The sequence below is a fragment of the Ammospiza caudacuta genome, chromosome 15 (assembly GCF_027887145.1).
Source record: "Ammospiza caudacuta isolate bAmmCau1 chromosome 15, bAmmCau1.pri, whole genome shotgun sequence".
NCBI classification, from domain to species: Eukaryota; Metazoa; Chordata; class Aves; order Passeriformes; family Passerellidae; genus Ammospiza; species Ammospiza caudacuta.
The window spans coordinates 12,778,803-13,056,960 of NC_080607.1; the positions used below are offsets into that span (position 1 = coordinate 12,778,803).

At 49.7% G+C, this 278,158-nt stretch overlaps 14 protein-coding genes across 17 annotated transcripts; 8 read left to right on the plus strand and 6 right to left on the minus strand.

Annotated features, from left to right (window-relative positions):
* Nucleotides 1–746: 746 nt before the first annotated feature.
* Nucleotides 747–11,570, plus strand: LOC131564306 (tyrosine-protein phosphatase non-receptor type substrate 1-like). Its single transcript, XM_058814689.1, has 8 exons — nucleotides 747–819; nucleotides 6,952–7,311; nucleotides 7,521–7,832; nucleotides 7,946–8,293; nucleotides 8,552–8,650; nucleotides 9,049–9,073; nucleotides 9,446–9,485; nucleotides 10,144–11,570. Exons 1-8 carry the CDS (start codon nucleotides 747–749, stop codon nucleotides 10,396–10,398), a joined length of 1,512 nt encoding a protein of 503 aa, XP_058670672.1. The 3' UTR covers nucleotides 10,399–11,570.
* A 1,471-nt stretch (nucleotides 11,571–13,041) lies between these two features.
* PDYN (prodynorphin) lies at nucleotides 13,042–16,932 on the minus strand. The gene is made up of 3 exons (XM_058814696.1): nucleotides 16,750–16,932; nucleotides 13,836–13,983; nucleotides 13,042–13,599 (listed from the first exon to the last, which is right to left on the minus strand). The coding sequence occupies exons 2-3, from the start codon at nucleotides 13,962–13,964 to the stop codon at nucleotides 13,042–13,044; spliced, it is 687 nt and encodes a 228-aa protein (XP_058670679.1). The 5' UTR covers nucleotides 13,965–13,983; nucleotides 16,750–16,932.
* A 2,486-nt stretch (nucleotides 16,933–19,418) lies between these two features.
* STK35 (serine/threonine kinase 35) lies at nucleotides 19,419–34,783 on the plus strand. Its single transcript, XM_058814554.1, has 8 exons — nucleotides 19,419–19,534; nucleotides 19,729–19,780; nucleotides 20,048–20,166; nucleotides 20,242–20,400; nucleotides 20,639–21,115; nucleotides 21,398–21,999; nucleotides 27,238–27,985; nucleotides 34,187–34,783. The coding sequence occupies exons 1-7, from the start codon at nucleotides 19,419–19,421 to the stop codon at nucleotides 27,948–27,950; spliced, it is 2,238 nt and encodes a 745-aa protein (XP_058670537.1). The 3' UTR covers nucleotides 27,951–27,985; nucleotides 34,187–34,783.
* A 14,100-nt stretch (nucleotides 34,784–48,883) lies between these two features.
* Nucleotides 48,884–49,852, plus strand: FNDC11 (fibronectin type III domain containing 11). Its single transcript, XM_058814957.1, has one exon. It carries the CDS (start codon nucleotides 48,884–48,886, stop codon nucleotides 49,850–49,852), a length of 969 nt encoding a protein of 322 aa, XP_058670940.1.
* A 775-nt stretch (nucleotides 49,853–50,627) lies between these two features.
* On the minus strand, nucleotides 50,628–70,212 carry HELZ2 (helicase with zinc finger 2). The gene is made up of 19 exons (XM_058814620.1): nucleotides 69,926–70,212; nucleotides 69,648–69,831; nucleotides 69,161–69,268; nucleotides 68,086–68,609; nucleotides 67,121–67,753; nucleotides 65,210–65,993; nucleotides 64,730–64,805; nucleotides 59,943–63,453; nucleotides 59,038–59,123; nucleotides 58,577–58,708; nucleotides 58,179–58,346; nucleotides 57,822–57,963; nucleotides 57,237–57,353; nucleotides 56,618–56,810; nucleotides 55,690–55,824; nucleotides 55,237–55,455; nucleotides 54,819–54,975; nucleotides 54,153–54,320; nucleotides 50,628–53,676 (listed from the first exon to the last, which is right to left on the minus strand). The coding sequence occupies exons 1-19, from the start codon at nucleotides 70,195–70,197 to the stop codon at nucleotides 53,552–53,554; spliced, it is 7,734 nt and encodes a 2,577-aa protein (XP_058670603.1). The 5' UTR covers nucleotides 70,198–70,212; the 3' UTR covers nucleotides 50,628–53,551.
* Nucleotides 70,213–80,811: 10,599 nt separating this feature from the next.
* Nucleotides 80,812–93,880, minus strand: GMEB2 (glucocorticoid modulatory element binding protein 2). Its single transcript, XM_058814816.1, has 9 exons — nucleotides 93,750–93,880; nucleotides 88,971–89,068; nucleotides 88,120–88,247; nucleotides 86,657–86,760; nucleotides 85,270–85,427; nucleotides 84,017–84,088; nucleotides 83,401–83,538; nucleotides 82,745–82,867; nucleotides 80,812–82,569 (listed from the first exon to the last, which is right to left on the minus strand). The coding sequence occupies exons 1-9, from the start codon at nucleotides 93,878–93,880 to the stop codon at nucleotides 81,923–81,925; spliced, it is 1,599 nt and encodes a 532-aa protein (XP_058670799.1). The 3' UTR covers nucleotides 80,812–81,922.
* A 6,615-nt stretch (nucleotides 93,881–100,495) lies between these two features.
* STMN3 (stathmin 3) lies at nucleotides 100,496–116,803 on the minus strand. 2 transcript variants are annotated; one of them, XM_058814777.1, is made up of 5 exons: nucleotides 116,560–116,803; nucleotides 106,582–106,677; nucleotides 106,060–106,235; nucleotides 105,386–105,577; nucleotides 100,496–104,907 (listed from the first exon to the last, which is right to left on the minus strand). In XM_058814777.1, the coding sequence occupies exons 1-5, from the start codon at nucleotides 116,576–116,578 to the stop codon at nucleotides 104,848–104,850; spliced, it is 543 nt and encodes a 180-aa protein (XP_058670760.1). In that variant the 5' UTR covers nucleotides 116,579–116,803; the 3' UTR covers nucleotides 100,496–104,847. The 2 variants fall into 2 exon arrangements, with proteins under 2 accessions (XP_058670760.1, XP_058670759.1); XM_058814776.1 differs by lacking the exon at nucleotides 116,560–116,803 and having other exon boundaries at nucleotides 106,582–106,699.
* A 3,860-nt stretch (nucleotides 116,804–120,663) lies between these two features.
* RTEL1 (regulator of telomere elongation helicase 1) lies at nucleotides 120,664–165,290 on the plus strand. Its single transcript, XM_058814526.1, has 36 exons — nucleotides 120,664–120,688; nucleotides 121,687–121,807; nucleotides 123,243–123,441; nucleotides 123,812–123,905; nucleotides 124,827–124,908; nucleotides 125,491–125,551; nucleotides 125,788–125,863; nucleotides 126,032–126,116; nucleotides 127,257–127,322; nucleotides 128,753–128,906; nucleotides 129,243–129,281; nucleotides 129,894–129,972; nucleotides 130,623–130,720; nucleotides 131,256–131,311; nucleotides 133,842–133,919; nucleotides 134,755–134,836; nucleotides 138,047–138,179; nucleotides 138,499–138,612; nucleotides 139,963–140,003; nucleotides 140,739–140,824; nucleotides 141,604–141,681; nucleotides 142,374–142,451; nucleotides 143,629–143,772; nucleotides 144,525–144,640; nucleotides 146,133–146,256; nucleotides 147,437–147,590; nucleotides 149,129–149,283; nucleotides 151,240–151,335; nucleotides 152,417–152,624; nucleotides 153,815–153,952; nucleotides 154,637–154,753; nucleotides 156,443–156,685; nucleotides 158,086–158,256; nucleotides 159,099–159,284; nucleotides 159,776–159,879; nucleotides 164,223–165,290. Exons 2-36 carry the CDS (start codon nucleotides 121,706–121,708, stop codon nucleotides 164,295–164,297), a joined length of 3,912 nt encoding a protein of 1,303 aa, XP_058670509.1. The 5' UTR covers nucleotides 120,664–120,688; nucleotides 121,687–121,705; the 3' UTR covers nucleotides 164,298–165,290.
* Nucleotides 165,291–169,804: 4,514 nt separating this feature from the next.
* TNFRSF6B (TNF receptor superfamily member 6b) lies at nucleotides 169,805–176,544 on the plus strand. Of its 2 annotated transcripts, XM_058814880.1 has the most exons (5): nucleotides 169,805–169,927; nucleotides 170,351–170,427; nucleotides 170,922–171,300; nucleotides 173,356–173,550; nucleotides 175,454–176,544. In XM_058814880.1, the coding sequence occupies exons 2-5, from the start codon at nucleotides 170,386–170,388 to the stop codon at nucleotides 175,729–175,731; spliced, it is 894 nt and encodes a 297-aa protein (XP_058670863.1). In that variant the 5' UTR covers nucleotides 169,805–169,927; nucleotides 170,351–170,385; the 3' UTR covers nucleotides 175,732–176,544. The 2 variants fall into 2 exon arrangements, with proteins under 2 accessions (XP_058670863.1, XP_058670864.1); XM_058814881.1 differs by lacking the exon at nucleotides 169,805–169,927 and having other exon boundaries at nucleotides 170,153–170,427.
* An 11,047-nt stretch (nucleotides 176,545–187,591) lies between these two features.
* Nucleotides 187,592–199,242, minus strand: ARFRP1 (ADP ribosylation factor related protein 1). Its single transcript, XM_058814659.1, has 8 exons — nucleotides 199,164–199,242; nucleotides 198,163–198,262; nucleotides 197,695–197,782; nucleotides 197,127–197,209; nucleotides 196,391–196,472; nucleotides 196,152–196,222; nucleotides 189,980–190,080; nucleotides 187,592–188,533 (listed from the first exon to the last, which is right to left on the minus strand). Exons 2-8 carry the CDS (start codon nucleotides 198,253–198,255, stop codon nucleotides 188,446–188,448), a joined length of 606 nt encoding a protein of 201 aa, XP_058670642.1. The 5' UTR covers nucleotides 198,256–198,262; nucleotides 199,164–199,242; the 3' UTR covers nucleotides 187,592–188,445.
* A 206-nt stretch (nucleotides 199,243–199,448) lies between these two features.
* On the plus strand, nucleotides 199,449–206,997 carry ZGPAT (zinc finger CCCH-type and G-patch domain containing). Its single transcript, XM_058814644.1, has 6 exons — nucleotides 199,449–200,433; nucleotides 201,144–201,277; nucleotides 201,978–202,136; nucleotides 203,135–203,266; nucleotides 204,023–204,431; nucleotides 204,874–206,997. Exons 1-6 carry the CDS (start codon nucleotides 199,808–199,810, stop codon nucleotides 205,010–205,012), a joined length of 1,599 nt encoding a protein of 532 aa, XP_058670627.1. The 5' UTR covers nucleotides 199,449–199,807; the 3' UTR covers nucleotides 205,013–206,997.
* Nucleotides 206,998–211,209: 4,212 nt separating this feature from the next.
* LIME1 (Lck interacting transmembrane adaptor 1) lies at nucleotides 211,210–213,564 on the plus strand. The gene is made up of 5 exons (XM_058814947.1): nucleotides 211,210–211,351; nucleotides 211,822–211,870; nucleotides 211,957–212,041; nucleotides 212,200–212,633; nucleotides 212,854–213,564. Exons 1-5 carry the CDS (start codon nucleotides 211,236–211,238, stop codon nucleotides 213,238–213,240), a joined length of 1,071 nt encoding a protein of 356 aa, XP_058670930.1. The 5' UTR covers nucleotides 211,210–211,235; the 3' UTR covers nucleotides 213,241–213,564.
* Nucleotides 213,565–220,340: 6,776 nt separating this feature from the next.
* On the plus strand, nucleotides 220,341–222,290 carry SLC2A4RG (SLC2A4 regulator). The gene is made up of 6 exons (XM_058814912.1): nucleotides 220,341–220,443; nucleotides 220,529–220,773; nucleotides 221,108–221,208; nucleotides 221,315–221,573; nucleotides 221,832–221,911; nucleotides 221,992–222,290. The coding sequence occupies exons 1-6, from the start codon at nucleotides 220,368–220,370 to the stop codon at nucleotides 222,101–222,103; spliced, it is 873 nt and encodes a 290-aa protein (XP_058670895.1). The 5' UTR covers nucleotides 220,341–220,367; the 3' UTR covers nucleotides 222,104–222,290.
* A 5,730-nt stretch (nucleotides 222,291–228,020) lies between these two features.
* ZBTB46 (zinc finger and BTB domain containing 46) lies at nucleotides 228,021–276,569 on the minus strand. Of its 2 annotated transcripts, XM_058814684.1 has the most exons (11): nucleotides 276,166–276,569; nucleotides 275,854–276,063; nucleotides 269,498–269,625; nucleotides 267,666–267,804; nucleotides 260,098–261,064; nucleotides 244,212–244,493; nucleotides 238,199–238,371; nucleotides 237,000–237,051; nucleotides 236,624–236,908; nucleotides 231,764–231,939; nucleotides 228,021–228,407 (listed from the first exon to the last, which is right to left on the minus strand). In XM_058814684.1, exons 4-11 carry the CDS (start codon nucleotides 267,717–267,719, stop codon nucleotides 228,021–228,023), a joined length of 2,376 nt encoding a protein of 791 aa, XP_058670667.1. In that variant the 5' UTR covers nucleotides 267,720–267,804; nucleotides 269,498–269,625; nucleotides 275,854–276,063; nucleotides 276,166–276,569. The 2 variants fall into 2 exon arrangements, with proteins under 2 accessions (XP_058670667.1, XP_058670668.1); XM_058814685.1 differs by lacking the exons at nucleotides 236,624–236,908; nucleotides 237,000–237,051; nucleotides 238,199–238,371 and having other exon boundaries at nucleotides 275,854–276,034.
* Between the last annotated feature and the right edge of the window lie 1,589 nt (nucleotides 276,570–278,158).

Here is a 278,158-nt window from a genome sequence, read left to right on the forward strand (position 1 = left end):
AGCTCGGGGATGCAGGGCTGCGTGTTGTGGCCGTGCCCAAGCGCTGCCTACACCGGCAGCCTGCGGCGAGTGAGCGGATCCCCAGCCCCCATCCTGGGGCCACGGAGCCGCCTCGCTGTGCCCCGGCGGGCAGGGACCGGGCACCGCGGGGCTGCTGGCGGCCGGTGCCGGTCCCCTCTCAGCCCACCTTAAGGCAGCCGCACACCGGGCTGACCGGAGGACTCTGCCCCGGCGCGGGCGGGGCTGGCTGCGCCCCCGCCACGGCGGGAAGCGGCGCCGCACCGGGGCTGCTGGGAGCCGAAGGGGGTCTCGGAGCTGGGGCCGGCTCCGTCCCTCCCCGGTACCACGGCAACGGAGGCGGCGCGGCGCGGGGGGAGGCGGCTCCGCGCGGCACCGGGGCACGCGCCCGCCCGGGGCCCCGCCGCGGCGGCCCCGTCAGCGGCCCCGAGCCCGCTCCGGTGCCCACGGGTGCGGCGGGGCCGCGGGTCCGTGTCGGTGCGTGCGTGTGCGCTGCCCGCCCGCCGCGGGGGGAGAACGGGGGGAGCCCGGCCTCCTTCCTCATTTTGGGGCTGAGAAGGGCGATTTCCTTCGCCAGCTGCAGTTCTGCTCTTCTTGCTTTTTTTTTTTTTTTTTTTTTTCCTTTTGCCTTTTTTTTTTTTTTTTTAATTTGTTTTATTTATCAAACCCAGCCGCCGAGCCGGGCGCGGGGCCGCGCTCTGAAGCCGCGGGCTCCGCTCCCCGCACCGATGGAGCCGCATCCCCGGGATCCCGGCCGCACCGCCTGGGCATTGCCGTGCCTGCTGCTGCTCGCCCTGCCCGGTAAGCCATGGCTCCTGCCTGCCTTCCTGCTCCTTTCCTAGCCCCGTTCCCCCTTTTCCTTCCCACCCTGCTGCCCTGCTCTGTCCCGTCCTCCCCTTTCTCCCGCTGCTCCTCTCCTCTGCTTTGCCCTGTTTTCCCCCTTTTTTCCACCCTGCTCCTGCCTCCTCTGTCCTGTTTTCCACCTTTCCCTCCCACACAGCTCCTCTCCCTGCTCTTCCCCTGTTTCCCCCCTTTTCCCTGCTCCTCTCCTCTGCCCTGTCCCCCCCTTGTCTCCCTGCCCTGTCCCCCGTTTGCCCCGATCCTCTCCCCGCACACCTCCGGTACCGACATGACGCCGCCTCTCCGCGCACGGTTGCTTTGACCTTTCTGCGGTGACCTAGAGAGCGGCGGTGGCCGAGGGGCTCCCGCAGGGCCCTTGCCTCTTCCCCAACCCAACTTCAAGGCAGGCAGACATGCCCTTTCCCAGCGAGGCAGGGAATTCGGCAGGGGCATGAAGAGGCATGTTGTTCCCACCCATTTGCGAGCACCCCCTGCCAGCTATGGGTGAGGCAAAACTCAGCAAGCAGCCGGAATTCCCACTTGGAGATGGTAGTGGAGAGGGCATGGGGAGGCTCGGTGAGGGCTGACTGTTTTCTCTGGCAAGAACTTGTTTTTCTTGCTGCCCTCCTGCTTCACCCCACAGTGGGCTCTCAGCTGTTGGGCACTGAGGCGGTGGAATTGCAACACCTCTGGCCGTGTAGTCCTGTGTCGCCTCAGGGTGCCCCAGACCTCCCAGGGGTTCATGGCTCCACCAGTCCCTTATAAAAGCTGGGGGACACTGCAAAGGACCAGTCAGAGTGTGCCACTCTTGGCTGTTTCCCTTGCCGGCAGCGGGAAGTCTCTCATCCCACCAGGAACCGAGCCCTGTGCTGACTGCTGCTTTCAAGGATGCTTCCTTTCTAGGGTGTTTCGTTTTGGGTGATTTCGAAGGAATTGCTTTCCCTGCCAAAGAGGGATGGGGTTTTTGAGGCAAACCTGCAGCAATAATGATGCATCTTCAGGAGCATCTCGCTGCTGAGCTTTCTGCTCAATTCCAACCCCATCCCTTTCAGCCAGATCCCACTACAAACAGCCCAGCCCAGGTTCCGCGGGGGAAACCCACATTCTCCCGAGCCCATTGAAATAGTTACCATCAAAGCTTTGCTCGGGCAAAGAGTTGGATGCAAACTTGGGTAGAAAGCTAATGCTTTCAGCACAACGCTCCTTGCTTTGAGTCGCCTGATCACAACTGAGAAGAGTTGGCCCCAAACTGAAAACTCAGGCTGCCGAGAGCCAAGAAGGCTTTGGCGGTGAGCGCGGCTTCCCAGTGAGCCACTGCGATTTCCTGCGTGAAAGAATAGCTCCAGCAAAGCTCCTGAACTTAATTAAATGTGGTCTTGGAGTAAAAACCCCATTTCTTTGAGCCAGCCATGGGAAAAAACCACCCTGGTGTTTTGAAGTGGTTTTCATCCCTGATTTTAGGTGCAAACGTGCACGTCTTTTTTTTCCATATGGCGAATCCCTCCTGGGCCGTGGCTCAAACTGAGCTGAACTCCAGCAGAGTTGGCCCAGGCTCCCACTGCCGGCTGTTCTGACAGCTTCTGCAGAAGTGAGGGGGAAAAGGAAAGGTCCTGGAGGAGACCTTCCTGTGGGGCAAAGGCAGTGAGATGTGGGAAACCAAACAGCAAAGCCCCATTGAGGAACTGTGCCCTGCAGAGCCCTTCCAGGCCAGTCTGTCCCCACAGAGGGTTTCAGCTGTGCTCCACAGAGCCTCTTCCAAAGGGGAATTCAGTTTCCTGCTGGGGCTCTGGCTCTTGGGATGAATTTCTGCTGATGCTGGAGGAGGGGAGCTTGGAAATGGAGGCTGCCTGTGAGCTGAGGCTTCCTCTGATGTCACGGATGTGAAGCACAGCCTTTACTACAGCCCTCCCTGAGCGCCCTGGGGTCTGCTCAGGGCTCAGCAGCTATCCCCAGGGCTCTCCTTGCCTTCCCTAAACAGCAGATTCCAGGCCTTTTATAGGCAGCACCTGTTAGTTTCCGCCCCTGGCAGCCCTGCTGCAGGTGAAATTCCAGCAGGATTATTTTGGGGTTCCCCTGCCCGTTGGCCTGCTCCTTCAGTGAGTGACTGTGGGGCTTGGGATGCCGGTGACCAGCTGCACGTTGTTTCTGGAGCACGCAGCCATCCTGGAGCTCCTTACCCAGCTCCTTCAGAGGAAAAAAAATCTATTTTTACCAGGAAGCATCCAAGCAGCCTCTCCTGAATTAAACCCCGGCCTCTTGCAATCTGTTCAATATCAAATACTTCAAAAGGTGGAATATAGAAAAAAATGTGTCACCGACATGGAAAACTTGCACTGCAGCGAGAGCTGGGATTATTTTGCTCCCAAATTAAACTGAATAAGGGGAAGGAGGCAGGCTCTGCTAGATCGTGCTCCTGCCTCTGCTCTGGGCTGGAAGTGCTCTGGGTCTGCACTGCGAGGGTGCTCCCTCCTACGTGGGAACTGTCAGGTGATGCTTTTCAGGGCTCTAAAACCCTTGGCTAATTCTGGAGTGTAGGATAGAACAGATTACAGGGTCAGAGCACCTAAGTTCCCCATGATCTTGGGGGCAAGAGGATCGTGTTCCAGTCCCTAGTGGTTTGAAATCTAAGGAAAAAGGTATCATCAGGCAGCAGGGGAGAAGCAGGGAAACAATGAAAAATTGTCGTGTCTCATGTTTTTGTGGCCTGAAGCCCCTGAATGTCCCACTCCTGGTGCACAAGCACATCATGAGCTGCTGGGAGGGAGCTTGGCTGGGCTCTCACTCCCACTCCCACTGGGTGAGCCCCTCAAAAGGGGAAGGAAAGGGATCAGCTGCATGTGAGGAGAAGCTGTGTTCAGGGAGAAAGAGGAAAGAAGCTTTGGTGGAAACTTTGCATTTTCTAACTAATGTATTCTGGGGTTTTCTGCCAACTTCCCCTTTGTGTTTTCCCTTTGGGGTGGAGGGGTGGGAGCATTGCTCGGAGCTGCTGCAGGGGGTTGGGGTCGTTCTGAGTGGGAAGGGGTCAGGCTGATCCTGGTTGGGGTGATGGATGCAGGCAGTAGGTGGAGGAGCCAGGTATGGGGTGGTCCTGGTTGGGGTGTTTTGTGGTGGATCTGGCTGTGTGTGTCATAGAGCAGAAATCAGAACAGGGTGGTCTGAGCAGAGCTGGGTGAGGGTCTCTGAGGCAGCAGAGCAGAATATGTGGGAAAATACCCCAAAGCCCCATTTCAGTCCTGTCTGAGGGGCTGCCTGGAGCCTCATGGTGTGACTCTTGTGCAGTGACCAAGAGCTGCCAGTGAAGCCGGCAGCATGAAGCCCTTTTTCCCCTCGATCCTCTGGGAGCAGCAGCAGTCAGGAAAGCAGGAAAGCACCTTGCATCCTATCCCTGGACAACAGCACGCTCTGTGCCTGCTAATCCCTGCGCAGGGCAGGTGGGCACGCTGCTGCCCCGGTGAGGAGGGAATGTGAGCTTGGGCTGTGGAATGCATACAGACCTTCCACTTGTGGCTGCAAATCTGCACCCTGGGAGAGATCCCTGCTGCTTGCAGGGGTAAATCCCTGTGGCTCCAGGAAGGCAGGACCTTTGTGCCAAGGTGGTGGGGAGCCCTTGCTGCCCACCAGCCACAGGCAGGGCACCCAGCCACGGTCAGCTCAATGTTCCACTGCAGTCAAGAAATGAACTTTGGAGTTGAGCAGTGCCCACCCTGACACTCTTTGGTGTTGGGGTCAGCTCTGGGGCCCCAAAGCAGGCACTTGCCCAGCTCTCCCCCTCAGCACACCATGTGCCTCATGGGGAGATGGGCAGATGGAGAGAGGGAGGATGAGGAGGAGGCGCTCGGCTGGCTCAGGTTCGGCTGTGTGGGGCCGTGCAGGGGACCCTCATGGGGGTAACCACTCCATAGAAGTTGCTTTTGCAGAGGGGAGCAGTGAGTAACTCACTCATCACAGGGCACAGTGAGTGGTGAGGGTGGCCCTGGCTTCCTGCTCCTGTGGCTGCACATGGGACGTGTTCCTTGCTGTGCTGAGTGCCACCAGCTAATAAGCTTTGTTTGCCCAGTGTGGTGGAGCCAGTGCTTGGTGTTGTGGCCCCCTGGGTACCTGGGAGGGCTGGGGGTGCCAGTCTCTGTGCCTGTGGCAGCCTGGTCCCTGCCTGTGTCGCATCCACGTGCAGTGGGTTGGCATGAGACAGATGATGTGATGATGCTTCTGTGCTTGTGAACTTCCTCTGTGTGTTTCTCAACCATTTCTTGCAAAAGGTCTCTCGGCAGCAGGAGATGGAGAAGTTCAGGAGCTGCCACAGAAGCAGATCTGGTGGTGTTTGCCCCGTGTCAGTGCTGCATTCAGCACATGGAGTGCACGAGGCCTCTGCTCCAGGGCTGCTCCCCACAATTTTGGTGTCATCTGAGAAACACAGGGCTGCCTTGCAGGTGCCCAGGGCACCACTGCTCAGGTGCAGGACCAAGGCTCAGAGTCAGTGACTCATCTGGACATGACACAAACCAACTCTGTCCCTCTGTGCTTGTTTTGTGGGAAGAACTTGTTCTCATGTTGAATGCTGCTGGTGTGTTAACCCTGACATGGCTTCAAAGGGAAACATCAAGGCCTGAAGGTTTTGGCTGAGGATGCTGTGGACTGATGCCCTGGGCAAAAAGCCTTTAACTGGGGCAGTCTGGAGAAACTGCTCCTGGTAATTCTGACCATGGAGATTGAATAATTCCAGACACAGTGGAACAGTGAAAACATCTGTGGGTACAGCACATACCGCTGTGAGTCAGGAGGGATTAACAGCTGCCAAAAATCAGCTCCGGTCTCTGTGACAGCCAGCTGTGGCCAGAGGGGTCAGAGCAGCTTGTCCTGCAGCAGGTCCTCCTGGGAGCATCCAGCCAGAGATTGTCCTGCTGGGTCCCAAGGGAAGCCTTGGCACGAGTTGTTGTCCTGGATTTCCCTGAGAGGAGGCTGTAGCCAGGTGGAGGTCATTCTCCTCTCCCAAATAACAAACAACAAGACAGGAGGCTTCAAGTTGTACAGGGGAGGTTTAGGTTAGATATTTGGGAAGAGTTCTTCACTGAAAGGGTAAGAGGGCTGTCCAGGGCAGTGGTGGGGTCACCATCCCTGGAGGGATTTAAAAGATGTGTGGATGTGGCACTTGGGGGTCGTGGTTTGGTCAGGGGCTTGGCAGTGCTGGCTTAATGGTTGGGCTCAGCGATCTTAGGGCTTTTCCAGCCTAAAGGATTCTGTGATTCCATGATTCTGCTGTGAGGGATGTGGGGTGCTGGTCCATGTGCTCCCCGTGCTGCTCAGCATTACCTGCTCAAACACTGAGATCTCTGTGTGACTGTGACACTGGTTCTGGGTGCCACGGCCACCTGTCACCAGCAGGTGGATCCAAGTGGTTCCTCCACTTCTCTCCCCATGCAGCTTAAAAAAATGTTCCTTTAGGCAGTGACCAGGACTGAAATCTTATGTGAATTTGGTTGCAATAACTATATTGGCATAGGAAGCACTGACAAAACTAACCCCTGGGTAACCCATGGGTGTGTAGTGAGGGTTATTTGGGATGTTTCTGTCTGTCTGTGCAGGGAGGTGTGGCACAAGTGACTGGGTTAGGGACCAGTGGAATGGAGATGCTCCAAAGGTGATGTCTCCCTGTGCTTGCTGCTGAGCAGGAACAGCACCTGCTTGGCTGGCATTGGTGGGAGATTGGCTGTGCTGTGCTAGGATCACCAGGGCTGGGATCCCATGCAGAAATGGGACAGATTCAGGATAGAAAATGCAGTGTCACATTGGTGATGGGAGCTGGCTCTTTGGAGCACCTCATTTTGTGTGCTTCTTTCTCCTGGCTGACAAAGCCAGGTTGCTGTGGGAGGCAGCCCAGCGTGCTGGAGACACGGGCAGCTGGGATGTGCTCCATCTGTACAGGGCTCAGCACAGTCACCAAGCAAAGCTCTGTCCAGCTCTGCTGCCAAGCCCTGCAGGCAGAGCAGTGTGGCCACAGCCCATCACCTGGGGTGCCCAGCCTGTCCAAGGGCTGGGAGAACCATCAGGAGTCTGGATGTGTGGTACCAGGCAAGACTTGGTCTCTTTTTTCTCTAGGTGTGGATGCCCAGGCGGGTCAGGACTTCGCTCTGCAGCAGCCCCAGGCCAAGGTGACGGTGACAGCGGGGGACAATCTCACCCTGATCTGCACCACGTCTGGAGCTGCTGGACCAGGTCCTGTGATGTGGCTGAAAGGCTTGGGCAGTGGGAACAAGACTGTCTATGACCCCAATAACAGGGATCCCTCCTCCCGTGTGACGGAGGCAGTGCGTGAGTCAAACACAAACTTCACCATCCACATCAGGAACGTCCAGCCTGAGGACATGGGCACCTACTACTGTGTGAAGTTTGTCAAGAATGCCTTTGGTGCTGATGAGTTCTTTAGGCATGGCAGTGGCACCGAGGTGACTGTGCAAGGTGAGTGGGGCTCCTGGAGCAGCTCCTGCAGGGAGCCACCCAGCGGGCTCTGCTCAGCTGGAGCAGGGATGGGGAAGGGGCTCAGGGCTGCTCCAGGAGAGGATCCCATGGGCCATCCCCGTGCCCTTGTGTGAGACTCTGCTCCAGGCAGGCCCAGGGCTGGGCAGGGGGCAGAGCCCGGTCTGAGGGCCCCGTGCTTCTCCCCACAGCCAAACCCAGCACCCCGCTCGTGTCCGGGCCTGAGCAGAGAGCAAGGCCGAACGACTCAGTGCCTTTCACCTGCACGACTGGAGGGTTCTTTCCTGACAAGATTGACGTGAAATGGTTCAAGAACAGCAACCCCATGACGGCTAAGCCACCCCAGGTCACTCAGACGAGGATGAAAACCTACAACATGTCCAGCACAGTGCAGGTGACCCTGCAGAAGGACGATGCCCGCTCGCAGATCACCTGTGAGGTGTCACACCCCACGCTGCAGGCCCCGCTGCAAGGGAGATTCGAGCTCAGGAGGGTGCTGAGAGGTGAGGGCTGGGGGCTCACATGGGGGTGCTGCTCTGTGGGGCTGGGGTCCCTGGGAGGAGGGCAGGGCACCCTGTGGGGCACAGCAAACACCGAGCTCTGCTTCTCTTCCCAGTTCCTCCCAGCATCGAAGTGCGCGCTGAGCCGAACCCTGCTGAGGTGAACAAGACCGTGGCCTTCACCTGCCTCCTGAAGGAGTTTTACCCAGATAAGGTGTCCATTTCCTGGCTGGAGAATGGGATTGAGATAAAGGGGCAGAACCTCTCCAGGCCACTGGAGGTGTCCCGGGGCTTGTTTGAGCTGAGAAGCCGGGTGGAGGTGCAAGCGACGGAGGAGAAAAACGGGTCCACGATCACCTGCAGGGTGGTGCACGATGGCCAGGCCCCTGCCAACGACTCAGCCGTCCTGTGGATCTCCAACCCAACCCTGGGAGGATTGAGCAACGAGTTCCAGATTAATAAAGGTGCATCAGAGCTGCTGGGATGGGGTGCTTGGCAGGGTGGCTGTGTGGTGTCACCCCTGAGGAAGCTCAAAGCCCCAGTCAAAATCTGGTTAAAGGACCAAATCTCCATATCGCGGGCTGGTGGATATGCCAGTGGCAGGCACTGAGCTGTCCTGCTTGGTGCTTCATGCATCACTGGGCCAGTCGCAGTTGTGAGGCTGCTGGGACTGGGTGGTACCACGTTCCTGGGCCATGGTGACCTTTTTGTTGGTGTTTCAGATGATATGCTCATCTACATCGTGGTGGGTGTGGTCTGCACCGTGCTGGCCCTGCTGGTGGCTGCCATTCTGTACCTGATCCGGACCAAGCAGATCAAGGGTAAGGGAGCCAAGTGTGGGGCAGGGAGGCAGCTGCTCCCAACCCCATTTTTCCTCTCTTTCCCATGTGTTTCACATTGCTCCATTGGACAATAACTCCTGGCAGTGCAGCTGCAGGTCCTACCCAGTGGGGTGATGGATAGAGCTGCCCAGGTTGTTTGAGGCTGCAGGGAAAACTCTGGCTGGTCTAAATCCTGCCCTGCACCTCCTGTGCTCCCCCAGGAGCAGTCCTGAATGAAATTGATTGAAACTCCAGGGAATTGCAAGCACTTGCCTCTGGGAAAAGATGTGTCCTTGTCCTTGAAGCAGTCTCTGCATGTGTTCTCTGTGCCCAGGGAAATGGGGCATTTATCTTGTTTCCTGAATTATTTTTTCCCTAATTTTTTCCTTCTCTTTCAGCAGGTAAAAGCTCACCGTCTGCCAGGTGAGTGCAAATCTCTTCTAGTCACCGGGTAACCTGTGGGTACTCTGAGCTGGATACCTCCAGTCCACAGAGTCCCTCAGGACTGGGACAGAGCTATATCCCCAAAACTTGTGAAGGGGAAGGCAGGAGCACAGTCTCTGCCCATCTCCCCAGCTGGGGTTCTGAGGATTTTTTGCTTGTGGTGGGGATGAGCAGAATGGTGGGAGCTGGTCTCTGGCCAGCAGAGAGGCAGCTGTACCAGCACAAGCCAATGTTCAGGACCTGTCTTGTTGGGTGCAGCTGCACGGACCTTGGCTTGCATCTGACCTCCATCACCAGGGAAAGGGCAACAGGACCCTCCATCCATCTGACTGTTTTTGTTCCTCCTTCCAGGTTACATGAGCCAGAGAAGAGCAGCGAGGCCACAACCCAGGTGGGTCATGCTGGGACTGGGGAGGGAGGGTGGCTGGGAGCCACTGGAGATGGCAGTGGAGGGTGGTGGTTCTCAGTGAAACATCTCAGTGTCTCCACTCTGTGGCCAGAGGTGGAAGACAGGCTGCCCCAGGAAGAGCATAGCCACTTCCCAGAATCTTTTCTGCCTTCACCCTCCCTCCTCCTCCTCCTTCTCCTTCTTCTTCTCCTTCTCCTCCCAGTAAAGTCTGGGTTGGTGCTGCCTGGAGAACCAGCTGTGCGATAGCCAGCCAGGCTATTTGTGGAGTTATTTTGCATTTGGTGACGCAGCTACGAGCGAAGTCGTGATCAGCAGCAATCTGTCCATCCCACCCAGGCTCTGCCAGCTCCCACGTGGGCATCACTGGGCAGTCTGGCCTTGCTGGGATGCAGTGGCTTCAGTGACAGCTCTGGAATTGTGGCAGTGGTTTTGAAGCCAGAGCAGGGTGATGGGATGGCTCACGATGTGAAGCTATAGCACGGGGTAGAGCATGGCTTCAGGGTGGTGGCTGCTGGCATTGTTCCCCCATAGAAGCAAGGTTGAGGTGCCCCAGGCCAAACTGCAGTGGGACTGACTCCAGAACAGGGCTGTGGGTCCAGGGGCATCGTTCTAGAGGAGGAACTCTTGGTGCCTCATGCAGGAATCCGACCCCAACAACCTGACCTACGCGGACCTGAACTTCGACAAGGAGAGGAAGAGCATCCAGCGGATGGTGGAGATGAGCCAGCAGTCGGAGTACGCCTGCATCCAGAGCAACCAGGCGCCCAACGGCGACGACAACCTCACCTACGCCGACCTGGACATGGTGCACCTCAGCAAGGCGCCCAAGCGGCCGGCCCCGCGCCCCGAGGAGGCTGGCTCCGAATATGCCAGCGTCCAGATCACCAGGAAGTGAGCAGTGGCTGCAGGGACCCCCTGTCCTGCCGGGAACAGCTCTGCTCCTCCCTCAGACTGTTCTCTTGGAAGCAGCGGGAGCGATGTGAGGATGCGCTGCGGTACCTGTGTTTTAGGATGGAAATGGAGCCCGCAGTACTTGTGGGGGTCTTCTCCCATCCAGAGAGACATGATTTTTGGGGGCAGTTTGGTCCTGGGGCTGCCAGCTCCATCCTTTCAGGACCCCCATCAAGGGTTGCTCAACCTCAGTGTGCCGGGTTTGCCCGTGAGCAGATTCAGCCAGCGGAGCTGCAGCTCCTTGGGAAGCTCCAGCTGGGCTGAGGGGACAGGTACAGTGCCTCCACACCAGCTCTCATGGGGATGCCCCTGCCTGGCCCACGGCTCCCCAGGACCAGCAGGGTCCCCACACTGCCTTCTGGGGCTCTGCCACCACGCCTGGACACCAAACTCTGGCTTTAAAGGAAGGACCCGAGTGTCCGCCTCTCTTCCCAAGTGTCCCTTCTGCGGGACCTCTGTCTCGCCACAAGGCCAAGAGGCTGGAAGGCCAACGAGCCAAGGCCCCCGCCCTGCCGTCCAGGGGAGCTCCAGGTCTGGCTCCTCAGCACCAAGCATCCTCCTCATCATCATCACCACCTTCCTGTGCTCAGCCTTGCCCTGCCCTGGGACCCACCAGCGCTGCCCCAGGCTTGTACAAAGCGTGCGAGGGCCCCCCCAGCCTGGCTCCCCCCGGGAGCTCCCCGCAGGTACCGTGTAACATGTTTTGACTGTTTGACATGTAACTGTTAATTTTTAGAGCTGAAACCCCCAATGTTTTGTGTTGTACGTGGGTGTACTGCTGTGTACTTAACACTAGAATAAGATGTGCAAAATTAAGACCGAGGCCTCAGTAAAGAATTCCCCAAACCCTACAGAGTTTATAAGAGACTTCTATGCTCCCCCCACCCCAGCTCTGTCTTGGGGGCCAAGCAGGCTCCCCCTAGCCCGCCCATGGGGACAAATGTCTTCCCTGTGCCCCCTGCCTGGGCCACTGTGTGGAGTCTGACCCTCTGTTGGCTCCTGCAGCAGTGGAAGTGCAGGGGGCTTGAGGGCACCTGGGGTCCTTGGGGTGCTTTGGGAGCAATGTGACTGCTTGTACAGACATTTTTTTGTTGTTGTTTTTCTTTTTTTTTCTTTTTGCTTGCAAGATATTTTTATAATAAAAGTGAAAAGTGCTGTGCTGCTCCCGCACATGAGCGTGTCCCTGTGCTCAGGGGGGTCACCTTGGCACTGGGGCTGCAGGGTGGGCTTGGGGGTCTGTGTGTCCTGCAGGGAGGAGGAGAGGAGGGCTCGTCCTGCACAGCCCTGTCATGTGAGCTGGAGGGGGGGAAGAGAAGGCAGGAGGTCAAGGCTGGGATGGGGGCTGTGGTGCTGGTTCCCTTGGGCACCATGAGGGAGGGGAGCAGTGCACCCCATGGGCAGGGAGCTGAGCTGGGGTGCCCAGACTGGTGTGCAGGCAGGCTGGCTGCTGGCTCCAGCCTGTGCTGTGAGTGAGCTGAGTGTTCAGTGCTCTGCAGTGACCTCCCCCCTCTCCCAACATGGAGCTGGTGCCTGGGCTGTGTCTGGGGCATGAACTGTCTCACCAGAGTCCGGAACTGCCATGTGGGGCTACAGAGACACTCAAAAGGGAACTTGCTGCCCAGGCTGGGTTTCCTCGGTGCTGAGCTGCTGCTGGAGGGGTCACTGAGCAGAAAAGGGACAGTTTGCCCCCTGCCCTCAGCACAACTGCCCCTTCCCAGCTGGGCAGCAGTGGTGATTCCCAAGGGAGTCTCCCCTTGCCAGCACCCTACACACCCCTGCAGCAGGCTGAGCATGGCTTGCTCAGCTGAGATGGCTCTGTCACCCCCAGGATATGGCTCCAGAGGTGTCTGGGGTCCCACATTCCTTTTGGCACCCATGGCCCAGGAAGGACACCACCCGTGTGCTGCCTGCAGCTCTCACAGCCAGCACCCCTGGCCCATCTGGGCACCCCAGTTTGGGGTGCTTGCTCTGCCCTGCAGAGCACACTCAGCACCCAGATGGCTTCAGCTTCGTTGGCATCTGCCTTTTATTGACTGCGGGGGGAGTTGGGTGTTGGGGCTTGGGGCTGACCCTGCCTCTGGAGTCGCTCTTGGAGGGGGAGCCCAGGGGCACCAGGAGGGTGCTGGGATCGGTGGGACACTGTGAGAGGCTCGGGGAGGGGAGTGAGGGCTGGGCTCAGCACTGCTTGAACACCTGGTGATGGTGCTGTGGTTCCACCAGCCACCTCTGCCCGTGGCCTCCCTGGTCCTGCCCTGGTTCATCCTTCCCAGTGCTCGGAGCCCCCTGCCCTGTAGCTCAGCTCTGGTGGTTTGCAGACCCTGCTGTGCTCCGGCGGCCACGGGAGGATGGAGGATCTGTGTCCCCAGCAATACCCCCGGGAATCCTGGGCTGGGCCACAGCCACTCCACCAGCAGCCAGAGTGGCACTGTCCCCTCCTGCACACAGGATGGGCAGAGGGACAATGGGACGGAACTCACGGTCCCCTGAGCGAATGAGGCAAGGGTGACACCGGGCTGGGCAGGGGACAGGGCTGGGGGCGATGGCACGGTCGGGGTGGCAGTGGCAGTGTGGGGAGCCATGCCTGGCGCTATAGGTCTGAGACCTCCCCTGAGTAGGCGCTGGGGTCCTCGTCCGACCGCGTGGTCACCTTGAACTGCCGCCGCAGGAAGCCCCCGTAGCGCTTCTGATTGTCCCACTTGAGCTTGGGCCGGATGCGGCGCAGGAAGCCCCCGTAGCGCTTGTGCAGCTCCGGCCCCTCGGCCCCCGTGGGCTCCTCGTCCCCGTCCCCGTCCCCTGCCGGCCCCGGGTAGTCCTCGGGGGCCGCTCGCTCGCCCGGCTTGCGGCCGAAGCCCCCGGACTTCTTGCTGAGGCCGCCCTTGCTGTGAGCGTTCTCGCGGAGCAGGGACAGCAGCTTCGCCTTGGACATCATCTTCATGAAGCCCCCGTAGCGCTTGGCCGGCGCTGGTGGCAGCTCTGCAGCGCCCAGAGCCTGCTCTGGCTCTGCCTCATGCTCCTCTGCCTCCTGTGGGGACGGCTCTGTCCCCTCGGCCAGGGCCACCAGCGGGGCCAGGAGCGCCAGCGCCTTCCTGCACATCTCCCACTCGGGGCCGGGTGACAAGGAGCCCTGGCATTCCCACAGGCACATCTGTAAAACAGCGGCCACAGGTGCTCGGGGTGAGCCCCTGCCTTCCTCCCACCCCACCCCGAGCCCAGGGGTCCGTGCCCACCGTGCCGCTCAGCTCGGTGAGAAGCCAAATTTGCACAACCCCAGCACCCTGGGATGCCTGTGACCAGCACACCAGGTGCCACCCAGCTCTGCCACCCCGCACCCGTGGCACTCCACTGCTGTGGCTCCCTGGCTCCCGTGGGGCCGGCACTCACCAGGGGCTGGACGCTGCTCTCGGCACCGCGGCTCTGGGCTGCGCAGAGGGAGCACTGGGTGACACAGTCGGCAGATGCCACCGCAGACAGGGACAGGCAGAGTGCCAGTGCCAGTGCCCACCGTGCCATCTTGCCCTGCAGACGCTGCCTGGAGTGGGGAAGACAGCACAGAGCCTGTCACCATCCCTGTGCCAGCTCTGGGGGCCATCACCACTCCAGAGGCACTGGGCACCTACCACCTCCATCTGTGAGCTGCTCCTGGGATCATACACAGGGACCTGTGCCTGTGCCCACTCCCACATGACTCACCTGTGGGTGCTGCTCCCAGCAAGGACACCACAGGATGGGACCCCTTACCCTGGCTGCAGCCTGGTCCTTGGCACAAGCCCAGAGCCATTGCCAGCCCCTGGTGGCCACCAAGTCAATGTGGGTAGGACCACAGTATTGCATCTCGTATCTCATCTCATCTCATATCTCAGTTCCTCTCCATCTCTTACCATACAATTAAAAAGAAAAGTCCCTTTTTTCCCCCAGCACTGGGTTTCTCTGTGGTTGCCACGTCTGCACGGCGCAGGCAGATGAATCACCAGCTCTTCCCCTTGGCTCTGGGGAAAAGAGCCCCAGCAAACGGAGCTGTGGCAGCAGGTGGATGGGGGGATGCCATGGCCCAGTGTGGACTCACCCAAGGCTGCTGTACCCCACACCAGGGCAGCCTCATCTCCCCTCCCTCCCACCCACCAAGTCTGCTGGGCTGGTGCATCAGGAGAAGGGGAAAAGGAGGACTCTGGGTTCCAGCCTACCTGCAGACCACCATTGCCATCCTCCAGATGTTTGAGAGCCTCTGGCCTCTGTGGATGGACGAGGACACTGTGCTCAGCTAGGAGAGGGGCTCTGCAGGTGGCAGTGCTAAACCTGACCCTGGCTGAGGCTGGAGGGGCCCCTGCCAACCCCAGCAGCAGTGCCACAGGATCACGGTGCCACTGGGACCATGATAGCCCTGGAGTAAGAGCCAGCCCCAAAGGGGTGCACTGGCTGCAAACCCCTGCCCGCCTCCATTGCTGCTTTTATCTAGGGTGGGTAAGGCATGACCCAGAGGGATCTGTTACACATTAATGACGCATATTAGAGACTATTGTGCTCTCCAGCAGTAGCAGCTAATGTACTGTAATTGGTACTGATGAAGAATTGTTAATGCCACAGTATTAATTCATGCTGGATTAAAATTTAATTTAAATTATCTGCACCATCGTGTGTCGAGCTGTCTGCATTCCTTGGCTGCACAGCCACCAGCTCCGTGAATCCTCGCAGTGCCCTGGCAGTGTGGCAGGGCACGGGATGGCAGCTGCCCAGCATGGCAGGGGCACGGTGGGACCTCAGCCAGCCTGGACTCTGACACGGAGACAGTCCCTTATGGCATCAGGGCCACCGAGACCGCAGAGAGGAGCGAGGACGTGCCCGCCGCACAGGTAGGTGCCAGCTGCAGCTCCAGGGGGAATGAAGCTCCGATAAAGAGCTGATAACTGCTTCTCCGAGCCCCGCCGGGAACCTTTTCTTTCCCTTTCCCCACCCGCTCCCCTCCCTTGCTCCTCCGCTGCCGGTGTGCCCGTGGGTGCCGCCAGAGCAGCACACAGGGACGGCACCGGGCACGTTCCCATGCTGGTTTGTCTGACACTGCACAGTTCAGACCTCTGGCATTCCAGACACGGTGTGTCCCATCCCTGTCACCCTACTGCCGACGGGGGATTTCATGGCACTCAGGGGAGCTGCAGTTCCCTGAGCACGGCGTGGCCAAGGACACCCTGGGACACCCCACTGCAAATGTACCGTGTCCAGGTGGTGCCACAAATGCCCCAGCTCCTGGAGCTGGGGTGAGGAGGACTGGGAAAACGGGAGCAGGAAAAGGGGAAGAAAACAAAGGGCTTTGGACAAAAGAGGAAAGAAGCAGCGGAGAGGAAAAAGCGAAAAGAACACAAAGGGAGGAAGAAGAAAAGCAGAGTTCGAGCTCAATCCTGCGTTACCTGCAGGAGCCCAAGGCTCCGGAGCCTTTCTTCCTGCAGGAACACCTTGCAAGGACCAAGGCAGGGTCTGGCAATGCCAGCAGTGAGTCCCAGCCTCTGTGGCCACTCTCAGCACATCCTACCTGTGCCAGATGCCTGCTGATTTCCCTTCCTCCCCTGTCCCATTTCCACTTCAAATACCAGGCTTTGCTTTGGAAAACCCCCAAGCATCATCCATGCACCCCAGGGGCCAATTACAGACCTGGTGACCCAAGGAGGGATGAGGAATCAGGACTGTGTGTACCGGACAGCAGAGACTGGCCCCATCCTGACTAACCTGTGATTATACCTAACAAAGGATGTGAACAGCTCTCCCACACTGAGCAGATCCCTCCTCCCACACAGGTCCAGTTTCACAGGTTTGGGTCCTGCACATAGTTCTGGTGGAGAAGAACAATCAACCTTCCAACATCTCCTTTCCTCACCTCCAAAAAATTTCCTGGAAACACCATCAGGACAAGGCTTCTCAAAAAAGCTGGTAACTTTTGGAATAGAATCACTCAAGCACTGCAGCCACACTGCTGCTTGAGCCAAGAAGGGGGAGAGAGAACCCCCCATCCTCTCTGCCCACTCCCTTTGCCCCTCCAAGCCCTGGGTGATTCTGCCAGGATGGCAGGCACAGCATCAGCACAGAAATGAACCCCAGCAGAGCTCTGGACTGCTGCTCACGGGCTCTGAAACCACTCAAGGGACAGGAGGGAGCTACAGCCATGTGGAAGCTCCCCAAAATAACACAACTCCAACCACAAGCCACTCTCAGCAGTGCTGTTCTTAAACTGTTGCTTTTTGGGGAGCAAGAGCGATGCCCTGATGGTGCCCTCGCAAGGGAAGGGGGATGCCACCCCCGGCAGCCCTACCTGCCGCTGCTCCCCGTCCCGCCGAGCACCCGCTTCGCCAAGTCAGGACGGCTCGTGGCCGGTGGCTGTCCCTCCACGGGCGTCAGGCTGCGCCAGTCATCGGTGGCAAGGCCACACTGGCAGGTGGCCCAGCGGTGCCGCCCCGGTTGCCCACCGGACTCGCCGCCGGCTGCCCACCGGACTCGCCGCCGGCTGCCTCTCACCCCGCTTTTATGGCCACGGAGTCTCCTCCTGCGGCGGGGCCCGGCTGTGCGCGGCGGCAGAGCCAATCGGGGCGAGGGAAGCTGTGAATAATCAGCCCCGCAGCATCCTCGCCACCTCCCCAGCAGGCTCGCCCGCACCGCCGAGGCCTCCCCGCAGCCCCCGGCCGCCCCGGGAATCGGGGTGCGCATCCCACTACTGCTCGGAGACATCCATCGTGCCCTGCCTCGGTCCTCGGGGCTGAAACGCCTGCCCCAGACAAGGAAGGTGGCAGAGGACTGAGGTCTGTCCATCTTCCCCCACAGCTGCGTCCCAGAGGGGTTTGGCTGCTGGGGGTGTGAATCCCCTGGGCACCGAATTCAAATCATGTCCAAGAAGGGTGGAGGGGGAAAGGTGAATCCCTGACCTGCTCTCACGCTGCTCCCCAGGCTGGGGAGAGGCACTGTCCTCAAGTGAGCCCATCCAGAGCTGCAGGAAGGGAGAGAGGGTCTTCACGCCCCGGGAAAGGGATGTCCCAACCCACCCAGCCTAGCTGCTGTCAGTGAAAAAGCCTTTGCATAGAAACCCCCCAAGCTCGGCAATGCCAGGGTTCAGAGCGCAGCTCCACATCTCCCTGAACCCCCTCCTCATGAGGGCAAACACTGAGACGAGCCAAAGAGGCAGGGGAGCTGGGTGAGGGGAAAAAGACACCCCTACTTTCCCCACTCAGCCCTGATTCCTGTTCTCACACATTTCCAAGTCTGATCTGGGGATAAAGGCGAACAGCAGTGGGGCAATGACAGGCAATCCCCGATCCCCTGCAGCTCTGTCCCACTGCACCATGTCACAACAGACATGGGGGGCGGGGGTCCGAGGTGCAGACCCCACAGGACATCCTGTGCGGGCCCCCACACCCCGGAGGGTGCAGACACATCCCCCGCGCCGCTGGCAGTGCAGCCAGTCCTCTCGCCTTGAAGATGGAGCTATTTTTATCGGAGCTCAAGAGGGATGTTTCCCAGCAACCTGCTGTTCTCCCAGCTCGAACACCAGCTGCTGGACCTGGTGCCCCCCTTGCTCAGCCCTCCCAGCACTGCTGAGGGAAGTGGGGGCCATCGACGCGGCTGGGACCCTCTGCTGGGCGCCCGGCAGCCACGGCAACCTGTGCCCGTGGTTCTCTGTCAGGGCTGGTGATCGGGTCCGTCGGCATCCTTGAAAAGCAGGCGGGACCCCAGGCTTTTGTCTGGAGGTGGATTTTAACTCATCCGGGCTGGGCTGTGCCAACACGGAGGGACCAAGGGAGCAGGGCAGACCCTGCAGCCCCCTCAGGGCCAAGGGAGGAACCCACCCCTCCATCCCTGGCGCTGCAGCGAGGGCGGATGGAGCTCAGGCCCCGCAGGGGCAGAGGGCGGCCACGGCCCCGCCTCGCTGTGTCGGGCTGTGCTGGGCTGGGCAGGCACAGAACAAAGCTGAGAAGAACAAAACGCATCTGCAAACGACCACAGCACCCCGGGCGAGGGGCTGTGGGCAGCCCTCGGGCAGTTTAACCCTTGCTGCTGGGACTGATGGCTGTGCGGGCACCACAGACACGGCGGGGTGGAGCATTTCTACACCAAAGCCAATATTTTTATATCAATATGTGTAAATGTATATATGCACCCAGCGGCCTGGGGTGCAGTCACCTCCCCGCACAGGGTAATTGCACACGAGGGAGATGTGTTAGAGATCGAACAAATCCCCAGGACGCAGAGGGAAAAGTCGTTTGGAATGAGGCTCCTTCCCTTTGCTCCGGGTGGGAGGTCGAATTACTCCTGTCCCCAGAGCGAAGTGCCACCGATCCACTGAGCTGGGTAAGAGGGTCCTGCACGGGTCCAGGGCGTGGAGGGTGACAGGGTCCCCTGGGAGAGGAGCTGGAAGCCAGCCCACCCACCAGCAACTCAACTTAATATTCATCTGTCTCTTCCTAATGGGAAAGTGTCTCTGAGTCACACTGACATTTCCCTGGGACAATGGTAATTAAGTACCTGGGTAAGTGAAATGTGCGGTAATAGAAAAGTTAACTTTTCCCAACTACATGAGTGAAAGGCGCGTTCGGCGAGGAGGGGGCCGAGCGTGCCAGGCACCCGCGGAAGCAGTGGGAGTTAATGCCAGCTGGCGTCACACGGCGCTGCCACTCTGTCCCTGAGCCCCCAGGCCCCCCCGAAGGACCCTGCCCCGGAGCAGACAGGGCTCCCCATGCTCTGGGGCGCGGTAAATCGCCCCTGCAGCTGGTACAAGCTCTGCCGAGGCTGTCCCCGAGCAGGGGGACCGCGACCCAGAGCTCCGGTGGGAGCATCCCCAGACGGGCAGTGGCTGCGCTGTGGGTGCTCCAGCACGCTCAGCTTTATCCCGTTCAGGGACACGGCTTTTCCAGAAACTCCCAAAACGCTTGCACGCCTGCCTGGCCTTGCCGTAAGTAGGAGAGGGAGGCGTTCAGACGAATTTTGCGGGACATGGGGAGAAACACCGCGGTTCTGCTCCAAACCGCCCGCGGAGCTCCGATCCAGGGAGCCTCCGGCGAAGGGAGCCCCGAGCAGGGGGCGGCCAGCGCTGCCCAGGCGGGCACACGGTGACCTCCATGCGTGGGCAGGAGGCACAAGTGCCACTCCACGGCGGTACGAGGAGCGGCGCTCTCGTAAACACGGCGAGTCACGCCGCTGCCGAGCGGCACCGGGGGCGCGGGGCTGCGGCGCGACCCCCGCAGCCTCCCCGGGAGGAGAAGCGGCTCCATTTAAAAATAAATTGAGGTCAAACCACTTGCAGGAGCTGCAGCCGGCGCCGTGACACCGGGGGCAGCCTCGCATTAGAGTCGCCGGTAGCTCCGGGGGTCGCCGTCCCTTCCCCGCGGGCACCGGCGTGACGCAGCCGGGAGCTGCTGGGGCTGCGTGATGGCAGCGGCACATGGCCCAGCAGTGAGGCAAGAAAATGGGAATTTTGAGAGCTCCTCCGTGAGCCGGCGCTGCAGACGTCGTCTTTGACCGGCAGCAGTGCCCGCTGCCAATGGCACCGTGCAGGGGGCAGGAGAACGCGGGAGAGGCGGCTGGAAAAGTTCATTTCGGTTGGATCGCAATTCCCTCCCCAGATATTCCCTCCTCCTCCCGAGGAGCGGGGCGGCGGCGTGCAAAGCCCCGAGCCCGGGGGCTGCCAGCAGCACCAGGAACAGGATGAGAGCTCCGGGCAGCCCGGAGTGGACGGACACTGGTGATGCTCATGGCTCAGGGACTGAAAAGCAATTTAGGGACGGGGATCTCTGTGGTTCACCCCACCTGCTCGCAGGAGAAATGCCACCAAACTAGCCAAGATTCAACCCCGCGGGGACATGGACATCACTGCAGCCCCGCGGTCTCCCCTGGCCCTCGCCGCCCCTCGGGGTCCCGGTGTAGGGCGGTCGCCGTGTCCCGCTCTTGGTGACCAGTGCCATCACGCGGACACCCGGTGGGTGCCGCGCCACATTGGGGTGCCCCCAAAACCCTCGGTCCCAGCCCGCAGGGATCCTCTCGGGATCGCAGCCACTTTCCCGGGGAACTTCCAGTTGGAAACTCCCCGGGGATCCCCGGCAGTGGGGTCGAACCCTCGGGGTGAGCGCAGCGGCCAGGAAGGGTCCCCGAATGCCGCCGGAGCTGTGAAACCGACCCCGAGCCTCATGCCCGCCCTTCCCGGTGCGGCTGCACAGCGCCAGCTCGCCGAGCATCCAGCACCGCGCGGCTGCTCCCGGCGCAGCGCGTCCCGGGATTTACCGGGTGCCGAGGATTTATTGGGTCCCGGGGCACCACCCCCTCCCCGGGGAATCACCTCCCCGCCGGGTCATCACCTACAACGTGCGCACCGCCCCCTCCCCGGTGCACCGCGTCCCGGAGCATCATCCCCCCAGCCCCGGCGGCATCACACGCAGCCCCCCCCGCTGCACCCCTGTCCCACCAGTACATCCCATCCCGGGGCATCCCGCCCCCCCGGTGCACCGCCCGTCCCGGGGCGGGGGGAGGGGGCTGCTGGGGGCGGGTCACCCCCCGCCGTTACATAAGGGGTTACGTCAGGGCGCGCGGTCACGCTCTTATCCCACCGCCGCCGCCGCCGCCGCCGCTCCCCCACCCCGCCCATTCACACTGCGCCGTGCAGCGCCCGGCCCGGAGCCGCCGCCGCCGCTCCCCAGGTGAGCCCCGCGGGCCGGGCCCGAGCCCGCAGCGCCTCCCGCGGGCCAGGCCCGGAGGGAAGGGATGGAGGGGGGAGACCCGCGGCGGACGCCGGGGCCCCCATGACCGGCCTGTTTACACCGGCGCGGCGCGTACCACCGTGGCGGGGGAGCGGGAGGGGTCTGCCGCCGCGCTGAGCCCCGGCCGCGCCGAGCCGCGCTGGCGGCGCCGCGACCCGGTTACCGCGCCCGGGGCGGCAAACCCGGACCTCTCTTTCCGACTACGGGGCCGGCACCGGGGAGAGGCCGAGCCCTGTCGCGGCGGCCGCCGCCCCCCCCCGGCGCCGCGGTGGTTCGCGCCGCGCGGCCGCGATTGGCCGAGCGCTTAAAGCGGCCGGCAGCGCGCGCTTTTCCGCCCCGCGGCGCGGCGGCGGCATCGGCGCGTGCCCCCTCGCCCGCGCGGCGCTGCCCGGCACGCGGGGCGGGGGGGGCCATGGACGGCGGCCGCCGCGGGACACAAAGGATGGGGAGGCGGCGGCGGGCGACGCGGCGCGGGGCCATGGCGGCGGCGGTGGCGGCCGGGCCGGGCATCGGCGGCGGCGGCGGCGGCCCGCGGTACAGCCTGCTGGCCGAGATCGGCCGCGGCGCCTACGGCGTGGTGTACGAGGCGGTGTCGGGCCGCAGCGGCGCCCGGCTGGCGGTGAAGCGGATCCGTTGCGACGCTCCCGAGAACGTGGAGCTGGCGCTGGCCGAGTTCTGGGCCCTGACGAGCCTCCGGCGGCAGCACCCCAACGTGGTGCGCTTCGAGGAGTGCGTCCTGCAGCGGCACGGCCTGGGGCAGCGCATGAGCCACGGCAACAAGCGTAGCCAACTCTACCTGCGCCTCGTCGAGACCTCCCTCAAAGGTACCGGCACCCCCGGGGCCGCCCCGGCTGGGCCCCAACGCCCTCCGGGGCCGCCTCACCCGCCCGGGGCCTGCGGGGACCCTGTCCCTGGCACCCGTGTCACCCATCCCCACCCCTGAGCACCTGGATGTGCCGCCTCCCTGCTGCCCTCAGTGACCCCCGCACCCGGATCCTCCTGCCCCAGTCCCAGGTTACACCCCCGGAGCAGGTGGCTGCTGGGATGCCCCATGCGAGACATCCTGGTGTTGTCTCCTTTCTTCATGGACACCCTTCCACAGTATCCACACCTCAGGCACTGCTGCTGCCCTGCTTGCTACCCATCACCCTATTACTCAAATCTTTCCTGGGCATTGCCTGTGATTAACAGCGCCCAATGCTCCCCCCAGCTCTCACAATGCTCTTCCTCCCACCCTGACTCACTGCATTTCCAGTGTAACCACTCTGGGCTCTTCCCTGAGCACCCATCACCCCTGCATGCTTGGGGTCCTCTGTGGGGTATCTGCTCCAGGCTTGCTCCTATCAGCCATCTCTGTCCTGTCCCTACAGGGCTCCCCACAGGGTCTCTGCTGCCACTCACCCTGAACACACCTGAGGGACCCTTGTCTGGACTCTATCCCCCTGTGATGTGCATCCCTTCCACTCTCCTGTACGATTCTCCCAGGAAACCATTCCCTAAGCCCCACCCATGTCTTGCAGCAGTGCCAGTGGGGTTCCTCCATGTGTCCTGCAGTCCCACCCCCAGTCCTGAGGGGCCCTCTTGCCATCTCCACGCTCAAACCTAACCCTTGGGGGACATCCCTGTGTGCTGGACCCCTGGCCAGCACTGACTCCAAATCCTGAGGCTCCGTCTTCTACCCTGGCCTGTGCCACAGCCCACACACATCCCCTTGGGGACCTTCACAGCCTGTGACTGTGCCCCAGTCACAGCAAGGGGACATCTCCCCCTCTCTGCCCAATGTACTGTCCCATCTCTGAGCACCCCAAGGCTGCAGCCTGTTATGGCTCAAGCTCTCACAGTTTTAGGACTGTTCCTGTGTCCCCCCCACTGCTGGCTCTGTAGGAATAGCCCTGGAAGCACTAATGCCTGTAGCCTAGGCTGATACCTCCATTTTCCCCTGGGGTCCCTCAACAGCATCACGGGGCTGTCAGGGGTCACCTTCTCCTATCACAGTCAATGGTTGTGATGGTGACATCTCCAAAGTGCTCCCTCCCTTTGCTCCCTCCCTTTGCTTGTCAGACCCAGCTTTGCCAATATGCTGTGAAGATGTGGAAAAATACAGGAGCCCTCTGCCCTCGCTGCCCCTGAGCCTCCTCCCAGCCTGCTGTGAGCAGAACCAACCCCCCCAATCCTTCCTTCCCCAAACTTGGGTGCCAGGATTCCTGTCAGCTCCTTGGGGTGCTCAGTGTTCCTGATCCCCCAGACCCTGTGGCAGGCACAGAGTTCATGCAAAGCTCCTGAGATCCATCCTCTGAGCAAACCTGTGGCTCTGACTGTCCCTGCCTTGCCTGTCCCCTCTGTGTCCCCGCTGGGTGGACATGTCCAGACGTGCCTGGCTCTCCCCATGCATCCAGCTCCTGATCTTCTTCACACAGCCACCCAAGGGAGGCTCCCTGAGAAGGGCAGTGTCCAAATTCCTGTACAGCCAGGGCACACAGCTCCCTGGGACAGGAGCCAGCTCTTCCCTTAGGGTGTGTCCAGCTGTAGCAGGCGTGAGGGGTCCTGCCCCCTCTGTCGTGTTGCACACCCTGAGGCGAGCTGGCTTGGCTTGGGGAGAGCCCTCGGGTAGCTGCAGGTGTCCCATGTGCAGGTGGGGAAGGAGACCCATGGATGCCCCATCTCTGGAGGGGGTTGAGCCTTCTGAATTCCCAGCAGTGGGGAGGGCTTTGCCTGCCCTGGTCCTCCAGCAGCCCCTCAGAGGGGAGCAGAGCTGGACAGGAGTAGTTGTACTCCCCAAACCAAGCTGGGGCACATTCTCCTTCCCCTCTGCCTGGGACTGTGTTGTGCCAGGCAGCCTGTGCCTGCTGCCTTCCCAAGCCTTGGCTCTGATAGATGTGGGTAAATGTTTTCACAACAAAAGGCTGGGCTGGATGAGCCCTGCAGGTCTGTCCCTGCCTGCCTGCGGTGGCCGTGGCGCTGCGCTCCGTGCCATTCTGCACGACCGCAGCTGGGCTATTTACGGGCCAGCACAGATGCCGTGCCAACGTGCCGGGGCTCAGGGCACGGCCAGGATTAATCTGAGACTCTCTGAATTGGAGCACAACTGTGGGGATACAGGCAGGGTTTGCTCTCAGCTACGGCCAGAGGCTGAACCTTTAGCGTTTTAACGAGGTGTGGAGTAATTAAATTTAAAGGGCAGGGTGTGAAAAGGAAGGTGGAAGCTCGGTGCTGAGCTGGAGGAGAGGCACCTGTGCAATGTGCTCAGAGCACCTCCAGTGCTTGTGCACATCACATGCCCCTCTTGTTCCCAACCTAGAGCAGTGACAGAACTGCCTTAAGTGAACAGGTATAAGGGGTTGCTTTCTGTTCCTCCCGTGTCATCTATGGGGCCATCAACCTGCCACCACTCAGCCTCACTCATGGGCTGCCCTGGCATCACCTCTGTGTGTTGCCATCATTCCAGCTGCCTGGAATTCCATGCTGCCAGCTCCCATCTCTGGTGCAGCCTCCTTGCACAGAGGGAGTCAGAGGTTACATGTGCTGGTGGGCACTGGGATGCTGCTTCTGCTCTCGCTGGATTTTCATTTCCCCTGTGCAGCTAAGCAAATTAGCACGCTGTTAATGAGCTCCCCGGGATGGGGTGGGGGAGGTGTGTGTGTGCTGCTGGAAAGATGGAGTGTGAGTGTTTGCCATGCTGTGTTTGGGCAGGGAGCACATGGGGATGCTGGCTTGGTGATAGAGAACAGGTCCAGCCTGTCATTGGCATCTCCTCAGCTCCTGACTGCTTGTCTGCAGTTTGCTAACATCTCATCTTTTGGGAGCATCTTGCCAGCTCTTTATGTTTAAAGCTGTTTGTTTTGAAGGCAGGAAGATGATTTAACAACTAAAACACTTTCAGATTATAGAAAGAAAATGAGGAAATATTACTTTTGGCTTAAGCCTCCACTCACAATGCTCCACCCAAAGTGAAGTGCCTGGTGCTCGCAGCTACTGCTGGATCCCTGTCATCTTTCCTGCGTTTGCTGACGTTCAGGGGCCAAGTTTTAAGTCAGAGCCTTCCTTATGCTAAAAACAAACCTTGGCTTGTCAGAACTAACAGGTCCTGGATGCTGCTGAGCCAGTGTTTGAGCCACTGCCTGTGGGAAGGGGCTGCCAGCAGTGCTGTGTGGATGCTCCCACCTGGCTGTGTGTGAGGGATGTGTGGCTCTGCCGTCCTCCCTGTCATGGTTTGACTCCTGGCAGAGAAGACACAGACACTCCTGCTCCCTGTGTTGGGACTGTATGGCTGCAGAGGGGAGTAGGAAAGCCAAACCCTGTGTCCTGCTGTGAATCTCTGAGATTTAACAAATCAAAGTGATGGCAGCTGTGTGAGCTGGGGCTGTCCTGGCTGTGCTGAGCTCTCTGCTCCCATGCTGTCATGCCAAAGGTGGCTTGCACCAGAGAAGCTGCTTTTCCTGGTCAGCATTTTGGTCTCCAGAGCCAAGCTGTCCTGTGCTGCTCCCAGCTGGTCCTTTCATGCTGAGCCTCCTTCCAGCCAGATGAGACCCCCAGAGTGCACCCAGTGCCCTGTGTAACTCCACCCTGTTCTTTCATCCCCTGGATCTGACCTTCAGACCTAATCTCAGCAGAAGATTGCTGCGGATGGGGAGGTACAGCCAAATCTTTCTGTTGTGCCGATTTCCATTTCCATAGCAGTAGCCATGGATACAGACTGTTTGTGCAAATAACCAATATTCCCACCCACACTGCCTGCTGACCAGTGCAGCCCAGGGCTGGGTGGCCCCGGTAGTCCTTGGCTTTACCTGCTGCTGGAAGTTTTTTGCTTTCCCAGATGCTCTCTAGGGCTTTGCTCTAACAAAACCCAACTTTGTCAAAAGGGTGGAGTTATGTAACTGCTTCCCAAAACACTTGAGTTCAGCTGTGGGACTTTTTAGCTGTGGCAGAGGTGATTGGTATCCTCCAGCTTCTCTCTTATGGTACTTGATGATAAGAAAATCAATTTCTAGAGCAAAATGATGCTCTGGTGGTGTGTGCAGGCTCTGCCAATCACCTGGGTGCTCTCTGGAGGAGACTTGGGGTCTGACCCTGGGGTTTGCATTCCTGACATCAGCGAATGGGGATGGGTCTGTTGCCAATGCTCCCTGGGGCATCCTGGCATCCCTGGGGAGCACCAGTGGCAGACCTGACCCCATGAGCTGATATGATGCTGTTGTGTTCTTCACATGTCTAATTGATGTGCAAGAGTCCTTCCTTAGGCAGGAGTTTTATGGAGTAAAGCCTGAGATGCTCTGAGCTTGAGGAGCTCAGTTTGATGTCTGGTGAAGGAAGAAGCTGTTTGGGGTGAAATACTGAGCAGTAGGAGTATTTACAGTCACAAGTGTGGCTGAGATTACACTCAGCAAACATTTTGCAGCTTGGACCTCCAGTTTCTTCTCATTAAAGACTTGTTGGCAGTTAATGAGAGCTGAAAGTTAATGAAGTGGCAGAGTTTCCCCAGCACAAATGCAATCCTTAAATGCACAGATTTGTTCTGGGAAGACCCAGTGGGCCATAGGGCTGGGACACTGCTGTGACCACTCTTGGCAGGTCTGTGCTGGCAGTGTGAAGGGCTGTGATTTACTCCCTGTGTGCAGTTCCAGTAAAGTGTATGCAATGAGCCAGCCTTTGCCTCCTGCAGCACAGCTGAGGTGGGAGAGGAGGCATTCACAGAAGTGATTTATTTTTCCTGTAGACTCACTGCTAATTATGCTTTTAGCCTCTGCTGCTTTGGCTGTCAGAGCCTGGGGAGAATGGCCTGCTGGTAGGACTGAAGAACATGTGTTGTCTGCACTTTGCTGGGAGGAGGAGGTCCCTGAGCTGGTTCCCAGCAGTGGGTTTGGGTAAACATGGTGCTGGTGTGTCCTGCTCAACAGGATCCCAAAGCACTTGAAGCCACAGCAGTGCCAGCATCACTGCAGTGCAATAGGTCCCAGTCACATTCCCAAAATTTTTGTTATCCACATAAACCTCGGCCATCCTGGCTTAGTGTGGACTTTAAAATGTGTATGACAAACCCACTTTTTTTTATCTCTTCTGGTCAGGTGAGAGGATCCTGGGCTATGCAGAGGAGCCTTGCTACCTGTGGTTTGTCATGGAGTTCTGTGAAGGAGGAGACCTCAACCAGTACGTGCTGTCCCGAAGGCCCGACCCTGCCACCAACAAGAGCTTCATGCTGCAGCTGACCAGTGCCATTGCCTTCCTGCACAAGAACCACATTGTCCACCGGGACCTGAAGCCAGACAACATCCTGATAACTGAGAAATCTGGCACCCCTGTGCTCAAGGTGGCTGACTTTGGGCTGAGCAAGGTCTGTGCTGGCCTGACTGCTCGGGGCAAGGAGGGTGGGCATGAGAACAAAAATGTGAATGTGAACAAGTACTGGCTGTCCTCAGCCTGTGGCTCTGATTTCTACATGGCACCCGAGGTGTGGGAGGGACACTACACTGCCAAGGCTGACATCTTCGCCCTCGGCATCATCATCTGGGCCATGATTGAGAGGATCACCTTCATTGATGCTGAGACCAAGAAGGAGCTGCTGGGGACTTACATCAAGCAGGGGACTGAGATTGTGCCTGTCGGGGAAGCGCTGCTAGAAAACCCAAAGATGGAGCTGCACATCCCTCAGAAACGCAGGACTTCCATGTCTGAGGGGATCAAGCAGCTCTTGAAAGACATGTTGGCTGCTAACCCACAGGATCGACCTGATGCCTTTGAGCTTGAAACCAGAATGGACCAGGTTACATGTGCTGCTTAAATTCAGGGCAGGGCACTGCTGTGCTTTGCAGCTGGGTAAGTGATTCACATTTTTTGTTTTGTTTCTGTCCACTAGTGCACTTTGTAGTAGCACAAAGGAGTCTTTTATGTTCCTAGAGCTATTTCTATAGTGACTCATCAGAGCACTGCTTCTGAGGTTGTTTTCACCTATTCTACTGCAAAAATAAAATAGAGGTGAGAAATTGAATTAGCAGCTGCACATCCTGTCACTGCCCAAGGGCCCAGTGGAGCTGGAAGGGCTGGGCAGGAGCCTTGCTCCTCAGAGGTCCTGGCCAGTGGCTGAGACAGGCTGGGGCACAGCAGAGACACCTGCAAGCACTTGGTATAAGCTTTGGTGACATCTGTCTCTCTCAGGGTCAGGGAGGGATCTGCCAGTTCTGCCTTCTCTGCTGTGTGATGTAATTTTCACAGTCTGTGCTGGAGCTCCCTGTCTAGCACCCTCCCCCTCTGTGACACTTGGACAGGACACCTCGGGGCCCAGCTGGCTCAATGAGTAGCACCAAGTGGCACATCTGTCTTGGCACAGAACTCTTTGCTTTCACCTACAAGGCACATGGGTCCATCCTGTGGCTCTGTTTCATTTCCCTATTCAAGGCAGGACTTCCCTTTGGTGTGAACGGCAGTGCCCAGACCCAGGAGATGCTTTGGTCTCCAGCATCTGTGTTTGTAGACCTGTGTCTGCTAAGGAAGGAAGCTTAAAAACAGCTCTGCTCAGACTGAGCTCAGCTCTGCCCAGAGTCCCCTCCCTTCTCCCCCCCTGCTAAACAGTCTCAAGCTCAGAGGTCTTGATCCTGAGGCCTGGGTGGTCACACATGGTCTGGAAGGACCCCAGGGACGTGGTTTAGCTGGCAGTGTCCCTCACCAGTGACACAGAAGGACTGGGAGGTGTTGCCTACATGGCAAAGCTGTCTGTAAACAGAAGCTGTTACTAGGGATTCTCCCAGCCAAACATTTCAATGAAACTGAAGAATTACAGATTACCAGGGGTGAGCTGACATCTTTCCAGCCCACATCCTTTCTCAGGCTCCTGCAGAGCTGCCTGCCCATCACTGGTCCCAGGAGATCTTTGACAGCCTGCCTGTGTCAGGTGCTGGCATCACAGCTTGGGCCCAGCCCTCACCTCACCCCAAAACCACACACAGCCAGCTGGACTGGAGCTGACCATGGATGCAAGAGGGTAAAGAGCAAGGAAATAATGTCCTTGGCCAGCATGCATCAGCCCTCAGCTGATGGCTATGTGTCTGTCCAGCTCTGAGAGCAAGCCCCCAGCTGCAGGCAGTGGGGAAGGTGGAGGTGTTTTGGCAGGTTTTGCTAAAATCCCTCATTGCTGCCACCTGAGGTTTCCTGAGCTTAAGAAAAACGCTGTGGGGCCTGACCCCCCTCTCTCTGTGTGCCCAGGTACACTGTGTGCTCTTTGTAGAGAAATAGGGATGGAAATGGAAAAACCCATTGGGTGGGTCTTGTTCTTCTCTGTTGGTTTGTCCAAACTGGTCCACAGACCATCCCCTCTGCACTCTTCCACCCACAAAATGTTTACCACCCATCTCAAGTGCGAGTAACCGATTCAAGCACTGCTGCCTGGGGCTGGATACTGGTCCCAGTGAAGTGTGGGCTGGGGATTAGGGTGGGGGAGTGAATCTGGAAATGAGAGCCCTCAAGATGGGTGTGCTCCAGCCCCGGGGCAGACACCCTGCCCTGTGCCCGGGGCTGTGGGAGCAGCTCTGCCGCACGTGGAGGGTCAGGCCGGGCTCTGCCATCTGCGCTGCCTCTGTGCTGACACGATGCTGCTGCGTTATGCAACCGGCCCCTGCCCTCGGGGGAAATTCATCCTGCGCAGATCTGCGGAATAGTACATGAAGGGATAACAAACACCGAGGGGACAGTCCTACCCCGCGGCTGTTTGCTCAGACCCAGCTGCCTCCTGCAGCCCCCCCCAAGTCCATCCGTGAGTCTGCACCGATGGCTCCGTGGTGACACAGCTGCAGCAGCCAGGGATGCTCTTACATAACCCAACCTGGCACATGGAGCGTGGCTGCCTGGCCCACATAGAGCCCAGCCCCAGCCATATGTCCCTGCAAACCCAGAGTGTTCTTTGCCTCACTCGTGGGGCAACCAGAATATATGTATGGTGCACTTTGCTGTGTGGTCTTCCTGGTGTACTTGTGTATTCAAATCAACCTTCTTCTGGCTGCTATTAAATGCAAATCTTAAATTGGAAACCTGCTTGAGAAGCTTAAAATGGGATTTAGAGCAGAGCCTGAATTCTGCTCTCAGGTAATTTTAGTTGACCGAGAAACTCACGTAACCTCTCCCAACTTATTTGTGGCACTGGCATGTAGCTTTGCTGTGCTGGGTCATGCAGCAGGTTCTTCCCCAGGACAGTTCAGACCTGCTCAGCCTTGGTTCATGTCATAACCTGGAAAACTGTAACCCTTCCTGACCCAGGGAATCGGATTTTTGCTTATTCTTTGCTATGCCACTGACCTATTCAGATTTTGCTTAATGTCTCAGCAGCTTCAGTTCTGCCATGGATGCTGCACACACCTGAGAGCTTCATGCTCTGTTACCCTTCCAAAATGCAGATAGGAAATGTCAGTTCTCAGAAGAGAAGGTGTTTTTTGCTTGGTTTATGCTGGGCACTGGGCTGCCTGAGGTGGAGATAACTCATTATCTCCTTGCTTTTCCCACTGCTGGTGGCACTGGTGCAAACAGTTCCAGCAGAGGTGGGCAGCATTTCTGTGGGAAAAACAAAGGTATTCTCTTTTTCATTTGAACACTTCTTCGCTTCCTTCTGCAAATATTTAGATAAAACCAAGTTTATCTACAGCTCTCTAGAGTTGTTGGCAAAAGCTGCCTTTTGGGCAAAGAGGACAAAAGCCTTTCTAGTACAATTGAGGAGTGGCTGGGTTGTGCTGGGTATCTGCTGATGGGTCTCTTTCTGTGATAGCCCAGCACTAACTGCACTGCCCACTGGGGAGTATTTCACCCTTCCTTCCCAATACTGAAAAACTAGAATGATTCTCCTTTCCTGCAATGAGAACATCTTTCTATGTCACTTTTGTAGTTGCCCTCCAGATTCCCTGGGGATGGTGAGGGGCCTCCCAGAGATGCTGCTCTGGTGGGATCCTCTGATGGGATGGCTTTGTGCAACCCTCAGACAGGTTGTAGAGGAAAAAGGTACAGTGGCAGTGTGGCCTTTTGCTTCTCCCTGCAGTGACACAGGGGCCTTGGCCACAGAAACACCAAGGGTGAGTACAGCATCACCCACCACTGACATTTATGTGCTTAAGAAATGTTGCAGTTTTGATTCACACAGGACATGAAACTACAATGGTTGTGATCAGTGTAGAGACAGCTTGTTCTGGTAGGTTTGCATTCCATGATATTTTCACTGTGGTTAAAACAGTTGGTCTGATTTTGGGTGGATGCTCAAGATGAATGGCAAGAATCTGTGCAGGCTGAAGCATCTCAGGGGCTGTCATGAGCAGGATGGTGTTCAATAGCTGTGGCCAGTCTGGTTCTCTCCAGCACTCCTCTCTCACTGGGTTTGATTATTCCAGTTTCAGCTGAAAGTGGCTGTTTGTATTTGCATTGTTCTGCTCTTTGCATTTTACACGTGCACCAGGAGCTGATGCTGAACAAGCTTATCTGCTCACCCTGCACGATGGTTTCTGCTCTGGCCAGAGCTCTCTGGTGCTGTGCCCAGCCACCCCCAGCACTGCTGATAAACTGCTGCCCTGTGGAATTTCAGAGCTGAAGGAGGGACAGGGATCAGGGACACAGCAACAGCTCTGAGAGCTGTCAGTGAGCAGGGACTGCTGCATCCAGTTAGATTTTGGCTGTTAGTATCACTCAGCTCAAGTTTTACTCACTGGCCTAAAGAGCAGCAATTTCATTCCTAAAACAATGTTGGTTTTGACTTTGGACTGTTTTTCAGTGGTTTGTGGATCTTGGCGTGGACAAAAGCCATAGTAAAAGCAAGGTCAGTTCCTCTTAGCCATAGTAGTGAATGCAGCATCACAGGGACCACTCCATGGAGTGGTGACACCCTTCTGGACAGTGTTGATTCTACCTGGGGTGAAACGAAGCCTGAGGGTGACCTGGACCATGTCAGCTCTGGCCAGTTGTATTGGTGTTTGTGTTTACTTGCTGTCATCCCTGCTTTGCCCTCTGGGGGCGGTCACTGCAGTCGGGTTTAAGGATGCACCCAAGGAATGCATCACAAGTATAGGTACAGAGCATGAGGGAAGGCTCAGGAGGTAAATCAGGCACTCAGCTCCGTTCCCTTGCACTCAGTGTCCCCACCCAGGGGCAGATGACATGGCTAACACCAGGAGCTGCTGGGTTGTCTCTCCCTCCTCTGCACTGAGTCCTCTCTGCCATGCAGACCCCACTGCCCCTCTGTGTGACCCACACATTGGTGTCATCTTGTGTGCTGGGCGAGGGCTCCATGGGCTGCTGCTTCACGTCCTGCTGATGCCAAATGAACATTGGAGCTGATTAAAGCTATAAATGGCATCAGTGGAGGGATTAAAAGCTCTTGAACAAGCCCCTGCAAAAACGTGCGTCAGTGGGGCGAGCTCTCCTGTCTCAGAGCAGCGAGCTCAGGGCTGCTCAAGCAAGTTCCTTCCCTCATAATGTTCCTACTCCAGGGAAGCACAAACAGAAACCCTGCCCTACTTGCTAACAAAGCTGCATAATAGGAGAAACCTTCCAGAAGAATCCTTGTGTGTTTGCCCTGACCTGATGTCTGTGTGCCTCTCGCCTCCTCAAACAAAAAGGCTTTATTCTGATGGCAGCCTGCAAAAGTGGCATCCCTTTGGTTAACTTCTCCTGGAAAGGAGTGTGCCCATGACCTTGCCTTCTGCTCTGAGCAGCCTTGTCCTTTAGAAATGTGTTCCTCAGGCAGGGATTTCTTTAATGAGATTTCCTAGGGCTAAGGTATTGGAGTAATTTGCTGGGCAGTAGCATTTTTTCTGCAGCAGGTCTTTCCCACTGCTCCCTTGGTGTCTCTGCAGAACCCTTTGCCTGGTGGCCTGGGACCTGCCCCTGCTGAATGGGGGAGTTAAATTCACCCCACACATTTTTTTCCCGTCTGAGTTTAGAGCTCATGGACCACCCCGACTGCTTCCCAGCACAACCACTGCCCTCAGCTCTGCTGGTGCCTCCTTGAGTTTGGGACATCCTAAAGGATGGATTTTCAGTACAGAAGTGACATCATGTGTATATAGGTGTGCTGTTCTTCTGCTGTCCACAGGGAATTTTCTGGGTTGCAGACAAACTATGTGGAAAATGCTGGTGGCTTATGTGCAGCATTGAGCACTCCATGTCCCTGAGCTCAGAGGACAGGAGGGTGCCAGGGCTGTGGATGAATGGGTGCAGCACCACTGCAGGGTGCTGCAGGGACCATGGGGGTCGTTGTGTGTTGAGGCTTTGGCCAAAGCAGGGATTGATGCAACAAATCCAACTCTAAAATCCCTGGCACTGAGCATCCTTGTAGGCTGAGCTGTGAACCTCTCCTGCCCTGTTTCCAGTTGCACCAGCCTGGATTTTACCCACCAAACCTCTCCTGCTCTGTTTCCAGTTGCACCAGCCTGGATTTTACCCACCAAACCTCTCCTGCTCTGTTTCCAGTTGCACCAGCCTGGATTTTACTCAGCTTTTGCAGAGCCACTTGTGCTGCCCGAGCTGCTGCTGACGCAGCAGGCGAGTGGTGCAGGGCAGCTCTGGGCTTGCAGCTTGTTCCACCTTTCCTGTGGAGTGCATGGAGCCAGCACTCACAGACACATCACATGGACTCTCAAGGCCAGGCTCTGCTGTGGGAACACTTGTCCTTGTTCCAGCAGGACTGTGTGGGATGGGGCTGTGTGTGGGGGTGTGAGGAGATGCTCAGCCCCAGCCAGCCTGTCCCTGGGGCAGCTGGATGTGTGCTGTCCTTGGCAGTGTGCTCCATGCACTGCTGTCTGAGTCCTTCTGGGATAAAATCTGACTGTAAACTGAGCCCAGTCCCTGTCTGGATCGATAGCCAAAGCACTGGGCAGTAGAGAGAGGTGGCAGCACTCATTTTGGGCTAACTGGGATAAGTGGGCAGGTGGCAAGAGTGGTGTCCTACACCCCTTCCATCCAGGAGCCAATGCCTGCAGTCACAATGTAGTAACTGAGACAAACCACTGACAAACCTGACCTCTCTTTCTCCTCTCTTGTTTTTTCTTGCAGATTTATTTACCAGGGACCCATAATCTCCATTATTTACGTGCAAGAAGGAAGTCAAAGATAAGGGAAGATGATAATACAGAAGATCCCTGGTCTACAGGATCTCTTGCAATGTGAAATATTTGAGTGTTACTTTTTTGTGTTGGGAAGGGTGTTGTGGGGGTGTGGGAGGGGGCTGCAGGTGCCTGTGGAAGAACACAAGCTGGCAGCTGTCACTCACAAAACTTTGAAAGAAGATCCAGAGAGCAGAGCTGCCCTTGCCCAGCCCTCCCTGTGTCTCCTGTGCTGCTGTTTGACTCATTAGATGTTTTTAGGGATGTGGTTCCATGAGGAAGTGGGAATCAGCAGCCTGATGGTGAGGTGTACTGCCAGGCACCAGCTATAAGTCCAGCTGGGCACAGCTTTGGGTTCAAAGCTATTGATTTTGCCTAGGGAAAATGGGAGCAAAGTGGTGGGTAGGCTTGCATTGGGAGTGCAGTGCTTTAGGAAAGAGGAATCTCTTGGTCCACATGTTGCAAGCAGCTAAATAACTTCATAGCCAGGCAGCTCCTGAATAGGTGGTGCTGCCCAGGTTTGTGAGCAGCTGACATTAGGATAGAGTAGGATAAACAAGCTGGAAAGCCATTTGGCAAAGCAGGTCTTCCCAAGCTGGATTTCATGATCGTCTTTGTGACTGTCTTTCTATACAGAGGGAACTGGGGAGCTGCTGAGTACATTTTCAGGTTGACATCATCTGAGTACAAGAGAAACAGAGAGCAGTGCACTGCTCTGATCCATTTAATGCCAAACTTCAGTCAATAGGAACAATGCTGTGGAGAGAAGGAGGTTTGGCCTAATGGGTCAAGGGCTAGATTTTAGCCTCCCACAGGACACTTTTCCCTGCTAGCTAATGATCTCCAGGAAGCAAAAGGCAATGCTGCTATTCAGGATAGGCTACAGTATAGTACAGCTCAGGTCAGGAGACTGGAACCTCAGGCTGAGCACTTAAAACTCTATTTCCTTGCCTATATTTAAAGCAAAACTCATTTTCTGGGGCTGCCCTGTGTTGATGATCTTTAGACTTTGCTCACTGTAAATGCAATGTAAAGCACCACCTCTTCTCCACTCTGCAGCTTCTGAACCACCTAAAATGTTTCTCAGCAGGTGAAATCACCAGCAGTGGTTTGGGAAGTGGGGCTGGTCTGACCCAGGGTGCTCAGTCTGGAGCTGGCCATGGCAGCACCTGCTCCCCTCATCCCTGGTTGTGGGAACTGCTCCTTGCCTGCAGCTTTCCTCTGCCATCACTGGAAGGTTCCTAACTGGCAGCACCTCTATGTATCTCCTCAGTGTACTGTGCTGAGCTCACAGGAATGAATGGAAATGGAGGAAATTCAGGTGGGCTCAGGCAGAGCAGGGAAAGGGTGGAGGAGCTTCTTTTCCATCTTTTCCAGAACACAAAGCTAAAGCTGTGGCTGCAGAAAGACCTAGTCCTTCTTAGGAGGACCAGGAGGCTCCAGACTGGCTGTCTGTGACTTGTGAAGGTTTGGACAGCACAAATGCACTGCCAAGCCCTTGTTCTCACACTGTGTTTGTCCCTAGGGATGTTTCTATGGGCTGCAGCTGGGTGGGATTCCTGCAGCTTCCTGTGCTGCATCCCACAGGGAGGGGAGAGTGAACCATTTAGCTCACAAGTGCAGTGTTAGTGCCCTGATCACTGGACCATCCTTCCTCCACCTGGCAGAGCCTTTGCTCCTGACTGTCACAGCTGTTCTAAGCAAACCCTGGCCTGAAGGGGCACAGTAAGAGGGCAGGAGGGGAAGCTGGAAGGCAGTGAGTGCATTGCCCTGTTCTTCTCAGGACAGGAGTGAGTCCAGCAGGCCCTGGAAGGGTTGGCCCTCTTGGTCCACTGCTGTTTCAGGCCATCTTCAAACCACACGTGTCCACCTCAGCTTTTGCATTGCAGATGTGTTTTTCAAGCAGCTTGATGTTAGTGAGCTAGACCGTAGTGCCTTACTTAGGATTTAGCAAACACTTCCAAGGAGGAGTCCTAGGGCTGCTAGCCTTTGGCCAACATGGATGTTTCCCTGGTTAGTTTGTCCTTTTAAGAGCATTTCTCTCTGATTTTGCTGCTGTTTGTGCTCAACTCCCCAGACTATATAGGAACCTGCCTTGTGTTTACAGCTCCCCACATCTCTCCTTCAGTTACTTTGGCCCAGACCAGCACTCCCTCTAGAACAAGGTGGGAACAGCTCAAACCTGCATATGCTGTGGGATGGAGAATGTTTAGTTTTTTCCCAGCTGGGTCTTTTGGGTCTCACCTGCCCAGCCCCTGCAGGCCAAACTTCTTCCTCTGCTGTGGATGTTTGGCACCAGGATGCACTGCTGGGAAAATTCAAGTTTAAGAAGGCAATCCTGAGCCTGTGGCCCATTTCCCAGCCCAGGGCCATGCTGTCTGTCTCTTCCTGGCTGCAGTGAAGCTGAGCATCCAGGTGCTGGGGGTAGCTGGTTGGTGTGGGGGGAGCCAAGCCCCCCTTGCAGAACTCTCTGGGCTCGTTGGCCCCAGATGGTGCCCACGCCAGGGGAGTGATTGTATGAAACTGTTTACTTCTGATTTTGCTGTTTACAAGAGGGATGTGGGGTGGGTGGGGGGAACAAGCCAAGCCTCAGGAGGATTGGGAACTGTGTTATCTGCACCAGCCTGCAGCAAGGCCGACAGCACCGGCATCGTGCAGGTGTCACGGGGATCTCCCGGCCAGCTTTGGTCCATGGGGAGGAAAGCAGAGGTGGCTGTAGCCTAGAGGGGTTAGATTAGCTCCCCTGTATCCCCTTGCTGCTGTGTTTGAGGTTCAGCAGTGCTAGTGACAGATAAGAGTTACCCCTGTGGTCTTCCTCTACTCCTCAGGACCCAGCTCCTTCACATATCACAGGCTCCCAGAGCCTTTCTGGAGCAATAAGATGTAAAGCAAGCGTTACCATCGTCGTGGAAATCCTCCGTTGTGTGCGGTGTCTGTCTCCTCCGTATGCAGTATGAGTCTGGGTTTAAGCCTGCCAAGCATCACAGGGGAGCTGCTGCAGGCCACAAACTGGGATTTGTTTCCCTGGGCTCTCTGCAGGTCGGGAGAACGGGGAAACGCTGCTGCTTTCCTTCCTTAGCCCAGGCCTGTGCTGCCCAAGGCTCACACTACAGCTGCCCAGGGCAAGGCTGCTCCTGGTCCCCTTCCTGGCAATGCTGGCATGGGGTGGGTGAGCAGAGCTCAGTGCTCCACTCCTCACAGCCCCCATCCCATGAGCCAGTGGGAAAGCAGAGCCCCATTTCCTTTGAACAGGGGTGCAGCCAATGCTTGTGGCCACTGCTGTGGGAGGAGTTGTGCCTGTGTTCCTCAGCTGGATACAGGCACATCCAGTGTGTTGGCCCTTCATGTCCAGAAGCATTTCTCACTTCAGGGCAGGGTGTCTGGTGGGTGTAGCTGGAAGGGAAGTGCAGGGAGCTGTTCTCTTCCAGCTGTGATCTGCCAGATCATTTCTCTGCAGCCTGCACAAATGCTTTTAGCCCTGAGGGTGTCTGGGCTGCTGCAAGAGCTCACAGGGGCCACATGGGAGTGCCTGGTGGCCCCAGCCTGGCACCTGTGCCCAGCAGCTGCCCAGGCCAGCATGGACCTTCAGCTCACTCACCCAGCAGAAAACAGCAGCTTTGCAGGGTGAGCTGCTTCACCACCACACCAGAAGGGTTCTGGGTGAACCCCAGGACAGGGGCTCATGGCTGCCCCAGCCCTGCTGAGGGCTCTCCCTGATCCCCACAGCTCCTGTGCTGAGCTAGCAAGAGCAGAAGGCTTAAACCCAGACTCCAAACTAAAGATAATATTAGTAAATGAATCTGTAATTTTCTTTTTTTCTTTTTTTTTTTTTTTTTTTTTGCACAGAAGCTGGTTATCTAGGACCTATGTGTGAAAACTTTATATAAATCTTTTTTGTACTTGGTTTCCTTGGGTTGGTATGAAACGTTCTATTTAAGTTTTTTGAACACTGTGGATCCCCTGATGTGTATGAATGGCAGAGGCTTTGTAAATTAAGGGACGTTTGTGTGAATAAAGCTATTTGATGGGGTTGAAAAGCCACACACAACTTGAAACGTGAGCTCTGTGTGTTTGTCCTGTGCTGTGCTGACAGCAGTGAGGCTGAAAGGGTGTCCCTGGCAGCAGTGGACAGGCCAAGGCCCAAAAGCAGCTCTGGCTCCATCCTGGAGGGAAGGTCCAGCTAAGCCTGAACTGGAACTGGGCTAGCTGGACTGACCTCGGGGCTTAGGGCACTAAACCCAAGGCACCCTGGCCAGTGCCAACCACAACGTGGCTCCCTGGCATGAAGCACTTGTGGCCCTTTATCCTTGGCCTGGATTAGGATTAGCCCCGTTCTTGATGCAGACACCAAGTAGGGCATTGTGATTAGCAGGACAGGCAAGCTTGGCCTCTGCCCTTACAGAAACACCTCCCCATCCTGCCCCTTCCTCCCCATCTGGCCACAAGCTGGCACCCCCATGGTTCAGGAGCCAGAAGGGACCGGCTGCCCACTCTTGAAGGTGCCTGCAAACCCCCCAAGGAAAATGCCCTGCAGCGCTGCCACTTGAGCAGCCACGATGGGCTTCTCCCTTTGCACAGACCCTCTGCCCCAAGTCCCAGATGCCCAAGCTGGTCACAGCAGCTGGGAGTCCCCGGTGCCAGGATGAGAAAAGCATCACGAGGCTGAGCCGCATCCTGCAGCCACGGGAAGTTTTCCTGTGGGTGATGCCCACAGGAGTGCAGCAGCCTGGGGCCACCCCGAGCCGGCGTGGGGCTCAGGATGTCCCGGCACCCTCGGCCCTTGCGTAACGGCCCCGCAGCCTCGCACGACCCGCGGCAGCCGCGCTGGGACGTGCAGGGCAGGCCGTGCTCGCTGCGCTCCCCCTGCGGCAGCCCCAGCGCCGCCGGCCGCGTGGCCGTGGGCTCCCCCCGCACGGCCGTCACCATTGTGCGCCTTAATCGCTGCCGACAGGCACCTAAAATGGATGTTTTCAGCCCAGTGGGGCCGCAGGGAGGCTGCTCGACCGCAGCCGCAGCGATGGCGAGGGGCTGGCGAGGGGCCCCAAGCTGCGCTTCCTCCCGCTTCCTGCTGGGTTAGCTCGGGCAGTGACTGCGGCACCCTGTGAGGGGCAGCCTGGGGGCTCAAACATCCCCCCGGTCCTGCCCACAGCATCCTGCCTGCAGGCAGGGAAGGGGCTGCATTGGCTCCCGTGACACTGTCCCCCAGCGTGGGACAAGCCCCAAGACTGTCCCTGTCCTTGTGACAAACGCAGCTGTAGAGACCCATTGTGCTACACTGCTGCTCCCCACCAAATGCAGGCACCCCCAAAACCTCCGTCACAAATGCTGTGTGGCACCTCCAAAAACACTTCTGCTCTTGTGACTTCCCTCTGGTTTAAGCTACACTGGTGACAAGGATCATGTTGACTCCAGGCTTGTGGCATTTCACTCGTCTCTGTGACCAGACACAAAATGAGCTCCGTGAGCCCCATGGCCCCTGACTCCCAGCTCAGCCCTTGCAAATGGGATGAAACTGAACCCCAGCAGGAGCTTGGGCTTGGAGCCTGGCTCACCTCTCACGTGTGCTGCAGGTGAGGAGCCGGTAAGGGCAGGTGACCCCACAGCACAGCAGAAAAGCACCATTAATGAGGAAGTTGATGTCAGTCACCAGAAGAGATGTTTCACTCTGGATTTGCTCTCTGGAGACCTGCTATTTCATATGCAAAGAGGTTTGCTGAACTCCACAAAGGTGCGTCAAGCATTTGACAGCTGACAGAATCCCCCAGGAGCCACCAGCCCTGTGCTCCTCAGGGACCAGGAGTGGGGCATGTGCTGGGGCAGAACTGCACGTGGCAAAGGCCACAGCCAGGCAGCAGGGCCAGGGTGGGGAAGGCAAGGACAGCCCTGGCAGGCACCATGGCTGTGAGGCCAGTCAGAGTCCTGAGTGCCAGCACCAACCTCACCTGATGGGACTAAACCTCAGAGTAGAGAGAGGTGAGGTGCTGCTGCAGCCATGGCTTTGCTCTCCCTCCTTCTGCTTGCACACAGGAACATTTTCAAGGGCCTCCTCTCCACAGAGGCTGTGTTTTACAGCTGAAGCACTAAGTCATTCATCATAAAATGTAAGTCCATATTTCTATTAAGATCTCCTGAGCTCCTCAAGCAGCAGCCACTTCAGCAGCACTCGCTGGGCCAGAGCGACACCAGCTCAGATGGAAGCTGCTGCTTGAGCTGGTGGGAGGAGGGCAAGGTCCATTGTATCGGCAAAGGACATTCATTTGCCTCATCCCCACACTGATGAATTGCTCCACTTGCCCGTGTCAGGCTCCAGCACAGCAGAGGATGAACAGCTAAAGCTGCACTAAGCCCACACACTCCACTGAGCGGCAGATGACTCACAGGAGGCTCTCGGAGCGATGCGGGTGGAGGTGACAATGAACACAAGGGACAAAAGCTGAGTGAGCAGGGACTCTGCTCTCCCCCCTGACCCATTGTGAGCCAGAAGCCTGGACCCTCCTCACCCTCTGTCCTCCTGTTCAATGTTAGGACAGTCACGAGGGCCCTCGGACAGCCCAGCCCCACGGCACACGGCAGACAAGGCTGTGGATGGCACCAAGCTTAAATACATTCCATCCCATTGCACACAATATCCCAGCAGCTCACCAGCTCAGACAGAGCAGTGCAGCCCCCCATGTGTGTGGAATGGCTGTGGCTCCCATCCCTTCCTCTGCAGAAACCAGGCAGCCCTGCCCAGGGGACCTGGGGATGGAGCAGGGGGAGCAACATTACCCAAACCACCTCCTGATTCCACCCAAGGCTTCAAAAAATGTAATTTTTGCCTGCAATCTGTCTCAAATGCATTGTGCAGTCTGCCCACCCCACGCACACCCCACCTGCCTCTCCCCACAGCAGGGACTGCACGTGGCAGCAGCAGCAGCTTCACCCAGAGCCACTTTGGGTCAGTCTCAGTTCCGTGAACAAAAGCTGCTTCCCCAGCTCATTTCCCGACAGAGCTGATGCCCTGTGCCCCTCTGGGGACCCAGAAATTGCTGGGAGGCAGCAAGACAGGGAATTAAGAACTATTTCCTCTGCCAGAGATAAGATCTCTAAACAAGCTTCTCAGCCAAGAACTTTAAATTTTTTTTTTTTATTTTACAGGTTTTGCAACGGAATCTTATTCTCCAGAATTGCATCCGCCTCCAACCCCACTTAGAGCTGCCAAAGCCTGCACTTCCCCCGGGACCAGCCTGCAAGAGGCAGAGATGGATGGGATGACTTGGGCATGATTTCACCCTTCTGTCCTGCTGCTGGAGCCAGGGGCTGTCAGGATTCCCAGAGGGACCCCCACCCTGCTCTGGTTCTGTGCTGCAGCCCCTCCAGCCCCCCTGGATCAACTCCCAGACCACAGCCATGGGGTGCCACAGCCCCTGCCCCAGCCTCAGGGCCAGGGGAGAGCATCCTCAGGGCCCCTGCCCCAGCCTGAGGCCCCGGGGAGAGCATCCCTGTGAGCAGCAGACAACATCAAAGCCCAACATCTCTCCAAGCTCTGACTCTGCTCCCTTTGCACAGATCCAGCCCCACAGTCAGTCCTGTTTAACCCAGGAAGGGCCAGTGTCTGTGCTCGTGTGAAAGGTGCTCATGCCCCCCTGAAAAGCTTTTTGGGAATCAGTGAGGGCACTAAACTGGCTGTGCAGAGTTCACCTCCCCTTCTCCACAAACCCAAGCAGGTCATTATCTCTCTGTGAGCCTCAATCCCTCCTTGAGGCACAGACATGCCCCAGTCCTGGCCTTTCACACAGACAGACGTTCCTCAAACCACTGTAGCATTCAAGAAATAAAAGCCCCTGCCCTGCTCCTGCCCTGGCAGTTTGTAGTCCTCTTGCTTGTAGGCTGTTGTGGGATCAAACGCTCCAGGCTGATTTATCCACGGGACACGGCAGCCCAGACAGATGGGAGGGAGCACAAGCCCAGCCGGATAATAAATCACAGCAGGGCAGCTCTGCCCGCCGTGCCGGCAGCGCGATCCCAGCGGGATCAATGCTCGGAGCTGTGTCCATGTCCCATTCCCTGGGGAGGGCAGGCATCCAGCTCCCCTGGCGTGCTGCACCCGAGCAGTGACACGGGGACAGAGCCGCAGGCTCAGCAAGCTTCCCACTCCCACATTCAAGGAAACGTGACCCCCTTGGGAAGTTTCCTGGAAAAAGGGGAATCACAGTCGCTGCTGGGATGAGGCTGCCACCCTCATGGGATCCAGGACAGGAAAACCTGCCTTGAACTCACGCTCAAGGACGTCTGTCTTGCAAAGCTCAGCACAAAGAGATCCGAACGGGCTTTTGATGAGCTTCCAGCAAGATAAAGGAGCTCCCCTGACCCCGCTCCATCTCCCTGGGCGGGATCATCAATAACCCAGCCCCGCCGCAGCCTGCGGCTCAGACGGGCTCTCCACTCTCATGTCTACACGTGCTTAAATTAATGTCACCGCCGGAGAAAGGAGGGGGTGTCCACCCCAGGGGTCCCCTTTGGTGCCAAGGCTTGTCCGGGCTGTCCGTCCATCAGCAGGGGAGGAAAGCAGAGCCTATGAGGCAAATGCTCCGGAGGAAATCCGGGGTCTCAGCCCTGCGTGATCGCGGGGCTCAGACCAGAGAAGGTTTTTGTCCCAAACCAGCCTCCAAGCCCCCAAATTTATTGACAAACAGCCACTACAAACTCTGGCACGTCCAGGCTTTAGGACTCCCTCCTCGGGTGCCATTAGTGGGTGTAATGAGCTGGAGATAATTGCTGCCTCGGGGACACAATTAACTCTTTCCTGCCCTGGTCCAGCTGGGGCTTTTGCATCCCACAGGAGCAATTCTCTCCTTCCTTCCCCCGGGTTCCTTAGAAAACTTCAATTCCTCTTCCTTCTCAAAGTGAGCCTCTGAATCAGAGTCTGACGAACACCACGAGTTCACTGATGTGTGGCTGTGATTTAGAGTTGGAATATATTTGGAATGTATAATTTATTTCAGGTACCAGTGAAACTGGGAGCGAGCAGTGAGTAAATCAGTCATACCCTTGTGATGATGGGGGCTGGAGCCTTTATGTTGCTCTGAAAATCCTGCTTCCACGCAGCCAGGTGAATATCATGAAGGATGGGTAAGATTTGGGGCTGCAGGGATAACTCAGGCACCCTGGAGGAGGGGGTGTTGGGAGATTTAATGACAGTTCTGCCATTGGGACACAACCTCTAGCAGAAAGGTCAGTGTTGCTCAGCCCTCTGTCCTGGAACAGGGATCACATTGCACCAGGTGCTGCCCAAAGAGCTGCTCCAAACCTGGCACCCACCTCCACCTGCCAGGTACCACCTGGAAACAACAGAAGAGGAACCAGGCACAAAGTCCACCCTCCTCCCTGCCTCTGTGGTTGTTACCTTTACAGCAAATCTCTTTCTCAGAAATGCAGATGTGAAATATGAAGACAGAAATTGCCAGTGACTTTTAATTTGGGTTCTGCCAATTTTTCTGTTCCAGCTATTGATTTTCCATAAAGACTAATCCTTGCTCTCAGCCTTCTCTGACAGGCACTATCTGGATGTTTTGCTTACCCTGAGTGTGGAAATATATGTTTTATTAAGTGTCAGAACTCACTAATGAGAGGAAGGAGGAAAATCAATTGTCTGCTTATATCTTGATCTCAGACAGGACTAACAAGTTCTTTATTTTGATGCTGTGGACAGAACAGGCAGAGTGACAAAAGGGTGACAGTGGCTGTCAGCTCTGTCACAGAGACAGCTCAGCTGATGAGGGGGGCAAAGGGTTACATGGTGTTGGAGCCTTCAAACACATTTGTATGTGTATTAATTCAAAGAGATTCATAGAATGCTATAAAATCCTGTGGCTGAATTGATCCCTGTTGCAAAGGGATGGAAAACACTAAAATTTCAGCTTCAGACTCTAAGCAGGTTTATTCTCCCATCCCTAAAACCAAGAAAACAGCTTGGCCAGCAGCTCAGGGTAGGGGCAACCAAAGGGATTCCCTTTTTCCACGCTAAAGTTGGGATTCGGGTTAGTATTTATGGCAATAGAAGTACAAGCAAGCTCAGTGCAAGGCCTCTCGGTGCAATAAAGCCCATTTCAAACATGCACTGTGCTGTGCTCAGGTGGAATGAGATGAGCAGTAAGGCCCCTTCCAGACCAAGCCACCCTGTGATTCTATGATTCCATGATTCCTCCTCGGGCATCTGGCACAGGGCCCAGCTGGAGCAGGAGTCAGGGTAAGCTGCACCTCCACAGGGCTCTTCTCACACCCTCAGACCACTAAGGCTGATTGGAAGGGACAGCTCCTTTTCCCAGCACACACCATCCAAACAACGGGATCAAGACCCATGACACGAGCACGAACATTCATTTCCCACAGAAACTTTGTATAATTATAAAATATTAATCTCTGCTGGCCCTCCTCTCCAAACAAAGGTACCAACCTGCTTTCACTCATTGTTATCTCCCTTGTCTGTTAGAGGATCACACCTGACAGTTGTATAGTTAATCTTTTGGCAGCTGTGAAATGAAACCGTAAGCCCTGGCTGCCTTGAGAAGATGCATTGATTTCTTAAAATGACACATCGCCTCCTCCCTTGATGTTCGAGCAGGAGCCCAGGGCTGGCGTTATGAATCTTGCCTGTCATTCAATTAAAAAAGCTTAGCAGAGATGCTCCAGCTGAGCACACCAGACAGCATTAAGGCTGAGCCCTGACCCAAAGATTTAATAACAGGGAGTACGAAGGCACCTGCAGCCCCAGAGGCTTGACCAGTTTGTTGATGAGTTCACCAGTTGTGGTATGGAGCTTGCCACCTTGAACCAGACCAGCCACTCTCCTCTCCACAGCAACACAGCTGACTGGGCAGCCAGGTCCCATAGGAAAGCAGAGCAGGAAAATCCCTTCCGTCCCAGAAGGAAGTTCGCTGCACTTAATGGAGCATTTTATATCCTATTTCAACACAGCTCTTTTATGAGGATTATGTGTTTAACAAAACTCTTGACAGTGTGAAACAGCCTCAGTCTCACTGTGGACAGTGAAGCGCTGGTGTCTGGCCTCTGTCAGAAGGAAATGCAAGATTCTCCCCCAAAAGGACTTTGCAGGATTCTCCCTATTTGCAGCAATGTCATAAAGCCCAGAGGGCTTTGTCTGAGATTTAGATGAGATATTAGGAAGAAATTCTTCCCTGTGAGGCTGGCACAGACTGCCCAGAGAAGCTGTGGCTGCTCCATCCCTGGAAGTGTCCAAGGCCAGGTTGGACAGGGCTTGGAGCAATATCACTATGGGACACGAAACAACACAAGCCACACACTGCTGCTTTCAAGGTGAAGAAAAGGGAAGTTTATTTTCTGACTCCAACATTTATAGTTTTCCAAAAGTGACAGTGGATTGGAGGGTGACAGTGCCACCTCTCCAATGACACTGGACAAACCAACAGTCCATCAAATTTCTCCTCCTCCATAAAAGAATGCAAACTATAAGTTATTATAGAAAGTATGTGAGAAAGTTTGCTACAAGAATTTAAACACCAGAAGGCTTAAAAAAATCTTAAAAAATCAGGGCGACAGAGCAACCTGGGTTAGTGGAAGGTGTGGAAGGGGGGTGGAAGGGGGTGACCCTCCAGCCCCAGCCCTCCGGTGAGCCTGTGATTTCACGGTTCCATCCCGCAGCGTTCCACCTTCCCGGGTTCCACCACCATCGGTGCCATTGTGATGCAGCGGCGGGCACCGAGCGCCGCGGTGCTGGCCCGTGTCACCGCCGTGTCACCGCTCCGCAGACGCCGCGGGCACATCCGGCCGCACGGGCAGAGCAGAGCCGCTCTCCCCACGACGCCCGGTGTCACCGAGCCTGAGGCCTCCGAAGGTCCGGGGGACGGGCAGGGGGGGAAGCGGCTAGGGAGGAGATTAGTAGGATTCACTGCCATCGCTACCCGCGGCTGGGGCGTGGAATGGAATGAGCTTTAAGGTCTTTCCAAGCCGAACGGTTCCGTGGGTGACGGAGGGGAGGGTTACGAACGATTCCCGGGGTGCCCCGGCTGGGCCGCAGCTCCCCAGGCCGAGGGGTCGCCGTGGCAACGGCCGCGACCTGCGGGGCCGGGCCGGGCCGGGCCAGGCCGCGGGGGGATCCGGCGGGGCCGCGCCGGGACCGGAGCGTCTGGACAGAGATACCGGGGGTGAATAGCAACCGGATACAGATCCCGGGGGAGAACAGCACCTGGACACTGCTCCTGGGGGTGAATAGCAAGTGGACACTGCTCCTGGGGGTGAATAGCACCTGGACACTGCTCCTGGGGGTGAATAGCACCTGGACACTGTGCCCGGGGTCTGAACGGCACCTGGACACTGCTCCCGGGGGTGAATAGCAACTGGACGCAGATCACGGGGGTGAACAGCGCCTGGACACTGCTCCCAGGGGTGAACAACACCTGAACACTGCTCCTGGGGGTGAATATCAACTGGACACTGTTCCTGGGGTCTGAACGGCACCTGGACACTGCTCCCGGGGGTGAATATCAACCGGTCACTGCTGCCGGGACTGAACGGCACCTGGACGCTGCTCCTGGGGTCTAAACGGCACCTGGACATTGCTCCCGGGGGTGAATGGCACCTGGACACTGCTCAAGGGATGTGACAAGGTGGGCCAGGGCCCGAGGGAGCAGCCCCTGGTGCCCCTGAGACCTCTCCAAAGCCTGCCTTGGGTGAACACAGAGCCCCCTCCCTGGGTGATGCAGCTCCTCGTGGCTGCAAACAGAGCAGCAGGGAATGCAGCCAGCCCTCCCTGGCAGGAGGGAAAAATAGGGATGTAAAAACATGGGGAAAAGCAAGGGAAAATAAGCACAATGACAGCTCGGTCTGTGGGCAAACACATTGCTCAGCAGAGCCAAATCCCTCCAAGAGTGGGGAATGTCACCTGGCACATGTGCTGGTCCTGCTGCTTCATACACGATGCCGGGAGCTGGCACTGCTTTAGTTTAGGTCGGGATTTTTTGTGGAAAGAAAAAAGTGAAAAGGAAATACAGCTTGTTTTTCTTCAGTTGACAGCTCTCTTGGATGAAAAAGTTGCATATGAATGACTTACTATAAACTGTGGTGCAGCTCAGGGCCAGACAGCTGAAAGGTTTACAAATGCTTGGAATTCCTATGAGGAAGTGTTATTAGCTCTGTTATGAATTTAGGGAAAATGAGGCCAAGAAAAATTGCTTTGTTAAGTAGATTTCCCCATCTAGCTTCTACAGGGCATGTAAGAATTAAGATATCCCAATTAGATCTTGGTTTCAGAATGCTATATTTATTTTGTTTTCAAATCAAGTGTATTCAGCTTGTGAAAGCCACCTAAATATCCGTCTGGGTTTTCATTACAGTATCACTGACAACAGGGACACAGGCATTTATTTAGCTAATTGCTGTTTGTGGTACATAAGCTGTGTGAGCCACAGGCACTTTGGTTAAAGAACAACACAGAAACACCTTCCACCTTGGCACAGATGGCATCAGGCAGGGCATATCTTTGCCAGTAAATGAGATATAAAATCATCCCAGAATGGTTTGAGTTGGAAAGGACCTTGAAGCTCATTTCATTCCAATGCCCTGACATGGCAGGGACACCTTCCAGTAGACCAGGTTGCTCCCAGCCCCATCCAACCTGGCCTTGAACACTTCCAGGGATGGGGCAGCCACAGCTTCTCTGGGCAGTCTGTGCCAGAGCTTCACCACCCTCACAAGGAAGAATTTCTTCCCAATATCCAATCTAATCTTGCCCTCTGTCAGTTTGAGGCCATTCCCCCTTGTCCTGTCACTCCAGACCCCTGTAAACAGCTAAGATTAAGCCAGCAGAAGTGGTGCTGCAAGAACCACTGCCTAAACACCCCCACAGCAAACTGTTACCTGTTTAGAGGTGCTTTACATGTCTGTCATCCTCTTGCTGTACATTGCAGAAAATCCAAGTAGACCTCATGGTCTGAGATGATTCAAACTAAACCTAAAGACAGGGAAAGCAGCACATCACAGAAAACACTGTCAGGTTATGACTGTCAATCCGCTGGTGAAGGTAGAAGCACAAGGAAAATGCTGTCATTCGTCTTGGAAGCTGTCGTGAGGTGGCACTAGGTAGATTGTGTTGTTCTGCCTGCTGCATTCCAGCTCGTGTGGGGGCAGAGGGTTAATTTGAATCACCAATGTGATTATGTAGAACTGGCTGAGAAGATGGGCCTCAAACCTCAACAGCCTGGCAGATTACAAAGAGAGAAAAATAGGCATCTCCAGAGAGGTAGAAGAATGGAAAGAAATTGCTTACAGGAGTACAAAGGCAGCTAATTAGGATGAAACAAGATAATAAGATAGGGAGAAATTTTGGCAGAGTGTATCAGAGAATAGTTCCTGTCAGTGAATCTATTAAGTAGAGGTAGAACCTCTCAAGGGCAGGTAGAGGGAGACCAGTTGGAACACATATAAGTAGAGGATACAAAACATTAGACACCAGACAAGTATAAAGGAAAATTCCTCTGAAACTACATCTAGTCTGACAGTTCTTTATAAGCTAAGCTTTAATTAAGAGAGAAGAGTCACGGCCATGATTGTACTCCCTCCCAGCTGCTTTTCCTTTGGTTCTTAATGTTTTTATTGTTGCTTTCCTACACAGCACCCAAGCTTTGGAAACATGGCTAAGGTTTTGCATGAATCTGAAACCACTCCGGACAGTACCCCACCCAGAGAAGAACAGGATGACAATGCCAGCATGAAGCAGTACCTGAGAAACAAAAACCTTGTTCTGGATTTCCTGCGCTCTGACCTGAACCCCCACCACCTCCAGTACCACTGGAACAAAGTTCATCTTCTGAAGAAGTGTTATTTTTACTTGAAGTTTGAGCCCAGACACGTGTGCGTGAGAGACCAGAACAATATGATGATTTTTGCCGATATCTTGCAAATAGCAAACCCCTGCCAACTCCAGAAGATCAAGAAGGTGGGAAGAAAACAGACTGAAATCCAGCTGGCACTTTTAACAGAGCTGTTGGAACAGCTGGAACGAGGCCGGGAGGAGCTGAGCCGTTACGTACAGATCTGTGACGTAGAAGATTTCCTCTCCCAGTGGGACTTGAATATAAAGAGAGTGCTCAAGCTCTCCATGTTTTTCAATAAGCTCATTTCCTTGGAAGAGCCAAGGAAGCTCCACGTCAAGCACAGTTTGGTGTCACAGATACATCTCGGGGGTGCTCTACACCCTCCCATCACTTTTTCTCTCTACACGAAGAAGCCGCCGATTTTTGATCGGATAGAGTCGTTCGCGTGCCAGACCTGGGCCCAGCTCAAGTGGTTCACTGAGAGTCAAGAGTCCCACCTGGAACGATGGCAGCTGGAGATCAAGCTGGTGACAGATGACAGTCAGACAGAACCAGGATACGGTCGGACGCAGGAAGTCATCTCCAACCCGTGCGTAATCAACCACCTGCTGCCTGGCAGGTTGTACGAGTTCAAAGTGAGGAGATCCGACACGCACACGCTCGTCTACTCGCAGTGGCACGACTGCATTATATTGAAGACAAAAACTCACCCTGCTGAAGACACCAAGGAAGCCCCCAACCGCAGCCTGATGAGGCGGCTCACGAGACCGACTCCCTCAGTTTAATGGTTTAATGAAAAAGATGAATAAGAGTAATTAAAAAGAAATTGTTTAAACAGTTTGTTTTAAATCAAACTCGTTCTGTTTTCAAAAGCAATTGTACAGGTGCCTTCCCAAAATCTCTCCAGGTTTGCAGTAATCCATTCAAAATTTCTCACAAAAAATAACATCTTTAGGCAACATTTGGGACTCAAGAGTTTTGTCCCACTGCCAGAGGCAATGGTGGGAGCAGCCAGAACCAGAAAATCTTGCAGGACACCTCTGAAGCAGAGCACAGGAGACAGAAGCATCTCTACCATTCAGTGCTTTCCATCCACTGAAGGATGATCAGTGTCAACTTCTTCCAATGATGTTTTGGGTTTGTATTGTCCTTCTTCCAAAATACCTAAACTGAATTCTTAAGCTCTTCAAATCACCCACCCAGAGGTATGTCTGTCACTGCTTTCTCTCACCCTTTACACCCTGTGCCATATAGGTACCTAAGCATGGTACCTCTATAGTGCATGAAAAGATCACTTTAATAAAGAAAAAGTCACCAACCAAAACCCAACAATAAATCCCCAAGCCTCCCAACAAACAGGAAAGGGTAATGCATCAATATATAAAAAATTATTCTCTGCCAAAAACCTGCAGTTAATGTTGATTTTCTTTTTTACCATTTGGTTCAGTCCAAACAAAGCTGCCCCACACAGATTCTAGTCAAACCACCACATAAACAGACCTTTTAGTAATAAAATTTATTATTTAAATAAATTCAAATAATTTTTACAATTATGGCTTAAATATCAAAAAAGGAATGTTGAGATTCATTCTTATGAACAGTCAAAGCAGATAAAAATATTGGTATCCAAAAGGTCATTTGAGGTTTGCTGCGAGTCATAGACATACAAAAGATAAAAACCTGCCCCATTTCAAGTTCCTTAATTCAGACTTCATGACACTTGACATTTCATTTCTATTTTTAAAAACCCCACCGATTTATTGCAGTAAATTGATTGTCCTACACAGATCTGTCCATATCCTCAAAAACAGTCCAGCCTGCCTGATGCTGGGCTGCCTGCACAGGTTCCCCTTGTTCAATTTGTGCTCAAGCTCTAGCTAGTGCTGAGGAAATTAAGTTAATGCTGTTGGATGAACTGACATTTGTGTCCTGCAGCCATGTGCTTTTGTCTTTGAGTGTGGAGAACACAGAGCCTGTGACTGGACAGATGCCCTGGGCACCACGCTGCCAGGGTCTTCCTATTGGGATTACCAAAAGTTTGGTATTTTAAGAATATTGCTTGAACATAAAATTCTTCCAAAAGTAAATTCAAAACTCTGCATGCAAATGAAAGCAGGCTAATTTGAACTTTTTTTCCTCTATTGATTTCTATGATTCACTCCATGAGCATAAGGACAAGAACATGATACTCAGCTACAGTCTATAAAAAGTTTAATTGCACTTTCTGCTATCCCTGACTATTCATGACCAGGTCTCCAGGAACCTGCTGACAGCACCAGCAGCCCGAGGGCCCAGCCTGGCTGTACCTGCTGCTTGGGTGCATTTCCTAATCACCAGTTATAAAATACATCCTCAGAGGAAAAAAACATAACATGTATATTGTCTTGCAACACAGACCAAGCAAAACATTTCATTCTACCTCCGTGGAGTAAAAATAAACACTTTTTTCCCACTAAGGACAAAGGGAGTTGCTTTATGAGGACTCTCTCTTGGCCAAACCCCCCAAGAGCACTGACTAAGCCACAAATCTGGGGTGAGACTCCTTGTTTGGGTTACATGTATGAAATAACCAGCACAAAACCCAGGGGAGAAACTCTTCACTTAAAGGAGATAATGAAAATGAGACCCACTGGTTCTAAAGGAACCAAGGTGGCTTTGTTAAATGAAGCTGGTACCATGCTAAAGTAGTTATCCCAACAATTCCAGCATTTTTTGCAATTCTCCATAGCATCTTTGGAACCAGATTATTTTATTACAGTAGTCCACAGAATGATCCACAGACAATCTTATTTTGGAATTGCAATAATATTTTGCTAATCAGGCTGGTGCAGAATCTTTTAAGATCCCACACAGGATGACTTCAAAGAGGAACAATTAATTTTACACCTTACCAACTTTTACCAAGCATCTTTAGAACAGCAGGAGATACTTCCTATGGGTTTTTATCCTTCATGGAATTGCCAGCCATATGCCCACTATTATGCTTCAGCAGGACAAGAGCAAGCCTGGGTGGTCTTTGGCATACAGCTCAAACCCCCCAAGGGCAGACTGCAGGAAGGTAGTTTAAACTAGGAGGAGAACAACAAAACCTCTCCATAGGTTCTGGAGGCAAGTCTTACACAGTGTCATGAGAAGAAACACAGAGTTAAACAGAGACTTTTACAGACACAGTACTTTCCTATTGCCATTCCTCCACATGGGAAAGAGCCACGCTGGATTTCAGTTGCAAACAGCACAAAATTCCTCCTGCCATAGCGCTGTGACATCACAGGGATCCACACCACAAGGGAAACTTGTGTGATTGCATCTCAGCTCCATCCCACATGAACACCCAAAGACAGCCAAGCATGTGGTTTGGGGAGAGCTGAGGCAGGCACTTCATACATTCAGAATTGAAATGAGATAAAAGACCCTCCCTCAAAACTGTCATGCTTCCAAAAGCAGCTCCATGATTTTCAGAGGCTCCATTCACAATACATCTCTACCAGCCACATGTCACTGGGTGAAAGCAGCCTCTCTGGTGAACCACAGCTTCCAGCTCACAGCAGTTTGGCTACAGAAAATATAAAAATACATTATACACATACACTCCTTCACTGCTCTTAAAAACTCAGGCCATAAGGCTGTGAAACAAATTCACAGAGTTAAAAGTTAATAAATTAAAAGCAGCTTTAAAAAAAGTGGGGTAGGAAAGGGAGGGGGGATTAACAGGAGATTTCAAATAAAATTCTGAACAGTTTAAAATGTGCTGACAAATCCCAAGGTTTCCTGGTAGGAGAGGTCCCCGCTTTTTGTTGCCTTTATGCTGGTGAGGACAACCTCCTTCCTACAAAGAACACGTAAATCTATTTACAAAATCACCTTGGCCTTGCCACTGTGATATTTACACGCTCAGACAACATCATTTTGGCTAGACAAAGAGTGGTGCATGCATCTCTCGTTGCTTTCCTCCTTCACTTAAAAAAAAAAAAAAAAGTAAAAAGTGAAAAGTCTTAAAAATCTCCTGTCCTTGGATTTAAAATGAGAGGCAGTACTCAGAAGCTTTGGTCCTCCATGGCAAACAGCATCTTGCTGTGCTGCTCCACTGCTTGCAGTCGTTCCCCCCCCCGATGAACAGACTGAGCATTTGATCCCCAAAGTGCAACCCTGACAGCTGGAGTAATTATTTGGTCCCCCCAAACTGCAGCTGCAGTAGGATGAGGGTTCTGCTGAGCAGCTTGGTTACAAAAATAGTATCATCATCAGTAAAGTCACATGCCCATCATCCATTTCCAATGCCTTTTTGGTTTGCTAGAATTGAAAGTTCCTGCCCAGGATTGCACTGATTAAAAACACCTCAAGATGCTGAAGCAGACGCTGAAGCTGAGTTGTCACGGGAAGCTCCCAGATCCCCCGCTGCATTTGGCTCCATGGGTCATTGAATAATGGAAAGATTTGGTCCTTCCCAAGGCACACATGATGCAGCTCAGGCAGAGAGCCCTTCCTCACCGGGAGAGGGCTGGGGTCCTCCTGACACGGATCTCCTGGGCTGTAGTGCAGCTGTTGTGGTGGTAGTAATGCTGGACCAGCCTCTTCCACAGAGGGTTGCACTCCAGGAGGTACCGGTTCCCTGTGGGCAGCAGGATGGGGACAGCAGGTGAGTGGCTAGAAGAGGCTTGGCTGATACTGTTTTTGTCTATAACCTCTAGCTAAGCGGGGGCTGGGTCACTTGCAGGGAGGTATCTGTGAAATCCCAGCTCCCTTTTCTGTGCTGTCATATCTGTGAGCAGCTTCCCTACACATCACAGCCTACACCTGTGTGTTTAGGAGCAAAATGAGCAGCTAGATTTTTGTTGGGACAGAGTTCTAGCTTGAAAGCAACAGAAACAACATGGTCCAAAACAAAGGGTGAGAAAAACTAACTATAGTTGCTGTATTCAAGCTGGGAATGAACCCTGCTTTGCCCAGACTCCCCAGTTTTCAAAACCCCAGACTAAAGGGCAGAAGAATAAAGCATGATCACTGGTTGTCATAGTTTGGATCACCATCCCTTTATCCAAGAATCCTATTCCCCTGAAGGCTTGTGCATGCTCCAAGGATACCAACCTATGATGCAGAGTCCTTCCTGAGCTCGTGTGATGCCAACATTGACCTGGTTTGGGTCAGTAACAAAGCCCAGGTATTTCTTCTGCCAGCTCTTTGTGGGCTTCCTATCGATCTCAGACCGGGGGCAGGAGCGTACAGTTGACAGGATCACATATTTCCATTCACTTCCTAGAAAGTGGAAACAAACCAGATTTTCTTAGAAGGAAGCATCTGAGCATTTCTTTACCCCACAGGACATTCATTTCTCTACTTCCACCCTATGGGTTTCTCCAGCTTTGGAGGCCTTTGCACTCCTGGTCATTGCTTTCCAAAGAGAACAAATGTCTTCTGGCAGTTCTCTAACACCCTTCTCAGATGTAGAAGCACAGAATCACAGAATGGTTTTGTTTGGGACATTCTGTGTTCCAACTTCCCTGACATGGGCAGGGAACCTTTCATTAGAAATTCACTAGAGATCTTTCACCTCCCAGCCTTCAGCAGCCTCACCCTGCCCAAGCATTCCAGAGGCTTTCAAAGGATTTACTATAATCACAAATCACCCAGAAATCTGGTCTTCTACGGCTGCAATGACCCTGGGGTAGGGTTTGCTCAAGGACTGTATCTGTGAGCAGCTCCTCAGGAAGGCAGGAGGGGACAGGCCCAACCCTGCCCCTGCTGTCCCCTCACCTTGACTCTTGGTGATGGTGCAGACGGTCACCCCGCGGATGCCCTCCCTCTTCAGGCTCTTGTTGATCTCGGACACCTGGGCGCTGTAGGGGCTCAGGATGGCGATGCTGTCCGGCCGGATGGTGCCATCTAGTGTCAGCTGCTTGGCTATCCTCACCTGGAGACACCAGCGTCCTGCTCACCCGGCAGCGGGGCCGGAGGGAAGAGACCCCAGCACCCCTCCCCAGGCCACCCATGGCACCTGCCTTGCGATCACCTTGCCCTACACCTGCCTCTGCCCAAGGGCGTCCTGGTGTGCTCCAGAGCCGGGAGGCACCAGGCAGACACTGCTGATCTTTGTATCTTTATCATCCCTCCATGATTCCAGCACAACTCCCTCCTTTCTGCATCCCCAGCAATTCCCCAGGACCCTGCTCACCGCCTGTGCCACTTCCTCCAGGTTAGCTTTGGAGTTCTCGTTTCCTTCCTCAGTGGAAATCATGAGGGAGTGCTCCTTCCCTTCCACGTGCCCGAAGATGATGGGGCAGCAGTTGTTGTCTCTGTGGTGGAGCATGCTGGGTTTCCGAGTGAGCTGGGGACACGTTCTCAGCCGATTTTCATAGAACTCCTGGGATGGGAACTCACAAATGCTCTTGTGCTGGCAGAGAAAGGGAGGGAAACTGAGGTGAACAAAAGCCAATGAACTTTTCAGCCTGCAGCGTCTTTCTGGGCAGGCTTCAGCACAATGCCATTCTGCTGGAGCTGGCACTGACATATTCCTACATACAATCCCGTGTCTAGGAAGGGGAAGCACTAATGGAGACTATCTGATGCTTAAGGCAAGCCTGGATTTTCTGTGATGGAGAGAAGACAACCCACTGGAGGGCCTCACCATGCGGTACTGCGTGTCCAGCATCCAGGCCTGCTCCTGGTAGCGCTCAAAGAGAGACGTCTCCATGCCAAGGGTCTTGCAGACATCATTGTTAACCACCGGCCTCAGCTGTTTGTGATCCCCCAGCAAAACAACCTGGAAGGAAGAGCAGACACCTCAGCTGCAAGGTAGAGGCACTGCAAAGGCCATCAGCTCTTTGGAAGGCTGTGTGCACACAGATATCTGGTGCTACTTATTTATATTACATTTACAGCAACCTCAGCCAAAGACCACATTGGACATGACGTAAAGATGCTGTCCTAGATAATGTTTCCATCTGATGGGAGGAACACAAAGAACCATAGAATTCTAGAGGCACAGAATAGTTTGGGTTGGAAGGAACCTTAAAGCTCATCTTGTTCCAACCCCATACCATGGGCAGTGAGACCTTCCACTATCTCAGGTTGCCCCAAGTCCCATCTAACCTGTCCTGGAACATTTCCAAGGATGGGGCAGCCACAGCTTTCCTGGGCAAACTGTGCCAGAGCCTCACTATCCTCACAGGGAAGAATTTCTTCCTAATATCCAATCTAACTCTGTCCTCTATCAGTGTGAAGCCATTCCTCCTTGTCCAGTCACTCCATGCCCTTGTCCAAGGTCCCTCTCCATTGCTCTCGGAGTCCCTTTAGGCATTGTAAAGGGCTCTGAAGTCTCCCTGGACCCTTCTCTTCTCCAGGCTGAACAGCCCAAACTCTGTCTCTGCTTCTTGTCATGTTAATACTTTGTACCTGGGCCAGAATATTTTTTCGATGGCAGCGACACCCATCCCATAAAGAAGCACAAACCTTAAAATCCTAACAGTTCTTGTAAGAGCAGCGTGGTAAGGGATGGAAAGGGTTTGAGAGCCCTGAGCAGCTGTCCCAGAGACACATCTTTGGCAGGGACATACCTTCTCAGCACGGCCGTGGCAGACCAAGGGGATGAGGGTCTCAGGCTCTGTGGACATGGCACACTCATCAATGATGATCTGTTTCACATTGAGGTTCTCCAGGGCGCTGGCAGACGAGACAGAGCAGGTGCACAGGATGACATCGTGACACGCCAGCTGATACGAACGACCTTGTGCCAACCAAACTTTGTACCTAGTGTTGATGCAGAAAACACCAGGTTAATGCATAAGGGAAACACCTCCAGATGCTTCACGTGGGAACCAGGCAGAGGTTGTGCTTTCCCAAATGATTATGGCTTCACCTCCCTCCCCAGGATGAGCTGGTGTTCCCAGAAAAGGGCTTTGGATGGACACTGTAGGAAATGTACTTTGTCCTGAGCTCAACAGGGCAGGGGGTCCAGGTGAAGGATTCAAGGGTCACACAGGCAGAATAGGAATTTTTGGTCCAAAAGGACAACAGCACCAGTGCAAAAGTGATTCAGAGGCTCTGTGCTGTACCTGTCACCTTGAGCTCATCACTTTTTATCATTATTCTGAACACACAGTTTATTAATCTGTGCTTCAGAGGTGGCACACAGCCAAAGTCACCCATCTCTCACCAGGGTCTCTTCCTACTCACTCCTTTGTTTCTTCTTCTGTGATCTCCTCTCCGTTCTTCACCCGAGCGTCAAAGTGACGGATCCTCTGCCAGAAGGGGCTGGGCGCCCGCCGGATGCGATGGTGCAGGATTATTTCACTGAATAAAGAGTCAATATATAAATATTTTCCCTCAACACTGAGACCTGAGTAATTTTTTCTACAGTGAAGCAGATCACACCACCTGCCTATGTGGAGAAACCCCATTAGCTAAAAAAACTCACAGCCAAACTTTCCCATCTTTGTAGACCAAATAATTCAACCTTGAGAACATAAAATACAACTGCTTCCTTTTAGCAGCTGCAAGCAGGAATGAAGTCAGAGATGTTCAGGGCTGTTCCAAAAGGAAATAGAGACTTTTCAACAACCTGGATTTCCTGACTAGGTGCCAGATTAGAGTGTACACATTCACTTGAAAAAATTAATTACAAATTAATTAGAAAGCAGGTTAATAGTGCTGCTCTGCAGTGGTGGAATGAAGCTATTTGCTGTGGTTTTCTCAGCATTACTGATGCAGAAGCCACCTCTCCCCAGCACCCTAGGAGCCTGCAGGGCCATGCCATCCTACCTGAGCTCATGTTTTGGCTTTGCATCCCGTAGGGATTTACGGGAGATGTTCCGGTTGCTCCCCGGGTATGGGAATTCCATCGTCTCAATGGCCTCCCCATAAACCCTCAGTGGTTTCAGCTTCTTCATCTTCAGCAGCATCTCTGGAGAAGGAGGGCAGGTCTGCTCAGACAGCACCAGGCACTGGTGGTGCTCAGGCCTGTCTCTCCCTGTCCCTCTCTCATCATCCCGTCTCTGGTCCTTGCCCTGCAGTGCAGGGTCCTCTGTAAGGACCAGCCCCACTTTCAGCACCTGCACACCACGTGTTCTCCCTCCCACCAGTACATGCCACTTGAGGGGCTTAAAAGATGATAGTTACCAGCAACAACATCAACAGACTTGTTGGATGGGCCACAGTACAAGATGCACTTTCTCTTCTTGTCCTTTTTATCTTCCAAGCACTGTGTTTGGTCCTTCTCAACACTCTCCTCATTCAGTTTATGGAACCAGTAGACAATGTGAGTTCCAACAACGGTCTTCCCTGTGCCTAGAAAAAAAAAAAGGAATTTGCTGAGAACATTTTAACCACAACATTGATGCTCTGGACCTGCATCCAGCTGATCAGCCACAAAATAAAATCAAGAATGGAGGGGATTGCCTTGCACAGCTGTGGGTGATGCCAACCCATGGCTTCACCAAGGGTCCAATGGAAAGCAGCAGATCACCTCTCACCTGCCATTCATACCACAGCAGGTGTATTCTGCTCTCCCCTCTTACCTGGTGGGCCTTGGATGAGCATGAAGGATTTTCTTAGAGCATCCAGAACAGCCTGGTTCTGACTCTTGTTAAGTTTCCAGTTGCTGCCAGGGATATCAAAGGATTTTTGCTGCAGGATTTTGGATTTTGTCACTGTTAGAGCAAAGAGCCAAGAAAGCAAATTTAAAGAAGGTTACTGAGGGCAGCACAGAAATGATCCAGCAAGAGGGTGCAGCAGATACCTAGTGATGGTGGTCCATTACAAGACCACCTAGAAATAATCCTTGTCCCATGCCAAGATTCTCTGCCCATGAACCATCTCTGTGAGTCCTGGGAATGACAATCTCAGCTGTGCCAGCCACCAGCAGAGTATCCCAAATTACATGGCAGCATCACTCCCATCACCCACAGAAACTGCCAGGGCACCTGCCTGGCCAGAAGTAAATAGCCACAAGGTAAGAAAGGTTAATATTTGCACTTACGTTTCTGAGGAGGTTCAAGGCCAAGGGCAATGCTTGTAGCAAGGTCAGAGGCATACTTGAGCCTCCAAATTGCTTTTTCTTTCCGTCTGACAGACAAGGAAAAATAGGAATGAATGGAATGTTGCATAAAATAGCAAAAGTTGTAATACAGCTTTGCTTAACTGCCTTACTTATTCTTACTCTCTTTGTTGTTACATTAGCTCCTTCCATAAAGAACTTAAACCACAAATAACATAACTTATTCTGCTCCTCTGCATCTGGGACCATTTCTCAACTGACTGAAGAGCTGAGCCCACAAAGATGTTGAGAGCAAGGAACACAACTCCTTTTCCAAGTCTGTTTTGTTATGGCCCACACCCTTTTATTGGGTTAGCTTCTAATGTTTCCTAAAATTCACAATGCAAAAGGAAGCATATTCTGCCCTGAGAATGCTACAGCACTGGGGGTGCATAGCAGCCTGTGCTGTGTGCAAGGAAGGGCAAACTAGACACCAGCTCTGATTTAAAAAGAGGACAACTTGCTTTGCAGCAGCAGCAAAGGGGAATGATTTGGAAATCAGGGAACTCTTCCACTAAGCAAATCCCACTCCACGGCTTCATTTGGCCTTTTAAAACACATATTGCAGTAATATAAGAAGCAGGTGCTCAGGGAAATTTCACCACCTTCCCCTGTCTCCCCATTCTCAGGGACAACCAGAAGAGAATGAGACCCTCTGGAAAGCAGGCACAAAGGGTGCTGCCACCCCCACCAAAAACCCACAGACCAACAGGATGGCCAGTCAGAGCAAGGATAAGAGCAGGTTTTTCAGGGGATCAGCCACAGCAGTGAGGAAAGCCCCTGGGGGTGCAGCAGAGGGGTCCTGTGGGAAGCCAGGTTAACCAAAGCACACTGCTGAGCCCACTTACATGTCTGGCAGCATCTTTGGAATGAGCTCCACTGTGAACCTTGCAGAATCCTGTGAGATCTCCACAGGGATGGTCTCCATAGACATATAGTGGATGTAAAAATTCACAGTCTGATGACCAGTCCTGTCCAACTTCTCGTCATCATTGAACTCCTCTGTGACCCCGTGAGCCACCCAGGTGTAGGTATCGGGATCAACCACAAGTTTGTTCTCTGATTTGCCATTGTCAAGCAAAGACAGGTTCTGGAGGCCATGGCTGAGGCTTTCCTCATCGCTCTGAGGGCTCTTGGGAAGCTTCAGCCCACCTAAACGAATGCACAGGTAACAGTGGAAGAAGTCCACTTCAATGGAGCAGTCCTCCAACCACTTCTTGTTCACCACAAAGCTCCCTTGCAGCTGTCCTTTGCTCGTCCTTTGGTTTGCCCACTTTATTTTAATATCATGGAGGACAATTGAGTCATTCTCGGCCACGGCACACGACGCAGACTCCATGGCACTCATGGGCATCCACACCTTGTTGTACTCCGTCGCGCTCTTGTACTTGTCCTTGGACTGCAGCGTGGCGTAGGCCGAGAAGCAGTCGATTGGCTTCTCCATGTGCTGCAGGCAGACCTCAAAGCCCGGTGTGACACACCACAGCTGCACGAAGGGCACCAGGAAGCCGCGGCTGATGTCGGTGGTGAGCTGGAACCACAGCGCGTCGCCGGCGCTCAGCTCCAGGGACAGCTCCATGTAGTGGGAGCAGGAGCTCTTCCTCACCCAGCCTATGTGCCGGTGGTAGAGCTCCTTGCTCTGCCGCAGGAGGGATGCAGCCCTGTCAAACTCCTCGTTCCTGATGGCCATCAGCACCTCCTGCCATGTCTGGGTGCGGAAGAGGGTGACACTCTTGTCACAGAGGGGTCCTTCCCGCAGGCTCTGCTCCTTTGTCTCTGCAGAGTACATCCTCCTCTTCCAGGCCAGCCTGATGCTGCTCCGCTGCTGGATGAACACAGGCTGCTCTATCAGCTGAAGGGACCTGTAGCTAATTCTCTGCGGATCTGGAAGACTCTCGTTGTTCAGGGGAAACAGGGCTTTAAAGAACCTGCTCATCTCTTCAATATCCACTACAAAGGCAATCTTCTGCAGGACTTGGTCCTTCAGCTGGCTGGCCATCTGCAGGGAGTGGGCTCTCTTCTCATACGTCAGTGCCTGGCTATTTTTCCTGTTGAAGTCGTGACAGAGGAACTCAATGTCGTCCGCGGAATAGATGAGGGGCTTCTTGCGGAGCACAGAGTGAAGGTGCCGCTGCACCACCACGTCCATGTACCGGCGGATGGGAGAGGAGGCCCAGGTGTAGGAGTCAACGTGCAGGGAGTAATGGCCTGCCTTCGACTGCACGGTGGAGTTGGAGCGACAGAAGTAGGAGCGGCTGAGCAGTCTCCTGAACTCCAGGACCACGGGGGCCAGCTTTGGGTGGATGTCATCAGTGACAACGAGGTCGAGCATCTTCTGGAAGTCACGGGCATTAGCAGCTGACTGCAGGTGCTCCCAGATGGGGCCCAGAAGACTGAACTCCACATTTTTAGGGGAGTCTTGAGCAGGAGGCATTTCTCCAAGGTGATGCAAGAGATGAATAGACAAAGGAATGATGTGGCTGTACTTGTTTTTCATGTGTGACAGCTGTGCAAGACTTGGCTCACACTGACACCGGAGAGGAGTGACATTTCTGGTCACCTCCTGGTTGGTGAGGAACTCGGCCACGAAACTATTGAACATGATCATTAACTCCTCTATCATCTGATGGGACCCCCTGTTACCTGGGGAACTTTCCTCATCCAGCCGGTCATAGAAACAGTCCTCCTGTAGCCGAGACTTCCGATGGATCCTGGAGAAGTGATAAGCCACAGCAATGCAGTCCTCCAGGGTATCAAAACAAAGGGCTTTTGCTGATCCCCTGTAGCAGTTCTTAATGCAGAGCTCTGCCTCTTCGTAGGACAGCTGCCTGTCCGAGCGGATCACGGAGATGGTGAAGATTCCCTTTAGCATCTGATCAGTCTCCTTCTCTACGGTGACAAACAAGGAGATCACCCGTCGGTCTTTCTGCGGCAGGAGGCTGCAGACATCTTGGCTGATTTTGGGTGGGAACATGCACAGAGGCTCCTGCTTGGGAGCATAGAAGGTGACACCTCGCTTCTTTGCTTCCAGGTCCAAGGCACTGCCTTTGGGAATGATGCCAGCCACATCTGCAATGTGGATCCCAATCTCATAGTGCCGCCCAAGATCCCTAACGCTGATGGCATCGTCCAAATCCCTGGCACCTTCAGGGTCAATTGTGAAGGTCATGTAATTCCGACAGTCCTTCCGAGCTTCCTTGGTGAGGTTTATGTTGTTGTTGGAGGTGTATTTGGCTGACTCTTTGGTGACAGCAGCCGGGTATTTCTTCTCCAAACCATACTCCAAGGCGAGGATCTTTAAGCCTTCTTCCAAAGTCAGTGCTGCCTGCAGTACCTCTGTTATTATCCCCAAAGGGTAGTAAAACCCTTCCCTCCAGGAGATGACCTGGACACAGAAGAACTGGCACCTCCTCATCTCCTGGCTGATCTTCTCACAGCTGACCACTCTGTACTGCCCCTTGACAAACCTGCGGATGGGGATGACATTGGGTTTCTCCTTCAGCCCTGGGACGAATATTTTGGTGACAGTGGGATCGATGGGTATCATCACACGGGGATCAAACTCATCCATCATGCAGATGAAGGTGGGTTCTCTCTCGGCACGTTTCAGGATGCCCACCACCCTCCCCTGTGGGCGGTGGCTGCTGCCATCACCTGTGCTGTTCTGTAGGATTTCCACCAGCACCTCGTCCCCAGTGAATGCTGTCCCACAGTTAACTCTGCCTTTGATCTGGATGTTCATGGCAGGGGAGTCATTGAGGGTGAAGGCAGAAGCTCTGTCGAACGCCTCTTTGATCAGCTCACACCTCTTGTACATTTGGGGGTGCATATGCTGGTACTGCTGCATCATCTGAGAGGAGAAGCTGACGTACTCCCGCTTGTCTTTCCACTGCTTTGAAGCCTCGGCCTTCACATTCAGCAGCCCTTCATCAGACACTGTCACCAGCATGTTCTTGCTCTCATCTAAGAGCTCCTGCAGGATGGGATCATCAGCATTCATGCTGTCATAGTCAGAGCTCGAGGATTCCGCGTCGCTGTCGTCCTTTTCCCCCTCCAGGCTCCTGCTCCAGCTCTCCTTGTCGCACGCAGCCTGTTTGATGTGAGCCATTGTCAGGCTCTCCGGGAAGATGCTCCCCTTGTCGATGCACTGCTGGATGAACCGTTTCCACACCTTGCTGCACTGGCCGTGGGAGCACAAGGCCACGGCGTCCCCCACCACAGCCACCAGCGACTGAGCCCGGGTCATGATGGTGTTGAGCACTCTGGCCTCGTTGAAGAACTCGAGGTGGTGGGAGGCTGAGATGCGCAGGCTCTCGCTGGTGTGGACCGTGCTGATGATGATGACCCGAAACTCACGCCCTGCATCAGAGGGGACAAGGGAAAGGTCACTCATGAGATCCCAGCAGGGAAGACCTTGCCTGGCTGCCACCTGCCTACGCTGTGTCACATGGCCATGGACTGATGTAACCCTGCTTGGCGAAACATGGGGATCCTGAGATCCTCTGTGCATGAACCAGGGTGGACATCACAGGCACCACCACCCACACACCAGGGAGGAAAGGACAGCCTGGAGATGGGATAAAGGCAGAGCACTGCACCAGTGCAGCCATAAGCACCCACAGAGTAGCCCAGCATGCCCAGTGCCACCAGCAGCCCCTCCTTGCAAACAGGGGTAGAGTTTGCTGTGAATCTCAAATTCCATGAGGAACTTTCAGGAACAAGAGCAGTGATCATTTGCAAGGATCCCTCTCTCCCCTCAGGAAGAGCTCTGCTGGTCACAAAACAAATAACAACCAACAAGAGGCATCCTAGTGATGTCAGAGCTGGGAAGAGACTGCAAAGAAAGGGTGTGGATATCACAAACACCCCCTGGGGTCAGTTATTCTCACCACGAGGAGTCCCAGCTGTGCAATAAAAAAATAAAAAAAAAAAAACAAAAATAAAAAAAAGAAAACAAACACGGATGAGTCATAAATTAAGTCCCTAAGGACAAAACCAGCCTCTTGTCATCCAGAGCAGGAGACTCCTCCTCTAGTGAGCTGTTCTGTGATTGGTACCCATCCTGGTTTCAATTCCCTTCTCTCACTAGCCTCCCTCACTGGTACTTAGGGTTTCACATGATTCACACATACTCAAGTCTCTAGGATGGCACTTAGAGGGTTTCTACCCTCCTACAAAGCAAAGTCCATATATTTGAAATGAGTAATCAACTGGGCAGAGATTTAATTCAGTGAGAAATCTTATTCACGCAGGAAAAGACAAAATCAAAGCTCTACCAACCAGAAGGGTATGGAAATCAGCCAAAGGAGTTCCAGGCACTCCCTCCTAACTGGGACTGTGGTGGTGGCAGAGACACTGAGAGGGCAGGGGAGCTCTGTCTGGCAGCACCTCCCAGAGAGGTATTTTTCCACAACAACAGCCAATATTTCGCGTGTTAACAAGGAGGAAAATGTAAAGGTGTTGGAAACTCCTCTGCTAACACCCCAGTGTCTCTTCCCCCTGCCTGTTACCCCGTGGCTGTAGTTGCTATGGACCCTCATGTCCACCAGCATGACTGCAAAAGCTGTGTATGACTCTCACACAGAAGACCCCAAAATGCAGCCAGGCATGAGGGACTGTTGCACAAAACACAAACCTGGCAAATTTTCATAGTTTTCCACCACCACTTCTTGTAGCTGCTTTTTCCTCAGCTCTTGTCTTGTTGCAGAAACCTGGTAAGAAAGAGGCACAACTGATCTCAGCTCAGAAAGGCCACCCACCAAACACCAGAGTCCCTCATCCTGCCCAGCTGCAGGTTTCCCAAACTACTTGAAAGCAGCCACACATGTGGGCTGACTTCAGCCAGAGCTCCCACTGCTCTGTAATTAACCTGCCTAGAAGATGCTGATAGAAGTGTTTAACTAAGCCATCCCACCATCTCTGCTCCAACCACCCAAGACACTCTACCTAAACGGAGAGTGCTCAAAAAAACACTGAAGGCACAGGAGACCCCAGATTTCCTACTTTTACTAGCACAAATACAAATAAATAGATTAAAAGGGTCTTTCTTAGGGAGTGTTTAGTCAGCAGTGCAGGCATAGCCCCCTCAGGTGGAATGCAGAATTCCTCTAGGTACCTGTGTCCCATGGGAGACCACACAGATCTTCTTCAGATCCCGGACACCCCACTCATCTGGCCACCTCTGATAGATCTCCTTCACTTTCTCAACCACTTGTATTATCTCAGAGATGTTTTGCCAAGAAATCATGGAGATATCCCTTTCAGCCACACCAGACACATGGCAGAACACGAGGGGATAAATTTCGGGGTGGGGTGGGATGTTCCCACTGGCGTGGATAGCGTTGCCCTTGCCGACGTAGAAATGCTTGGAGATGAACTCAATGATGCCGGCGGTGGAACGGTAATTCTCATTGAAGATGATCCTGCTCTTCTTGGCCACCTCATGCGTCTCCTTCTGGTAGAACTGAAAGAGCCGGTTCAGGAGGGTGTGATCAGCAGATTGCCCACCCCCAACACAGAACAGCTTTGGGGTTATCTGCATGTGGTCCCCAGCCAGGACAATGCGGGTCTCGAAAGTGGCGTAGGAGAGCGGAACCAAAGCTTCGCACTCCAGCATCTGCGCGGCCTCGTCGATCATGATGTGGGTGAAGTAGCCAGGGCGCACCTTCAGGTCCTTGGACAGCATGGAGGTGGTGATGATGATGCGGTGCTTGTCGATCTCGGCCGGCGTGGGGCGGCGGAAGGAGCGCTGGTCCGGCGAGAGGCAGCAGTACATCTGGGTGATGGGGTCCATGGTGCTGACGGGCCGGTCCGTGTACATGATCCGCAGGGGAACGGCCCAGGGGTTCCCCGAGGTCACGTAGCTGTGGAAATACTCCCGGATGTAAATGTCAGCAGCGCTGCAGGGGAGCAAAAGGGAAAAGCGTCAAGGAATCGTCGGTGCTGTTCTTAAATTCTGCAACACAAAGTTCTCTCTCATCATTCTGCAACGCTCATGCAGTTTCTCTCCTGGCTCTGGTGACACCACACTTGTCACAGCAGACATTCACAACTGCACAAAGGAGTGGGTGCCTACGCAGTCACCAATTCCCAGCCTCTTTCAACAGCATGATTTAAAATAGGAGTTGGTATTTGAGACTACGACAACTCTTGACACTCTTATGGAAAAATGTGATGTGCCTCACAAAAGCTGTGCCCCTGATGCTGTGCAGGGCCAAGTGACAAGGAGCTCTCCTCTGACAGCAAAGCATCCCCATCCCCTGGTGAGACAAGACCTACAGGAGAAGCTTCCGTGCAAGCAAACAGCCTGGAACAGGCTAAGATTAGCAGTCACCATCTATTATGCATTAAAACTGAGGCAGCCAGCAACAGCCTGCAGGATCAGATGTGGACACTCTTTTCAGTGTAACTGCTCTAATTTTAACAGTCTTGGCCTGGTTTCTCTGAAGGCAGATCCAATGGCATTCAGACCAGATCTGCATTTTCTCTTCCCCAAACTCTCCCTGGAAAAGTCAATAGATTGGCATACAGAGCCAAACAGCCTTCAAGGGCAACTAGAGCACAACATTATCCCAGCATGGACAGGCAGCAGCTTTCTACTTCTTGGAGTACACAGTAAAGGCTGGAGAGAACTCTCTCTCCATCCACATTCCCATTTTATGACGAGGCAGGAATATGTGAAGTGCTCAAGGCCAGGATGGACAGGGCTTGGAGCAACGCGGCCTAGGGGAAGGCTTTGGAGCAGGACAAGCTGTAATGTCCTTTCCAACCCAAACCATTCAGGGATTCTGTAAGTCTGCATTGGCTCTTCCACAAAGACTTCCACCCATGCTAGACTTCCTCCTAACAGGAAGTAGAGCAGTTTAAGACAAATTCAACTAAAACTAATTTAATTTAAAAAGCAACTGAAGTGCACACTGAGAAAAGCGCAGCTCAACTCTGTCTCATACACCCTGACTCCCCTTCACCCCCTCAGTTAGCAATGCACCAGCTTGCCCACAGTTCTCACTGCTTCTTCCCTGCTAACCTGTTTGTGTGTGTGCAGATCAGCACGCGTGTGTTGGGCTGCCTGAGGATCTCCAAGGTGGCCATGGCCAAGGTGAATGTCTTCCCTGTGCCGAAGGGCCCATAGATGAGCAGAGGTGGGACCTGCCGGCTGGTGGTCGGCTGGCCCGTGATGAAGGAGATGGCTTGTTTCTGCTTGCTGTTCCCTCTCTGTGGGGACCCAAGAGAGTAGGGGATGGAGCAACTGGCAACATCTGGCAGGACCAGCTTCTCATCCAACAGGCTGTCCACAGCTTGGTGCCACTGCCGGAACAGCAGCTGGTCTATTTGGAACTGGATCTCCACCTTATGGGAGGTGTCTGCCTTGAAGTTCAGCTCCAAGCAGCATCTGCTTGGTATCTGTAGCCAGATGGTCTTCTCTGTGGTGGCTTTATGCTCCACAAAAACTTCATAAACCCGATTGTCCACAGGCGGGTCAAGCGCCAGGAAGGCGGTGGGCACAGACCTGCTGAGCAGGTACCCCTCGTCCGTGTCTGGTGAGAGGTTGTAAGGGGTAGGCACTTCAGCAAACAGCTCCCCAGAGAGAGCAAACTTCGCCCCCATGGAGAGGCTCTGCAGCATGGGGGTCAGCGAGATGAGCACACGCAGGTTGAGTCTGAAAGGAGGAAACACCCAAATGAAGAGCAGAGAAAGGATCTGGCAGCTGCTGGGACCTCCTCCATGGAGAGGGGATTGCCATCTACACCCAGAGAGGGTCTGCCAGCCCCCCAAGCACATACAGAGAGAAATCATGCTCTAGCTAATCCATGGCCACAGGATGAGACCCAGCAAGCCATGCTTCTTGTTTCCAGTTTTCTGGAAAGGCACCACAAGACCCAACCCAGAATGAACAGAAGACCCCAGGAGCAGCATGGCCCCAAAGGTTAGCAACAGGCTTGTGGTCCCTAGTGAAGGGGATCTCCAAAAAGATTCACATCTGGCACTTACTTGGCAATCAGAGCCTGCTCAGCTTCTTCCTCACGGAAGAGGAATCTATGCATCCTCTCCCGATAGTTGAGCCGGGTGATGGGGACGACTTCCCTACTCTCACTTTGGTAATCCAGTGCCAGAGCAGGAGGTTTGTACTTTGCCAGCAGCTCCATGTCTTCTGCAGTCCTTGGCATGCTGGGAACGATGATGCGGTTGCCGCGATCCCAGCGCACAAAGTTGACGGGGCGGGCGCTCTCCCTGGTGCTGGGGACGTGCTGGGGGGCCTCCTGCCGGCCCACCCTCACCCTGAGCTTCTGCATGAGCACGGGGCGCTGGCCAAAGTCGAAGACCACCCACTGCTCAAAGATGCCCAGGATGCAGCTCTCCACGCTGACCTCCACCTGCGCGACGCGGGGCGAGGAGGACACGGTGGCCACGTGGTCCCCACGGAGGTACTGCAGGCCCCGGGAAAGCCCATTCCCCGAGAAGCAGAAGTTGATTCCAGGGTCCCGCTTCAGCAGGGCCACGTGCTGCAGGTGCATCTGCCATTGAGGAGAAGACAGGGACACAGTGAGGGCAGCCCACGGGAAGAGCCGAGCAGCCGGTGAGGTGCTCCAGCAACGTTTCCTAGAAAAAGCTGCTAGAGGAACCAAACTCTGATGTGTCAACCTCACCACAGCTTACGCCTCATGCAATCACACAGCAATTACTCTAAGGTCTCAGAGAACCTCAGGTTTCAGTTTAATATCAACCAGTGTGCAGTAAATGGGAAATCTACTTTGGAGAAGACAGGCTCTTGCCCCCAATATCGACAAAATCCTGGTCAGGAAATCAACTGAATGTTGCTATTTGTGATGATACAGGGGAGGTGTTGAGAGCAGCCAGGTCTGCCCCAGGACCACTGCACAAAACAGGAGACACAGTGGCTGCATGCCCTGCACACAGTCCCAGTGCAGGCACCACCTGAGCAGCTCCTGTGTACCCAGCACATGTTTTCATTTAAACATGCCCGAATCCCCACCCTTCTGCCCTTTGCAGAAATTATAACTAAAACCCCCCCAAGCAAACAAAACCCTGCAAAGACTGAGCTAACCTTAGAGTGGACCTTGAAATGCCACTGGTATTTCTTCTTCCTGTCCTCCAGCTGAATATGCAGAGGCTGCTCACACACAACTTTGACACCCTCGACGTGCTCAGCCATCTGTGGGGAGTCATAAGAGGAGAGGGACTGAAGGCAGCATCCCAGGGACACACCTCACAGCCCTCCACAGTGCCTCCCTCATCCTTGCCTTTACGCTACATCCTCCCAAGAGCGATCAAGAGTACATCCTCATATTCCATCCTCACCCACTGCTGCTCCACACAGCAGCCTTGGGAAGCAAGAGGACCCACGGCATAGCTCGAGTACCCCCCAAGCAGGCTCTCAGGTTTCTGTCTCCAAAGGAGGAAGGAGGATGCCACATCCCTTTTTGCATTCCCATTAGGAAGGTGAGCAGTGGGCTCCATTCCCAAGCTCTCACACCAGAGGATTCCTGCAACGTGCTGGACCAAAGCACTCCCACCCTGTGCCCACCACTCACAATTAACACCTCGTTGGAGCACTTCCGATACTCAGCAAGGAGCCGGTCCTGGTAGGACAAGAGCCCATCCTTCAGGGCTTGCTTCTTTTTCTTCACAGAAACCTTCACCCTCTGGATCCACTCCTGCAGCTCCTCTTTGGAATGAGCCTTGGCGCAGCTGTTCCCCATTTCACACACCTCCGCTCTGTCAGGAGAGAGGCGTTCCTGGTGGCACGGGGATCCTCAGGGAGCCGGCAGCTCCCTGCTGCCCCTGCCCTCTTCCCTGCTGGACGCCTTACCTGCTGCACTGTGAGAACTTGGTCAGCCCGAGCGGTGGTGCGCGGTGCACCCACTGCATGGAGCTGTCGGCCGAGAGCATCTGCACGTGCTCAATGGAGGAGCAGTGGTTCTCAAAGCTCTCCTGCGAGCTGCAGGTCACCAGGCAGACGTGACAGTAGAAGTACACGGGCTCAGGTGCTGCTGGCTTGCCGCTGGTGCTGCCGGTGCCCACGGACGGCAGCAGGTCGGAGCGCTGCAATCCGCGCTCCCTCTCGGCCTCCCACACGGCCATCTCCACGTCGCTGTGGGCGTACTGGCAGCGCTGCGGGCCGTGCCGGCAGGGCTGGCCCCGGGACACGAACCGGCAGTAGGAGAGCTTCTCGATGAACTCGGGGCAGGGCCGGATGGCCGTGTACTGCTGCTTCTTCTGGCTGTCCAGCACGGCGTGCACCAGGAGCGGGTCCCAGGTGCGGTGGGACTCGCAGAGCCACCCGCAGCCGCCCGCCGTGATGCGCTGGGGGCAGCCAAAAAAGCATTGCTTGCAGATCTCCTGGAATTGCCCCCCGAACTCGCTGGTGATCTCGCTGGCAGCGCTGGCAGTGAGGTGGGGGGTGGCAGCGGGGTGGCCCCCCAGCTGCGCCTGCAGCACCGCCGCCTTCAGCCAGCGCCGCTCCAGCTGGTGCTCCCTCTCAAAGTTCCAGACCATGGCCTCCTCCGCGCTCCAGGCAAAGGTGCACTGGTTCTTGTGCCTGCTGCAGCCCAGCCCCATCACGTAGTACCTGCAGACAGCGTAGCGCGCCGGGTTGGGGAAGCCGGGCCGCCGGGACACCTTCCTCCATGCTGTGCTCCGGCGGCTGCGGCAGCGCGCCAGCAGGATCTCGTACATGCACTTGTGCTCCACCTCCTGAGGGTGGTAGGTGATCTCGTTCTCCTTCACACTGCACTTGGAGCAGACCAGGAGCAGCTCCAGCTGCTGCAGGAGGCTGCCCAGTGGCACCTTTGGGCCGTTGGCTGTTGGCATCTTGGGCAGCAGCTTGAGCAGGGCACAATTAATGGTGGGAAGATCTTAGAAGGTGATGCCACCGTGGGGAGGAGGTGCCATGGAGCTAGTGGCCTTGTCCGAGCTCACTGCATACCTGCTGGTCATCGGTGCAAACTCATGAAGCCTGACAAAGGAACAAGGAACAAGTGACTTCACAGGAAATATCAGACAGTCCCTGGCAGGTGCACACAGAGGCACTGGCACAGCCAGGAACCTCACCCAGGCAACTTCTGCCTCAGCTCTCCCTTAGCTCTGTTTCCCCACCAGCCCAGGTCCCAGGGGAATGTTTTGCTCAGGGATCAGGCTGCTGAGTGGTGCTGGTTCCTGGCAGGGCTCAGCCTGGTCCCCAATGTCCCTATAGACCATCAGCATTTACCACCCAAAGTGGCAAAGCAGTAACTGCTCCAGAGGGCCCAGCACGGTCCCCACAGCAGCCACCGATCTCCCCAGAGCATGGACACATGATCCAACTTCCTCCTCCTGCTGCCAGCACCTGCCCCACCTTGGGTCCCTCCTGCCAACTTTCTCTTTCTTTATCCTGTTTTCTTCCCCAAATTGGCCAGGCAGCTCCACGCTGAGCAGGAGGAACCCAGCTCCAGCCCCTCAGCCCATCCACCCCATAGCACAAAAGATTAATTAGAACTAATTAATGAAGAAACCAGCCTCTTAGCTCCTGGGTTGCAGCACCCAAAGCTGGAGATGGGCATGCTGGAACAGGGGCCGACAGCTCCGCAAACATCTGGCTGGGAGAGCTCGGCCCTGGCAGCGGGGAAGGCAACTCACGGCTCACTGCCCCTTCCAGCCACCAGCTCTGGCATTTGCCATCAGTTTCCTGGGTAACCAGAGGCCAGGAGCAGGCCTGGGAATGATGCTGCAGGGTTTGGTGGCCGGGCCACGTGGTCAGGGTGAAGGGAACATGCCGGGGCACATTTCTGGGCAGGGTGTGCTGCCAAGAAAAGCCAACAGCCTCATGCTAAGCACCCAACTTGGGCTCCTGGCCAGCAGCCACCACAGACTGGCTCTCTGGCAATGCCAGGGAAGAGCAGGATTTACAGCTGAGGGTCAGTGGACAATGGAGCAGGAAGGCAAATCCTGCATTGCTTCTGCATTTTTAATTAAGTATCCTTTGCTCTTTTCTGGGATAAACAGGGTGCTGGGCAAAGTGGCCAGGGAGTGCTGAGGCTGCTGGAGCTCCAGACAACAAACACAAAGTTGGAAGTGGCTGGAGCATCACCCACATTCCCAGCATACCCTCAGAGAGCTCCTCACAGCATCCACCTGCTGCTGAGCCATGAAGGAGCCATCTAATCCTACTTGTGTGTGTGCATCAGGTCAGACACGTGCTCGGCAGATAAACACCCGCTCAGTTTATCTCTCAAGGCCTGGCAGCAAGCCTGGCACTGGGCAGAGCTGCAGGTTTCCATTCTGGGAAGCTGTGGGATTCCGTGGCAGACTCCCACGCCAGCGCTGTCTTGATTGGGGTCACTGTGCCACGCCACTGTGCCATGCCATGGGCTCTGCATCCAGGGCTGAATCACCCAGAGTCAGCTCTGTGCCTTCAATTCCAAACCTGCACTTGAAGCACTGCAGGCTGGCAGTGAAAGAAGAGCAGTGACCCCGGGCTGGCTGGGGCCAGCAGACAGCCAGGGTATTCCTATCCTCCGGCTGAAACAAGGTCATGGTCACTGGAATAAAACTTTCTGTAGTCCAGGGGTCAGGAGCTCTTTGTTTGTTCTGGTTCTACTACAAAAAAAGAAAAATTGGAGCCACAGCTGAGGTTTTGGTGCTGCCTAATTGCTGATTGATGCAGATAAAATGCTTTGCACCGGAACGAAACAATTTGGGAAAATTTGGAAATAAGCACCTATGAAGAGAGGAGGGAGAGTGGAACAATCTGTCCCATGCCCAAGGGCATCAAGGGATGCTCCTCTGATTCCCAGCAAAGACAGCACAGTGATGAGGGGGCTGCAGACCCCCTGGAGCTGCTCCGGGCTGTGAGTACCAGAAAATCCCCAGACAATGGAAATCAGGCAGAGTCTGGGGAGACACAGCCTGCTCCGAGGGCTGGGCTGCAGGAGGGAAAAACCCTGCACCTCGTGGGGGCCAAAATCCCTCCTGTCTGAGCCTGGGGAGGCTGCTTGCTCCAAGGAGCATTCCCACTGGGCTTTCCCCGGGAGATAGGGATGGGCTGGAGCCAGGCGGGACCCCAGGGCAGAGTGACCGCAGGCTCAGCTGCCCCGGGGCTCGGCACAGGGCAGGGGGACCCGGAGGGCGGCGCTGGCAGCGGGGCCGGGCTGTTCCCGAACCCGCACCCGGAGCGCGACACGGGACACGCTCAGCCTCCAGCTGCTCTGAAGCTGGCCAGGGCAGCGCGTTCCCGGTGGAACTGATTTCGGCACTTTCGGGAACACTCCGGCATCCCTCCCTTCAGCACTTCCACCTTCCTTCCTCCCTCTGGAAGTCTCCGCCTCCGGCCGAGCCCTCCTGGGAAAGGCGCTCGGGGCTTGTGCGACATCCGTGCAACACCGTAACTGTGAAAACTCCAGCAAACCTCAGCTACACACACGGGAGAGGACGAAACCTGATGGCTGGCACTCGGCTCCGTGCTCAGGGAGCCGAACTTCCCGGTCCCGGCACATCCAGGGCCGCAGAGCTCACGGGAGACGCGGTCCCGCCGGTACCGACCCGCCCGGCTGAACGCTGAAGAACCGCCCGTAAATCCCGAGCAGGACAGCTGGGGTGCCACCGGAATTCACGGCTAGGCAGGGCATCCCAGCTGGAAAAAGATAAGAGGGAATATTCCACCTTTAAAGGGGTCAATTTCCTTGCTGTTTATTTTTTTTCAAGAAGGCGTTTGATTCTGAGCAAACTGCCAGAACATGCTCTGGGTCTGGAGGTGGGAGGGAAGAGGAAGTGCAAACCCCGCTCAAAGTCTCTGCACAGCACTAGTGCTGACGCCAAATTAAAGCTTTTCTCTTTCTACAGCACTCTTGTACTAGGAAAGGAAAAAAGAAAAAAAAAAGAAAAAAAAAAAGAAAATGAAAATGCTAAGGGAACTTTTGCAATCCAAGCTCGGGTGGAGGGAAGACACAAAGCACGAGGAAGCTCAGGGAGGTGTGCCCCAAGACAACCGTCCCACTGGGAATAAAAGTGATGTCAACAGGGCAAAATCCAACTGCTTCAGGGCAGGTAAGAGCGGAAGGGGAGCAGTATTTACCAGCAAGCCACAGACCATTATTTACAAGCTGAATTTTGTATATTTAAAGAAAAAGCAACCTTTTTTACCCTGATCCTGAAAAGCTCAGCCTGGCATTTAAAGCCACTCACGCCCTGCTGCTGGGTGACAAGTCACCATGACAGTTTATTGTACCAGCCAGGCTGGTTTATTGTACCCTCAGCCCCATCTGGGCGAGTTCTACCTCTCTCCCAGGCACCAACACAGCCCCATGCATGCTCTGCCCAGCTCTGGTTCAGCCTTGCCACAAACCAAACCCAAACAGAGCACACCATGGCCTCGCTGATGGCATTTCCTCTGCGCTCAGGAAAACGCTGTGGGTCAGGGCCGGGCCACGCTGTGTCCGAGCATCGCCCCTGGCAGGCGCCTTGCAGGGCAGTGCTGTGGCCAGAGATAATCACATTTCCCTGGAAATGGTGAGGGGAAGCACGGCCGTGGTAGAGAAATGCTCGTTGTGCCTCTGCATCCCGATGCTCTGCACCCATCCTGTCCCACCAGGAGGAAGGTGGCCCTTCCCTGAGCTCCTGGCTTCATTAATTATTGACAGAACGTTGGGCAACGCGCTACGCTGGAGTAAGCCAAGTGCCCCTCGATCAGAGCAAGGGATGTGGGTCAGTGTTGGGAGTGGGATGGGGACAGGGGACGTCCATGTGCCTTGGGGGGCTGCAGCCCCACATCCCAGTTACCGGACCTAGCCGAGCACGGGCCCTTGGAAGTTTTTCTACAGCTGCAAGCAGCACTCAGAGCAACAGTGCAAGAGCTTCCCAGCATCTCCAGCACCCCGCCAGCGGTCAGTGCAGCCCGGAGCGTTTGGGAACGGTGGCAGAGGAGCTGCCTGGCAGATGCCGGGCAGTGCCACCCCACCACCCGCAGTCCTCCTGGCTGCACCGAAACCACACCGCTCTGGAATCTCCCTCCAGGGCAAAAACAGCCTCCAGAGTTCTTGGCGCCCCTCTTTCCCAGCCTTTTTCAACCAGACAGCTCCCTCCACATCCCGCCCAAGATTCGGCACTACCAGCCCGGCTGCTGCAGTGACCGCCGCCACACCACTGCCCCAGTGTGTGCAGGCACAGACCCTGCAGCGTGTGCGGAGCCCTGAGACACGTGGACCCCCGGATGCTGCGTTTGCTTTTATCCAGCTGTAAGAAGTTCACCGGGAGCTCCCAGATGCCATTCCCGGAGTTCTGAGGCGGCAGCAGGGTTAGAATATCGCGGTCGGGGATTGCTCACAGAAGGCATCACTGTGCACCCCCAGGGTTCTCCCCCCCCTCCAAACAAAGCTTTGCCCCTCAAACCTGCACCCTGGCCACGACCCTGCCCTGCCGAACGCGTCCCATCGCAGCAGGGACGCTGCGAGCCGGGCCGGGGCTGAGCGGGATGCGCTCCCCGCTCTGCCCGCAGCATCCCGCTGGTCCTGCAGCACCCACGGCTGCTCCGGGGCTACCGGGGGCACCTCCGCTCCTGCAGCCCCCCGGGCGCTCCGCTGACCGCCCGTCCCCGGAGCTCCCGCACCCCCGGAGCGCCCCCGCCGCTCTCACCGCCGCCGCCGCCGCGCTGCGGGGACCCGCGGGGACCGGGACTCGCCGCCGGCGGTAGTTTCGCTTCTGGGGCCTCCCTGCATTCAAACCGGGGCCGGACTTCACGGAAATTGCATCACGGCGGCCCCGCCCCGCCCCGCCCGCCGGCACCGGGGGGAGCAGGAGCCGGCACGGCCACCGGGCGGGCACCGGGCGGAGGGGGCGGCACCGGCACCGCCGGGAGGCACAGCGGGCACTGGGACCGCCACCGGGAGGGGGGAGCCGGCACCGGACAGGAGGGACAGGCACCTGGGGAAAGGGGCACCAGGGGGAGCGGGCACCGGCATTCAGGGCAGCAGACTCCGGTACCGGCAGCGGCGGGACAGCACCGCCCGCATGGCGCAGTGAATCCCCAGGACGGGCGCTCCCGGGGGTACCAGCCTCACACCCAGTCCCGTCCCAGCCCCGCATCCCCGCGCATCTCGGGCCGAGTCTCCCCCGGTCCGGTGCTGCCCCCCAGGTGCCGAGGGGCCGCTCCGGGGGCGCTGCTCACCCGCAGGTCGGGATTCCCCGCGCTCAGATTCCGTCCAGAGCCGGTACCGGAGTTTGAAGTGAATACTGAGCAGCAGTCCCGGTCCTCAGCCCGGCGCCCCCGGCCGCCTCCTTTTAACGGGGCTCGGGGGGCGGGGGTGGGTGCGGAGCGCTACCCTCCTTTCTGTTCATCACCACTTTCGTTTTCCGTTCGGTTCCTCGCCTGGCGCGATGCGCCCGCTGCAGAGCTCAGCCTCGAGCCAAAAAAAACCTCAAACCCCAAATACACCCCTGGCAGCAGCCGAGTCTCATTTGCATCCTGTTTCGTGGGGCAGCACCGGCAGCCGGGGGGCAACACCCGCACCCCGGTTTGTGGGCACGGGTTACCACACAAGCACCATCAGCTGATGCTCAGCGCCCGAGGAGTGGGGGATCCTCAGCACCGGGGCTGTGCAGCCCCTTCTCAGCCCCTTCTCACCTCACCAAACCCATCCCACAACAGTTTAGCACCTCAGCCCAGCCCTCCCCCTGCGCGGTTTGGTGATGGCGCAAATTAGCGGGATAAACCACACAGAACCAAAAACCCTGCAACCCGATATGACCCCAAAACACACGCACCCCAGCAAAATCCCAGGAAGTTCCTCTAACAGCACCAGCCCCAGGAAACCACAACAGCAGCCCCACCTCCCCAGCCTGGACACAAGGCTTCAGAGAGCCCTGACCTGTAAAGCAGCTGCTGTGCCAAACACTGCCGTCAAGCCCCAGCATTCCCACTTAATGGAATTATCTTCGTGCCAGAAGGCAGCTGCAAGCCCTGGAAACAACCGGGGAAAACGAACACACCTCCAGCTACAAGTGGCAGTTGGAAATCCAGGCCCCAGAGGCAAAGTGTCCCTGCTGATGGGGACACCGCTCAATCCTTCCAGCAACAGATGGGCACCTCCTTGGTGGTGCCACCTGAAGCAAAGCCGCCTTAGCGACAAAAGTTTTTCCGCAAAGCAAATGGGAGGAGGAAACACAGAGCCAGCCCGTGGGGCACGCAGGCACGGGAGCAGGAAGGAAGGAGGGGCAGAGGCTGGTACCTGGCACGTTTGTCAGCACCAGTGGAAAAAGAGAAACGATGTTTCTGACCTTCCTGCTCTGTGCAGTCGCAGGCACTGGGAGCCTCAGAGGGAGCTCTCACCTTGCTCCCATCAAGCAGCACCCTGGAGAGTCAAGGAAAGGGTTTTCCCAGCAAAAACTTGGGGCAGCCCGGGTCGTCTGTGGGTGCTGAATGGATCCCACCGGAGCAGAGGGCACTGGATGGATCCCAGCAGAGCACTGGGTGTCTGGGAACCAGGTATTCCTGGGCAGCAAAGCCACCAGGGCTGTGCAACAACGCCCTGGTCACTGCTGGATCAGTGGCAGGACAGCCACAGCTGTCAGGCTCTGCTGCACTCTGTGCTCTGCCAGCCAGGAGCTGGGGGTGGCTCAGCCTCACAGCAGGATCTGACCCCATGGAGCCCCTGTGCTCAGTGTTCCCATCCGGGAAAGGGCTCCCCAGCTTTGTCCTTGCAGCTGCCCTGGGAACTGTTATGGTTTGAGCAGCACCAATCCCATCTCTGCCTGGGAAGGAGTGACCGCGCAAAGCCCAGCCCAGGTATCAGAGTGGTCCATAGTGATGGAGTCCATCCCTGTTTGCCTGGGGCAGGAATCATCCTCTCTGCAGCCCTGACTCTAAACCACAGCAAAGGTCTCTGTGACAGCATCAGACAACAGTGAAAAACAAACAAAATACCTGGCACCACTCCCCTGAGGTGCCCGAGCCAGCACGGGCAGTGCCCAGCTCACCCAGGCAGAACAGCCTTGGCACTGAGGCTTCACTCTGGACTTACAGGTGGGATATCTGGAGGTTTCACTGATTTTACAGGTGGGATATCGGGAGGTTTCACTGATTTTACAGGTGGGATATTTTCCCTCCAGCTCTAGAAGCAAACAAACAGCTTTCACTGTGTTATATAAAGCTTCCGGCCGTGCTCATCGCTCAGCAAGGAGCAGCGCAGGGAGCACCGGCTCTGCCGTCCCTCCATCGCTGCCTGCGGGAGGAAGGCACTGCTGAAGCAGGGAGGAGGCAAAGCAGCGTCACCACATCCACAGCTTTAGGGCGGGGGAGAGCCGAAACCCGGGATCTGCCGATTTTAGACAAACAAACGCCGAGCCGAAAGCCGTGAGTTTCGGTTTCCGTTCCTGAGGCGGCACGGCCGGCAGTCACGGAGCGGTTTCCCCAGGAAACCATCGCTGTGCTCCCCGCCCCAGCGCCAGACGCGCTGCCCTTTGTGCGCTGCACCCCCTGCTCGTCCCGGAAAGCTGCTGGGAGCTGGGAGAGCATTCCCGCCAGGATGCTGGAGCATCTCCTGTCCCGGTAACAGCCCCAACCTGCCCGGAGACACGCAGAGAATGAGGAATTGGTGATTTCTCACAGCCCCTGGCACCACGGGCAGCTGCCAGGCAGGACCGTGGCAAAGCTCTGCTGGCAGTGCTGCCGGGGAGTGGGAGCCTCTGCTCTTCCCCAACACTGCACTCTGCTCCCGTGGATACCTGGAGGAGAAAATGCAGGTGGCTGAGGCTCCTTCACCGCACAATCCAGGGAAAAGCAGGGACTTGGCATGAGTCATCGGCAGCCCTTACATAACTTTGTCTCTGGGTTCGAGTCCTCTACACCTGGCTGTGAGCAGAGCAGCCCCGGGCTCCCCACGGGAGGAAAGGGGAGCAGATCTCAGCCTGAGCACCCAAGGGGACCCCAGGAAGGCAGTGCTGGAGCACCAGGCTGATAGAATGGATGCTGAGAGCCCTAGCCCTGCCCAGGGACCCCACAGAGCAGGTTGTCCCACTGGGATCCACAGCAATGTCCCAGTTTTGGGTGCACAACATCCACTCAGGGACCCCACAGGGCAGGCTGTCCCACTGGGATCCACAGCAATGTCTCAGTTTGGGTGCACCCACTGCAGCATTGGGAGCCCCCAGTGAGGGTGCAGCCCCCTGGAGGGGCTGGGGGGGGTCCCCCTGCAGAGCCCCAGGGCTCAGTGCCGTGGGGAGGGAGAGGCTGATCCACAGGTGGGATGTGCTGTTCACAAGCAGTGCTTTACCACCCCTGCTGAAACCAGACCAGGATCTGCTGCCAGGCTCACACGGGACTTCCCCCCGGCCCGGGAATGTCGCCAGATCGCCCACGGCCACATCCAGCCCAAGGCCACGCACCCAGACACTGATAATCGCTGCAGACAACTTCCCTTCTTTGCTTTTCCTTCTCAGCCCTCATCCTACCGCCAGCTGCTGACTCTGCGAGCCCCGGCTGCCCTCGGCCGGGCGGGGAAGCACCGCGGCACACCCGGAGCTGCACGGCCAGCCCAGGAGGGGAGCACTGCACCGGGACATCCCTGAATGGCCCAGGGCTCCCTCCAGGGAGACAGGGCTGCCCCGAGAGCTGCTGCAAAGGGAGGGGAGAATTGCACCAGCCCAAATCTGCCTGCCCAGCTTTTATTGCTTGGGGAGCTGTTTACATCCCAAGACGAGCTGCTGTGCAGGGCAGAGTACACCCACGCTGGGAATGCTTTGCCGGTGAGGTGATCTGTGGTCTCCAGGGCAGGTAAAGGTACACGGAGCCTTCTGCTTGCTCTGCTCTGCCCTTGCTGCCCACAGCAACACAGAGCTGACACAAATCCCACCCCACACTCCACTGCCACCTCTCAGATACCTATAAAGAGGAGCCAGGAGGTCTCTCCAGCAGTCCCCTTTCCAGCTGAACATTCCCTCTCCCACAGCCTCTGGGTAACCCAGATGAGTTTGGCCAAAGCAGAGATGGCTGGAGCAGTGTGCTCAGCCCACAGCTCTCCAGGGCTGGGCAAAGGCAGCACGGCTTTCCAGCCCTGGCACTGCTGGGGAAAGGTGTCCCTGTGCTGAGGGACACTCACTCACTCACCATTGCAGCACAGGAAGGGGGGAATTCAGCTGGAAACCCACCTCAGGTGTGGCTCAGCACTGCTGCTCACGCTGGAGAGGCAAAAGGCAGCTCAGGGTGATCACAACCCTTTATATGTCCTCAGTCTGACACGCTACTGCTGTCCCAAGTACAGAGATATGACGGTGATATCTCAGCAGCAGCCAGCTGGGAGGGAAAAACCTCTGATAAGGCAGGACTCCTCCTCATCAACTACGGCCTCAGCTGAGTCTTGGCCAAAACGAAACAAAATCTAATGCTTCAGAGGAATAGATCACTTTTCTTCCTGATTACGTGTCAAAACTCTCCTAACCACAGGCTGGGGACCAGTGGTTATCAGCACTGGGTGCAGCCAGTCCCAGCTGTGCCACGGACAACCAGACTTTGGAGCCACGTTTCAGGTTCCTTGCACACCCACGGCCAGAGGGAACACAGAGGACATGGACATTTATATTTAGTAAAGTGTGTTCCTGGCCTGCCTTAGCCCCATTTCACAATCCCAGCTGTTATACCTGGACATAGAAAACACAATAAACCACTTAACATTCTTTCAAAAAAATATTTATTACTCAATAAAGTGACCTGTCGTTGCTGCTGTTGCCAGATCAAGTTTGGGAAACCCCAACACTCCAAGCACCCGACTCCTCCCAGCCAGAGGCAGCGTGAGACACACAGGCCCTGGCACGGGGCCTGGTGAGAGCTGCAGTGAGTGGGGTGGCTGTAGGAGAACTGGGGGGCTGACCACCCCGTTACAGAACGGCTGCTTGACCCCAGCAGGGAGGGAACGGCAGTGTCCTGCTCCCATGGGATGCTGGGGACTGGGGACAGCAGGGTCTGCCCTCGTGAGGAAGTGTGAGCTCCCTGGAGCATGGCCATGGGGCACAGCTCTGCACGCTCTGCAGCACGGCTCTGCCATGCAGAACGAGCTTCCCAACCTGGGCTTTGCTTAAAAATCGCCAGTGGCTTAAAAAAATCCCAATAATGGATTTTTTTTTTTTTTTGAGAAAACTAGAAAAAGACCCCAAATCCTCAGAAGTCACAGCTCTTCTCAGCCCTCTGGGCTCCTGTCTTGCTGCTTCTTCCCCAGTAGACCTGGGCAACCACCATGCCCACTGTCACAACAGCTCCCACTTGTTTTTTCCACCCAAAGCCAGTGTCACGCACAAACCCAACTCCCAGGGCCTGTGCCCATGCTGCCAGAGCTCTTCCTGGTGTCAATGATTGTACACATCCACTGAATTCCTGCTCTTGGCATCCCTCTCCACTCCTGCAGCCCCTAGGGATGGGGAGCAGCCAGCTCCCTGCACACCAGACCCCCTTTGGCAGCCTCCTTTTGCTACCACCTTCTCCCTGCTCCTGCCCACTCCTCTGATGGACACTGCTCCAGCTGTGCCAGCCAAAGAGGCTGGGCTGACAACCCAGAGCAGGAAAGCTACTCCAAGAGAACAGGGGAGGAAAGCTTTATAAAAAAATAAGCTCTTTTTTTCTTCCCTCCTCCAAACAAGGCAGAGCATTTCTGCCTTTGCCTTCTCCAGGCATCCTTCCTCCCCTCTCCTTCCCTCTGACCTGAACCTCCTCGCTCCCAACACGAGCTGCTCTGAGTCTCGCTAGGCCGTGCCCCTCACGACACCGCTCCTCGTCCCACAGCGCAGCCAGAGAAGAGGCAGTTCCCCCCAGAGTGGCACGGCCAGCGTCCCTCCAGGCAAGTCCCCCCTCTCACTTCTGCTCCGCCTCGTCGGCCACCGCGGTCACCTCGATGGCGGCGGCAGCGTGCTCGTCCCCGGCGGCCTCAGCGGCCCCGGACGGGACAGTCACCACCGTGCTCCCGCCGGGAGCTATTTGTGTCACATTCTGGATGGTCGTGCCAAGTCCTGGAAGGGTCAGGAGCTGGAAGGGGCTCACCACCTTCACCACCGTGCTGCCGTCCTGGACCGCAGCCGTGCTCAGCACCGTCAGGTTGGAAGCGTCCGGGTGGATCTCCACGGTGCCGGGGAAGGTGGAGCCGGCGGAGGCCAGCACCGTGTACCCCCCCAGCAGAGGGGAGGCCGGGGAGCTGGCGGCGGGGGGCTGGGCCGGGCTCTTCCCCAGCACCGAAGGAGGGAGGGCCGAGACCACTTTGCCAAGAGGGAGGTTGGCAATCTGGGATACTGGGACACCAGGGGTGACAGTGAGCTGCGCTGGCTGGGACAGGACTTGGGAGGTGATGGCAGCTGGTCCGGAGGTGGCCCTGGTGAGCCGGGGGCGTTTCAGAGGTGTGGGAACAGAGACGGGTGTGAGGGTCATCAGGACGTTGTTGAGATGCTGCGATTTGTGCTTCAGCTCCTTCGCTCGCTTGCGGTGCTCGTCACACTGCTGCTCCAGAGCTGGACAGAGAAGAGGTTTGGCTCAGCCTGGACCCTGGACAAGCTTCCCAGAGGCCTGTGGCAATGGCTGGTGTGGCTGGTTTAACACCACCAGCTTTAACACAACCCCCACTTTCTCAGCCCAAAAGGAAGTGCACAGGCAGCAATGCCCAGTGCTGCACTGCTGTGTCCATACCTGCCAAATCCCGTGTGTACTGCTCCCTCGAGCGATCCATCTGGCACTTGTGGCTGGCCAGGACCTTCTTGACCAGATCCAGCATCCCAAAGTTCTGGACTACGTTGTTGAGTAAAACAGCGTCTTAAAAACAAGACACAGAATCTTTGAGGAAGCAAAACTCCCTGAGCAAACTATTTGTGGCTTGGCAAAAGCCACAAACATGTCCAGGAACAAACATGTCCAGCTGAGACAGCCAAAATCTGCGGGAGGGTAATGCAAGAGGCTGGGGAAGAGGAGAAGGCAGAAGCCATGAGAAAGGGCAAGAGGTCACTGGCCGTGTAAACAGTCCTCTCCTGCCTAGCAGGGGTGATAAGAAATCTGCTGGCACAGTAGCTGCTTGCTGCATCATTATTCCAATGGTCTAAATTCCACCTCAATTCCCAAGCCAAGCATTTGTCCAGACCCAGAGCCAGCAGGCAGGAAGCCTCATGCACAGGGAATTGGAGAACTGAGGTCACCTGCATTATCCCCAAGGGCAGCTTCATCAGTCAGTCAAAAATGATATTTCCTATGATGAGCTACATCCCTATCATGCCATCCAGATACCCCTAAGGATAAAAACATCCACAAGCCCCTCTCCCAAGATGACTGACCACCCATGACCAGGACCTTACCCCCAAGCTGCAGTGGGGGATCCTGTGCTCGCTGCTGCAAGCCCTTCATGGTCTCCACCAGCTCTTGGTGGAACTCATGGATCACTTCTTCCAGGAGACCACTGTCCTTCAGACCTTGCCAAAAAGCAAAGGTGTCATCTGGAGAAAGAGGAAGCAAGGGAGAACCTCAAAATCCTCGGCAGGGTTTAATGGTAATCTGCTATGGGTTCCCTGTGGACACCCCTGCAGGGGTGCATTCTTGCCAGGCTGGGGCAAGGCCCACGCAGAGCATGGACACAAAGGAGGATATGCTGTCCCCACCCTGTCCCACATCAACAGGACACTTTGCTACAGGCAGTAGCACCAAGGAGAATGATTTCATGACCCTTCTGATAAGAATTTTTTTTTTCCCAGAGCACATTTGGCTCTCTGGCTTTGATATGTTGGTGCTTGGAAACAACTTCATCACGAGGCTGCAGAGGGATGTAACACAGAGCTGTTCCATCAGCACAGAAGGAATAATCCCAGTGGAGGCTCATGCAAGGCTGCTCTGGTAAGAGGGTCCTTCCTGCTCCTTACTCTGCTGCTTCCCTGCTTGCCCACATCTCCTCCACCCCTGCATGATGCCAGGCCATACCTCCAATGCTGGTGCTCCAATCGCTGGTGTCCTCGCATGTTTCTATGGTTATTGTAGCTGGGGATCCGTTCACTGCAACCAATAGCAAAAGAGAAGAGAAAAAAATTCCCAGGTCCTGATTTTTCCCTGTATTTTCACAGGCTGTTTCCAAAGGAAGCACTCCATTGCTGCATTTCTGTACTTCTCCTTTGTATTGCAGAGGATCACATCTGTTTGAATGCAGATCTCAACGCTGAACAGAGACATCCAAGTGGCTGCTGTGCCAGCTGTACTTATTTTCCTACATTAGAGTGCAATCCCCAGGGACTGCTCCTGCAACCTTTGCAGCACAAGAACACATGCTTGAGAGCAGCATTTCCCTCCTGAAAACACACCAGCTCTGCTCAGGGCAAAAGTCAAACAGATTTAGAGTCTGATTTTTTTGGCAGCCCTTTTTACCCAGCTACCATTTGTCTGGAGGGTTTCTAAACTCTGCAAGGGAAGAGCAGCCCCCCACTGCACAGGGATGCAGGGGGGATCCCTCCTTCCCTCCAGCTCTGCCAATCTCAGCAGTTTTGTTACCATAGAGCCGGGGAACAGGCGTCATTCATGCCGTGTGCAGGAGCAGGATGGATGGGAATCTGGCCAGAGCCCCACAGAGCTGTGCAGAGCCTTTGGAACGCTCAGTTGCAGCCATTAAATCCAGTCCCTCTGCTCCTTTACTCCACAGCTTTCAGGGCTCTGGTTATTTCAGCACAGCCCAGCAGCTGGCAAACATCTCCCATTAATGAGCTCATGTTTAACAGAGGTTCTTGGAGAGGGCTGGGCTGTGCATCAGCATCAGCTTCCCCACCACAATACCAGGATGTGGTGGATGGGTGCTCTGCAGAGCCAGCCAAGGGGCTTATCCTGTCCCAGAGGCACCACCAGGAGCTTGGGGTGTGGGGCACTTTCAGGGCTGTTCTTAATGCTCAGGGGCTAAAGGTGTTAATTACAGAACTATATAAAAATTAAAACATCTTCCAATGAAACAATTACCTGTAATTATAGAATGTAATCAGAGAATGGCTTGGGTTGGAAGAGACCTCAAAGCTCATCTCATTCCAACCCCCTGCCATGGGCAGGGACACCCTCCACTAGACCAGATTGCCCCAAGTGCTGTCCAACCTGTGACACTTCCAGGGATGGGGCAGCTACAGGAACCTTGGTTATGTGGCACCCATGGGCTCTGCTGTGCCAAAGGCCCTGCTGAGGTGAGGAAGGGCTGCACGTACCATCAGCAGAGGCAGGAGTCAGAGGGATGTACTCTGTTGATGTCTGGCTGGTCAGGGACACCCTGGCTCCTGTCAGGTCAATCTTGGTGCTCCGGCAGGTGTTGGAACAGACCTTTGTGTGCTGGTAGAAATCCAGCTCTCCTGAGTCCATAATCTTCCTGAAAGACAGAGAGCAAGCGCAAGGACAGGCACATCAGCAACAACTAAGAGCTCTGAGATTGCTCCTGGCAGCTTTCACCCCAAACTTCTGAGTCCCAAAACACCAGGAGAGCAGGCAGAGCCAGCAGGAGCCTTACTGGGAAGGGGAAGAGAGAGCCCCTAACTGGGGCCACCAGCACATCCCCTCCAAAGCTCCAGCTTCCAACCAAAGGATCAGCTGGAGTCTCAGTTTAGAGTGAGACCACAGGAAGCTTCTTTCTTGCCTTTTTGACTCTATAGCTCAAAAGGAGACAGGACATACCCCTATTTAGAAACTAAAATCAGGTCTCTCATTCAAAGGGAGTGCCAACACTGGCACACAGGATCTTCCAATCCAAGAACATTATCTCCAAAACATTCCCAGCCTTGCTGGCCAACAACCACCTAAGCTTCCAGAGATGTGCTCCCATGGGATGTTGGGTTTGCCTTTAGACATTCCCCTGAAGTGTTTTTCCCCCCCTCAAAGCCCTGCCTTGACAAAGCCTAAACCTATTATGCAAAATTTATGTGAGGCAAAAGCTGCTTAAAAGGAATACAGGAGATGCCTGCATTGAAGTAGAATAATACAGAGAAAGGCAATGTCACCCTGTGAAAAGAGCACAAAACCACTGACAATTCCTGGGGAAAGAGGTGATTCTTTTTTAATCCTGTCCAAAGGCAGAGAAAGACTTTAATTAAATCACAGTTTCAGGCTGGTGCTCAGAAGGACCATAGAGGAATTGAATTACTGTAGTTAATACTAGAGAAGAGAAATGTTTGCAATAAAGAACCTTTTTTTTTTTTTTGCCAAGGACTTATTTAGAAGTGATGTCAAGCAGGAGTGATGCAACCAGAGCATTGGTGATGACCAGACTGATTTCATTTGGTGAGTCACACTGAGAATCCTCAGACAGCATAGCCCAACCACCAACAGCCATTAAAATTTCCAATGTCCCTACACCAGCTGGAAACTCAGTGTGGTTCAAGGCCTGAAAAGGCAAGAGAAGTATTTCTTGTCCCCAATTATTCCCTAAGCACAAGGACAGAACAAAGCCATTGAACTGACCCCATTTGGGACCAGGCTGTCATTACAACAAACATTTATAGTGGTTCATTTGCTCCCTCAGCAGCAGAACTGCCATTCCAAAGGTTGTGTTCCCCCCACCACAATCCCCCAGCAGTGTCCAGAGGCACAGGGGAAGGCACTGACCGGAGCATGATCCCGTTCATCCGGATCGCCCGCTTCCAATCCTTCAAGGTCGACTTCCCTGCCAGGTGCACAAACTCCTTGGGGCTGATGAGGTGATCATGAAACTGCAAAGGCAGGGGTGCAACATCAGTGCCACGAGCCATAAATGAGCCAAGGGTGTCCTGTGAGCAGGGTTCAGCTGCAGCCTGCTGGCATTTCCCAGTGCCTGGCAGTGTCTGCAGCCTCCATGTGCCACTGAGCACCCCCAAACCAAATGGCTAACAGGCACTCCCCATCCCAGACAACACTGCCCAAGTCAGAAAGATTAAAGCTGTCACCAGTGGTTAGTCAACAGCTGCTCCAGGGGTGTGTGAGTTTGCCCAGCTCAGGCAGGACAGCTGGGAAAACACCCAGAGCTTGTGCAGAGTGTCATTAGCAGCAGGGAGCTGCTCATGCTCCCACTAAATGCACTCAGTGAAAGCTGGGCTGCACTGCCAACATTTGGGTCCAGGGCACCTTATGCCCCATAGGGGAGAGAGAAGAAGCCCATTTGGTCTTTGACCTCCTGCTCCCAAGCCCAACCACTGCTATCAGGGAACCTCTGGCCTCTCTAGCTGTGCACACCCACTGCCACTGCAAACCAGCTTCAGGGAGCTGGCACACACCTGCCAACTCTTCCTTTCTTTTATTGCCCTACACACCCAGTTGTGCCTGAACCCAACAGCAACCTGCAGGATCACAGAATTATAGAATCACTAAGGGTGGAGAAGTCCTCCAAGATCCTTGAGTCCAATCATGACCCAGTTTTCTTAAGAGCTGCCTTACAGCCCATCTCAAAGGATTTCTCAAATCCAGGCCTCCTCTTTTCCATGGCCATGTTGACCAACATAGAGCAACTCAGTTACTGCATGAGAAACTGCATCTCTGAACAAGGACAAGGGCTTCAGTGCAGAGAGGACAGATTTTAGGAGGCAGCAGCATCTATCCTCTGTCTCATGGATAGAGGAGACCACCTCTGCTGGGAAGGGCAAGGACTATCCTCTGGGAGCCCAAGAAGACTCTCCCTCAGCAGGGCATTGTTTAGGCTGTGTACAAATGCCAGCAATGACTCACTCATGGCATGTTCCTGAATTCATGTAAATTTTAACCATGAGTTACCCAGCACACAGCAGCAACTCTTCAGCAGGTCCTCAATCAATACACTCCTCAAACTTTCCAACTGAGCAGACACTGCAAGTGCCCAAATTTCTCAAATTTTCAATAACACATTAAACTGAGGCACCATCTCTCCAGCCAGAACTAAATAATTTTGTCAGGACAAATATCAGGTACCCAGCACCAGGAAAATGTCATCCTTTCCTACCATGACATGGATGAAATGCAAAGCAGCTGATCAAAGGTTATCACAACCAGGACAAGCCAGGTCACCTCTCAGTGTGGGCAAGGGAAAAGCACAAGCCCAGTGCTGGGCTCTCTGTTCTCACCTGCACACACTTCACATTGATTCCAGGGCATACAAACTTCCTCCAGATGAGGTTGGCTTTGCTGTCCCCGCAGGTGATGGGGTAGACAATCTCTGCCTCCAAACTGTCCTCATCTTCAGCCATCTTCACTTCTCACAGGGATCAGAGGAAGGGACAGATCAAAGAGAAACATGAGCCACAGCTCCTGAGCCACACATGCAATGACAGTTTTGAAACTCAGAAATAAATAAAAAACCAAGTAGATGATGCATGGTGGGGTGTGCTGGGGTTTGTGGCCACCACTCATTTGCACTTTGCTATGAAAGTATCCAAACACCCAAATTTCTCAGGTAAAACAGCCCACTAAGATTTATGCCAATCCAGCTGCAGCTGAGCACAGGGAAAATGAGAAGTCACCCATTCTTGATAAAAGAGAATGATGTTATCTGGGTGGAGTCACCCTTGGTTTTAAAGTAAAACTGGTTTCAAGTCAATATTAGCCCAGCTGATCAGTCTCTGCTCCCTAAACTTGCTTTTACTTGCAACCAAAGCCAGCAAGCTGCTGCAAAACTGACACCCCTGTGGCAACCTGGAATGGCAGGAGCAGGGATGGCCGGACACAGGGACACATCCCGGACCAGGAGAGGGCAGCAGCAGCCCAGCCAGCCACTGCCAGCTCCCTTCAGGTCACCGAGCCCCCTGGATGCTGGGACAGCATCACTGGCATCCCCAAGGCTCACAAGAGAACACCCCCGAGCCCCAGCAGCTCTGCACAGCAGTGCTTGGGGTGTCCCACTCGACACCAGCGCAGGGCTGGGGCACACTGGGGAGCTGCAGCTGCCACCAAGGGGCTGTGGAAAGAGCTGACCTACCTAGAACCGCTTCCTTCAGGTCTGTGGAGGCCGTGAAGGCAGCAGCAGCTGCAGCAGCTGCATTTTCAGTCTCCAGAGTGTCTTCATTGATGTCACCGCTGGGAAGAGAGGCAGAGGCATTCTTAAGCCATGTGGCTGTGCCACCCCCACCCCCGATGCCCTGTGGAGACATTGCCTCACAAGTCCCTCGGATCACATTTTCCCACAAGAGCTAAGAGTCAGCTCTGGGTTTGAGAGGCTCAGCTCCATTTTTTCATATGGAGATGAAGAACCCCACAGCAGACAAGCCCCTGTCAGCAGCCAGGCCAGCTCTCTCTCCCTCCCCTTTAATCCCAGCCCTGTGGATCTGCCTCCAGCCCGGCCCATGCTGGAGAGCTGGCATGGAGAGATGCTGTCAGCACAGCCCCTTGCTCAGAAGTCACTGCCAGCCTTTGGAAGCTTTGCCTGAGATTTCCCCAGGAAAAACATGTGTGAAACATGCTGCTGCTGTCTGGGCAATGCACTGGCTGAATCCCCTGGTATGCAGGATGCTCCAGGGAGGAAGCAGGACCTCAAAGAGCCACGGAGACACTATAAAGGAGTTGGACAAACCCCAAGAGCAGATCTGTGAGCAGAGATAACATAACATGAGTTACAGACACTTGCAATACAATCTCTGAGGCTCTTAAAACTTGATATATCCATGACATTCATTAATAGCTGGCTGTTCAGCTGTTTCCATTGTCCCCACACTGAGATCTCCATCTTCTCTGGGTGCTTTGCCCATGGAGTCACACAGTGGGTCCTGCACAGCACCCACTCCCTCGCTGGTCTCCCATCCCAGGTACAGGAATATGGAGCCCCAAGCCCCTCCAAGGAGCTTCCCACACTCAGAGGGCACAGGCACTTCTGGCTGGCATGTGGGACATGCTCCTCACCCCCCTGGCTTTGGAGGTGAGGTCCCAAAGGGAGGGAGCCCACATTGGTGCCCCTATGGATCCACCTGTACCTCACAGCCAGTGCTCAGCAGGGACCATTCCTAATGGGTTTTCATTCAAACACAGAATGGTTTGGGCTGAAAGGGCCCTTAAAACTCATCTTGTTCCAAGACCCTCCCATGGGCAGGGACACCTTCCACTATCCCAGGTTGCTCCAAGCCCTGTCCAACCTGGCCTTGAACAATTCCAGGGATGGGGCAGCCACAGCTTCTCTGGACAGTCTGTGCCAGGGCCTCACCACCCTCACAAGGAACAACTTCTTCCCAATATCTAATCTAAGTCCACCCTCCTTTTAAGATGTATGTTTGGTGGTGTTACTGAAGCTGCAGAAAGCTCAGTCCACAGGGGCAGGGGGAGAAACACAATTAGCTTTTCACATACTTTGCCATATAAACTCCCTATGAAGACTCCACAGAGAAAATAAACCTGAACCTCCCTCCCTTTGGTACCATGGATGAATTAAAAGACAGTCCTAGTGACTCACTGGCAACCACATTTCTCACCCCCCATGCCACAGGGACAAGGAAATTCAAGAGCAACTGGTTTTTCCATTCTGGGCTCCTAACACACAGCTCCAGGGTGGAACTGCAGCTTCAAAGCATCCCTCCCTTCAGCAGCTGCAGGGCAGGTCCCTGTGGGGAGCAGCACAGAGATAAGGAATGGTGTGGGTGGCAGCCCAGCCTCACCAGGTGAGTGGCTCAGATGCTGCTCCAGAGAGGGGAGACAGCTCCTGCTGTGACAGAAAGAAGATGGACACAACTCTGCCTCTGCAGCTCACAGCAACCACCAGCCCAGAGCCCTGGCAGAGCATGGGGAGGGAACGTGAAAGGACCCAAAAAGGTAAACTCTGAGCCAAGGCATTTGCACCCAGGTGATTATTACACAAGTGGCAGTCTGACAGAAGAACAGAAGAATTCTAACCTGGGGTTTTTCATCAGTTTGCAGCAGTGGCACTTCAGCAGGGTGCCAGAGGAAGCAACCCCTTCTCGCATGCAAAGCCCAGCACCCCACAGCCCTGACCTGCCTCCAGATCAAGAACCTCCACCAACTTACCCAGAAGAAACCCTCCAGCAGAAAAGTCAGCACCTTTCAGAGCTTCCTCCAGGACTCCACCACATTTGCACCGCTCCGAAAAATGACCAAAAGGTGCAACTGGATGGGGAGGAATAACCCAGCCCACACCTTTAACCTCCAGAGGAAAACAAACAAACCAACTCCCAGCCTGTATGAAAAATTCAGGCAACTGAAGTCTGTGTCTGCCACGGGCACATGGGGGAGAGAAAACCACAAAAAAAGGTGAGTGTCTCCATGCTGTTTCTCCAATCCCATTCCAGGGAAACAGACTGAGGCAGAGGCAAGGGAAAACACAAACACCTTCCAAGCCCCAGCAGTGCAGCCCCCCAGCTGGCCCTGCCTTTGCCAGTTGCCATGACGAAGGCAGGGGAGGATGGTTCTCATCTTCCTCCCCAGGAGGATCCACAAACCAGATGGGAAGAAGAAAGCATGTGCAGATAACTCTGCGGGCTGGCGTCTCCTTTCTTTTCTGCTCCTGCCTTGCCTGGAAACTTGAGAAAATTCTCCCCCAGAATCCTGTGCTGATCAGAAATACATGTACCTCATCAGAGCATCAAGCACAGATCCCCTCCTCTCACAGACCAAAGAGAAAAGCTTCTTGCTCATTATTACTTTCCCATTTCCCTCAGCTTTTTCCTTAAGAACACATGAACTAATTAAGCTCTTAACAATTGGTTGTACAGAGGGGTTTTTTTAATAGCAAATCCATACCCAGATGAGCACTAGAAAAAGGCACCAACCCCAAGCTGAGTTTGGTTTAAGTGTCACACCAAGCAAACAGAAAGCTCCCCATGTGAGCAGTGACTGAGCCAACAGCAAGGGATCCCAGCCCATGCCTGCAGCTGCTCTCCTGACACCAGCTGGGGCTGCAGAGGGAAATCAGAGGGAAAGGGAGAAAGAGCCAGCACCACTGTGGTATTGCCCTGGAGGAGCAGAGCCTGGTGGGGGCAACTGTCCAAGGCCACAGAGAGACCATGGTGGCTCGTGCTGCCACCCACCAGCAGCCCCACTGCCCTGCTCAGTGAGGGGAGTCAGGCAGGTTTTACTCTGTGATGCCAAAATTCACACCCTTTCTATTAACCCACTACCATCCCCAAGAATGGGGGAGCAAAGGGCCTGTCCAGGGGCTCTTCTCCAGAGAGATGCATGGAAAACCTTCAGGGAATCTCTTCATCATCTCTTCAAGACGTCTCTGCTCACAGCTGTCACTAAATGAAAGCATTCCTCCCTGTGCTGCATGGAGCTGTCCTGCTTCTGACCAGCCAGGGGACACTGGGAGGGTGAGAAGAGATTTCCAAAGAAAAACAGGAAGGGAACTAAGAGTGAAAGGAAACCAACTGACTGAGCCAGCCTCTGCCATGATCCATTTTCCCAGACAACACCACAATGCTGCACATGGGTCTGAAGAGGCTCAGAGCCACATGACAACCAGGAACCACTCTGCATCCAAGAACAGCCACATCCCAAGAGTCACATCTGGCTGCTTCTCCACTGAGGGAGACAATGGAGTCTCCATGGGACAGAAAACAAGAGGAGTACAGCCCTTCTTCCCCACCATCACTGTTCTTCTGGGAATTGAAGATGTTTTGGAAACACAGACCCAGGGTGTGGAGGAAGAGCAGGGCAGGTCCTGCCCATCCCAGCACCAACAGCTCCTGCCTCTGCCTGTCCTGCCCATTCTTTACCAAAATTTCATCTGTTAATGGGCTTTATCTCAGTTGAAGCAGCACAAGGGGAACGGCCCTGGACTCAGCTGTCACGTTCTGCCCTGCCCAAAGCCCCAGGGCACTGACACAAAGACACGTTTGAGAAAAGCAGGCAAACACCTTCGGAGAGCAATAAACAGCCATTCAACACCCACTTATTTCAGACAAGCCTCTCTGGATGCAGCTCCAGGTGTGAACTTGGATTCTGTGCCCACTGACTGAACAAAACACACAAAAGACTCTGGGCTCTGTTCCACCCAAAAAAAACCACAGAGAAATAAAGTCCATTGCTATGTGGGCCTTCAAGAAAGGCTCTTTGGCCATGGCCAACCTGCCACTGAACAGACCAGACCTGAACAAACAGCAGCCCTGAATATAAAATGCCAACAAAAAAGGCAGAAATTGGGCAAAACAGCAGCACTTGAACAATCAGATCTGCGCTTTTTTTTGTTTGAGCAGTGCATCTCCATTCAGGGCAACACTGTTTCAAGGACAGCTCTCTCACTCCTATTGCTGGCAGTAGAGGTTCCTGCAGAGCTCAGCCAAAAACCAGCCGACCCCAAACCTCCTCAGCCTTCAGGGAAGGGGAGCTCAGCTGCACCACCCTCAGCCTGGTGAGGACAAACTTGTCTCTTGGAGTTCAGAGCTCAGCATAGCCATCATGAAATAAGTAGCAGAAAAACACTGATTTAGCTTCTGGTGTCCTGTTCCAGCTGGGTTTGTGTCTACTCCAACATCCAAATCCAGAAACTCTCAGAAATCCAGAAAAATCTCAGAAATCCAGAAAAAGGTATTTGGGGTCAATCATTTTTCCCCACCTCAAAAGAAGGAAAGAACGGAGCCTGTTCTGCCCAGAGCCGCAGAGCCCTGGTGTGAAAGCCCTAGCAAGGAGCTGGACATTCCACGGCCACCGCTGAGGTGCCCACAGCGAGCAGGGATGCAGGAGGAAGCAGTGGGGGATAAATCCCATCTGGGAGGGTTTCCAGCACGTCCCCTCAGCGTGCACCAGCCCCATCTCTTACCCGTGCTGGGACAGGTTGGTGGTGACCAGCACTGTCTTGACCTCCTCCATGGCAGCGCCGTCCACGGCGCCGTCCGGCGTGGTCACCACCACCACCTCCTCCATGTGCACGCTGACGTCCGGCGTCGCCATCGCGGCACCAGCTCAGTCACCACCTGCTGGGGGAGAAATTCCGGAATGCCAGAGGCAAAAGGTGAGCTTGGTCATGGAAGGGTCCTGGGAGCAAGGAGAGAAGGGACTGCAGGGACATCATGCTCTGAACGGGATGAGCGAATCCCCAAGTGCTCCATCGCAGGAGGGAGGATGAGGGGAAGCTCAACCCAACTCAACCCAACCCTTTGCAAGCTGGGTGAGAACGATGGGCATGGGTGGGACTGGGATGCAGGAGGTGAAGGGCAGAGTGTGAAAGAGGTCCAAAAAAAAATAAATGTTCCTGGCATCCATCATAAACTCTGTGAAGATACTCAGTTTGAAGGTGCTTTTCTAAATGTATTTCAAACTATCTCACGATTTCACACTGTTGGAGGAGCTTGTCACTGTCTCCTCCACAGTAAAACAGGGATTCTTCCCTCCTCCAAAGTCACACACACACACAAAAAAATCAAATTAAAAAAGCACGTCAAGCCTGCAGAAACAGTGACATCTGGAAACTATTTCAAAGTGTGCATTTCTAATAAATCAGCAATAGATGTAAGACAGCATTCCCTCTCCAGCTTTCTTGAAGCCCCTTAAGGAACTGAAAGGGACTCTCAGGTCTCCTCAGAGCCTTCTTTTCTCCAGCTCTCTCAGCCTGTCTCTAGAGCAGAAGTGTCCAGCCCTCAGAGCATCTCCATGACCTGCTCTGGACTCGCTCCAGCAGCTCCACATGCCTCTGATGCTGGGAGCCCAGAGCTGGATGCAGCACTGCAGCGGGGGTCCCACCTGAGGAGAGCAGAGGGGAACAATCCCCTCCCTTGCCCTGCTGCCCACAATGCTGAGGATCAGTCCATGCCCAGGTAAGGAGAACTTGGTGCCCACAAAGCATCTCCTACAGCACTGGTGCAGCCCCCACAGAGACAGGTAAGGGAACACCTCACCCAGGTCTGGCTGTTCCAGGCTCAGACCCCCATGGAGAACTCCAAGCAGTGGCACAGAGCACAGCAGAGATGTCAACTGGCTCCCACCACTTCCCCAGACCATGGCTGGAGCACAGCACTGACCCAGCATGGCCAGTGTGACTTCACAACCAAGTTCATGGCCTTCAGAAACACCTGCCTGACCCACAGGGACACCATGAGTTGCTCCTTACCTCCACAGAGCCCACAGGGTCTGTCCAATGGCCCCTCTGTGCCAGCCCAGCACAAGGCCACCAGCAGAAGCACTTCAGTTTCCACAGCAGCACCGAAGCTCAGCTGCCCTCAGCTCAACCCCTCCAATCTCTGTTGTCACACTATCTCTATCCTTGTCCTTCATTTTGGGGTAAAACCCATCCCACTCAGTGATTAGCATCACTCGCAACACTCCTGAGCTTCAGGATGCCCCAGACATCCTGCCCAGCATCACGGGACTGAACCCCACGTGTGCTGCTGAAATGCCTCTGGGCAGGAACCAGCACTGAATGGAGGAAAAGTGGGCTGGAACCATAAGTAATCGAAAAAGTGGCTAAAACACACCGGCAGTGGGGCTGTGGAGGGGGACAAGGGGCACCCCAGCTCTACCAGGACTCAAGGTGTCCATGCCTGTCCCTCCTGGTGCACCTGGCAGGGGGCTGAGAGCGCATCAAGGGATGTGGAAAGATTTGGGGTGAAGTGAGGAAGAAAACATAAAAGGAAAAAAAGCATAGCACAGCAGGGAGAGGAGACAGATCTTTGGGGTGCAGCACCAGGAGGGCAGAGAGACCAGATTACACTGTGTGCAAGGCTGTGCACAGAGAGGGGGATGCAGTGTGGATGGAGAGAGGGGATGCATGGTGGTTTTAGGGGGGTTAAACAGAGCTGCACATGGGGTGCCAGAGGGTGCCCAGGGATCCACGGACAGAGGAGATGGAGAGCTGCACAGACAGCACAGGCGGGGGGTTGCAGCTGCACGGGGTGGGGGGACACAAACTGGGGGTGCACGACTGGGGGGCTGCCCTGAGAGCGACAGGGAAGATGCAGGACGAAGGCGAGCCCCAAGGAGGGGTGAAGAAGGCAGAGTGCGGCACAGGGGGACCCAGAGAGGGGATACCCGGGGGGCTGCAGGGCTGGGGGATACTGGGGGGCGGTTTGCAGAGCGGGGTGCCCGGGGGGCTGCAGGGATGGGGGACATTGGGGGGCGGTTTGCAGAGCGGGGGGCTGCAGGGATGGGGGACATTGGGGGGCGGTTTGCAGAGCGGGGTGCCCGGGGGGCTGCAGGGCTGGGGGATACTGGGGGGCGGTTTGCAGAGCGGGGTGCCCGGGGGCGGAGGGCGCTGCACATGGAGGCTGCCGGGGGGTCTCCCGGGGTGCCCCGGTGCCGAGGCTGGCGGGCGGGCAGGGGGTGCCCCGGTGTCGCCCCGGTGTCCCCGTTCCCCCCCCATCCCCCCGGTTCCCGTTGCGGGGCGGCGCGCGCGGGAGGGGGTGGGGGTTGCGGGGGGCCGAGAGGGGCGCGTGGGCGCGCTCCCGCTAGCAGGGAGGAGGAGGAGGAGGAGGAAGAGGAGGAGGAGGAGGCGGGGGGGCCGCGGGGCGGGCGGGCGGCCGGGCGCTGCCGCCGCCGCCGTAACGTCCTGACGCTCCGCAGGGACCCGGGCGGCGCGTGCGGCGGAGGCCCCGCGGCGGGCGAGGCCGCGCCCGGCGCTTACCTCGGGCCGGCGTCCCGCGGGCGCCGCTCGGGCTGCGGCGGCGGCGGCGGCGGGCGCTGGGGCCGGGCGGCGGTGGGCGCGGGCAGGGCGGCGGCGGCGGGGCCGGGGGGAGCGGGGCTCCGCCGCGCGGCTCTGGGGCCCCGCGCAGGCGCACGGCCCGCACCGGCTACCGAGACTTATTTGGCGCGGGCGCCGCGGCCCGCGCTCCCCGTGAAATAGGGACCGGGCGGGCGCTCTGCGCCTGCGCCGCCGCCGGGCGGGGGTGGGAGGGGGCGCGGCGCGCGCCGCCGGGGGGTCCCCGCGCGCGGGGTCTTGCGGGGGAATGCCCCATGTCACCCCCCCCCCCCGTGTTCCCCCTTGTGTCCCCACCCTGTGTCCTCCGTACCCCCCGTGTCTCCCTTCTGTCCCTGGCCCGTGCCCTTCGTGCCCTCCTCCTGGTTGCCGGTACCCGCCCGTCCCCTGTGTGTGTCCCCTGTGTGTGCCCCGCACGCTCCCCGTGTCTCCTGTCTGCCCCCGTACCGGGTACACGGCGTGCCTTCCTTTGCCCTCCTGCGTGCCCCCCGTGTCCCCCTCCAGGGTTCTGCAGGCTCCCCGTGTCCCCTGTATGTCGCCCCCGGGCTGTGTGCCCCATGCCTGTCTCCCGACTGTATCTCCTGTGTGCCCCCATGTCCCCTACCTGTCCCTAGCTGGGGTCCTGCATGACACTTTTTCTCCTGTGTCCCTCTGTGGCTCTCCAGGGTTTTGTGAAAGGCCTCAGCTGTTCCTGGCTGAGCATTTCCTTGAACACTTCCAGTGATGGGGCAGCCACAGCTTTTCTGGGCAGCCTGTGCCAGGCCCTCACCGCCCTCACAGGGAAGGATTTTTTCCCAATATCCCATCTAACTCTGCCCTCAGTCAGTGTGAAGCCATTCCCCCTTGCTCTGTCACTCCAGGCCCTTGTCCAAAATCTCTCTCCATCTCTCTTGGAGCCTATTTAGGCACTGGAAGGGACTTTAAGGTCTCCCTGGGGCCAGCATTTAAACATTTCCAGCATTTAAAAAGTGCCCTTGAGCAGTTTGTTTCAAGGCTGTTTTCCTCCTTGAGCCATCCCAAGCTGCTGCTGGTCCTTACCAGCACTAACTCTCGAGCTGTGACTGCTCTCTGTGTTTCCCCAGCCACCACAAGCTGTCACAAGTTTTGGTTAATTTCTGCCATTTCTGTGCCTGTGAGGCCCAGGGTTTAGGAGGCACTCAAGAATTTCTCAGGGAGGACTTTTAGCATGATTTTACCACATTGCACTTCTTCTGTGAGTAGGTGGTTAACACGTTCTGGGAACGGATGAGCGAGGCCAGAGGCCCCAAAAATCGTGAATCCCTTTTGGAAGCACTTGCTGTGTTTCCATTCTGTCAGCTTTTCACAGCTACTGGGTGGGTGGCTTTTCCTGACAGGTGTTCAGGTGGCGTTTGGTCTGTTTAGTATTTTTTTACACAAATTTCTAATGATCCTGTCTGATGTATTTGTGGTGGTTTATTTAATGGTTTTGGGCTTTTTTTTCCTCTAAGGCTCTTCTTCTTCTTTTTTTTTTTTTTTGTCCTCTGGAAACCAACCCTGCCTTATAACCAGCTGCCACCTCTATTTCCCTCATGCTCCCCCTCACCAGTCTACCCCAGCTAATACCATTAAAGTGATATTAATTCCACAAGGAATTGTATTTCTTTTCCTTCCCTGAGATAACCAGTGATAACCAGCAATGTTAAATCACCCACCCAAATGGTGACTCCCTTTTCCATGGAAGCATATCTGTCTCTCTACCAATGCCACTGCTGCATCCTTTGGACTCCAGTGGGGTGGGACAGGACAGATAAAAGGTCCCTTTTTCCACTAAAACCATCTCCCTACAGTGCCCAAGAGCAGTGTCCTTATCAAGGTGGTAAGAAGGCAGCAAACCCCCAGTCATGCTGCCCTACTCCAGTTTTCCCTCTTGGAAAGCAAACCTGGCTTTTCCTGTCAGATCCCCGGACACAGGAAGGTCCCTGTGCTCCTCCTCGCACAGAGGATGGGATGATTTCACCTCCTGGCACCCAATCTGCTCCCTGCTCTGCCCCTTTATCAGTGGGCAGACCTGCTCCAGCCATGGTGCCAGTGAGGCTGCCGAAACAGGGTGAGCTGTTGTCTTTCAAACCAAATCACTCTGCAACATTTCTGGGTTTTGCCTGCCCAGGTGAGCCTTTGCACTCATCCTGGCAGAGTCTCTGATCCCTTCCCTTACTCAAGCACTTTGTAGGGATCCCTCCCAGAATTATGTAGGTATTTTGCTTTCTTGGTTTTGATTTTTTCCATAAGGAACTCTTGACATGCACGGAGTGACAAGACAGGGGCATTGAGAGGGGGCAGGGTGAGATCGGATATTTGGAATAAATTCTTTCCTGTGAGGGTGGGGGGACCCTGGTGCCCAGAGGAGCTGTGGCTGCCCCATCCCTGGAGGTTCTCAAGGCTGGACAGGACTTGGAGCAGCCTGAGGCAGTGAAAAGTGGTAGGAACCAAACCATTCCTTGATTCCATGATTTTGTGGGTGCTGGAGTGTGGTTCAAGCCTTCAGTATTGTATCTTCAGCACTCAGCCCCACAGGGCTGCATGGTGGGCAGGGCTGGAAGGTGGTGGGAGCCTCTCCACAATTCCATCTGCTCCTCCTGCCCCATCCTGCCCCAGCAGATCCCATGCCTATGTGGTTTTCTCCTTCAGATAACAAAAGGATGAAGGATGTCTCTTGAATTAACTAGCTGGGAGCTGACCATGCTTGGTCTCATCAATATATCTCGAATTGTCTGGCACCAAGGGCTGTGCCTGTTTTCCTAAGACAAATGCAGGGGGTTTCTTTGCTACATCCACGTTTTAGAAGAGCCTGGGTTACTGGGCTGTATCAAATCTCAGAGGAGAAGGGAGCAACGCTGCGTTTGCAGTCAGGTTGTTATCTCCGGAATCAGGAAGGTCAAGCTGCAAAAATAGAATTCCTGTTTGTGCGGGCAGCAGCATCCTGAGGACACGTGGGAAAAGCATCAGGCATGGGCTGCTTGCCACTGCCACCACCGTGATGGCCCCAGCACTGTCCTGGCACCGTTCTCCTGGCACTCTCCTCCCTGCCCTTACAGAACAGGGAATTAAAATTAAAATCCCTCCTGCCTTCCCCTCAGTTTGTCTCCTTGTGCCCCAGTGCTGCTGCGCTCTGTGGAGAGTCTCCCACACTGGTTATTTTGATGGGATCACACGATGTAGGACAGCCCAGGAGGATGCTGCCATTTCAATATCCCCTCAAGGACAGGGAGGACAGTGGCCAGTGACACTGGGCACCACTTGTGGTGGCAAAAACCCTCCCCAAAATGCAGGTGGGGGAACCTTTCCCCAGCAGCAAGGAAAGCACCCAGGCACCCTCTCACACATGTCCTTGAGGATTACAAACTTCCCTGTTTTCAGTTTTGGATCTTTTTGTGTACCTGACTCCAGGGATGGGATTGGGAGCATTGGCCATGCAGGGTCTCATGGGTTGGGTCCATCTCCCTGAGCACTGCAGCCCTGCTCCCTCCCACTCTGGATCCTTTCTCAGGAAAAGCTCATAAAGAAAACACTGGATTTTTAAATAAAGAAGCTCATGTGGTTTCCAGAACTGCACTTGTATTTGTAACTTTTTTGTATCTTTTTCGATCTTCCTACATAAAGACTTTGCACACCCTCACTCCCAGCCACGGGAGTGGCAGCAGGACCCTCATTAAAGGATTTATTACATTGTCCCTCTGAGAATGGTGATAAACTGTCAATTTCTGTCTCTTTCATGCTGTGTGAAAAAGCAGTCACTGAGCATTCAGAGGATTAAGGTCTATTTTGTTAAATCTTTAGGTCAATTTTCTGTTTAATGCTGTTTATTAGTATTCTTACAATACAAAGAGAAGCCTTGCAACTGAAACAACCCGGAGAGAGACGGACACATACAGTTTCATACCAACTTTATTTCTTTTTTTTTCCTTTATTTTTTTTTCATGATCACTTCTTTTGCACAACAACAACCTCAAGTTGACAATGAAATGCACGTGGCAGACCGAAGGGAACCGGACAAGGCTCTGTTAGGGATGGAAAGTCTTTCCATGACACTGTGCCAGCTCCCCACCCAGCCCAAGGGATGTGACCCCAGCTGTGGCAGGAGGAGCACATCCTGCCCGGGGTGCTGAGCCCTGGGCTGACAGCTCAGCCCTGTGCCCACACAGTCGCCTTCCAACCCTCTCCTGCAGCCACGGGCCGGGGTGTTCCTCCCGGCGTGCACAGCTGCCTATCCCTGCTCCATACTTTGGTACTTTCCATTTCAGAGCACTTTAGAGATGTGGAGGCATCAGCTCTCCTGTGGTTCCTGTGGGGAGGCAGCATCTCTGTCCCCTTGTCAAAGGGTGTGGGAAACTGAGGCACAGGGGATGCCAGGGCAGGGATGCCCAGCTGTCCCCTGCATCCCTGCACCCCGGGGACCACAGGGCACCCACACATAGGCATGGGCCAGCGCCCCTCTGCTGCTTTACTTAAAGACAACTGACTACACTTTATTGGTCTTGCTGTGTCATCTCATCCCTAGCATGGAGAGTAAGAAATCTCTAGCACCATAAACAGCCATTCCCTGACTCATTTCAAGTGGTATCAGAGTGAATGTGCATATATGGTTTCCACGGATGCGTTTCTGTGCGCGTGTGCACGGCCGGGTGCACAGCCACTGCCACCAGGACAGGAATGCCATGGGAGGGACAGAACAAACCCTGTGAGACAGGATTGCAGAGCCAGGGCCAGAGAGTCGCTGGGCTAAGCTAAAGCAAGCAAGCTGAAGTTTACATTTGAAAGGGAGCAGCAATACCGACCTACCCCCGAGGTAGGATGCGTGCAACTCCTCAGCTCCCACTGGCCCTGGAAGGTCAACTCAAAGGGAACCCCACAACTGGGTTAGAGCAAGATTTTTATTGACTCCAAAATAATAAGAAGGAATAGGCTCAGTCCAGAAGCAGTCAGAGGGGCCAGCATCCTTGGAAGTGCCTATTTACAGGCAGAGTTGAGCTCTGCTCTGTGGAATAATGTGGGCACAGAGCTGTAGTTTGGGCTGTTGTGCCTTTCCTACAGCTTCACCCATTGCCTGGCTGTTGGTGCCAGCTGGGAGCTCATTTTAGCTTCAGCTCCTCATTCTTCCCAAATCAAAGGTTCTTCTCCAGGAGGGCTCTTGGAAGGCCTATGCATGCACATAATGATGTCACCCTCCTGGCTTTCCTCCCTCATACTGCTGCCACTTGACACCCAGGCAGGGTGGGTGGGTGCCCTGAGGATGCTCCCCCTACAAGGCACATTCCCATGTCCATATGATGCTGCTAAAATGGGGCTGGAAACTGTTGGTTCAGAACTCAATTCATAAACACCTTCAGGGATCAGTGGAGACCTCAAACCCCCCAGCAAGGAAGGTGACCCCAAGAACTAAAGGAGTTGCATGCCGTGTCCACATCCACAATACATGGGAATGCTCCAGGAATGACACAGGCTGGGGCAGTAAGGATGTTAATGAGGATACTTAATTAGTCTCATTTGAGGCATGAAGTATGCAGCTGCACATAGCCAATAGCATGAAGGGATATGGGAAGGCATGGAATAGCCATGATCCTGGCCATGCCACGTGCTGCAGGTTGGGTACAGCGCTGCATGAGCTCCTGGCCACAATGGGTTTGGAGCAGTGGGTGGACACCCCTCATCCAGCCAACACCATGCAGCCAAAGCAGTCACACAATTCCCTGATAGTGCCCAGTGGCACTGGACAAGCTCCTGAACATCCCTATCAATCCACCTGCACCAGGCAAACTCGGCTCTGGGACACGTGAAGCCTCTGGCTCCACAGCTGAGGCTGCTTCCTTGGCACAACATGTCTCAGCAGCAGCTCCCTGACTTTACCCATGCACAGCTCTCCCTGCTCCTCCCTGCAGGAGCTTCTCCTGCAGGAACACATTTCCCAGCCATATCCACTGTCCCTCACTGCACCAACCTGATGGAGGGGAGAAAAATTAGTTTCCCAGTGCTCACACCTGCATGAGCACCATCTGCCAGGCCATTCTGCACTTGCCATGGGAATTTTTGCCAGGAAAAGCTATTGCAAGAATGAGTCTCCACTTGAGACCCATCTGGGCTCCAGGGAGGGGGAAGAGAGGGACATAGGGCAGCACAAGGGACTGAGAGAGAAGATCCAGGCAGGAACTGAGCCTGGAGACTCAGGAGCTGTTTGGGAGGATGGCTCTGACCAGCACAACCTGTTTACAGCTCTCTTCCAGCACATGCTAAACTTGACAGATCCTCCAGCTTCCGCTGGGTTGCAGGGAACCACCTGGAACCTCCACACAGGGAGGTTTAGATCAACACTAAATTAGATGTACTAGAACTGAAGCATCACCTCTATTCTTCTCTCAGCCCTTCCTTCTCCTCCCAGCACGAGGAGCAGCCGTCCCCGCTCTCACTGCCCTGCCTGCAGGACTCGGCTGCCTCCAGCTCCCAATTCCATCATTTTCCATCTGCTCTCTGCTCCAGCATCCCACTGGCACCCTGCCTTCACCTGGCCCAGCCTCCGACTCCTTCTGAGCCCCCAGGAGAGAGTGAAAATGGCCATTTCTCTTGTTTTCAACTCTTGCTCATGAGTACAACATTTCTGATAATAATAATCATAATAATCATAGTACTAAAAACAGTATTTACAACAAGCTCCAGGTCAGAATTACACACCAAGCAAACACTCAGCACCACAGAGAGTAGGACAGGGTTAATATCTCGCAGATACCTTCTCAGATCCCACCAACGTGGGACACAGACATTTGACAGTTTCAACCATTTCTTACACACAAACATTTCATTTAAATTACTTCTTAAATTTTTTTTTAAACTTTTTAAAATTTCTCGTCACTATATGGATGAGGTGATGCTGGCGGTGATGCCGCGCTCTACACAAATGCTTATCTAAGACAGCTGCTACTATAAACTGATCATTAGCTACTGATAAGAAATTCAACCCTCAGTTTCCTTCTTTGCCCTAAATCTAATTTTCTTTTGTCACTGACAGCACAGGAGCTTTCTAACAGCCCTATTGTCCCCCCAGAGCAGGAGGAGGGCTTTGGGAGTAAGGTAGCCCTTCCTTTTAGGAGCAGAGTCCCTTGACATCAAGCCATGGCCATGGAGGGATCTCTCCCACATCCAGCTGGGAATTCAGTGGAGATCAGAAGAGAGCCCCAGGATTTGGTCTCCAGCAATCTACCCTGTGATGGCCCCAAAGAGCCACATCCATCACTGGAAAGAGGGAAGGATTCTTCTGTTCACTAAAAGGCAATTTCACAACCACGCACCGTCTTTGTTGGATTTGCTTTCCTAACAGAGTAGAATCCTATCTGGTGGGAGCACTGGGGAGCCCACAGAGGACTGAGGGTTTCTCCAGGGCTCCCACGGAGCTGGAAATGCAATCACCACCCACAGCTCTCCCAGGCAGAGCAGCCAAGACCTCTCAGTCCCCACTCAGCTGGGGAGAGGGTGGCTCAGTGGCCAGCCAGGGCACCAGGCAGTGCCCACCGTGACAGGGACTTGCTGTGATGTGACACCTGGCACCAAGCTTTGGGTGGAGCCCCTCAGCTTCCATACAGGTTCTCAAAAATCACCCAAAGGTGAGGGCTGTGGCCACTGCCTACCTGGGCTGGCTCTGAAGGCAGCCAAAAGATGGGGGTTCTGCATACTGCAACTCCTGAGCCGTCCGTCCCTTTCCTTCCTCTCTCCCACCATAGGCAAACAGGAGACTGCTCCCTATTTTGCTTCACACACAGAAATTATCACTTATTTCCCATTTTTCTGAAACTGATATTTGGCTCAGAGCAAACACCAAGAGGAGGAAAAGCCCCGGATAAGAAATCCGTATCTCTGTGACACTGATGGTTGAATTTATTAATATCTTCGTTTGTTTTTTTTCTTTACATCCGTTTAAGAAATATTTTTTTTAAAAAAAGGACAAAACCCTCCAAAGAAGCTGTTTGATTGGCTGATTGACTGATTGATTCTCTATTTGATGTGAACTAGCTGCTATTCTGCTTAGAGGTCCCTATGATCTGTGAATCCCCACAAGCACTGACAATTAGGGATGCAGAGAGAAGCGTGTAGCTGGGGGACAAACACCGGGGAGGGGGGATGGAGAACCGAATGTTGCATCTAGACAAACAAAATAAAATGTGTTGGTTGGTTGACTGGTTGGTTTGTTAACAGGAATCAGGTGCTAGATGTGTAGAAAAGCCCTTTATCCAGAGATCTCCTCCCGCTGTTCCTTGTTCCTGCGGACCTCGGCCGCGTGCAGTTCCTGCAAAGATGGGAGAAATGACACCGGGCTAACACGCCCTGCTCTTGTGATCAATATTTTCCTCCTGTACACAGGATTTGCATCAGACATATAAAAAGAGACCAGTTTCTCATCCAAAACATCCCAAGGGTGTGGGAGTTACAGCTGCAAGGAGCGAAGAGGGAGCTTGGAGGTGATGGAACTTGCAGTGAACACGCTCCTGGCTCCTCTCTCCTGCAAAACCCTTCAGCCACACAGCCCACGGTGGGCCTGACACTGTGGCTTTGGACTTGCACTTATCAGATTATCCAGGCTTTGTTCTCTACCAACCTTGAAGGACATAACCCCCTCTTCACGCTGCTCTGGAGCAGAGCTCCTCCTCAGCAACCACCACCAAGGAGACACCCTGTCCCTAGCACCCTTCACCCTGGGACCAGACCCCATTTTCCATAAGGACCAGCCCCCCCAGCCCCCAGCCCTGTGCCGGGGTCCCACTCGCCTTCTCGCGGAGCCGCTCCCTCAAGGCAGCGAGGTGTGCCTCACGGATCTCCCTGCTCAGCTCCATCTTGTAGTTGAGCTTCTCCTCGGCCAGGCGGCTGAAGTTGTTGTTCTCCTCCAGCGCCTTGTGCAGCACCTCCCGCTCGTGCTCCCGCTTCTCCGCCAGCTGCTTCAGCACCTGCGCCTCCTGGGTCTGCCAGGGCATGGGGTGAGGCTGCTGGACAAGCTCTCCCAGCCCTCATCTCCCCAGAGAGGGTTCCTGACTCCCTCCTCTGCTCAAACCACTCTGCCACCCTCCCCTCCCCCCCATAACACAATCTTCTTGCTTGGAGGATACTTTTGGTGCTTTTTCCCTGCTGCCATAGAGTTGTCTAGGTTGGAAAAGCCCTCTGAGATCATTGACAACAGTTCCCCCAGCACTGGCCAGCCCACCACTAACCCATGTCCCCAAGTGCCTTGGTGATCCCATGGTGATGATGAGGATGGAGTTGAATTCCCTGCCTAAATCACACTGCAGAACCTCACTCCATGATTCCTATGTCTCACCTGACAATTTACAGTGGAATAACAAGTGTCAGAACACTTCCCAGCTGTTTTAGATTAATCTTGCTGAGTTTTAGGCTTTGGGGCAATTAGTAGCAGAAAGGTCACTGCTTCTACAGGACATCTCCTTACCTTCCTCCTCTCCTCTGCAGCCTCCAGCCTCCTCTGCAGCTCCTCCAGGGACAAATCCTTCTTCTTGGGAGGGGAGGAGAGGATTGGGCTCTCAGGAGATAAATCTGAAGGGGACTTCAGGATCACTTCGAAGCTCTGGCCTGATGCCCTCTTATCCAGCTGCTTCACCTCCATATCTTTGTGGGGAAAAAACAACAGTGACTCTGTGAACCTGTGCCCTTCAGGAGAGTGACCTGAGGTCGTCAAGCTCCTCACACAGGAATTAGGATCTTCCCATGTCCCAGTCTGGGTGATTTTATTTTATCTCCAGAATTTCTTGATTAGTGATCACCTTCATTCCCTCCATGCAAATGCAATTTATTTAAAGTCATGGCATAATTACAGAAAGGTCACATTGCTGTTAATACCTTGTGTGTCACCCTTGCATGAAGCAGAGAGACTCTGACTCTGGCAAGCTCCCACATTGCCTGTGGGAGAACAACCCAAACACTGCTGGAGCTCCTGTGGGAGCAGGTTACCTACCTCCATACTGGTAGATGGTGTTGGGATGGGGCTGGGTGTGGAAACAGGAGCAGATGAGGGAGAGCAGAGACAGCTCCTTCATTTTCTCCTTGTAGGCTGAAAAATATGAAATAGCCATGAGAGAGATTCTAATGGCAACAGCATCTTTTTTTCATGGAGAAATTAAGCAAGTATCCCATCTGCAGCTATCAGACTCTATGGAAGCTTTTCCATGCAGCCAGGAAATCCCAGGAGTGTCTGATCTAGAGCAGCCTAAATTAGCTGCCAGTGTGGCAAATGTTATGGGAACACACAGAGCAGGGATTTAACACATCCAGAGGTTGAGTTTCTGTGCAGGGTTTTCCCTCCAAAGGAGCTGGGAGCTGCAGCCTGTGTAGTTAAACATGTTGGGACGGTTGCCCCACCCTTTCTCTGGAAGTGGAATTTCCAGTCTCTGAGATAAATGATGCCCACTGACACCTGGAAGCATTGCTCAACCCCTGGCCAGCTGGGAATATTTCATAATTCAGCATTTCTGAGGTGAGGGTGAAGAGGCAGGAGGAGGTCAGCAATGTGGAGAACAAATGGGCAGTTGGGTGATGAAACTGTTCAGGGGCTCTGGAACCAGGGGAAGAGCTGGACCCCAACTTCACAAGGCACCTCCTGCCCTGCAGCAGCAGCTCAGGGAGGATGTGGGTGGATGGTGGATTCTGCCTTCACCATGGCCCACACAGGCAGAGGATGGCACAGTCTGTGACCACAATAACAGTCACAGTCTGTGACCTGTCCTTCTGCAAAGGACAGCAAACACTCAATCCTTTCTGCTACTGTGAGCCCTCCAGTTTGCTCTTTGCTCCTGTGACTGGAGGATGCACCACAGCATCCAAGTTCTGCCCCAACACAGATTGCAGCAATCTGCTTCTGGGGCAAAATTCACCTGTATTTTTGGAGTTCAGCAAAAGACAGTGAATTGTTTGCACAGTGCTGACAAAGAACCTCAGAATAGAAGGAGTTGAAGCCAGTGAGGTGTTCTGCCAGGCTGTCATGGCCTTTATCACATCAGTGAAACTCTCACAGCATCACTCCTACGAGCCAGGTCAGCAGCTGGGGCTCAGCACTGGGTGCTGCTGGTGAGGCTCTATCCTGGGCTGGCTCCTTGGGTGGCACCAGGCTCATGGGGACAGTGTTTTCACGGCTGCATGTCCTGATAACCTGCCCTGAGCATCCTTGTGCTGCCCTTCCTCCTGCCCCTGCCACAGGCACAGACATTCTGCTGTCCTGCCCTGGCCCTGCCCCTGGATTCCCCTCACATCCTGCTGCTTCTGCCCTTGGTTTGTCCCCTCTGTCCTCAGCTCCATTTCATGCTCCAGAGAGAGGTGACTCTGCAGCTCAGCTTCCAATGCCACCTTCAGAGCAGGACCCTCCCCCGGGCCAGGATAGGGAAATCCCCAGAACTCTGTGATCTGAAGAGAAATTAGACACAGAACAATTCCCCAGAAAAGTAACATCCTGTGTATCACGTGCCCTTAGGAACATCTTTCAGGTATTCTCCTCTGTCTTCCCACAGCTAATTGAGTGGGAAAAAACCTATGCCATTTCCATGCTTGCACTGATTTTTCCTCCTAGGTACAGAACTGCAGCATAACTAGCACCCTTCTTTTGCTAAACCACCATCCTTGAAGCTCAGATCTTGACTGAACACTTTTTTAGCTCGCCCCCCATTCTGATTTGAACTTCCTGCCCAGTCCTGTTGCCAAATGTAAACCAAATAGTGCCACACCAGCAGTGGCAGCCAGACATCTTTGATTTTGTTCTTAATGACAAAACCTCTGGAGAGCCTCTGAGAGGCCCAAAGTCGTGGCATGGAGCAGGAAGCTAATGCATCTCCTAATGTGCTGCCAAGAGCCCTGAGGAGGATCCCTGGGAATAGATGAGAGGCATTATCATTTATTATCATTTAGACATCCTCATTTAATACAAACAAACCAGTCAACAAGGTCGGTGCTCCTCCATTATGTCTGGTCCTGGGTGAAACCAAGGCATGAGGCAGATGTGCCACACCCCCGACCCCCTCATTTAATTCAATTTAATTGTCTGACAGCACTTGTCACAGAGCACAGTGCTTTGTGTTTCACAGGCTGCAGCACTGGTACAGGTGATTCCATGCTGCATTCCCTGCCTTTCGGGAGCTTTGCCGGGCTGATTTCACAGCTGCCTCCATTCCATTCCATCCCATTCCATTCCATTCCATTCCATTCCATTCCATTCCATCCCGTTCCGTCCCGTCCCGTTCCATTCCATCCCATTCCGTCCCATCCCATTCCATTCCATTCCATCCCATTCCATCCCATTCCATCCCATCCCATCCCATCCCATTCCATCCCATTCCATCCCATTCCATCCCATCCCATCCCATCCCATCCCATTCCATTCCATTCCATTCCATTCCATCCCATCCCATCCCATCCCATCCCATCCCATCCCATCCCATCCCATCCCATTCCATTCCATCCCATCCCATCCCATCCCATCCCATCCCATCCCATCCCATCCCATCCCATCCCATCCCATCCCATCCCATCCCATCCCATCCCATCCCATCCCATCCCATCCCATTCCATTCCATTCCATTCCATTCCATTCCATTCCATTCCATTCCATCCCATCCCATTCCATCCCATCCCATTCCATTCCATCCCATTCCATTCCATCGGGATCTCCCCTGTGCTGCTTTCCCTCCTGCAGAGCAAGCTGACCGTCCCTCTCTGCCAATTAAAACGAAGAGGAGCAGAGGGACAAAGGCCAGGGCTGCTGCAGGGCTGTGCTCCGTGTCCGTCCCCCACCAGCCCGCAGATGCCAATAGCGGCACACGGGGCCGGGGGGCGGCGGGGGAGGGTCCCGAGCAGCCCCCACTGCCGGGGGAGCAGCGGGAAGGGGCAGCGGAACCGGGACCCCCGGGACCCCCGGAGCCGCCGGGGCTGCGCTGCCCGCCCGGAGCTGTCCCGTAGCACCGGCACCGGCACCGGACCCCGGCAGGAGCTGTCCCTTCAGCACCTCCCATGCGGGGCCGGGCATGAAGAGAAGAATTATAGAATTATATAATTCCATATGTAATTGAAATTATAGAATCATAGGAGAACAGAATGGTCACGGGTTTGTTGGGATTGGAAAAGCTCTCCAAGATCATCAGGTCCAATGTTCCCCCAGCACAGGCAAGCTCACCATTAAATCATGTCCCCAGGTGTCCCTCTGCATGGCTTTTAAATCCACCCAGGGATGGTGACTCCACTGGGACCCTGGGCAGGCTGTGCCAGGGCTTGACAGCCGTTTTGGTGGAACATTTTCCTGATGTCCAATCTAAGCCTCCCCTGGCACAACTTGAGCCATGTCCTCTTGTCCTGTCACTTGTTAATTGGGACAGGAGGCCGAGCCCCATGCGGCAGCTCCCTCCTGTCGGGGAGTTGTGCAGAGTGAGAAGGTCCCCCCTGAGCCTCCTTTTCTCCAGGTTGAGCCTTCCCAGCTCCCTCAGCCTCTCCTGGTGCTCCAGCCCCTTCCCCAGCTCTGTTCCTTTCTCTGATCACAGACAACACACCCCTCAATGACATTCACACCCTGAGGAGCCCCTGGTGCATGCCCTGAGAGCTGCATGAGTCCCTGAAAGCCCCACACGTGTGCCCCAGAGCCAGCAGTGTCCCCCACACCTGTGGGACACAGGAGCAGCACAGTGGTGGCCTGGTGCTCATGACACATCCTGTGACAAGTAATTGTTTTATCAGGCTAAGACAAGAAAAGGCAAACTGTGAGGAGAGGTACATCCCCTGATTCTAAAATAAATACCCATAACCTCTGGGTTGCTATTTAGGAACCTGTGAAGTGAATATCAAACCTGAGATATCCTGAAGCAAGACTTGGGCTCAGTCACAGCTGCTTAAAACTCAGGGGTGAAACCAGCCAACCTCAGCACTAGAATTTGCTTCAGAAATATCTGCACTCCCATTTGCAATAGATTTAAGATTTTGAGGACATATTTATGCCAGTGGACAAAACCCTTGAACCAGGAAAAGACATGTGGCTGGCCAGAATCTGACATGGCCAAGGAGTTCCTGCCCAAAAAGGAGGGCTCTAGTGCACAAATGAACATATTTTAAGAACAATTAGACAGGGAATGCTGAACTTTTTATTTGAGGATCTATTAGAATTTTTACTTCTGTTAACTTAGGAAAAATAAATTCAGCTTGCACTGAACAAATATTTCATTTCTGTATAAATTAATCTGACTCAGGTCCTCAGGGACTTGATACCAAAGCTTGCTTCAGTCTCAGAAGTGCAGCAAAAACTCTGTATTGCTGGTGGGCAGAGGATTAGGGCTGTTCACTGAGGTGTGACTTACTGACATTTCACTTCTCTTTTAAGGCAAACACTGCAATAGAAGGAGAAATTCAGCAAAATTCATTCTCATTCGTTTGCCTCAGCAGCAAATTTATTCACTCTGGTAGGATCTTCATCACTGTGTCATGACATTTCACTGCTGTCATCAGAATTGGGGTGAAACATTGCAAATGACTGAGTTGTGTAAACCGAGAAGTGAATAAACTGCAGAAGTTAGAGATAATATATCAGTGTCTCATCCTCTAAAGTGGAGTGAACTCACATTTTGTTGGCTTTAGAGGAATTTGAGCAGTGATTAAGCTACAATCCATAAAGGTACAGCCAGTTCCTCAACCCTTATGAACATTTATGCCCTGCAATCAGCACAGGCTGATTCTGGTTTGGTTGTATCCCACCCCACACCCCATCAGCCAATCAATCTTTATTACATTTTTTCACCAGGTGTCCTGATTCTTCACCAAGGCACCAGGAGGCCCAGGGTGCTCCCAGCCCTCTCCAGACTCCTTTCCTGTGCTCCCTCTGCAGGGAACATCCTGCATTTCCACATCCCCTCTGCTGCTCACACCATCGATCCATGTAAAGTGTTTATCTCCAAGCCAAGCCCTGGAGACATTATCCAGCTGCTCCCCAAGTGCTGCTGGTGCCAGAGATGGAGGAACAGCTGGGAATGGCGTGGTGCAGGAGCAATGGGATTCATTTTCCTGCTCATGATGTGCCTGGATGGTGGGGCTTGAAACCTATTATTCATTAAAAATTTTGCTTTCTATTTCCTAAATACATAAAGCTAAATTGCTACCAGGTTTTGGGGTGGTATTTAATGGCATCCATCAAAATAGAGGGAAGCCATCTCAGCACAACACTGACATGGCATCAGTCACAGTGAAGCAGAGGAAGAGCAAGGTTAATTTATGTGAAATTTAAATGGATGAGAGTGGATGTGCTCTGACTGATAGCAGGGTCGGAGGAAGGTTATTACAAGAAAATAATTTGGTTTGTGAAGATAACTTTGGAGAAGTAAGAATTGCTTCCATAATGAATATTATCTCATGCAAAAATAAGAACAGGCCAATTATAAATGTAGTCAAAGCTTAAACAGAAGGTACAAAGACAGAACTGAGACCTCCAGTACTCCAGACCTCCAGAGACTGCAATGCCACACAAACAACAAAAGCTACCAGAGTCCTCAACAAGCCTTGAGGGAGCAGCAGGCTCCAGATATTCTCTCCTGCTATGAATCCTATCATAAAAATACTGGCCAGACCTTCAGTCTAATGCACTTCCACCTTCCTGCTGCCCAGCTTCCACAAACAAGTCAGCAGCAGATCTTACAGAGCCGGAAAACACTAATGGGGTTTTGTTTGGGTTTTTTTTTTTTTGTTTTGTGGGGGGCTTTTTGTTAGGGGTTTTTTTTTTTTTTTTTTTTTTTTTTTTTTTTTTTTTTTTTTTTTTTTTTTGAGGGGTTTGGAGTTTTTTCTTGCCAGCTCAGTAGTTGTAGCCCACACTGATGGTACCATGAGATCCAGGCCCAGCAGTTGCCATGGGCTCATGTGGAATCATCCATGAGAGCAGGCAGATGTGAGGTTTACTCTGCCTTCTGTCAGACATCTGCTAAACTACTGCCCAGGAGTGGTTTCCAATCACCCACCTCCTTCCCCCCAGCTTTTATTGGCAGCTCATGAATGTCACAACAACCCGGGCTGTGCATCAGCAAATCACTGGAGCTGTAGCACTGGAACATGTGAGAGAATATCCAGGGAAATCTCCTCTTGTGTGGGCTCAGCAACAGAGAAGGGCCCAAGCTGTGGAGCAGAGCCCTGGCTGGGGTTGCTGTTGGATGGAGGGAAGCATGGCCTGGGTTGCTTTATAAAGCAGAGGAAGGAACCCAATGGAAGCAGCCAACCCAGAGTGTTTGTGGATTTGAGGCAAACACGGGTTTGGATGGGGAGGTTTGGGTGAGACAAGCAGCTGTGAAAGAGCTGGGGAGATGATGAGGCAGCAGCTCATGAGACAGCCAAGGACAGAGCCCAGTGCCATGATGTGTCAGGTGTGTGATGTGCCATGATGTGCTCTGTAACCACAGTCATTTGGCTTCTTTGGATCTTGGTTTCATTCCCATTAACTGAGGATTATTGTATTTCCCCATTATATAGTGGTACTATTTGTATAAAAAAATTCAGAGGAGATAAGATTCTCTAGCAGGGCAATAATCATGTAGAGGTACCTTGAAAGAATAAAAGGATTATTTGGAAATATGCTGAGCAGCTCTTCACCATTTGGGAGATGCTGAAGTGCCACAGCACATGCGCATGGTCTTTGGTTGCCCTTTGGTTCTTTTGTATTTTCTAAATCACAGCCCATTGGTTTAACTCCCCTCTGGAGGGGAGACTTCAATTTTTGAAACATAACTCACATCTGGAGGAGTAAAGCCCATGTCAGTAGGACAGCTGTGAGGGATTAGCCAGGCATGTTTTTCCAGTTAATTTAGGGGTACAGAAGTTTGAGTGAGTTTCAGGTCCCCCCAAGGATTGTCATGAAGAATCATTGGCCTCGTTCACCCCTCTGCTGCCCACACTGCTGTCACAATGGCCTTATCTGCAGCCTTCTGGTTGCCACATCAGACCACTAAATCTCAGCTTTTACTCAAAAGAAGGAAAATGTGTTCATCTGATAAAACAGTGCCTTCAACAGATCTGAACCAACAATGACAGATTACAAGAAAGGGCTCCTTTGAGATATCTGAAGCATCTTCCCTGAGTCCACATGTCGCCATTAAACAAGATATTATTTGTATTTTAGAAAGAACAAGTATTTGCTAACTATTAGATCCCTTGTTTGGGTGCAATGGTGGGGGGAAAAAAAGCCTACAATAATAGGCTCTTTCGGCATGTGAAACTGAATTCCCAATAATTTTTAAGGCCATATAGCCTTTTTCAACAGCCAAAGAAAAAGACACTAGTTATTTCTTGAGAGCACAGCGAGATGGAGAGCTGGATAGAAAGGACTCTGACTCTCCAGCGTGGGCAGTAGAAATGTCAGGACAGGGCAGCACCACATGGTGTCCTTCAACACCACCCAGAAAAGGGATCAGGGGATAACCCAGAGTCACATGAAGTCCCTCAGCTCTCACATTTCAGTGCAGGACGGGAAAACCTTGTGCTCTGCCAAGGCCCATTTCCCATGCCCAGCCACGAGGCCGGGAACGCCAGGCTGGCGTTTCCTCCTGGCTCCACCCTCCCCAGACACGCCAATGCCGGAGACAGCCGGTGGGGATGTCACCTTGCGCATCATTTCAGAATCTCACGTCCCTTGATTCACCCCACCGTGCGGGGAGTCCCGCAACCCTGGGGAGCCGGACGGGCCGCTCCGAGGTGCACAAAAGCACAAAGCCCCGTGCGGATGCTGCGGGAGGAGGCGCGGGGGCTCTGCCCTGCCCGGAGCGGGGCCGGCACCGCAGCCCCGCGGGCACTGAGCATGTGCCGCCCATCCCGCCCCAAAACAGCCCCGGGGCCGGGAAAAACCGCCCCAGGGCACAGGGGGGAAACAGAGAGGGCAGCCCTGCTTCTTCTGATGCCCAGGGTTTGGTTGTTTGTTTAAACAAACCGAGCGGATCTTCCCGAGGGGGTTAAAAAGCCCCCGGGCAGCAGCCGCAGACTGCAGCTGCCCTGCCCTCCGCACGGAACTGGGAATAAAGAAGGAATAATGAAGAAAGCAAACGAGACTCATTCGTTAATTGAAGGATTCGTAGTTCTTTTTCTCCTGCTTTTCCAGGCTGCTCTCCATTGCTGCTGTACGAGCTGCGGGCGATGGGGAGATGGGGAGCTGCTCCCGCAAAGGCAGCTGGGCGAGGCTCAGCCCCGACCCTCCCTTGGCACACAGCGCCCTATTCTCTTCCCTGCCGCCACAGCACTGCTTTCCACGACTTCCTACTCCTTGAAATTGCTTCTCTGCTTGATCTGAGTCACAAGGAAGCCCCATTTCACGCTCCTTCATGATCTTAAGTCTCTTTGACAGTAAAACTGCATCTTCGAGAGAAGGAGATGTGCTGTGGGCATGCAGTGGGCTGGGAGGGTGAGAATGCACCAACTGGAAATCGCATGTTCTGCCTACGTGTGTCTCATCCACCACCTCGTCCATCTCAAGTTCGGTGCAACCTTGGTTTAGAGGGCTGGTAAGCCTGAGCCTTGCCTGCCACCCCCACTGTGCAAACCAGGTCCAACCCTGCTCGGTAGGGAAGGCAGGAGATGGGTGGCACCTCCCAGGAGTGCACTGCTGCAGACGCTATCGAGACAGGGATACTCGCAGGAATATATACAATAGCTGGAGGTTTTCTATCATAAACACGTTTTTACAGTGCTGTTTTATGTCTTTAATTGCATGCAAAGCCCACTCAGGATCAGCTGCGCCCTTATACTCCCCCCACATACACACCCCTCCATCCCTCTGTCCTTCCTTCCCCTGCATTTACTGGTCTTTTAAAAAGAGCAAGGAATAGAAAATGCATGGCAGGAAACCTCGGCAAAGGGCAGGGAAAGAAGCAAGAAGTGTTGCCTGGTTTCCTGCGGGCTGGGTCCCTGCCTGGGGGGCACAAAGCACTGCCTGCTCTTCCTTTTTGTCTGTCACTCCTGCTCAGCCCTCCAGCATCTCACTCCCCCCTCCCAAGCCCCTCTTTGTAGACTGCAGAATTCAGAGTCATTCCAAGAAAAAAAAAAAAAAAAATCGGTTTTCTAAAAGAAAAAGACCCTCTAAGCCCACCCACTGTTCATGGTACCATTTCAAGCTTCTCCTTCACCCACACTCTCAGTTTCAGCCACTTGAATTTCTCTTTCCCAGTCAAAGGGGGCAAGATGGGTCTGTAGGAAGCTGGACCGAAGCAGCACAGCATCCTTGGGCTGCCATCCTGAAGGCAGACCCGAGCAGGCTCCCGGGCAGCCGCGCTGCGATTGCCGGCGCTGCTGCAGGAGGGAGGAAGGGCTTCCCTTGCAGCATCTCATTTCACCCAACGCCATCAGAGGACCGCTCCCCTGTAGCATCTTCGAACCAAGAAATGTGAGCTGTGCAAGAAATCTGGGACTGGGAAACCCGGAGAATACACAAAAACCCATCCAGGTTATTCTAATTGGCTTTGGGGGATTTTTTAGGGCATTACCCAATTAGGCAATACATGATCTTCACAACACAAAATGTAATTTCTGATTTCCTTACATCCAGCTGCACCGTGTGCAATTTTTTTCTTAGGGAAAAAAAAAAAAAAAAAGCTCTACGACGTTACAAAAAGAATATTTAATTGGCACGTAGCAGCATCTTCTAATGGCACAATGAAATGGCAGCGATACTTTAAATTGGCAAGTTTATCACACGTGTATTCATATTAAAATAAAAAGCCCACCTGCTATCTTGCATCAGAGGGGTGTGTGTATGGGGGAGGAAGGGGAACAATGCTGCCATACCAGCTGCCTCCTCAGCACAGAACTCCCCCGAAACCCACGGAGGGAAAAAAAAAACCCAAAAAAACCCCAATCCAAACCTTCAGAATAATGATAAAAAACCATATCAAACTCGATGATTTTAGAAGCGCGTTGATGTCAAGCCCCGAGAAGGCGCCTGTCCTACCTGAGACGGTGCTGGCCATGCTGCGGCGGGAGCAGAGCGGTGCTGCAGGAGCGGCGGGAGCGCAGGAGCTGCGGAGGTGCTGCAATGCTGCGGGAGGCAGGACTGACTCAGCTGGAGGGGGCTGCAGCCATCCGCGGCGGGGAGAGGCTGGAGCGCCCACAGAAAGGCGAGGGGCGGAAAGAAAAAGCAGGGTCACTAGTTCAGAATATTAATGAGCGTATCAGGCCTCCTTTCCTGGGTGGCTTTGACGGCAAATCCCTCCCAGGCAAGCCTGCCTGCCAGGAACGCAGCCCCACGGCGGGGGGGGCGAGACACACCCAGCCGGGCGCTGGCAAAAGAGGATTTTTTCTCCTCTTCCTCCCTTTCTTGTCTGCTCGAGATGGGCTAAACTGTTTTTTCCCTTGCTGAAAGCAGAATTAAGCAAAATAATTGATTTTTTTTTCTTTTTTTTTTTTTTCTTTTTTTTTTTTTTCTTTTTTTTAACCCTCACCTGCAGGGCCAGGTTGGGGGTCTGGCTTGACTGGGCTGAGGTGTGAAACCCAAACCCCAAACCTTGCAGCAGCTTTAGGCAAACAGCACAGGGAGGAGGGATCCCAGCAGGTTTTTAGGCATGGGATTAGTTCTTTTTTTTTGCACCAGCACTGAGGCACTAAAGGAGCTGCAGTTTGAGATGGAAACTGCTGTAAAAGTAGAGGAGAAAGAGCAGAATGGAGCCTTTTGATTTCAGTGAGATTCTCTGGGTTTCTCCCCCTCCCTAGGCATCAGGACCTCTTTTCTTTTAATTTTCTGTCTGTTTTCTATAATTTCTATCATTTCCATTTTTGGGTATTGCCAGGGGCCAATGCTTCTGTGCTTTTAGAGCACCACACACACTTGGGAGCAAGGAATCCTCCCAAACCCACACATCTCCTGGCACGCTGCAATGCAGACACTCCCAAACAATTCCAGCTGCTGCAGAGAACCACAGGTTGTTGGAATACCTGCCAGTGCTCTGGCTTGCTCAGGGGTAGAAACCACAGTAAATTCACTTAGAAAGACCAGAGATTTTTCTACTTTCCTAATTTTTCCCCAATCTCAGAGTGTCATAACACTGTCATAGAAGAAAAGAAAAATAGAGAAAATGTCTAACTCAGAATAAAATGAACACTATCCACACATTTTCAAAATTTGTTTGCAAGTTTTTTTAATGACTTTTAACTGCTTCCTGTTCTGTCCAAGCCTTGTTTTGTATTTCCAACATCTCTCTGCTTTCTCCTTGGATTGAATTTCCAGGATTTGACAGGTTATCTTGTGTGTGCTTCAAAACCACCTTTGCCATGATCAGAGGAATGCAGCCATGCCAGGCACCTGCACCAGGGCAGTGATTTCCCCCTTCTGCTCAGGATGAACTCTGCCTTTGATATTCCCAGCAGTCCCAAGAGGGTCTGGCCACCTCTCACAATATTCTGGATCTTCTGACATCAATCCAGCACACATTTTATTCCTTTTATTGAGGAAAGGGTGTGGAATGATTTAAAGGTGCCATGGCCACGTGTCCCACTGGAATACACTGTGTGAGAAACAGGGAGCAAATTATTTGGAGGGTCAAGGTGGAAAGCTGTGTTGTTATTTCCCAGCAGTAAATGGACTGAAAGGCTCTGGACTATCAGGATTGAAAGAAACCAATAATTTGGGGGGAAAACAAAAGACTCAGAAAGACAACAAATGGCAACTCAAACCTCCTCTATCTGAAAAGGGGTAAATAACCTTCATGCCAACCACAGGAGTTTTACAGATGGCCCTTGTGGTTCTTTTGTCCCATTCCTGAAGGTTCCTGCTCCCCTGGATCTCATCTGGAAAGGGAGACCCTGCCTGGGCAGCCCCTGAACAAACATGGCCATTATTCACTTTGCACTTCTGCACAGCACAGTGCTCTCCTTGCTGGTGTGGTTCAGCCTCTTCCCCACAGAGGTTAAGGACCATCTTTCACAAGGTTTTTATTTAGTACATGGTTTTTCTTTTTCTTGAAAATGAAAAATACTTTATCCAAGATCTTAAAACCCAGGAATGAGTGGGAAGTGGAGATGGGCTGGTTCCTCCTGGCTGGGTTGTCACACAACTCTCTGTGCTGCTCAGTTTTGAAATCCTCCCTCTCCAAACTCTGGCTCTGTAATAACTCAGGGTCTATCCTAGGCAGACAAACACCAAGATGGCAATCCAGTGTGAGACCAACACCTTTATTTATCACGTCTTTATCCCAACAGATACTGCAGCTTCACTAAACCTCCACAACAAGGAAAGTATTTTTCTCTCTAAGCTTACAGCACATTTCCTCTGTTTGTTTTCAGAGGAGGCAGCCTGCAGCCCTGGTCAGGTGAGGTCACTGGTGCAGAGGAGCAGCTCCGGGAGCTGCGGGTGCTGACTCACGGCTGCTGCTGGGCACCTGCTGAGTCACAGCCCGCTCCTGCCTGGGCTGGGCACCTCCCAGCTCCCCTCTCCCTGCAGGTGACACAGCTTCTAGCAGCAGCACTGAAATAAGGCAGAAAAAAATCTCATTTGGTAAACTATTGCTATTGTTCTTCCACGTGGGAAAGATTTACAGGAAATAACAACAACAGAATATTCCATGTATTTATGAGGAGTTTTAAATTTATTTTTTCTTCCCTAAAGTTGTACCACACTCTCATTTCACAAAGGAATTTCTTTTGCAGCTTCATCATGCGTGACTGGTATCATATTAAAAGAGTTCACAGTCAGAAACATGAGCAAAACCAGCTGTTAAATTTTGTGTGGAGAACACAAAGTTCCACGGCAAAAACTCAGTGTTCTCCTGCTCATTCCCTGCAAATAAAGACAGTTTATGATCCAGGGAAGTTCAGCTCAAGGAATTTAAAGGCTGGCCACCAAAACAGCAACACCCATGAGCTCCCCTGACCCAACACCGTGACACAGGAGGCGCCACGAGTTTGGGAACAGAACAAACCACACAATGCTCAACTTACATAGTTTAAGGTTTGCTCCTTTTAACATGAGAACTGTTCTGCACGCAAACAAGCTGTGCTGCTGGCCAGGAGTAAAGCATTTTAAAGCTACAATAAAAGAAGCCACATCCTGTTCTACATCTATGCAGTGATAGCATGAGACACAGCAATACACCACAGAGATGAGTACAAAGTATTTTCTTCCTGCCTCCTCTCTCATCTAGCTGCATGAAACACAATTTTACAAAATTCGGGGACACAAGTAAGCCATGCTTATGCATTTATTGAAAGCAAATTCTTGCAAAAGTGGATAATTCATTAATCCAGAGCAGTTCACCAGAGTCACAGGGCCTGAGCACCTGGAGTGCCAAAGCCGGTCCTGGATGTGCCTGGATGCACTGGCAGGGGACTGGAGGGTGGGAGCACCGCGCTGCAGAAAAGCCGGGAACAAAGGCGCGGCACATTCACCCCTAACAAAAGAGACCCGTCAGAATTCATTACCGTTCCTATGGCAGGAGCTCAGCATAAAGCCACAGAGCCCTCCCACCTCAAACGCCGAGGGTTTCACAAAGAACCCCGCCGCGTTCTGCCCTCTCCAGCGAGCAGCGCCGCCCACGGGGAGCAGAGCCCGGCACAGAGCGCAGCGGGGCCCGGGACACGAACTGTGCCCGACGGCAGCGCTTGTCCTGAGCCCTGCAAACGGGGACAAACGCCACTCCCGGGGGGGCCTGCCGCGGGGGACCCTACAGGGCTGGGAGGCTTTGGAAATGCAGCTTCTGGGGAGGGAACAGCCACGTCCCGCACCTCCGGGGCCCAAGCTCGGCCTCCGCCCCGGGGGAAGCGGCTGCGGAACCGTCCGGCTGAACCACAGGGCCTGTCTGGGGAGCGGAACCGGCTTCCCTCAGACCTAGCAGCGCTCAATCTCCACCGGGCTTGCGCTGCTCCTGCCCGGGGCCCCTCATGAGCCGCCACCAGCCCCGCTCGCTCCCCAACACCCCGGCCCGGGCTCCGGCGGGGTCGCACGGCCCGGGCCCGCCATGGCCGCCGCCTTCCCGGCCCGTTACCGGGGCAACGCCGCCGCTCTCGCGAGAGCGCGCGCAGGAAGTGACGCATGGATCGCGGGGGTGTGGCACGTGACGGCGGCGCGGGGATTCCGAACGAAGCAGGAGGTGGTGAGGGAGAGCCGGGACACGGGCACAGGCGACACGGGCACAGGCGACACGGGGGTGTGGGGACACAGCGGTGTGGGGACATGGGGGTAGGGGGACACGGGGGTACGGCGGTACGGCGACACAGCGGTATGGGGACACAGCAGTGTGGGGACACGGGGGTACGGGCACACAGCAGTATAGGGATACGGGGACATGGGGGTACGGGAGCACAGGAATCTGGGACCGCGGGGAGCGCCGAGATACGGGGACACAGCACTATGGGGACACGGGGGCACGGGATTCCCAGAGAACAAGGATCTGGGACCGCCGGGAAGGCGGAGACACGGGAACACAGGGACAGAGCAATACGGGGACACGGCAACACAACAATATGGGGACATGGGAGTCCTGGAGCACAGAGATCTGGAACCGCGGGGCTGAGAGGACGCGGGGACAGAGCAATACAGGGACACGGGACATGGGAGCCCTGGATCACAGGGATCTGGCTTTCCACCATAAGCTCTGGACCGCAGGAACAGGGGCCGGAGCGGGCGGTGCAGCCCCGGAGTACGGGACTGGGAGGGGATACCGAGTGCCCGTGACCCTCCTGCGGAGCCGCTGGTACCGGCCCGGCCCGGAACGCTGTGACCCGATTGCTCCTTCCCGTCCCCGCAGGGACCGACAGGAGAGGTGGAGGGAGGCACTTTACACGGGCCTGGCTTGGCTGGACCCAGGGGAACGCTGCAGCCTGACTGAGTGTGATACTGGGAAGAAATTCTTCCCTCTGAGGATGGTGACAGCTCTGGTGCAGGGTGCCCAGAGAAGCTGTGGCTGTCCCTGGATCTGTGGGAGTGTCCAAGGCCAGGTTGGATGGGGCTCTGAGCAGCTTGGAATAGTGGAAGGTGTCTCTGCCCATGGCAGGGGTTGAATGAGGTGAATTCCAGGTCTCTTTCAGCCTTTTCTTGGCACGATATCACCACCACAACAGGGTCAGCATGGTCTGCTATTCCTTACAGGCACCTCAGGGAAGGAGCCATGCCCAGGATCACTCTGAATGGGATCACAGTGGATTTCCCCTTCCAGCCCTACCCGTGCCAGGAAGCCTATATGGCCAAGGTGCTGGAATGCCTACAAAAGGTGAGTGAGTGTCATTGCTAACTGTACTAAATGGTTTCTCTAAGAGAAGGTTGTCACAATTCAAGTTTTCTTTATGTGCTTTGTATGCTGCTTTTCCAAATCTTCTCTGACCTTTTACTTGTATTTTTATTTTACTCTGTGGTAATGAAAATCGTGGCTGGCAGGTGGCAGTCAGTAGAAATATAGATGAGCTGTTCCTGCCTAAATTGGGAAAAGGAAGAAAGGCTGCTTGTGTTCATGCAGTCTGTCCTTGGCTGGTTGGGTCTGACTGCAGAATCATGAATGGTTTGGGTTGAAAGGGACATTAAAGCTCATCTTGTTCCACCCCCTGCCATGGGCAGGTAACCTTCCACTATCCCAGGCTGCTCCAAACCCCATCCAACCTGGCCTTGGACACTTCCAGGGATGGAGCAGCCACAGCTTCTCTGGGCACCCTGTGCCAGGGCCTCAGCATCCTCACAGGGAACAATTTCTCCCTATTCTCCAACATAAACCTACACTTTCTCAGTAGGAATCCATTTTTGTCCTGTTACTACAGGTCCTTGTAAAAAGTCCCTTTCCGTGTTTCTTGTAGCCCCCTTCAGAAACTGGAAGGCCCCACTTAGGTCATCTTGAAGTCTTCTGTTCTCCAGGCTGAACAATCCCAGTTGTCTCAGCCTTTCCTCACAGGAGGGATTTTACCTTGTCTTGTTAATATCTGGACTATTTGTGTAATTTTCCATTTGCTGTGTGAGAGGAGAATTTTACTGAATGAATGTCAAAATAATAAAATGGTATTTTTCACAGTAATTACCTTTTTTTCTGGACACATCTTTGTGGGAACCAAAGGATTGTTCTGAGGGACCAAACAAGCTTATTGTGGAAACTTTGGCTTTCCACCATAAGCTCTGGATCACAGTACCTGCTTGGTGCCTCCTCTCATTGAACTCACAGTATTGTGATATAAATTCCTCTCATACCCTTGAGCTCAGCTGCTGCTTTTTTCCAATTTTTAGTATTGCCACACACTTAAAAATTGTGACATCCTGTAGGTCAAGGTGTTCCAAGTGTTGACAAAATTCTGTGCCTAAACTGACATGGGATAAAACCTTAATCCTAAAGGAAACCAGCACTCTGTTAACTGGGAGCCACTTTCTGGGCTGGTTTCTCAATAACTTCTTGTATTTTCATGTATTTTATGCTGAAATGTGACACACTCCGATGGCTCTAAGAGTGGAGAATTGAATTATTGTGCTAAATAAATGTGATGGCTGGCTCTGGGTTTTTGATTAAGCCTCATTAAGTTAATTAGAGGGTACTACAGGTTGATTAGACCTCGTGTGTGGGAGTTCCTTGGTGGGGCTGGCGTTTGCTCCTTGGCAGAGGATGTGCGGAGCTGCACCAAGACCTGTCCTGCTGAACCCCTGAATCCCTCTCTTATTTCTCTCCACCAAAGAAGGTGAATGGCATTTTGGAGAGCCCCACAGGCACAGGGAAGACCCTGTGCCTGCTGTGTTCCACCCTGGCCTGGAGGGAGCACTTCAAGGACACCATCTCAGCCCGGAAAATCGCGCAGCGCATGAATGGGGTGGAGCTCTTCCCTGACAGACCTGTGTCCTCCTGGGGCACTGCTGCCACAGATGGAGATGTCCCAAGTAAGTACCACCACCTCTGCACTCAGGAATGGTAGTCAAAACGTGCTTTTATCTGTCTTTTATAATAAATATACAATTATAAAAGTTATAGAGCTGTTGTTGAGCAGATGGAGCACAGTTTCACCATTTTATACATTTTCAAGGTGCTTTATGTAGTTTGAATTTTTCTTGGAGCTCATTTAGTTCTTGGAAAATCATTTAGCTCATTTTATGTTTGTGAATAGTTGGATGACAGCATTTCCTGCTGTCTCTACAAGCCAAACTGTTACCATAGTACCAGCTGGGGAAGGAGGCTAAGAATATCCCTAGTTCTCCTTTCTATGCTTATAATGTCTTTCTGCTTTTTTTTTGTTCCTCTTCTATTTGGCAGCTTATTACACTGACGTTCCAAAAATAATTTATGCCTCCAGGACTCACTCTCAGCTTACACAGGTCATTAATGAGCTAAAGAACACAGTGTACAGGTGAGTATGATTTAGGGTAGTGTCCTTATTCAAAGAAAAGGTAGAGAAACCCCTCTGGTGTAGTTATTGTTTGAACTTCTGTGGATGAATGCATAAAAGATGCTATCCAGAGAAATGTAGTTCCTTTAATGTGCATGTTTAGAGCCTGGTTTTCTTTGTTGATGGGCTTGGTTTATTTTAATACTTCACAGCTTCTCTCCTTCAGTCATAGAATCTTCAGCATTTAGTCTGGTTTTGGTTTTTTATTTGACACATTAATTTATTAGATGACCTTTATAAATTTCCCCTATTTATATTTTTCTGGGGATATTTTTTAGGGCAGTGAGAAGCCATTACCAAGTTGAGCTCCTTAGGCTGATGTAAATCTATTAAGAACTTTGTGGTTCTGTTATACCAGTGCCTGTCACAGTTTTCAGCTGTTCTCATGCCAGTGTGTGGCTAAACTTTGGAGAGGCACAGCCATTTGTTTATGTAGCTCCTGGAAAGATACAGCCTTGTAATAAGCAAAAAAGCCCAAACCATGGTGAATGTTTGTAGTGAACCAGTTCTGTCCTAACCTTGCTCTGAACATCACAACCAGCTGGGAAATCTTGTAATGGATGACAGGCCCCAGCTGCCTGGGCTGAGCTGTCATAACAGAACCCAGATTGTGTGGTGGATGGTGAAAATTGCTGCTTGTGACTTCTTGCTGTGAGCTGCTGCTGCTTATTAACACCCACTGCTGCCAGCAGAGGTGCAGTGCCTCCACGTCCAGTAACACACACAGCAGTTACAGACAGACTCATTGACTTGTTCTGGCTCTGACCCTTGCTTTGGGCTCATCTGTTTCACCTGAATCTTTCACTCTTGAGATATTGAATCTAAGCATGTACAACTCTGTTCTCTCTTGCCTTATTTTTAATGTCAGTTTTGTGTGTCCAGGCCAAAGGTTTGTGTGCTGGGGTCCAGGGAGCAGCTCTGCATCAATCCTGAAGTGAAGCGACAGGAGAGCAACCACATGCAGGTGAGACCAGAGCCTGGAGAGGATGTTTAGGGAGAACATGGAGACTTTTGTGTCATTTGTGTGCCATTCTTCACCCTGACATTGTTTAGCTATAAGAGGCTGCATGTACAGTAGTTCTAAATGTTTTTTTTAGGAATGTTTGGTTTCCAGTTATGTGAGTGCAAAATGTAATTCCGCCTCTGGTGGCATTTTGTATCCAAAGAAAGATGTCACTGTGTAGAACATGACAGTTAATAATTTGTAGTTTCTGATCTGCTATTTATGAGTTTGTCAAGAGCAATAATAATTTCAAAACATTGCTTCAGCTATTGATTTAGCTGTTATTTTTTCAATATCAAAGATTACTGTTTTGAAAAGTATTAATGGTAAAATATAACACATTTTTCTCTGAGCATGTGAGTATTCTGTGCTGCAAAAAAAGAGCCTAACTTGCAAGGTGACCAGAGCATGTGGTTTTAAAGCTGAAGAACTTTGATTAGCAATTATTCATTAGCTGGGGTTAGATCTGATTCCACTCCTTAACCTGCTTTCAGTGCCTGACAGGCTGTGCTACTCTGGGCTGAAATAGGCTTTGTTTTACAGATCTACATGTGCAGAATGAAAGTGATGGCTCGTGCTTGTCATTTCTATAACAATGTGGAAGGTGAGTGTGGCTCACCTTCACTTCCCCTGGAAGCAAAGCCCTGGTTTTTGCAGAGAGAGGGATTTGCTAGGCAGGTGGAGAGGTTTGGAAGAGTTGGCAAAATCCACCTGTGTTTTTCTCTGTTACTGTCTTTCAAGAGTGAAATATTAGTGGGTGAGTTTGATGATCAGGGTAACAACAAATCTTTGTGTGTGCCTTCACCTAAGCTGGTGTCATTTTAATGTCATCTTTTACAGAAAAGAGTACAGAGAAAGAAGTGATTGAATCAATCATGGATATTGAAGACTTGGTTAAAAATGGAAACAAGCACAGGTGAGTGGTCCCCTCTGACCTTCCTCCCCCTGACTTGTGAAAATAATGAAAATTGTTTCCTTGTTCACTTTTATTAATCCATTTGTGTATCAGAGTGCATGAATGTTGAATGCCCTCTTAATATTTCTGCAAGCATTATAGTCTGTACTGTTTTCTTTTTTTAAACAGAGCTTGTCCTTATTATCTCTCTCGGAGCCTGAAGCAGCAAGCAGACATTATTTTTATGCCTTACAACTATTTACTAGACTCAAAGGTAACATGTAACTTTGCTTTTAAATACAGTTGTTCTTCTGTTTGTTTTATGCTTTTATGCTTTTAGTGGATAAACAGTGAAGAGTGATGCCTGGCAAGTGGATGCATTATGTGTGATTCAAAACTGACCAAACCCCAGTTCAGTTCAGGACCATGGGGTTTTCTCTGTAATTTCTTTCCCATGATAAAAAAAAAAAAAATATTTGACATTTTTCTATACTCATAGAATTAGCTTTGCAGAATGTGGTTCCATTTTTAGGTGATATTCACTTCCTGGACACAAATCTTCAGTCACATACTGTGCAGTATTTTTGCATGCAATCTGAGGTGTTTTTGTTTCTGCAGCTGTTGCATGATTTTCAGAATAAGGAAGTTTTCAGTAGAAACTGGACATATCTCTTGGAAGTAATATCTGGTTTTGTGTACAAACAGTTGTAATAAGCTGTTTGTATTTTAATTTTATGGATAGGAAGTGAAACCTTTGAAAACTCTGTTGAGGAAACAAATGTGCTGACATCTTCATGCAACTTGGAGTAATTAATGAATTATAGTAAAAGCCAGATTGCACCCCACTGCTGCAGGAAGACTGAAAGTTTAATAAATAAAAAAAGAAATTTAAAATATCCCTTAAGCCCTATAAGCAGAGAAGCATTAGGAAATGAAGTCGTGTGGTGCTGGAGGGGTTGTGTCCAGAATATCCACTTGCAAAGGCAACACAAGCATCAAATTGTAAATACATGGCAAATCCTCTGCTTTACACCCCACTTCTCCCAGATCTCTATTGTCAAAAATGACTCAAAGTGACTCAAATTGATAGGTAAACTTTCTCAAATTAGTTAAACTAATCCAAATATGGCACATCAGGGTGTTTTTTTTTTTTCTTTTCTTTATTACAAATTGTAACCTCTGTAAACATTTACATGATACATTTTAGCACCTTCATTTCCAGAGAAAGTGATTCTGTGGTTTCTGTAGCCGGCAACCACAGCCATTACTTGCTGTTTTCTCAAAGGAAAAAACCAACCCAACTAAAAAATACATGAAAACCCAAAAGTATCTCAGCATCCACTTTCTCAGCCAATCAAATCCATATTTCTCAGTGGCCTTTTTGTCCACTTCTTTGTTCTGATTTTGTCTTTAGAGCAGGAAATCACACAACTTGGACCTGAAGGGTACTGTGGTGATACTCGATGAAGCTCACAACGTGGTGAGTTGTTCTGGTCTGTTACCATTTTCAATCTGCACCCAAAGAGTAAAACAAATAGCCTGTAAAATGTGTACTCAGGTGTATGTTGCTAATATTCGTTATCATGAACATTTCTTGTTTCTCTGACAGTTAAATTTTGTAGTTAGCAGTCCTTTGACACTGCTGATTTTTTTAATGAGGTGATGGTTTCTTTCTAAAGGGTACATCTCCAGATTTATGAGGTGCTTCTTTTCTTGGAGACTTCTAAGAAAACACTGTGTAAGAAATGATGGAAGACCCACTCTTGAATCTGCATCAGCTCTGCCAAATGCAGTAGATGGCAAACAGGCCTCTTGTAATATTTCCAAGTCCTCATTCACAGACAAAAACAAGAAAAAATAATGAATGCTGCTGTAGGAGTTCTTCCTTTTTGCTGGCTTGAAACTGCAGCTCTTTTCTAAATGATGAAATGCAGAGGAACATTTGAAATATGTCCCTTTCTCTGCCACACAAAGCCACAGTCTCCCGGTGGGATTTCTGCTGAACAGCTGTGGTTTGTTGTGTGAGTGCCTGGTGTCCTTTCAGTAAACAGCCACCCGAGTCTGCTCTGCTTCACTAGAGAGCCTTGCCTTGCTGCATCCAGGGTTTGCTCCTTTCCTCAGAACATCTTCTGTTGAAAAAATGTCTGGAAATCCTGTCACAGTTGTTTGGGGTTTGGATTTGTTTTTCCCTTTGTAGTGTGCAGGAATTACTAATTGATGCCTGCATGCAGAAATTAGCCAGAGCAGCTTCTCATTTTTCAATAGTTATCTGATGGTGCTGTTGCTTCCAGATTAATATGTGGAAATTTAGGGATTATCCTGAAATAAAATTAATTTCTTTCTGGTTAGATTGTTTACACATGCATCTTGCTCAGCACTTAATTTCTTTATAACTTATTTCTTCATAGCTATTACAGTCAAATATTTGTGTAGGTTATGCCTTATTATTTATCATCAATCCTCAGGGAAAATGATTCTTTTTGTCACAGAAAATTTCTTGTAAAGCAATATGTGATTTAATTTTCAAAGTCAGAGAAAGTTTTGTCAAAGTTACTAATCCTGAGTGTTTAAACCATTACTACTTTTTAAATAGAAAGTAGAGAAATAGCTTTTTCGAAGAACAAACCAATTATCTAAGTAAAGAATTTCCTGCTTGAACATCAGACAATTACTGTCTGTACTCTCTAGGATGTTGATAATGTGGAAGAGGCAAAATCTGTTCTACATTTCAGAAAAAATGTTGTTTATGAATAGTCCAAGTCTTCAGGTGTTTATGAAATATCCTCTGGCCTGAGCTGGAGATCAAAAATAAAATCAGGCCTGGTTGTCTGGACTTCATCATGTCTGAAACTGCCTGAATAAACAGGGCACAGAGGGGTCAGAATAATTCTTCAATTCCTTCTATTTTAGGAGAAGTTGTGTGAGGAGTCCTCTTCTTTTGACTTGACTCCCTACGATCTGGCTTCAGCAATGGATGCAATAAATGTTGTCCTGGAGGAACAAGCCAAAGTGGTTCAACAGAATGAAATCAATGCTGAATTCAACATGGAGTTGGCCACTTCCGGTGTGTTGACAGTGACACATCACTGTTTCTCTGGGATAATGAAGTGCCACTACCAAGAACTTGAAAATAACTTTTAGGGGAAGTTTCTGGGAAATTTACATTCCTGTTATTAAGTAAATTGTTGTTAATTAGTAATTGTTGCCAGACACTGGAAGATTTGATCAAACTAATGGGACATGAGGGGCTATGAAAGAGAACAGTGAGTGGACCACAAAAAATATCTTTCCATGTACACAATTCTAACCTTCATAGCCATAATTTCTGGAAAGGCATAAAGAAACTGGGAATGAAAAAGGGGTGAAACAACCTCTTTAAAGTCTTAACTTTTTTCAACAGGATTGAACATGGAACTGGAAGATATAGCAAAGATCAAGAGTAAGTGTACATTTTGTGATGTTGAAAATTGTTGAAGCAGTTTGAAAAGGTCAGCAATTACAAATCAAGCTCACACAGCATTGCCATATACGTAACTTAAGTGTCAATGAATGTCTCAGTTATAAGTTATCTGGATCGGCTTTTCCCAAGAACTTTTTAGAATGTTTAGTTAGTTTTTTCCCAAGAAGAGAGATTTGGCAGATGAATGTGTCTTTTCCTTCGTTGTTAGAAGTTCCCATGTTTTCTAACCTTGTCAGTGTGCTGGAATTGCATCAGTTGCATAATTCTGCTGTCAGAACCTGAAGTTAACATCAAGAGCTTGAGATATCTCATGTATACAAAGGATTTTCAAGAACAACTTTCCCTGTCTGTAAAGAGTTTAACATTTAGCTGCTGACTCTTCAGCTTCATTAGAAATTGAGGTCATGGAAGTTCTTAGAGTTGAATATGAATATTTAAAGGTGATATCCAGGAAATTGGTTTTGATCAACAGCTGGGCTTCTGTCTTTTGTAACAGCCTTTGTCATAAAGTACATTTGAAAAAGTGACTTAGATGTGTCCCAGACATGACTTTCTGTGCACCCTAACTTTTTCCTCTTAATTTTCCTAAAGAAATTCTTCTTCAGCTCGAAAGTGCTATTGATGCAGTGGAGCTGCCAGCAAATGGTAATGGAGTCACCAAAGAGGGAAGGTAAATTTCTTCTCATTAATGTGTTTAAATGTTAAAAAGAACAGCAAATTGGAGCTGGGGCAGATGTTAGGGCTATAGCTCTATTCTATTTTCTGGGAATAGTATTTATTCAAGGTTTTAATTTTCCTGAAATCCCCTATCTATAGCAATCATTATTTTTGGAGGAACTCCCTTTTTTAGTGTTTCAAGAGTGGAAAATCCTCTGCTTGGGTTTCCTGAGCTGGAAGAAGCTGTGCTTCTTTCAATTTTGTGTCATGATTTAAGCAGGGGTACCAGTGCTGCAGTGGTGTCTGAGGTACCTCTGAGCTCTGGAAGTCCATTTCTAAACTGGTGCCTGTTATACATGATAAAAAAAAAAAGAAGAAATTGCATGCCAATCTGCTTCTAAATTAGCAATGGATTGTATGTTGGGGAGGAATGATGGAAAAAGGGAATGACATGGTCTGTGTACCTTCTGCCATGGCAGTATTGTGCACTGTCTTTATAAGCAAGTACTTAATTTTATTCTTGGAAATTTTTCATTCTCATGGAGACAGAAACATGCTTTGCTACATGATGGTGAAACTGTTCTTCTGAAAGAGCAACATTATTTGTGCCTATTTGGTTCTTTACAGTATTTCCCAATTCTGCTTTTTCTTTATAAATTGCAGCTACATCTTTGATCTGTTTGCAGAAGCCCAAATAACCCTGCAGACCAAATCCTCCCTCTTGGAGTCACTGGAGCAGATTTTACAGTTTCTTTCAGGCCGTAAGTGCATGAACTTTTAAACTTTTTTACTCAGGCTTTCCTCTTTAGTGTAAGAAACTGGAAATTTGTGTTGTTGGGGGAGACATCAAATGATAAAGCCTCTGTAAGCTAAAATCTGACCTTAAAGACTTGTGTCTTTTATTAAGATGTGCAGGGTCCTCTGCTGAGGAACATATTTTCTATCTGTTCATGTAGCTGAACTGCTGCTGAGAACCACCTTGTGTCAAAACAGGAGTGTATGGGTCCATCCATGCACATAGAGGACTTTTGCACAGACGCTATTTTTCTCCAAAACCACATGGATTGTGGTGTGAAGCTTGCTGACATTTTGCTGATGGTACTTTTAGTGTCTTGAGTTCTTCCTTGGTCCTGGAGTTAGAAAACAGGAAGGTGGAGAATCATATAAAATGTTTTTCCCCCTGTTGATTTAACAAGCTTTTGTTCTAATGTCTGTCAGCATCCTGTTCTTAAATTACTCTTCTGTAAAGAAAATTTTTCAACTTCTACATGTGTGGTCTTGTGTTGCTTTCTCCAGGTACTGGGATATTTGTCAATACATCTGGATTGCATAAGGTCTCAGATATTATCCAGGTAAATATTTAATGCTGCTTCTATACATAAAGGGTAGAAGAGTTGGTTTAAAAGATATGTAAAGATATTGGATCAATTTTATTCTTGTTGGGATGTACACGGGCTATGGTGAAAGTTTGTATTCTTTGAGGAGAAAGCTGCTGCCTGATGGGATGGACTGATCTGATTTTTACCCAGGTTGTTCTTTTGTAGTTCTGGTCTCTCTTTTTGGAGATGCTGCATTTAAATTTTGGCTGGGCTTAGCATCCACCAGGTGGAGCTGGGTCATTGAACTTGCTTGCAGCAATGTTGGGGAATATAAGATCATCTCATGAAATAACAAGAGAGGCTAAGGAAAAAAGCAAACAAAAGATAATTTAACAGTATTTTTTTCCCATTTAATTATTAACTTATGAGATGTCTAAAACAAAAGTCTTTTCAGTTCCAAGTGACACTTGTGGGTATCCACATAATGCTGTCATCTCCCTGTTGTACACTTCCAAAACTTTGTTTATGAAAATCCCAAGCCCCATAAAATTCAGAGATGCAGTGAGCCTCTACATTAGACAGTGGTCTGTCTGATATATGTGTGCACAAAGGCACCAGAGATTAACACCCTGTTTAAAACTGAAAATGAAAACTTTATTCAAACCTTGCAGACCCTGTATGATAAAGACAAGTCACCTGGGTGTGTTTTGAGTGGTCCTGGCAGGTTTGCAGCACTGAACTCTGAATGCATGGGTGTTTGTGGGGCTGCATTCACAGTGGTATACACAGGATTTCATTTTTCTAGCAGTGATTTACACTACACTACACTACTACACTACAGTAGTAGTGATTTATGGTACCAAATGGTTTGTACTGGAGAGGTTGCTGTTCTGAGGGAAGGACAGTTGAGCCTAATTTAAATTGGTTTCTCAGGGTTTCAAAGCTGAGAGATGAGAAAATTCAGAAGTAGAAACCAGGTCCCCTGATCCCATAGGACTGGGAATAATTGTCTGTGTGTGCTCTTTTGGGTTGTGGATAGATAAAAAAGGAGATTTGACTTTGGAGGAGAAAGCTCAGATCCCTTTTCTGCTGCTGAGCACATGCACGTGGACAGTGCCTGCAAAGGATCTGCCAGGGACAGTTTGCCATCTTGAGATAGGAGGGACATGGACAGAGTTTGCTTCTTGCAGAGCCTTGAGTCTTAATTTAACACCAGCTTGTATTAATTAATAGTAATTGTTTTTCTTGCTTGTCAAGGAACACTTACCAAAATGCCTTTTGTGCGCTGTATCTTTGGCTATTTTTCAGGAGTAAATATTTCCAGGAATTGTGTCTTTTTTTTTTTCATTGCTAGGGAACATCTTGTAACTAGCTGATACTCTTATGAGCTTGGGTAATTCCTATCAGTGTCTGGAGAAATTTTGTTTAGAAAAATTAACAGAGTTGTAAATATTTGAGAACCACAGCTGTTTTCACTGGAGTTGCACTGGGATTCTTTATGTTTGAAAGAGCATCATCTGTACTCGTGAGACATCACATGCTGGAAAGGGGGGAAAAACATAACTCAGATAGAAGCTTTTAATTTAATGTATGGACAATTAGATATGATTACAACTTAATTATTTATATAAGCAGAGTGTTATTAGCAGAGGGACCACAGATGAAATTTTAAACTGAAGGAACTCAAAAAGCTCTTCTATGCTTGCTTCTGACTGATCTCCTTAGAGTGTTTTTTTATCCACAGTCAGAGTCATGAACAGTGTGAATAATAACATTGTCATTTATGTAGTTTGAGTATGTTTAGATATTGACTTGAAGTTTTTGGAACAGTTGAGAGCACCATGTGGGGAGCAGGAATTGCCTGGAAGAACCACATTTATTCAAAAGTTATCTTATTTGATAACAAGAGTAGGAAAGAAATTTAAGGTTATTGCAGTGATGTTTGTGGAGACACTTCTCGGTGTGGGGATTTTACCAAAAGGATGTGTGTGTATGTATGTATCAAAACTAAAGTGGCCAGCAGGACCAGGGAGGTCATTGTCCCTCTGAGCAATGATGAGGCTTCACCTTGAGTCCTGTGTCCATTTCTGAGCCTCTCATGACAAGAAGGACATTGAGCATCCAGGGAAGGGAACAGAGCTGGGGAAGGGATTGGAGCTCCAGGAGAGGCTGAGGGAGCTGAGGGGGCTCAGCCTGGAGAAAAGGAAGCTCAGGAGGGACCTTCTCACCCTCACAAGTCCCTGACAGGAGGGAGCAGCCATGTGGGGGTCAGGCTCTGCTCCCAGGGAACACGGACAGGATAAGAAGAATTGACCTCATGCAGTGTCAGGGGAGGTTCAGGCTGGACATCAGGAAGAATTTCTACATGGAAAGGGTTGTCAGGCATTGGAAGGGGCTGCCCAGGGGGGTGATGGAGTTCCCATTCCTGGAGGTGTTTGTTGAACACCTGGATGTGGCACTCAGTGCTCTGGGCTGGGTGATCAATCACAGCTTGGACTCAACCATCTCAGAGGTCATTCCCAACCTAAATAATTCTGTGGTTCTGTTTCCCTCCATTTTGCAGACAGTGTTCAGCATGGATCCCCCAGAAGGAGTCACAACAGGGTTCCTGCCACGTCAGGCAATATCTAAATATTACAAGGTATGGGAGCTTTTGTGTGCTGTGTTTTTCCTCACAGCATTTAATGTCTGTACTTGGTGTATCTCAGACTTGGAAGGATGTGGGTAGTACAGCACATGATGTTGATTACAGGGAGGAAAAAAGAGACCACAACCAAAAAAACCCACCAAAGGAACGGTATTTAATTTAGATTTTGAAGAAAAGCACAATTTTGAAATGAATTTATTAATTAAATTTTGAAAGTGCAGCAAATGGAAATGTCAGAAAATTTTGAAATAGGATATTAAACAAGAATCAAGGTATTCTTCCAATATTGTATATTTAGTTTAGCCCAGTGCTAAGCAACTGCAGCAAAACCACTGAACCTCCTCCCTGAAGTTGTTTTAATTTTTAAAGTTTAAAGTTTGGAATTTATGGGATGTGTTGTTATGATGAATTTTAGGAACAGATCTTTTTCTAGATGTCACATTTAGACTTTATACTATTTTTGTTGCCAAATGAAGCAAATCTTTCCACCATGATAGTGTTCTACATTTGATCTGTGTCGTTTATGCTGGTGGAAATACCCAAATAATTGGGTTTTTGGCCTCTGCTCGGGTCAGCCTATGAAAAGCTGCTCCCATCATCTGGTTCAAAAATGACTGGTTGGATGGTGATGCACTTTTTTGCTCATGGTTACGAAATACTGGAAGCAAAATAGAAAAGAGACAGGAAATTTATATAACCTTAGTAAAACTGTAAAAGTGGCAATAATTGCATTAATTACTCTTAATGTAGGCCATTTATTTTTTTTGAGGGATGAATTTCAAGTTCATTTCTGCAGCCATTGCTAGAAATGTTTGCTACTTTCCTTCAGGTACATATTCACGTGGATAATGGTAATCAGAAAAAGAAACAAAGGACAGATCTCTGGAACTCATCATCTTCAAAAAGACAAGGTACAGGACTGTTCTTGGGGAGGTTCATGCAAAAGCTGCCTTGAAAACTCATCAACTGCTCCTTTCTGATTCAAATAGAAGAGAACAAGTGCAGCTCCATGGTGGATTCAATGAGCTGGGGACAAGCTTTTCACTTTTATAGTTGTTTCTGAAGGGGAGGTGGCATGTGCTATTTCAATATAAGAATTTCTTGTACCATTGGTGGTTTGTGCACTGCAGGAGTTCTTTTAGGGTGATGATTGTGGTGAAAGATCATCTCCATCATGGAATTGTTGTATTGGTGTAGAGAAAATCTTCAGAGCAGCCAAGAATGGGGAACTCTCCTCCAACCCTCAGGTTGCTACTGAGGTTGATTACAGGTTCTGTTCTCATACCAGCTGGATTTCTCTGTACAACTGTGTTGACTTAAACACAAAACTGGTGTTGAATAAGGCTGTAACTGCCTTTGGCAAAAAGGGGGTTCAGTTACAGTTTTGATGGCAAAAATGTTTGTCGGAGGTGGTATAAGAAATTCTATTCCATTCTCTGTTGAAATTATTTACATTGTGGAGGTGTTACAGTTTGTTTGCTCATTTTTGGAGCTCTGTAGAGAAGTTTCATGAGATGTACCAGAGATCTTGTCCAGATCATGTGAATTCTTAGGCAGAAAATGCCTTGCCCTGGGGCATATTTACCTTTTCTGGGATCACCTGCTTTGTGGAACTTCCTGTTTTGAGCAACTTTCAGGGTGTGTTGTCAGTTCTTGAGAGTTTCAGCTTCAGCTATACTTTCCAATCTCCTCCCTTGTCAGTCTCCTCCCACCTGTTTTGTTCCTTATGCTCTGCACTTCCCAGTATCTGGAATTACCTCAATATAACTGAGGTAACTTCAGAACCATATATTTAGAAGAAAAGAAACTTGGCCTCTGAATCAAAGGCTTATCCTAATGCTCCTATAAAGCAGCATCAAACTTGGCTTTGTTGGACTGCAGCATTCATTCTTTCTGATATTTTAATTTTTTTTTTTTAATAATTAAGTTGAAATTTTCAATTTAAGTTGACATTTTCAATTACAGATGCAGATCCCTTTACCTAAGCCTTCTTAACAGAACACTCTTCAGAGACTTTTGTAAATACTTTGTCTCATAACTATCTACTTAATTACTTAGTTTCTACTTCATTACTCAGTTAAGTGCTCATGAGTGTGTATTTATCTCTTTCATGGTAGTCCTTCTTTTAAGGGCAAAAGTAACATTTTTCAAAGAATGAATTTTCAAGAATTTACTGGGTTTGCACATAATAGCCCCTTAAATGTTTCCATTAAATTAGTGCTGTTTAGTAATCTCTTAATACTGTTTTCCTGAGATATTCCTCAATTGGAGTTTTAAGATGCAGGAATAATTCTGAGTGGATTTGGTTAAAGATGGGTGCAGGAAGAGGCTAATACAAACATTGTTAGGTTAATTGCATAATTTGGAGATTTTATACACAGAAATAGAAAGCAGTGAGAGAATTCTATGATTCAGTAGATGGATTCTGATATATTTGTTTTTCAAATAAAAACAGTATTTGCAAGTTCCTGTGTAACACACCTGAGTATGCTGACATTTGTCCTTTATGTAAGCCTAGCAGAGGTCAGACATGATAGATGGAGTCTCTGGTTTCCTGTAGTGATGGAGCAAATGGTCTAGAAATAATTCAAGCATTTAAGAACAGCTGTTTTCCAGGGATTTTGTGGAAATTGTCCACTCAAACATCATTCTCTACAAAGTAGTTGGTGAGGACAAGGGGCATAGCTTGGGGTAGCTGATGAGATTGCTGCCTGAGTCATCTGGGAACAGATGCTGTTTATGTCAACAATATTGGACTGTTGCAGTTTAACATTTGCTCTAAATCATCATGCTGTAGACTATTAGCAAGCCATTTCTCCTTGCATTAGCTGTCCTTGTACCAGGAATGGAAGAAGAGACCAGCTTTGTTTAATGCCCAACACTTCCTGCTGCTGAATGGAACCTTGAAAATGGATTTATTGTTGTTAAACTTAAAGACATAATTGCAGCACATCAGGCTAAAAATGTACAGCAGCCCCAACTTGTCCAGGAACTGGGAACTGGTGCCTGGCTGAGTTACAGAAATGTGTTTCCAACTGAGCACTGGAGGAGCAGACATGAGGGGCTGCTGTCCTTTTCCAGGCCATCCCATATCAGCCCACTTTGGTTTTGTGCTGGGATTTCTTGGGTTCCTGGCTGAGTGACTTTGCTCTTATCTGTAGATACTCACTGGCTTGTCCAAACTAATTTGCACCAATTGTTGGTGTGAGTTAGAAAGAGAGGGAATCTCCTGAATTTTGGAATGTGAGTCTTCTAGAATTTGGGCATTGTCTGGATAGGTCTGTCCAAATGAGATGGAAGGATAAAACTTTCAGCTAAATGTTCACTTGTAATTCTAAGCAGTAAGTGACTCACTGGGCACGTCTTAATGGGGATTTCCTGAAAGCACCAGCTTTTTCTTTTGGAAATGAAGGCTTTGATTGACTTGTGTAAAATTCAAAGAAATTCACGTGATACTTCAGTGAGAGGTTTTTTTTTTTTTTTTTTTACTGAAACTAATCATGAAAAGCAGAAACAGAAACTAAAAGTGACGTTTCATTTGACTGCTCTTGTTCTTGACGTGGATTTTCTTTTCATTCCCTTGTGCCTGTGTCTCTGACAAGCTGATGCAGTTTTCAGCAAGCTTGAGCTGAGCAATGAAGGAAATTACTGATGTGATTTATTTATTTTTCTTAATATTCTTTCTGTTGATAACTTACATATTTTCAGAGTCACACACTAAAATACATATATATGTGTGTGTGTGTATATATATATATATATATATATATATATTTCCACAAAATGTTTGTGAGTTGACTCTGGGGAAAGTGGGAAGTTTAGGTGAAAGATTTATAGCCTATATAGTTACATAGGAAATTCCTCATAGAGAAGGGGTTCTTTTCTCAAGCCAGTGCAAGGTTGGACATACTGTCTTGTTAGATTATGAGGAAGCAGTGATATTTTCATTAAAAGTCATTAAATCTGGGAAGAACCAAAGCAGGACATACCATACATCTGGAATTCTGACTTTGGATGCTGTCTGGTTTGCTCTCAGAAGTTCAGGTGCCATGTGCCATATGCTGGTCATAGTCTAGTTTTTCCACTTTGATTTCTTAGTGTTTTCTCTTTATTTAATGCAGGGAAGACTTTAAGCTATTGGTGTTTCAGCCCTGGATACAGCATGCACGAGCTCGTTCGACAGGGAGTCAGGACAATCATCCTCACCAGTGGGACACTCTCCCCCCTCTCATCATTTACCATGGAAATGCAGATGTGAGTACCTGGGTTTGGGACACTGCCATTCCTGAAAGATGCACAATCTGCTCTCATGGATTTAGGTTTTATCTCAGGATTTTAAAGTCCTCTGTTTGCCCAGAGAAGCTGTGGCTGCTTCATCCCTGGAAGTGTCCAAGGCCAGGCTGGATGGAGCTTGGAGCAGCCTAGGATAGTGGAAGGTGTCCCTGCCCATGGCAGGGGGTGGAATGAGATGAGCTTTAAGGTTTCTTCCAACCAAATCACTCTTATGATTCTGGAAATGGTAGGGAATCATATAATGGGTATGACTGCGATCTTCCTCTTTTTTTTTCTCCAGCCCTTTTCCTGTTTGCCTGGAGAATCCTCATGTAATTGATAAACACCAGCTCTGGGTGGGGATCATTCCAAAGGGACCTGATGGAGCTGTGCTTACTTCCACCTATGAAAGAAGGTAATGAACTTCCATGTGGAATCCTGCTTGGAAGCTTTGGGTTCCAGCGTTGGGTTCTGTTAACAGGAGTATGCCAGCTAAGTAAGGGATCTCTAGTGGTTTTCTTGGATAAATGCTGAATAACAACACCCTTTAACTACTCCTATTGAAGGTCTGGAAGGGATCAGGCACTGATATTCCTTGATAGCCCTGGCCAGCCTCAGCTGGGATTGCACCCACAGCCATCCCCCAGGAGCTTCACTGAATCCTATCCAATTTTTTTTTGCTGAAGGCTTAATTGACTTGAAACATGACTGGCCTTTGCAATAACTATTTTTATATTTAAAGCTTGTCACCATGCCCAGCCTCTCTTTTACCTCTGGGTTGCCTTCTTAAGGAAAACATGTCCAAATATTTGTCAAGCTTTTCATCATCATTTTTCTTGCTTGTCTGGTCTTCCATCACTTTGTCTCTTTCTATCTGTTGTTCAGAGTTGGCAGTGCTTCTGCTGCCAGCAAAGGCCAAATGTTCCACGGAACTGGAAAGGGATTCAGCAATTGTAATGGATTTTTACAGAGAAGTCATAATCTGGAAAACCCTCAGACTGCATTTCTTATTTTCAGAAGCTTTAGTGTGCTATTTCAGTGTATTTCTGTTGAAGATACTGTATTTTAAAGAAAGAGGGTTGGGGATTCCACCCCTCTAGGGCTTTTAGAACATGGGGATTTTTTGAAGGAAAGGGATTCACTGTGTTCACTCTGTTTTGACAACATGTCTGTGCTGATAATGGTTTTTGTATGTCCTATAAAAATATATTTGTTAGGTTTTTTCCCTGCATATATAAATTTTCTGGGAAAACAGTACACAAAACTACAAGGCACTAAAAAAAGGAGCATAAAGGCATGAGAGAATAGGGGAGTTTTCAGTCAGGTGTGGAAGAACATAAATAGTCCTACTCACTGCAGAGCAGGACTTCTTCAGCCAAAGACAAAGTGATTTATTGAGTAATAACCATAGTAACCAAACTAATTGCAGCAACACCACACCTAATTGTAATGTTAGGCTTGGCAGACTTCCTGGCAAAACTCTCACATGTGTTGCTACTCACATGGCTGCCATTTCTACCTGAACATTTTGAAATATTGAAGCTTAGGTCATCTTCAGAGCTATCAATAAGAATATTTCATAGTATTAATAAAATGTAGTCAAGGTATTGTTAATTCTTGCCCTTGGTGTTGGTGCTTGCCACAGAAGGGAGAGCAACTGGGAGTCTGGAAATGTTATTTTAGATGAATGTCAAAGGAAGCCAGTGTGGATGAAAAACATAGAAAATGAAATGCAATGGTGTTATTTGATTTTTCTTTTTTGTAGGTTTTCAGAGGATTATTTATCTTCTCTGGGGAAAACAATTGGTAAGTGAAGTGTGGATTTCAGAAATGGGTTCATGCCCAGGATATTTGGAAATTTAGAAAGGGCAATGCTAAAGATGCAGTAAGAGAAAGGTAAAGGATTGCAGTGCATAGTTTGCTGCTGTCAGGTTTTCTGTGTTTTTGCTTGCTCAAGGCAACTGGCTGCTGCAATAGCACTTTAAATTGAGTCTCTGGTTTCATATTTCCAAGTCTGGACTTCTGTCAGGAGTTTGTGTTTGGATCAAAAATGTGGTTCCTAAACACAGTCAGAAAGTGGCTCAAATACCCAGAGATGATGCAGCAAAGCAATTGAGAATCACAGGAAATTAGTGCAATTTTTTGTAATACTTTAGAGTATGTCAAGCCTGCCTGAAGACAGCATTTATTGTTTTGGTAATCTTTTATAATAGAATTACAAAATCATAACACATAAGGACAGAATAAAAGAAGATCATCTGTGTAGCTTGGCTAGCATGATTGAAAAGAATCTGTTAAATCTAGAAATGCTTGAAGGATGTGGAGGAGAAATGAAAGCTAGTTTGGCTTCAAACTTACACCTTGACAAGATTATCAAATTATTTAAAGAAATTGAACAACTTCTAATACACAATCATTCATGTCAAGAAAGTAGAAAATATTTGGGAAGGAGGCCACACTGTTGTTTTTCCTCTGCAGTCCATGTTCTCCATCCCAGGATGAAAATGCCCTCAGCTGCACACTTGTCTTCTCTCCCTGCAGGCAACCTTGTGCGAGTTGTGCCACATGGGCTCTTGGTGTTCTTCCCATCCTACCCTGTCATGGATAAGAGCCTGGAATATTGGAGAGTATGTTCATTGCTCTGCCTTTGTTAGGTGGTTTGGTTACTTGCATCAGGCAGCTTGTAGTTATTCCATTTAACTATGTTAAATTAAAAACTTTCTATTGGAAGTGGTTGTTGCTCATGGAAGGGAGTTGGAACTGAATTATTATTATTAAGGTCCCTTTCAACCCAAAATGTTCTGGGATTCTATGAAAAAATTTATGTTAGTAAGTAAATTATAAAATCTGGAAGGTAAAATCTCAGGTAAGGCTTCTTTTATTTTGATCACAATATACTGAAGTGCAGTGCTGTAGAAACCAAACCCAAAAGAATCTTAATATATTATTGCATCTGATATCACATTTTATTTAGTTCACTAGACCTTTCTTTATTAAACCTCTGAAAAAATGAGGAAAAAAAGTCCAATATGAGCATTTCTTCTTTATTTTTAATTTGCAACCATTGCAACTGTAACTTCTGGTACTTCTGTGCTCATGAGTTGAATGTCCCTGGTGAGATTTGCTAGAACAGTTCTGGTTTAAATGCTGCTTGAAAGGCAGGGGCAGAGGTTTCATGCTGTGGAGTGGGACTGGGAGGTGTGTGCTGCAACCCTCCCATCTGCCTGATGCCTGAGGTGCACCAACTGCAAGGAACCACTGCTAGTGCTCTCAGGGGGTTGCACGTTTCTGCTCCCATCTCCCCTGTGTTTGGCAGGAGAGGAGCAGGCTGTGGTGAAGAAGTGTTTCTCTTCTTGTGGAGTGAGCTCACTTGGCATTTCTGACCTGCTCCTTCTCTTTCCAACAGGAGCATGATTTTGCCAAAAGAATAGAAGAAGTGAAGCCGATGTTTGTGGAACCCAGGAACAAAGGAAGCTTTTCAGAGGTCGATTATTTCCATTACATACTTCTATCAATTTCAGAAATTGTTTTTATGTTTAATGACCTTTTCTAAAGTGTGTTTGGGTATGAAACACCCCAGGTTTTGGCCTAGAGTGAAAGTAAAACTGTGACTGCTACTTTGAAGTGTAGTTTTCCTGTGCATCCTTCCTTTCCTCTCTTGTCTGGCCATGCAGGGTTCAGTCTTCATTTAAATCTGGTGACGTAGAGCAGCCAACACACACAAGTGCTGAGTAATCGAGCTGGTAGAAAGCTGTCACTTCAGTAGACAGCATTTGTGAGTGTTCTGCAGGACTTTTCCTCCCAGCTTATCCTGCTTTGGGTGTTTAACAATTGTACAGTGTCATCCTATTTATTTATAGCCATTCTGTTTGCTTCTTGGAATAATTAATATTTATAATTGCTTTCCTGTTGTGTCTATTTTACTTAACAATCTGCAGAAACACAGGATGGTCCATCTTATCAGAAGTACCTGAATTTTTTTGTGCTTACCCAGATGTGTTCTGGATATCACAGTGATGCGAGGATTTTACTGAGAAAATGGCTTCTCACACTTGCAATTATTTAAAAGTAAAGACAGTTATACTAAGCCAAATTAATCACAGTTTAGATCTTAGTGTACAAAGATCTTAGTACAGGATAATACCATTCTTCCTCTTAAACTTGTTTATATTTTAGGTTATTGATGCCTACTATGATAAAGTCGCCTGTCCTAAGTCCAATGGAGCTGCTTTTTTGGCAGTCTGTCGTGGCAAGGTAATGTAACTGAGAATTTGTTTTATCTGAAGTCATATTATATAATTGATAGGAAAAAACCTCCTTTTTGGATTTAAATACATTTCTTATTATTTGACTATTATATGCGGGGAAAAAACAAGTGCTCTGAAGCTTTTCAAAATTAGGTCACATTTCTGTGTGATTCACTCTTGTTCTTATTGGAGGGACACATTTTGATTTCTCTGAAGTGGATGAGCATCATACTTGCATTTCATGTTGGCTGCTCACTGTTCACACCCATTACATAAGAGCAGCTGTTCTGGAGAACTGTAATGAAACAAGTTAAAACAACACTGCTGCAAACCAAACATAATGCTTAGCCTTAAAAGACTTGCTTTATTAACTTCCTGTTCTGTGGATGCATTTGATGGCCTTTCCTTTGCATCTTCCAGTGGTGGTAAATTGACTTATGTTTATCAATGGAAATACTGGTGAAATTACTCTTCGAGCCTTTTTGCTGCTGTTTACTGTATGCCAGAGAAGTTACAACTTCTTTTGCAGCTTTGGTCCCAGTCTCCAAAGAGGCTGTTGAAGTGAAGAAAAGATGTGGCTCTCTCAAGTATTGTTGATGAGATTTGGATAATTGATTCAGCTGAAAAACAAAACAGCTTTTTTTTTCCTTGATTTTTTTTTTCAATCTGTTCAACTTTATTCATTTCACAAAGTGATTTGCCAGCAGTGAGCATGTATAGGACACATGAGTGACAGATACTTGATGGAATGTCAACAGCACAGCTGCTGAGCATGGCACTATGGTCTGGTGAACCTGATGGCTTTATGTTATTGCTTTGAAGTGATTCTGTTAATTTTTACTGTCAGAGAAGATTTGCTGTGTTGTTATGTCTTGTCAACAACCCAGGGTGTGAAAGGTTTAAACAAGGGTGTTGACATGTTCTCAATACAGCTGATCTTATCCAGGAACAGGACAGCTATGAACAGGGTTTGCTGAGCTGTGCTTTGGCAGAGGAAAAAGCCAAGTTTAAACTCCTGGTAATAAAAGAAAAAAAAAATCTAGTTGAAATTATTCATTGACACTATTGATTAACTACACTAGACCAGGGAGTTAATTGAATGGAGAAAAAGGGCCAACAACTGCTGAATTGCTCTGAAATGTCACTGCAAACTCCACTGAGGATGGAAAACTCTGTCCCTGCAGGCCAGTGAAGGCTTAGACTTTGCAGACATAAATGGACGAGGAGTCATCATTACTGGGCTTCCATTTCCCCCTCGTATGGAGCCCAGAGTCGTTTTAAAGATGCAATTCCTGGATGAGATGAGGAAAAGTGGTGCAGGTGGACAGGTAAGACTGGGCAGCTTTTCACTCTTGGCTGTTGGCATGTTCTTGTCATTGGTTCTCTCTCTTGTCCCAGTGGGTTCTGGGTGTTCATATCCTCTCAGTCTCGTGGGACCATGAATATCAGAAATTCAAACAGCTTGGGAATTTGTCACAAATCCAGCCACCTTTTTTAAACAGTGTTGAAGGTTCCATGTTCTGGAACAGTCTTAAATATAGGCCCTAATAAAGGTTGTAATTAAAGTTTACAAAATCTTTGTATGTTTGTTATCCATCTCTCATTCTGAGGGATGTTTTTCATCCAGAGAGTGGGTGGGCAGGAAGAATGGCCTGCACTGGCTGTTTTGGGAATGATTGTTTTGGAAGTGTGGTGGTGTGTGTCAGGGTGTTTGGGTTTGGTGCTCTATTGCTTCAGGCACAAGAATGAATGATGTGACACTTTAGTCTGATCTACAGTCTTAAAGAATATGAAGAGTCTGTTGTACTGCCAGGGCTCTGAGTGCACCATACAGGAAACAGCCTCTCCAGCTGGACATTGCTACTTGAATTTTCTGTGCTCTGGAAATCAGGTGTGACTTTTGAGTCCATCTGTCTTTGGTTTTCCTCAGCTCTTTGAGACTTGTCAGTACATCTGGTTGATATTATCCAAGATCTGTGCTTCACTTTTTATTTCCTTAGGTAAAAAATAATGGCTGTACAGCACAGAGAATACATTTAACATGGTGAACAATGTTAATTCTTCCTCCTACCTCTTGCAGTATCTGTCTGGGCGTGAGTGGTACAGTCAGCAAGCGTCCCGGGCTGTCAACCAGGCCATTGGCCGGGTCATCAGGCACCGCCAGGACTACGGGGCCATCTTCCTGTGTGACCACAGGTAAGCCCTGGCTCACCAAATCCCAGAATATTTGAGGTTGAAAGGAACCTTAAAGCTCATCTCATTCCAACTCCCTGCCAAGGGCAGAGACACCTTCCACCACCCCAAGCCCTGTCCTACCTGGCCTTGAGCACTTCCAGGTTTGGGGCATCAATAACATCAACAGCTTATATCCCAACATACGTGCTGGTATTTTGAATATAAATGTGCTGATGTTGCTGTTTGGAAAAGGCTACTGTTCATAATAATAAAATTAATTTATATAAATATTGCACTACTTCATAAAACTAGCTGGATTTTTATCTTCTGCTCCCCGTCCATGTCGTCTTGGAGCTGCAGAAGGAGATCAATGGTTTTAATGGAAAATAAACCAATTTTTGGAATTCATGTTTGTAATGCCATGGGAAATTATGTGACAATAACTTATGATCTTGCATTTTCTCCATCTTTCATTTGAGATGGCAGTCATCAACACTGCAGTGTTTTGAGAGAACAAGAATGGAAATGGGGACAGATTGTTACTGAAACAATACTGTTTATAGTCATATCCTATATTAACATTATAGTGCATTAATATGCATTTTTGTAATGCTAATTAGTATAATATGTATATTATAGGCAACAGGAGTTTAATTGATAGTACATGGAATCAGCAAAGCCCTTTCGCCTGAGTGAAGGCATCACCCCATTATATTTACTGCACTGTTATGTCTTTATTTGTGTTGGTGCTCCTCTCTTGTCCTTTTGGATAGTGTCTTGGTTTGAACAGACATGTGTCTGCTAAGGAAGACAGGAGCCTTCCTTGAAATGGAAAATGTAAATCCCTTCTCTCCAAAGTATTATAATTTTGAAATTAAGGGGCTCTCAGGCAAAGATATGGGAGTAGAAAAAGCAGTTCTTTATTAGGAAAATAAAAATGCAGTAATACAAAACAACACTAACAGAGTCAGAGTACAACCTGGCACCCTGTGGGTCAGGGTGGTGGCAGCAGTCCCATTAAATGGTGGCTGCAGCCCTCCTGCAGTGACAGATATGGTTCTGGTGGAGCACTCACCATGGTAGAAGGGTAGAGTTTTCCTCTGAAGGTCCAGTGGTGGTGCAGATGGGCCTGGTCTTCCTCTGGGAATCCAGTGGGAAAAGGCTGCTGGTGTTCCAAATCTCAGATTATATCCAGGTAGGAATGCTTGGCTCCCCCCCCTGGGCGGAACATCTCCCAATGGGATGATGGAATTTTATCAGTCATGAAGTGATACTCAATGGCCCATTAACAAAAGATATCTCCCTGGAGGGAGGATGGGTGGAAGAGATAAAGAAAACTGCTCCACTTGCCTTTAACAGAAAACTGCCCCACCTGGTTCTAACAGATGGCAATAGAATACAAACCCTCAGCCTTATCTTGCATTGCAACCTAAGACAGATAGTGATCTAGGGTTCTTTTAATTAATTTAGCCCAACCTGGCAAATGATTCTCAGGTTTTCCCATCCTGTCCAGGTTCACAACTTGTGATGTCAGGGGCAAACTGCCCTCATGGGTCCGACCCTACGTGAACGTTTATGACAACTTCGGGCACGCGGTCAGAAGTGTCTCCCTCTTCTTCCGTGTTGCTCAAGAAACTGTAAGTGTTTTTTAAAAAACCCCACAAAATGGACAACCACCTTCCTGAATAGTGTTGGAAACTGGGAGTGCTAAGCTAGGTGGGAGATATGAGAGAATCACAGGTGATCTCAAATTGGAAGGGATGCTTAAGTATCACTGAGTCTAGCTCTCTGCTCCTCACAAGCCTGCCCAGCACGGGGTCACTTGTCATTTCTAAACACTGGAAGATTTACTGGAAGGAGGTATGCCTCATGTTTCTCCATGAGTGATCTGGGACAGGATGTTGTTCTTATACTGGGCAACTCATTAGGTGACATCACAAAAATAACTTCCTCTTCCAGCTCCTCCTAAACAAACATGTATTTATTGGCTGGTATGCAAATCCTGGAACTGATATTGGCATCCAGAGGCTTTCTGTCTCAGGGAGGGGTTATGTGTGTGGAAGAATCATACCCCAAAATTTAAATTGAAGCTGACTAGTAATAAAGAGTAATAAAAACCATCAGTTGTTATTGCAGTTCAACACTGGGTCATCTTTACTAAAACAGCTTCTCTATTAGCATTAGGAAACTGATGTTGTCTGTAGTAATTCCTTGATTTAATAAGTGATATTGTTAAAAGGCTTCCTAATTCACTGGAGAAAGTCATAGCAAGAAACGGGCTGGAAGCCAGAATGGGAAATTCTTTGTTTCCAAAACAGAGGTTAAGATTAAAATAAGCACTTAAAAATTTCATTTGCAGACTTGAACAGCTTCCTGGAAGATGCTTTAGCCAACTACAAGGCTAAAATAGTTGTTCAGGCTGATTAGTTACATATGAATGATGCTGCAGAACTTGATGATCTTTTCTGATTATGAGTGACAGTTTCATGGTAAACCAAAACCACAGCCCGATGTGCTTTGTCAGAAGGGGCTGTTTTTGCAGACATAGCATTAGGAACTGATTTTCTTTAGCAGGTCCTGATCCTTTTTCTGGTACCTGGTCACTTAGAGTGCACTTACTGCACTTCAGCTGTGTCACTTGGGAGGTGTTTGATCCTTTTTTTCAAAAGCCCATAAACCCAGAGTGTGTAACAGTCTTGCTACCAAAGATTATCTGGGGAAAAGGAGATGTCTTTGGATTGTTGCTGAGATTTTTGGTCGCAGATGGAGTGGAAAAGTGGTCTTTGCCTATTGTAACACTTTGTAAACTGCTTGCAGATGCCCCCACCCCTGCCTCAGTGCCCTCCTGGACATGCTGGTTCCCTAAGTGAAAGCAATGCAGCACCATCTACTTCATCTGAGCAGGTCCTCTCCCTGCAAAAAGCTAAAAATCTGGATGACCATGTTCCAAGTTTGAAGAGGAAAAGGAAAGGTAATGTTTGGGTCCTCACAAATGCACCTTTTTGTTTTAAGCTGAACCATGTCAAGGAGGATCAAGAGGCTAGAAACTGGGAGAGAAAGCAAGGAGAGCTCAGACTGATGTAGAAATCTGGTCAGAAGGGACACAGTTAACCATTAGAAAATGGAGGGAAATAGTTGCAATTGCAGAGAAAAGAGGCAGATGGGACTGGCAAAATTGTCCCACAGATGAGGAGGAGTTTTTGGTGGAGTATCACAGATAGTTTGGAAAATCAGACCTGGAAGTCTCTTTCTGCCTAGCACTGGCTTCCATATGTCCTCATATAAGAAAACAAAAATAACATGGGAACAAAACAATATTTAAAATTTTGTGGGTAGAATGCTAAAGAATAAAACTAAAGAATAAAGCATATCTCATGTCAGATATTCTTTCAGCACTCTAGACTGCTTGCTGGTTTGGAACAGAACAGTGAAGTTTGTTTAAAGCTGTGGTTCCTAATCAGTTATATGAGTGAGGGTGAGTTCACATTGCCTTTAACTCAGTTGTTACAGAGAGGTAAGGCTTTAAAAAGCCTGGTAACAGCCAGTGTGATTGCTGGTTATTGTTAAAAGGGATTACTTTGGCCACCACCTTTTTCCCCTCTCAGTTTCCAACTGTGCACTTTTTGCTCCTTTATTGATTTGAGTCCATCTTTTGTGCAGTTGCAGAATGAGCAGCTGAGCTGTGCTGAAACAGTTTATTTACCTTTCATACACTTGACTGCCAGATCCATCTCAAAGGATGGGCTGGAATGTGGGACTAGAGGTGAAGGGAGGAAGCTGCATTTCCTGTTTAATAGAGATTTTCAATTGTATTGCATCAGCTGTAACGTCAAACTCCCCTGTAGTCATACTGATCATAATATACTCCCATTCTTATCAAGATAGTGGCTTTCCTCAGTAACTGACTGCTGGAGTAATTCCACAAAGTAGTGGAAATACATTTTGTAGGTAATGCCTTACAGAAATAGCAAGCTGAGACTAATTTGACAAAATTCTTATATTTGAAACCTGGATTCTGATTAGTGAGAATATGTAATTTGGGACTTTGGTAACTGTCTTATGGGTATTGATACTATAAGAATTGTCAGCTTTAAAAAACTTGCTCTGTTTAAAAGTAATAAATCATGTTTTGTACCAAAATCTCTTAAAAACTCTGGAACTCAGTTTTGGGAAAATCCATAAATCTAAAATAATTGAACACAGCTGCTGCAGTAAGACTTTCTCCCATTGATCCTACACCATTTTTGGGTTAAGTGACTTGAGGAAAAGTTTGAGAGCAGTCTGCCAGATTGTGGTAACAAATGCTTGAGCAATTTTGGAAGTGATGTATAAAAGCAGTCTTCTTACTAAATTATATAATGCAATTTTGCAAGAGGTGGAAGATTATTTAATTCATCAACACATATTTGTGGGTTGCTTTGTAAGATGGAGAGCTATCACTAACTTAAAGAAAATGCAGGAGAGCATGTGGAGTGTGAATTTGTCTCCTGTGTTGTGCTGTGATGGCAGTAAATGGAGATGGAGCACCCAGCCTGTGTGTGGAATATGAGCAAGAGTTTGTCTCACCCCGAAGAAAATGTGTTGGGCTCTTGGATGCCTTGGAGCGCAGTGAGAAGAGCAGTGAAGATGCAGAGGAGGAAACTGATTTGCAAGGAGAGGAAAAGGTAATGGCAAAATACTTCCTTATAAGTAAAAATTGCAGGCGCTAAAGCAAAATGGTTTTGGCATCCAGAGAACCAGCTCAATCCTCTATCGAGAAAAGCTCACTGTAATCAGCACCAGTAACTGCAAGTTCTCATAATTAATCAAAGAGTTTCCTTGCCACTTTCAAGCAGATGATTGACAGGTATGTGCTTGTTCTGTGCTCCAAGGCTGCTGACCAGAGATTCCTGGAAGTTAACCAGACTTTCTGAGGAGCAAGGAGCTCTCAGAGAAGGGATTTGTAAATACACAATTTGTCCTGGGTAGACTCTGTGTCAACACTTCGTATGAGACTAGATATTGAATTCAAAAAGGGATTTTCCCCAGAGAAAGAATGTTGCTGACTTGTGGAATGTTTTATCTGAATCAAAAATCCTCTATCACAAGATCAACAAAGCTGCTTCTGTACTGTTAATTTTCTTTCCTCTTGGATTGGTATTTTTGATACATCAGTGATTAAGATGTGTTCTTACTTTCCCAAAATCCCTGTTTGCAGTAGTTGGAGAGGTGACTGTCTTTATTTGGCTGGAGTATTTTACTGTTGGCTTGCAGACCCATTTAGCAATGCCTATTGCAGCATTCTTAAGTACTTTCCTCAGGGAAAGAATGCCTGAGGTAAAATGTGTAAATGTAGGAGTGTCTGGGGGATATCTGAGTAGGCCCAAGGACATGAATGGAGACACGTACAGATCAGAGGGAATGTACAAAGGGCAGCAAATATTTAACTTGTGTGCAGCCAAGCGGGAAGTGGGCTCTGTCACCCATTGGGTGGCCATGCCATTGACACCAAAACCTATTCTTTGGAAAGCCTGGCACATTTCCAGGGACCTTGGTAACTCAGATACAGAATATTCTTAGCACAGCTGCAGTGCTTTTGGCAGAGCTCAGCATTTCCTGGAGTTAGGCAAGCTGATAAACCAAATAGCTTGATGGTTGCTCAGGTCCACTTCCTATTTGTGTATTTGGCCTATTTGTGTATTTGGCATTGCTGCTTGTCTGAGGCTTGTGGAGAGCTCTGGGGTCACCCTGTGCTGCTTCCAAATTGATGACCTGATCCCAGCAGTCTGGTGAGTATAGTTCTGAGACAGGCAGTGGCTCTCAGGCAGCCAGCTTTCACTCTGAGTCCAGCACTGAGCATTGGATTTGTACTGAGGATGGGCTTGGTGTCATTTCCTGTCTTCACCATTCAGCATAGTATCTGTGTTATCGTTTTTCCTTTAATCAAAGTTACACTGCACTCTTGATCCCTAAATAATGAAAGTTTAGCTGCTCTCATTCTGAAAGAATTTGGTTTGCCATCTCAAAAATTCACAATACAAATAATAATTTCTCAATCCATTTAAGTAATAACAGTTCCCCGTAATCAGATTTCTTTGTGAGTTACAGCTCATGTCTAGGAAGCCTTATTTCTGCTGAATCATGCTTTTCAATGTGCTGCCTTTACACAGCACAGGACTAAAAAGATGGTTTTGATAATTTTTCTGATTTACTGTGTGTATCATAAATATTTGACTTGCTGCTTATATTCCAATCCCTTATGTAAAGAGAATTCCAGGCAGGAAAGTGAAGGGAAATGTGAACACTGGTTACGCACAGTCTATGTACACTCTCAGGCTGTCCTGTAACAGTCTGCTGTGAGTCCAGCTTTACTTAGCCAGGAATTTGCACCCTCAAGACCAACTTTATCTTTAATTTCTTCTAGTTTGGTCTCAGTGAGTTGTCGAGTAAATTTCTACCCTCTAGAAACAGGTACGTGCCCAGGCTCTGTTAAAATAATTTAGGTTGACTTGTTCCACTTCCTTGAATGGTATCACAAACTGGGTTACCAGGTTTTACTGCTGGAAATGCCTAAATGAAATGGGCAACAACTATGAAAAGTATTTTTTTGTACCTTACTTACTTTCTTTTCATCTTCACAGGCACATCGTCTGTCCACGCTTTCCCTTCAGTATGAGAAGAGATTAACAGATGAGCAGAAAGGAGGAAGGAAGAAAATAAAGCTAGTCAGCAATACAGTATGTGTTTCCCTGTGTCTGTGCCATCCCTTTGATTTATAGATTGCTTTAATTTGAATTGGAAATTTCCAGGCAGACAGATCCATGATGCTAGAACAAGTGTTTTTTCTCCAAAATGTAAATATTTATCTGTGCACATCTGAAAGCTATTTGTTGTGCTCTTTCCCAAATCCAGACATCCCAGACCAAATCAAGCACAGGTCCATATAGGGTAGTAGGTGAAAAGAATTGTTTTCTGACACTGACTGTGTTGTGAACAATTTGACCAGGGTGGTGTGGATGGTTTCACTCTTTTTGATTAAAATGGAATAATTCAGTTGGCAGGGACCTACAATGATGAGCAAGTCCAGCTGCTCTGGTAGAGCCTCAAATGGTTGAACTGACCAGTTTGGGGTAAGGGATCACATATTACCCCCATGAGGTGGATCATAGTTGTGTGTTAGCTCTGCAGCTGTGCATTAATGTTTTGACCTGTCTCCAAACCCAGTTAACTCATTATGCAGCTAATTGCTTAAGTCACAATAAATTCAGGAGAATTCCCTGGGTGATGTGAGTGCCAGTAGTTGTCCAAGGTGCTGTCCTGACTGGATATTCCCTGTCTGACAGTCTGCCAAGCACCTGGCAAATGAAATTGATCCCAAAGCCGATAATATCCAAGAGAAGATAGAAGGAATAGAACAGGTTCATGCAAAAGGTTGTGTTTGTAGTTTGTTGCTATCTGATGTCATGATGAGTCAGCTCAGCCTCCAGCTTTGGAATAGATGTCATTTTGTTAACCCTTCTCCTAAGAATAGAATTGTGCAGTGATACTTGGCTGCTTTCTCTAGGAATTTTTCTTGAAGTTATCTGTTTTGGCACTGGGCAAGATGAATTATGGGGGTGACTGCCATGGTTTAATGCAGTGGTGCTGCTCGCTGGGCCATTGGACTGGATGACTTCAGAGGACTTTTCCAACCACAGCTGTTCTATAATTCCTTTTGTTATCCTGTGTGCTGTTGGCATTGTAAACTAAATTGCTCCACCTGAAATTAACCCCTCATGTGCTGCTTTTGACTAATGAGGGGCGTTCCCTGCCTTGCAGCAGGAGCGCAGAGCGGAGCTGGCGGAGCCCAAGAAGGCGCGGGCCACGTTTTACATTGCCACAGTGAAGGACACCCTGAGCCAGCAGAACTATGAGCTCTTCTCCAAGGCTCTGCAGCAGTACAAGAAGACAGATGACTTCCATGCCATGCTGTCCCAGATGAGCTCCCTCTTTGTAGAGGATGAAAAGAAGCACGTCTTGCTGCGAGGTACTTTCGGAGTGTTTGTGCATCCCTGGTGTATTTGTAGACGTGACTTTTATCTTTTAAACAGGCTTGAGTACTTCAGAAATGTTTTAGATGTGAAGTACAACTCAATTAAGGTGATTCATCACTTTATATTCCCAGATAAAACAGAAGATTTTCATCCATCTGATCATCATGTGTTAGCTCATATCTTGATTTGAAGAAATCATATTCCGTGGAAATTTGTGTTATTTTAAGCCTTGTCTAAAAGTACAGTGACTTATTCCTGGTAGTTTGGAGATCAAGACTGTGATTGTGTGAGTTGGAGAGATGCCTTCATAAGAGTTTGGTGCTAAAGCAGTAAATAGAATATAGAGAAATTTTCTGTTAGATAATTGTGAGTATAAAACAAAGGATCTGGGCAAATGTGGATACTTACTGCATCAGCAGGTTTTTTTATTGCCTTTTAACAATTGTACTGGTAGGAACTGAATTCCCACCAAGATTTCTTCTATTTTCTGTGTAATTTTTCCTTTCCCTCTCAGCTTGTGAACAAAAGCATAGATTTTTCTGTGACTTTTCCATGAACTGAAATAATAAGTGCATCGTTATGCATTTATTTATAGTTTCAGGGAAATTCTAAGGTTAAAGAATGGGAAGCTCAGTCACTTGGTTTCCCAGTTTGCTATGATCTACATAAATAAGAAAATATTTAATCATCAAATCAAGGTCTAAATCTAGTTTTGGAAACTGTCAGGCATCTGAAACCTAAAGTTGTTTTAATGTTTAGGGTTCTGGCTGGCCAGCATTTTGTGGTGAGTAAGTACCATGGGATGTAAAGTTAGCAGTTCATCAGTTATTTAAAGTATCAGCCTAGCAGTTACTTGGATCTCATGGTTTCTGAGGCACCTCAAGGGCTGTTTCACTGAGAGGTGAGTTACTTTATATCTACCTTGAAAAAATGAGGTTTTACCTCATTTTAGTGATAATATATTGCTCAATGTTTGCATGATAGCCGACCTTTGTGTAATTTGTAAGTGTGTTTATTGTATAAATATTAGATGAAAGCATTTATATTTTAATTTATTTAGTTGCACCTTTTTATCTAACCTTGAAGTTCTGCTCTTGTAGCTTTCGGTAACATTTATTGCCTGTTGTGGATTGATTTTTTTTTTCCTTTCTTTTTCCCCCCTTTTCCCTCTCTCTGATGCAAGATTTTTACCAGTTTGTTCGACCCCAGCATAAAAAGCAGTTTGATGAAGCGTGCTGCAATCTGACTGGATTGGGCTGTGGCTACAAACCTGAGCACAGCCTCCCACGGGAGGAGAGGGAGATCCTGGCCAAGAGAATGGGTGAGAGCTTGGTTCAGTTCTAGCATTTGAAGGAGAAATATCCTTGTTCACCCAGCCATAGAGCAGGATGTGAGATGTGGAAATGCCAGGAAGTTCAATTTAATCAATACTGAGCGAAGTCTCTGCTCTCCATGATCCTCTTGCCTTCCCTTGAGCTGTGCAGATGTCTGAGCATTGGTTACTGTAGTTGATAATGCTGTAATTTTGTTTCAAAAGGGGATTTTACTGATCTGCTAAAATAATTTACTCTGGGGAATTAAACAACCTGCTGTGTGACTTCTTTGCTGCCCACATAGTGCCAGCAGAATTGTGAATAGAGGGTGATTGTGTCCTCACAGAACTTGTCAAATCTATGAAATCCTGGAGCAGTAAAATTCTGAAAAAATGGGGCGTTAGCTCATCATCAGAGAAATAAATCTATGTGGAATCCCAGCCTGGTTTGGGTTGAAAGGGACTTTAAAACTCATCCAGTTCCACCCCTGCCATGGGCAGGGACACCTTCCACTATCCCAGGCTGCTCCAAGCCCCATCCAGCCTGGCCTTGGACAATTCCAGGCATGGGGCAGCCACAGCTTCTGTGGGTTGCTCAGATGTTTTCAGCACAGGATGGCATGCATTGAAATGCACTATTCCATGTTCATTCTTCCCTAAATTCACTGTTAATGGACTGGTTTCATTTAACAGAAGAAAAACAGAGCCAGCAGAAAAGTACGTTCTCCAAGGCCTCCTGTGCTCAGCTGAACCCTGGGCTCCACCTGAACCAAGGAGGATCCCACTTGACAACAGGACTGAATAGTGCAGGTACCCTCCATGTTTAATAAAATCCAGTCTATTGTGCTTTATTTCATCACTGACTGGAAGTTCTCCTGGGGCAAATCAATGTTCTTTATGCTTGCCTAGCACAGTGGCTCCCCCTCCGTAGGTGGGAGGGATGATAATTCAGAATTTTCAGCAAGGATTGTGCAAAACAAAACACAAAAGCCAATAAATTAAATTAAGCTGCATGTGAAAGAAACCAGCTGAAGCCAGACACTTGTACTAGAGGCTGAGCTGGGAAAAGTGGGGGTTGAGCACAGGTCTGCTGGGCTTCCTGTTTGTCCAGGGTCCATGAAAGGGAGCCGTGTAAGGAGTGTGAGTTAAGATTACGTCAGTGTGAATTCAGGTATGTAGAAACTGTTTCATTTTGTCCTTGGTGTAATGTGTACACTCCCTCTGTGGACAGTCTGGCTTTTTCTGCAGAAACAGAGAGTACTAAGTGTAATCTCTGTGTGCATCCCTCTAATCTCACTCTGTCCAGTATTTACCTTCAAGCTCGTGGGCTCATTTATTTAATTATGGGTTTTCCTGAGAACAGCTGGGAATTTTTTGTGTTTCTCACAAGGAAATGAGTAGGATCATTGGACAGCTTAGAAGTCTTTCTGTAGAGGACAAAGAATAGTCAAATGCTAATCCTTTCTTTAAAAAAACAAGCCAGTTTCCTGGAAGGCTTTAAATACTTCTAATGTGTGAAGCTATACTGTTTCTTTTTATTTGTTTTTCCATTTTCTTTTCTGTTTTGAGGATATTTGAATAAAGCAGAACCTTTAGTAATTATCTTGTACTGAAATCATTAGAATGGTTTCACAGAAACTTGTTTCCACAAAAAGTAATTGAGAAAATAATAGGAGTAAATGGATATGTTATTTCTGTGCCTCCTTAAGAAGAGAATGCTTCTCTGGAAATATAAGAAAACTCTAGGATATGCAATAAATACTGCTTATAAAATGCACACACAATTTTTTCACTTCCACCAAATTGAATGAAGCCTGTGTTTTGAAACCTAATTATCTTTATTATCCAATAAAGGACTTTTAAAGATCCAGATACCAAAATATATGGCAGGTTAATTTAAATAAATTTCTTATCATATCCTTCATCCATATTTGCATGCCTATGATATGCAAACCAGAACTTTTTTCTCTAAAACATACCAGAAATCAGAGAATTATACTGTAGATAAAGTTCACTTGGCATTTAGCAGAATGTTCCAAGCTGCTTCTATCTTTTGCAGACGTCCTACCTGGCTCTTGTGCTCTCTTGAGTGTTGTTTCAGGTCAGATAGTATTTTTGGACATAGTTTTCCTGTTAGGAAACACACACCCCACCCCTTGTCTGCCTTTATTATTGAGGAGTGAGAAATCTGAACTTTAAAATTACCTATTTCAGGCCAGCAGAGTTGGTTTACCCACCTGTTTACCCTCATTCCCTAGTGACCTTCTGACACATTTCTCCATTTAAAACGATCAAGGAGCTCCAGAAGATGCTAAAAGTGATCCCCAGAATAATTTTGCTCTGCTGCCATTTCCAGGAGCAGGTGTGGCCATGCTGGGCAGGTGGGGTTGGCTTCACCACTTTGAAATAGTTCAGGAGTTCCCTCCAAATGTGAGAAGTGGATGTGATGGAGTGACCTGTTTGTTCCTCGAGCCTTCTCACGCGTTCTTTGTCCCCCAGGGCAGAATGCCAGTGCAGCTCCAAGGAAAGAGGCTGAAAAGGCTCCAGGGTCCAGGAGAGAGCATCACCAGGCCCTCAGGACTGCCTATCTCAGTGATGTGCAGAGGGCTTTGGACAAAAGCAGCTACAGCCAGTTCTATGAGGCTCTGCTGGCTTACAAGAAGACGGATAATTACGATGCCATGGTGTCGGTGATAGCAGCCCTCACCACCGAGAGGCCACAGGACTTTCACCTCCTACAAAGTAAGGGGTTTTTTAAAAATCACTCTTATTTATTTGAAAGGAAAATGTGGGTGCTGTGGTCTCACGTGAGGTCTCACCTTTTGGTTTAACGACCCAGATCAGCAGAGCAGCTGGAGCAGTGGGTTCAGTGAATGCCATTCAGAGAGCAGAACATATCAAGGTTATGAAATGTTACCTCTGTCTGCTCAGGTAGAAATTGTCCATTAAAAACTTTACACAACACCTCAGTAATTCCAGTCCTAACCTTCATCTCACCTGTTTTGTCTCCTCAATTACTACAATTGCTCTTTAGAAAGGACAATGCTGACTATTGAACTGACCTAATTTTATTCCCATGACCAGTGATGCTGTACTGGTGCTAAGTTCTTAGATCATTTCAGGTTCCAGGATAAGCAGTTAGGCTTTTGATTTACTATTCTACACAGCTTCAGTTGAAAATATTTCTGAAGCTGTGATATAATTTATTTTGTCAGAAGTGGTTTGTTTTGTTTTATTTTCCTTTCATGGGTTTAGTGATGGAAGAGTTTAGGGAGCTACAGGTTTTTAAAATTTGAAATTGGACCTAATTGTTTGGAAGAAGAAGAGGCATTGTATGCTGATCCTGACTGCCTCAATGGTGATATGTTGTGTGATGTGACACCTCAGTTCCACCTTCTCCCAAGTGTCTGAGGTGACTCTTCTGCTGGAAATGATGCATTCAGTGTGTGCTGGGAAATGCTGATGAAATTTGGTTTGCTGTCTTTAGCAGATAACAATAAATATTCCACTGGCCTTGAATAGGTACCATAGTCTGCAAGTTGTGAGAGAATACACTTATCCTGGTGTGTTAGGTAACTGTTAAATTAGATTAGTCTTGGCAAAGTGGAGAGTGGAAGAAAATTATATGTGTGAGTCATAACCTCCCCCTGAGCACTCTTTCAGAGTCACTGTCTCTATTGAACAAATGTTTTGACCTCAGAAGACCTTGTGATAGAATTGTCTTTGGCAATAAGTCATAATCGGGGTTTTTCAGAATTTCTGTACGTGTGTTGTGAATCCTTGTCAACCAAACAGTAACAAGAAATTTCCTTCCTGAGCGTCTCTCTGGATATTGTGTTCTTAGATCACTTCTCAGGTGAAGTGCTGGGGTGGGTGTTTATTCTGAGCTGTACAGAGTGGAAGAATTTCAAGACAAATTGGGATTATTTTCAATACTAAATACTCATCTGCCTTCTGGCAAGGAAAGCCCCGTTATTATAAAAATCACAAAAGCATCAAGTGTTTCACCAAGCTGAATATACTCCGAGGAATCTGACTGATGTTATTCAGCTTCCAAAGAATTTCTCCCCTCCAAAGCAAGGAGTTTTCCATGGTCAGGCACTGATTTTCCTATGCACTTGTCCGTATTTTCTTTTGGCCAGGGTTTTACATGTTTGTGCGTCCTCACCACAAGGAGCAGTTCAGAGAGCTGTGCAAGGGTTTGACTGGAATGGTCTGTGGTGATGGAGAGAAGCAATTGCAACAGTTGGAGCAAAGTGAAGGGAAACCCCAGAGCTTGGAGAGCTGCACAAAAGGAATCAGCCACATACAAGGTAGGGAATGAGCAGTTGTAACAAGTTTAAAATCTTACTTATTATTATGATGGGTAAGGCTCAACAGCCTCACAATCATGGAATCACAGGCTGAATTGAGTTGGAAAAGACCTTAAACCTCATTTATTTCCACCCCCTGCATTGGGCAGGGACACCTTCCATAGACCAGGTTGCTCTGAGCCTTGTGCTCTGGCCACGAACACTTCCAGGAATGGAGCAGCCACAGCTTCTGTGGGCACCCTGTGCCAGGGCCTCACCACCCTCACAAGGAGGAATTTCCCCCTAATCTCTAATCTAAACCTGCTCTCCTTTAGTTTAAGGCCATTTGCCCTTGTCCTATCACTCCCCACCCCTGTGAAAAGTCCCTCTCCTGGGCTAGGGCCTCCCTGCCTGAGATCTGTCAAGGAGAATCAGTCATTGGTTATCTCTGCACTGGGTTAAGAAAACCACACTCAAACAGGAGTAAGATAAAAGATAACATGAGATGGGGAAGTGCAAGGGAATAAGAAAGAAACTAGTTGTAGTTCTGCCATATTTAAACTGTGAAGTGTGTTAAGGGTGAAGGCAGAATTTTTACATTTAAGTGGGATGGGAGCAGGAGTGGATCAAGGCCCATTCTGTAGGAAGAAGTGCCATAGAACTATTTCAATATAAAGAGTCTCTTTCAGTAATATTGCATGGGTTAGTATCCATCAAAAACATCTGTTGCCAAGCACTATGGCATAAAAACTAGTTCTTTAAATTTGTTTTTCTTCTTATACGATGACAACAGAGTGAATTTACTGCTGACTTTGTTTTCCATGATGCAGGTTCATACACTGGTTTTCTCTTTTTCTCCCCAGATGCAGCCCCTCCTAAGAGTGGGGCACCAGAAAAAATTCAGAGTAAGATTTCCTCCTTCTGCTTCAGCCAGAAAAGTGAACTTGAGTTGCCAAAGACTAAAGTGTCCAAAGAAACCAATACTGTGAGAGCACCCACAGACTCTGGAGTTGTGCCCATCTTTCCCCTAGAGATGGAACCAGAGTGTGGTAGGTACAGGAGAGAGTTGGGATGTAATTTTCTGATTCCTGGGAATAAAGATAAATTACAGAAATGAGACTGATGGTGTATGAAACCACTGGTTCCTGCCTGTATTTGCTCAGGTGCAGTGTGATTGGTGTGGTTTGCTGAGGAGAATCTTTACTTTCTGTACCTTGCATGAGCTCTCAAAGTTCTTCATTGTCTTCATCACAATGCTTTAGTAGTTTCCTGAGAACTTTAGGGATTTTTTCTTGACAACTTCCTTGTAAAGGAAGGATGTAACCCGAGTTCCTACTGGGATCTGAAGCATCAAGAGACTGTGAGGTGACTTGAAAGAAATAATGTGGCAGGGCACTGTTGAGCTAGTTCATTGCACTCATGGTCATTGTTTTCTGGACTGCACTGGAAGTGTGGATACATGAGAATTTCTCAGGTGATTACAGGAATTTAGTCATTTCCTCCCTCTCTTTCTCTCTCCTCACCCTCCCCTCTGTTCTAGGAAGATTCCACTGCTCTAACTGCAAATCCGAGGATGATGTGCCTTTTAAATGCCCATTTTGTGACTTCACTTGCTGCAAAACGTGCTGGAAGCAGTTCTTAAAGGTTCTCCTGTTTATTGGTTTGGTTTTCCCAAAACTGCCGGGGAATTTTGTGCTTTTCAGGAGAATGATGTGAACAAGCCTGGAATCAGAATTCTTCTGTTTCCAGGAAGAACAGTCAAATGCCAATGGAAGATTTACCACTTGATCCATTGTTTCCCATGGTTTGCAATATGATTGGAGGCAAATCTCTGCCCTAAGCTGGGGTTTTACACTTTGACATCTTTCTGAGCTGCCTCCACATGTTTTCTGGTCTAAAACTACAAAGGCAACAAGTTGTGGAGTCAACTTTAAAAACACTTCATTTTTTAAAAAAATATTTTAATGTTTATTTTATTTTTTTTTCTCAGTTTCAATATTTTCCCCATCAAAATCCTATTGTAAAGCTCTGTTATGAGAATGAGGCAAACAAGGAACAGGCTGCCCAGGAAAGTGGTTGAGTCACCATTCTTGGACGGATTTGTGATGTGTAGATGTGGTACTTGGTGGCATAGTTAAGAGGTAAACTTAGCAGTGCTGGGCCAACCATTGGACTCTGTGACCTTTTGGGTCTTTCCCAGCCAAACAATTCTGTGAATCTGTGATTCTGAATTCCTGCTCAAATACCTCCAGTCTCTTGGTTTTCCCAGCTGAGTAAATTGAAATTCTTTAGGTAAGATGTAGCTGGTCCCAGGGTGCCTGGGTCTGGGAGCATCTTACCAGAATTTAATTCAGCAGCCAGATGTTAAAAGACTTTCAAAACCAGAATAATGCAAGAGTTTAGGGGTTTCTAAAAACATTCATATGTGATGAGAAAGCTGCTGATCAGTGGAGCTCAGGAATATCCAAAAACAGTACAGAAGGAAAAGAAACTTCTTCAGCTTGTCAATCTATAAGCAAGTACAAAATCATCTGTTATTCCAAGTTCCAGGGAAAGATATTTTTCTTGGGAAGACATTGAATTGTAAGGTGAGCATAGAAAACATTGGACTGACATCCAGATAAAATATAGCAGCCAAGACAGAGTTGGTCCAAGAGGAGGCTGGAATAAGCACAAGATCAGGATTGGAAGGGACGTTAAATCTCATCTCATTCCAACCCCCTGCAATGAGCAGGGACCCTGCCACTGTCCCAGGCTGGTCAAAGCCCCCTCCAGCCTAGCCTTGGACACTTCCAGGGATGGGGCAGCCACAGCTTCTCTGGGCACCCTGTGCCAGCACCTCACCACCCTCACAGGAAAGAGTTTCTTCCCAATATCCCCTCTAACCCTGCTCTCTTTTAAGGCTTCTCCCCCTTGTCCTGTCACTCCAGGTCCTTGTCCAAAGCCCCTCCTGAGGAGGGGACACAGGGAGGTGCTGAGCTCTTCTCCTTGGGATTTAATGTCAGGATTCGTGGGAGCTGTCCAAAGCTTTTATTGGTGAGGTTCAGACTGGATATCAGGAGACATTTCTATTCCAAGAGATTGGTCAAGCACTGGAAGAGGCTTCCTAGAGAGGCTCCAATGCTCTTTAACATTACAGTGCCATAACTTCTGTACAGCCCTTAAAGAGGTCAGGCACTTGGACTGTAGGAGCACTGTAGCTCCCTTCCAACTGGAGTGTTCTTTCTCTTCTGTTTAGATATCCCATGCATCCCATTTCCATGTTTGAGGAAATGAGTCATGGGTCATTTGCTAATAATGATTTCCATATTTGCTACTTACTGAATAATCTTATTATTAATTATTTTGATATCTGCCACTTACCTGATTAATCTTACTTACTGACACACCTGTAGTGATTAATGTTCTCAGTGTACAGGAGTGTTAAGTGGCTCATGATGTGATTCAGGTGTTGTTTGGTTAATGAAAAATCAAATACAGTCATAGAATCGTTTATGTTGGAAGAGACCTTAAAGACCATCAACCCAGCACCACCAGCGTGTTCACCTTAAACCACATCCTGAGGTGCCATAGCCACATGGGTTTTGAACACTCCAGGGATGGTGATTCCAGCACTTCCCTGGGCAGCCTGTTCCAGTGCTTTACTTCCCTTTCCATGGGGAAATTCCTGCTGTTGTCCAAACCTCCCTTCTCCCTGTGTAGTTTAGGATGTGACTTGTGCTGATGCAGAGATGCCTCTCCAGTGATGGGGCAGAGCTGTGCTGGTCATGCAGCTGAGAGGCAAACACAGGATTGCAAACAGGAAGCTGATCCTGTGTTTCTCTGAAAGCAATCCCAGAGGAGCCATGTCCCACCACATCCATCCCCATCCCCACTCATGCCCGGTGAGGCTGGACAGTCAACCCCATCCATGTGTTTGGGACAGGGGTACCCTTACCAGCAGGAAATGAGCAACCTTGTCCCAGCTCTGAGCTCTCATCAGATGGGACTGGGCTTTGTCACTCTGACAGGGCTGCATTTAGAACTGTTTTTCTTTCCTAATAACTTACTCACTGTTTTTTCAGCTCAAAAGCCCTTTGGTGCATATTGTCCCACCGAGGAAGTGACTCAGAGCATCATTCACAACATGGAGTTTGCAAATTGACATCTTGTCCAATCTGTTATTTTAGCAAAACACTGGTGGGGAGAGGTGCTGAACAATTTTGGAAGCTTTTAGAAGCTTTTGGAGGTGCTTTTCCAGAGCAGATGGAATTCCCTGCAGCTAGAGGGGGATTAGGGGGATTAGTGCTGGAGCGTGTTGGGTGATTCAGTGTGTTAGGGGAAGCCTTGCAGAGACTGGACCAGGATATGCTTGTGTGGTTTTCCCCTCCAGAGGCTCTGTTGCTGCTTCCAGGTGTTTAAATGCATTTATTCATGTGGGTCTTCCAAGAAGACTGAGTTATTTTCATTTGGACTATCTGTAATATGGGGAAATAATCAAAGGTTTCACAATTAAGTGTTACACTTAAAATTGCCTTTGGTAAAGCACTGGCTGTTGGGAGATAAAATGACCTTTCCTCTGCCCTTCAATTTTTGATATTTCAGTTAATGTCACCCGAACCAAAATCCTACTGCCTGAGCCTGCTCTGCAGTCTGCACCTTTTCTTGCAATGGCTCCCCACTGCCAGAGGTTAGATGGGATATTGGCAAGAAATTCTTCCCTGTGAGGCCCTGGCACAGGGTACCCAGAGAAGCTGTGGCTGCCCCTGGATCCCTGCAAGTGTCCAAGGCCAGGCTGGACAGGGCTTGGCACCCAACCTGATTGAGTGGAAAGTGTCCCTGCCCATGGCAGGGGTTTGGAACTGGATGAGCTTTAATGTCCCTTCCAGCCCAAACCACTCTGTGGTTCTAATGAGGAATTTCCACACTTCAGGGAAGGCTGTGCAGTGCCACTGATGTAGCTGCCCATCTTTTTAGGCCTCCTGAGCTGGCAATCTTCTCCCAAAAATTTTTTTAAAAGAAAACCAATTTGCTATCTCCCTTTTGAAATAAAGAGACCAGTTCAGTTTTACCAGTAATTTGCAAGCTATGAGAAGAGCAGTTTGGATTCATCTGCAAGTCAAATTACTTTAAAATTGATGATTAGTGAAGAAGCAAACTGAAACCTGAGTGAAGAAATGATACCTCATGTGTCTTCATGTCTCATGCTGCTAATGAGGAAGGTGTGGGGTGCTATGAAGAAATAAATGTACTTGGTTCCCCTACAAAACTCTTGGCAATGTCCATGTGTGTCATCCATGTCCAGGTATATCAGGGAGACATTTCCTTGTCATCTGTGCAAAGAGGAAGCAGGAATTCAGGGAACTCAGGCAGTTGACAGGATTTTACCCACAGGTGCAGCTGTACTTCACAAGAGCTCTTGCAGCCCCACATTTCCTCGTTCCTGTATTTCAGTCCCCCAGATGTGTCATAGCTGGGGCAAGTGCTGTAAATTCTGGTGCCACTTTGCATGGTGCCACAAAGCCTCCTCTCCTTTTTATTACTACCAAGGAAATAATTCACTCTGTGGTAACAGGCAGGTTGCAAACAGCAGATACCAGCTCAGGGACTGACAAATGGCTGCTGTGGCTTGTAGTTCATATTGGCCAAAATGTGCTAGAGATATTTAATATCAGAGTGGTTTGGGTTGGAAGGGACATTAAAGCTGATCTGCCATGGGCAGGGACACCTTCCTTAGACCAGGCTGCCCCAAGCCCCATCCAGCCTGGCCCTGAACACTTCCAGGGCTGGGGCAGCCTCACATTCTGTGGGAAAGCTGTGCCAGGGCCTCTCAGCACCTCTGAGTACAGAATTTCTTCCTAAAATTTAATCTAATGCTTCCCTGTTTCAGTTTAAAACCATTGCCCCTTATCCTGTCACTATTTGCCCACATGAGAAGTCCCTCCATCTGTGGCATTTCCTCCACAATAAATCCATTCCCTGTGTGTTTTGTCTGTTGGTTTCTGCAGGTGGTGAAGAAGTGCCCCAAGTGCCACAGTGATGTGAAGAGGCAGCGATTGACCCAAGTGTTCTTCTGGTCCTGATGGCAGCCCCAGAAGGGGCAGGAGGCCCTTGGTGCCAGCAGAAGGCAGAGGCTGTGCTCTGGCTCTTGCTGAGCAGGAGCAGGATGGAGGCTCCTTTAAATCCCTGTGATCCTTGGCTCTGCATTATGAGCTGAGCATTTTCCAGCAAAGGTGGTCAGTTCTGAAAGGTCTCACTGCAGGAGACAAAGCAGAACATTGTCCTCTGTTAGAGCTAAGAAAGTTTATTTTTTACTTATTTTATTCCCTGAATTCTCCTGTGGCCGCTCTTAGGCTGAAATTTTATATCCTGGAGGCTGCTGTCATTTTATGGCCCCTTCAGGTAATACCAGATCATGGAAATACCCCAGGAATGCTCCTACAGTGGAACTGAGCTGGCTGAGGGTGCCAGGCTACCCACCCCTACCCCACTGGTGTTCCTGGAAGAAGTGATTCACATTCACTCCTTGGCTTTGGCAGCAGCCATTGCCTCCAGTAGCAGAAGATACTGAAAGGATCATTTTTCACAGACAAATTCCACTGGTGGATGGTGAGCAGAAACTCCTTCTCACCTGTTGTGCATCCCAACATCCTAACCTGATTCCATCATCCATGGTGGGATTTTTTGGAATATGCTTCTAAGGAGGCTTTATTCTTCACTCAGTGCTGGTATTTCCATGTGCCTGTGTTACCTGATTTGCTTTCCAAGTAGAAGGATCTCAATGTTTTAAAACTTTTAAATTAATCAGGTTAGATGGGTTAAAAACAAATCTTTAATATTTCCACTCTCTGTGAGTAGTGGATATAAGTGGTATAACTGTATCAATTTTAAATCTTCTGTAGCTGCTGTCAATTAGACTGTAAAATAAAACTATTTTGTCTAAATTTGATTTGTTTGGATTAAAAAAACAGGAATTAAAAAAAAAAAAAACAAAACCACCAGCTATAAAAACATTGGCTTTTGAGTCTTAATGGCCCTGGTAGGAGCAAGTGGAAAGGTTGTACTCTGTAGTTACTTTTCACATCAATGGAATTTGGAAAATTTTATGCTAATAAAATGTTATTCTTAATAAAATTGAAATGTGAGCTGCATTTTAACAAAGTTTACATTTTCTCCTGGTTATATAATTCAAACCCAGTGTCTCTTCAAATCTCAGAGTTGCTGGCAGTGAAATGGAAACTTTTGTACTTCATTGACAATTAACAAAGGCTTTGGCAGGAATTGAGGTAGCTCTGGGCTATCATATTCTGTCTTGTTTAACTTTGTGGATGAATATTACCTTCTAGCCATGTATCTATTCAGTGCAGCAAAACAGGAATAAATAAATCACATAAAGTCCTGGATGTTTCAAATGTAAGTGGGGGAAATGACAGAAAAGTGTTATATAAATACAGGTGTGATGTAGAAATGAACAGAAGAATATTTGGAGTGAAGCTGGGGGCAGTGAGCAGTAAAATGTCATTTTTTGGGGGTAGCTCGGCGCCTGCAGGTCTGTCCCAGGGAGCTGCAGCTGCCTGCCTGAGCCGCTGGAGGGAAACCACAGCCCAGCCCTGAGCGTGCTCGGGGCGGTGACGCCGCCGCTGGGAATTGTCTGCCCTGAGCTGCCAAAATGCTGCCAGACCCGGCAAGAGAGAAGGAAATGCTTGAGAGGTGTTGTGGGGCTGAATCACCCCCCACACTTGGATAGGGGTTGGCAGGGACAAATATGATGATGCTGCTTTTCCCCCCCTGTCAGCTAAAGTAGTTTTAAAGCTGTGCCTTTTCCTGGAGTTGTTTTGGTCTGAAGACTGGTCCAGCCTGGGGATGCTCTGTTCTGAGACAGAGGAGCAATGCTGAGAACATCTCAGAGCCTTCAAGAGATTCACAGAATGGTTGGGGTTGGGAGGGACCTCTGGGGATCACCCAGTCCAGCCCCCCTGGAGCAGGGGACAAGGGGATGCATCCAGGTAGGTTTGGAATATCCAGGGAAGGAGACTCCACACACCCTCCCTGAGCATCTGTTCCAGTGCTCTGCCACCTCCATGGAAAGCTCTTCTCCATGTTGAGGTGAAAATCCTTGAGTTTTAGTTTATGGATGTTGCTCCTTGTTGCTGGGCACTATAAAAAGTCTGGCACCCCTTGGAGATATTTATGTGCATTGATGAGATCCCCTCTGAGCCTTCTCCAGGCTAACCAGGCCCAGCTGTGTCTCCTCATCAGAGATGCTCCAGGCCCTTCATCATCTCTGTGGCCCCTGCTGGATCCTCTCCAGCAGTTCCTTGTCTTTCTTACACAGAGGGAAAAACTTGCTGAGGGTTTTTCTCCCCTGTCACCCAGGACATTCCATTCCTTTGATCAGGGAACTCCATTTCTTCATCTCTTACCCTTCAGCAGAGGGATTGCATTGCTGAAGAGCTTTGCAGTCACTGCCCTTCACCAGCTGAGCCCTCCAGACAAGCTCTGAAACACTCCAGTGTCCCACCAGTGTCCCACCAATGTCCCACCAGTGTCCCACCAGTGTCCCACCAGTGTCCCAGTGCACATGGCTTTGGTTTGGGGTGGGTTTGGTGTTGGTTTCTGGTGCACTGGGAGTTGCACTGCAGTGGATCTGGGAATCAATCCCTGCTGTTGGTGGCTGGGGCAGGACTGAGGGATACTAATGGGCCCTGGAGATGGGAGAACTGGATGAGTTTTGTGTCCCTCTCAACCCAAACCCTGCTGTGATCCCATGAGACCTTGAAGAAGAAGGTCCCCAGCAGTCAGGACTGTTCTGTCATCTGGAAACGAATTTGTTGAATTTACAGGAAGGAAAGACAGGGGCAGTTAATTAATTATAAAGAGCAGAAAGTGAGAAAACTGTTACAGAAAAATCTGTATTGCTTTAGGTGCTTATTGGAATTTATGCAAATTATTTCTTGGTTGTGGGGGACAAAAACCTATCCTGGACACTCCTTGCTGATTTTCAGAAGCAAATGACACATGGCTTACAGATCATGAAGGAAGTAGATACTAACTTTTTGATTGCCCTTGCCTTGCAGTGCTATGACTAGACCTGGAACGTTGTAGTGTGTCATTGAACAAACCTTTCCTGCTGGTTTCTTCTCCCGCCAAAAAACTGAGAGGACTCACAAAAGAGATCAAAATCAGCAAAGCAAAATGTTTCATCAGGAAATAGATGAGCCCTGTCTCTGGCTGACAAAGTGGTTACTGAGGGGGCAAGGGATTTCTTTGCTTAACAGAATTTTCTCTGAGTATAAGAAGAAACTTTATTTTGCAAGAGTAGTTTCAGAAGGTGGTGCTGCTGGATGGCCTGGAGTGTGAAACGATGCCCTGTATGGAGAAGTGAAGGAAGAGCCATGGCAATAGGATGCTGAATTCCATTTCCATGCTACCTCCACTGGTCAAAGTCAGTAGTGAGTTGTGTTGCTGCTTTCTGGTATCAGGCAGTGACCCATAAACCCATTCTGGGAGGTTTGTTGGACCAACAGAAGAACAGACAGAAAAAGATTAATCAAAGGTCATTGCTCCACCAGACTGTTGGAGTGTGGGGAAGTTGTCTGGGGAAGCCCTTTCTGTCCCATTAATGTGGTGTTTTCCTCTCTAGGAGCATCCATCTGACACATTTTTTTCATTATCAAACTCACAACAAAAATAAATCCTGATAAGGCATCGCAGCGCAGCGAGGAGCTCAGAGTTTCCCAGTGCATTGTGTCCATCCCAGCAGGGCACGGCTGGGACACAGGGACTGCCAGCCGTGCCATTCAGGATGTAACCACCTGCTATTGTTCCATATACCTTGTGAGTTCCGTGTGAAATCCACAGAAAACTGAAATTGTGTTTCTGCCTGCGGAGGAGGAAACGCTCTGCAGCTCCTGGGTGGTCAAGCCTCAGGCAGAGGGATCCCACTGAAACTCCCCAGCTGGGTGGGCCCAGAGCAGGGCTCTCTATTGGATCCAGTCTAGTGGTTTCACTCAAAAAAACATCCAGGGGCTGTGCCTCAGTGCCAGGGCAGGGCTGGGAGATTAGCTGATTAATTACTGAGCTGATGCACACTGACAAAGAGAAATCCCGGCAGTCCTTGGCTCAGGGATTATGTCAAAATGAGTTACAAACCATCAGGATTACTTTGGACAGCTACAGGGGATCCAGATAAACAAGCAGTAAAACAAAAAACCACTTCAGAGTGGCCTGTGTAAATCAGCCCATTGCCTGTTCTGTGTAAAGTGCAAATAAACACAGCCCAAACCCTGCTGCTGGACTGTGGTACTGACCCTCCCTTGGCTCCTGTTGGAGTCAGAGGATTTTCTTTAACCAAGGTGGGTAGAAACTGACCCTACTGGAAGGAGCTTTGGATTCTTTCTGACCATTGCGGTTTCCTTCTCTTTCTGGGTGGTGGAGAACTCGGTTTGATTTTCTTGGTGAATCATGTGTTTAGCTCCTGTAGGTCTGAACTTCAAGAGTGTTCAGAGTAAAGCCCATGAGATTCTCCATCTGCAGCCCCAGTGGCTGAGAGCTGGGTGAGAGAGGCAGAAGGCAGATGCAGAATTGTTCATTCTCTGCAGTGATCTGCAGGAGGAGCAGGCTGCTGACTCCTGAGGAGCAAAACCTCTATACCCTCTCAGGTCCTCACTGTGGTTCCCTCATCTTTGCAGAGACTTGCATTTACTTTTTGATCATTTGCTCTGGTTTTCACTGTTCAGCAATGTCTGTTCGGAGGGAATCTGGCAAGACAGAGCAGGACAAAGCGCAGGAGTCTCGTGTCTTGAAGCAGACACTGGAACACATGTTCTGCCAAGGCTGTACCTGCAAGGCTGAGTTCAGTTTTCATTTGAATCCTTGGGCTCCAAGACTTGGGGCACTGTCACCTGTAAGGGATTTAAATGCTGACCTCCTCAGCTGCTGGATGTTGTGCCACAAAAGGTGCCCGTGTTTGGTGTTACAGCTGGAGGCTGTTTGGTGTTACACCCTCGGCACACCTGGAAGGAGAGGTTTGAAGCTCGGGGCCGCCTTTAGGAATGCAGGGCCCAAGCACGGGCGGTCGGGGCTGTTTTGGCAGGGTCGGTGCCCTCGCAGGAGGAGCGGGATGGGTCTGGTCCCGGAGCCCGGGGCAGAGCCGAGCGATGCTTCCCACAGCGCCGGTTTCAGTGCCCGGAACCGGAGCCAGAAGCGGCCCCTCGGGGCTGCCTTTGACGGGGCGAACTCCCCGCGGGAGGCAGCTGCTCTTACTGGGAAGTTCTTTGGCGCTTCCAGCCGGGCAACAGAGCGTTCGCAGGGGAATTTCCCTGCCTTTCCCCTTGCCAGAAAACGAGTTCTCACCAACCCCCGGTAAAACTTAGAGAGGTTTGAAAAACTGTGCCAATGCCACTCTCCTCCTTCCTCCACACAGGTACACGAACTTCATTGCTCTGAAAGCCTCACTTTCAGAGGCAAGTGCAGAAACGAGAGCGAAAGCGGCGCTAGGGTGAGGGAGGGAACCGGAACCGAAGGCGGAGCCGGTACCGCCGCCGCGGGGAGCCGGGAAGGGCTCGGGGCCGGGACGGACCGGGGGGGGAGCGGGATGGAGCGGCGCTGTCACCTCCCCTTGTCCAAGAGGGGTCTTTCCCAGGGGCCGGTCTATAAAGGCGCTGCCGGCCGCGGGGAGCGGCGCGGAGCGGAGGGGCGAGGCGGAGTTGCCGTAAGCGGAGCCGGTCCCCAGGGATGGGATGGGATTGGGGAGGAAAGGGAGACCTAGGCTGCTTCCCCACCAGCTGTTGCTCCCTCTCGGTGCGGTGGGCTGGGGGTGGTTTCCGTCTCACGTGTCTGGCTCTGCGTGGGTGCGGGGATGCCCAGAGCCTCTGGCCCGCAGCCGCTATAAGGCTCTGCCCCGTCCCTGCGCTGGGGAGAGCCGGCAGCTCCCTCCGAGGAAGGGCTGACTGGGAAGAGAGCAGGCGAGGAAACCCATTCTTTCCCAACAGCACTTCCCTATCAGCCTTTACGTACCGGCCCTTCCCCATCTCCCTCTGTTTTTACGCTGGCCGGTCGGATTGAGCCTGCCGCCGCAGAGAGCAGCTTCGGCGCAGGCGGCAGCAGCCTCTGAGAACCCTCTCTGTCCCTCCAGGTTTGTGATCCCGGCGCTCGGAAGCCCTCGGTGCGATGCCATCCTGCCATGTGCCCAGTTTGAGGCTTCTGTCCAAGGTAAGGGATCTTCTGCTTGTCAGGTTGGGCACGTGGGCTTTGGAAAGGAAAGGGAGGGTCAACAAGCTCTGGCATTCAGTTCTATCCTGAGCATTTGCGTTTCCAAAAGGTGTTAAAGGTCCTAGGGAGCATGCTTTGTATCTGCTCGTCTGGAAAACTTCCCTTCTTCTTCTTGGGTTGCAAAGGTGTCTCTTACTGCAATGGTGGGGAACTGACCGGGGTGAAAGAGAGGAATGTGCTGGAGCTGCTCCAAGTTCTGAGCGAGGGAAATTGGGCTCTGAATGCATCACAAATGGGTTTGGGAAGGATGCTCTGTCACCTGGCATGGCAAAGGAGGGCAGCACCTGGTGCTTGGGCTGGGAACGGCATAGGGAAGGAGAACAATTCCTTGTCTCTACAACAATAACAAGTTCTGTAACAGCAGCAGCCGCTTTTGCTGCTCCCGCCTCTGCCCGAGGATGAGCTCAGGGCTCTTTGCGCTGTCTTTGCCGTAGTGGATGCTCCCCCCTCTCCTCCTTTTGCTGGCTGAGCTCGCCTGCGATGCCCAGCCCACGTACCAGTGGAAGGATGCTGCGACGGGCGAGAGGATCACTTGCCAGCAGTGCCCGCCGGGGACCTTCGTGGCTCAGCACTGCTCCAGGGACAGAGCCACGCTGTGCCAGCCCTGCCCGGATTTGCACTACACTCGGTACTGGAACTACCTGGAGAAGTGCCGCTACTGCAACGTGATCTGCGGGGAGAAGCAGGTGGAGGTGCAGCAGTGCAATGCCACGCACAACCGCGCCTGCCAGTGCCAGCAGGGCTACTACTCCAACATGGAGCTGTGCATCCGCCACTCCGAGTGCCCGCCCGGCACCGGGGCTCTGAGGCCGGGTAAGTAACTCGAGCGCTGCTCATCCTCACACGGCGCCTGTCACGCCCCAAAATCTCCGCGGGAGATAAAAATCAAGGATAAATACAGCAGCCAAATGCAGCAGCCAGTGCTTGCCCATAGCCTGACCGGCTCCCTTTTAGCTCTGCAGCTGGCACAGTGCCGTCCCTGCCAGCTGTTCCTGCTTCTTTTCCAAGGAGGAATTTTGTTGGGTTTTTCCGCAGCTATCAATTGGAAATCTTTTGAAATCCCCAGCAGCGCACTCCGATGGGATGTGTCAGTCCCAGCTCCCGGCCTCACCTGCCGCAGCAGGCAGAGCCAGGCTGTGACTTGGCCATCCCTGGAGCAGCCCCTGGCCCTGTGCCACAGGCAGGGGGGAACGGTCCAAGCTGCTCCCGAGCATTCATCAACTCCCTTCTCCTTGCACAGGCAGCCCGGGAGCTGGGAATGCTAATTATCTGGGCTGAAGAAGGCGGCTGATGATGTAAGATGAGGGCTGAGGAATGTGTGTAGCTCTGGGGCTGGTTTTGTGGTTTTTCAATGAGCACTTTGGAGAGGCTGTGTTGAAAACACACAGTGGACACACAGCCAGGTCACAAATCCACAAAACCAGCTTTGTTTTGACTCCTGAGTCTGAGACTCCATCTCCTTGTGTGATCTAAGTCCCAAGGTATTTTAGGGGATTTATTCTACTGTTGTTTCCCCTGTACAGATTTCTCTGGTCCTTTAATGGCTCCAAATGTGTGTAAACTCACCAGTGAGGACCAGGCTCTGCCTGGAAACCACAGCAGGGGATGGCAAACCAGGGTGGGCAGCACCAGCAAACCCAGCAGCATCTTGCTGCACATTTTGAAGTAGGGAGGCTTTTGAAGCATGGAGTCTTTTGAAGTCCTTCCATGTGTGGCATGGAAGAGCTCCAGGCTCACCAGCCACAGGGAAAATATCTGTTGCCTTCAGCTGATGTTTATGATTGAGATTTGGGGTCTAATTTTCTATAGGACATGACAAAATGCAGTAATACAGCAAAGGGTGAAGATCTCCAGGCATTACAGAGAAGCACTTTGAAATCAAACATGAAAGTTGTCTGGAGGCTTGGCTTTAGGACTGAGGAGCCATGCAAGCAAGCTGGGTATTTGAAGAGAAGCTGTTTTTTGGGGGGTTTTTATTATGATTATTTTTTATGTTTTGCAAATGGCTTCTTGTGTGGGTAGGATTGCCCCCCAGCCCAGCTGCCTGAATACCACAGCAAGTGTGTGTTCAGAGCCCTGGCCCTGCCAGTGCTGGTGCTGGATGGGGAAGGCGCCCTGGGGGCTGTAGGCAGAGTTTGCTGCTGTTTGGGCTGGATGAGGGCTTTGATCCTTGTGCAATCCCCCTGGGCAACCAAACTTCTTTGGGATTTCCCGTTTGTAAATAGTGGCTCAGATGTTGGGGGTTTTGGCTGGGCCTTTTGGATGGTCTGGGTTGGAAGGGACCTGAAAGGCGGGAAAACCTAAAGGTGGTGGCAACAGCATAGAAACTGCTTGTAACTTGATTTGTGAAAGGAGTGGGAAATCTCCTGCCCCAGAGCCCTTCCCTCTGCTCCCAGGGAGCGGGAATGCTCTCGGTGCAGCCCTGTGCCTGTGGCACCAGCCCTGTAACACAGTGACACACGGGAGGTGCTGTCCCAGAGCCAGGGCAGCAGTGACAGCGTGGCCAAGGCCAGCTCAGCTTTCACCTCCACTCAGACTTTTACTTTCACTTGCTCTGGGAAGGGCTCTGGGAGCCAGGGCTGGTCTGGCAGCTCAGCACCAGCCTGGCTGCTGGCTCCTGCCTGGGACATGGCCCTTTCATAGTGAGATGTCCTCTTGTTGTCCTCTCATGTCTGCGGGCTGCTGACAATTCATCAGCACTGCTGTTTGCCCTGTGTGAGGACACACAGTTCCCAGGGGAAATGCTGGCAGTGATCATTTGCAAAACATCACCCTCATGCTCAGATGGTGTCTGGTATCATCCCCAGCTGCTCCTCTGCTCCTGTGCCAGCCTGTCACCTGACAGTCCCCTTGTGTCCCCATGCACAGGTACCCCCTTTGAGGACACCCAGTGCCATGACTGCCCCCATGGCTTCTTCTCCTCCAACTCCAGCACCAACCCATGCCAGCCACACCAGAACTGTGAGCAGCAGGGGAAGGTGACCAACGTGAAGGGCAACAGGTACCATGACACCCTGTGCACGTCCTGCAGACCTGGGGAAGGCAACAGCACACAGGGAGCAGGTGAGCCACAGGCACAGTGCCAGGACTGATGCTGCCAGGGTGAGAGCAAACTTCCTCATGACTTTCTCCTAGTTAGATGCAAATGAGGTGAAATGGCTTGTAAAAGCATGGAGTGATCCATAATTAGTAATACTTATGGATGAAATAATCTGTCTTCCTTCATCTCCTTCCAGTGTCAGTCCCATAGAGCAAGGACAGGGTGCTGGACTTAAGCAACAGTCACTGCACAGTGAGAACAAAGAGCTGACAGTGAAATCCTGCTGGATGTTACCAGGGACAACTGGGAGTGCTGGAACAGGGGATTTTGGCAGCTGAGGCACAGCTTGGCACAGATCCTGCACTCCCTTTCCCTGGCTGCACCTGTTTCCTGGAAACTTTTATGGCAGCCTGGTCTTGTGCAGGTTGAGTGGAGCAGAGCCCAAGGTTCATTGGAGCTGGTGTGGGGTGGATTTTAACCTGTCAGGTGTAAAAGTGGAGACGTGGTGTCAGTCATAAAGCCATAGAAGAGCTCAGGTGGGAGGGACTTGGAAAATTTATGTGGTCCAACCTTTAACGGGAAAGTGAGCCTGGATGAGATTATCTATTGCCATGTCCTGAAAATCTGAAAAGCAATGGGGACCTCATCACATCCAGGGGAGGTTTTTCTGGAGTGAAAAAATGTCATTCTTTCATCAGGATGAAGCTTGGTAGAAAAGCTTTAATGAAACCCACCCACAGGGTGGTCAGGCACTGGAACAGGCTCCCCAGGGAAGTGGTCATGGCCAAGCTGTTGGGGGTGTTGTAGGGGTTTTGGGTGGTCTGTGCAGAGCCAGGACTTGGACTCAATGAACCTTGTGGGTCCCTTCCAGCTCAGGACATCCTGTGCCTCTAAAAGATTTTCCTGTGTGGTGAGGGAACGTGGAGGCTTCTCCCCGCCCCAGGCAGCTCTCACTTTTCCACACTCTCCTGGCACCACCAGCACAGAGATTTCTCCTTACAAAACCTGACTCACACCATGAGCTCCCTGCCAGGAGTGTGATCCTGACACAGAGACTGGAAATCTCCGTCAGCAGTGGGATGCAGTCCCGGGGTGGGCATGGCCGGGTCAGAGCGGTGTCAGCAGCACGTGCGTCAGACACCGGCCCCCGCAGCCGCACCAGCCCTTTGCAGATATTTATAGAGGGAGGAGGCCCCAGCAATGGGAGCTGGAGGCTTTTTTAATTCCAGTTTGTTATGATTCCTTCAGGAGGCACACAGGGATCTGCTCATCATCAAGCCGAGCCTGCCGGGGAGGCAGAGCCAGAGCAGTGGAGCTCAACCCACCCCACTAAAACCAGTGAAACCATTCCCAGTCTGCAGTGGCATGAAACTGGGCTAATCTCTCCCTGATTGAGTAATCCTTTGGCCTTGACCTCTTGAAAATTCTTTCTGTTTTCATTCCTGATGCTGGATGCACTCCAGCAGCTTCCAGCAGCCAGGGCCGGATCTGTCCTACCCCAGTGCCCTGATTGGGGCTGTGCTTAGGGCTGGTCCTGTGACAAATCTGTTACAAAGGGTTACAAGTCTGCAGGGGAAAAGAGAAACTCTCAGGAAAAAGAATGTGTAAATACTCACTGCAATTGCATCAGATTTGTCTGGGCTTTTCCTCTATTCCCTGATGGGGAGGAGCATGGAATAGGTACATTGACTTTCTACAGAACTTGTACACTTTGTTTTCCAACTGCCCAGTGTAGGTTGCATCACTAATAGGAGTTCAACCTTCCACTAGACCAGGTTGTTCCAACACCCATCCAACCTGGCCTTTAACACTTCCAGGCCTGGGGCACTCACCAGCCCTGTGGGCAGATGTCCCACAGAGAGCCTTGGCAGGGCTGTGCCCTGTTGCCCCGTGTCCCTTTAACCCCGGGCTGTTTTCCCCCACCAGCTGCAGATGACGACGACTGCGACCAGGCCATGATAGACTTTGTGGTGTACCAGAACATCCCCGTCAAGAAGCTGAAGCGCCTGCAGCAGATCCTGGAGCGCTCCCCAAAGAAGCAGGCAGGATGGACCAGGGCAGCCATCCAGGAGAAAATCCGGGCTTTCCTCACCCACAAGAAGGAGGAGGACTCTGAAGTCACCAAGGAGCTGCTGGACGCGCTGCGCATGGTCAAGCTCCACTCCATTGAGGAGAAAGTCCGTGAGCGCTTCCTGCGGCGCTGAGAGCATGGACTGGACTTTTTGGGTGCTCTTTGTTTTGGTTTTTATCTTCTGGGGCTTCATTAATTTATTCATCTTTCCAAACATAACTTGAAAAGCAGCATGAGAGATGAGTGATGGAGTGGCATTGTGCTGTGGCAGCTGTGTCACTGCTGATGGATGGGATGGGATGGGATGGGATAGGATGGGATGGGATGGAATGTGTGAGCAGCAGCACCCCCTTGCCAGCTGCTGGGGCAGCTCCTAGGAGCTCAGCAGGTGTTGGCCACGGATTTTCCAGCCCTCAGCAAGAGTCAATATTTTATCATGAGAAAAACCTGCATCCAAGGTCATTATTTCTGGGGAAGAACAAGGTTCCCTTTGTAGAAAATGGTTTGGCTTTGTTTTAAACTGTGTAAGTTTGGGCTTGTTGGGAGTTTTAGTCATTTAACAGCATTTCCCATGGAGGATTTGCTTGTGATTTTTATCATGCTTTTGTTTAAGAAGAGAGTTTGCTGCTGAGGCACAGGAAGGGGGAGGATGCCCCAAACTCAGTGGTACAGCTAGTTTGAAATTTATTTCTTAACTACCTGTTTTTATACCATGTATGAAAGATGTTTTCTAAAGAAAGAAACCAAAGAAGTTATTTTATCATACACCTCTCTGTCACCCAAGTCCTTTCCTAAGTCTCACCTGGAGGTGTGCTGGGAGACCCAGACCATCATATCTGACCCCGGATATTGTCTGTTTTCCCCACATGTTGGCATCTCTGCCCATGGCAGGGCATTGGAACAAGGTGATCTTGGAGATCCCCTCCAACCCAAACCATTCTGGGATTCTGTGATCACACAGCCCCAGCCCTGAGCCACGGTGAGGCTGTGTGCCAGCAGGATGCAGAGAGTTTGCACTGGGATTTGTGGCCAGGGTAACTCACAGCCCAGCTATGTCCCCCTGAGCCCCAGCTCTGTCCCCAAACCTGGCTGTGTGCTCAGTGAGCTGGGCTTGGGACAGTTCTGCTGACTGCAGGAGGTTTTTATAAACAGCTGTTGCTTAGGGAAGTCAACAAGACTGACCCCCTCCGGCATTTTCCAGCCTGTAGCAATGATGACGCAGAGCTACATTTTATGCTGTGAATGAGTTTGACTTTTTATAGCTCTTTTCCTGTGGAGCAGGTGCCAGGAATAGTTTGTGGTTCAGAAGATGATGTTTTCCCCCAGTTTAAAGCTCTCTGAAGCGAGTGCTACCTGGAAGTGCCCCCGCACTTCCTCTGTGCCAGGAAGCTGAGGGGGAAGAAGGGAATTTTACCCTCCCCTCACTGCCCACAGACACATCCCAGGCTTTTCCTGATGCAGTGACAAGTTAATCCACGGCAGTCTGGATGACAGGTGATGATCTCAAGGATCAGTGCTTGCCTCTTCACTGCTCCAGAGCTTGGGAGTCCCTGGATGTGTGCTCACACCTGCCTGGCACCACAGGCTTGATCTGAGGATCCCAGGCTTGAACTGGGATCCCAAACTTGCAATGTCTCACCCCATTTTTGGGCTCTGAGGATGAAGCAGCTCAGTGACCCTGGCATTGTCCTGGGTTGGTTCAGCCAGGGAAGAAGAGAAGCAAATGGCTGAAAAGCAGCTGAGGGGAGCCCTCACCCCTCTGTATTGAGCCTGGTCTGACCCTGGGAATCCCCTCAGTCCTGGCAATCTCCTTGAAGCTTCACCAAGCCTGGCCTTGAAATCCTGCTAAGGAGCTTCGCAGGGGACCAGAACTCCCCTTCCCAATGCTCAGTTTTTACCATTTCTGATTTCTGCTCTCCCAAGCTGCTTTATCCCAGTGGGATGCAGCTCAGTCCCTGAGCATCACTTTCTCCAAGTCTCTTGGCAGGAGCCAAGTGTCTCTGCAGGGTCTGAGAGTAGCTGGGGCAGGACATGAGGAGGGTTTCCACCAGAGCACAGTGAGAACTGGAGCTCAGCTGCAGCACTTTGCTCCAAGGCAGAGTGCAAGGCAGGACAGCCAGTGCTGATGGGTTGAAGGCTGGAGCAGCCGGAGCCTCTGGTGTTGGCTGCAGCTCCTTGAGGGATTCCCAGCCTGCTGCATTGCAGTTATCCTGACTCAGCACAAAGCATTTGGAGCCCTTGCTCTGAAGGGGAACAGGAATGGAGAGCTGTGAGTGCAGGAACTGCCTCCCACACTGAATGAGGGTCCACCATGTCCAGCCCTCCTTAGGGCACCATGTCTGGCTCCCTTGTGCCTTGGCAGGCTGCAGTGGGGACCAAAGAGCTCAGCTCAGTGAAGCAGGAGAGGGGGATTAAATAATGAGATGGCCCAGCCTGTGTGAGAGAGCTCTGCACCCACTGCCAGCTTCCCCTGCCACCAGCCACTGCAGCACTGAGGAGCTGGCAGGGGATGATGCCCTGTGCCACCAGCTCGGTTCCACGAGCCTGATTGCTCTGACAGGGCATCTCCTGAGCACCCACACGTTGCTATCATGTTCTGTTCTGGGGCCTGTCCTCAGTCTCCTCCCAACCCTGTTCCCCTAATTGCCAAGTTAGCTGGAATTTCTGCACAGGGAATTTTCTTCTCACGTGGGCTGGTAGGCAGGGTGACTGAGGAAGATCTTTCTGATAAATATTAACCTTTATAAGTGTGGCCAAACAGCCTGGCATGCGAGTCCTGCTGGGCTTCCAGGAACTGGGCTTTGCTGGAAAAGCCAGGATGGGCACTGCACAGAGAGCACTCTCAAACCACCTGTGGCTTCATCACAAGGTATTTCACCTTTTCAGCTAATTAACATTAAGAGGATGAAAATCCCTTTTGGTTTCCCCTGAAGTTTCCAAAGCCCAGAGAGAGAAGAGGAAGAGTTGGCAGCATGAGCTTTTTCCTGACGATTTGAAAGACTCTTTCCTCATAAAATGTGGCAGAGGAGAGCACATAGTAAGATCTAAAAGTAGATGCAGTGATATCCCAGGATGACTCAGATATTTAGTACACAGAAGATAATTTTCCAAATGCTACAAGCACTATATAAAAAGCCAAGCCCGTGCTGCTCTCCACGTCAGGATTCCCCCTGCTGTTAGATGCTTAAACCCAGATAAAATCCCACAAAACCACTGGCTGGTTTAAAGTGCTGAGGTGGGTTAGGTCAGTGCCATGGGCTCCTTGGCCACCTGTAACCACAGCCAGGTGTGGCAATGACTCAGGCTGGTGGTGGTGATGCCTCAAACCCTGGAGGATGGCAGCAGGAGCTGACATGCTCCCAACCTGCTCGCTGCAGGAGCAGTTGGGACACGTCTCTCCTCATCCCAGGAGAGCTGCCCCAGCTGTAAAGCTTGGAATGAGGTCAGGGAATTACTAACGTGAATGGAAGGAGTCAGAGGGAGTTTTTTTAGTGAGGTCACACACAGCTGGCTCATGCCAGGGGTGGAGAGCCAGGATAGATAGAGGAAACAAAGCAGGGGAATTTCTGAGGTGTGCAGAGAGCTGTGAGGGGATGAAACCAGGGCAAGTGCACAATTCATCTTGTTGAAACAGCCTGCAGCCCTCTTGGCCTGAGGCTGCCAACTTGTCACGCACAAGACAGGTAAATTCAATCTTCTGCCTGCAGATTTTGCCACCCTCCCGTGTTGCTCAGCAGCTGACAATGGGCTGACCCCTCCAGGTTCTGTGGGAGAGTGCTCAGGGAGTGCTAATGCACACCAAACTTGTTTGCATTCTCCCATCATTATTCCAGAGATGACAATTTTATCATATTTTGAAGCACACTTCTGTTTTCCTCCTGATGGTAACATTTTCCTTTCTGGCTGTAAATCTGTGTGATGTGCCCAGCCTGTCCCTGCTGGGACTCATCCCTCACAGCAGTCACCCAACAGTGGGACCAAATTTCCTGGTGCCAGGGCCAGAGGGGGACAGTGCCAGCCCTGTTGGAGAAGCAGAGGTGAGCCTGAGGAAGTCAATCCTGCCCTAGAGCAGGAGCAGAGGGGGCTGAGATGTGCAGGGCAGAGAACAGGGATGTTGGGACATCTTTTCCCACAGGGTCTCACCTTATTCCCTGCCCTCACTTCTACCCCTCCTCAATTTATAATTTTTATTCCTTTCTGTGTTCAAGGAGCTTCCTAAGAATGGAAAGTCTACAAAAGCAAGCAAGAGAAGGCACAGCAGGTGACCCGTCCCAGATGGAGCCAGGGGGACACAGGGGAACTGAGGAGCCCCAGGATGAGTTGGTGTCACTTTGGCCAGGTGAGGAGATGGGTCAGCTGCTCTTGGGCTGAGTGGCACTCACACCATGGATCTGCATCCAGAGCTGGGTGAAACTCTGCCTGCTGAGCACATACCATGTATTTTTTAATGGAAATGGAATTTTTGCCTCACATTGAGCAAAACTAGAATCTGACTGATAAACCTTTCCAATGAAACTATGAAAACCTCCATGAAAAACATCAATAAAAAGAAACAGTTTGGTTTGTCAGTATAGTCCTATTAAAGAAGCTCAAACGCATTTTGGTGGCCTGATGACCTTACAAGTGTTGCTGGAGGGTCACCAGTTTAGAGCTGTGTCTGGCCTTGGGGTGCAGGAGGGGCTGGGGGGTGACTCCCCACCCTCACCTCACTGTCCAGCTGCCTGTGTTGGTCCCCAAAGGGCCTTTTTGTCCCCCTTGCAAAATAGCAGAGTTGGAACTGTGGTTAAGTCCAGATTTATGGTTCTCTCTCTGACTCAGGACCCGTTCCCAGACTCAGGATCCAGTCCCTGACTCTGCTGGTGGTGGAGAAAATCCTGTTAAATCCAGGTAATGGCACCAAACCCCTCTGGGACAGCTGGAAACCAGCACAGGCAATGGGAACCATGGAAATTGTGGCCAGGGAGGGTGGGGAGGGTGATCCTGGGGTGGAAATTCAGTTGCTGTCTGTTTTTAGGAGGAGAACGAGAGTGGGAGATGGTTTGGGGTCTGCTGAGGAGAAAGTTGAAATCTCTTAGGTTACAGCAATGCTGGCAAAGCAGTTCCTGGGTGGGGATTTATATGGAATTAATAGGATTTTGATGAAGCTTGCAAAGTTTCTTGAGGCTTAGATGCAAAACCAGATTAAAGATGAACAATTGGCATTGTGAGCTTCACAAACCTGTAATTGAGTACAACTCAAATAGAAGTTACTGTTCAGACCTCACCTAACAGTCTCTTCCAGCTCAAACTGTTCTGTGATTCTATGAAAGGGGATGATCTTCCCAGCTTCCACAATACCAAAGGTGTTGAGATGTCTTTGGAGTAATCACCTTCTAAAAAAAGCAAATTATTGCCACCTGCTGCTGAGTAAGCTGAGAACAGATGACAGTACCTTTTATCACCATCCCCCAGAGTAAATTCAATTATTCAAGAATAATTAGTGCTCAACAGGCTTGTTCATACAATACTGTAGTGCTGAATCAACCATTTCAAAGGCAGCTAAAGAAGTACTAACATGTAATTGTCTTTTTTAAGAAAAACTTGGACTTGGTTTCTTGTGGTAGTTACAGGGCACAGTGGTAGTACAGAGGTAGTTAACGAGCACAATGCTGGAGTTTTCACTTCTTCCTAGAGTTTGCTTCCAAGCAAGTGTTGGGACACCACTTGCCCTTCATGGGACAGCTTGGTTTTGCCCTGGGAGGTTTAAAGGGTCACTTACAGGGGCAGCACTGGCCTTTGCTCTCTGGTGACCAGTGACAGGAGCTGAGGGAATGGCTGGAGCTGTGTCAAGGGAGGTTTAGGCTGGATTTTAGGAAAAGATCTTTCTCCCAGCGGGTGGTTGGGCATTAGAACTGGCTCCCCAGGCAGTGGTCACAGCCCAAAGCCTGAACCAGAGCTCAAAGACCATTTGGACAATGCTTTCAGGCACAGGGTGGGATTTTGGTATGTCCTGTGTGAGGCCAGGAGTTGGACCGATGACCCTTGTGGGTCCCTCCCAACCCAGGATGTTCTGTGATTCTGTTTGGTCAGACATTGCTTGGCTCCCCTGACCTTGCTCTGCCTGGGCTCTAGTGATCAGGTCTGGGCACTGCCTCCTCTTAGCTCAATAAAATTTGAATTTATTAATAAAGGTGCCCTTTAACTTAAGGGTTTTCTCAGTAACAAAGCCATGGCTACAACTACAATACCCATGCACAACACTCTCCCTGTCTAGAACCAAGAGCCTTTGACGTGTTATTGTCTGAGTCAACAGGAGTCTTCCCTCAGCAACTCTTCGTTTACTTTGAAAACAATTATAATTGCACAATGTTTAGGGGAAAAGGGCAGAAAACCCTCTGTGTCCAAGTGACTAAGCAGCATTGGGGATCCCAGACCTCACAGTGCCATGTGGGGGTGGGGAGAATTGAGGTCACTGTCCTTTGTTGTTCACCCAAGCATCATCCTGGGCCACCCAGTGCCCCAGGATCCTGTGCTTGGTCTGAGGATGAAGGAGCTCCAGCAGTGTGGTGACTTAGCTGTAACATGGGAGACTTGATGATTTTCCTATGGAAACACAAGAAATGACAACTTCCCAGCTATGGCTGCGAGGACACAAGCTCAGCAGGGATGTGTGTGGGGTGGTCAGTGCTGCTGAGCCTCAGGCATGTGGATTCCAGGCTGGTTTTGAATGGGAAGTGCAAGGCACCAGAAAAAGAGTCCAGATTGGCTTCAGGGACTTGATCCAATGTGCTTGCTCAGCTTTGGTCAAATCACACAGATTACTTACTGCTGGTTTCTATTGCTGTCTCTCCACTTCCTTCTGTGATACTGCAGCCTGGCAGGTGATTTATTGAACTTCTTTTGATCTTCCCAGAAGCTGAGAGCCCTTTAGCTGGGAAACTTGGGAGATAAGAATAGGAGTGTACATTTCCCACCTCATGACTCTGAACCTGAAAGGAAAAATCAGCTCTGAGAATATCAAGCCCAAGTTCTCCTTTCACACAGTTTCAGGTGTTGTGTGCTGTCATGTCATGGAGGAACAGCCTTACCTGTGATTCAGCACCTCTTGTCTGCAGAGATCCCCTGCCCTTTGACACACCACAAGTACTCACAGGGTTGTGGTGTGGGCTATTCCATAATCCTGCCTCTGCTCACGGCATGGAAATGAGCTGTCAAAATTTCCATCATGCTGAGGGTGTGGGGACAGCCCTGGGAAAGCTTAATTCTTGCCATGTGGGATTGGTTGGTTTTGAGGTTTGTCCTTTCCAGGAGGCTACAGCTGCCTTTGCTCCCACTGTTGTCTCTGCAGGGCAAAGCCCTGCTGGTGGTGAGGACTGGGGGTTTCATGTGTAATGCCAATATCTTGGTTAAAAATCAGTCTTGTTTTTGTCAGAGGAGAAAAATCTTTCAACAGGGCAGGATACACCTCAGTATGCCCCAGGTCCTCTTGTTCCCCTGGCAGAAGAGCCCACCTGAAAGCCCTTGGTCACCAAACCCAGCAAAAGCCCAGCATGGAGCTGAATTCGATGATCCCTGTTGGCCTCTCCCAACTCAGGACATTTAATGGTTCTCTGAAACACTGAGTTGCCCATACATTCCTCTGCCTGTTACTGTTACAGGCAGTGAGGAGGTGCTGTGCCTTACACCAGCTTCTGGGAACAGCAAATTGCTTATTCCTCCTTATGACGGCCTTATAGAATGTTTTTATTCTTCGTAGGAGTCTGACTCAAGAAGGAAAAAAATTCTAATGAAAATCTCTAATGAAATAGTATCAGGTTCTCTGAGAACTGGCAGAGGAGTTCCTGGCTATGAACTGAACTGCAATGCAACAGAAACCACTCCAGAGGTTCCTGTTTCAGGAAAACACTTAAGAATACACTTAATTTTCAAGTCAATTTAGTTTGCCCTCAGAGTAGTGCTACTGGTATGTGCTGAATACAGATGGCTTAAGGCTGCATAGTTCCTCCAAATGTTTAGCATGAAATGTGTTCAGCTGAAGGATATATTCTGCAAATGATGAAGAATCACAGAATCCCAGAATTCCAGCTTGGGAGTGACCTCAAGGATCATCCAATCCAACCTTTCTTGGCAAAAGCATAGCCTACACAAGGTGGGCCAAGCACAAAAAGAAGTTACTAGTCATGAATTAGCAGTGTTAGAATAATACATATTGGTGCAGAAGGGCTTTGTTTCAAGAAAAGGATCCTGTGTGTTCTGAAGTGAATGTATCCACTGCCTCATCTTCACAGCTACCTTGGGTAACACGTGGGAAAGGTGGGACTGCACAGACAGCCTCAAGAGAGATGTGAGGAATGTGATACTCAAGAGGACTCTCATAACAACACAGGAATTTTGAAACTTCATTTGGCATCAGCAGCTTTAAGGAAGAAGTGCACCCAAGAAGGAATGAGGATTCCTGCCCCCTGATTTTGTGTTAAAAAAAAGTCAGGCAGAATTCCAGCACTGTGTAGTTGGAACTGCCAATGTTCCTCCTCTCCTTTCTTCCAGCTGACAAGCATCTCATTTATGGAAAACCTTTAGGTAATTTTTTCCCCCAGTGCTAGTGCACACTGTGCTATCCATGTCTTCTGCACCTGATGTGTGTCATTTTCCATGAGGTCTGATTCTTTTTAGTAGTAGTTTGTTGCTTTACCAGGAATTTTAGGCATCACTCCCTTCTGATGTAATGGATGAACGCTTGTGATCGGAAGTAATTTGTGCAGATGAAGTGATTTGAGAGCAGACACTGCTGAGAGCTGGGAATAGGTCATCATGAAGGCAGTCAGGGAATAAAAAAACTTCAGTGTGTGTAAAGAAGTGAATGGAAAGCCCCCAGGAGTTGTCATGGAAGCTGGTTTTACCAGACGAGCAGAGAAACAACTCCCTTAGGGATTGCAGAAGCACAAAGAACAAAACTCAAGGATAAAGTTTCAGGAAATACCCAAGGTCAAGTAAACAACAACGTGTTATCCACCACGAATGTTTCACATGGGATTTCCAGATGCTATAAAATTCCAGTGTAAAAAGCACCTGCTCCAGTTTTTTAGCATCCATTGTAAGAACTCACTAGAGGGGAAAGGCTCTTGGCACCTCACCACTCCCCCTGATCTCTCAGGAGAGAAATTAGAGTAGAAAACTGCCAGGAGGGAATTGTGAGAGGTCACCCAGCCTAGAACCTGTCTGCATGGCAGGGGAAATTCAGCTTGTTTTCATTAATTGTTCAAATTGGTCTTGGGAAATCTATAGAGAAATACTCAGGAGTCTGAAAACAGCCCCAAAGGTGAAGGCAAACTGAGCCTGTGGTGCTGCTTTGGGCAAAAGCTGAGGAGCAGCAGCAGAGCTGGACATGGGAGGCAGGATTCACTGTCCTTGATGTGTGGACACTGCTGGTTGTGTGCCAGGAATTACCACCCACATTAATCAGATTTTTTTTATTTAAAAAGATATTTGTCAAGTGCAGTGACAGCACCACTCAGTCTTTCTCTATAAGTTCTCTCCTTGACACCATTTGCCAGGAGAGAGATCCCAGGATAGTGTTAAAAATCCAGGGAAATACTAGATCAATTCAGAACCCTCCAAAAGTACTTCAAGGCAGGTTTCTAGCTGAGCCTTACATTTCCAGATCTGTACTACCAGCTCAGAGTCAGTTAATCAAGAACACTTCTGGAAATCATGACTAACCCAACAATCTCATATACAGCTAAAACATCACAGCTGGAGACATTCATCAAGATTGTGATCTGTCTTGTATCAGCAGATCCATTCCCTAAGAAAAACCTGCTGGATTTGCTGGCTGTGTCAGCAGTACACAAGCAGGATGGTAAGGAAGAAGAGACTAAAAATAGCTCAGTTAGCAATAAAACCATCCTACAGCACTGGATACTAAGTCCACTTCATGATGACGGCTTGATTTCAGTTTGTCAGAGTAGGAAGGATGGCCAGGGCCTCTGTTTGCTCCATTTTCTGAGAAAGATGTTAGCAGCCAGAGACTGGACTAAGATGCTGGACTTACTCTGAAGCTGGGTCTGATTTGTCTTGGCATTTTCCATGGTTCTGTGGAACAGAATGTCATGGCAAGTGGGATGAGCTGTGACCTCAGCACCTCTGCGACACACATGTCCCTGTGGGACGGGACAGGGTCAGACCAGCCAAAAGTATTCACTCTGCATCCTTCCAGAATTCCACATGAAGATGGAATTGCCAGCACACAGGCAGCACTGGGACTCAAAGAAATGCTTTAGAAGTGGTTTTTCAGCTCTTGTCTCTTGCTGCTACCAGTTATTGAATGTTAGCATAGGAAATTCCAGATGGGTGAGAGAATTCCAAACGGGTGAGAGAAATGTAATCATCTGTCCATGCTCAAATAAGGCAAGTGGGATTCTCTGCTGAAGTTATTGAACTCTTACCTTTATCTCATGGACAGCATGCCAAAGGGAAGAGGGATTGCAAAGTGCAGATGATCAGTCTGTATCCCCTTAGGAAGATAAACAAGCTCTTCAGGCAATTTCATTGCTGTGAACAGGCATGGCCAAAACAAGTCCAATGCAAATGTATCAAAAATCTGGAAAACTGACTAAATTTGAACTTTGAATTCAGAAACATTCTTGCTTTGAGGTTTGGTAGAGGGGTTACTTGAAACAAAAAAAGCATTTCAAATAAGTCTGTGCTTCCTGTGAGTATAAAATGTGAAAAATCATTACATTTCCGATCAAAATATAAAAAACATCCCATCTGCTGGGATGCTGCTGTGGTAGGTCACTTTGAATTAGAATGAACTTTACACTGGTGGTTTCAGAGAAATCCTCCCTGATTTCTTGTAGCCAGAGCACACTCATGCATACCTATCCCAGCTTGGGCATGTCTCTGGGAAAATGACTCTCCCCCGCCTGAGAACTTGGAATCCTGAGGTCAAAACATTGGCTTTAAGACACTCTGCTGATATGGACCACAAAGCAGTCTGTGTCTAGAAACTGTTTTGTCATTTCTGGTTTCCCAGGGAAAAAAAGAGAGCAAGAGATCTGAAAACAGTATGTGGAAATCTTGGAAAATTCCTCATGTCCTAAAGAATAGACATTTCAAACTACTTGACTAAAGTGTTTTGACTCTCAGCAAGGTACTTTTGTTCATTAGTTACTGTTTTACATCTTCAGTTTCATTGTCAATACCAACTCTGCCAACCAAAGCAGCCAGGGCCACAAAGTCACCTTGAAAACACCCAGGCTTTCCAAGTGTTTTAAAAGAACCCAGTGAGAGAGATGCTCCTAATAATCAAAGGCCATTGGTTCTCCAAAACTTTAGTACTCTTGAAAATCTCAGCCCTGCAGCACCCAACAAAAGTGCCACTTCCTACAGTGGGTGAGTGATTTCCAAGGGATCCTCCACATTCACATAACACACAAGAAAAATTACTTGACTGACTCCCTAGGTCTGAAGGAGCCTTACTCCTGCTGAGAAGCAAAGATTCTGCTCTTCAGTTTGCATTTTTTTCTGCTGACTTCATGAATTTAATGATACAGCCCAGCTGCCTTTGTGCTTTAACCCAAATGTGAGCAAATGATTGATGTTCTCTCTCAAAAAACATCTGAGAGTTCCATGCAGGAAATTCAGCAGAAAGTTCTTTGACAGTTGCCAACTAAGAGACTAAACAAATACTATGGACTGGCTCAAGTACAGCTTGAATGATGGCCCCTTCTTTATGTCAGCAAACAGCACAGAACGTTCACCGGTGCCAGGAGTAAATAAAACAGCAGAAGAGCAAAACCCATTGCCAAACCACCATGAAATTCACCTAAAAACTCATATTCAGGGAAAAGATATTGATATATCAGCAGATCTAGCTGAGTAGGTGATGTAAGCACTGAGCACTGTTTGTCTTTTGAGTCCTGCCTTTCCGGTTTTTCCTATAATAAAAAAAAAAAAAACAAACCTAGGCTAAGTACTGCTATTCCCAAATACCACTGTTTCAGCCAGGGAAGTTCAAATAAGTAGGAAGCTTTATTGCATATTGATTTCTTCCTGTCTAGAGGTTGATTTCAGCTTAGAAAGATCACACAGAGGGCCTTGATTCACTCCAGTTCCAGAAGATCTCAATTACTCTTAGGATTAAAGAGAGTGCACAAAGAGACTGGCAGTCAGAGCAAGGCAGTGCTTCTGGAATCGGGGTCCTGGTAGGAAAATCCATTTCAGCCAGCACAGCTGGATTTGATGAGGTCTTTTCCAACATTAGCAATTCCACAATCCAATGACCACCATGCAGTTGCTGATTTCCACATCTGCTTTTACCACAGGTCAAAGTTATGAATCAACACCCCGAGTGAAAATCAAGTTCTAATCAATGCTGTCTCTCCCCACTACACAAACAGCAGCATAACAGGGCCAGTAACACCCTGCAGGAACATGGGGCTGGAGCAGCAAGGATCTTGGCAATTAGGAGGAACAGCCATTCCCCAGGCTGTTCCTCCCCTTCAACATTCACCTCTGCATCTCCTTCAGGAGTTCCTTCATGTCACCAGCCTCCAGCCTGTTAGACTCACAAATCAGGAATCACAAAGTAAGATAGTAGAAAAATTAAGTCTTTTGCATTGGCAACAACGTGTGGGTTGCTACATAGGATGCTCAGAGGCCAATGACAATACTTAATGTAAGAGATTCCCACCCCCCACCCAGTTGGAATCCTTGGCTCAAGTGTTTTTTAGACACAGAAAGAGAATATTTGTCTCCAAATTTAGGAAAGAATCAGGTGTAATAGGAATCCAGTGGATCACCTTCTTCAAAGGGAACACAAAAGTGTGTGGAAAGAGACTGTCCATTGCTTGGCTGGCTCAGAGCTCTACGTGATGTCCTTCTTCCTTGGGGGGCGGTGGATGTTCCTCACCACACATTTCACCATCCACTCAATCCCTTCGTTCACCCCTTTGCTAAGGAAGGCAAGCAGACAAGGTTTTAAAATAAAGCAACAACAAGAACACAAACATGGATCATACAGGCCCTAACTGAGCCCTTACATGAGGAAGGGAGGGGCTCTACACAGTTGTTTGCTGGCATTTCTGTGTTATTTTGCACATAGGTAAACAATAGGGATCTGATTTCTTTTAGCTCAGCAACATATACCTCTATCCTTTATTTTTCTGGTGTCTGTGCAAGTCTACACCCAACTTAGTCACCAACTCTGTGGAAATCTTGGGATGAACAAGCATCAAACCCACCTGACAGTTGGTCTGAGGTCACTTTGCCACAAACCTCACACTAGTTGTACAAGATCTTGCAATCTTGGTTCCAGCTTTGTGTAATCATCTGTGCTGGGACTGCCAAGCAAGTCAATACCTTGCTGGTCTGCACAGCTCCCCAGCCATGACTTCCATGAGTTATTCTTTTAGTGCAAGCTCAAACTGGAATTTTGAAAGGAAATTCCACAGAGATCAAAACTAGAAAAGTTTGCACAAATAAGGTTATTATCTAATACTTCTCTTCCAGTCAGTGCTTGAACACTGTTCTTGTGGTTATTCAGCTGCTCAATGGCATGTGATTTGTAGCAATGCAGACAACAGATTTTTTTTCATGGTTCAGGAAGTTTTTGTTATCCTTTGCAGTAGCTTGTATGATAACACAAAAAAAAAATTCAAAGCTCTAGATTCAGCCCAGGCAGTAATTCAGCCAGGAGTGTTTCCATCAACTGGAACAAAACTTTTGATTTATGCCAAGTAGCACTTTTCACTTAAAGGACTGAAAGTACCAAGAACAAATGTACTGCGAGCCTCGATACGCAACGATGATGCTGAGATCCCAAGAATCCAGTGGGTTGGTCACGGTCGTGGCGTGCAGCTGACTAAGCCCAAATTAGGGTCTGTTTTAGTCATTAAATCTTAAACCACAGGCATCCCCATGTAAGAGGACTCCTGGAAACTGTGATATCATCCCCATCACAAAGCTCATCTGTGTGCCAAAGAATATGAAAGCAGAAACATAATTATGGCAGCAGCAGTGAAGCACCACCCATTCCTCTGGTACAGGCATCAACAATGGCATTTTCAACTGACTTCTAACCTAAAAACCAGCAGCTGCAGCAAAGCAACATCTGCAGGGATTATTGTGTAAGGAGAAGGGACGATACAGGACAACAAATATGCCTCCAAGTCCCACTGCTCTCAGCCAGGAATACACTGTCATTGTGTTCTACAGGCAGGATTGACAGATGAAGTTACTGAGCTGGTGCAAGTCCAAGAATCTTGAACAAGTGTCTGTCAGTGCTGGAAGGAAGCACAGCTCCCTTTCAAGGCTTAATAACTCATGTAGTGCTGCTCTGTGTGTGACACCCCACAGCTGCTCAGTCAACAAACTCTCAGTCTACCCCTTCTCATACTCACCCAGTAAGAGCTGAGCAGGCTTGTGTCAGGCAGTCTCTCTTCCCAATTTTGTTAATGCAGTCACTAAATGCTGTCTTGATATCGGGTATTGACAGACAAGTCTGCAAAGGGAACCAAAGTAGAGCTTGTTTGTGCCACAAGACATATGGTGATCTTCTTCCACAATGAATCCTCCCATGATTGCAGTCTTGTATCAGTCAGGATGCAATGCTATCAGAATAAACCCACTCACCCACCACAGAGTAAATTCACCTGTTTAGGCTCCAAAGAAATGAGCATACTCTTTTTTCAACAAAGACAATGCTGTTTGCTGACAGCACACACACTGCCTCACCTCCCTGATCCCTAATCTGTACAGTTCTAAGCAAACAGTCCTGAAAATGAGCACAACCTGTATCCTCTAACAATACCCCTTCCAAGCTGCTCAACAGTTTATATTTACCAGGACACTACAAGAGCTTTAATATTTACAAAGCCTTTTGAAACTGTCCCTGCCACAAGCCCAGCTGGCTCTTTGCCAGCATCCTGGGCACTCTCACAAAATTAGCTGTGATTCTTCCTCAGCTCTCAGCACACTCCTTAGCATTACCCATGTCCCACCAGCACTTCTCTGTTTGCACTCAGAGAAAACACTGGCAGCACTGAATGCAGCACATTTTCTGTAATTGTGCTCTTGATCCCCAGCAGGTCCTGAACTTCTGTGAGTCTGCCAGGAGGCTGCTGGGAACAACAACACAAATCATAACCCCCCAGTAAATCAGTGGATTACCTTCCCCACATAAATCACAGTGTCACCACAAAAATCTTACAGTTACAACAAAAGCAAACCTGCTCAACTAAAGTCTGGACTTGCACTTCCCTGAGCACTCAGTGTTCATTTTTCCCTCAGAAGCCTTGGACAAGCCATTTAAGCACTTCAGCTGGCCACCAGCTCACCTTCCCTCCTCTCTGCAAAGACACTTTGGACCTTCAACAAGTCTCAAATATGTGTTTGGAACCTTCAGTCAGGCCCACATACATGTTTTGGACAAATGTTTACACAAATGCCAAACTGGACCCTCTGTGAGTCCTGAGGATAGGCCAAGTGAATTGTGAACTCTGAGAGAACAGAAATATGAAAATTGTTACCAGCCATCCATTTGCAAAACACTGATTCTGGAGAAATTAAATACAGGACATTTTTGTGGACAACAGAGGTAGATACCATTGCTTATACGTAGGAAGGGATCTTAAGAAATGGCTTGCAAGGAGTTTAAGAACACCCAATTCATCCAGTGCCCATGGCTCCATTAACTGTGCAGCTTTCGATGACTGTACTTTCTTATGACCTCAGCTGCATTTTAAACTTGCCCTTTCAATCAGTGACCTGGAAACTGTATCCAAAAACGTTACTGACATCATTCTGCAGAACCCTCAACAATTTAGATCAGGATTTTTGACAAGAGAAAAATGTGCAGTTCATACAGATGAGCTGTCAGCCACAGGATACACAGTTAATTAAAAAAAAACCAACAACAACAATTACTAACTTTAGAGGGAGTCAGACTGGGCTTGGGAGCTGGAATTCAAACCAGTAGGTCTGCAAGATGGGCAAGAAATTACAAGCAACCAAGCAACCAAGCAAGCAACCATTCGTTACTGGTTTGTAAAAGCCTGGTATGGTGTCCACTGCCCAGTAAGAAAGGCAGGTCCAAATGCTCCTGGTTAACCCAAAGCCCCAGACACGCCAATTACCCAACAACTGGGAAGGAGAAGCATGTCAGTAATTTGAGCTATTTTCCACATCTTTGTTTTTTTCAGTCAATGAGACTTGGCAGCTGAAATTGAACAAATGTTTCTTGAAATATACTTGAAGCTTCTCAGAGTTGAATATCATTGTATAATTATATACTTTTGAGTATATGCTTTCTTCTTCTTCTTGAGTCTACCTTTCCTTCTCCTTTTCTGAATGATACATTTTAAAATATTTTAAAATAAATCAGACAAAGAGTTCAAAGTACAAAGTAACACTAGAGAGCACAGTCATGCCATCTTGATTCAATTTCTACTAGCACAGGTAGCAAAGCAATCAGGCAATGAACTTCCCAACACCACCAGCAGACCAGGACACCTGCACGTACCCAGCAGCACAGAGAACCCACATCCTTCACCTTGCCCATCCTTGAAGCCTTTAAGAGTCCACTTTTCCCAGAACAGCTAACAATTACAGCCTTTTTTATCTCCCAGTATAAATAAACCATTGTTATAACTTCCCTTTCCCACCTTCTGGTAGAGCTGTGGCCTGCCCCACCTTCACAGAGCTACCCAGTCATGGCTTTCCATGGAAATCTGCATCAGGAGGAGTTTTGCTTCTGAGGAGACTTTGCACCATTCACACTGTCACAGCAGGATGCCACTGCATCACCAATCCTATGTTGAGGAACATCATTTTATCACTTCCCCTTGAGATGAAACAGAGCAGCACAGCAGACAGGTGACACCAAAGTATCAATGCCTTGTTTTAGTGTTCCAGGGAAAGCCATGAACTGGAATCTCATGTGACAGCAGGGGCTGATTCTCCACCACTTCAGCAAGGGGCACCTGAGCTTCTCATGCTCAGGGGAAAATGTCAGCTGTGCCTTCCAAGTTCCCCTTCTCCCCAGACACATTACAAAGTATTTGTTTACAGATGTGCTTTGTTGCTCAGCTGCAAACCCATAAGCCAAGGGCAAAGAAGGGAAGCTGGCTCTGTGATCCCATGAGGAGTGCTCCATTACAATAGCACAATCCACAGTGACCTCTCAGGAATGATGGTATCCCTCAGGCAGTTCACAGGAACCTCACACACAACACAGACAAACCAGATTTCCATTTCAGTTTCCCCAAAATAACACACTGGAAAACAGATTTTGATGAAGGCTCCTCCAGGCATAATTTAGCCAGGACTGAACCAAATTCCTCCTGTGAAGGGTTCAGAATAGCATTACCCAAAGTAAGACTCAGCAATGGCACACCTAAAAATCTATCAAACAGCAAGGCAAGTTTTAGTCAATAAAGGCAGCATTGTAGAGCCTTTGCCCATTTCCCAAATCCACTGGAGCAAAGACAGTGCTGCTGCCTGCTCTCCTGTCAGGATAAATCCAGAAGCCTGCACAAAATCTCAAGTAGAGGCTCTTCAGTCATCTCAAGAGTAATCAACCATCAGAATGGAACTAAAAGAGAAACAAGAGCAAGGTGGATTGCCTAAATAAAATCTTATTTCACAAAAAGTCTGACTCACCTGACCTATGGTCTGGGACTACTTTTATATGAGTTTATTTTAAATTAAAATTTATGCTTCATTAAATTTAAAGAAGGAATAGTATAGCCTCAATTGAAACCACTTTATTTAAATGGAAACTAATTTTACAGGGAAGCTGTGGGAGGTCTTCAGTTGGAAACTAGAATGACTTTCATGCAGGTCTGTTCTCTAACAGCTGTGTGGAAGTGAGTACTCTGTTACTCACCATGACTTCTTATGTTTTCCAGAGGCATGAGGAGGCTTTTCAACATTCTGGAGATTTCAAATTGAATTTTCAAAATTTATCATTAGATGAGGATAGCAAAACTTCCTCCCAGACATGGGTCATCATACAGCATCCAGTAATTTTCAGATTGTTAAATTTCAGATGCTGGTTTTGACAAGTCATGCTTTTCCAGTATTTTGAATAATGTTGCATAATGAGACATTCTATGCTCAAATTGTAACAGTTCATTGTAAAGCACAGAAATATATACCTTGTGTAAACCTTTCAACAGCTGTATTCACATCAAAACAGCAATTATCAATTCTTATATTGCTGGCTTTTCTGCAATAAGCCATATTTTCAAAAGTGGCATTCTGAGTTCAAAGGGAGCTCACAGGAATTAGCAGATATTAGATAATTTATTTCTCCTACAAAGCAATAGTTCCTTTAAAAACCTACACAAATTCCTTCATCCAACATGCATTTAACTCAGTTTTTAAATTATTTATAAAATAATCCAGTTTTGGAGCCCCTGCTGAACACAAAGCATTCTCCTGATACCATAAAATATCACACTCAGTATTGTGAGAATTAGAATTGGTGTTTTGCAGCCAATGGCCATATTTTATCTCCTGGAATGACCAAATACCACTCATGCCTGGCAGTGCTGAGAGGACACAATGTACCCTGGGGTTCACAGCAGAATTCCTAACACTTTATGCAATTTCAGGTTGCATCAATACTTTCGTTATCTTGATAACAGAACGTACACTTAAAAAACAAACTATGTCAGATGTTCTATTTCTGATGAATTTGACCACAAGCCTTCTGCTGGCCTCTATAGATATCATCATCAAGAATTACCCTTAATCTCCAAATACCAGTGAGGTTAAGATACTCCTTATCCTCCCTTATCATGATTCAGGACAGAGGGATGCTGGTGAGAATTTCCTACAATTTTATATCTGGAGATCCAGAGCAGAAAAATCTCTATCAATGCTAATTATCAGTTTTATCCCAGAGGTCTTCAGTTCTGCTAAATCAGAGGAAGATAAACAGGCTACTGAGTTTTCTCAATTTTGTTTAAGAGAACCTCAGTAATTACTGAAAAATAGGCTATAATCCCCTTAGTGATTTATTAATGACATTGATGGCTTTTTGCTGGCTCCATAACCAAGATCATTCTGTAGGAGTGAACCTCTAAATATCCAGTGTAGGTATTTCTTACAAACAGGCAAACCTCCAGTGGGTTTAGCTTTGCTAATCTCTTGTTGTAGCTCTACAACTGCATGAAGGCACTAAGTCTGTGGGCTCGTCTTGGACCCTCCAGAGGGAGCAAGAAGCCAGATTTTCATTTCAAAGGCTGTTCCAAACAGCTCTTTCTAGCAATTTAAAGAAGCCCAATTGTTCAATTATTTGTCTTTAGTCTAGTCAGAGTCTCAGAAGAGCCAGCATCTGCAGCCTGTAAGAAAGGGTGTATATACAACCAAAAGAGAAACTGGAACAAATTTCCAGGTCACTGTTTGGATCTTATCCTCAACAGGTCAAGGCAAGAGTGCAGACTGTTCCTGCAGAAAAGCTATGGGGTTGTACAGAAATGAGTCAATATTCTGGTTTCCACAGAAAAAAAGACAGACAATTTCCCCATATTCCAGAGACTACAGCAAAGTCAGGACCATAAATCAGGAGTTCAGACCTGATCTTATGCTTTTACATGGAATTCCATTTCTCTTATTTCTAAGACTAGATAATCCAGATAAATTAGATCATCCAAAGACTAATCTGTGTTGTACTCAAGAAACCCTGCTTTAGAGCCAAGTGATTTCTATGGAAGCCTCACGTGTTTCCACAAGTGCAATCGCTCGGACAAGTGGAAAGTGCAGAGGAGGAACCTGAGGAGTATTTGCATCCTTTGGAACAGAGAGCCCAACTGCAAGGCCGGCTGCTCCAAGTCCTACTGCAAACCTCTGGCTCCATCTACAGACCAGTCCCTGGAGCTGCCGTCCTGCAAATCCAGGGTCATATCTCAGGAGGAAAACAAGAAAACCAGCACGTCTACCTTGGGCATTCTCTTCTTTTTTTTTTTCCATGCTGGGGGAGGTAAGGATGGCCCAGGATGTGTCACCTAAACACTGCACCACCCACGAACTGCCAAACCCAAACCAAGAGCTTTATAGCTCTGAATACACTGGAAAGAATTCAAATTATCAGAAAAGAGCATTCCTTGCCATTCAGTGCTGTCACTGATGGAATGCTCTACAACAAACAAATGTTTTATTGAACAGATCTTATCCAATTATGGGGAAAGGATGGTTTGCTTCACATACATCTGTTGTGTTATTCCTGAGCTTTCAAAGAGCAGCATAAACAAAGTGCACTAAACATTTTTTTTTCTGAATAAACAGCATCAATAGAGCCAGTCACGGTACAAGAAAGACCCACCATAGCTGTGCAGTTTGTTCTGTTTACAGAAAGAATTCAGAACTATGTGCCTGTAGGAAGCTCATTCATGGCACTGAAAAAGGGCTGGAGGAGAAAGGAAAAAAATATAACTAAATTCAAAGTATTTCCAGTGGTGGGAAAGTACCATAGGATCAGCTCAGGACTGTGGAACAAATTTAACATGAATACAGAGTTTACCTTTCCAAGGCTTATTTGCTCATTTATGTAAATCCTCCTTATTTTACCTCTACATCCTGCTTGTTGGCCAACACCAGAATGGGAACCCCTTCCAGAGCTTCACTGGTAATCATCTTCTCTACAAAGAACAGAAACAAAACCAGGTTTAGCCAGTTCTGGAAGTTGTACAAAACTTCCAATCTGGCACAGATTCTCTGGACAGAGGGATGAAGCCAGAAACTCCCTCTTGAATTACAGTTTCATTTGATACAACCTTCCAGGTCTATTTTGTTCACACTGTACTTACCAAAAGCTTTTTTGGACTCAGAGAGCCTCTCCTCATCAGTGGAGTCAATAACATAGATCACCCCATGAGATTCAGCATAGTACTGGAAGGAGAACACAGATATTGGTGTCAATGCACTAGGATCACTTGTTCCTCTTCCTGACTTGATTTTGGTATAGTTTTGGTGCATGTGGAGAAGATCAACCAGTTGGAGGCAGCTGTATCCACAGTGTGCCTGGACAGAGAGGAGGCACACAGCCTGTGCTGCCTGCTCTGTTTGCAGGCCTGATCAACACACCAGGTGGAAAAGCTTTTGTCCCCCCAAAGCTTTTTTCTATGGCACAGCCCCTGATCTGGGTTGTTAATTGCTGTCTGCAAGCAATAATGCAAATATTAAGCACAGAAATAGTGGAATCCCTGAAAAGGTGTTAATGCTAAATACTGGGGTTATCAATAAGCCTGTGTGATTACCAAGTGATTGTGGTGGTTCAGCTCTAAAAGAGACAAAACCACTTCTAAAAGAAATCACAGAATCACAGGATGGTTTGTGTTGGAAAGGGCCAACCATCTCATTCCAACTCATTCCACCTCCCACTAGATCAGGCTGATCACAGCTCCATCCACCCTGGCTTTGAACACTTCCAGGGATGGGGCAGCCACAGCTTCTCTGGGCAAAAAAAAAAAAAATCAATCAAACATTAATTCAAATAAATATCAAATATTTATAAATCAAACAAAACAAAACCACATCTCTAACCTTGTCCCAAAGTGACTGCAGCTCCTCCTGCCCACCAAGGTCCCAGAACATGAGCCGAGTTTTGCCAACATCAATAGTTCCAACTAGAAAAAAGGAATGAAGAAAGGGCAATCCAATGAAAACTATGGGTGCTGTAAAGCACAGACAGCTGCACACCCCACTCAGAAATCTGGGGTGGGACAGGCTTGTAGGGGAGCAAATCACAGGCAGCAGCTGCTTGCAACAACACAGCAAAACCTGCACTGAGTGATCACAAATATTGAGCAGCATCAGTGCAAATAATTCCAGAACTGGGCCAGGGAATGAACTCCAGGGAAATACAGTTTGAGGATAGCACTGAAATAGGATACCTGGAGTTTTAATAGTTTTACTGCTTCAAGAGTTTCTCCTCCTAAGCTAAGAAAGTCTATTTTATTCTCTACAAAAAGACCTGGACAGCTGGGAGATACAATCTCAGCACCCAGGAATTATTCTGCCCTTCTGAATTCTTAAACATTTCAAACAAAAAACAGCTATCTGTGTCTATCTGTGCAAGAAAGCTGAAAAAATTCCATGTGGATTTACTTACTGTTTAAGCCTACAGTGGTTGTGATTTTGGACAAACTCATCCCTTTGTAGTTCTTGTTAAATCGGGTTTTAGTTTGTTCAAGGAAGGTCTGAAAAAGAGTAAGAAAAGTATTTACTGTCAAACATTTTACTGGCTGGAGTAATCCTACCCCAAACCCTTTTCATTTCGGCACAATCCTGCTGGAGCAGATACTGCCCTACCTAATTTTGGACAAACCACTCTTCTTGCTCCCTATTTTAGCAAGGAAAGAAGGGATCACATGTGATTATGGGATTACCAAAGCCTCAGCCACATCCCTGAGAGCTTGTACTAAATTTAAGTAATGAGGAAAAGTTGATTGCTTGGTGTGACATCACTAAAGCAACTCAGGACACAGCTGAAGAGAGATTGACCCTTGTTGGAAGATTTATCCCTGGAGGATGTTTAGGATTGTGTGTGCCCCTCCACGGGGTGATAAACAGCACTTACAGTTTTACCAGCATTGTCCAAACCCAGGATCAGGACACAGTACTCATCCCTCTGGAACATGTATTTATAGAGCCCTGACAGCAGTGTATACATCCTGCTCCTGCAACAAATGCCAGGAAATCAATTAGCAAACAGCTCATTCCCAAAGCCTCTCGTGCCATGACGCCAAACAAATAAATGATGTTACTCTTTTATCAGTAAATCTCATATTTAGGTAATTCCAGGAAAATCAGAGATCTAAGAGAGATCACGAAAAAAGCTCAACATCAAATTTGGGGTTTAAAAGGGAACTGAGGAAGGACTTTGACACCTCTTGCAGTAAAATAAGACCCACAGAAAATGAAGTGAATTTCACACAAACACAAGGAACAGGTATTTTGAGCAAGAATCTGCAGAAGCTCCCAGCTGGATGTGCACACAGGCTGGGATGCAGGGAGCTCTGGCACCAAGCGCTGCAGCTGACTCAGAGCCATTGCACCAACCCTTGTGCTCAAACCCAGATAAAGGGAACCCCAAGGCAGAGCCTTTGAGAGGCAGCGCGTGGTTAAACAACCACTTTGAAGTCAAATACCATTACCTAAAGGGAAATAAAAGTGTTCCAAAGCAGGAATCGGATCGGGGGTTTCACGGGGCTTCAATCCCACAGGTACCGGAGCCACCCCTCGCTCCCAGCTGAGACCGGGGCGCTCCTGCCGCCCCCACAGGACAGGGGGGGAACCCCGGCCCGCTCCCCCTCGGGACAGCGACTGATCCCGACCGCCGGCCTGCTCCTCCCCAAGCCCGGAGATCCTCCCGGACCCGGCAGATCCCTCCAGCCCCACAAGATCCGGGAGATCCGGCCCGGCCCTTCCCGCCCTGCCGCGGCAGTGACGGCTGAAGTAGAACACCGGCCCTAGCGCCATTTCCCCCTCATGGCCCCACGCCACGTCCCGGACCAGCGACAGGTCCGGGCCCAAGCTCCCGAGGAAAAGAACCCGAGCCCGAGGCCCGCGGCCCCTCACCTGGTGCTGGTGCCGGTGTCAGCGCTGGAGCCGGAGTGGCCTCTCACGACTCCCCACCGCCACCAGCCGCCGCCATTCCGCGCCCGAAACTCTGGGAAATGTAGTCCTGTCGCCGCTAAGATGGCAGGGCGAAGGGGGCCTGGGGACTACAACTCCCAGAATGCGCAGCGCCTCCCGGGTACTCCGAGTGCGGAGCGGCTGACGCGCTGCCAGCGCAGCCGGAAGTGGAGGCACTGATGCCGGAAGTGGGGGTGTCATGGCGGCTGTCATGGAGGCGGCTCGCAGGGACTGAGGTGGCTGAGGGCGCGGTGGCGGCTCAGGGAGGCGCTGCAGCCCTGGGGCTGAGGGAGCGCCCAGGCTGCGGGAGGAGCGGTGCCGTGCGGGAGCCCGGTGGGCGAGAGTGGACTCCGTGGCGGGGGAGGGCAGGGCCAGGCCCGGCCTCTCCTCGGACTCTCCCGTCGCCTCTTGCCGCCTGTTTCCCGCAGGAGCATCGCCCTGGTCATTCCCGAGGGAAAGAGCGGGACGGCGGGTAGATGTCGCTTCTGCGGGCGAGGACTTGTTATCCAGAAGTGCTTGAGTGAACTCTGAATGTGTTTTGAGTTCGTGGAGAGGACGCGGGCAGCAGCGCCTTTCCTGTGCTGAGGATGGATGAAGAGAGTCTGGAAGCGGCGATCCAGACCTACAACGCGCAGCTGGAGCAGGTGGAGCTGGCGCTGGGGGCGGGCCAGGACCCATCGCAGCACTCGGACCTGATCCAGCTGCAGGAGGATTTGAAGCAGCTCATAGAACTGACCGAGTCGAGCCTGGTGGCTGTGAAAAAGAGCAAACTTCTGGCCACTCTGGACACAGATGCCTCCTCCTCCTCCCCAGCAGCTCTCCCAGGGCAGGATTCCCACCTGGAGAACTCTGCCCAAGATGAGGAATATGCTGCTTTTAAGGAAGCCATTGCTGGGCTTGGAACAGATGAGGAGCCTCCAGCTGATGACAACGGGATCTCCTCAGAGAGAGAGGGAGAAACGGGGGATAAATGCAAATCAAAGTGCAGTGAGGAGGAGGAGGAGGAGGAGGAGTTGAGTGGGATGAAGGTTAAAGCCCCCTACTACAGCTCCTGGGGGACCCTGGAGTACCACAATGCCATGATTGTGGGGACAGAGGAGCTGGAGGATGGCACTGCAGGGGTCAGGGTGCTCTACCTGTACCCCACCCACAAGTCCCTGAAGCCTTGCCCTTTCTTCCTGGACGACAAGTGCAGATTTAAGGAGAACTGTCGGTAAAGAGAGAGGAGTGGGAGGGTTCAGAGGCACAAACCTCCTCCCCAAGTGCTCTGTGTGCCTTTGTCACCCAGAGAAATTGTGCCTTGGTGTTTTTGAGATGTGCTGTGGGGAGCAGTGGCATCAGTTTGGCTGCTCTCTATAGCTGATGCACAGGTGAAGTGGAAAATCCTGTGGGAAAGGTGCAGAGGTTTTACATAACTGAGTGGCTGAATTAACAACTGATGGAGTGTTTTAAAACAAAACACCCAGGTCTGTGGGTAATGCACATATTCCAGTTGCACAGGAGGGTTGGATGTTTTTGGGGATCTATTTGGGGCTCTAGTTTTGGTGATCTTCCCCAGGATGAGCCTCAGTGGTGTCTGAAGGTGCTGGGCTGGAGCTGGGCTGTGAACCTCACCTTTGTGAAGGTGCTGGGTTGGAGCCCTGCCTGTCTCTGATCCCATTTATCCCCAAATCCATGAATTTTTTAATTGGATGTGTCACCAGCAAGGAAGTTTAATTCTCTGGGGTGAGCTGCATTCTTTGTCCCATGACATAAACAACATGTTTAAGGTGCAACATGAGCAACTTCAGGGAAGTTTGACCACGTGCTGTTGTAATTATAATTCTGGTGAAGCTTCCTCAGCCCTGACACCCGTGTGCATTTCCTTTGAGGAAGGAAGGAAGGGATTTTCCTTTGAGACCTCCTGTTCCTCCTTCCCTGCAGGTTTTCCCATGGTCAGGTGGTGTCGGTGGAGGAGCTGCAGCCCTTCCAGGAGCCCGACCTGAGCAGTCTGGGGGTGGGCTCAGCCTGCCTGGCCAAGCACACTGATGGCATCTGGTACACGGCCAAAATCACCGGTGAGGGGCCCAGGGGGACGGGGGAGGCTGAGGTTTGTGTGGATCTAAAACTTGGCTGCTGTGGTTAATGACAGAAAACCATAAACTGTGTGGCTGCTGCCCTGAACTCAAAATCTTGACCTAGCTGAGGAAACAGGCTGAGTTTTGTCAGGCTAGAGGAGAGAATTGACTGGGAAGTAGGAGATAAAGAGCAAGAATGTGGAAAGGAAATGACTGCGGGGTCATTAACTGCTCCAGGGAGGGGCTGCAGGAATTTACATGTCTGCTAGGTGAGAATGGCAATAATCTGGTCTTGTTTAAACAAAAACCCGGGGAGCTGGCCCTGCCCTGCAGCTGCTGATACAGGCTTCCCTCTGTCCTGGGAAGGGGAAGGGTTTATTCCCTCTTTCCATCTTTCTTTTAACTGTTATTAAGTCAGAAGGGAGCAAGTCCAATTTCTCTTTAATTCCATTTCTCAGCAGCCCATCTTTCTTGATTTGCAGATAGAAACTTCTGGGTATCAACACAGGCATTGTGGAAATAGCTTTTCATTGCAGTGGGTGCTTCCCCCTCCCAGAAAGAAATAAAAATCACAGATTAAACCCAGGATTTTCTAGAGCTGTTCCTTGGGCCTCCCCCCATCCTGTGTCGTTCTGCTGGAGCTGACTCTGGTTTAGCTCCCCATGTGCTGCAGCTCCTGTCCTTGCTGTTCCCTCTGTAGATGTGGACAGTGGCTACTACACGGTGAAATTTGACTCCCTGCTCCTCAAGGAGGCCGTGGTGGAAGGGGACAGTGTCATCCCACCCCTGAGAAGTGAAGATGCTGCTGAATCTGGCGAGTCTGATGAGGACAGTGTGGATGATTCTGGTTATGCCAAAGGTAAGGGAGTGGGGGGAAAGTGAGCAAAAGTGACTTGGGATTTTGTTCTGCTTTTCTGTGGGACTGGCTGGTTGTCCTGGCGCTCTCACTCTGAGTGTCTCACCTCTGATAGAAGACCAGATCTCTTTATGTGTTCCTGAAAGATTGAGAACAGTAACTGGCTGTTCTGCCATAACTGCAAACTAAAACCTTTGTTTTGTGCAAATCCCTGGGCTAATGAAGGCTGGAGGTTTCCATGGGAACTCCCCACACAAGGAAGAAGAGGGTGTGATATTTTGGAATTCCAGGCTCTGAGCCTCATTCTTACATGTCTGGCTGAGCTGAGTTAATAAGTGAATCAGAATTTCTCATCCTTGGGAGCTCCATGACTCAGGAATGTGGGACCCAAGGAAATGTTGGGTCCTTCTGGTGCCTTGAGGCTGCAGGAACAGCCATGCCTGTTTTACTGCTGAAAGGTGACACAGAGAGCACCCAAGTGACTTCTTGGAAAGTGCACAGGCAGCACTGTCCCTCTGGTGGTGCCACAGCTGCATCACAGGGACAAAGTTGTGTCCTAGAGCTCTTTACATTTAACCTGACAGAGGTTATTGGATCCTAATAACACAAAATTAATGTTATGGCCTGGAGGAGCCTCATACCAGAGACAGGAAACAAAGGATAAGTATTAGGTGTCACTGTGTTAAATTCTGCCCAGATGTATACATTATTCTGTATTACCATCCTGGAAGGAAGGAAGGAAAAGAATCATAAAACTCCTGGGTGATTCTGCCTGGATCTGGGAGATGGTATGTGCATTAAATCAAGTGAAACCTCACATTTCAGCCACTCCTGTGTAGTGTTCATGGAAGGTGACAATTCAGTAGGAACTGAGTAAAGCTGGAGCATGACCAAATGCTTTTAGGGTTGGAGAATTGAATTGTACTGTCCTGTGAGGGATGCTGCAAACAGCAGCTTTACTCACAATCCTGTTTCACTGATTCTTCTCTTGTGTTTCACAGTGATAGACTCAGGAGTTCCAGAGAATGGGGAGTGGACCCCAGCCTGCAGCTCCTCTTTTGGTGGCTGGGAGGCCCATACTCGTGGCATTGGCTCCAAACTGCTTGTTCAGATGGGATATGAGTTTGGAAAAGGTAAGGGGAGAGGGGCTCCTGGGGCTGGTAAGAAAAACCCAAGATTTTGGTTGAAACCAGAACTTTGCTGTGCTGAAGGCCACTTGGCTGGGGCTCAAGCAATGTGGTAGATCCCAGCAGTGTTGGAGGGAAGAGGGATGAGTTATTTCATGGGAGTACAGGCATGTGGGGCACCAAGCCCTGTATGGAAATGGCAAACAGTGGAGGCACCTGGGAGCAGGGTCAGGCTGATGATCAAAGCTGTGAGAACCTTGTAGAATGTTCAAAGGCTGGAGGTGGAGGGGAGCTGATCTGCAAAGCTTCTGATGTCTGTGCTAATGCATCTCCTGGCCTGACACAGACTTCAAAGCCTGCTGAACTCGCTGCTCCCACCCAAATTGCATCGAGCCTTGGGGGCTCTGGGAGGGCCTCTGTGTCTCCGGTCCTCCCAGAGGAACCAAACCAGTTTTAAGCAGAGCCTGGCTTGGGTTCTCCCAGAGGAACCAAACCAGTTTGAAGCAGAACCTGGCTTGAGAAGCTGAGGATGTGAGGCTGAACCTGGTTTCACAGAAACCGGCCTGACGGATGGCCTCGGGCTTGGAATCACAAATCTCCTGCTCTGAAAGGCTTCTGGCCTGGCCTTTCCTGGTGCCCTTGGCTTGGACAGAAGTTGTAACTTTTGGTACCTCAAAAGCCTCTTAGCTTGTTTTAAGCTTGTGTCTGTCAGTGTGAGCTTGTGGTGGGGGGATGCTGTAATGACTCGGAGTCTCCCCTCAGGCCTAGGGAAGAATGGCGAGGGCAGAGTGGAGCCAGTGCAGGCTGTGGTGCTCCCTCGAGGGAAGTCCCTGGACCAGTGTGCTGAGGTGCTGCAGAAGAAGCAGGGGAAGCTGGAGCCAGGCAAATCGAGGAAATGCCGGGTAAAGGGAGGCAGCTCTGGGCAGCCGGGCGGCCGCAAGGCCCCACGCAACGTCTTTGACTTCCTGAACGAGAAACTGCGTGGGAAGAGCGCCGGGGACAGGGCTGGGGGGGTGGCCCTGCCCCAGAGGAACAGCAAAGAGATCTACCATGCCAGCAAGAGCACCAAGAAGGCCCTGAGTGTCAGCCTCTTCCAGACCACGGAGAAGATTGAGCAGACGCAGAGGGATATCAGGGGAATCCAGCAGGCCCTGGCGCGCAACGTCGGGAGGTAGGAAGATGTTCTTCGGGATGCAGTTTGTGGTGCTTCTGGGGAGGGGTGGGCTTGGAATGAGGTGTGGGAGGAACAAGTGAAGTGTGTCTGGATGGGACTTAAGGGGAAGTGGAGGAGAGAGTTCAGTGTGTGCTTCAGACCAGCGTGGACACTGCCAGATGTGTCTGGGGCAGATGTGTCTGAATTCAGGCTGTGGCAAAGAGAGGAGCTCTCTGAGGAAAGGTTCTGGAGTCCTTCTTGTGCCCACTCCTGCAGCATTGCTGTTGAGGGTCCCAGGAGGACATTCTCTAGGCCAGATAGTGCTGAGCATCAGGTTATTCCTGGCTTTCAGCAGATCCCTTGGGCTAATCCTACAGGAAAGGGCAAACCCTCCTGAGATGGAACCCTCTTTTGATCTTACCATGCAGGATGACATTGTCACTGTGCTTTTTGCTTTCAGGCACAGCATTGCTGCAGCTCAGCTGGAGGAGAAGCTGGCTAATGCCCACAAGCAGCTGGGGCAGCTGCAGGCCCAGGAAGCCAGGCTACAGCGGGAGCAGAAGAAAGCAGACACCCACAAGAAGATGACTGAGTTCTAGGTGCTGAGGAAGGTGTTGGACTGCAGGAGTTGTCCTCCTAGTGCTCCTGGCCTCAGAGTCTCGATGAGCTGTCCTGCGCTGCTGGGTCTCAGGCTGCTCAGCCTAAAACTGGGCAAAAAAGCAGCAGTTTCTGGATGCTTCTGAGCTCTTCTGGGAGGGGGAGTAGTGCACATCCGTCCAGCCCTGAAAGCATTCAGTGAGTTGGGCCTTGGATGAGGCCTAGCTACAAGAGATACAATTCTCTGCTCTCTTGCACACTTCTTTCCTTCATTTTCCCTGCAGCAGCAGCTCCATCCAGAGTCTGTGGCTGCTCAGGTGATAACACTGCTGGCTACAAACCAGCTGAGGGGGCTTGGACAGCCCCACATCCTGCCTGTAACTGTGGCTTCTGTCTGTGGCCACCTGCCAAGCACAGGTGCAGGCAGGGTCCCAACCATGGCTGGGTGAAAACATCAAAGGTCAAGTGCTTTAGCTGCTCTCTGCCTTCTGGTTTTTACTGTGGGATTTATCTGAGAACTCCATTTTTGGGGGGAGCAAGTTCTTTGTAGCCCTAGTGTAAGGAAGGGACAGAAAACTGACAGCTCAGAGGTGGAACCAACAGCCTGGAGCATCAGATTTCAGCAGTTTGACTGTTGGAGTATCCCAGGCCATGCTGTAGCCAAACCCACTGGCTTGGCATGGAAAGCTGCCTGGTTCCACAAGTAGAGTGCCATAGCTGGGGGAATAAGCCAGCAGCATAACAGAATTCCCAAACCTATCCAGGAACGGCTCCACAGGGAACCTTGTGATTTTTGCCACCATCAGTCGGGTTTTTCTGTCCAAGGTGGCTCACTGAGCATGGGTCCTTTTACTAAAAAACTTCAGGACCCAGATCCAGGTTGGACTGTGCCCTGGGTGAGCACAAGGAGCAGGACCTGTATGAGCCCAGTGTGCAGCCCTGCAGTGGCAGAGTTTGGGCTGGAAGCAGGCCAGGCAAGCCAAATGCTCTTCCCTGCCATGTGGAAAGTGGACAGGAAGGATGTCCTCTCCCCTTGGTTACATTCTGTTTTGGTGGTGGCCAGTCCTTGCCTCAGAGATGCTGGTTTCATCATCTGGTGGGATTTCTGCATTGTAAAGGCCTTTTTTTAAAACAAAAATAGTTTGCAATTCATGCCAGTATCTTAAGGACGCCAATTTTTTTTAATTTAAAGAACCAATTTCCTTTTATTCTGTGAGTAATTTTTCTAATGAAAAGGTTCCTGTAGTACTCTCTTTTTTATCTACCCTAAGAACAGATTAAAAACAAGCTGTCAGCCTGGGCAGTGCCTGATCTGCAGGGTCAGGCTGCCAAACGAGCAAGAAAATCTGAGACTGAAGAAGATATGATCAGAGCTGTTCAGGTTGTGTGGGATTTCACATTGCTGCAGACACGCCTCAGAAACACAGCGAGACAGCAAAACCAAACAAGATGAACATCTTCAGGAAGCCTGTGGGAGTGAGTCTGTGCTCCTGAAGAGCACCTGGATCGTGCTGTGATCCTGGTGGATGTGGGATGTGTCATGGGCTGCCTCAGGCACTTCAACATCCATCGGTTCCCACTGGAATTGGCTGTACTGTCCTCATTGTTCTGAATTCGTGTTCTTCACACACCAGGCTCAACTCAAGGGTTTAACAATGGCCCTTCCCTCACAAATGACTGTTTGTTTCTCACACTTGAGTGCTAAGTGGTGACAAGGATTAATGTGCCCAGCTTAGCGTGGATGCTCACTGAAGTGGCCCGCGACTGAAGAACTGAGCTGGGCAGAGAAAACTTGGGGGTTTATTTTGTGTTCTGAGACTGTTTAACATCATCATAATCTCTTTAGGAACTGGGTGTATGACCCCTGTGTCTTTGCTCAGTCCTGTTTTGACCCTTCCTTGAGATCTCCACAGCCTGACTGTCACCTCCCACCCAGCGCAGTTCACGTCCCTGATGAATAAAGTTGGTGTTTCTTTTTTTCCTCCTCTCTCCTTGTAAGGCGTTGTTCATTTGCAAGGTAATGATGATCCGGGGCTCCCCATTCTTCCCTTACATCGCCCTGAGCCCCGGGAGGAGCCGGGCGGGGCAGGGGCTGCTCGGTGTGCTGAGCTTCCCGCCCCGGCTGCCAGCGCAGACCCAGCCTACCCCGGGCTGCAGCCGCCACCTCCGAGGCCAGGAAGCTGTGGTGGGTGTGCTCGGTGTCTGCTCACAGCCGGCTGCTCCTCAGGGAGCGGGAGAGCTCAGTGCGGGAAGCCCTGACTGGGACTTGCTGTGGGATAAGAAATGAAATTCTCCAGGTTGGTCAGCGGGGAAGAGAGCATGATTGGATCCCTGTGCTCCACACTCACTGGATTTTGAGTTCCTGTAGGTAAGTGGTGGTGGCTTTCCTGCCTGGGAAATGAGGAATCTGCAGCTAAACTGGGGTGGGAAATACTTTAACCCCCCCAAAGTATAGAGAAATCACAGCACTGTCAGAGATGCTCTTGGGGCTGGACAGACTGGACAGGCAGGATTCCTGCTCTGCTCTGGGAGAGCTAGGCTCAGCTTTGTGAGTTGAGCTCCAAGCTGTGTCATTCCATGCTGTGTGCTCCGTAGCTGGGCTTGAGAGGGAAGCAAAGGTGGTGGAGCTTGGCAATGCTGCTGGGATCCCATGGCTGGGGTCTGGAGTGAGTGAGAGCCAATTGCTTTTGGGGTGAATGAATTCAGTTCAGAGGTGCATGACATTGTGGAAATTTCCAGTTGTTTTGTGAGGAGGAGGACAGGAGTGTTGCTGGTGTGTGCAATGGGAAAGTGCTGAGCCCCTGTCTCTGGGTGAGGAGGCTTGAGAATGTGGCCCCTGAAATGCTGTCTTCTGAAAACCTAGGATGATGTAGAAGCAGTGCATGTGTGGCAAAGGAAACCTGGAGAAGACATATCTCCTTCACACAGCCATGCTCTAGTTTGGAATCTGGCTTCCCATAGCAGTAACTCTGAGCTCTCTGTTGGTCTCCTGCCATGGCTCTGCTCTGCAGAAAACCTCTTGAGATTATTCTTGCCTTAAAAGAGCATTTTTCTGCCCAAGTGAGTGTTCAGCAACCAGGGAAGGGCAGGAAGAAAGAAAAGTGCTGAAATGGGGTCAGCCTCGAGCAGAGCCCTGTGGTGTGGGCTGACAGTCACTCACCTGAAACTTTTAAAGTTGTGTTTTCTCAAAAGCCACTCCAGCATGTGAGCAGCGATCAGAACTGCAGCTAGAAGTCTGCATCAAAGTTTTCAGGTATTTGGGTCTGGCATTTAGAAGTATGGTTGGCACTTTCTAAATGAAAAGCCCTCAGAGGTATTTGAGCATGAAATCTCACTACGGAGAATAAGCAAAGTGGGTGAGATCTCATGCCTGCTTTTTTGAAATAGTCTTAAAATTCACTAATTGCACCCCATGGTCCAGGGCAGATTCAGTGTTGTGACTGACTGTAAACAGATCTTTCATTTTTTGTAATTGAAAAGAAAAAAAAATTATCTACTTCTGCTTCTTGGGCCTTTTTTGAAGCACAACTCCCTGGGGTACCTGAGCAGAGTTTGCTGCAGCTGTGTGCACAGTTACTGATGGAAATCAGCTCAAAATGTTCCTCTTGGTTTTGTGCAAATAGGCTTTGAGTAGCTTTGCAGACTTTTTTCTTGCCACCCTGCACTGAAGCCTGTGTGGTTTTATCTGGGGAGATGAATCAGAGGCCAGTCAGAATCATCACCAGCAGCGCTTGGTTTTGCAGTGAATTTAATCTTGCTTTCAGGAAGCCCAGATGAAAAACTTGCACCTTTCATAGGACTCACAAAAACTCCCACATCCTGGAGTAACAACTCATCTGCCTTCAGGGTGCCTGTGCTGGGGTGTCACACACGGAGGGGAGAGATCCCTGCTCAGGGCTGTGGGTGCTGACACACGTACGCAACAGCTGTGACCGCCCTCGCCTTCAAAGCCACCGGGGCCGGGCTGGCAGAGCCGGCGCCTTTGAAACGCCTCTGCTGAGCCTCCTGTCCCGGGCAGCAGCCCCAGGGCCGGGAGATCGATAACTTCATCGGCAGGAAACCCAGGTGTTTGCCTTGCAAACCTGCCCAGTCCTACCTGTCGTTAGTCAGGGGTTCTGCTTGCAAATCTGTGGCTTTGGGAGACCCAAGGTGTTGTCCCAAGAAGTGGCTGCTGATCCTGAGCACTGAGGAGGATGCACTGCACAGTTTCACTGTTCAGAAATCCTGGAGCAACCATCGACCTGCTCTACAGAAAATAGGCCAGAAGAATTTCTCTGTGCTCATTCCTACTCAAGGAAGTCTCTCCTTTCAATCTTCAAAATTCAGGGATGGAAAATCCCCCTGCTGAGGGATAAGCTGCCCCGTGTGTGCCTGCCTCAGCATGCTGAAAGCTCCCACCTGGATTCCAATACCACACCAGCTCCTGGCCATCAAACCTCGCTAGAACTTTGCTCAACTCCAGAGCCTGCTCAGCTCTGCCCTGCTCCTGCAGCCCATGATCCTATCCCTCTAATGAGCTGAACGAGCCCAGCGAGGAGCTCCAGGCTCTGTCTAACACGCCAGCCCTGTTGCAGGTAATCCCAATAATTAAAGTGTGCTCAGACAGAAAAGCTGTGTTGTCTAATTAAAACGTTGGAAAGGGAACAGCCTCCCCTTCCCAGCTCTGATCTAAGCCAGTCTGTCCAGCCTGGTTAGTCCTTAAAACCTCTCTGTCTCACTTTCTACCTTGAGATAATTGCTCTCCAGGGTTCATGCTTCAGTCAGGGCAGTTTCCAAAGGCATGGGAAGTTCTTAGATAAAAGGATGCTCGCAGATAAAAGGGTGCTGCAAATGGGCAGAGACCTTCTGGTTATTGGGGTAAAAATGTGCCAGAGATGCTGTGTGACCCAGGGTGAAGGGGAGAGGGGAATTCCGGTGGGCTTTTTGAGATTTACGCAAGGCAGGGTGGCTTCTCACCAGAGCTCATCTGGGCTTTGTCATCCGGATGAAGATATGCAAGAGGGTGAGTAAGAGGTGCTCAGCACATCCCTCTGGATCTCTGGGTTCCCATCTGTGCTGGTGGAAGCTGATCCTGCTCAGCTCTGCCCAGGGACCCTACTGCTGGCCCCATCTGGATCAGCTGCCATGGTGTCTTGAAGCTGTGTTTTACTCCAGGAACTGCCTTCATCTCCTTCCAGATCAGGCATTTCTTGGGTGCTGGTGACAGGCCAGGCTGTTTTTGTAGAGCAGGGTGCACAGAGCTGAGCTGTGCAGAGCTGGGACCTGCAGACACCGGTGAAGGGGTTTCAGCTTTTGCTTAGGGTTTGCAGCGTGCTGGCAGCTGGGGACGGGGATGGTGGCATGGGAATGATGGGACAGGGGTTACCAAAAGCCTCCTGGGGAAGGAGGTGATCCTGACAGGCTGGGGAGCACCCGTGCTTTGTGTCAGGACACCCTCCTACCCCTGCCACGGTTTGCAGGGGATGATTTTTGCCCTGAGGAAAGCACAGGGACAAGGGCTGGGGTTGGGCAAGGCACAGCTTTAGGCACAGGAAAGGGGTGGGAAATGGGGAGATTTCTGCTCTGTGTCACAGCAGAGAGGGACTGCAGAGCTGGGGTTGTGGTGGCACAGGGAATGTGTGAATCCATTGCAGAAGGAGGGTGTCCTGGTGTGTTCTGCTGAGGCCAGGGCATGAGGAGGCAGAGGAAGGAGATGCTGAACTCCCCTTGTTTCCAGGAAATTGAGTCATACTGCCTGTCCTTACTGGCCTCCCCTATGCTCAGTATTGGTGTCACCCCCATCCCACAGCCCAGATTGGTGTCCTGGTGTCCCCTGAAAGCACTCTGTCATTCCTAGGGTGTCTCCAGAGGTTTTCAGGGCTCCTGGGCATCTCCTTTTCACCATTTCAGTGAGCTCGAACCCCGCTGGTTTTGTTGGATTGTTTTTTTCAAAAGGAACCAAAATCTGAAGTTTTCCCTGGTGATGACAGAGAACCCAGTGCCAAGTGTCCACACGGGGCTGGGCACTGGAGGGGTTACAGTGACTCTGGGGACAACAATCGCTGGCCAGAAAATGGGACACCCGGTGAAATGTCCCCATCCAGAGCATCCAGAGAGATGCCCTGCAGGGAGATGGTGCTGCAGGGGTCCCTGTGGGTCACAGAGCACCATTCCAGCAGCTCCAGGCTGAACCCCAGCTCATGTTCTCTCTCCTCAGAGCTCAGTGGTGCTGCGAGCAGCTCCCCCATGGCTGCAGCCAGCGGCGAGGGGACATCAGGGACCCGGCTGCTGCCAGCTGGCACTGCCCTGGCCCTGCTCGGTGGCCTGGTCTACCTGGGCACCCTGTGTGCTGCCTGCAAACGGTACGTGCTGCCCACAGCTCCTGCACCTTGCCTCCTGGGGCTGGGTGGGGCTGGGGACCCCTCGGTGGCATTTGGTGGGGACTCTGTGTGCAGCCATCCTGAGCTGGGATTGTGGGATCTGCTGCTCTGCTCACCCCAAACCCTCACCTGCACCCCAGTGCAGCTCTGCCTGGCTTGGCCCTGCATCCCTGTGTGTCACAGCCCCCTGGAGCAGCCCCTATGCCCAAAAACCTCAGAGGAGCAGCCCAGAGAGGGCTGAGCTGTGAGCAGCAGGGGCAATGCCAAGGGTGGTGCCCTGCACAGCTCAGTGGGGTGCAGGATGCAATTGTGATGTCCCCAGGCAGCACAGAGCCTGCTGTGGGGCAGGGGAAGGAGCAGGATGTGGGGCTTGGGAGTGCCACACTGGGACACCTGCTCCTCACCCCTGGCTCTGCCACCTGCCCTGGGCTCAGCCCCACCTCTCCCTGCAGGAAGGGCAGGAAGAAAGTCGCTCCGGACGGGGTGAAGCTCGTGGAGGAGGTAAGAGCACATGTGGGGGGCAGGATGAGCCCTGGGGGTGCTCTGGGCTCCCAGCCCAGCCTGAGGGTGTCTGTGCCCCCCGTCAGGCCCTGCTCTGCCAGACACAGCTGCGCTCACTCAGCAAGTCGGACACGAAGCTGCACGAGCTGTACCGGGTGAAGGCCAGGGATGGTGAGTGCCCTGGAGCAGGGGGAGCCCGAGGGGCTGGGGGCCCTTGGCAGCTCCCTGCAGTCCCCAGGCTGCCCCTCATGTCACAGACACACGTGCCACAGCGCTGGCACAGGGCTTGGTGCCTGCTGCATCCCCTCATTTCCTCTTCTCTCCCACAGTCCAGCGTCCTGCCAGCCTGAATCTCCCTGGTCCCGCGGCCCCTGGGGGTGAATCCCTGCACAGCTCTGGCCTCCTGCACCGTGAGCTGCCCCAGATCCCCGTCCCTGAGCCCCCGGCCACCTGCCCGGCCCCCGACCAGACCTACTCCAACCTGCTCTTCACCCCGCTGCGCAAACCGGCGCCAGACGCCGTCTACGAGTGCCTGGCAGTGGGGGAGGAGGGCACCCCCGTGCCCCCCAGTGTCACCCCCGTGCCCCCCATGCCAGCTGGCACCCAGCTGTCCCCTCCACGGGCTGGGCACGGCGCAGCTGATTACGCCTGTGTCCATAAAGTGAAGAAGGTGGTGTCGGTGGAGGTGCAGGACGGGGCTGTGGCAGGACCCTCTGGAGCACAGCACGGCTGGGATGGCACAGGCAGTGCCCCTCATGCCAAGGTACACTCTGGGGGACAGCAGGGATGGGCACATGGTGGGGTTATTTAATTCCCTCTCTCCTGGCTGTGCCCATGTGTGGAGCAGGGTATAAGTTAGGATCCACTGCCAGCATCCTCCTGGGGGGCTGTCAGAAGATGGGGGGGGCAAAATCATGAGGGTACCCTGCAGTGGACAGGGATTACCCCCAAACCTCCACCGATAAAATAATTTCCTTTTGCAGCTGGAGGAGATGTACTCGACGGTGTGCAAAGCCACCAAGAAGAAATCCCAGGTCCCTGCATCAACCCCGAGAGCTGTGAAGGACGGGGGGTCTGGGGAGCTGCCCCCCTGCCAGCAGGAGGGGGCCCCAGCAGCCCCAGGGCCCCCTGACCCCTGTTACGAGTCCATCAATGACAGAGCATGGACTGCCCAGGCCCGTGGCCCCGAGCCTGACTATGAGGCTGTGGACATTCACTGGAAGCAGGCAGCAAAAGGGGCCAAGCCAGGGAAGGGCTGTGTGCCTGAGAACCTCTACGAGAGCGTGGTGGACGTCTGGGCAGGGGGGTCCCAGAAAGGCTCTGCCCGCACAGCAGCCAATGGGCTGCAGGTTTACATCACCAACCTATAGCCCCCAGGAGCAGGGGCAGTGCCACGGGGGGGCCCACCTGGCTGGGCACCACTGGGTGCCAAAGGGACAGGTGCCAGCACCCCTGTGCCCACCCTGTGCCCTGCACTCACTCTCTGTATATATTTTATGTTACTTTTCTACAAGTGTCCTTGTCCCATTCCAGCCCAGCTGGTGCCAGCAGTGGTGGCATGTCCCAGCATGGGCAGTTTGGGACCCCAGTGAGACAGGGCTGGCACTGGCACCAAGATGGGAACAGGGTGGGGACCAGTCACGTTTTGGGCAGGGGGGTGACAGGGCAGCAGCCAACCCCCCTGCCTTGGGCTGCAGGATCAGATCCCCATCAGGAGGTTTCTGCCATGCCTGAGGGTCTCTGTGCTCCTCACACTGCCTGGGGGAGAGCAGGGCCTCCTCCAGCCCCCAGGAGCCCTGAGAAGCTTTGCCCCCATCACAAAATGTCCCTTGTCATGGGGAGGTGGAGTCAGCCCTGTGCCTCCACAGAATCATAAAATATCCAGAGCTGGAAAGGACCCACAAGGGACCATTGAGTCCATGTCACCCTGCACAGGACAACACAGAAATGTCACTGGTGTGGGCTGTGGGCTCTGCTCCATCCTCCATCCCCACCCTCTCAGACCCGTGCAAGGGTGTCTCCATGGGTCACCATTAAAAGGCTGAGAGAAAGTTTACACTCTTAAACTGAGTCTAAATCCCTGGTTCTGAGGGCTCTTGCTGCTGCTGCTGGTGCTGCTGGTGCAGCTGGTGCTGAGGGAGCAGCTTTGAGCACAGTGTGTCAGTGAGTGCACCCCGCATGGGTGGTTTGGCACCTCTGAAATGGGGACTCACAGCCACCAAGAGCTGCTCTTTGGGGGGATCTGTGCCAGAGCCGAGCCTTGCACAGGGCTGTGGTACAAACCAGGCTCAGCATTTGCTTCCTTGCTCACCTCCCCATCACTGCTGTGGGTCCTGCAGCCTCCGTGTGCCCAAAAATCCTGGGTGAGCTGCATGTGTACCGGAGCTAAACCTCCCCTCCTCCCCGGTGGAGCTGCACATCCGTGCCCCAAGGGACGCGGTGGCAATGACGGTGTGACAATGACGGTGTGACAATGACGGTGTCCGTGTCACACGGCCAGCGGCTGCCTGACCTCGTGGCACGATGGCCTGGTGGGGGCGGGGTGGAGCCCCCGTGCCGTGCCGTGCCGTGCCGTGCTGTGCCGTGCCAGGCCGTGCCGTGCCTGGCCGTGCCTGGCCGTGCCGTGCCTGGCCGTGCTGTGCCGTGCCTGGCCGTGCCGTGCCGTGCTGTGCCGTGCCTGGCCGTGCCGTGCCGTGCCAGGCCGTGCCGTGCCTGGCCGTGCCGTGCCTGGCCGTGCTGTGCCGTGCCTAGCCGTGCCGTGCTGTGCCGTGCCAGGCGCTGTGCGGCAGGAAGCGCCGCGCCTCCCCTCAGCATCTTTGCCCGTGCACCGCGGCGGGTGAAGAGATTAACACCGAAAACGCAGCGCTCAGCAAACCCCGCTGGAGGTGTCAGAGCCGAGGCACCCCAGGCGCCGTCAGCCAAACCACAGCGGCCCTCGAGAGCTTCTCCCATCCCCCTGCGAGATCGGGGCGCCGATAGAGCGCGGCTGTGCCGCTGCTGCCGCGCTCCTCCTGCTGCCAGGCTGCCACAAGCACGCGTGGGCTCCCCCGCGCTGCCCCGGCCGCATCCTGCCCCTGCTCCCCTCTCCATCACCCCAGCACTCACGGCTGGGGCCCCCCTGCACCTCCTGACCCCCAGGGAGCTGTTCTGGGCTGTGCTGCCAGGCACGGGAGCTTCATTTCCATGCGGGATCAGTGGGGCTTCGCTCCGGCCCCCGCGCTGCCCGTGGGGTGTGGGTGGCACTGTGGGTGGGTACCGCGCGGTGCCACCTCCCTGGGGAAAGCCGGGCTCGGAATGGCACCGGGGAAGGGACACATCCTGCTGCCGAGGGTCTGAGGCGGCCAAAGTTGGGCTCCAATTTTCCCCAGCGGCAGTAGAAAGAGTGCGCAAGTGTGCGAGAGAGTGAGCGGGAGTGCATGGGCGCGCAGGAGTGTGAGCGAGTGTGCAAGAGTGTGCATGAGTGTGCGCGGGTGTGCTGAGCGGTGCCCTTCCCACAAGAGGGAGCGAGCAGGAGCCCATAGAGCACCCGAAGAGGCTGAACGGGGCTGCACGTCCTGTAATCCGCACCCTGTGGGATGTAGCGAGGGACAGCACACCCCGCACTGTGTGACACCCGCACGGTGTGACACCTGCACGGTGTGACACCCACACTGTGTGACACCCGCACTGTGTGACACCTGCACGGTGTGACACCTGCACGGTGTGACACCCACACTGTGTGACACCTACACTGTGTGACACCCGCACTGTGCCACACCTGCACGGTGTGACACCCGCACTGTGTGACACCCACACTGTGTGACACCCGCACGGCGCTGTAGGGCACCCTGTGCCATCAGAACCCGCACCCCCATGTCCCTGCACCCCGCAGGGCCCCGCAGCCCGCGCAGCTCTGTGCCTGTCCGGCAGCATAGCGCTCTCCATCCCCCCAAACCTGCCCCACAGCCGAGCAGCTCCGCACCCCGCCAAGCCCCCCCATTCCTGGAGCTCACCCCCGTGTGGCGCCGTGCCCCGGCAGCCCCGCAGCCCCGGCGGGCAGCCAGGGGGACACGGGCAGCGCGGGCACGGCCGCGATCCGTCTGCAGAGCCCCTGGGCGAGGGGCATCAGCGCAGTCCGCAGCCAAACCCCGGCAAGGGCACCCGGGTACCACGGGGCATCTCCCAGGGATGGTGATTGCTGGGGGAGTCCTGTGCAGGGCCACCAGTCCAGTCGGACTAAACGATCCTTGCGCGGCCTTCCCAACTCAGGAGGTGCCATGACCACGTTTTAAATTTGGGGTGCCCCCGTGCCGAGCCCCCCTGTCCGGGCCGGGGTCGGGCTGGTGGCGCCCTGTGCGAGGGTGGGCGATGCCCGTGGAGTTGCACAACACCGAGCGGAGCTGCCGGAGCCGCCAGCTCTGCGCTTGGGCCGCCGTTAACCATTAAACCGGAGCGGGGGCGGCCGCGGAGCCTCCCCCGGGCCCCACGGGCTCCTGCGCTAACGGGGGCTGCGGGATCGGACTCCCCAGGCACGGCGCAGATGGGGAATAAACGCTGCTGCGGCTGTGCTCCCCCTCCCGTGCTGGTTTTGGGGCCCGGGGGTGCCCCGGTTCCCGGTTGATCCCCGTTCCCGTGGCAGGGACACCCCGCGGGCGGCCGTGCCGGGGTGGCACCGAGCGCTTGGCCGGGTTCGGGGGGGTTTTCCCGGTTTGCTGCTTTTTTCGCTCCTAGGAAAACACCCGGGCTTGGCGCAGGGTGGAAGCGGCGCCTCCAGCAGAGCGGGAAACGGGGGGTGGCCGAGCCCCCCAGGAGCCAGGCTGGGAACGTCCCCCCTCCCCAGGCAGGGGATCCCGGGGTGCCGCCCCATCAATCCCACGGCCCCCGAGCGGCGGGGATCGGCCGAGGGGACAGGCGGGGGGGACAGGCGGGGGCCACCATCCGGGACAGCCGCACGGACTCTGTCCCGGCCTTCGGGCTGCTCAATCCGGCAGCAGCAGCAGGAGCCGCGGCCCCTCGGAGCCGCCCCGCGGGTTTTGGGGCAGTGAGGGGCAGAACGCGGGTGGCCGAGCCCCCCAAACACCCCGTGCACCCCAAAACCCGCCGCACGCCATGTGTCACATGGACCCCACAGACCCCCTGCCCTACAGGTCCCCCCTGCCAGCCCAGGCACCCAGGGCGCCCCAGGGCACCCCAGAACCCCCTGCACCCCACGCACCCCAAGCATTCCGTGCACCCAGGGCATTCCAGGCATCCCACATGCCCAGGGCACCCCACGCTCCCCATGGAGCCCCCGCACCCCGTGTGCCCCCCACGCCCCTCAGCACCCCAAGAACCTCCTGCACCCCCCGCAGCCCACCCACGCCCAGCCCCGCCATTCTGGGGGGGGTTTGGCACTGATTCCTCGTGGTGGGCAGGACTGACGGGGGAATCAGGGACTTCTTTCCTACTGGGAACGGCGCGCACACCCCAAAAGTCCAGACCACACCCCCTTCCTAGCAGAAGGTGACTGTAACTTTTGGGGAAGCCCTAGGGCTGATGGGGGAGCCGTACAGGCGAGTTAAAGGGGATTTAAAACTTCGCAGAGAACTTGGGGGGGAACCTACAAGTTTTGGGGAGTATGACTTTGTGATGAGCTCTTCAACGTTTGAAGAACCCCTGTAACTTATCGGCAGCCCTATAATTTGGCGGGGGACATCGCTTTTGCGCGAATCCCCCAAATTTTAACGCTGCGTGTTTCACCCCGGTAAGTCCGCAGGAGCCGTCGGGAGTTTTGCGGGATGCTCCGCGGTGACGGCATCCCCGCGTTTATTCGGGCAGCACCCAGAATCCGGAGCCGTAACGACAAAACCGCAACTTTCGGGGGTCCTCTGCGACTTTTGGGGAGCCCCGCGAGTTTGGCGGGAAAAGGCGGAGGTGACTTCGCGGCGGGCCCGGGGGTGCCGGCGGGGACTCGGTGGTGAGCGGGGGGTGACCGGGCGGGCTGGCGGAGGTGGGGTGAGGTTGTTTTGGGGGGGGTGTTTTGGTTTTTGGGGGGGTCCCGCGGGCAGCGCGCGCGGCGGGAGGGCGGGGCGCGCGAAGATGGCCGCTGCCGGCGGGGGGCGTGGCGCGGCCGGGCCGGGGGGGCGTGGCCGGCTCGCGAGGGCGGGGGCGTGGCCGCCGCGAGCGAAGTGGCAGCGGGCCTCGGCCAATCAGCGGCGCGGAAAGCGGCGGCCGCGTTCCAGCCCGCGCGCTCCGGCCAATGGCGCGGCGCTCGGGGGGCGTGGCCCGGCCGGCGCCGACACCGGGGCCGCGCGCGGCGGAGCGCGCTCCCCCCGCCGGGCCGCGGCCGCTCCGCGCATGGACCCCCCGCGCCCGCCCGCGGTCCTAATGCCCGCCCGCCGCCGCCGCCGCCCGCCGCCGCCCACCGCGCCGCCCGCCGCCCGCGCCGACCCCGCCAAGGTACCGGGGGGGCGGCGGCGGAGAGCGGGGTGGGATCCGGGGGAGGCGGCGGGGGGGCGGTGACAGCTGACAGCGGCCCGCCCGAAACTTTCCCCGCCGGTAAAATGGCGCCGCGAAGGGATAAACTTTGGGGGGCGGGAAGGGAGGGGAGGTTGTGGCGGCGGGGCGCGGAGGGAGGGGGTGGGTCACAGCGGCCACGCCCCCGGCCGGATCGTCTCGCCTGGATCGCGGCGCTTTGGGATCTTGCCGGGATCTCCCGCCGCCGGGATCCGCCCGGCCCCGCCCCGGGGAGAGCGGCCGGGATACGCTTGGAGCGGGATCCGCTTGGAGCGGGATCCGCTTGGTGCTGGATCCCGTGGGATCTCCCCGGAGCGGGATCCGCTCGGTGCCGAGCCCGGGCAGCGGGTGCCGGTGTCGGGCTGGCCTGGCGGGCACGAGTGCGCTCCCAGCGCTGGGAGAGCCGCTGGATCCCGGCTGATCCGCTCAGAGCGGGAAAAACTTGGGGTGTGAATCCACAAGGTGTGGATCTACACCGGGGTGTGGGATGTGGGTGCTGCCACCTTAGGGCTGCGTTGCCAGGAGGGTGTCAGGTCCTGGCTCTGGAGATCCCTGCTGGATCCGCGCTGATGCTGAGCCAGTGGGTGATGGTGCTGGCAGCAGCATCACAGGGGCATCTGGAGAGCGATCAGGAACTCCTGGCTGGATCCCACTGCGACCTGGCGGGATCCACTTGGGATTTACCCCAGGGGGAGTGGCTGGCAGGGTCCCACCACAGCCCTGCCTGGAGGCGCTGATCCAGCTGCCCAAACCCAGCTCCCCATCCCACTGAGGCCGTGGGGATCCCTGCAGACCCCACTGTTCGGGGGGATCCCTGTGGAATCCACTGCTGGGGATCCCTGCAGACCCCACTGCTGGGGATCCCTATAGAATTCTCTGCTGGGGATCCCTGCTGCCCGCTGCCGTGTCTCTCGCAGGCTCCGCTGGGACCCGAGGGCTGGCTGGGGGAGCTGCCGTCGCGCCAGGACGAGGCCGTGCTGCGGGCGCTGGACGCGGGGCTGGAGCGCTGCCTGGCGCTGCACTCGGCCGTGCAGTGCATTCCCGTGCCCCGGCACAGGTAGGGACACCGTGCAGTGCATTCCCGTGCCCCGGCACAGGTAGGGACACTGTGCAGTGCATCCCCATGCCAGGCACATGTAGGGACACCGTGCAGTGCATCCCCATGCCAGACACATGTAGGGACACCGTGCAGTGCATCCCCATGCCAGACACATGTAGGGACACTGTGCAGTGCATCCCCATGCCAGGCACATGTAGGGACACCGTGCAGTGCATTCCCGTGCCCCGGCACAGGTAGGGACACCGGCACCGCCCACCGGCACTGGCCTGGCTGCGGCAGCCGGGATTCTTTCTGCAGGAGGACTTTGGCCGCTGGTGGCTGTGCTGGGATCCCCGGTGGTGAGAGGCTGTCCCACTGTGGCAGCTCCGGGGACTCCCAGCGGGGAACATCACCAGGTTATCTGTTTGCAAAATGCTTTTGGGTGCTCTTGACCTCTTGCTTTTTTTTTAGTCTAAAATTTTTATAGTTTTTTCCCACCTCAAGGAATTGTTTGGCCTTAGGGAAGCCATCCCTGTGTCCCTGGGCAGGATGCAGCTGCCTGTACCCTCTGGCACAGTGCTGCCCACAGTTATGGAGGGTTGCCCCTGCATGGCACAGGCAGTGGCATTTTGGCAGCTTGCCTGCACTGGGAGTGCCTTGCCTAGGGGAGTTCCAGCCAGCTGCTGGGATGATCCCTGGAGAGATCAGCAGCGTCCTGGGATGCTGCAGGCTGTGGGGCACCTGTGGGTGCCTTTCTACCTGGTGGTGCCACCAACATGGTGGGGCCACTGAGACCTTGTGCCACCCCTGTATCCCCACACAAACCACCCTAGGGAGGGTGCAGACCCCTGTGGGTGGGAGGTCCTGGCGCCTCAGTGGGGGAGGGAAAGCAGTAGAGGGTCCCAGGGGACCTGTCCATCCTGACACAGCCCCTCTGCTCTCGCTGGCAGGAAGCTCTCGGGCAAGGCGGGCATTGATGAGGTGATGGCAGCTGCGGTGCTCACCAGCCTCTCCGCCAGCCCCCTGGTGCTCGGGCACCCACCGGCCACTCATGGCACAGGTAAGAGCCTGTCCCTGTCCCCCCATCCCTGGATGTGTGTCCCACTGCAGGACCTGACCTTCCTCTTCCTCCTCCTCCTCACCAGAGCCTGGCAGCGATGTCTGGAAGGAGGCTCCTGCCATGTCCTCCAGCTGCAGCAGCAGCAGCAACGCCAGCGGGGACTGGAGCTGGGACCCCGCCAGCGACCGATCCACCCCCTCCACCCCCTCACCCCCCCTCTCCAGCCACGTCCCCAGCACCTTCCTGCCTGGCCCGCTCCCAGATGAGGGCCCTGATGAGCCTGACAGCACCCACTTCGTCTTTGGAGAGCCCACCCCACGGAAGAGGAAGGTGGGATGAAGCTGGGGATGACAATGGGGGTGAAGCTGGGTTTTGGGAATAGTAAGGATTAGGAGGATGAGGTTAAGGATGGGGATGACAGTTAGGATGAGTTTGGGAATGGGGATAGTAAGGATGGAGATGAGGAGGAGAATGACATTTGGGGTGGGAATGAAGAAGATGAGGTTGGAGGTAGGGATGAGAGCTGAGTTTGAGGGTACAGGTGATAATGTGGGTAAGGTTGGGGATGACAATGAGGGTGATATTTGGGCTGGGATGACAGCGGGGCTGGAGATGAGGATGAGGATGGGGATGGGGCTGCCAGCCTAACACCTCTCTCCTGCAGAACTCCACCAAGGTGATGTTCAAGTGCTTGTGGAAGAGCTGCGGCAAAGTCCTCAGCAGCTCCTCAGGGATGCAGAAGCACATCCGAACCATGCACCTTGGGTAAGCACATGGGGTACCCCTGGACACCCCAGACCCCCTGGTACCCCCTGCAGGGCCCTGCAGTGCTGGGGCACAGTGTCCCAGCCAGGCTCTGCTCTCCTCACAGCCGGAAAGCCGACCTGGAGCAGAGCGATGGCGAGGAGGATTTCTACTACACGGAGCTGGACGTGGACATGGAGGCGCTGACGGACGGGCTCTCCAGCCTCACCCCGGTGTCTCCCACCTCCTCGGTGCCCCCTGCCTTCCCCGGCCCCGAGGCTCCTCTGCCACCAGCCCTGCCCATCCTGAAGCTGGCCCTGGCCTCCCCATGCAGCCCCCCGGGGCCCCCCGGCCGCTGCCACGTCCACACCGACCACGCGTACCAGGTGGGGAACAGGGATGGGGAGAAGGATGGAGTGGGGACAGGGATGGAGAGGTGACAGGAATTGGGGACAGGCATGGAGGGTGACAGGGATTGGGGACAGGGGTGGAGGGTGACAGGGATTGGGGACAGGGGTGGAGGGTGACAGGGATTGGGGACAGGGATGGAGGGGGACAGGGATGGAGGTGGGACAGGGATGGAGGTGGGGCTGCTGCACTCCCTCATCACTTTGTCTGATGAGGGTTGTGTCCTCTCCCTCCAGGGCTGCCGGACCCCCCCACGGCCACCCGTGTCCCCCACTGTCCCCACCCCGCCACCACCCAAGCCACCGGCCGTGCCCAGGTGAGCCATTGCCGTCATGCCCCACCTTGTCCCCTCTCCCCCGCGCGTGTCCCCGGTTGTGACTGTCCCTGTGCCCGCAGGCGGCCGCGGGGCGAGGCCAAGAAGTGCCGCAAGGTGTACGGCATGGAGCACCGGGAGATGTGGTGCACGGCTTGCCGCTGGAAGAAGGCGTGCCAGCGCTTCCTCGACTGACGACGGAGCCCCGCCGCTCCCTCCTTCTTGCACATTTTGCACTCGAGGTGCCTTCGCGCCCCCCCGGCCGCCCCCCGGACTCAGGGAACGGCCCCCCGAAAGCTTTATGCACACACACAGCCCCCTCTGCCACGGAGCTTGTGCCCCCTGCCTTGTTTTCCCTTTGAAAATAAGCTAAATCCATCGATCCCACCCCGCTCCTTGCCGGGGGGGCTGGCAGGGGGTGTCTGGCTGCTCCCGGCCCCCTCCCCACTCCGGTTTGGGGACCCCCCCATGGCTGAGTAAGCTGTGCCTGTGGCCGGCAGGGGCTGGGAAAAGGGGGTGTCTGTTCCTGCCCCCCGCCTGCTCCCGGGGGGCAGCCCCAGTGCCCAGGGCAGAGGTGGGCGCCTGCCCCCCCTCGCCCCCCCCAGGGGGGTTTTTACTCTTTGTAATGTCATTTCTCTCTCTCGTTTTGGGGAGCCCCCGCCGGGGCCATGCCCCGGGAAGTGCCTGCAGGAATGCGCCCATTTGCACTAAGCCAAACTGCACAAAGAGGGGTCTTTTTTGTTTTCCTTTACTTTTATTTTTTTTTCCTTCGTGTGGTTTTTATTTTTTAAATAAAATATATGAAAATTCGTATTTTTTACCTACTCCCTCGCACAGCACAAGAGCGCGCGGGCCGCGGGGTGCCTCCAGCCCTGGGCAGGTTTCAAGGGGTTTAATTCACTTTAAACTCCCTTTTTACCCAAAAAACCCCCATTTCCCCCTCAAATCCCTTCCTCCCCTCTTGTCCTGTCACTCTCCAGCTCAGAGAGCAGCTCAGTTTGGCCAGGCCATGCCACCCTGCTCCTCTCCCCATGCAGGGAGGGGACAGGGGCGTGGTGGCCCTGCCACCCTCCTGCCCTGTGGGAAGGTTCCCTTTGCATCAGGGACCTCCCATTGCAGGGTCCCCCCTTGCAGGGTCGGACACTGCTTGGGCCCCATGGGTCAGGCTGGTGCTGTGCCCCCACCTGTCCCCTCCAGGGATGTGATGTATCAGATCCAAAAGAAAAACAAAATAAATACTTGGATTTTTTTAATGATTCCTGTTCTTTAGTTACTGTTAAGACAGGCAGGGTGGGCACCCTGGGCCCCTTGGCACCCCCAGACCCACTGCTGTCACCCCCCTCCTGCATCCCACATCCCCCAGGGATGGCATCACCCTGGGCATCCTCCTGGGAGCTATTTTAATTTCAGATAATGCCCAAAAAATTAGGAAATTGCCACCAACAGGCAGCAGGGAGGAAGGGAATGAGCCACAGGTGCCTGTTTTGGATGGGGATGGGGAAGGTGGAGGGGTGAGCAGGGCTCCCTGCTGGCCCCCATATTGCCCCATCCTTCCACACAGGGCAAGAAAGAAAATAATAATAATTACATATTAAAAAAAAAAAAAAAAAAAAAAAAAACGAAAAAGAAAAAGCAGACAAAATTGTAGCAGCAATTTCCCAATTTATTGAACTGATTGATTTTTGCAGGTATGTCTAAGCTAAATCCCATCACAAAGGTTCTATCCGAGGGGCAGCCCCCGGGCAGGTGAGGAAATGGGCAGCAACTAGAAAATAAAATCAGATTTACCTGAAACTACATTGACAGAAAATCAGTACAACACAGCATGTTCTCCCACTGAATTCTGGTTACGAAACCTCCTCAACCTCCCCAAAATATTAAACACATCTTCAATACAAACACAGGTTTATAATAATTAATATAAAGTCAGTATAATATAGAATATTCCCAGAAAAAAAAAATCAACAATCTTCAAACACCATCCTTTTTGTGTTTGTTCAGCTTTATTTTTGTAGACAGGTTTAAAGCACGTTGAAAAATAAATATATATGAAAGCATACACACAGCACTCTGACTAGGGGGACTAAAAAAAAAGGTTGAAATTCAAAACACGATTCAGGATCTACAAAATCAAAGGAACCATTAATTATGGCTTTTGTAGGAGTCACACGTGTCACAGAATGAGCGAAAATTAGATTATCTTTCAGAATATTGCAAAAAATTCCAGTTTTTGCATTGTTTTCATGGAGTTTCTTTCCTCAAGGGTGATGTGCAAAAGGGGGAGCTTTGAGGGGAGGTGCTCAGGGTCAGCCCCAAAACGCAGCAATCACCCCAAAGCCACAGCTTTGCTTGGGGGAAATGGAGTGTTCAAAGGCAGGAGTGGGGAGAGGAAACAAAAGGGGAAGTAATGCTGGAGTGGGTTTCCTTATGGACAAAAATTACTCATTTTGCTGTCCAAAAAATGGATTTTTGATTAAGGAAAAATAAAAAAAAAAGAAAAGGGAAGGGACAATCACATTGCAAACCTTCATTAGGGAAGTCCCCCTCTGCTTCCCCACAAAGCTGCTCTGCAGCTCTGAGGCTTGGGGTAACCTTAAAAACCACAAAACTGGGGAAATTCATGATTTCAAGAATATTTTCTGGAAATCCCAAATCAACACAAGGACCTTGTTTGTCTCCATCCTTTAAGATGTTCTCCAAGTCCATGGATCCCTGGGATGTTCTCCAGAGGGCTCAGACAGGACGATGCCCTCTGCCCCATTCTCTACTCCTGGCACTCAGATTTAAAATAAAAAATGAGGGTAATCAAGGAATTCAAGGAGGAACATTTACATGTATAAATGCTTTAAAAAAATGAATTGCAAGTTCTCAAGACGGAGTATATCCATGTTTTACCTCTAAGGGAGTTATTGTTGTGGAACTAAGTCTGTATATATATACACACACATATATATATATATATTTAGAAAAAATTAAAAAAAGGGAACCTCAGTGAAGTATACAAAGCCCTGAAGGGAAATACAAAGACGAGATGCAGAACAGGCAGAATTAGTGGGGTTTTGTTTAAATCTCCAAGAGCCGAAGTTTGCATAGGCAGTATATCCGAGAGACCCCGGAGAGAAGCTGGAGGGATGCGATCACCTGGAGTGACTGATGAAGTCAGTCAAAAAAACATGCCCAAATTCCTGTTCTTCAAACCCAAGTTGGAGCATGGAAGGCTAAAGATGAATCCCTGTGTTTCCAGCTCTGCACAGCTCCATCAGAACAAAGCACTTCAGTAGACATCAGGTGTTAGAAGGGTTTTATTTGGTACATGGAGTGTGTTAGTGGGGCAGAAGCATGTGTGAGGTTATGATAAGGGGAAAGTTAGTTTTTGTGTGGATTTTCCATTTTTCTCTCCCTTTTTCTTTTTTTTTTTTTTTTTGCTTTATTTTTTGCATCCTCAGTTCAAAGAGCCTCAAAGTGACACAGTTTGGAAACGCTCCTGAGCGCTACCTGGCTCTCTGCCCACCTTCAATAAAAATAAGAAAAGAATAAAATATTTCTAAGGGGATTGTGAAGAAAGCTCAGCACTCCATAATTCTGATGGCAAAATTGAGTCACCCAAGGGCAGGGAGGAGGAAGAGGAGGGCTTGGCCCACACCTGCTCCTCCTCAGAAGGTGGATGCACACACCAGCGTTGGAGGGGATGGGCCATCGGAATGTGACACAAATCCAGGGGTTTGAACTGTTTGGGCTTTAAAATTCTCTTTAAAATAGATTTTTACATATAAAAAGCAAAGCTAAAGATAAATCTTTTAAGTACTGTATGTATTTGTCTACATGCAACAGGTGAGGCTGCACATTCAGGACTTCAGGCACCCCCTAACCCCTCCCTATTTACAGGGTAAATGACAATAAATACAGAGCCCACATCTGGGGGGGCCAAAATCAGGATAAGTGAACAGCTTCCTCACTCTCTGTGAGCCCCCAAAACCATTGGAAAAGGGTATATAAAGGTCCAATTGTGACATACTGGGTGGTCTTTTACAGCTTTTTAAATAGGGGAAGAGAAGGAAAAGAAGTTAAAATGCAAAATGAGATTTTTACAAGTTAAGAAAAATGTTCTTACATGACCTGCTCTGCTCTTCCCATATTTAAAGAGGGTTATCCATGCTCACTGCCTAAAGCAACAAGTGCCACAACTCCTCCAGTCCAAGGGGCAGCAGCAGCAGTGCTGGTGTGGCCCCACTGAGCCACACTGAGGATTTCAGGAAAGATCTGTGTTCCCACAGCACTGAGCACCCCCAAATCCACGGGGCAGGAGGCTCCCAATGGAAGCAATGGTGAACTGGATGTAGAGAGAAGGTGCTGAATGTCTGCAAGGAACTGAGGAGCAGAGAAAGGGAGGGAATGCCATAAACCCAGGATGCAGCTGGAAGGAGGGAAGGGAGAGAGATCCCAGCTCCTGCAGGTGCCAGGATTGAGGCTCCCACCACGCTCCATGAAATCCTGGCACCAAGTGGCTTAAATCCTTTCAGGTTATTTGCTTTATGGGGGTTTATTGTACAATATACTTTTAATTCCTTTGCTGGGTGGAACCACACTTTTCCTCATGGACCACCAGGCCTGTAGGAAGGAAAATAGCACCTTGAGTCATTTGGCTTCTGGCAATGGGGTGTCTTCCGTGGCAGGTTTCAAGGTACCACAGTCACAGACATCATAAAAAACTGCTTGATGGCAAGGATGGAGTGAGGTCTTCAGCTTTTTTTAAAAATTTATTTTAAAAAGCACCAGAAGCAAAGAGGTGAAGGTAGAACAAGCTGTTTCTCAGGAATAAGACAATTCCAACACATGCTGTTGCTGTTGTTATTTAGGTGTAGCTGAAAGAAGGCAACAGTGGCCAATATGAACAGGGAGAATCCAACTGTCTGGAACAGCCCCACAGAGTCTGAGGAGATGCTGGGAGAGAAACCTGGTTCTTATTTAAAGAAAAAATGGTTTATTGGAACATTTACATGGAACCAGTGCAACTAAAGCTGAAGGTTTTTGTCATGAATTAAGTAGGTGTTAGACCTACCCATGATCAACAAGAATGTTGAGATTGGCAAGGAAGAACAAGGTAGCCAGGTGAAATCCTGGCCCCACACAAGTCCATGGGATGGGAGCAGCAGGATTCCACCCTGCTGGGATCTCCTCACCTCGGCTTCTCACCTTCCCCAGCTCATCCTGCACATGGCTGAATGCCTTCATTTTGCTACAGTTTGCATATATTTGTGAAAAAGGCAGCTGAGCAAAGGGAGAAAAGTGAAGATCTTTGTGGAGAAGAATGACTGGTACAGAATTGTGTCCTCTAGAGCAAAAGGTGCTTCCAGAAGCACAAAAGTGTTTCAGTGCCCATGGATGACCAAGGCTGGAAGACAGGACGTGGGTAAGATGCCAGTAGGTCCAAGAAAAGTCACAATCTGTTTTTGATGGTGATTCTTTTGGAAGCTAAGAATCCAAGAGAAGTATTCGTAAGGCTGTAGTCTGACTTGCCTTTTGATCTATTTGGCTCAATAAAAAATAATTAAAACTCTTTAAATAACTTTGCAAAAGGCCTATATCATCAGGGGAAGCCCTCCAACACATCCATCCATCTGCTTTCACAGCCTTAGCTTGAAATTCCACTGCTGCTGGGATTTTAGCACAGACAAGGTGTAAAAAACCCCAACCAACCAACAAACCTGCTTTGGACACAATGACCTCCCTGGTGCTCGGTTTGGAGTGGGAAGGGGAGGAGGATTCATGCTTCACCAGCCTCCCCACACCTGCAGAGACTCCACCTCCCTCCTGGGCAGCCTGGCTGGCTTGGCTGAAGGGGTGGCCATGGGCAGGGGGGCACAGGGGGAAAAGGGAAAGGGAAAAGGGGGAAGGCGAAGCCAGTCGTGCCGCTGGAAGCGACTCTGCTAAGACAGTGTCTGAGTGGAACAGAGAAGGACTTGTTTAGAAAACACAAGAGTTATTTTGCACACATGGACGACAACAAGGCTACTTAGTTTTTCCAACATACTCCTTCCTCCCCACCCTCCCTCCCCCTACAAACAACAGAGCGAAACAAAAAAAAAAAAAAAAAACAAACAAAAAACAATCCCTAAGAAATCCAAGTAAAATCCTTGTCGTTCTCCCCAGAGTTGTCCTGCTCCTGCGGGGAGTCGACATCTTTGTCATCATCTAAAATCACATCATCCTGTGACATCCCCACGTCCTCCTTCCACTTGATGTCGTCGTCGTCTCCCATCTCCTCGTCTCCTTCCACCTTGATGTCCTCGGGATCCTCCATGTAGGGCCCCTCCCCGGGGTAGCACTCCTCGGGGGAGCCCTCGGCCCCGTTGTGGTCCAGGTGCGCGGCCACGCCGCGGCCGGAGCAGTCGGCGCAGACGCCGTGCCGGCGCGAGCCGTGCTTGATCCCCACGCTGGCTGCTGACATGAACACCCGGTTGCAAACCTTGCAGACGTATTTCTTATCTTTGCTGTGGACCTGGAGAGGAAGAAAGACCACAGAGGTGAGTGCCAACAGAGAGGGGATAGGACCTGCTCCTGTTCTTGCAAATCCACAATTTCTACCTGAGATCCCAACTGGCTTCCACCATGAGCTCAAACCCACCACGATTAATTCAACCCTGCAGTGATGACGCACAATGGAAAATCCTTTGGGACTGCCTGCTCATCATCACACTCATAAGTCTGAGACAAACTTTTATCATAATTTTTTTTCTTCCTTTTTCCTTCTGTTTTTCTGGGGTGCAATAGTTGTGTCACACCCACCATCTATGCTCTCCCCTGCCCCGAGCCAGTCCCCATGACATTCTTCTGCTGCATCAAGCAAAGGCATTAAATTTTATTACTTTTTTTAAAGCAGTTGGACAGGGCTGCTCAGAGTCATCCAGCAGGATCTATAGGTATCACTCACTTTCAACTTGTACAAGAGGAAAATGTTAAAAAGAAATAAAGAAACAGTCCACAAGCACCAGTTCTGTTCAGAGAAGAACAACCCTGATCAAACCAGTGTTAATGCCATGGTGATTTAGTGGTCTCCCTCCTGATCCCACTGCTATCCAGAACCAAAGAACAGGAACACTTGGAATTTCTCCTGTATCTCCCAAAAAATGTATCTGAATGCTCTGAAACCTTATTTCCGACTACTTTGGTTTGATGAAACTATCACAGAACACATGGCCAGTAAAGGAAGCAAGAAAAATGCTCTGCAGGATAAAAGAATTCACTTTCAGAGCTAAACTGCACTATTCAATGAGCACAACTGCATACTTTGAAAAGCACAGAACACTTGTTTAAAGGTGAGATCTGTCCCTGGCCAGATTTGTCCCTTTTGCCCTGCATGAAAGGCAAGGAGCTTGTTCAAATAATCCACCTGCTCCTCTGCCAAATAAACCAGGGCAGTGAATTCCCAAACTCCACCACAAGGAGCCTCATCGGGTACTTTCATTTACACATATATATCTACATGTAAAATACATATTGGTTTTATCAATATGTAGAAAAGTTTAGTAGGAAGGGACCCATGACAATCTTTTACTCCAACTGCCTGGCTGCTTCAGGGCTGCCCAATATATATTATAAATATGTATTTTTCTTTTCTATATTTTTTCTTTATTCTTTTATAGATTAACACCACACGGGGACAGCACAGGCACTCGATGCACTGATCCTCAGGAGAGACTTTAGGAAGTGGTGTAGAAGCACACAAGGATCCAGTGCCAGTGCTTTGGGGTTGTTCCCAGCAGCCCAGCAGCCACCAGAGCCTCAGGTACATATCACCAGTCCCTAATCCTTTTTAACTCATTTCTTCCTTTCATGCTCACAAAAGCCTGTGGGAAAGATTTTGCTGATTAAAGTCCTTCCTTTTATTTTAAAGCAGCTGCCTGGATGCCTGCTCCCTGCTCCTGCCTCAGCAGGGGCTCACCACCTCTCAGCACCTGACTCTGCACTCTGGAATACTCAGCTGAGCTGCAGCTCTTTGGGAAGAGGACAAATTGACCCACTGCAGCCCCTCAGCCCTCACTGCTGCAGGACACTGCCTCAAGCTCTGTGTTGCACCAGTCCCAGCCGTGTTCAAAGCCTGTGAGTGCCTCTGATATGCTCTGGCTGCAGGTTCCCCTGCCCTGAGCCAGTCCCCATGACATTCTTCTACCACATCAAGCAAAGGCATTAAATTTTATTACTTTTTTTTTTTTAAAGCAGTTGGACAGGGCTGCTCAGAGTCATCCAGCAGGATCTATAGGTATCGCTCACTTTCAACTTGCACAAGAATGATTTTCAGGCATCAAAAGCTGAATAGGAGAACAGAAGGTGGTCAGGGGTGCAGAATAAGGGCTAAAAGAGCCATATAAAAAAGAAATTATAAAACAGGTACTAAACCAATTTGTAATTATCACAGAATGGTTTGGGTTGGAGGTGACCTTGAAGCTGATGTAGTTCTGACCCCCTGCCATGGGCAGGGACATCTTCCACTAGAGCAGCCTGCATTTCTGCTAAAAAACTCTAAAAAACTAAAATCACCTCTCTCCCTCTTTTCCAGTGCTGACAGTTCAGTCAGCAGATTCAAAGTGAGCCATATTCCTGGATGCAACTGAACAGAAATTAATCTCATTCCCTTTACAGCCAAATTAGTATTAAACACAGAAACAGGATTTGGCCCTCAGTATTGGACAGTGCCATTAGAAAGATGATAGTCTAACTGATTAAATGCCAATATTTCAAGGTAGAGAATGGGAAATATGCTGACAACATCCTAAACTTCTGAAAAAAAAATTAAAAAAGGGAAAGTTCTCAGAAATAAAATGCTGGAGGCAACCAGCTGGCATGACAAGGTGTTCCCTGCTGCAAAACCAGGACCAGATCTCAAATCCTGCTGGGTGCTTGCAGCAGGACTGAGCTCACGCTGGGATCTGCTCCCAAACTCCAGCACCCCAAGAGAAGAAGGAAGGGACATGTCAGGGAGCAGGCAGTGCCCAGGCAGAGGGCTGGGCACTCATCCAAACAGAGATGGGGCAGCAAAGGAGGGAAGGAGATGATGGGGCACTGTGGAAAATTGTCACACAGAGCTCCGGGATCCCAGTGTGGGCCCTGGAGCATCATCTGAGGTGAGCCAGATCTGCTGCTGGAATTACTGCCTAGAAACCACCTGCTCTGCCACAACACCACCTCTACACCAAGCTTTGAGAACCTCTTTAGGATGGCGAATCATTTCTACCCTGAAAAGAAAAATAATCAAAGTTCAGCTTAAAATTCTGTTTCTGAAGAAGCTGTGAAGAGCCAGACACCAGCACCAGCCTCACAGCCTCTTTAACAAGGTCTAACAGCATTTTTGATAACTAAGCATGGCCAGAACAGAGTAGCTTTGCCTCAGGTTCTTGCTGAGCAATGTGTTTTAAAGCCTTCTGCACCACGTCATAGAATTACAGAATTGTTAAATTGGGAAAGGCCTTTAAGATCAAGTCCAATTGTTCCCCCAGCACTGCCAAGTCCACCACTAAATCATGTCCCCAGAAGCCACATTTACATGTTTGTTAAACCCTTCCAGGGATGGTGACTCCCCTAATGTCCTGGGCAGCCTGTGCCAGGGCTGAACAACCCTTTCAGTGAAGAATTTTTTCTAATATCCACCCAAAACCTTGGAAAGCTTCTAGCTGAGCTTGAAGGATGAGAGGAGGATGAACAGGCAGCCAGCCACGAGGCCTTGGAAAGGCAGGGGAAAAAGATACAGGAGAAGCCTTCAGATGAGCCCTGAGTGGCAAACAAAACCCAGACTAAAAGAGGTGAGCTCCTGCTCTCTTTGCCCTGAAGAGAAGGGCTGATGGCCAGCACTGCCCTTACCAAGGTATGGCGCTTCATGTGCTCGCGGCGGGTGAACTTCTTGCCACAGATCTCGCAGGGATAGGGCCTCTCCCCCGTGTGGGACCTCATGTGTCTCTTCAGGATGCACTGGTGCATGGCAGAAAAGCTGCAGTATGGGCACTTGAACTTCTTCCTGATGACCGTGAACTCGTTGACTGCAAGAGAGAAAGCAGAACACACAGATTAATCTCAGAACATCTCAAAACAATCTTCTCGTTGACTATTTCACTATTAAATGAGTTCACTGTGAAATCACACTCTTACCCCTTAACCATCTACATATTTTTAATCCTTATACTGTACTAGAACCCATATATTATTAAATGCACAGGCCAAGGAAAATACTACTAAGAAATTGAGTCCCTCCATCACAGCAGCTTTTGCACAAGTTGACACACAAACATTTAGCAACAGCCTGTTACACACATTGCTTGCTAAAGGGAAAATGAAGAGGGCTGTCAACCTGCTAGAGTTCTGATTTATTATGAAGGGTTATCCTGAATATCAAGATCTAAAATGCTAACAGTATTACTTCTGGAAGAAGCAGAGGAATAGAAGTCCACAAAGGGGGCACCCAAACAGTGCCAGTGTTATTTATGGGGTGATGCCAGAACATCATCACACACCCCAGGAGCACTTTGGTGAAGAAGCAGAGGCAGAGGATGGCCCAGAGGAAACAGAACAGTTCCAACCACCATTCTCTACATTATCCAGTGATAGTGCCACACACAAAATACAGCAGGTGAAAAAGCTGAGTATTTGCTGCTCCCTGAGGGCACCACCTACCCACTACAAGTTTGGAAGTGACTGACCACAAGGAGATGATTTCTCCTGTTTCTCCTTCATTCTATTGCTCCTGTTAGTGTGTTAATTTTCACCCACTTTTCTCCTAATTATTGTTATTTCTCAAAGCAATATATTTACATAGCAAGGAGGGGAAAAAAAAGGAAGCAAGTTCTGGTTAATCACTGTAATTTATGTATTTGTAAATGGCTCCTGGTAAAGGAAACAGTCTATGGAGGAGACTTTCTTACATTTTTTTTAACAACTAGAATATGAAAATTCTTTGTCTTTTATTACAGGAAATTAATTTTTTAAAATTTTCTCCTCGGGTTTGACACTCCCTCATGTATACACTCAGAGGCAAGGAGCCCACATTTTCCTACAGCAGGCAGCAATTTTATCATACAAAGCTATTTATTATAAATTCATTTCCAGTCTGATTTTGTGACCACTTGATTTTGGTGACAGGCCACACACACTTGTAACAACCCTGTCACTATGGAGCGTAGACAAGGTGAGCAAGCTGTAAACTGAGCACGGAGAGGCAAGAGGGGACACAAACCCTCCTTCCTCCAGTCCTGCTCCACACCACACACACTGCAGAGACACAGAGCCACTGGGAAACACTGACTGGACATCCTGACAGCAACCAGATCCTGGGAGCATGAAGAAAAAGGAGAGAAACCCAGGAATCCCCTATTCCTCCATCACTGGGTGTAGCTGATCCTGCTGTTCCCTCAGTGCCTGCTCCTGTTTCCTGCTCACCTCTCCCTTCCCTTCAGGGCTGAGCTGCTGCAAAGCTGAAAAGGCAACACCCCAGGCTGGGAGCACGAGCTGCACCCCAGCCACCTGCTTCCAACACATCCCTGGATTCCCAACAGCCAATGCCTGACTCTGTCCAAGATCCCTCACGCCTGCATTCAGCTTAAAGCACTCAAAACCAATATTTTCAGCTTCTGTATTTAAAAATACTCATAGAGCACTGTTTGTTGCTATAGTTTTATTGAAAACTATTTTTGCACCAAATAGCCACATATTTAGTTCTGGTATCTACAAAAGGAAACACCTCAAAAACAGCAGCATGGTCAGAAAAATAATTGCATATTGCAGCGTTAACATTTTCACAGTCCTGTAAAATATATGCCACCACAGTAAATCTATTCAATGCATAAATACCAGCTTTGGTATGAGAATCATCCTTTGTCTAAATGACAATATTTTATAGCAGCATTAAGTGTAGCAGCATTAAGGTCCTAAGAAATCACCTTTAACATGATCATCAAGGTGATAAACAGCAGCACTATGGGTAAAGAGCTCCTGGACACAGCACCAAGAAAAGGAAAAGGAAATAGAAACAGTGACACAGTAAAAATCTGTGTCCGTAATGCCACTAAAATATTTATGGAAATGTGTGTTTTTAAACCCAACACAATAATGCTTGGGAAAAAAATCTTTGGTATAGTCATCTCAAGTAACTTATTTCACTGAGGCTGTTAAAGGACACAGGATCCTACATCCCTGAGAGTGAAGGAAATGCACTAGTGATGCCTGATGGAGCTGCTCTGAGTAGCTCTGTAAACTGTCATCCAGTAAATAATCACTGAAACACTCCATTCTTTGGGTTATTAGAAAGAATTCCCAAACTTCAGGAGAATTCTTGTCCACTAAATCCCCTTTATATCTAAGGTTATAAATAGGAAGGTGCAATTTAACTGCCAGACTCACACCTCCCATCAGGTTTCCATGCCATTTCCTGACAGTAAAATCCCGCTTCTAACACCTGTCCTACAAAAACCCAGTAAAGCTCTGCCCTGTTGTACCCTTCAGTTCTAACAGTTTAAAAAACCTAGTCCTGATCCTGAAGGGAAGCACTGGAAATTCCCAGTGCTGAAGTCAGGAAGCACTCTGATGCACAGGCCAAGGAAAATACTAAAACCTCTATTACAGACAGCAGAAAAATAATTCTCTGCTGAATGAAATTCTAAAATACAAGAAAAATCAGCAAACATGAAAACTCATTAACTATTATTATGTAATGAAAATTTTTAAAGTTTGCTGAAATTGCTTTTGCTGGCATCTTCCCAAGTCAGACAAATCCTTCCCTGCTGCTCCCAAATTTCCAGATAAGATTCATTGGTTTACAACTTTGTTTTCTGGCTCAGCTTTCTCCTTTCTCACTAGCTGATTATTTAAGAGCAAAATAAATCATGAGGCAATTACTCTGACATCTGTCACAAGGGAAGCTGACACTAAAAGCTGCACACACTCCCAGCCAGCTGAGATCTCCCATGCCAAAGATGTCAACGAGAACGAGAGCAGAAAAAATGAACCTGACTTTGCAAAAAGCATAACATCTAAACCCAAATGATTAAAGTGTACTACAGTGATTACATGGGAACTTATCCTCAGTTCTGAATGCAGAATGATCAAATGAAGGGTAAGAGCTAAGCCAAGCAAGGGAAACTCCAGCTTCCCAGTCCTGGTGTGGCACGGAGCTGTGTCCCTGAAGCTCCAGCTCCCAGCAGGATCAGGTGGAGCAGAGCTCCTGTTCCTCCTCCACAAATCTAAGCCCAGCAGGTCCTGGTGGGCTCTCATTCACCATTCCACAGGAAAAGGCTGGGGAAGAAGCTCCTCACTAAGTCCACATTGTGCACAACTATTTCTCAATTTTGTCTCCCTGAGATGCAACAGTATAATGAGAAAGAACTTCCCTGAAGAACTCCAGAGAACATTTGTGGAAGTTGGGTTTTTTTCTCCTCAGCTGTCTCTCACACTGAGGAAAGAAACCCCACATGCTGACAAGCTGTGCTGCACACAGAGCAGCTGGGAAGCACTGCTCTTAATTATGCTACTTTCACTTCACAGTTACCATAATCTGGTTTTGTATGTAAATATATAGCAATAGACACAGAAGTATTTAATTTTTTTTAAAAATAAGTGAATTTCATAGAACGAAACAGGAATTACAGATTTCTACCCACCAGGAGCAGCCATTACTGATTCTGTGTGCATATCCCAAATTACAATTAAATTTATGTAAAGCCTCCTTCCTCTGTTTCAACACCACCACACTCAGCCTGGCTAACTTAATTACAGTGTATAAACCAAAAGAGTCACAAAAATGTACAGAATCCCTGCAAACCACAGCCAAACTCCAGCATGTTATTCAAAAAAAGCCCTGAAAGTACTGAAATACAGTATCAATAAAAGATGCAAGCCTTGCAACAACTTTCAAGCCCAAGTAACATACCCTACTGGACATATGAACAAGAAGTATATTTTGCTCCTTTGAAAGATATAGAAAACCACTTTACAAACAGCAACCCTGTGCTTGCACAGCTCCTAAGTTCACAGCGAAAATCCCTGGAATGCCCAAATAGTCTAATGGACAGAGCACTAGAGCAGAACTCAGAATTGAATTCTATTATTAATTCTATTGCTAGCACTTCCAACAACCTGAGGGATGTTATTTTCCAGAGGAATTGGAGGAAAACATCCCCATTTCTTTTATAAAGCACTTTGAGATCAACTGATAAGGCAGTTCAAGGCAGCGTCAGAACACAGAATGAGCACTCCAATAAAACAGCCGAAGTGCCCATTTTATGGACCTCAAAAAAGTTATCTTTGCACAAAAATTGCCACAAGGCTGCAGTGACACAGCATCTGGAACCTGCACAGCACCAACTGATCACCTTTGGGGAGTCACTCTATGAAATTACACCTGTGGAACATTTATTTGCAGCACAAGAACAATGGCACAATTTGATTTTCCTAGTTCAAGGAAGCATCTTGTATACAACAACAACAGCAGCAGCTATGCATCCTCAGGATCCTGGCTTGGCCCTACACTGTCCAAAAGCTCCAGCCCAGCCAGGTGGGCAGAGCCCAGGGAACACATTTTCAGGTGGCCACTGAGGCTCTTCTGGGTGCTGAAGCCCTTCCCACAGCAGAGACAGAGCAAGGCGCGCTCGCTCGAGTGCACGGACAGAAGGTGCCGCTTCAAGTCTGTCTTGTCCCGAAAGAGCTTGGCACAGTGAGGACACTGCATCTTCTTACAGTGGCAGTGGATGGTCTTCTCGTGGCGCTCCATGTTGGATCTCAGGGTGAAGCTGGCGGGGCACTTGGAGCACTGGAAGCGGCCGAGCTGGCCGGCAGTGAGGCCGGGCTGGGAGCAGTTGAGCAGCACGGAGAAGGCGTGCCCGTGGATGTGCTCCTGCAGCTCCTCAGCACGCTGGAACACCCTCCTGCAGAAGCCACAGGTCAGCCTCTTGGCCAGGGCTGAGTCCAGGAAGGTCCCATCAGAGGTGATGTCTGTGTCTTCAGATCTTGGGAAACTGGAATCTGAAACAGGACCACGGGTACACACGCACGGATCAGCCTCTTCTGGTATAAAATAACGACAGTTTAAAGGTGCATTTTTCTCTCTGCTTACCTGAGTGAGAGTTATCAAACTGCCAAAGTGCCAGCAATCTGTCAAAGGCAGCCTGGAAAGGAAAAGCACAGGGAAGTTAGGGCAGGCATTGACAAGAAGCTGTCCCATAGGCAGAGCTCTGACTCCCATCACTGCCTTCATCCCCTCTCCAAGGGAGGCTCAGTTGTTTGACCTGACAGCTCAAAGTGCCTGTACAAAGCTTTCACTGCCAGAGCAGTGAACTGGGCCTTTATCTTGCCTCAAAACACCCAATCATTTGGTGTTTTGAAGACAGTAATCAACATCCCTGTTTAAGTCTTGGATAACTACTCAATTTCCAGTCTTACTGAGCACCCATAGCTCCCACTCAGGCCAGGGAAATGCTGGACAGGATATTTTTAGTTGATACAACAGAACTGAAAAATTCTCCCTTAGCCCTCCACAGGTACTTTTCCTTTCCACACAGAAGAGCCTGTAGAACACAAACACCTTCTGCATAGCACCCCTTCTGCAATGCCCTCTGGCACTGCTGATCCAAATTCTAAATAAAAGCTGATTTTATCTTTTTTTTCTTGTAAATTCTTTGCGATATGCCAGCGTGTGGCAGATGGCAGCCCTGTGTGAGGCAGAGGCGTGCTGCAGCCCCGGCAGGTCTGTGCAGACCAGCTCACTTTGCTCTATGGGGATGGCAAAGCAAAATCTGTTTTCCACCCATTTGTTTAGCTGAGTATCATTCAAAAATATTAATAGTAAGAAATGCTGCAGAAAGCTATGGATTTTAGGTCAAACTTCTGACTTCTGTAATAGAGAGAGCCAGCCCACTTCTGTCTGAATTTAGACAGTTACAAGAAACCCAAATGCCCAACACCAGAAGTGAGCAATGGGTAGCTGAGGTCTCATGGCATTATTACATGCTAGTGTGCAATGTTGTGCAAATGAAGTGATTTACAATTAAAAGGGATTCATAATTTAAAAAATCCTAGAGGTTTTTGAACAGAAGTTCTGTTGAGGTAAGACAGAAAGACTAAAACTGGGACAGCACCAGTCCTGACCCTCAACAGACTTCTAGTTTTAAAACAACCTGTACTTTTTTTAAAAAAGCTCACAGAATAAAGTATAAGGTCTTTCAAAATACTCCTAACTGGGGAGGATTTGATCAAACAGTCACCTTTGCATTTCAAATTCTTTGTATTTCCCCCTTTCCCCCCCCTCAATCTTACCTGAGTTGAGGAAGGCACCTCTCCTTTTATCCCAGTTTCTGGTGACATTTCACCAGAAGAGCAGATCCTGGTGGGGCTCTGAGTGGCAAGGTGTGCTGAAGGCAGCAGGGGAGATGGTGCTTCCACTTTGCCATCACTTTCACCCCTTGAGGCATTCGAGCTGGTGCCAGGCCCTGGGGAACACAGGAAACGAATCTCACCCACGAGAACGAGCACCAGCTGGTGGCTTTACAAACGGCCTCGCAAAGGCAGCGCCCCAGCACTCGCAGCTCATCTTCTGTCAGTGGCAGGGAATGCAGCAGGACAGGGATGCCAGCCTTTTGGTCTTTCTGCTTGATGGGTTGGTTTGTTGTTTTTTTTAAAACAGCCTCCCCACCCAAATGTCTGTGTGTACTGGAGTGACGTCGCAGGGCTCGGTCACTACAGAGTCCGTCGGGAGAAAGGAGCACAGTGCAGCACAAATATCCACATTTCTCTTGGAGAAGCATCATTCTGAGCACATACACTTCCACCTTTAAGGAAATATCAAGCTTCATTCCACTAACTTTCTTGAAAGTTTATGTCACAGGTTCAGATCTCAAGATCTGTCCGTGGTGGTTTATTTAATATCAGGCTGTCAGTACTTGATCTCAAAGTGCTTTACAAAAGATGGAAAAAAGGATTCCTGTCACTCTCTATTTAGCAAGCACAGAGGTTCAAATATTTGTACAAAACTGTTCGATTATACCTGACAGTCATTACAGTCTAAAAATCTCCCATAATTCAAAAGGAAAACTTGCTGTGTCTGCCCTCACCTACACTGTAGCAGCAGCCAAATGGAAAACAATATTCCAGAAACTGCCCTGAGGATCAATGGCAAAGCTAAATACAAATAAAGGTTGTGTCATCAATATCACTGTACATTATAAATTATAGTACAAACTTTAGCACATGCCTTGACGGAATATTGGAATGACATACTGAGCAGGTTGTTCTTTTTGAAATGCAAGGCGGCAAAACCAGAAGCAAATGTGGCATATAATAAACAAATTCATATTTAAAGCACTCTATGCCCTAAAGGCTTTTCCATTTCCAGCAAAAAACAGTCTGATGGAAGCCTTCAGGGATATAAAACCACCACTTTTTAATGCAGCTACAAACAACAAGTCACAGTTTACACTGTGTCCGAATACAATGCGCTGTGATCTGGGTGACAACAAAGCACCCGAGTGAAACCACACCAAGTTTCAAAATGTGAACAATCCCAAACCTTACTTTTTTATCAGCTATCAAAGGAAATTCTGCTCCTGTGCCACAAGCTGGATGTTTGATTTGCTTTCCTCTGCTTTGATGACAGATCAATATCTTTCCCAGTTGAGTTAATGCTGCTCAGCTGGGATAACAATGCTCCAAGGTTTCCTTCAGGTGCTGCTCATCTGCTGCTGTTGTCATTTTAATGTAGGACAACAAAATGCCAAAAATTCAAGGTAGGAAAAAATTCAGGGGGAAAAAGGAATTTATCAGTATTTCCTGCTAGAAACTCTTACCAGGAATCCAGCTCTACAGGTCCATAGCAGAATTCCTGCCTACAAAGATACAGATTCATTTTCTTTACCCCTGAACATCCCAAACCGATTCCAGCTGCCCCAAGGGCATCTCTGGGTTACAATTCCTTGAACTAATGGTATTTTAGCACACAGTAAAGATAAACCAGTGGGGCCTGGCTTGATGAATTCTTTATTAGCACCTTCCCAGAGTTTCACAGGTTCCAAAAAAACCTCTGCATTAAAGCAAAAGCTAAGGCTAATGAACAGGCAATGAAATAAAGCACACAGAAGCAATAAACTATCATCCAAGGTATACAAACACACAAAGATGTACAACACAACAAAGGTGAGTTTTCAAAAAATAATCAGTATTTATTTGGTTTCAACAACTGCAAGTAACACAAGAAGAGAGAAACCCACATCAATGACCCACACTTTGTACACAAGAACAAAGATTTATGTCCATTCTGACTTGTACTGTGAGAAACCCTTTTCCCTCTTAAACTTGTACTAAAATGAATTTTAAGCAAAAGTATTTTAACTTCTAAATTAGAAATCAAAACCACTTTCCTTCAGTCAGCTCTGCATACAGAAAATGAAGCAAGGGTTTAGCAATATTTGTGTGAATACAGAATTCTTGTGACAGCTGGACAGTAAAATATTGTGGAAAAGAGAAAGGCAAAGTAATTATATCTCATTTAAAATTGCATCCATTCTCCCCTAAATCTTCTTTTACCATGTATGAAAATTCCACACCAAACTGAATACCTTTAACTTCTTCCTGGGAAAGTTGACCACTGTGTAAAATGTATTTCTTAACATTCAGTGCAAGGATAAATTATTGGCTCCAATGAACCACTAACTAAAAATAACCTATTAGCTGGTTTGCCCAAAAGAAAAGGGCTCTGTGCACCACGTAATCACTTGGACTGGAAGCTTCATAGGAATTGCTTCTATAAACAGTTTCAGATGCCACAGGGTAAACAGGAAAAGCCAAACTTAGACATATAAAAAAGCCTTCAAATGTGCTATTCTGAAATGTGGAAGTCACCCTTTAAGGCAGTTGTCCCCCTGCAACAATCTGAAAAATTTCTTTTTTTTTTAAATGAGAAAACAAGGATGCAAGCTAACCACCTCATTTTCTGATGAAAATTAAAATTCTCATTCTCTTGGTTATACTTGGCAAAACCATCTCAAAACATTCGACTGAAGCCTTTGAGACTTCTGGCTGTGTGATGTAACCATGTGGAACAATGCTACCAAAGTTCAGGCTCATAAATGAAATAAGACACGTTATTAAACCAAGGAGCTCTGCAGAGCAGAGTGGAAATCACACAACAACCACCTGCTTTTGGAGACAAACCAGGAAAACACAGCAAGACCAGGAAAATTCACAGTGTCTTATCTGAAAGGCATCCCCAGCAACAACCAGGCAGGTTCAGTAACCAAGAGCTCCCCAGACAGCCTCAGTGTTATCCATGAGTAACTCTCACATTTTTTTCTGCAAAATCTGCGTGTTCCAGGTTTCTGAGCAGCATATGAACAACGTCAATCTTGATCACACATCATGAACATCAAACTCTCAGAGCCCTTCAGCTGCAGGTTATCTGGCAACTGTGCTACCCAAATGGCAAGGTATTTAAATTTTCCCTTCTGATTTTAAATGAGTTTGAACTGGTTAACTTCAGAAATTCACCATAGTGATACAACACCCCCACACACACATTCTGGGCTTCGTTTTCCACCAGCAGAATGTCAAGTTCATACCTCATATGATCAGATAATGAATTAGTTAAAAAGAACACGTAGTAAAATGAAAACCTTGGGATATCCTCTAATATCTAAAACAGGAAGAATTATGTGGAACAGCAAGTGAAAACTTTTTATGTGTGCATTAACCTGGAGAATAATATCCCCTTTAGAAATGGCTCATCCGAATTTTAAACATGTTTAACACCCTCTTTGCATCTGCCCACCTCCATTAAGTCTTTTATCCTTCAGGAAAAAAAAAAATCAAAACAAAACCTGAATACTGCTCCTTCAGGCAGTTATGTACTGCAGTGCTTTCTAAGAGAAGATAATCCAGTGATAGCAGCCAAGATTAAAAAACACTTCACTTCTTTACAGTCAGAGAGACTGATCACTTATAATCCCTGAAATTAGTGCATTTCTTTTCAAACCAAGACAGATGAAAACTGCTGGGTTTGGTTGTCTTGTTAAATTCAGGCTTTTTCACTGTGCTCCTACCTACTCGCTCCTCCTTTTTTTTTTTAAATATAACACAGGACTTAAAATGACTCAACATCCTCAAATTGTTTTTGAAGAAAAATGTCAAAAACACCTACAAAGCCAGCACCAACCTAGACTGTGCTTTTACATCTCCACAATCTTCCTACCACTTGCTTCACTGTCATTTTACACACTGAAAATTCTCATCAAACTTGATGTTCTGTTGTATTCAGTAATGACCACTTAAAAGGGAATCTTATATCACAAGATCTTTTTCAAGTGATTAAAATAAATTGATACCTGTGAATCTGAATAAGATGAAAGAAAAAGATGTCTCTTAACTCCCGGCTTCGATAAAAATCCTCTTACCAAGCCACAGCCACATCCCTGACTGCTGTGAGAGCTACAGACCAAGCAGGGTGTGTTCCTTTTGACTTGGGCATTTCACTTTGCTTCCATAAAGATGAGATAATTGAAGCTCAGCTGAATGAAATTCAAGTAATAGCGAGAAGACTGGAAAATAAGGACCTCAAATACAGACTGGACAGGACCTCTGGGCCATGGCACCCCTTAGTGGGATATCAACTACCCCCTTTTCTAAATGCATCAAGCTTTATTTTAAACCCAGCTGTCCCCTGCCTGCACCATGCCCATCCCCAAGCTCTGCTTCTCAGGTGGTTGGGAAATCTCTAATTTTGAACCTGGATTTATGACTGCTTCATACACATTTATCTTTATGTCAAGTGGTGCTTCAGTTCTTAAGTATAACCTAAAATCCTCCAACGAGGAGAAGGATGATGGATAGAGGGCAGCCCCATCATTATTCCAATTTATCAAGACACAAGATGAAATTGCTGATTTCACCTGTCAGGAGCCACAGACCTGAAGCCATGGTGCATCCATCACCCACGGTCACACACCAGCCAGGCTCCCACCCCTCCCTGTGCCAGCTCAGGGCACCCTGCCACTGAACTGAGCCACATCTGTGCTGCTCCCCTGCAACTGAGGGATTTTCAACCCTGGAGCCCAGTCTGAACCCTCTAAATCTGATTTAACAGGAGATCCTTCGGGAAGTCAGTTACTGTGAAAGAAACCAGAACACTGCACCAGCCATTCCCCACAAATATTTAAGCTACAGAATAAGGTACAGAAACTTCAAGGCTTTGGGATTTTTTTAAAAACAATCCCATTGTTCAGACATGAGAAGTGAAAAGAGATGCCAAGTCTGACAGTGCATTGTGCAATTATTTCCCTTTGTCACAAAACTCCAGGGGTCAGCTGGGCACTTGGATGGCGCTGGGAGCACCCTGGTCTAGTGGAAAGTGTCCCTGCCCATGGCACGGGGCTGGAAAAAGGTGATCTTCAAAGTCCCTTATAATCCAAAGCATTCTGCAATTCTGTGATTCATTCTCCAATTCTATGACCATTAAAGTAATCTATCTTTTCCCATTGAGGAGACTAAAAGAAAATAGAATAATAGGTATCCCTAAGTGACCTTTCATTCTATTTACTTGGTCAGTTTTCTCAGCATAGATAAAGACAAACCTTTTCTTCTGGAAATTAACATGTAGTACTCAGAAAACTGTTGCTTGCTCTATTCTATTTCACAAATGATGTATCTTCTCAGAGCATTACTAAAATAGAACAGTAATAATTTCTTTCTTTATGCACTAGAGAATCAGGCTGCAATGAAGAAAACACAAAAATATGCTGAAAAATCAGCTGTCCACTCCTAATGGTTCACATCAGCTGTCTCCAACAGATCACCAGTAGGAAAACATTCATTTCCAGGCGCAAGTATAACAAAATCAATAGCTGCTCACTACTTGCAGGTCTAAAATTAAACTGCAAGAAGTAAAGATCATGCAGTCAACAACATCCCAATTGTTTCCACAGACACAGGAGCAACCTTCAAGCTGTTCAACATCAATCAAGTTTGGATTCAAAACCTTTCCCATAACGACTCAAATACTTTATATTTTGTTTGTAAGTACCATTGTGCAAACGAGTGAAACAGAAATCTGAGGGCAAGCACTACAGGCTGGATATTTTCTTCTATGACTTCAGCAGTTAACAACAAAGCTGGATCAACATCAGACTAAAGTTTCCATATTTTACGGAAAGTGGGATTAAGCAGGACTTAAACCAGCAGCAACAAACGAGGCGGTGACCTCTATTTTCTTCTCACTAAAGATTTCCCCTTAAAGAAACGCTAAAAAAAATAAAAAATATAGAAAAAAAATAGAAGAATAACTTACGGGAGAGCGAGTGGGTGCCTTTGGGGAGGTACTCGAAGAGCAGCGAGCTGTCCTCGCTCAGCATGTCGGCTTTCAGCGACAGCAAGCTGTTCTTGCTCATCAGAGCCGCGCGCAGGTTGGCGACAGTGGCGGCCTGCAGCGCGTCCTCCTTGTCCGGCGTCAGGGGCTGCGGGATGTAGCTGGGCTCCCCCGCCAGCAGCGCCTCCTCCACGCTGCCGTAGGGCTCCGGCCGCTCCACCCGGCTGTCCGAGCTGCTGGGCTCCGTCCCGGCCGCATCGGCGCCTGCAGCGGGGGAGAGGCGGTCAGAGACACGGGGGGACTGCGGGAGCGGGGCCGGCAGGAGCGCAGCCAGGAACGCAGCGAGGTTCTGCTGGCTTTGCTGCTCACGGGGAGCGCCGCCCTCACCCCCTTTTCCTGCCCCCATCCCCCTTTTCCTGCCCTCACCCCCTTTTCCTGCCCCCATCCCCCTTTTCCTGCCCTCACCCCCTTTTCCTGCTCTCATCCCCCTTTTCCTGCCCTCACCCCCTTTTCCTGCTCTCATCCCCCTTTTCCTGCCCTCACCCCCTTTTCCTGCCCCCATCCCACTTTTCCTGCCCTCACCCCCTTTTCCTGCTCTCATCCCCCTTTTCCTGCCCCCATCCCCCTTTTCCTGCTCTCACCCCTCTTTTCCTGCCCTCACCCCCTTTTCCTGCCCCCATCCCCCTTTTCCTGCCCCCATCCCCCTTTTCCTGCCCTCACCCCCTTTTCCTGCCCCCATCCCCCTTTTCCTGCCCTCATCCCCCTTTTCCTGCCCTCACCCCCTTTTCCTGCTCTCACCCCCTTTTCCTGCCCCCATCCCCCTTTTCCTGCCCCCATCCCCCTTTTCCTGCCCTCACCCCCTTTTCCTGCTCTCACCCCCCTTTTCCTGCCCCCATCTCCCTTTTCCTGCCCCCATCTCCCTTTTCCTGCTCCCATCCCACTTTTCCTGCTCTCACCCCCCTTTTCCTCACCCCATCCCCCTTTTCCTGCCCTCATCCCACTTTTCCTGCCCTTATCCCCATTTCCATTTGCTCCCAGCACATATCACAGGATGGGTTTTATACAGAAATGTTACAGTTAAAAAAAACCCAAACTGATCAGAAACTTTACAACATGTAACTACAAAGAAATTGCATAAAAATATAACACATTAGTAACAAATATATCAATCACTGAACCCTTTGCCTGCCCTCATCCCACTTTTCCTGCCCTCAGACCCCTTTTCCATTGGTTCCCAGCACATATCACAGGGTGGCTTTTAAACAGAAATGCTACACTTAAAAAACCCAAACTGATCAGAAACTTTACAACATGAAACCATAAAGAAACTATATAACCATAAAGAAACTGTATAAAAATATAACACATTAGTAACAAATATATCAATTACTGAACCCTTTTCCTGCCCTCAGCCCTCTTTTCCATTGGTTCCCAGCATACATCACATGATGGCTTTTAAACAGAAATGTTACAGTTAAAAAAACCCAAACTGATCAGCCACTTTTCAACATGTAACTATAAAGAAACGGCATAAAAATATAACACATTAGTAACAAATATATCAATTACTGAACCCTTTTCCTGCCCCACACCTGGGGTTCTGTTTTTCCAGCCCCTTCCCTCCTGCCTCACCTCCTGGGCTTCAGTTCTGCACCACACACTATGAAGACAAGGCACAGCCTGGATAAGATTATTTATTAAACTAAGATTTCAGGATAGTTTGACAGTACTGAAATTACATTCAAAGGTTTAAGTTGTGTTTTCTCCCGAAGTTAACACTTCACTTAGCCCAAATTTTCACTCTTTGTTTCTTCCCCATGATGAAGGTTTTGAGAAGCACAGTAATAAACAGCCTCTAATAGTGGGGTGATGGGTATAGACCCCTGGGGTCACTTTCTGAAAAATTCACAGCAACCATTGGTTCCCAGCATATATCACAGGATGGGTTTTATACTGAAGTGTAACAGTTAAAAAAAAAAAAAATGTATCAGCCACTTTACAACATGTAACTACAAAGAAACTGTATAAAAATATAACATATTAGTAACAAATACATCAATTACTGAACCCAAACAAAACAAAAAAAGCTATGATAAAGTAAACTCCTTTCTGCAAAAACACAGTTTATTTTTGTGTTTTTGGGAGGTCTAATTGAAGAGCCTCCATTGTTTGAACTTTGACTCTCTTATCAGCTTAAATAATTTATGTATTTTTGTGTAAAGGAAAATGACTCTCAGACTCCTCTCTATTCTTCACATGAAACAACAAAAATTACACACAAAAAGGGCTGTTAGCCCATTTAAAAGTGCATAAAACAAATTGCAATTACCTACTCCACAATCTGCAGCAGCAAACACAGCTGACACACTCAAAGCCCAGCTGAGCACCTGGCAAACGGAGCTGAAGCTTCCCAACAAACTTATGCCTTTGTGGCATTTCTCCTATCAGGGAGAAGGAAAAACATCCATATCCAAAGAGAAGGCACAGATAATGAGCTATCAGATGGAGAAAGAAGCTGTTTTGCAGATCCTGAATATTTTATTGCCTCCTAGTTTAAAAGAGATTTAAATCTACTTAATGCAAGAGGGAACTATTAGAGCTCAAACCAGTGGTAGGACACTTACAAAATTAATACCTGCTGCTTCCACAAATTCACTTTGCACTCTTCAGGGCAAGGAATTCAGGTGTTGCCCACACACAGCACTGCAATAAACTCACTCCTGCACAGAAGCTCAGAAGAAGGGAGGAGGCAGATGGGGACAAACCAGCCCTTGGTTTCCACAACTTCAAACCAGGGCAAGGCATTAATCTGCAGAGCCTTATTAAAAAATGCTAATGAGGACATTGGTACCGTGCCCACCTCCTGTAACCTGGAAAACAGCTGAAGGAAGATCATTATTTTTATCTCCATTTCACAGGTGGTGGCTGCCAGAGGAAGACGTGGGGACTGGCTCAAGGTGCCCAGGCTGCAGAGCCAGGAGCAGCCAGAAAATTTCCCAGCCCCAGCTCAGGGCACATCAGATTCCACAACATGTTCAGATTGGTTTTACTAAGCTGCACTGTTCTGCCAGTACATCCTACTGCTAAAGTTGTTCCTTTAAAAAACAAACAGCCTCAAAGCAAACAAGAAGGAAAAAGCAATCATAGGCAGAGTGCTCCCACACCCCAGAGAGGCAGGGAATGCCCAAGGCTGGGGGCTACAAACACAGTAGGAAGTTCATAAATGTGAACTACCAGAGATGATCTCTGTTTAAAACAAGCCATTTTCCTTCCTCCATCTGTGTTTTGCTTGTATAATTTCACATTATCAGTTTTATTAAATCTTAGCCAAGCAGAAGAATTGAAATGCTTTGAATTTTTATGTATTTTGTCATCCCACCGTTAGAGGATCACAGGATATCCACTTTTCTAGATGATAATGAAGGTTTTTTGAAAACAAGCCAGCATGCCTACATAAAGGAAAACTACAAGACAGTAAAAACCAGCAGCTGTTACAAAAAGTGGTGAAGGAAGCAAATGAAACTTTAGCCCATTAAACTGGTAAGGTAACAGAGCTTCACCACATCAAAGCCACAACAACACCACTGTCCCACTGCCTGCATGGGGAATCACAGCACATAACTCAGGCCAGAAAAGGGTGTCTGCCCACAAAACTGCATTCCCAAATAAGCAGGCAGGCAGGGAATCACCTTGTGCTGTGTGCACTCCTTTTCAGAGCCTGTACAGCTGCTGATTGACAGTTGCCAGAATTGGCTGCACATAAACACTAATTGCTAAAACACACGCAGATTAATTGTAACCACAACAAGACATTAAATGTTCCTCAAAAGCCAAGATTAGAGACAGACAGCGAAATAGATGCTTCAGAGCTTCCAGTATTTATAGCTGATGTAATCTAATCAAACACACATTATGGCAAAATAAATATCCACTTAGTCACATAAGTACTAAAATACTCTCAGCACACCAAAAACAAAAAAAATGCACCAAGTTCCTCCCCACAGTGCCTCCAAAACCACTTCTCCTTTCTCTAGAATGCAGCTCCTTTTAACAAGATTTAGCCAAAGAATTATATGAATCAAAAGCATCCGTCACTTCCCAGTAATCCAAACTGTTTACTACAGAGCCTCAGCCCCATGTAAACCAGGCTTTAGTCAATGAGCTTCTATTCTGCAATTATTCACTGCCACGGGCCCAGAGCTCCAGCCCAGCCCTCCAGAGCTCGTTTTTCACCCTGCTGGGACAGCCCAGTGACTGCAGGGCTGCACACGCAGGAAATCCCGAGCTAAACACGGGATTAATGCTGCTCGAAAACTGAGCTCATTAGTCTCTTTAGCAAATCATTATTTTGCAGTTATTCTATTACACCAGCCCGCTTTCCAAAACACAGAAGCTTTAGAAAAGCTTTCTTAAATTTGTTGACTTGGGTGAATATTTTATTATTAGCTTTTATTGTCAAATAAAACACAGAGTTTATTTTCTGACAATTTTGGCCACAGTGCTTCCATACAATTCTGAAAACAACAGTAAAGCTCTTAACTACACATGAAGCATCATCTAATAGGTATACAAGGACTGCAAGAACCTTCTCACAGAGGTCACCCATCCCAGCTGAGCTCAAAACACACTTCATTCCCAGCCACACAGGCCAGGCAGGCTTTAACAGATCCATGAAGAGGAATAAACATCACACCAGGACAACAGGAGCAGTAAAATATTCCCAACACAGCCAGGGTGACTACTGTGTGAGCTCTGGAAGTCCTATAAACTGAGCTCCTGTCACAAACCCAGGAATGGGAAAAGCAAGTTGCACCAGTCACAAAAAATCAAGCACTACAGACATCTGTCAGCCCCTTGGAAAGGGCTATGGCACAAATCAAAGTAATGCAATGTACTAAAAGTATCCAAATGTTAATGTGATAATTTATTTTCAAAGATCTAGGAAGAAGCTGACAGTAAAAAGCATAAAACCTAGTCCAACAACTGAACAAAACACACATGCCATCCCAGAAACAGCAAGGAAAGGCTCCATTTTAAAGACTCCATTCATTACCTTAATTAATTACTTTAATACACAAACCAAATTTTTCTCTTGTATTTCTTCTCTCTGCTTTTGTCATTTTTTCTCATTACAGCTTAAACTCAGCTGTTACCAAAGTACCTCCTCAGTGTCTGCTTCTCTCACACCACTTATTTCTTGTTTGTTCTGTGTTTTAACCTTCTCACTAAACCCCCAGCGGGGTTTCCCAGACTCCCAATGCTATTATTCTCTTTCATAGTTCTTTTTTTTTAAATTATTTTTTTCCTCTTTTCATCCTTTATTCCTGCTCTCTCATGTAGACAGTTGAACACCTAGAAATCAGGAGCTGGAGAACTAAACCCATGAGAAAGGAGTGAATAAAAGCCATACAAGGTTGCATCTGCTGCTGGAAAACTCAAAGTAGAAACAAGCTTTATTCCCAAGAACTAAGAGCAGAGTTTTGCAAGGTCTCTCTCTCTCTCAATATTGCTCTTTTCATTACAGTCTGGAGGTAAGAGGGGATCAGAAATCTGTCATCTCCTCCTCACAGCCCCGTTCAGGGTGGCAGGAGCTTAAAGCAGGGATGTGGTGGCCCCAGTCTCTGGGGCTGTGTGACAGAGGTGACCCCAGCAGTGAGGGGGAGCCAGCCACAGGCACAGGAGTCCTTCAAAGGAGGAGAACAGAGCCTCACCTGCCATTTACAGAGCTTTGAAGCAGCTCCTGTGTGTTTCTCCGCCTGCCTGGCAAATTTCAGGAATCTTTGAGGAGCCCTCCCAAGCTGCACTGGAGTGCAGGGGTGGTTCATGAGCACACCTGGAATAAACTCCCCGCAAGCCCCACAGCCCCCAAAGACACTGGCAATTCAAGGTATCTGCCACAAAAACCTCCTGAGCCTTTTCTGTAGCTGACCCCACCTGCAGGAGCCAATTTGGCAGAATTAGGGTGGAAAGGTGAACTGGAGGGCAGACACCTCTGGGGACAGGAGTCCTGCTGTCAGCAAGGCAAGAACCCAGGAAAATCCAGTCTGGAGAGAGGAACAGCTGGACCTAATCTGAAGCAGCATCACCATCAGACAGAGAGTGAGAAGTCATCCTGACCTAGGGCAGCATTACTGCTCTGTCACCTGGAGTCATCTTTAAGAACTGGAGAATAAATTAGGTTGAAAGTGACTTGAGAGCTATTTTAGAGTAAGATTCCAGTGGCTTGTACAGGCCAGTTGTGAATATCAGCAGGGAAGACAGAGTACAACTTCCCCAGGTCCTTCCTCCACCTCTTGTGAAGAATCTCCTTCTTTCACCCTGTGAGAATCTCCCTTTCTGTAACTCATCCATTACCTCTCACCCTTTCTCAACCTACATCTGAGAAGGGTCTGGCCCTGGTTAATCCACCTACCCCCTTCTCTTCTCCAAGATTTTAAACCAAGCTGTCTCAGCCTCTCCTCACACATCATCTTGATGGCCTCAGCTGCTCTTGCTCAAGCTTGTCAAAGTCTTTCTCGGCCTGGAGATGCCCAAAGTGGATCCTGAACTCCAAATGCTGTTCCTCAGGCAGGCAGCCAGCCTTGCCTGGCTGTGAGGGCACACAGGCTCCTCCTCAGCTCCTTACTCACCAGGAGACATTTTCTGCAAAGCTGCTTTTCCTCTCCTTGGCTGCCAACCCAGACTGCTGCACAGGGTTATCCTGTGCCACATGCAGGACTTCACACTTTTCTTGGTGGAATTGCTGCTGTGCCTGGCACTGCTGCCTTCCAGCCAATCATCCCTCCCAGCCTGGTGCCACCCAACATCCCACCAACACTGTTGTTAATTAATAAAGTCAACAGCATCAGGCCTGGAAGCAGCCTGGGATGGATGTGGGGCAGATGTTTTGGATCTCCTGCACACAGGCTGGATAATTTTTAATGTGATGGAAAACATGATTTTTTTTCTGTTTACAAGCAGAAAGGGAAGAGATCCCAGCATCAGCACCTTCTCCCATGCCAAATTCCTGCACCCTCCCCTGCTACTCCCTCAGTGGCACCAAGACTACAGATATAGTTGTGATTGAACTTGAGACAGGAACTAATATGTTAAAAATAAATTGATTTATTTAAAAAAAAAGTTATATTTAAATGCAGATCAGTTCCCCTGTGTGGTTCTCTACATGGTCACACAGAGATTTTCACCGGAACAACTGCAGGAGAGCGTGGGGGTGCAATTCAGCACCAAAGGAAAGTGGGAGCCACTGAAGCCACTTAAACTCAGCTTTTGTTTCAGGTGCACTGACAAAATGTGACCCAAAAAAACTTAGGTGAAATAAAAGACTTAATTTTCTGAGGTTCTTCTACCTATCTGGGTCAAGTATCTGCCTGACAGTTGATTTTATCTAGAATTCCAGGGATGATGTTTCTTGTGTAAGTTTAGGAAGGTTTGGCTTGATCTCCTTCTGTACAAAAGGCAATTAATTTTTAAACTCTCAGGGAAAAATAAAAAAAGAAAAAATAGCTTTCATTTCATAGTGTGGTTTTTGATTGGGAATTAAAAAAAAAAAAAAAGAGCACACAAGCTGGCAGAAAAATGACAATCTTTTACCAGCTGCTAAAAATATCCTTGAAGTTTGTATTTCAGTTCCCTCCTCCTTTCTAACAGAAATCTTCCAAAAGTGTTTCACAACTCACTATTTGTTAAGCAAACCCCAGCATTCTCACCCACTGCAATATTTACATGGGGAAGTGATGCCATGAGCTATATTGGGTTTGATTTGCACTATTTTACAACCATAACAGCAGCCATGTGGATACAATAAATGTGCACAGCATTCAGAATCAGCTCCAATTTCCTCAAGCAGGAAACAATCAAGCAAACATAGATATTTAACCACAACACATATGATCATTAAAAACTCTCTTTATGTTGAAGTCTGCGAGATTTCTTAAGTGAATCCTCATGGAATCTTGGTGTCCTTCAGGCTGTGCTTTCCCAACCCTCTTCTTTCAGGTTTGAGCCCTACCACAGCTTCTCCACCACCACTCAAAGCAGGGTGACCTGGGACTGTCAGGATTTGAGTTCTGAAAAACTCTGTCCTGCAGGAAAGCGCCAATTTCCACTGTTGCTCCTGTTTCTGGAGGGCTCAGAAGGAGCCCATGCCAGCTCCAATATAATTTTCCAGCCTACAGCCATAGGGTGATCACTCTCTGTGTTTTACCAACAGAAACATTCTCCTCACCAGCTCTAGAACACTCCTGCTAAAATAAACCAGCCTTGTTCAACACAAATATGACCTGGTTTTATGTTGCTGTTCCTGCAGCATGTTCCAAACACAAGTGTATCCCCATCTTTGTCTTCCTCAAAACAGTAATCAGTGTACAAATAACTGGAAAATTTCCTCCACTCCTCCAGGTAGCTGGAAAAAAATAATCAATTTTCATCCCTTTCCCGTAATATTTGTTTTTCTACCATTGAATCAAGTTCTGCAGACTCTTTCCTGTGGTAAGCAAAAGGAGCTCCTGGCCCAAACCCTGCTGCTTTTTGCTGCTTCCCCACCTCCTGTCAGTGACCTCAACTCAGCTGTTCCTTGGGCTACAGAGCAAACCTGGCCAACTGCTGATCTTCCTAAAAAAGACAGAACAGAATAAATCCAAAAAAGAGAGTAATGGTTTAACTGGGTGAGTTAATTGTTTTAGAAACTATTCTAAAGTGGGATAATAAAGTATCCTTGGAGCAAGGAATGACTGGGCAGTGCAGAAATACCTTAAGCCACTCTTGTTTCTCCAAAATATGCAGAGAATTGTAGAGTAACTTGAGACTATCACTTTAACAGTAGTGCAAGCTTAACCTCTTTTTCCAAGTCTCCTAATTCAGGCAATAAAAGGAGTGACACTATTCCCTGCTGCTCCTCAGGACAGAGGCAGACACAAACACGAAGGGACAGAAATAAAGCATTCAAGTACCACATTAAATATGAATATTAGTGCTCATGATATGACAGAATGCTGAGTTGTAAACTCTGAAAATCCTCAGAACAAATATTTACCTTTAGAAACAAGTGCCTTGAAAAAAAAAAAAAAAAAAAAGAGAGAATAAAAAATTAATCAGAGACCAGTACAGAAAAGCTTGGGTTTGATTCCCAGGCATTGCATCTTCATAATTAATTCCTACTACATTTTAATGCAAAAGCAGCACTGCAAATAAGGAAATTAATGTCTTGAACAGGGCTGATTGCAAAGTAGGAATAGAATTTATGTTAAAATGCTAAAAGCTTCTTGATTTCTCACTCGTAATTTCGAAGTAAAGAGCCGAAAAAGGGGTAAAAGGTTTTTGAGAAGTTGAGATCTCCCTAAAGAAGAGCACAAGGAATAAATAAAATAGTGATAAGAGAGAGGGGAAATGCCTCTGATCTCTGGAGTTCAAACAGATTAACAGAATCAGAACTGCTACCAGGGGGAGGAGGAAGAGGAGGAGGAGGGCTTGGGAGCCTGGGGAAAATGGAATGCAGGGTGGGGAAAGGAAACAGACACTGAGCATTGAGCTAAAGCTGGTTTAGGGTGGAACCTTTTTAAAGCCAGGGTGTAGCCAGGGAGTAAGTGTGTCTGGGTTTAAAGCAATGATTTTAGTTTCCAAACTTGAAAATAACCTGACCTAACCCTTCAATAACAGAAACTCCAAAGTTACTCCTGCAAAGATTGTATCCTAATAGCTCCATTAGCCTGTAGCTGTGGTGATATAGAGAACCTGAATTATTCACTCTGCTAAATTCCCAATATGGACACAGATCAGTGGTCTTGGGGGTCAGGGAATTTGTTTTTTTCCTTTGGTTTTGCATTTTGAGGCAACTCTCAGCCACCTCCACACAGCTTCAGGCACACCAAGAGTTCCAGAGAGGGTCCAGGAACCTGGGCAGCTCCTAAGCCCAAGGAATGCAGGCTAAGCCGATTTTGGGCTAAGAAAGAATTCAGGGGGTGGCACAAGAGCACAGAGCTGTAACCCCTCCATGCCTGGCTGCATCACTGGCCACAGGCTAACTAAATATCTCCCCCTCAATTGTAGCAAAGATTTTAACACCTTGCACCATAACTGCAATGTCATGGCTGTAAAAGAAGGTGGGAAAATGCTGTAATTAACTTAATTTTCCAAGTGGCAGGCAATTTGTAGTTTACTATTACCTACCAACACCTTTCCAATGACCTGTTTTAATCCAAAACATCTATCCTGCTTAAGAAGTGATCTTTCCAAAATGAGGCATAAAAAAGGTCCAAGAAACTAACTAAAAGTAGGAAATTATTAAAATTTGATTTATCTGACAACTGAAATTTTAGCCAGCCCAGTTTTCAGTCATGGCTGTAACAAACCATTAACACCTGAAGTTTTCCCATTGCAGCCAGGACTCAGACTATGGCAGGTGGACTGGAGACCCCCTCTCTTCAAAGCAAAATCCATTTAAACGAAGAGTAACTGAATGCATTCTGTCCCAGTGACTTTTCTGGCTGGATAATTTCAACACTGCCCACTTCCAACACTTCTCTTAGCACCTCCTTCAATACATTAATTTTTGTCTTGTAGAACAAAGCAAAAATCTTTAGGAGTTCCTTAAACACCTGAATCCTGAGCACCAACACCACACTCATCTTTCCCCCCCTTTCTCATTTTGCAAAATCTGGATTCCTCTAGTTGGACCAATATGTTTGCCAAATACCACAACGGGAACAGGGGAATTTTCAGGGGAATTACTTATTTAATAATGACTTGCAAATATGAATCAGGGGAAGATCTGAAGATTTGCTGATAAAGGGACAGAGTCACAGGAAGCCCAGTAGCTTGCTGAGAAAAAACCAACTTTGTTTCAAAAATAAAATCATCCTGTACTAAGGCAATCCACACATTCACCTGCCTGTGCTCAGGTCCAAAGACCTCACCTGCAGAAACTTCACTGAGTTCATCTGGAGCAAGCTCTTCCTTGCCTGCCTCTGAAACCTTTTGCAATGTAAGCTCCCAATGTGATCCAACTGCTCAGCATCTGTGCTCCCCAACAGCTCCTGTAATCATAATTTGCTCTCTGGAAACCAGGACAGAAGAAGGGATGGGGAATGTTGAGGAGAGCAGCTGTCTCCAGGCTTCCTGGGGAGCAGAGCTCCTGCAGCAGCACTGCAGCCACACGTGTGGCTTTGGAAAAGCAGCAACTGCAACAGCTCCCCACCAGGAGGGAGGAAACTTGTGCATAATTAAAGATTTTGATGGGGAAAATGTTAAAGGAACTGTGAGCTCTGCAAAGTCAGGAGGATACAGCAAAGTCCTGCTTGTCCTTCCCATGGAGGTCACCACTCTGGGCTTACTCAAGTCCTGAAGCTCTTCTGAACAGAGCACAGCAATTCCAATGCATGTGTTAAAGGAAAGAAAAGAGTTCCCAAACTGTGGTGCCTTTAGAAAGGGCTGCTCTGTTTTTAAAATAATTAGCTTCATTTCACAGTCAATTGGCACACAGAAATTCACTTGCAGCTTTTGGGTGCAAACACTCAGAAGCTGTGTGGGAGTATTTCCTTGGAAATAAATTCCTGAATCATAACTACCATGCTTGAACTAACACATTAATAAAGCTGTCAATAAATTCTCCAGAAGACACCCTTCAAGTGACAGTTTTCCATTACATGAAGAGGCAAAACCAGCAACACTTTGCTGGTTTAACAGTGAAGATATCCAGTCTCTTTTCCAAACACCACCTGATCCTGTACGCCTCAAGATGTGTAATCCTGAAAAACTTTTATCCAGCAAGGTTAAAGGAACAGGAACCTAAGGCAAATAAAGATGCTCAAGGCACAAGACTACTTCTGAATTTCATAAGCATCTTTGACATGAAAACTAACAAAAACTAAAAAACATGGATCTTTAGAAAACCTCTAAAATTTAAGAAAAAGGCATAAAATAAAAGGCAGACCTGTTCTTCTGGCAAGTCCATGGAGGAAATTCTTCTTGGCTCAATTATGAAGAAAGTTATTATTTATAAAAGCCCATCCTTCAGTTTACTTTGGAGTAACTGCTGCTTCAAGTTAATGTGTCTTGATGAGGAAAACATATATTTGAATGTTTCCTACAAGGAATGACAGACTGACATCCTGAACAACTCAAACAGGATGAGAAAGACAAAATCTAATGTGTTTGATGCTAAACAGACAGTCCAAATTAATAAATAGAGACTAGCATGAAAAGATGGTGCTCATCAAGCTTTGTGTTTGACTGACACTGCCCTGAGAAACTGAGAGCTGAATCACAGCCCCAATCCTGCACCTCAGTTTTGCATTTGCATTGTTCTGCAAATCCCATTTGATCATTCTTTCTTGATGAAAAAGACAATCTTCATGGCAGACATTAACAATCTCTTGCAGTTTCCATTATGTTAGATTAACATTAATAAGATTACTCCAGACACTCCTTTTTATTTTAATCTCCAATGTTGTCAGATTCAAAAACTCTCAACAGCACCCCACCAGCATATGGGAAATCAATGGATTCACAAAGAATTTTCTTACCCTTTCAATTTAAATAAAATCTCTGTCTTTTTTTGAGATATCATTGATTTGTATTTAAATAGTCTACTTAAATATTTGTGATGCTTTAATACACTTGCCTGTACTGATAAGAATGTTTTTTTCCCACTGATAACAGCACCACTGCTGAGTGTGAATGAGCTGAGTTGTTTCAAAAGCCAAGTTTCAATAACTGCAATGTACTTCTTTGCAATGTAACAGGAATTAAATAATCCTATATATAATAGAGGAGTAGGAAGTATATTTTTCATTTTTGAATATCTGTCCCAAATAATCACTGTACTTAAAGGGTGATGCAATGGTTACTTGCAAGTTTCCTCTTCCAAAATGCTGCTGAAATGCAGTGCTGTTTGCAACCAAGATCAAAAGAGTACCTTACACAATTTCAGGAGGAAGACGGAGCTGTGAAGAAGTATTCTCCCTAATCAGCTTTTGCATTTTCAGAATGCAATGTCTGTGTCAGCCCAGCAGTAGACAGGCATTTGTAAACCATCCCAGTGAACTCAGCAAGAACTTTCAGCCTTAGCAAGCAGCACCTTAAAATAACTGATAGGATCAGAAAAGTGAACAAGCCTCAAACAACAGAGAGTTCTAGGTAACTTTCTTTCCTCCCAGTTACTTCTGAAAGAACATTCAACACCCATTTCCTCAGTGAGTGAGTAGCTTTCCATCTTAGCTGTGTACATTGCTGATAGGGATACTTCTAAATAAATGAGGTAAAAGAGAGTGCCAGACTATGAAGTCTGTTTTCAGAAATGAAACCTGACATGACTAAATCAAAGACAACTTCAAGCTGAAATTTAAGCACAGCCCAAATACTTGTTATAAGTGTCTGCACTGTGTCATTACCAATTTGCACACAAGAAAATCAATTATTCTTCACACTTAGGAGTCAAATCTGCAACACCCCTACAGCACTGCTGAATTCCAATAGGAGAGGGAAGAATCTGGGGTACCAAAATCCAGCCTAAGCACTACCCTGTAGCTCAGGATATGAAGTTTGCTGGGAAAAATCTCCCATCTGCTGAATATGGGAAATACCCATGCAAGAGCAGAAGATCTGCTGCTTGCAGTGCCCCAGACAGGGATGTTTTTGGGGTAGCAGGGTTGCTTTTAATTCACAGTGAAAGATCAGCAGCCTCACCTGAGTGCCCATTTGATTTTCCCCAAACCACAGGTTTATCACAACCCGAGAGAGAGAGGCTGTCTGTCTGTGGACAAGGTGTCCAAGGTTAACCAAAACTGAACACGTATGGATCTCAAATCCTTTGAAATCATACTGAAAAAATCCCCAAAGACACCACAACCTGACCTACCACACGGGCGGGGACAATCCCTGCTGCTAAGCCCACATGCACCCATTCCACAATTTCAGGCCCCACAACGCAGAGGAACCTCCCAGTCCAGCAGGGCAGAAATGAGAATTTCACCTGCATTCACCTCTCCAGATGGCCAATCTGGGGAGCCCAGAGCAGCTCAGTCTCCACACCCCCACCTTGTTCCTCATGGACACACTGCTCTCTCCCAGTTGCCACTGCCAGCACAGGCAGCCCCCAAACCTGTTCATTTTTCATTTTGGACAGCAAGAAGTCTTGTTGCTCATTTTTTTCTTTTCTTTTACCAGCACTACTGCTGGAATATTGAAACTCTTCCCCCAACCATCACCATCCAGTTGCCCTTTTCCCACCACTGAAACCACCTCCTTTATTGGAAACTGCATTTAAGGCAAGATTTGGAACAAATAATTTGATGTGCCTCATGCTGTCTCAGCACTGTGCTGAGTCAACCCCTCGAGCCATCTTCCTCTCATCTGAGAGCAGCCACTGCAATTCAATTCCTTAACAATTAGGAATTAAATAATCTAAGTTTCATTCAGCTTCCAGGAATCTCTGCTGTTGTGCACTATTTTCCATAAAGATACTCAGTCTGCACCCAGCTTTCCAGGAGGATCAGAGCTGCAGCTCTGTTTCTGCAGCCACTCCAAAATGGGTTTCACTGCAGGTACCTGTCCAAACCCACATCCCTCAGACAGCACAAGTGATGGAGCTGTTTCTAGGGGATGCCATGGAAAATGAAAAATAGTTGCATGAGAACAGAGACCAAGCAATCCATGCTGAGTCTTCACTCAAAACAAGGATAAAATACATGCATTGCAAAAATTGAGATTCTTCATAAATCACTGTTGCCTGAAATTATCTTGCATTTTTCTTTTAAATGACGTTGTTTAGATTTTATCATCAGCTAATTAGAATAATTACATGCAATTATCTTGCTGCAGCAGATAACCATAAAACATAATAAATCTCAAGACATTTGCGGAATTACTGTTCAATGAAAACCACATTTAAACTCCAATATGTGAGCAACTTCAACCTCCTTTTTCAACCCATAAAGACTTTTAAGACTTTCAGTACTCTTTGTATTGTTTTTTTAATCCAAATTTGGCAACATAAAAGTCTATAATCTCCCACACCCTTCTCCTGCCTGACTTGGTATGCAATGAAACACAGGCTAACTCACAGCACAAAGTTCTTGAAGTCAGCTTGAGAGAGTTTACTAACACACTCCCATAAGTTCTTAGAAAAAAACACCAAACTCCTAGTCCAGAAGCATTCCTGAATCTATTTACTGTCACAGATTAATTAATCAAACAGGCCAGTTATCTTGAGACAAAAAAAAAGTAACTACTGAAGATTCAAAGGAAGTCAAGAAAACAATTTTCTTACTGGCTACACACTTTAAACGCAGCCACTCGTCTCAGACCACAAGCAGTCACACATCAAAATGCACTTGAAGCCATAGCGATGCCTCAGAAAAACATGTTGTTCTTGAGAGTTACCAAACACTTATCCTGCCATTTACCAGCAAGAAGCTATGGTGGTTTTCTTACCCAAGAGAAAGTGACACCTGAATATCAGGAAATTCTGAAGATGCTATCGGTAAGACTAAATTACACCTGCGTGTGTGGTGTAATTACCTCATCAATATACAGTGAAAGGAAAATTCTTCAACCTTGACATCAATGTCCACACCTGCTAAAATAAATTCTTTTGACCTTTTCTCTCATTAATTCCAACACTTAGGGGTGGTTTTGGGGTGATTCATGTCGTTCAAAGCCAAAACAAAACCACCACTTTTACAGGAGGACCAACCTCCATTGGGGCTCCTGACTGAACCACACAGTGCTTGGTGCTTCTCTTTTGCTGGCAATACAAGTTTCTACACTTTTGTATTTCTGGCAAGCTCCTATTTCAGAGGCTGATAAGATCATCCCATAAACAGATCTAATTAACTCAACGTTTTCATCCCCAAAAACTGGAAGAATGACTTACTTGGGTCTCGACTGCTGTACGGCCATCCTGAGGCAGGTAAAAGGGGCAGCACAGGAGAATTTGCCCTGCTGTCATCCTCCACTTGCTGTGTTATATGTCTGACAGTTTCTTTGTTTTTCCTGTTCTTCCTGCGGCCCGTGGGCTGCCAGCCATCCCCTCCTTGCTCCGAGAACCCACTCTGTATTGCACTATCCTTGGCAGAGTGCAGCTCACCCCCTCCATAGTGGGACGGGGACACCTGCTCCTCTTTGATACGCATAGACCCATAGCCCATGTCACTAGCCCAGAGAGACTGGGATGAAATGTCTTCATGGCTGTCTGCTTTTGGTTCTTGATCCTCTTTCCCATAACTGCTCCCTCCCTCGTGGCAGCTGGCAATGGCTGAGTCCCCAGAGGAGTTTGCTGGGCTGGTTCTCCGAGCCAGCCATGGGGATATACTCCTGCCAGCCACCACTGCCGAGATCAGAGCGTCCGTGCTGCTGCTGGAAGGGGCTCCCAGCTCATAATCAACGAGGTCCTCCGAGGCATCAGACTTGATGCTTATGTCCAGAGCTGCTTTGATGAAGTTGTGACAGGCCTGCACGATGTCTGTCATCTGCAGGTAGCTGGCGGCCGACATCACCTCGATGACGTTCCTGCTGGTCAGCGCCAGGTGCGCCGAGTACATGAAGTCAATGATTGCCTTAAAGCCCTGGGCGGTGACAATGTCCAGGTGGGTGACTGTGGCCTGGTCTGAGGTTTTCTGCACCTGGCAGTAGAGGGTTTTGAAGTAGCGGCTGCTGCCCAGGAGGACGTTTTTGTGAGCCTTGAAGATCTTGCCCTCCACGATGATGCAGACGTCGCAGAGGATGCCGTGCTGCCGCTGCTCGTTCAGCTCCCGCAGCAGGTGACGGTAGTGGGAAGCAATTTCCATATCTTCCTTTCGGTTATTCATCTGGAGATCTTTATGTTTCCTCTTCCACAAGTCCTGCAGGGGGAAGGAAATGATAGGATTACAAAATCCAAGACAAGGCTGAGACAAAACCCAGGTTGTACCAAAAGAAGCAACGAGTTCATCTGGGATGAGTGCCACAAACACAGCTACTGCCTGCAATGCCTCCACAATCATTACAAAATGCACCTTACTTTGGCCAGACTTCAAATAATTTACATTAAAAAGGACTAGATTTGAAGCCAATCCTCCAGTGGCTGGTAACAACCCAGAGCAAATGTTTCTTTAAATTACTACAAACTGTAAAAAAAAAAAAACATCTGAAGTAAGCAGAGAAGAACAGCTGTCAGTTTTTACTGTGAATTTGTTGAAATCTGGTTTTGAAAGAGATACTGCACTTGAAACCATGCTCAGATGCCCACAGCCTACTGAGGGGCACACTGTAACACATTTTCCTCAAGGGAACAAGCATTGTGTGCAGCACATAGAGGAGCTGAAATCCTCAAACAGCAAGAGCCAATTGAACCCAGCACTTCCCTTGTTATACTCCCGTGGAGGGGCTGTAAAAATAGTTTAAAAGTCACAAGAGCAACAAGCAAATCCAAGACAAGCTCTAAGTCCCCACCCAAACTAAACTGGCAATAGATAACAACAATGAAATTAACGTTATTTGAAGCTGAACTACTTACAAGCAATACTGTGCAATAAACCTGTTATTTCCTTGCTTTACATCTCCAAGTTTACCCTGCAGCCACCCCCAGATACCGAGTAGAGAACTTCTCATGATCACCTAAAGAAAGGATCCTTACGACCAACATGAAGCTGAGAAAAATTCACAGGGCACTTGAACACCTTTCATAAAATTTGGCAGTATTATCCAAAATAAAAGGCTAGCTGGTGCCAGCAGCAAGGTATCTTTTAAGTTATGCTCCAGCTTATCCTCCTCTTACACCCCTAAACAGAAAAGAAGTCCTAAATGTTGACAGCAATCAGCAGTGTGAGGATTTTCAGATTGAATTTTTTCCAGTTACTATCTTTGCAACTCCTTATTTACCTTTGATGTCACAGCTTTACAAATCCTCTGGCATTCAATTCTGCCATTTTCTCTAGATTATACCACTTTTTTGGAACTTATTATACAGATTTATCTACCACAGAACAGTGGTTTAATAGTCCAACTATTTAAGAGCACCAAGGTGAAGGATAGTTTAGTCCTTTCTCTCAGAAGCTTAAAATTTGTTCCAATACAAAAAGTCCCAACTGTAGAATTGATATGAGTGTCCACATGTCAACACACAACTGTAAATTGGACCCAGTTCCAAATGTTGTTATGTGCAGGCACACTCATCAGAAGCTTGGGTTTAGCTACTGGTTGTTACTTATAAAAACAAAACCTCTGAGGTCGTACAGCCTTAAAGCACACATGGTTCAGGGTTAGCACTGGCTTTAAGGAGGAGTTCCCAGCCTGGAGCACCTTTCCAACATGCACAGAGCTCACACACAAGCTCAGCACCATCTGCTCCCACTGGCTCGCAGCAGTGGGCAGCACAGCCGAGATTCAGGAAGTTTCCTTGGCACATTCAAGTGTGTTTCCTGGGCTGTGGAACACAGATCCACAAGTACCCTGCCCCCTTCCCCTGCCCTGTGCTATTATTATCATTGGCAGGAGCAAAATAGCTGCAGTTTAGTCACTGTGGGCTGGAAAAGCACCTCCCAGCCCACAGAACATCCGTGAGGAGGGAACCTTCTCCTAGAGAGACACCTGATGATTCAAAAGTTCAAGCTATGCAAGACTGCTCCAAGCTCCTCCAGTTCTTCAAGGATGGAGCTGCCTCTCTGCAGCCCCAAAAAATCCTAATTTGCAAGGCCAGCTGGTCCCTGATCTTTGAGAAATGTTTGCTTCCCTCTAGAGAGGAAAGACCTTCTTCCTGCAACACAGGCAGGATGAACTGTGTTCATCCACTTCAAACCATGCAGCTTTTCCGCAGAATTAAGCACAGACTGCACAGAGAAGCCAATATTTTCTTTTTTTTTATTGAACTGAAAGAGGTCAATACCAGTGCGGCTGCACACACCTATTTACCACAGAAATCTGCCCAGAGACCTCAAACCAAATCCTCACCCAGACACCATCTCTGCCTCAAATAAACAAAATAAATCAATGAAAATCAAACCAAGAATCAAGGATGGGGAGTATGGAAAGAAAAATAAATTAATTTTCAGGTGTTTGGCCTGAAAAGGTTGTGATGGCACCAGCCAGCACAGCATCTCTCTAAGCCAGGCTCTGGAGGTGGCTGCCAGCACTTCCCAACATCTCCATGTTGGAAAGAACCACCTCTTAAAGCAGAGTGACAGCTCAGTTTTGTCTTTATTCCAGAAACCACTACTGCATCTACTTTTAGGAGCTGAAGAGTCAGCTTAGTCCCCTCAGGAAATATGAATTGCCACACAGGATAAAGTGAGCTGTCCATCACCCGTCGTGTCTCCAACAGCTGCCATATCCACACAATTCAGGGGAAGATGGAAGAAAACCTCAGAGCCCACAGTGAGGAAAGGGTCAGAATGTTCTGGATATGGCATTTCCTTTCACTGCTCCTTCATGGATATTAAAATCCATATTCCTGCATGAACTCCAAGGAACTGTGGGGAGGAGGGACAGGAAATATCCTACAAGGGTAATTTTCTCTTCCTCAACTTCATACAGATTAGCATCACAGTATTTGTCAATGTCTCCACTTGCTCTTGTGAATTTATTGCACATTTTTCCTTCTTGAACTGGAAATAGTCTTGAACTGGAAATGGTATCAATTCCTTGAGATTTTATTTCTTCGCTATCTCATACATTTATTCAGTTTAGTTCATTGGGTCAGGTCTCCCCCCCACTGATAACATTCACTTCAGATACATTTTGTCCTGTTTTAAGCTCCTGTGGCAGAAATACAGAATTTCAAATATGTCTCTTGCTACTTTTGGTTTAGACTGGAGCAGTTTGAGGTTCAGGCATTGACATGGATGGATGGATGGATGGATGGATGGATGGATGGATGGATGGATGGATGGATGGATGGATGGATCTCTTGCTCATCTCTTTAGGAAATAGAAGATAAAGTCAGAGAAAAGATACCAGGGAATTCTTACTAAACACAAGGACACAAAAATCTCTGCAAGACTCCTTCCTGACCACTGAGGTGGGCACATTACAGCTCCTTCAAGCAAGCAGTGAGGTGGATACTCCCGTGTTCGCTGTAATCAATAAAATGTAACAGTTTCCAAATCAGGAATTATTACTGTAGATGTCTTGATCTTCCTCTGTCACAAGGTCTGCTCCCTCACACCCATCACTCCACATCAAACATCTGTCACAGCATTGTACCTTTTAAACAAGAGGTCTTTAGGGGAGAAAATTAAATATGCCTCAAATTCAGAGGAATTAATTAGTTTTCTGTCTACCCATGTCAAACCAGAACATCCGTTTAATGTCAAGGATCACCAGGGAATTAATCCAAGTTAAATTTAAGGCAATTTGCTAGTAGTTAAAAATTCAGGAAGCTTTAAAACCCTGTTCTTGTGTTCCAATTTCACATGCTGTTTTGTGGCTTGTTGATGGTTTGTTTTTCTTTTTTTTTTTTTTTTTTCCTTTCCCTGGTAAGGATATTTATTTCCACTTAAAAAACATTGTGGAAAGATTTCTTCAGAAAAGCTGCACCCTTCAAACTTCTGCAGAAGCAGAGTGAAGATGGAATAAACTGGAGATTTCTTAGAAACAGACCTCAAAGATTAATGATTCTTCTTTTGGTTTATCTCAGGTCTTTTTAGTACATGAAGGCTTTAAAAGTTGAGCATCTACCAGAATTCTTTAGGCCACATGGCCATGACAAAACTTTCCAGGAAGCCAATGAACTAGAAAAGCTCAGCTGAAGATTTTCCACAAAATAAAATTGTAGCAGATCAGGCTTTCTTCATAAGCCAGTTCACAGGCAGTACAGTAACTCAAGTCTATTACTCCTCCAAAAAGAACTAAAAAAAAAGTCCCAAACCAAACCATGGCACTTAACAGCAAAAAGAACAGAAAGTGAGCAGATTTAAGAGTCACTTTCATGCAAACTTCTATAAAATACAGGCTTGCTTTTATTTCTCATATCAGAAAACCCTGGTCTTGAAGTAAGCATAAATAATTTATACAATCTTTAACCCTAGCTAGAGTGAACCTATGAAAGTGGTTTATTTTGCACTGCCAGTACAGTTATTTAAACATTGAAATAGCATCCAATGGCACAGTAGGATTCTAAATCACACTTCACTTCCCATTGGAAAGGTTTTAAGAAGAGTAAATATTTATTTATTGGCAAATTTCTCAGTCCAGGAATGAGTCTCCTAACCAAAATCTTAACATCACTAAAATTAGGGGGAACAAATTTGTTGTAGCTAAATCTTGGTGCATTACTTACATTTTGACAAAAAGTCACAGATGACAAACGAATTGCACAGAAAATCCTCTACAGAGCAGTCCCCTGGGAAATAGTTGGGACAAAAATAAACTTCCTTCCCTCAGAAAGAAAACAGGGGAAAGAAAGGCCTGGAGAGAGGTTTGTTTTTTTGGTTGTTTTTTTTTTTTTTTTGGGGGGGGGGGGATTGCTGTTGTTAGGATTTGTTGATTAGTTACTTTTTCTTTTCTGAGAATGTAAGAGAACTGAAGATTTAAACTACATGGCATTTCATCTGTATCAACTTTCTCAGCATGTTTCTCCACTTAAAACCAAGGACCAAAGGTGAAGAGCACCAAAATGCTCACTAGTGCACTCCTCCACCACTCTGCTCCCTAGAGAAAACATGCCAACTGGAATTTAACCAAAAATGTGTTGTTTCCTCCCCCCTCTCCCTTCAGAGAAAAGTAAAAACAGATTAAGGAAGAAGTCCAATTCACTCCAATGCTTTATTACACAAAAACCCAACAAACACACCCCACTTCTCTGCTTCCCCTGTGTCCTGTCCATGTTTCCACTCCCAAGACATTCCAACATTTTTAAAATTCCTCTGCAAAGGAGCTCTGTAAGGTGAGATTGGGCTTGAAATGCTTCCTTGCACAACAAGACACTGTGTGCATGCAAGTTCCACTTTTATCCAGTTAAAGACAACAGAAATGCACAGGATTCCTACTCCCCATCTGCCCTGTGCTGAAAAGAATGGAGAACAAAACCCCTTAGGAACTGAAAAGAACAGTAAAGGAGAGAAAAAGGAGACTCAATCTTCATGGAGGGTAACTCTGCAAAGACACTGCTCAGGAGCTTCACAAGCACAAATCTCCACAACAGCAGTGTTTTCTCACACCTGTGTTTGAGGAACAGCAGCACACAATTCTGAAAGAGTTTCAATTTCTTGATACTATATAACATCAAATTACATTCACATTATCATCTTTGTCCTAAATAGATATAAGTAACAGCTTACAAAAATGAACAGTTGCCAAAAAAGAAACTCCTTTACCCTATTCTGATTCCTGAAACCAATCATCCCTTGTTTTTTAAGTTGGTCATCCCAACCACAACTCTGAACTGGAGGAGAAGGAGGCAGATGTTTGTAAATAGCTCAAACCAGAGCCTTGGGCCAGAGGGGTCACTCAGGGCTCAGGGTTTCAGGCAAACAAGGAGCAGCACTTCTCCCTGATGAGCAGGGATGGGAAGGTTTAACTGCAGCCCAACACTGCAGGGGCTCATGGGCTGGAAGAAAATAAAAGTTTCACCATTCACCTTGAGAAGAACTATAGAAGTACAGAAAGGGCAGGGATTTGGGAGGCACGTGATTTTCAGTGAACTTAAAGAAAAATACTAATTCCATTTTCATTACCAAACTTGATAGCCCCACTGAATCGTCAGTGATTGCAGGGCAAAAAGAGCCCCAAATCCCTACACAAATTTATCAACATTGGTCTGCTCAGGATTCACTAAAATTTCTCCAACTTCAAGCCAACATTGCCCCATCATAGAGAACATTAAAACAATATCTCTGTTTAGAATCTGTAGCAGACACAATCCAGAAAGTCCATGAGTAAAGTTCAAACAGCAGAGTAGAACATTGCACGCTTCCAGCATTTCACCATCCATTAAAGCTTTGTTTCCACAGTCCAAACAAGAACAAGGAAAATCTAACTCTAGCAGCACAACTTAAAATAGCAGGGAGTCATCATTGAACATTTCACTCTACTCCCAAACTTTAAACCAGAGACTTGGCTGTGGCCGTCCACTTGTCAAACTATCCACCTGAAGTTAAGGGTCAGCCAATGTGCAGGAGATGGACAGCAAAAAAGGGCAATCAAAACACAGGATTTCAGAGAAAAATCCATTTATTAACCTTCATTAGCTCTGACAGCACATGAAGAATTTCAAGAGAAAACCAGGACTGAAAATGAGAGGTAAGTGAAAACTGCTGTCCTCCACATTTTGGGAGGAGAGTAATTAGAATTCAAAATTTAGAAACTGTAAAGTTAAAAATTTTAGAGGGAAAAAAAGACCAGATATGCATATCTTGCTATATTGTTATTAAAAGTAACAAGTGATTTTTGCAGATTTAGTTAATGAAAACATGTAAACTGCAATGTTGAATAAATAAACAAATGAAATCCAAGACAATTACTTCTTACCAGTAACAAACTGGGTTCCAGGTCTAGTGTTTCTCCTACAACAGCTGAGGACATCAACAGCCCCAGGGCAGCACAGGTAGTGCCCTGCTTGTGACCTTCTGACAGCACTGGTGTGAACTCTTGTAGGAGAAAGACAGAACTATGACAAAAAACAAAACCAGAACAAATTATTAGCAATAAAGTAACAGTGAAATGTTTTGAAGTCCTTTCCCTCCAAACTCACAGTTATGGCATCCTTACTTGTGACTTAATGAATTCCAAAAAAGTCAACTCCAAGCATATCAATACATTGAAATTAATTAAAGTCTGGCTACCACTTTGTAATAATGTAAACAAGAGTTACTTCTTAAAGGTATGGGAACAAAAAGGTCTAATTTTAGCTACTAAAACTTCAAGCAGACCCTTGAACAACAGGGTTTCCTGTTTGGGAGCTTTTCAAAACATTCTCACTTTAATGACTCTTTAAAGAGACTCACCTTATCTGACCTATAAAATCCTGAGCTTTAAAAGCTACCAGAACAGCTCCTGAAAGAAATTTGCAGTGGAACACTCAGGAGAATTTGCTCTCAAAATGTTTAGCTGCCACTTTCTAGTGGCTGACACCAGCCACTGGAAAGAGACCAAACAATCTCAAGATTTGTAAAGTTTTGTGTAAAATACAAATATTTAGGTATAGTAAGCCACATTTACAGACAGGCTTCTCAGAGAAAACCTGAGTATTTATGGTTACAAGGTACAAGGAGTAGGAATAGTTCAACTACACCAAGGCTTCTGTCTGTGAGGACATATTCACTAAAACTATCATCTTAGACACCTATTTTTCTTGTATAAAACAGACTCTTTTCTTCAGAGTAGCATATACACCACACTGGCAACATTTAAAATCTAACACTTCTGAGTCTACTTTATTCAAAACTTCATATTGTTAGTAATAATAAAGTCCTTTTTGATCTCTGCATTCAAACATCCTCAATACACAGATTAGCTCTCTTAATGAAAATAAGCTATAAATCAATATTGGTGATTTCAAGACTGACCTTCTGCAGTAACAGATTGTGAAAGGAAACATCAGAAGATAAAAGTTAAGGAAGCTTTTCCAACACAAATTAATGCCATTATAGAAGGTGAAATAAAATATCAAATAAACAAACAAAGTAATTAGGAAAATCCAAGCATTCTTATGGCAAACTGCAGAACTGAAAATCTTGAAAACAAATATGACCCAATTGAAGCAAACACCAGTGACTTTGTTCTCTGTTTCTATTCTGGACTGCCAAGTCTTGCCTTTCTCTATTTCTGATTGCTTCTCCATAGCAATTGTTTTGGCGAGCTCCTTTAAGTGCTGTTATTTGGACAGTTAAGAAAAAATAAAGGAGTGAAGTGAGGGAGCCAGAGCGACCCAGACACACGGGAAACTACTTTGTTAGCAAAGTGTAACAAGGTGTATGTATTTCTACTGTTAAAACTCTCACTTACACCTGTCCCAGAGCACAAAAAGAGCCAGAACAGATTGGTAAAAATGGCAAAGCTGAGCCCTGCACTTTGTCTTCTTTGCTTGGAGCTCTGCACCTGTTTCCCTGTTGTGATCAAACAGATGAGAACTGAGGGACTGTGATGGATGGAGGCACCTCTGCCACAAGGAAGGAGCAGAACAGCCACAGGTATTTCTCCAATTCTTGCAGATGACCAAGATTTCTAAATGAGCCTTTGTTATAATTGTTAAGTCAAGTTTTATGAGGAAGTTTCAGCTCCCATAACAATGTTCTCTCCAGGTCCCCTTTCTCTTTCCTACACCACATGACAAAAATATCTTTGAAATGCTGAGAGCTTACCGATACTTGAAAGTGTTTCCTGTCAGCAAAAATAAACCTTGCAATGTTTCACAGCTGGACAGTGCATGTTTCAATGAAGAGAGGAGAATGGTCTCTGCTGAGAAGCTCCAGAAGGTTCATCAGATGTCCTGTGTTTGGGAATGGAAAGAGTAGGAGGCAAAAATTAAAATCCAAATTTTAACTCAATGCAAAGCCCTTCAGTGTCACACAATTACAAGCAATGTTTAAAATAACTGCACATTTACAACACTGTTTGCCATTTTAACAAGCAACATTCTGATATATTCCTATAATTAATCACACAGGAAAAATTATTTAGCCCTTGTATTAATGTAAAGAAGGAGTTTAACATACCAGTATTAAGACTGTCAACAAATCCTGACTATGCTTCCAGAAGTGCTTTGAAAATGTCACTCTAAAAAACCAGCAGTTTATAAAAGGATTTAAAAAAAATTTAACAACATAGTTTCAGTTGACATGTAAGTTTCAGTTAATGTTTCTGTGCCCTCTGCCACCCACAAGCTTTAAATGGGGTTGGAATTAATCTCACCTCATGGTTATAGTGATTCCCCTCCAAACCAAAATATTTGCCTAAGGTTACAGAAAAATCATGTGTCCATGTTGTGTGAAAGGAACACATTTGAATTTTATTCCCATCCGGCTAGACCCAATCACAGCCTTCAAAAGCCAGCAATGACCCCCAGATTTTAACCACAAAGGTACTGAGGAAAGCACTTTGCTTCTCTTGCAAACATAGAAAACTTTAAAAAAAAAACCCCAAACAAACAACCCAAACACAAAAATGAAGAGGTAAATAACTAACAGAAGCTTTACTTTCCATGCCTGTAAAAGCTATGCACCTGAAATGCAATATTCCAGTGGGTAACAAGTTGCTGATCCCACAGGATGCACCTTTGCACCAGGGCACAGGTGTGCGCACCCAGTTCCAGCTGCTCGCCCGCAGAAATATTTCCACTGCACTTGCATTTCCTCTGCATTTCCCTTATTCATTTCCCCAGAACTTCCAGCTCTGTCCATCTGCCTGTCTCCCATCCTGGTACAATAACAGCTGCTCAAATCATTCCCCTGTTTTTGATCTCTGCTCCCTCTCTCATCTGGGTGCACCAGAAGAACAGACCCAACACTACTCATGACATGGACCCTGTAGAACACAGCAAGAACTTGGCAGAACTGGCACAGGGTACCAGGCTTGAGAAGCCTGGTGACATCAAAAAAATATAAGAATTTAACTCCAGATATATCTGCTAATCTAGCAGCAAAGATTAAAAAACAACCTGAAAAATTCAAATGCCTGTGGCTCACATGACACTTACCTGTCCAAGTGCCATTAGATCTCCTTAAGATCTCCTACAAGATCTTAAGTTTTTACTTTAAAAAGACACAGAGGAAATCTAAGCAAAAAACCTCTGCCCTTGTGCATCTATTAGTCAAAAAAAAACAACATAAAAAGTACCTTAAAAAAAAAAGAGGATTAGAGAACTGTAAACTTTTCACGCTGGGAATTGCCCTGAAGAATGGTTTCCCCCAAACTTTCTCATTGGTTTTTGGCTTTTGAATCAGGGGATCTTTGCCAAAGTTCCCAAACTCAATATGTAAAAGGGGAGGGAGCCAAAGGAGGAAGAATCACGAGGTGATTTTTAAAAAGAAGAAAATCGGGGGTAAAAACCAAGAGAAAGATCACCTAAAAGACAGAAAAGACACACAAGGAGTCATGAACAATCTAAGAGTAAAAGAATCAACCAAAGCAAAACTAAAGATAACACATGAAGGGCTCTGAGAACAACCTAATTCTGTTTGTGTAATTCATGGGACAAGCCCTCTGTGCCTTGGGTAAGGATCCTGGTTTACTTTTTAGCACAAATCTCATAATCCAGATTTGAGGGAAAAAAAAAAGGGTGGGGAGGGAGTGAAGCCAAGAAGGAGACATTGGTAACAAGAAGGAAGTCAAAAAGCTCATTTTATATTTAGCCACCACCTCATTCTCCAGTCTTATAGTAGCAGGACTGTTAAGAGCAACTGGGCCCTGACTACTTCATTTATTGGCACTTAAATTAGTTGGGTTTGGATATTTTAAGCACCTAATGTCCAACACAGACCATTGATTCTTCTGTTTCACGGCATGATCTGAGCACTAGTCAGGAAGGCATCTCCTCTGATGCTGTATCAGTGCAAAAGGTGCAAATTTTGTTTAACCCTTTTCTCTAAGAGAGTGAGCCAAAGCCCTGAAATACTGAAATATCAGCTTTCTACAGAGCCCTTCTGCATGGGGTGAGAAATACCAGGAAGCAAACTCACTTGGATGGAATATGCAGTTTGTTCAATACATGGCAAGGAAATAATTAGGAAAGATAACTAGGTATTTCAATATACAGAGGTATAAATATATTCTTTAATATACAATACCCTGCTCATTTTCTAAGTAGGGTTCTTGGGCAGGTGAGGTCCTGGTACACACTGACATTCTCCTTAACAAGTGTATTTTAGTTCACACACAAGCTCATAGATGTCTTTGTAGAGTTTTTTTGACACGTTGGTGCCTCTTTCCAATACAGGAGATGCCAACTCAGAGTCACTATAAAGCAAACACAGGACAACTTCCAACATTTGCAGGGTGTTGTTCTTCCCAAGGGCACACACGAGTCAAGTGAGCAGCAGGACAAGATCATCACTGTCTGGGCTGGAATAAAAGCCAGCCACATCCCCAAAAATCAAGGCAAAAAGGTGAATTTCAGCTCTCATCCAGCATCTACCTGTCACATTTCAGCAAAGCCACCTCTGCCCTCCTGTGCCAGGGACATCCTTACCTATGCACAACTGAACTCTGCCAAGTGGGAACACATTTCCATCTCATTGGAATGGCTGTCAAGGATCTCACCCTGTGCCCAGGAGCTATTCCAAACCAGCAGCTCAGCAGCAGCCTGATGTTTCTTAAATACAGGGGTATGAAAGAAAGTTAAAGCAACTGTTCAGAAAATAACTGCACCACAGCTGACTTGGTAAGGGACAGCAAACCCCACCCACAGCCTCTGGACTCCACCACATCCCAGAGGGAATTCACCCAGGACTTCACACTGGTTTGCCTTTATGAAGAATAAGCACTTTTAGTACAATTTTTCACCAGGATAACTGAAAATGTTTGGGAGAGCTGAGTAAACCCCTGTTTCAGAGAAGGGGAAATGGGTAACAAGAAGTTACACACCAGCACATTCAATCAAAGCTGGAGGATGGGAACTGAGTCCCAAAGAGCAGCTTTCCCTCTAAATTGGACACTCTTGTGCATCCAAGGCAGCACAAATCAGAAATCTATTGATCTGTTTAGGGAAGTTGAGATTCTTCCCTCTTGCAGCTCAAGGAAAGAAGCCCCACATGAAGTGATGCAGGCTTTTATTTCTCATCCTGTCTAAAGGAGTGCAGATCCAGAGGGAACTGAGAAACCCAACTGAAGGATGTGTTTAAGGGGGCTGCAAACACAAACACACAAAAATCCTCAGGAAGGGAATAAAGTGAAGTGAAGCAGCAAATTTTAACACTGGAGCCCTGACTGTTTGTGTGCTTGCCCAAATATCATCAAAACTCCCACAGAGATGCTTTGGGGATGCAGTAGGATGGCAGGATTTCCTACGGACCAAATTCCTGCCTCAGGTCCTAACATGACCCCTGCTCTGTGCACACAACCTGCTCGCTTTCACTATGAACACACTCCCAGTTTCAAATATCACACACAGAAAACACAGGTGAGCTCCACACTTCAAAACATTCCAGCCTAGTGCAAGCCAGGAGCGAAATATAAAAATGGAATTAATCTCTGTGTGTAAAGTGTCTGAATTTTCCAGGGTAGTGCTCCCAGCCAGGAGTGGACACAGATTGCTGCCTCCTGAGAATTATAACAGACATGTGGGATAACCATTACAACTGCAGGTAGGTCTTCAAAGACTTCAACTAAACCCTCTCTCCCTGCCCTTCTGTTTGCCCATTAAAATAGGAGCATGGAAAACCCCTGTGAATGCTTTTTTACCAATTTAGGGGGAGTCTGGAAAGCGTTACAGAGCGCTCTGGAGCAGCCAGAAAAACCAGCAACACGAAGGGAAAAATGTCCTGGGAAAGGTTGAGCTGTTTATGAAATAATTCTGCCCTGAAAGCAGGCAGTGGCAGTTTGGATTGGGTGTCAGCCTGCTGCTGCTGGGAGGAGAGGAAACTTTGCTTAGAAACTTCAAAAACACGGATCTAAAAAAAAAATTTAAAAAAAAAATCCACCCAAGTGGATAGCAAAGACAAAAAGAATATGCTGAACCTCACAGAAACACAGCACATCACCAGAGGAAAAGCAGGCAATTAAGAGATCTTCCAAACATGAGGCATTTTTCCTTTTGACAGAGGGCTGCTGGGGAGGGGGGAGCTGCTAAACTGGTTTTCCTCAAAGCACTTCCAGATATTAAAAAAAGGAAAAAAAAATCCTCTCGCAAAGAACATATCCACTGTTGTACAACTGTCCCAGAAAACAAAGACCACGGGGAGAAAGTGGCCCATTTTCCTCCAAGAACCCCAAGTACAGGTCATGTTTTCAAAGGCTCAGTCCTACACACCCCAGATCAGAGCAGCATTTCAAGCACAGAAATAAACACCTAAGGTGAGAGTTACTAGAATGCCCCGTTTTTGGTACCAGCCTGAAATTGACTCTGAAATTGCACCCAGGCAAACACACAGCCTCTGAAAACAACCGCGAGTGAAGTTTCACTGTGAGTGAGTTTCCCCCTCCTGGACACGCTGCATCAAAACCAAAAGATTCGTTTTCTATTTCAGTTATCCCATGAACGCACCAAACCACGGGATATTTTTCAGCAATTTGGGAGCCCCCTGAATCCTGTCCTGTAGCTCATTCTGCTCTGCCTGCTCCCTGTCAGCTCCCAAGAAACACCTCAAAGCTGTAATTCTTCACCACATGTTGAAAATATTGTGACTAATAATACACTCCACCCATTTTTTTTCCATCACTAAGGATTTCAAAATATGAAACTTGACAAACAGTGAGAGAGTTTAGAAGGGGAAAGTCAAATTTTATTTCCAATTAAAAGAGGCTTTTAAAGCATAAAAGTGAGGTATTGATTAAAGTGAAAGAGCTATCCAGTCACAGAAAGCTTCTTCTTCAAAAATTATGTTTTTCTCACTATTCTTGGGTATCACTGCCTTTTCTTATAATCCCCACAGGGAAATAAAAAGAGAAAAAATACTCCCTGTCTTTTTTGAGAAAACACATTTAAGGCATTAGTAGCAGGGTTGATCTGTGCATACAGAGAACCCACACTCAATAAATACTTGATTGAGTCCACAAACTGAGACCTACATCTCAATGACAGCAACTAAATGCTAAAAATGATACCAGTGATGCAATTAAAACGCATGCACGAACTTTGGTACAGGTGTCTACAACACCACTGTTTGCTAAACACATCTCCTAATTAGCATGGCTTTAAACAATGCTGATAATAATCCCGTTCTGTAAGGCTTGCCAAATGAATCATTGAGATTGCAAAATAAAAAGCATGAGGAATTCATTAAAGAGCTGTTAAACTCTCCTTTGTTTATCTTTCCCCGGTCAGGTGTAAAAATAAATAAATATGGGTTTATGTCTCCGGATTCCGTCCGAATGCTCCGCTCCACAATAACGTGCCGGGGAAGAACCTCCTCAGGAGGTACCAACATCTTTTTTTTTTCCTCTCCGTTTCAAAAGAGAAATCCTCCCACTATTACAGTCCTGAAAATCTGCTCCATTCTCTATTTGTCATCTGGGATTGAGTTATCAGACACTACTTGTATTACTTTGGGAACTGACATGTCTATTTACAGAGACACAAAGGCAATCCAGCAGCACAACCCCTGCTTTTCCCAGCACCTCTCCTTCTCCCCTCTGCCAAATTCTACCAGCACTTTTTTCTGGGGAGAGGGGAGGACACCTCACTAGTTTCCCAGCATGACAGAGAACATTTCCAGCCACTTTTGCACTTGTTACAGCCTTATGAAAAATCACCTATATCCCCCCCAAAGGAACAGCATTATTCTTTCAAGGCTTTTTTTGTTTGTTTGCTTGTTGGGGTTTTTTGTATTTCTTTTTTTAAAAGAGGGTCACTTCCCCCATTTCAGCCTGCAATTAAAATGGAGGCAAGGCCAGGCGATCTATGTCTGGCTTTAGGGGGAGACAATAACCCAAAACAGGCCTGGCTTTAAAAAAAAAAAAAAAAAAAAAAAAAAAAAAAAAAAAGAGAGGAGAGAGGAGAGGGAGAAAGAGAAAGAGACACGCAGAAAGAGAGAAATACAACATGCTTCACCAGTATTATTACCTCATCCCTTTTTCCAAGCAGTTTTGAACCACACTCCTGACAAACTCTTAGTCCAACTTGCACGGATGCTGGTTTTTAGGGGGCGGAAAGGGTTTTAATGCTGGAGCCGGGATTGAGGCTGGCTATCCGCAAGTGGAGCTGCTGTTAAAATGCCCCCTTGTCTCTTCTCCTCTCCCTTGAGCTGGGTGTTGACGCAGCAGAAATTACCAGCTGGAAAATTCCCCTTTTGGAGGTTACGGGGAGGAGGGGGGGGCGGGCGGAGGAGCGAGGGGAGGGGAGGGCCGGGGGAGGGGGGTTAAACCCGGCACTTACCAAGTTAAGCCATCCACCCACACCAAATAGGACATCGCGTCCCAAAGAAGGCTCCGTGCCCCCCTCGGCGGGCAGGGCGCGACCGGCCGCGCTCCCCCCGCGGCGGGCGGCCAGTGGGGGGAATAGCGGGGATAAAAACGGGGATAAAAGCGGGCATAGGGAGCAAAACGGGCATAATAAGGGCGATAATAACGGGGATAACACCGGGGCGGCGGTGCGGGAGAGGCGGGGGGGCTCCCCGCCGCCCCTCGAGGGGTGGGGGGGCGGCCATGGCGACCCTCGCTCGCCCCGGGGGGCGGGGGGCGGCGCGCTTACCTGTGCCCCATGGAGGAGAGCGGGGTGTCGGAGCGGCCGGAGCGGTGGCTCCGTCGGTCACTCCGTGCCTCTCCTCCCGGGTGGGGAGGGGAAGGGGAAGGGGGGGCGGAGGGCGGAGGAGGGGGGGGGGGGGGAGAACCCGGCGGAGGGGGGGAAGGGGGGGGCGCCCGGGCGCGCTCCCGACGCTCCCTCGGGCGCGCGGGGCGCGAGCCCGCGGCGGGCGGGGGGGGCGCGGGGGGGCGGGGCCGCGCGGCGCGTGCCGGCGCTGTCCCCGCCCACTCTCCCCCAGCGGCGGGCGGTGATTGGGCGGCGACCTCTCAATCGGCCACGCCCCCTCGCCACGCCCCCCTCCCCTTGCGCCGGGGGAGCGGGGGCGCCGCCGGCGGCGCTGCCACTGCCGGACACCGGAAGTGGGGGAGGGCGGGGGCGCGCGGCGCGCGGGGCACGCCGGGACAGCGCGGGGGCTGCGCTGAGGCGGGGGCGGCAGCGGGAGCTCGGGAGCGCTCCCGGTGCTGGTGCCGGTCCTGATCCCGATCCGAACCCCGCTCCCGCTCCGGACCTCCCCGGCTGTCTCCTGCCCCCGGCAGGTGCGCCTGGCTCTGGGAGGGGCGGCTGTGCCGCGTCCCTTAAGCCCTGCCGCGGGATGGAGGGCGGCGGGTACTGGAGCGGGGCAGCGCTGCAGCCTCGTCCGGACCTCGCAGAGAGAAACCAAAATCACTTTCCCCCTTTTGTACGCACTGAAGTGTATTTCACACAATGCCCTGAAACGAAATAATGTGAAATAAGCGCAGTTCAGAACCCCCTGACCCGTAATGGCCAGAGAGCGAGGCCGGTGGTCGGGGAGGGATGGAGATCAGAGCGATGGAGATCAGAGCCAGCTCCGCAATGGAAAAGCTCCCGCTGCAACAAAGGACAGGGCTTTGCCCTTTTGACTGTCGCGCTGAAGGATCTGACAGAAAGTGCCCTATATTTCAAAGGACGGAGCTTAACAGGGCAGGATAGGTCTGGAGCGTGGGGGAATTGGCGCGATGGCTGCGGCGAGCGGGGACCGCTCTCGGGGCTGTGTGCGGTCCCTGGGTTGTGAAAGCAGGAGCTGCTCCGGCAGATAAAGCGCTTGCAAACTGTTTAATCAACATCTGCGTGCTGTGATTGCGCCCGAAATTGGGGAAATACATGTGTGACCGACGGGCTTGGCCGTTTGCACAGTTAACTGACTTAGGTGTGCAATCACAGTAATTGCCTGGCTAATCGCGTGCCGAAGGTTTAAAAATTTCCTCCGTGGTTTCCTTTCCCTCATCCTATGTATTTCCTTCATCTCTAGCTTTCAAGTAGGCAGACCTGCTGTCGAAATCTTAGATTTGACTTTTATGCCTGCTCTTCATTCAAATCCATTTCTATAAGGTGCTTTTAATCCGTAGGATGTCCCCCTACAAAAAGTGTATTTTCCACTTTTTATCCTGCAATTTAAATAAACGGATGTCCCATCGTGTGTTTTCCTCCCCCCGTTTCCTCCCACATACCCTAAATACCTTTAATTTTAAAAAGACTATGAATAAACCTGATTAATGAAAACAAAATGCCTTTTCACTCCAGCATGTTTTTAATTACCTCTTCATTTTATATTGCAACAGAGTCCAAGCACCACCTTCCTAGAAAGAGTTCCATTAAAATGCAAATG

Excerpts from the sequence above, each read along its gene's own strand:
- TNFRSF6B (XM_058814880.1), top strand. The coding sequence starts at position 170,386 with ATGCCATCCTGCCATGTGCCCAGTTTGAGGCTTCTGTCCAAG. Across the intron at positions 170,428-170,921 it reads GTTTGAGGCTTCTGTCCAAG|TGGATGCTCCCCCCTCTCCT; the intron begins GTAAGGGATCTT and ends TCTTTGCCGTAG. Across the intron at positions 173,551-175,453 it reads CAACAGCACACAGGGAGCAG|CTGCAGATGACGACGACTGC; the intron begins GTGAGCCACAGG and ends TTCCCCCACCAG.
- HELZ2 (XM_058814620.1), bottom strand. The coding sequence starts at position 70,197 with ATGGCCGTGTGGGAGGCCGAGAGGGAGCGCGGATTGCAGCGCTCCGAC. Across the intron at positions 55,825-56,617 it reads GCCACGGCCGTGCTGAGAAG|GTTGTTTTGCTGGGGGATCA; the intron begins GTATGTCCCTGC and ends TCTTCCTTCCAG. Across the intron at positions 53,677-54,152 it reads GGAAGGACTCTGCATCATAG|GGAACCGGTACCTCCTGGAG; the intron begins GTTGGTATCCTT and ends TGCTGCCCACAG.
- LOC131564306 (XM_058814689.1), top strand. The coding sequence starts at position 747 with ATGGAGCCGCATCCCCGGGATCCCGGCCGCACCGCCTGGGCATTGCCG. Across the intron at positions 820-6,951 it reads GCTGCTGCTCGCCCTGCCCG|GTGTGGATGCCCAGGCGGGT; the intron begins GTAAGCCATGGC and ends TTTTTTCTCTAG. Across the intron at positions 8,651-9,048 it reads CCGGACCAAGCAGATCAAGG|CAGGTAAAAGCTCACCGTCT; the intron begins GTAAGGGAGCCA and ends CTTCTCTTTCAG.
- ZGPAT (XM_058814644.1), top strand. The coding sequence starts at position 199,808 with ATGGATGAAGAGAGTCTGGAAGCGGCGATCCAGACCTACAACGCGCAG. Across the intron at positions 201,278-201,977 it reads GTACACGGCCAAAATCACCG|ATGTGGACAGTGGCTACTAC; the intron begins GTGAGGGGCCCA and ends TTCCCTCTGTAG. Across the intron at positions 202,137-203,134 it reads TGATTCTGGTTATGCCAAAG|TGATAGACTCAGGAGTTCCA; the intron begins GTAAGGGAGTGG and ends TGTGTTTCACAG.
- SLC2A4RG (XM_058814912.1), top strand. The coding sequence starts at position 220,368 with ATGGCAGCTGCGGTGCTCACCAGCCTCTCCGCCAGCCCCCTGGTGCTC. Across the intron at positions 220,444-220,528 it reads ACCGGCCACTCATGGCACAG|AGCCTGGCAGCGATGTCTGG; the intron begins GTAAGAGCCTGT and ends CCTCCTCACCAG. Across the intron at positions 220,774-221,107 it reads CCACCCCACGGAAGAGGAAG|AACTCCACCAAGGTGATGTT; the intron begins GTGGGATGAAGC and ends TCTCTCCTGCAG.
- ARFRP1 (XM_058814659.1), bottom strand. The coding sequence starts at position 198,255 with ATGTATACACTGCTGTCAGGGCTCTATAAATACATGTTCCAGAGGGAT. Across the intron at positions 197,783-198,162 it reads TGGACAATGCTGGTAAAACT|ACCTTCCTTGAACAAACTAA; the intron begins GTAAGTGCTGTT and ends ACTCTTTTTCAG. Across the intron at positions 190,081-196,151 it reads CCAACAAGCAGGATGTAGAG|ACTTGTCTGTCAATACCCGA; the intron begins GTAAAATAAGGA and ends TTCCCTTTGCAG.
- RTEL1 (XM_058814526.1), top strand. The coding sequence starts at position 121,706 with ATGCCCAGGATCACTCTGAATGGGATCACAGTGGATTTCCCCTTCCAG. Across the intron at positions 125,864-126,031 it reads AAAAATGGAAACAAGCACAG|AGCTTGTCCTTATTATCTCT; the intron begins GTGAGTGGTCCC and ends TTTTTTAAACAG. Across the intron at positions 153,953-154,636 it reads GATCCTGGCCAAGAGAATGG|AAGAAAAACAGAGCCAGCAG; the intron begins GTGAGAGCTTGG and ends TTCATTTAACAG.
- ZBTB46 (XM_058814684.1), bottom strand. The coding sequence starts at position 267,719 with ATGTCCTCAGCTGTTGTAGGAGAAACACTAGACCTGGAACCCAGTTTG. Across the intron at positions 261,065-267,665 it reads TGGAACCCAGTTTGTTACTG|GACTTGTGGAAGAGGAAACA; the intron begins GTAAGAAGTAAT and ends TTCCCCCTGCAG. Across the intron at positions 237,052-238,198 it reads AGGTGCCTTCCTCAACTCAG|GCTGCCTTTGACAGATTGCT; the intron begins GTAAGATTGAGG and ends TTTCCTTTCCAG.
- LIME1 (XM_058814947.1), top strand. The coding sequence starts at position 211,236 with ATGGCTGCAGCCAGCGGCGAGGGGACATCAGGGACCCGGCTGCTGCCA. Across the intron at positions 211,352-211,821 it reads CTGTGTGCTGCCTGCAAACG|GAAGGGCAGGAAGAAAGTCG; the intron begins GTACGTGCTGCC and ends CTCTCCCTGCAG. Across the intron at positions 211,871-211,956 it reads GGGTGAAGCTCGTGGAGGAG|GCCCTGCTCTGCCAGACACA; the intron begins GTAAGAGCACAT and ends GCCCCCCGTCAG.
- FNDC11 (XM_058814957.1), top strand. The coding sequence starts at position 48,884 with ATGGCTAAGGTTTTGCATGAATCTGAAACCACTCCGGACAGTACCCCA.
- GMEB2 (XM_058814816.1), bottom strand. The coding sequence starts at position 93,880 with ATGGCGACGCCGGACGTCAGCGTGCACATGGAGGAGGTGGTGGTGGTG. Across the intron at positions 83,539-84,016 it reads TTGGAGCACCAGCATTGGAG|ATGACACCTTTGCTTTTTGG; the intron begins GTATGGCCTGGC and ends CTCTTTCTCCAG. Across the intron at positions 82,868-83,400 it reads TCCCCCACTGCAGCTTGGGG|ACGCTGTTTTACTCAACAAC; the intron begins GTAAGGTCCTGG and ends CTTGTTTTTAAG.
- STK35 (XM_058814554.1), top strand. The coding sequence starts at position 19,419 with ATGGGGAGAAACACCGCGGTTCTGCTCCAAACCGCCCGCGGAGCTCCG. Across the intron at positions 19,535-19,728 it reads GCTGCCCAGGCGGGCACACG|GAGCTGCAGCCGGCGCCGTG; the intron begins GTGACCTCCATG and ends AACCACTTGCAG. Across the intron at positions 21,116-21,397 it reads CCGCCGCCGCCGCTCCCCAG|AGGCCGAGCCCTGTCGCGGC; the intron begins GTGAGCCCCGCG and ends GGCACCGGGGAG.
- PDYN (XM_058814696.1), bottom strand. The coding sequence starts at position 13,964 with ATGGCACGGTGGGCACTGGCACTGGCACTCTGCCTGTCCCTGTCTGCG. Across the intron at positions 13,600-13,835 it reads AGAGCAGCGTCCAGCCCCTG|ATGTGCCTGTGGGAATGCCA; the intron begins GTGAGTGCCGGC and ends GCTGTTTTACAG.
- STMN3 (XM_058814776.1), bottom strand. The coding sequence starts at position 106,699 with ATGGCTATTTCATATTTTTCAGCCTACAAGGAGAAAATGAAGGAGCTG. Across the intron at positions 106,236-106,581 it reads CACCATCTACCAGTATGGAG|ATATGGAGGTGAAGCAGCTG; the intron begins GTAGGTAACCTG and ends TTCCCCACAAAG. Across the intron at positions 105,578-106,059 it reads CTGCAGAGGAGAGGAGGAAG|ACCCAGGAGGCGCAGGTGCT; the intron begins GTAAGGAGATGT and ends ATGCCCTGGCAG.